This window comes from Panthera pardus, unplaced genomic scaffold, assembly GCF_024362965.1.
Source record: "Panthera pardus isolate Hobbes unplaced genomic scaffold, ASM2436296v1 HiC_scaffold_8, whole genome shotgun sequence".
In the NCBI taxonomy this organism is placed as follows: Eukaryota; Metazoa; Chordata; class Mammalia; order Carnivora; family Felidae; genus Panthera; species Panthera pardus.
In genome coordinates, this window is record NW_026527013.1 from 111,489,762 (window position 1) to 111,778,119 (window position 288,358).

Sequence of the window (288,358 nt, forward strand, 5' to 3'; positions counted from 1 at the left end):
AAGTACTTTCTGCTAAAGCTCTCATTTTTCTCTCTTTACTTACTGCCTTTCCATTATGATAAATCACTGAAATCTCATAGGCTTATCCCTACAACAAAACTATCATTCCTTTCTTCCCTCTTTTTCTTTTTCTTTTCCTTTTATGAAGTTTTGATGACTTAGATGACTTAGACTACACATGCCACTTCTAAGAGTGTTGTACAAATACTTTTCTTCAAGTATGGATTCCCCCTCCAAGCATATCACCTGTGAATCATATGGTAATTGTGAAATGCATGTTAAATAACAGTAAAATAAAAGTAAAAAGAATCAGACGATTTATCATTTACCTTAATCTCACCTTTCTACTTTGTCACTGTATCCTTCACTTTCTTTACTTACCATAAAACAGTGTTGAGCTGAATCTTTAACTCATGTATGCTATTCACAATACTACACACAACTTATAACATTTCCCCCATGCCTGTTACTCACAGGTAATGTTACTCTGTATAAAGTCTGTAGTGAGTTTTATTTATACTTTTTCACATTTGTGGTCTTCTGATGTACATATATCTTATTCCATTCTCATTTGAATGAAGTTTTGTATCACTTTTGTTTCTTATGTATGATATCACCAATAAGTGGGTAGATACTGTGTATATATCAAAAAGGTCTATAAATAATTACTATAAAATTCCAAAGGCAAGAAGTCAGAATTTATAATTTGATTCACATTATTTTAAACAGTGTTTCCAAAGTCACTATGAAATGGGCCGAAGCTATTATTCCATTGTAAATAAAATTATATAAAACTCCCTTTATAAATTACTGAATAATAAGGCTTTAAAAGTATAATATGAAGATTTGATAACTATTACTGCATTTAATATTAATTTTCCGAGAAACCAGCCTATAATGATACTTTTAAGATGTCACATTTATCTTGTTAGAGATTTTTGCTAGAGAATTTGTTAGAGAAATAAAAAAAGCACTCGTGTATAGTGGGAATTAAGGTACCATAAACAGTTCATTCTGTTAAATTTATATAAAGAAATCTTTCACAAAATTTTCAGAATTTCACTTGAATTGGACAGAGGAGAAATCATTTCTATGAATTGCACTCTATCAAGTTGCTGCTAAGCCTATTTTCCAAGATACAAATGTGACATAAGAGGAAGCTTTGGTTTGTGTGTGCTCTTTGTTGTCAGAAATCCTGTTGTATTTATTTTTGTGCCCCCGGTATCTGTTGTATTCTGGAATATAGCCGTTCCTCAATAACTGCTTGATGACAGACTGAATTAATCTAATTAGTGTATTCAAGAGAACACTCAATTGTGAGTATTATTTTTATTGTAGTTAATTTTCCTCAGAGAAGAGAACCGTTTTGTAAGTAAATTTCCACATACAAATCTGAACATTAGTGTAGATATATTTGTCTGCACGTTCACATTTGTGGAGTCCTATCTGTTCTGTCATATTTTCATATTTTTCCCAATGACACAACAGATCAGAAAGAGTATAGTGAGGGACACCTGGGTGGCTCAGTTGGTTAAGTGCCTGATTCTTGATTCGGCTCAGGTCACAATTCCAGGGTCGTGGGATTGAGCTTTGTGTTGGGCTCTGTGCTAAGTGTGGAGCCTGCTTAAGATGTCTCTTTCCCTCTCTCTTTCTCTCTGTCTCTATCTCTTTCTCCCTCCCTCCCTCCCTTTACCTCTCTCCCTTGCTTGCACTCTCTCTCTCTCTCAAAAGGCACATCCTCTTATAAAAACATCACTTTTTAATAAACATTTGGTTATTATGATGTAAGTAATAAAATATTGCAGTTTTTGTTAATTAGTAGCCAAAGAAATCTGATGCCCAATGTGGTTTCCAAACACCCCCTTAAATTAGATTAAGTGCATCCTTTGGTTCATGACACTTTATTATTGTTGGTACATGAATGGCCACATTTTTAAAAACATAATTAATCAACATAGAATGAGCAACAGTGAATTTACTGTCCAGTTAAAGAAGTAGGTTAACAGTATTTTGTATCTACTTCTGTGTTCCACTATCCTGTCTTTCCTCACCTTCCCACCAGAATAAACAATTATTTTAAAATTTGTTTTTATTGTATTCTTGTTTATTTTTTTACTTTTAACTTAAATATGCATGTCTAAACAAAACCTTACTTAGTTTTCTTTGTTTTTGAACTTATGAAAAGGCTACTATAAGTACATGTAGTTTGATATAAATCAGAGGTGAATTACTGTGTGTTTGTAATTAATTTATACATTTTTTAAAATTCTACAGATATATTCGAGGTATTTTGTTAAACCCTATGAATATGAACTAAAATTTTACACTGTTCCATTCTGGAGAGATTCTCTGTTTCTGGTGAAAATAGGTAAGTAAATTTACAGTTACTACGTGATTTGACAGACAAAAGATATGCTATATGCCTTTATGTTGTGTACCAGAAGGAAGATCAAGTTGGGTCTTGAAGAATAAATAGAATTTACTTAAGGGAGAGTGGCATTATAAAATTTTTCTATGTTTGCATGATTTATGTAAACTGGTAACATAAAATGAGTCTGGAAAGGAAGGCAGAGGACAAATTGTGAAAGACTTTGCAAGCCATACAAAGAGTTTGGACACACCTCTAAGTTATAGGGAGCCTGGAAAGATTTAAAGAAGGTTAAAATGATCAGTTATCTTATTGAGAGAAATCACCCTAGTTGCAGTGTGGAAGGCAGGTCACAAGGAGAAGTCAGATATGGTTTCCAGACTATGGCAATGGTCAAAGTAAGAAATATTGAGGAATTGATCTAAGATGGAGGAGTGTTGATGGAAAAGAGTGAGAGATTAATAAGGAGTTTGAATAGCGCATCAACAAGACTTATTTACCAGTGTGAATGATTGGTGGGAATTATGCTGAAAGATGAGAAATTTAAGAAGACTTTGAGCTTTTTGGACTGAAGTACCAAATCACTGGTGGACCCTTAGCCCAGTCTAGGGCTTTTCTGTAAAGAGAAATTTTAGTAAGGGATCAAGTTGGGGTGTGGGTAGAGTGTTTAGTCTAAATGATGTTGAGTTTTCTAAAATCTGTAAGACAAGACCTAAACTTATAGCTGATAGCTGATTATCTAAACACAAGACAATGTGCAAAGATTTCTGGAAGGAACAAAATCAAACAATTTCAAGCCTCTCAGTTATACTCTCAGGCAAGGAATGATATAAGGACCCAAGTGTTTCAAAGATAAGACAGCATATCCTAGGTGGCATCAAATGGAATGTGTGGTGCTGTGATTTCCCAAAGAGAGAAAGCTCTATTCTCTTTGAATGATCAGGATGGGCTACATGAGTGAGATGTTCCTTGAGGTTTACCTTGCATGAGTCTTTTAGTTAATAGAAGTGGTGGTGAAGGAAAGAAGTATAGGAAACTGGAAATGAATGTAACAGAGAGTGGCATGGTATACAGGTGCGAATCATGGAATAAATTTATAGAGCATCCAGTCCCTCAATTTGACTATAATTTAAGGTTCAAAAAGCACTAGTGAATGATGAGCTTGAAATAAAAATTGGGACCAGATTCAGAATGGCTTTGAGTGCTAGATGTTGTAGTTTATTTAGCTGGCAACTGCATTTGGGGTTGGAGCTTTAAGCTTAAGAATGGTTTTAAGGGTAGAGTGACCAACATGCAATTTTACTGGGGAGGATAGAGAATGTGAGGATCCTGTTTAGGAGCTTGTTATAAGGGCTCATAAAGAAAAAGTAAGAACCATAAAGGGCAATAGAAAAGAGAGAATGTGGATGCAATTTCTTTTTACTATTTTATTAACGTTTATTTATTTTGAGAGAGAGAGAGAGAGAGCATGAGCAGGGAAGGGACAGAGAGAGAGAGAGGAGCCCAAGCAGGCTCCACAGTTTCAGCACAGAACCTGATGCAGGGCTTGATCCCATGAACTGCAAGATCATGACCTGAGCTGAAATCAAAGTTGGACACTTACAAGACTGAACCACCCAGGTGCCCCAATTTCTTATTATTTTTAAAGTAAAAATGAAAAGAGGGAATCATGGATGGTTCTAAGAATTGGGGGCAAAGATCTTATGGGAAGGCTGGTGATAGCTGTGTGGATCTGGGATGATCCCAGATGACTATATGTTGGAATAAATGTAGGGTTCTGGGTAACTGGGAGGAAATAATTCTCTGAGAAGAAACAATTACCAAAAATAGCAAAGCCAGAAAAGATAAAAACTAAGAAAAAATAAATATGAGTCATTCCTTACCTTTGAATGGATTTCTTAAAATTGTGGACATAGAGGAAAGACTAACAAAGGCATGGAATTTTCCCTTTATTTGCAACATTATTTAATTAGATTAAAGATTTGCAAGTTTCTTTCTTGCTGTAATATTCTGGAAGTCAAAGATTCTGCGAATATTAGAAATTTTGGAGAGATTGGGAAGTGGGTAAATAGAGGTATTGTGTGTAAGGATGGTTTGATTACATTTGTAAATAAAAGGCAGCGGTCCACAGGAGTAGAGATAGTGAAGAAGCACAAGAGAAGTGGTGAGGCAGAGTCCTCGAGGAGGAAGGGATGAGAGCTAAGGCGAAGAGGAGGACAGTCACTGTGGCAAGTTGGCACGAGTCCACAGCGGCCACGAGGACAGAGAAGGTGGATAAAGATAGAGGAGGGATATAGAAGGGATTTGAGAAGGTGTATCAAACTCCTCCTCTTTGGGGAGTGGGAGGAGTCCTGGGAACATCTGCGAATACTTGCTACAAAGAGCGCAACAGAGAAGAGGGGATGCAACGAAAATTACCAAACACCTGTGAGGCTCTGTGCTGCTTTGTGGCTCTGCCTGCTCAAACTCTGTATTATTTGTTTAGGCAGACAGTGATCATTCAGAATGTTTAAAAAATACTGTTTTTCTGGGAAATGTAGGGATAGATGGACATACCTTTTTCTATCGTCCTGTTTCAGTGAGATTAATTGAGGCTGTGAAGCTCAGTGGCACACAGGCTGGTCTGGGGAAAAGGCATCTGATATCGTTTGGAAGGGAGATACTGTTTCTTTGAGCCATTGCATTTCATTTAGAGGAAGAGGCTTACAAAATTCTTAGGATTTTCCTCTTTTCCATCCGCTTAGCCCAAATTACCATAGTCGGAAGTGTCTTAGCTTTGGATTGAGGGTGAAGAAGCATGCAGAGTGAGAAGCCCTGAGGCAAACCTCTGTCGGATATTATCCAGGTTTAGAAAATTTTGTGCATGAAAAAAAGAAAGAAAGAAAGAAAGAAAGAAAGAAAGAAAGAAAGAAAGAAAGAAAGAAAGAAAGAAAGAAAGAAAAGAAAAGAAAAGAAAAGAAAGACATCTCATGCATTTAGGCATGCACTACCTTAAAATTTTGGCCAAGTATAAAGATCTTTTTTTTTCTCAAAGAAAGAGATTATATAGATATTCACGCACAGTTAGAAGATAATAGTGGCAATACATATTAGTGATTAAAGAGAATCTTTCAAGAGAACTGCTGGAAAAATCTTTTCTGTCAGTAGTTGTCTATAAACCTCTTTTACTTGCAGTCACAGTGGGAAGCTAGAGCAGGTCAAGGGCACATACCATTTCTTAGTGCCAGTGGATCCCCAGTAATTGGGCTTCAAAACGATGCTGTGTCTCTGTTCCTTGAAGACCAAACTGAGACTTGTGTAGCATTTAACAACAAAATGCCATTCCCCGGCCAAAATCGCAATCTCAAAATGTAGACAGTGTACAAGCTGGACCTGTTCCACCTGCTTTTGAAAGCTGCCAAATGTTTACTTTCTTCTCATTTTGTTCTGTGTTGTGTTTTTACTCATAACACATATTTTGCACCAAAAATAATTTACTGGCTTAGTGGGAATAGAGTCATAAATGAGGAGAAAATGGAGAAACTGCTGGCTGGTGGAGCAGCCCACGATTAATAAATTGTGCAACATGTGACTTGGCAGCTCTTTGATTCACCAGCAGAATCCCCTCCCTTGTAAATTCTAGTTGGCTTTCCCATACATTATTATGTGGATTCCTTATAACCACTTCCCTTTCTGATTTTCCAGAGACAGGGTATAAAGTTTCCCTAAACGCCAATAAAATGTGAAATCTTATCCTCCTCTTTAGGCTGGCTTTGTGTAGTCATCTTCTAAAATAAGAACAGCAAATGTCTTAAACCTTGCTGTTTGCTATTTTTACGCTCATTCATTAGTTACAATTCTTCGTAATATCACAGTTTTCATTTCAGTAACAGTCTGTTAATTTTGGGGGGGGGGAGGATGAATATTGAAACAAATTGTGTAGGTTTTCTTTTTTTCCTTTAAAATAAAACTAATGTCACACACTGCTGTGAAGATGTATCCCTATCCTTAAGTTAGTATAGATTATACACTAATTTCTCCACCTAATTACAACTGTAGGTGACTGGACTTGAATTAGCTACATTAACTTCAAATCCTTCAACACATAATCCTGATTTGCTGGCATATTCCTGAAACAACATAAAAACACTGGGGTTTCAAATGTTGATTTTGTTTATATAATCAGAATATTTGCTTTTTATGGAGGCAATAAATGCAAGCATTGTTATTAACTGTGACACATTAAAAACAAGGATTCTTTACTGTACCACTCTGAAACATTTGTTGACAAGCTTTTAAGAGGAGGTTTTCGTTTTGAGCGAAGGGGGAGTGGTGGAGAGATAAAAATAGGTTTCATCGCGTGCAGTGTCTTCTGAGAATAATTTCTTTTTCTTTCTTTCTTCTTCTTCTCCTTTTTTTTTTTTTAATGGAACTTTGGCAAGGAAAAGCCTAAACTATATCCATGGCATTACATCATTTGTATTAAATCATTTTGTGTTTTGAGTGCCTTCTAGAGTCAGAGAGTAGAAATTAGTTGGAGTAAAAAGATAAGTCATTCAATATGTCTAAAAGCCTCAGAATCCATGTTCCTGTTATCAGAAAAAGTTCATGGCATATTTATATCAGACCTGCGATGCACAAGCCTTGAGTGTTTAAAAGTTGCCTTGCGTTGGAACTGGAGAAACAGGATTTGCAAAAGGAGTTTGGCAAATTTGGGATGAAGGGAATATGGTTTCATTTGATTTTGATTTCTGTAGCTCCCTGCAAAACTTAGGTAACACAGGTAAATTTTTGGAATTTGTGGTATGATTTCCCCTTTTGCATTTCTAAATGCATGACTTTCATGCTTATGCTGCTTGCACATTTCCCTGTCTCTGGAGGTTGGGCTTGGTGTGAGGGGTGATGTGTGGATTAGATACATTTCTTTTTTTTCTTTCTTTTTTTAAGAGAGAGAGAGAGAGTGAGCAGGAGAAAGGGACAGAGGGGAAGAGAAAGAGAGAATCCCAAGCAGGCTCCATACCCAGTGCAGAGCCCTCCGCGGGGCTCGATCCCACAAAGTTGGGATCGTAACCTGAGCTGAAATCAAGAGTTAGGTGCTCAACTGACTGAACCACCCCACTTCTAGAGAGAGAGAGGCTTAGACAATATTTAACTATGTTTTTGCAAGATGGTAGTAGGCTTGAAACGAGGTTTGGGGATTAGAGAAAGAATTGTCCATACTTCTTTAGCTCACATTTAGATATCAAAAATCCACCATGGAAGATCCATACTTAGAGTTGGACTTTAGTATAGATAGGATGCCCCTTCTGCTTGCCAACAAAGCACTTTCATTGTAGAAAACAGATATAAAGAATACCTCCTCTCTCTGGCTTCAGGGAAATTTGAGAAGGAAGGAGATGGGTGTGGTTGATGAAGTGGGATCCACTGGGCCTTTTAGGAGGGGTGTGGTGAGCCATGGCAGAGGCCGAAATGGGCCATCAGTCCAAGGTCCAGCTGGAGACTGTAGACACCTGAGAAGAGAACCTGTTTTAACTGAGGAGAAAACTTAGCAAAGGTCAAGTGGCCCCTGTTCCCAGGGGGATTTCCTTTGTCCCAAAGAATGCACAAGAATAGTCAGCTGTAAAGTTTAGGAACAGTTTAGAAACAGAGTGCCCAGAAACCAGATGGACAGAGAAAATTCTGCTGGGCACAAGTGGATGAAGCCCGTGTATAGGGTTTGGGAGGGGAGGTGCCCAGGAATCATCTAAGATAGCAACTACTACTCAAAGAGACTGTGAGTTATATCTGTGCATCAAATTGAGTTTTAGACTGGAAAAAGCCAGAGGTTAGTTCCCCACAGTTGCCCCCAACCAGTAGGTGGAAGAGTAGCTGCATAAAGGAGCTCCATTTTCTCAGCATATTTCGGGACTACTGACCCACCTATACTTTGAGCAATGCTCTGGACCGGTTGCTGAAATTGCTGGTTGTCTCTTGAGCAGCATCACTATATGAGAGTGTCCAAATGTGTCATGTGATGTCATATTGTGTCCTTTCCTATATGGCAGTAAAAAATTCATTCCTTATGCTTTTAGAAAACAAAATGATAAAATATTTCCACAACTCTTCTTTATAGACACTAGAAGTCACAAACTGATAGTCCATGAATCGTATCAAGCTTATAGATATGTTTTATTTGACCTGTACACTGTGGTTGTTTTTAAATAAAGGTTATCTTTAAAAATTAGAATATTTTACAAAATAATAGAGTCTGGCTACTCTTGAAAAGATTTGAAGGTCTGGCAGTATGGTGCCTGAATTCCTGAATGTCACTGATGGCTAGAGCTGAGTATTGGTGCCCATTTCATGGATGATGTACTCCACTTTGACACTGCAATACTGCTGTCTCCCCCTGACTGGCTTCATTCATAACCTTCAGCTCCCTGGTACTCTTTAGCATTGGATTTGTGACTTCTGCATCCAAAGGATAAATAAATGCTTCAATCCTATACCCACGCCCCTCCCCCCCACCAATGACCACTGAATCTATGTTTTCTGCTTTGCCTTTCATTATCTCCTTATGAGTTTCCCCCTCTTCAAACACAGCTCCACTTTCTTCACTTGTGTTTGTTTGACCCCATTCCTTTCCTCATGATGTTTGATGTCCTTTCCCTGCAAACAACACACGCATACTCTACTAGTATTTTCTTAGCCTCACAAAACCCTTAGCGTATAAGAGTTAAGTCAAACCAAGACCACAGATACTCCCTTAAGATGCCACTATTCAGGAGGCATTGTGTTTGATGCTTCTGGGATCCATTCCCATAAGGATATAAGAGTATCTGGAGGAGTAAACACATAAAAATTAAATTAAACATATGGGGCATTAAATGACATCACTAGAATGATGGAGAAGATATGATGAAGCAGTGTAACCAGTGGCGCCACAGAGATCTGTGCATCATCTGCATCTCCTTAGGCTAGAGAATCAGAATCCTGGTTTTGTGCTGTGCAAGAGTAGCTCCGTTTCTTTCAAGGGTATCGCTAAAATGTCAATTAAAAAAATTTATTCATTTAAATTGAAAACAAAACCTAAGCGCAAATGCAATTTATATCAATTTACACCTCAATTTCATGCATATATACACACATAAAAACACGCAATGAACATTTACTAGAAGTTAATACAGATTAAAAGCACACACTGAAATTGCATGGTTCTTTGAATTTCTTGGTCAGTGGTTCTTCAAAATTTTGCATTTTAAAACTTGATAATGTTGAAATAGGTATAGTTGTTTTCTTATCACATAATACAAATTAAAAACCTATTTTTTTTCAGTTTACTAAAATTCTCCTAGAAAAATTTTAGTTCTAGTTTTAGTTTTTGTTTCCTAGACTATGTTCTAGGAAACATGAGAAATTGTTTTTTTCTCTTTCCTGTCACACTGTCAGGACTTACTTATGCTTAGACCTAGTTAAGAAATCACAAAGCTATCCTGCTGGTAAGCAAGTTGACTGCTAAATAAGGCTCTAGGGTTAAAGGTTAATAGGCATGGCTTCAACAACAACTTTTTATAATATACATGTACCACACCTATTAACCTAAACACCCTATTATATCTGTCATATTGGGTTGTATTTTATTACAGTTTCCACCATTCCCACCTAGGAAAATTTTTGTTCCCCTTACATTCCTGGAACTAAGTCACTATTGCCATTCTGAAATTAGTTCTTTCTATTGGTGACATTCACATCAGGCATTTAAAGTATTACTTTATTAAAACCAGTATGAAATAAGTTCTAAAGAGAGCTTAGTTTAAATAAGCTGAATTAATGCTGCTGTCTCTTTCTTTTTCTTGGCTTTCATGAATTACTTTAATTGGGGAAAATGAAGCAGCATCTACCAAAGTGTTATTGTACTAGAGTGTACATGGCAATCCATTTATTTCAACCAACCTAGTGATTAATTAATGTGGGTTAATTAATTAACCTTGCTGGATGGTATCCCGTGGGGGTTAAGTGATGACCATCCATCTATAATTCTGCCATTGATGAGGCAAAGGAGTAAAGGCATCACAGAAGGTTTAAAGTCTTCCACAGTCATATTTACGTACTGTGAAAAAAAACCCAACAACTGTTCATGTTCCTATTTGAATAGCCCCACAGCCTTCAGTTTAAAAGAAGTGGCAAAAAAGGAACAAGGGAGTTTGAGAATACTCCCTCTCTCTATCACATTCCCAGGACACTACTGAAAGCTTATCAGGCCTTCCTTGAAAAATCCCTGGTCCTTGCCAATCTGTTGCTTAGCAACTAGATCATTCTCTCCTTCCCCTTTTGGTCAACTCACCTTGCAACCTAAAAGACTGAAAAAATCTATCCCATATGTGCAAAATAAATACAGGGACATCTACATTCAGATTTTTGTAGGTTTACAGACATGTCAGGAAAGTAGCTAAATGCAAATGTTTTCTAGGGCATCTCTGATGAAAGGTGTTTTAAGTGGATTTGAGTAGCAAAATTTTATCAACTGGAGTAGTTATTTTTACCAAAATCATTTAATGGCCCTTGATTTCCAAATTCATTAGCAAGTATTTTTCCCTGGAAAAAAGAGAAAGAGAGTCTTAAGTTTCCTTTTTAGTGAATAACCAAAAGAATTATCTTGTAACTCTTAAGGTTGGTGCCTAGAAGAGGGACATCATGGGGTTTTCTTTACAAAAGTTAACTTACCTTACACTAGGAAAATGTATATGATTTCCATTTTATTTATGAAGATGATTATGAAACAAATGAAGATTTTGAGAACATTTTACATTCATGTATATACTCATGAATATACACAAATATATTCTCATGAATATACACTCACAATATACACTCATGAATATACACAAAAGATGATTTTCATCTTTTTTTTTCAACTTAATTCTTTCTAAACGTACAAGTTTCTCTAAACATTTACTAGGGAAGAGGAGAACCTCTACTTGTGATGTGATTGTAAAAAAAAAAATCGCATAATTTGAAAAAAAAATGCTAAATTGCACAAACACATCAGTATAGTAAAAAATGTACTGCTGATAAAGTTTTCTTATCCAAATATTTGTAAATTGTTTTGTCAGAACAACAACCACCACAACAAAAACCAATGGAACAAGCTTTAATTTGGGGCTACAAGACTGTGTAAAGCAGGCTCACTGATAATTACAAATCAGGCAAAATTGTGGTTAGCTTAATGAAAAGTCTCAAAAGTGTGCCAGGCCAATAGCAAAGGACCTAAATCTAAAGACAGACAAGCTTTTCTTGATTACAGTGATTACATCATGGTCATTAGAATTTAAAGCAACTAACCCAAACACAGACATCATATCTTCATTTGATAGCTGTAGTCTAGTAAATAGTGGGAAAGGATGTTATGTATGGATTAAGCTTGATGAAATGAAAACAGACATTCTTTTTGAACCTGTCTGGCAAAGAAAATGAAAACTTCAGAATCAGGCAGTAAAGTTAACTTTTAAAGCTCAGGCTCTTTGATTGGAAGGGGTCTGTGTAGTGTTTTTGGCTATTCTTTGTTTTATAGGGAAGCCACTGCAACAACTAACTGTGCATAACTGGCTTTGCATGTACTCTGTAGTCGAGTAAGATGTTTGAGAACTACTCTTTGGAACTCCAGGCAATTAATATTTTCAAATTTTCAAAGTATAATGAGGTGCTGGCGTGGTTTGATACTTGTTTTCTCATCGACTGGAATGCAGTTAAGTCTCAAGTGTGGGTTTTGACTTTCCAAATGTGGATCTTCAAGCATTATGTGGGGTCCTACTCTGTTCTGCATGTAGACAATTCATGCTGAGAAGACAAATGCTTTGCTCAGGGGAGGGGGATGCATTGGGTTACAGTAAGCGCTACATACATGAAAGCAAGTCCACTGACCTCTGACCCCTGCCCTCCCTTCATGGCACTACCTGTGGGAACATTGCCTGTAACCAGAAGAGCGGCTATTGAGGAAGATCAGGGGAGTGAGGAAAAGAAAAACAAGACACAGAGCATAAAAGGGCATATTACCTGCTTACTGATAGAAGATTGCAGCTTGGATTAAGAAAATGTACTGCTCCCTCCTTTTTAAAATTTGACGTTGTGAAAATGAAGACAACAAAGAAATAGACTTATATAACAGCCCCACTATATAATTTTGAGAAAAAATAAAACTGATAAGACAACCCGTGGTCTGATCTTCAGTAAGACATTCAGTGGAAGTAAAGAGAAAGAACGCACAAGTTAAAATCATCTTCGTCATTATCATCATCAAAAAACATTTATTGAGTGTCTGGATGCGCTAAGCACCATTGAAGCTACTATGTTTACAGTACTTAAAGGAAACTAAGTCTTAATGTAAACACAGCTCAAGTAACATGAATTGATATCATGTCCTTAAATTGTACCTTAAAGAAACCATTAGGCTCTTTAAAGAAAAACTATATAGAGACTACATGTGACGCTTGCATGTTTTATCACTCTGGTAAATAAATGGTTTCGTTTCTACTTGACTGAAGTTTCACATTGGTCAAAGGGACTCACAAAAGTTTCACAGCAACTCTCAGATAAAGTTTTATTATCACAAAGAACAAAACGTGGATTAAATTAATCTTCCAAAATGCATTTTCTTGAGTCACTTTGTCTTAAAATAAAAGTCAATCAACCTTGCAGAGTTTTATATTACCTGTTGTCTTAGCATCTGCCACAGCCACCGCCAAGGAGTTCCCCCTCAGAGCCCAGAAAACACACATTCATGATGGCATTGCCCAGGAACTGTGAAGTCTGTTTGGATATGAAGAACCTGAAACCTTTGTCTGCTCAGATGGAAGCCAGGCTGGTGGCCACGTCAGGAAGAATGCTTGAAAGCCTCGGTAAGCAGTTATGCACATGTTTACCTTCTTTCAGGGCACTGGTTTTCAAATGAGTTTTTTTTTTTTTTTTTTTAATTTAAGAGAGAGAGAGCACATGAGTAGGAGAGAGGGGCAGAGGGGGAGAGAGAGAAAGAGACAGAGAGAGAGGGAGACGGAGAGAGAGGGAGAGAATGTTAAGCAGGTTCTACCATCAGCACAGAGCCAGATGTGGGACACAATCTCCTGACCCTTGGATCATGACCTGAGCTGAAATCAAGAGTTGGGCACTCACCGACTGAGCCACCCGGGTGCCCCCAAATGATTTTTATTTAACTGTTTTGGGCTGGGATCAAGTAGATACATTTTATAAATCTTCCTAGGTGTGATATTGCTTAGGTTATTTTATCTATTTTTTTGTCATTAAAACAATGTTTCTTATAGAAGTGATTATTGGTTTTGTTTTAAGTAGCACAGAGATCAGAATAATCATATGTCTCAGAGATGAATAACTTTCTGGATACCTACAGATAACTTTCTGGTTACTCTTCTTTTGCCTGTTAATCTCTGCAGCCATGCCATGGAAGATAAGAGGAAAGGAGTTTTAAATTATATTTGATTGGTCATTTAAAAGGAGTTAAATTGTGGTGCATATAATAATAATATGCACCTGGTAGCATTGTATGGGTAAAGGTCAAGTTGGCTTCCTATTCTAATGGTCCCAAGTGGGGTTCCTGAAAGATGCGTTATCATACTGGTGAGAAAACAAATGCAGACAAGCAGTTTGAGGATACAGGAGAGTTAAGTACTGAGGACTGAGGAACCCAGAACCTGATAAGGACATAGTGGGTGAGGAAACCATACTAATAAGCAAGGAGGTCTACTTAGGCAAGTGAAGAATAGCCTGGAAATAGAGGCCATGTTCTTGCCACATAGAAATAATACTCCTGAGGGGCTCCTGCATGTCTCAGTTGGTTAAGTGTCTGCCTCTTGGTTTTGGCTCAGGTCATGATTTCAAGGTTGGAGAGTTAGAGCTCCATATCAGGCTCCACACAGCCAGATGGAACCTGCTTGGGATTCTCTCTCTCCTCCTCTCTGTCTCCTCCTCCCCTGCTTGCACTGGTGCTCTCCCTCTCTCTCAAAATAAATGAACTTAAAAAAAATAGTACTCATGATTCTTGTAGGGTACAGTATAAGCATACAGAGCTGAACAATGAGTTTAAGAAAGTATGTAAAAATATCCTACAGGGAAATCTGAAGTGTTAGAAGTCAACCCCAGTTCTAGGTCATTTTGTTTCAAAATCTCATTGATCTTATTGACAATAAAAATACCAGTGATTCATGTGCATCAGTTTACTGTTCTATATACTTCATATATACTTTCACATTTAATTCCCATCATGATGACAGATAAGAATTATTATTTCATTGTGTTTCAGATGAAGTGACTGGAAATTCAGTGATGTTAATGAATTTGTCCAAAGTACATACCTATTAATGATAGAATTAGATTTGAACTATCTGCTGTTAGGTATTTTACCTCCTTTATTTAATTGTTTTATATATTATTTTATTAAAAGTTTTGTAGTCCAGAATAGAGTTTTAGGTAATAAGTTAGAACGTTTTTATTCTTTTTGTAACATTTGTGAAACCTTAGGTATGTTTTTGCTCATTTTTTATAATTTTATATTTTCATATGCTCATTTCCTTTTCTCATAATTTTGCAAAACTTGCTAGATATATACGAAGTGCTAATATTTGGCAATAAATTTTTTTGTTTTTTGGTTTTTTTTTTGTTGTTTTCTTGAAAAAAATTTTTTTTAACGTTTATTTTTGAGAGAGAGACAGAGCATGAGCTGGGGAGGCAGGTGCTGGGGGGAAGAGAGAGAGACAGACACAGAATCCAAAGCAGGCTCCAGGCTCTAAGCTGTCAGTACAGAGCCCAATGCAGGGCTCGAACTCACAAACGTTGAGATCAGGACCTGAGCCGGAGTCAGATGCTTAACTTACTGAGCCACCCAGGCACCCTGGCAATTAACTAAAAAAAAATCTTAATGTCAGTAGTTTGCCATAAGGTTAATATAATTAAATATGTAAGAATAGTATTTGCTTTTTTTAATGCAGTGAATATTTTTAACAATTACTTGAAAAGGTAATATAAGGTTTCCAAGACTCCATGATTCTGGAAAAAATTAATAATAAGATTTTAAGTTTGGTTTAAACAATATCCAAACACCAGTTAAATTACCGAGGTTTTATTTTATTAAGAATACAGCATTTACTTAATGTAATACCCTCCAGTTCCATCCACGTTGTTGCAAATGGCAAGATTTCATTCTTTCTCATTGCCAAGTAGTATTCCATTGTATATATAAACCACATCTTCGTTATGCATTTATCAGTTGATGGACATTTGGGCTCTTTCCATAAGTCAGAGAAAGACAGATATCATATGTTTTCACTCACATGTGGAATTTGAGAAACTAAACAGAAGACCATCGGGGAAGGGAAGGAGAAAAAATAGTTTCAGAGAGGGAGGCAAACCATGAGAGACTCTTAAATACAGAAAACAAACTGAGGGTTGATGGGGTTGGCTGGGGGAGAAGGGAAATGGGTAATGAGCATTGAGGAGGGCACTTGTTGGGATGAGCAATGGGTGTTGTATGTAAGAGATGAATCATGGGAATCTACTCCCGAAGCCAAGAGCACACTGTATACACTGTATGTTAGCTAACTTGACAATAAATTATATTAACAAAATAAAAATTAAAAAAATAAAATGTACCACTAAAAAAAAAAGCTGTAACTCAAGTAAAAAATTCTGCAAATATTTTGTTTTAAAAAGAGATGAAAAAAAAAGAAACTAATACAACCTATCTTTTCCTGAGATCCTTAAGAAATTAAGCCAATTTGAGCAGAAACACCTAAAGGAACTAAACACAGTTACGCTACTACCTACAAGAAAAGATTATTTACAGTTTTAGTAGAAGAGTATTTATGGTTGCTCTGTATAAAGGAAATTGATAATATATTTCTTAATAAACCAAAAGTCATTGTCAAGCATAATGAAATGAATTAGAATTTAAAAAAGATTACAGAATTAATATTTTAACCATAGAAGTTCTCTGGGTAGGAAATTACTGGAATGTTCACAAATCCAGAACCTAACCCATTAAGATTAAGAACTCATGCTTTATTCAATCCTGGGTGTCTTAAATTTTAATATGCTAATATTTGAATTAAAAGAAAATTCATGAAATCTTTGAAATCACCTCTTTGTGTTTAAAGTAAATATCTGCTATAGAGGAAGCATTAATCTCAATCAATATATCAAAGTTTATTAATCTTTTGCTATTTACTGAATGCTCTTGAATGCTCAAAGGAAGGGCAATAAGACCTACTTCCTAGTCTCAAGAAAACATATGCAAAAAAATACAAAGGGACTAATATGAAACAGCACTGAGTAAGCAAGTATCTAAATATGTGGTATAGACTTTATTTTCAAGACATGAAGGAAGCAGAAAGTAAGTCATCGAGAAGGACTTATAAAGGACCTGGCATGTTAACTAAATTCTCAGCGAAAGGCGTTATTTAAAGATGCAGCAGCTTTTCGGACATAAACAAAGGATGGGAGTAAGAAATGTGTGATAGCTAGCAGGAGGAAAGTACTCATTTTAAAGAAGTGATGATGCTGGAAACATAAGTAAGCCAAAGTTATGGAAAGTCTGTTTTCCAGCAGTGTTTTAGACTTGAAACAACTGCCCAAGTTTTTTGTATAGGAACGAGTCTTAAAACGATTTAAAGAAGATCAGGTACGTAAAGTTTTGCAGAATGGCTTGTTGGAGAGGGAACAGAGTGTGTGGCAAACTTTCACGACAAGGCCCCAAAGAGTTAGTGGCATAGGGGTAGTGGCAATGGAAAGAGGAAGTACTGACACTTTTGGTGACACTCCTTGGTATTTTTCACATTCTTACAATGATGCAATATATTAAAGGTTACTTTGGGGAAAAAAAGGGAAAAATATCACTTTTACTTGTTCTATTCAAATACAAGAATTTTTATTTTAGGGTATACCCTCCTAGTCTTGATTGTCTTATGTATTTTGACATTGTGGTATCTAAAGAGGTACATAGTTTAAAATTTTGTGTGAAATAGTGTGTGTGTGTGTGTGTGTGTATATATATATATATATACATATATACATATATAGTGTGTATATATGTTATGTAAATATATACACACTATATATGTATATATATACACAATATATATATTGTGTATATATGTGTATATATATATAGTGTGTGTGTATATATATGTATATATATATAGTGTGTGTATATATATATATGTATATATACACACACACACACACACATATATATATATATATATATATATATATATATATATATGATGAAAAGATGAATTCTCAGTAAACATCTCCAATGCTATGTTCTATTTAAGGTAACATAGAGAATTTAGTTGCAGTAACTCACAGATATTGACAATTTCTCATGTGAATTTAGATTTTGAATGATGGAAAATTTGCTTCTCTATTTCTCTACTTCAGCTACTGAGAAGAATATTTATAGTTTGTTTTATTGATATACTTACCTATAATAGAAACCCTCAGAATATACATAATCTTCTTTTTTTATATGTATATATGTGTCTATATATATATATATATATATATATAGAATATATATATATATATATATATATATATATATAGACAATTCCCATTGCTGAAAACCAAAAAGAATTTTACAGGAAAAAAATGGAAAATTGAATACCTGAATGATAAAAAAATTAAATGTGGACTCCAAAAGAATGGGAACTGACTAGTGAGTGAATATTAAGTTTAATTTTGGACATGCTGATAGTAAGTTGAAAATATCTCAAAGGCAGTTGGACACATGAGACTGGAGATCTGGTCTGGAGATACAGATTTGATAACAGAGAAATAGTATGGCATAGACTTTATGTTCATAGAGATTCAGGTTTATTATTATTCCTTCTGTTTATTATCTGGGTAACCTTAAGCATGTTAGGTAAATCCTTGAGGGGTCTTAGTTTTTTAAAACAATTCTTTAAGAATTTTGGACTGGTACTTTGTAGACACAGTTAAAATGTTTATTCTGAAGAAATAATAATCATAAAAAACTATTCTGCCATCTCCACTGTCATTTCACTCTAACTGAACATTTCTCTTGGCATAATAATTGGGAACACCATTCATTATAAGCTAGTATGAATTTTCTATTTTTTTAAAAATCAGGAATGCTCTAAGTTGGGCAGATTGGCTCAGTACACACATATATACATCTACTGGTTTGGCAGAAATCTGCTCTAACTAGATGACTGAAGGAATAAAAAAAGGTCATCATATATGTTATTTTGTTTTCCCTACACTGTATAACCTTCTGCCAAAAGACATTGCTAATGTAAAACCCCTATTTTTGCAAAGTTGTCTGAGAAATGAGTAATGAGAAATGGTGATTTCTCTGTAGCTGGAATATGCCTATCAGAAATGATACTTGATGAAATGTGAAAATGCTGATTAATGAAGAAGAGATTGTACAGCTCGGGCAATGCACGATAACTTTGTACTCTAAGTTGCATCTGAAAGCCATGTATAACAGGGAAAATGCTCTGCTTTTGCCTGTGAATAAAAGAACTTCAGTCTCTGTGACTGCCCATCTGGCATTTTTCACCAGCACCAAATTCATTAGCAATGATTAGTCTTTTTCTCCAAACCCCTCACTCAAAATAAGTAAATAAAAGGAGAGTTTGGGCAGTAAAAGATCAAGGAACAGTATCTCTATTTTGAGATGTCCTTAAGTTATCCTTATTCGTCAAAACCTAAACAAGCATTAAAGAAGGAGCTACGTGATGAAAAGATGAATTCTCAGTAAACATCTCCAATGCTATGTTCTATTTAAGGTAACATAGAGAATTTAGTTGCAGTAACTCACAGATATTGACAATTTCTCATGTGAATTTAGATTTTAAATGATGGAAAATTTGCTTCTCTATTTCTCTACTTCAGCTACTGAGAAGAATATTTATAGTTTGTTTTATTCATATACTTACCTATAATAGAAACCCTCAGAATATACATAATTTTCTTTTTTTAATCTTAGTTCCTTTTGTGTACAATATTATATTAAAAGATAAGTTTAATGCTAAGTTATCATGTAGTCATAATATTATCATTATCTGTTTGATATTGTAAAGCCAATAAGATTCTTAAAGGTTTTAGCAACCATATTCAACATTTATACATTAGCAGAGTAAATTCTAGATTTTAGGGCCCAGTTTTAGCTTCAAGCTGGAGTGGGATAAGGACAGAAATAGAAATGGAGAGAGAGGGAGCAAGGGGTGGAGGGGGGTGCAGATTTAAGAATAAATTTCCTCTAAGGAAATCCCTAAGTCATTCACTTCTCAGAAATGTTCTTTTGGAGAGTGCTTTGTGAAGAACATGACATCATGTGATATGCCTAGACTAAAGCCAGAATTTACAAAAATGCTAGAAACCTTACTTCGATCTTCTGATTAAATGCATATAACATGAGTTAAATATTAGACATCAATAATAAGGAATGAAGATACACAGTGACCAAAATACTATAGTGCTATACAATCATTTTAATATTAGATTTAAATATATACCAGAAATAATATGTTACTTTATCAAATGCCACAACATAATTTCTTTTCCTAAATGTCATCTCATTCATCCCCGAATAAATTCCTGTTATATTATTTGTTGCTGTCCGTAGATAGTTTTATAGTTTATCAGGATTGAATGTATTAGTAGAGTTATAGTAATCAGTAGTGTTTGGTTAAAAAAAATCCCTTTTCCTATCCAGCATCTACAGTGTTTCTATCATTTAAACATGGTGATTCATGCAATAATCACATTACCTTCTTTGCATTGACTGCTAGAAACAGAGCCAAATCCATGCCCCACTTCTAAAAAGTTTAGTGGACCAAAAGCATTCTTTTCATATATTAACCTTTTTTTTTTTTCTGCATGCCCTCATATTTCCTTACATTCTTAGTTTAGTTACATTATATGTTTTTGGATATCCATTCTGTAACAGAATTTGCATATATTACCACATATTCAATATCATAAACATATACTCCAAGAGTGCTTACAGTGTCTGCCACATAAAGAACATGCATTCTAAGAAGCATGTTGGAGAGAGCCATAGAATTTTCTTTTCCTGGGTCTGACTTGTAAATGTTCTCCCAAATACAGTATTTGCAATCTTGTTTAAAAATTCTTTTTTAAAAAAGTAAAGGGATCCAATGAGAATGCTAATGTTTATTGAGCACTATGCTAAGCAGTAAATGTATATAATCTCATTTGTGCTATGTAATAACCTTATAAATGTAGGTACTATTTTTATCCCTGTTTTACTGATGAGAAAAATGAGGTCCAAAACCTTAAGTAACTAGCTGGATGTTACATTCTGAGTGATAGGACTATAGTTAAGAACCTTGAGCTCCACATTCTTGCAAAAGAAACCACTTAGGAAACAAGTCATTTTCATGCATTTGGCATGAAGCTGTACTGTTGATGGCCTACAAGTTTCTTGGTTAATTCTGCCACTGAGAGATTAATTTTCTGCCATTAGAAGTCATTGAGTATCAGTTGTCCTTCATCTTTTTGCCATTTGCTAAAGACTACCAACCAAATAATGTGTGTGTGTAGGATGGGAAGGGGAGAAAGGATTTCAGAGAAAGTTAATTCTTCACAGGACTAGGGGATGCTGAATACTGTTGCATATGATCTCTTTATCCTGGGAGTTATTTCTTGAAAGCTCTAGAGAAGAGATAATAGTACCAGAAACAAGTCTTTAGCTGTAGATCATCATTCAGTTTGGTAATTTAGGAGCTGGGATTTCTCATTGGAAGTAACAGTTGAGGGCACATGGAAGTCTTTCTTTAGGAGGGCTTTGTCTCTCTCTGATGGCATTAGCAAATTGGGAATTTAATTTGTTGCTTTCAAAAAACGATCACTGACAGCCTAGGATGAGAACTAGCAGAGTGAAATATTAGTGGTGAGTAACTGGAAATATTTCCTTGATAAATCAATTATTAGTAATTGTGGCAGCAAACTTTCTCAAGTATTTGTGACAAAGGCTGTGCTGATTCTTTTTTCAACTCTACCTTTATCAGGAACCTTCCAAGATGTTAACTTTCTGTCTTCATTGAAGGGTACATCTGTTGGTTAAAGTGCTAATAACCCAAACACATCCATTTGAAGTCTGTTGAACGTCTGAGTCTCTTTCATGGTTATTTTTATTTGTTTAAGGATTACAAATAGGCAGTTCATCTTTGAAATGGGAGCAAGTTTTATAAGTTTATCTATTAATGAAAACCAGAAGTCTCTGAACTGTCCTACCACTTGGCCATTTAAGTGGCTTGTGATAAACTATAAATCCTTCTTTCATCAAATGTTCTACAGATACATTTTCCTGATGTCCAGAGTGAGTTGATAGCTTATCTCTGCAGAGACTATGATTTAGTTTTGCAGATGCAGTAGAAGAAAGAATTGCCAATACTTAAAATCCCTGATGTTCATCTGGACAGTTTGGATCCTCTATTCACATAGCTATAAAACAACTGTGAATAAAAATGTTCTAGGGGCGCCTGGCTGACTCAGTCAGTAGAGCACGTGACTCTTGATCTCAGGGTTGTGAGTTCAATCCCCATGTTGGGTGTGGAGCCTACTTATACAAAAGAAAAAAGAAAAAAAGAAAAGTTCTAACAAGAGATCTCTACTGATGAACAGTACAGTATGGAATAAGGACTATGGGGCTGGAAGTTAACAGCCTTCGTTAAGCTGTTGTTCTAGTGTGATGATAAAGTAGCTTAACATCTTGATAAAGTCCTCTAATGTATCTGAGGTCATTGTTTTCATTTGTTAAACTAAAACCTCAGTTTCTAAAATTTTCTCGTTGCCCCAACTCAGTGAATATTGGTCTCAACCCCACCAGTTTTGTCTGAGACCAAGAATTGTAGCCATTGCCCTCCCTGTGGGTGTGAGTACTTGCCAGTTGGTAAACCCTGAGCAATGAACATTTGGTTTAGTTAGCAATACTAGATGATGACTAAAGCTTATGAAGCTGCTATGGCTTTTTTTCTGCAGCACTTTTTATTATCGCATCTATGTTTTACAAGTATTTGATTAGTGCAGAGGGGACAACAGCTTATTTTTCTCTAAATGTTTTACATACCATAACCTATTTTTTAATGGAGTCAGTTACTTGGCTGGAATTGAAGAAAACTGGTTTATTTGAGAGACTCCATTAAAAAAAAAAATCAAAAGTAAAAAAAAGGCTCAAAGTAGGTGTGTTAGAATATGAAATATAAGGATTTAAAAGGCTGAGTTTTATCTGTCATGAACTTAGTCTTATTTATTAAGGAATTTTATATCACACATAGTTGGCTATCCCTGTTCAAGTAAAATAATCAAAACAAAAACAGAGAAGTTGAGCTCGGTGAGATTATTTTCAGAATTTGTGTCATATTCAAAAGTCACAAGTTAAATAACAAAGGCTATGGGTCTAAAAGTACATATAAATTCAATTTTTCTAATTTATCTCTCCCTTTACTTCCCCATCCACCTCTGAAAAGTCAGCAGTTTCTTGGGGTGCCTGGGTGGCTCATTCGGGTAAGCATCCGACTTTGGCTCAGGTCATGATCTCACAGTTCATGGGTTTGAGCCCTGTGTCCGATTCTGTGCTGACAGCTCAGACAGAGCCTGGAGCCTGCTTCGGATTCTGTGTCTCCCTCTCTCTTTGCTCTTTCCCTGCTCATGCTCTGTGTGTGTCTCTTTCTCTCAAAAATTAATAAACATGAAAAAAAATTTTGAAGTCAGCAATTTCTAGAGTATAACATTTGTTGAGACTAATTTCCAGCTCAAGGTATTAAGTTAGGTTTGGTAGTGTTCTTCATTCTACTGAAACTCTAAGTTGATATTCAAGAACAGTTCACCCAAACTTTGAAAAAAGTATCTTTTCCAGTTTTCTTAAATCTTACAGCTATTTTGAGTGCTGTCCAAGAAAGAAAACAGATTACAATTTTCGATAACATAGGAAGAAAATATTATTATCACAGCTTGAAATCTGTTAACAGGGACTTTCTTAAGGGAAAAACTGAACATTAAAGTACAACAGAAATTTAATTACAAGGAGATTTTCCACTTGTCAGAAATATTTGCATTAATGTCAGTAATAACTACAATAAAGAAACTATTGTCTGGTGCTACAAGAAAAGGAAAAGATGAAAGAGATTCTTGTAGTCCCTGTCACAGATATGCTAAAGGGTCATTGATTATTTAGATTTTCTCTTGGATAACCCTAAACAAAATATTAGGTAAAAATATTAAAGCAATGCTCACTTGTTAGTATCATGTTAATTGTTAATATTTTACCAGGAAACTGTCAGGGCTGCTATGTTTTCTTCTGGTCTGGTATGGAAGTAGGTCACTAAGTATATAATATTTGTGGAGTAATATGACAACTATGGAGAATCATTAGCGTTTTTCTTTGCTTCATACCATTAAGTTCAGGGGGTTGCTTATAGGATGAGCTTTCATGAGAATTATATGAGAAATCCAGATATTAAACTTACTTAGAATCTGAATCTCAATGACACTGTAAGAGTCAAAGTCCATTGAAAATCCCCTGGTAGATCAGATACTGGGTTCAAATGTGGCTATAGGTCCTCTTGTTGTAGAGAAAAGAAAAAGATGTTAATGGAAATAATTTCTTACAAGGAACCAAGAGTGGTGTCATGAATTAAATTTTGATATCCATCTCACATCTGTTGGAAAGACAGGAGCACTTTACAAAAGAACTTTTACTGTGTGTGAAACAATTTCATTTTTCTTCACAACACTAGTTGATGCACATATAATTATGCTCTTTTTAGACACTTCAGAGAAGCAAAGTGCATTTCCTAAGGCCATTCAGCTAGAATATGGTGGAGCCATGATTGAAATGTAGGTCTGCGAAGTTCATATCCCACTCACTTAACCACACCATTTTTCTACAGCACTGGTGGGCAATTTGAGAAATCCTCTGAGACGTATTTCAAGGCCCAAATAATAAAAGCAAAGTTGTTATCCAGCGCTTCCCAATCTGTGGATCGTGGGTCCCTGGGTGACATCCAAGTTAATATAAGGCATCCTTGAGTCCAAATATTCAGAAAGCATTATCTGTAGACAATAAAGATGTCACATACTACTCTTTATTAAATGTAAATGTAAGCTTTGTGAGTGATAAAATGTAGGTTCAATTTTTAATTGCCACTGACTCTTAGCAGCTTTATTATTATCATTTTTCTAGCCGATTATTAACAACAACAAAAAGTTCTTACTGAGTATCAACTATCTGCCAGATGTTGTTTCTAGTCATTGGGGAGATAGCATTGAATAAAATGGACAAAGATCACCACTTTTTGGGGAGTTTAAATTCTAGTGTTATGTGAACTGCGTTACAATGTATGTGTTTGTAGCACAACCAGAATTATTTCACAAAATAATATTGGCTTTCCTGAAGATACTACTTTCGTACACTTATCAGTGGATTTGGAGTGGAAAATGATTCAGACCAGTATCTTGTATTTTCCGATAGCAGTGATTTTGGAACTGGGTTGGACAAACTGTCAAGCATGCCAACCATATGCAATCTATACACTCCAGCTTATTGTCAGAGACTATAACCCTTATCACAACTTGGTTTTTGAGAAGTAATACTGAAAAAGATTGCCTGAAGGAGTCTAGTCCATCTAGTGTGCTAAATTGCCTACAAATTTACCCCTGGATCAAGTGAGGCAAACAGAAAGCTGTGTGCATAGATTGTGTGGTTTTGGCAATCCTTTGAAGCGATGTTTATTAAACTGTGCTTTGGCATGAATTTCCTGCGAACATGGTAGGGCAGCCACAGTAAGAAACAGCTCTGTGGAGATCTCTATGTGATGTAGGAGTATTACTGAGGATGATGTTTCCAAAGTTTCTCAGTGTTGCTTCTAAGAAGAACTGTGGGAGAATTTTATGGGACTTCATTGTAGGAAAATGTGTGTTCCTCTGGACTAGCTGGCATATTTTTATTTTATGCATGATGATAATTTTATAACTAATCATATTTCTCACTTCAGTTTGTCTTATAGAGGACTTGGATGGACCTTAATTTATGGCCCACTTTTAATTCTTTTGCAGAAATGTACGTATCTGTTTCTGAGTTACTCTCTTGCTTTTGCATAACATATGAGCCTCATTTTTCTCTATTCCATGATTTCCCTAATTTAAAATTTTGTTTTACCATGTGGAATTTTATAAGCAACTGCAAGTACTTTGGGAACAGGGACGGCTATATATTCATTAATGAAATAAATAAAATAATAAGGGCCAGGAGAGATTTAAAGAAGTAAACTACTCTAAACCCCTCTGCCTTAAAGTCACACCAAATGTAAGCCAATGGTGTAAGGTGACTGCTTGCTGTTTTCTTTCAAACTTTTCGAACCTGGCTCTGGAACATTCCCTTTTGAACCATCTTCAGATTCCTACCCGTGTCTCCATGGTTTACTGTTCTTAAGGCTTCTCATGTCAACAGAGAGTGGTTAAAACAAAACAATTTACCTGAAACAAGAAGTTAAGCAACTGAAGATAGGGTTGCATGATATATTTGTTATATCTTATTTGAATTCCACCAACTGCATCTTTAAGAACTTCATGTTTTTGTAACCCAGTCTAACAGTCTTTATCACAGGTAACACATTGAGTAGAATATTTGGACACCCTGGCTTTTTCTTTTTTCATTATGTGTTTTTTCCATTAGGTTACTCTGATAAGTCATTTAACTTCAGTCTTCGATAGGCTAGAATTCATATGAATAGGAATGTTTGTTTATATAACAAAACAGATTAAAAAAAAACCCCACTCAATATATGTTTCAAAGAGCCCTCTACATTAAGAATATGAAGCTATCTTTAGTCATGCTAGTCCGTCTTCATTTTTTAAAATAAGAATGTCAGTCATACCTAACTGTCAGTTTTATTGGTTTATTAACTGTAGAACATTTGAAAGTAACTGATGCTCACAGGAGGTTCCTGTTTGAGTTCATTGGACTGATGATGGTAGATCTCTTAAGAGGAATTTAGATTAGGAGATGTACAGCCCTCACAGGTCATATTAAGCTTGCTTTCCCCACATATGACTGTAGTTCTTTTCAGAGAGCACAATTCATACTCCTCCATAGTCCCAAGGAGATTGTACATGTAAACAGGAATTTTCTCTTGTGGGGTGAGAGAGGAGTTGAGCAGGATGTGAACCAGGCTAATAAAATGTGAATTTATAGGTGTTCTGCTTCTGAGCCCACTCTTTGTGTCTGTTAGGACCAGCCCTTCCTAATCCTTCCTTACTGCAGAGAAGTGCTGTTTTTTTTTTTTTGTTTTTGTTTTTGTTTTGTTTTTTCTCTTTCTTTCTTTCTTTCTTTCTTTCTTTCTTTCTTTCTTTCTTTCCTTCCTTCCTTCCTTCCTTCCTTCCTTCCTTCCTTCCTTCCTTCCTTCTTTTTGTAGTTAATGAATATGAGAGTCTGCTCTGAAGATAGAGCATTGCAGACTGATAGAACCACATCGGGGCTCAGGTGAATTATGAGGAGCTACAGCCCAAGTTGAAAAGTTTTTCAGAGCTTGCTAACATGACATTTAATTTGCTCATGTACTTGAAACTAGGACACACTGTTTCCTTATATTTTTTCCCTCTGAATGTTTTAGTTAATTTGGAACCAATTCTCTGCCTTGATAATTATCTGCATATTGATTTTTAAACACAAATATTGATCTAAATAAAATTTTCAGAAGCAATTGAGCAGCAGGTAATTTCCCAGACCCGTATGGTTACCACATTATGAAACTTTTTATTTATCACTTAAACAGACAAACGTTCCTTTTGAAAAACATAATACTGAGCACAGCATTTCTGCTATAAACTATGTATTTTTCAAAGTATCTAATACTTTTTTCAAAGTGAAAGTCTTTTCGGAATTGATGTTAGATATTCCTGTTGAGCAATTCTTAAAATGCCTAAGAATGTAAATGGTCTAAAATTGAAGTTAACCTCTTTTGACAATTCTATAATATCTACCATTATAGACTCAAAGCAAGGCAATAATTCCATATGAAAACTTGGCTAGTTTGGTCTTAAAAAAATTTAGGATAAAAAGCCCATGCAGGATGCTCCCACATAGTATTTCATAAAAATATGATTTGATCTGATCGTCATAGTCTGGAACATATTTTTCTTGGTATTTGGCTTTTTTCCCCTCATGCCTGAAATAAATTTTGTGGAGTCTGTGTCTTTTCTACATACTATGTATTCAGAACAAAAATATCTTTCTTCTCCAGGGAGTGACTGAAGCAAATGCTTCTTTACATGGGATATTTTACTGCCTGCACTTTTTCAGGTGCTTTTGCTTAGAAATGTCACTTATTACATTTTTGTTTCTTCTTATTTTTCTAAATGCACTAAAATCCTCCTTCTTATCTTATTATTAACTCTCATAAGTCCAGTTCAACCTGCCACTTATACAAGTCTTAAATATATCTAGAAGACTGCCATTTATCCCCTGTGGTCTCACTTTGCTTTTTATTTCCATCCACTTTTGTTGCTTTTCTTAAGTGTGGGCTTTGGTGATGCTCAACAAATATTTGTTGAAGGAATGAACAAATAAAGTATCTCTTGCATTTACCATATTAAACTGCTTTGTTGTATAGTTAAATTTTGTACATATGAACTATAAGTTCTTTGAGGGCTGTAATGTTGGGATACATTTCTTCTCACCACCACATCCTTGTACATATATATGCATGTAGTGCACACACACACACACACACACACACACACACACATGGTACTTTGCTCAGAGTATTGCCACCATAGGTGGTAGATGTCAAAACATTTATATTGAATATGTAAATCAAAAAAGGGTTGTGGCAAACCAGAACATGGAATATACTGATACTACATTTTAAATGTGGTGCTATTCTTCTTCATTCATTCATTGTACAAATATTTGTTGAGCCCTGCAATTTGCCACACACTGTTCTCTGAATATAGGCAGGTATTTTGAAGAGCTTTGCTAGAGAGGAAAACAAAGAAATGGGGAAGTTTCTATAAGGTGTACTTAGGCCTAGGAAAATGTTTTGTTTGCTCTTTTTATCTTATAAAACAGTCAGTATTACAACCTATATACGTGTCTGTATTGTGAGGAGAACAGTATATCCAACAATGAATAACATCTGTTCTCTGCCCCTGAGATAAGTGTGAGAAGTTGTGACTAGGTCGCAATCAACCTGAGTGACGTCATTCATTCTCATTCTCTCTCTCTCTCTCTCTCTCTCTCTCTCTCTCTCTCTCTCTCTCTCTCTCCACTGCAGATTAGTTCAGGATTCTTGAGATTGGCTTTAGATCTGGAAGAATAATTTAATATTGGGAGAGGGTCTTAATAATTTTTAACTCCTTTCGTCTTACTCCTTCTTCTGAGTGAAAAGCCTATTAACATGTCTGTAGAGAGGTGCCTGGGTGGCTCAGTCGGTTGAGCGCCCAGCTCTTTATTTCAGTTAAGGTTGTGATCTCAGGGTTCATGAGATCCAGGCCTGCATGGGGCTTCACACCGATGGCACAGAGCCCGCTTGGGATACTCCCTCCCTCTCTATCTGCCTTGAGCCTCGCCCCTCACCACTGTCTCTCAATAAATAAACTTAAAAAAATATTAAAAAAAAACATGTTTGTAGAGTATTCATTTGTTTCATAAGTACTTTCTAAAGAGCCATTCTGTTCATTAGATTTTGTTCTAGGTGTGGAGAGTAGAGAGAAGTGAACCGATGTCTTTTCTGTCTTCTTGGTATTGACACTTGTTACTTGGTGGACTCCTTCTGATTTCACATTGCACATCTGTGGCACACTGGTCTAAATAGTAAGGTTGAAATGTCAAATCTAAAATGATTTTTAATCATTTTTATGTTCATATTTCTATGAGATTAACTTTCTGTTTTTAGGAACATATTATAATGAACTAAGTTTCTTTGTTATATTTCACAGGCTGCCAAGAGCTTTTGGAGCATAGTTTAATTTTATTGAGAAAAATATTTTTAATTACTTACAACTTCTGTGATTATTAAATCCACTAATGATAAGTAAAACCTTTAAGACTTTCTTTTTATTTTTTTTAACATTTATTTATTTTTGAGAGAGACAGAGAGACAGAGGCAGAGTGTGAGTTGGGGAGGAGCAGAGAGAGAGGGAGACAAAGAATCTGAAGCAGGCTTCAGGCTCTGAGCTGTCAGCACAGAGCCTGATTCAGGGCTCAAACTCACGAACCGTGAGATCATGACCTGAGCCGAAGTTGGACACTTAAATGACTGAGCTACACAGGCACCCCTAAGATTTTCTTTTTAATTTGATACAGGATTGTAAAATACTCTTTCTAAAAAATGATCTGGGGAAAAAAAAACACTTTCACTCTGGTGAGCATCCAAGTCTAGGACACATGCTTCTGTCTCTTAATATCTGGTATAAATATCTGCATCACAATTCCAGCTAACCACTGTTTATTTGCTATGTGATTCATCAGGCAAAATTCATTCATTGTGTATTGTGTGTTTGATTAGCATTTTTGTTGTCATTTCTACCTTAGCTTTTAACAAAAGATTTTGTAAACTTGAAAACTGAACCACTTGCAATCCTTTGGGGGAAAAGTAAAAGAGGGAGTTTTACGTGAATCTGTTCCATGATGATATACGCCCAGCACGGGGTGGAATGTGAAGAAGGGAAAAGGTTGGAGAAACTGAACAACTTTATTGAGCCTCCTGTGTGGTGTCGTTACAGTAGGACGTTATTATTTCCCTTGGAGTGGGTCCCCCGAGGAGCAGATTCCACCTTAGTCAAATGTCAGTATAAAAACACAATCGCTTGATTCAAAACACAGGCTTTCCGACAAGGATCTGTCAGCTCGGGTTGTTCACCCTTCTGTTTTCTTCCACTGATACCAAGGGCCAACAGTTATTTATAGTTGTAGGAGGCATTACAGCTTTCTTTTTAATTAATCATGTGCTTTATTTGCTTGATTTCTGCAAACAAAACTGATGAAAAATATCCCGGTGGAATATTTCCCATGTGTTTTAAGTTTATATTTTCACATCCCTGAGTATTATCTAGTTATTAAAATTGCAGTTAACTTAAAAACAATCTGCAATTTAAGGAAAGTAAGACATCTTCCAGGATTTGGGGGATCACTAGTATTTGTTGAGGATCTCCCCCATGTATAATGTGTTTTTCCAGGTGTCATAGGGGAAACAGTGACACTTTCCACATCAGTGTTGGGATCATGGAATTATAATTAAATTGGAGAATGGAAACAGGCACATATAGAATTTGCAGAAAGCAAGAAAGAATGCTTCTTTGGAGGAAAGTTTTCAGGTTAATGGTTTATGAGTTATTTATTTTCTTCTGCATTCTCATTTAAAAGGCTTAAGTACCTCTGTATTCTTTTTAAGTTAAAATAGTCTAACAAGAAAACATTGCAGTAACTTTTCAAGGGAACTTACCTAAGAAGAGGAAATATTTTAGCGTGGAAGATGTGAGACATTTTAGTAGTACAAAGTTCAACTTGAAAATAAAAATGTTAACTTTTAAAATTATTTTGTAATATTTTCATACAACCTTAATTCTGAAGGAGTTGACCCACTATTTATCCAAGTCTTTTAAAAGAAGTGTGCAATGCCAGAGAAGAAAATTTTAGACACACAAGAGCATTTTTTCTCACAAAGTTATGCACCAATAAAAGAAAATTATGATAAAAAAATTTCTGATTTTAATTATAGCATTTGCCTGCCATACACCACTTGCATAATTATAGCTGGGGGGATGGTTCAGCCCCATGTCTTTAGTACTTAGACTCCATGGAACCAGAGTTCTGAATTCTGCCAGACTGAACTGTACTCTTAATCCCTCTGAGGCAGATAAGTTGAGTTCCACACGATTTAATTTTCGAGATCCCATTGGTTCTACAGTGTATTAGTGATTTCATGAATGTTGTAAAGACCACAGATCCACCCTGGTGTCCTTGGCCTGAACTTCTGTGTCTAAAGACAGGGGAATGCTAAGATATCCAGTTAGTTGCAGGATGATGGAAATAGGTGCTCCCTTCACTCTGTTGCACTTGTGTTGAAGAAGGTTATGTTAAAATTCAGTGAAAGGGTGAAACCCAGATGGCATTGATATTAGTTGGGTTTCCTCATCTGATCATGAGAAAATGTTGGTTAGTTCAGTTACAGTAAACTGAAAAGCTAGGGGAGGATCTGGAGGTTTCAGTGTTAGCAGCTTTAAGTCCTTTCCTGACAATTTCTTGGAAGTTATAGGCACTTCACCTTTCAGAAGTCAGAGGGAGGGAAAAGGAAAGAAGGGAGGGAGGGAGGGAGGGAGGGAGGAAGGAGAAACATAAGTAAGCATCTATTTAATTTTCTCTGTAGTTTTGGTCCTCTGGAAAGTCTTCTTCCCACCTGTCAGCCAACCACCAGAAATATCCGTACAACGAAGTCCACATTCCCTGGAGCCAGTCCACCATGCTAGCTTCTTCCCTCAGTTCTAAAGTAGGGCTTTTTAAGTGTCATTCTCTTAGGATTTATATTCTATTACTCTTATGCTTAGAAAATGGTCAGAATAGGTTGGAAAACCAGAGTTCAGGAAGCTCAACTCTTTTTCTGTTTCCAGAGGCATAATGGGTAAAGGTTAATGTCATATGAGGTCTTGCCTAATCATAGGATTGTGTTTCCTTTATTGTAATTAAATCTCCCAACCTGTAGTAGTACCTCATGTAAAATTACCCTTTGAGATACATTTGAGAGAGGACATGTAATCACTGTCCATCCTTAGATAATTGGTCTTAAACTGCAGTCCGTGTATTAAGGGGATCCTTTCTTTGGTTATTGTTTTTTGATTTATGTGTTATTTTAACCATGCAAGAATATCATGAAACTAAATTCAGCATTCTGTGCCTTTTCTTCTGCAGGATGGAAATGAACCCAGCATGGTTTCAACTTTTCCTCTTTGATTCCCAAACGTAACATTAGTAACATTAATATAGGGCCATTTCTTTTAAAACAAGATAATAATGTAAACCACAGCGATCCTGTGCCCCTTCCTCATCTTTAATTGGCTGCATTATATACATTATCTGCTAATATATAGTGATTTTCTAAACTCCTTAGAGCTTCTCCATGTTACAACACATCCACCAAAATTAATGTTAGCCTTTTCCTGCCAATCCACCCCCTATGTTCTAGCCAAGCATATTTATAATTAGAAAGCTATTGCTTCACACTCAGGTTTTATTTCAACTTCTCTTTATTGGTGATTTGACCCAGTTTTCACCTTCATGACTACTCTGTTTGGCTTCTCTCCCTTGTACCCATGGGGTGCACCTTCAACCCTCATGCTTTCATTCTCCACATTCCACTCCAGGAAACTGTTCCACCTTTGACAGTCAAATCTTTTTCTTTCAAATTTGAACCATAACAAATTTAATCCATAAAAAAACTTATGAGCAATGTCACAATGTCCCTTAATGAATATTTCTTTTACTGTCTTAATTATGTTAATTAATCACTTTTATCCAGTGATCTGTACCTTAGACTTTTTTTATGTCTCACTTCGTTCCTAATACAAGGTATTATATGCAATATATATACACTTATATATATACACTTGTATATACACTTGTATATACACTTATATATATACACTTATATATATTACATTATATGTCTTACATGTTATGTGTTTATAAAATCAGTAGAAAAATTATTTTTTCTTTTTCTGTTATTTTCAAACTCAAGCAAATGACAATTTTGAACTCTGTTTCTGTGCCTTTCTTCAACTTGAAAAGTCATTTTTTAAGATAAGATAGATATTAATTACAAAACGTAGTTCAGTAAATATTTTATATTTCATAGGGGTAAGTTTAAAAAGTATTAACTTTTTACACCAATAATCTAAGATCTCCTTACAGTTTTCTTGTGGTATCATTTCAAATAAGATATTTTAAAATGGCCAATCATTTCAAAATATTCAATTTTGAAGAATGAAAATGTTTTAAAACAATTAATTTGCTTAGCCTAGTAGCTAATATTATTATTAATATAATTAATATAAGCAAATATTCTTAGCTTTAAGAATATCAGAGGGAAATTTAATATTAATTGGTTATGTGTTTTGAACCCAACATTTCTAGAACTTGGCGTGCTTAAAAATAATTTATACAAAGTAATTAAGTATATTTCATATGATTATGATTAAGGAGGATTTGAGTTCATTTTAGAAATTGGCTAAGCAGTTGAATGGCTCTCTGTGCAAATGTAAAGTAAGAGGCCATATTTGGATAAAAATGAATATTTAAGAGATGAGAAGAAGAAAAGTAGAGAAACTAGAACACTCTTTTGAGACTATATAGCTCCTGAGTAGTCTTTGGAAACTTGTTTTAGACATATTAATCTAATCTCATTTTATTTCTCAGAAAAATTCTTTCCCCTATAATTACAAAGTAAGCTTAATAGGGGATTTGATGTTAAAGAAAATACTTTCTGATTCTAAGTAGTTTTGTTTTCCTTTGTTTTGTTTTTTAATTCTTTTAAGTTTATTTAAGAGAGACAGAGAGAGCGAGCGAGGGCGGGAGGGAGCAGAGAGAGAGGAAGAGAATCCCAAGCAGGCTCCACACTCTCAGTGCAGAGCCCCATTTGGGGCTTGAACTCATGAGAAACCAAGAGCCAGACACTTAACTGGCTGAGCCACCCAGGTGCCCCTATTTTTGTAATGTGAAATAGAATAACTGGCAAATCTGAAGAGGATATTAATAATTTAGATTTCTTTTTATGTGAGATTATATCTAATGACTAAGGAATTTCATTACCATGCTTTGCATACACTATAAAAGAGGATAACAAAGCAGAAAATTTTCTATCCTATGTACAGTTTAGTATTTCATCTGTCCGTTGTACCACATACACTAACTAATTCAGCTGTTTCCAGCAAAAATGATGAGCATTCAGGCTGCTTCTCAGTGAGACATTCAGACTGAGTTTAACAGTGTAGCAAGAGCACGTTTTGTTTTCTGCAGGGAGACAAATTGCCACACTTGTTTTTTGTTTTTGTTTTGTAATTAATCACTTTGCTATCTGGATCAAACATTGTGTCAGATTTTTGAATTCTATAGATTACATTCATGGTATCTGTGAAAGGAACATTAATGATTTGATATATCAAAATCTGTTACTTAGACAGAAGCTACTGTCCTATTATTCTGAATGACTTATCTGGGAAATTTGTTTAAGAACAGCTCTATCTGCCCTTAGTGTGAGAGACCTTTCATTCAGCTCATTGCCAGGCAGCAGTTTAGTGAGACATCATCAAGATGATGATAATGGTTTGAATTATTTTGGGCCCCTAAATAATAAGGTATCTCCTGCAAGTGACCAAAATTTATAGCTGTGGCTTGCATAGTAGCTTAGCAGTTCACATATGGCTTATGTCAGTGGCAGAAACAACATTATTTTCTAAATCACATTGATTTGTTATGTGGTATTGAAAGATCTTGAACAGAATCAAGGTCTATAAATTGCAGAATGGAGTCCTCAAAACTTCTTATCTGTGTTTCACTTCTGTCAAAATGAGCCCGAGAGCCAAGCATTCTATGTACACAATGCTACTAGTCAAAGAATAAGAACTGAGACCATTCAATTTCCTCTTTTTTTGGCAAAACGCCAGACTGACATTTTCCTTTCTGTTAGTTTTGGCAAGGAAGAAAGAGAGAGGAAACTTTACTGCTCAGTTACTGATGGTTTTTCTATTTTGTTTTTATTAAAAATGTTGAAACATGGACCCTTTGTCAAAATTATTTTATTATTGAAGGGTGGGTGGGGTGAATGAACTGGCAACTGCTCAGAAAACCATTAACAGTACTGATAATGGACAATCTTATTTTGGTTCCCCAACACAGAAGTGCTTAATTGCAATAAATTATATTGCAGTCTGGTGACTGATGTGCATGTTTAATGAATTGGTACAGACTTGGAGGTTAATCTGCTGGGAGGTAACAAATATAGCCCATCTGATATTGCAATAAAAACTATGATCTTTTAAAGTTACATGATGATATATTTCGGGCACAAAACTAAAAGAATGAGTTTTCATTGGCTGCGGATTTGTTGGGTCTCCAAGACTAAAACATTGAAAAATCAACATCCCTAATGGTGACATTTGAATTAAATAGAAAACCTAAGTACCTCAGCAGTGGAATGCAACCCACCCAGACTGAGACTGGTGGCCATCAGAGAACTTCTAGAAGATGCAGTGTGTTCTCAGAAAACAATTGCTCTTAAGCCAAGCCATCTTTACCTATGCAATGGATTATATTTTTAGTTCTCAAGTTATTTCTGTAACAAGAAAACAGATACTCTTTCTACATAATTCTGTGATAAATATCCCTTATTGTAGAAAAATATTACTTTCTTTAGGAACCACAGGGAGAAAATGATTTTATAACCCGAAACGTGAAACTGAGTGTCAATTAGAAAAACACTAATAATGGATCTGCTGATGGTTATGGGGTCACTGCCAAGGTAAGTGAAGAAAAAAAAATCAGTAAAACTAAGCAACAAAACCCTTCAATATGTGAAAAGGTTTGCAGATGGAGAAGCATGAGACACAATTACTTCTGTATTTTGTAATCAGGTGCTTAAAATTGTCATTTGACAATGTGATATTTAAACTAGGCAGAAAGTGAAATACATTGATTCATACCAAGTATTCCTGTACTTTAATGTGTTAAATGTTTGTTTTTCTCATCTTGGAGCAGTATCCTGCCTGAGGAAATTGGACTAAAATATTTGGAAGCCACATCCCCTAGCTATGTTGCCATTGAAAGGAAAAAAAGAATAACTAATTAAAAGGCTTAATCTGTCTAGAATTCCTATCTGGAGTTTTTTGTAGAGTACTTTGCAGATGATTTAGTGAAAAATTGCTGACAATTAAAGGTCCTTGAGAAAAGTTAAAATATGAAGTACTATGTTTCCAAAAGAAGATAAGAACCACTCTTCCAGATAAATTAATCAAGAGGACTGTTTTGATAGCAGTTACTAAGTGACTATAATAGGTTGTAAAGAATAGAATTGTAATGAGAGGATTTGCCTAATTGGAGACATTGTGCAGACTCTTGTAAGATAGATGTCTTCATTTGTTTTTATTAAGGTTTTTTTTTTTTTTGTATTTACTGAACATACCTGTGGATTCTTCCATATACATCTTTTACAAAGCCTTACAAATGAAAACCTACAATGAAATAGAGGAAACTAACAGCACAGTACTTCTTAAAGACCAGGATTACCAATTCCTAAGCTGCCGGAGTTCTCTTTTTTCTGAACTCTCACATTGACGACATTGTAGTCATTTTTTATATTATGCACAGATCAAAGAACAGCCTTATATGTCTGCCAGTTTCACTGATATGCTTAGCTCTTTCTTAAAAGAAGACGAGATTAGAGGCTGTTTTGTTCAGATCTTACTCATGCAATCGTTACTTGGTACAATAAATCTTTAATATAAATGTACTAATGCTCTTTTTCCAGTCTTACCACAGAATAATACAACCTGTAGTATAAAATTTTTTCAAACTGCTTCCAAAGACTCCTCCCTATCTTGCTTTAATGAATTGAATGAATATTGAATTTTCTAACTTAACTGCTCAAATGTATTGCCTAAAATTGAGGAGAATTTGGTGCTAGACACCCACGAAAAAGGATTTGGCAGAGTAGTTGAAGCCATAGGTCCAAAATTTCTTTCTTTGAAGAAAGAAAATTTCTACCTATCTCATTCTGTTCTGGGAGGTAAATTTGCAAGGAAGAATAAGAATGGCAGGGGCCCCTTTTTATGTAATGGTCGGGCCAAATAACATGTTGCTACAGTAGCTTACTCCACAAATCAGTAATATTTTTTTCTGGATGGGAGAACTCAACAAAGTGTCTTCTCATTTTGCACTGGTCTCCTCAACATTTAAAATTTTGCCCTCAAAATGTACGTTCCAATTTGTGTAAATCTTACACCTAATTTGATGACAAATTATATACAACAGTTTTAAGAAAATGGGGTTTTTAGGGAAAGTTTTTGTTTATTTTATTTTTTAAAGTCAAATAAATATGTTTAACTTATGTAACAGATAATATTGGTAAAAAAAATTGAACTAGGATTATAGTCATTAAAAAAAATAGCCTGAAGAAAGCCATAGAGCATATAGAGAAAACTGGAAGTAGTCAAGAGACATATTCAACACAATGAACTGAATTTGGTATTTGCAAAACTTAAAGATCCTATCTAAATTATACTTTCATCTTAACCACCATAATATTTTGACTAGCTCTCTAAGGAGTGCATTGTTGACCTGCAAAGATTTGAATGGACCATCCTTACATAGTTTAATGTTTCTTCACTGATTAGAGCATATCATGTTCACTGAAAGCAGAAGATACATGACACTGTATAGAACCATATTGTGAAAGAAGTTGAAACCAAAGTTCCCACATTCAACAAGTGAAACAGAACTGCATGGAAATGGAAAATATGGAGAGACCTTGAACAGGCTGTTTTTGCATATGTATCAGGATTTCTTAAATTATTTGTGATGAGGGGAGAGAGTTGTTTTTGCTTCTTGAAGGAATGTACAAAATAAGGATGGTGATGAAAAGGGAAGGATGAAATATCGCTTGGAGACTGTCAAGATGATGATAGAATGACGGAGTAAGGAGGCTCATCACAGTATGCAAGAAGAGAAAGAAGAAAGTAAATACTACGGTAATGATTTCTTTCCCTTTCCTGGTGGCATTCCTAAACATGGAAATAAATAAAAGAAAAAATTCTTTTTAAAACCAATTTGGTGTAATTATTTTTATTTTATAAACCAATATTTGTTCAGATATACATGCTTATAGCTCATAATCTTACATCTAAATGCTACTTTTCAAATGTTGAGTACTAATTTGGATTAACCTACAATATTTAAGGAACTCAAGATAAGTAGCTAATATTAATCCCATGTGTTCCTGTTGCAATAGGGTCATGAACATAGTAAGAAAACTAGACTTAAAGAAGTGATATTTCCAAAGCCACATAACTAAATAACATCCATTAAAATTGAACAGAAATCTTTCGATTCTTTTAACAGTACACTTTCCAATACACCACACTGTGAGTGAAAACATAAATTTATCCCACATTACTAACGAAAAATTTAAGACTCAGGTGATGTGCAAGGCTATAATGTCAGCAACAAAAGCAGGAATATCAATCACTAAAGCCACCAGATTGCTAGTCCCAGTATTGGACTAACAGTGCTACATTTCCAAATTTGTACTTTTCAAGGACATGCATAATAGTGAACAGGATTCTTATGTGTTTATAAATACACACACACACACACACACACACACAAAACCTCTCATGAAAGATTTGGTATAAATGTTAAAAGAATTGTATGTATTACTTTTATACTTGAAAAAATAAACAACTACCCAAGTAAATCAGAATTTGTATATCGGCTGGAAGTGAATGGATTTGGGTGCAAATCCATTTTCAACCATTGACAGGTTTGACCTTGGGCAGGCTCTATAATTTAGTTGCTCTAGCTGTAAACCTGGGAAACTAATAGTACTCATTTCTTCTGGAGTGAGAACTAAAGGAGATAGTGGGTGCATTTAAGTGCTGAACATAAAAAGCACTCAAAGAATGTTCCCTGTTATTAGCAACCTGAAAATGTAGAATCACCTATCAATTATTTTATATTCCCATCAGTTCATAGCAATGTATGGTATACCAAATAGTCCTGAATTTAGAAGTCTTTTATTTTTAATGTATTTTAACTTTTAATTGTGGCATAATGCACACAACATAAAATTTACCATCTTAACCCTGTCTAAGTGTACAGTTCAGTGATGTGAAGTGCGTTCACGTTGTTGGTACAATAGCCACACTCCATCTCCAGAACTCTTCATTTTGCAAAACTAAAACTCTACGCCTATTAAACAATATCTCCATTTCCCCTCACTTCTCCAGCCCCTGGAAGCCACCATGCTACTTTCTGTCTCTATGAATTTGATTACTCTAGATATTTCATATAGTGGAATCAAACAGTATTTGTCTTTTTGTTGCTGGATTGTTTCGCTTGGTATAACGTTTTCAAGGTTTATTTATGTTGTATCATGTGTCAGAATTTCCTGCCTTTTTAACTCAATAATATTCCATTTCATTTCATTTATCCATTTATCCAGCAATGGACTCTTGGGTGGTTTTCACCTTTTGGCTATTGTAATATTGTTATGAATGTGCTTGTACAAATATCTCCTTGAGACCCTGCTTATGGGTTTTTTGGGTCTATACCCAGAAGTGGAATTGCTAGATCAGGGTAATTCTGTGTTTAATTTTTGGGGGAACCGCCATATTATTTACCATAGAAACTGAACCATTTTATATTCCTACCAGCAGTGCACAAAGGTTCCTGTTTTTCAACATCCTCATCCACATTTGTTATTTTATGGTTGTTTTTTTTTAAATAGTAGCCATCCAAATGTGTGTGAGGTGGTTGAAATTTTTATTTTTAATGCAAAGTATCTTGAGGAACTGTTGACATTGACTGCTCTACACACTAGGAGCTCTGCTGTGATTGAGTTTGCAAAAGTCACAGCAAACCCTTGGGGAGATAATTCCAAATTCTTAACGACTCACCGACATTTGAATGACAACCATGGAATGAAATTACAAACTAGGAACTAAAATTGTTATTCCAAAATTGTTAGGTTTATACCAGTTACCCTGAATCTAATTATGACCAAAACTGTCTAACAATTGTAATGATAAAACCCAATTAGTGTTGAGGAGATAATGAAGCTTGAGTCTGTGTGTGCATGTGTGTGTGTTTTACATGTTTGTTTTTGAGAGAAAAAGACAGAGATAGAGAGCAGGAAAGGGGCAGAGAGAGACAGAGACACAGAATTCAAAGCAGGCTCTGGGATCTGTGCTGGCAGCACAGAACCCGGCACAGGGCTCGAACCCAGGAACCGTGAGATCATGACCTGAACCGAAGCAGGACGCTCAACCGACTGATCTACCCAGGCACACACTGAATCTGTGTGTTTTATAGATACTAATATTGGGATGACTCCTTAAGATTTTCACCATTCATTTTCTTCCTTAATAAGGTGTCGTGCAGAGTCTGAAATATTCTACCCAGCCCTGAAGTGACAGAGGGGAAAAAATTTTTTTCTGACTTAAATAAATGTAAAACCTTGTATTTAAAAAAAAATCAAAACCAAGTATTTCATTCTCTTGCAATTTATGCTTTTTTGTACATGAATATAGAATCTTGGCACTAAACAGTTAAGAATATCCATTTAATTAGCTCATAAAGGTTAAATCAGAAACATACTCATGAGTATTACTTTTACTTAATTTTAGAAAAAAATAAGGTGAATAAGTTATACTATGGATTTTCATTAGGAAGTATCTATTTCCTCAACAGCACTAATGAATGATTGAAGGACTAAACCATTAATCCTCCCAGTGTGCCTACCCTCTCTTTAAACCAATAGACACAAAAGATAAAACAATTTAAAGAATAGAAAAATAAAGTTAAAAACTATGAATGAAATCAAAGAATAACTAAATAAATTAAATAAATTAGTTATATTCATGGATAAGAAGACTCAGTATTGTCAAGTTCTTCTCAAATTTATCTATAGATTTAATGCAAAATCTCAGTAAGTTATTTCATGGATTTCAGTAAACTCATTTTCAAGTGTACATGGAGAGTCAAAAGACCTATAATAGCCAACAAAATATTGAAGGAGAATAATAAAGTTGGAGGCCTAACACTGCCTAACTTCAAGACTTGCTACAAAGCTACAGTAATCAAGAAGGTGTGGATTGGCAAAAGAACAGGCAAATAGATGAATGGAACAGAATAGAGAACCCAGAAATAGACCTTCATAAATACAGTCAACCAGTCTTTGACAAAAGAGCAAAGGCAGTACAGTAGAACAAAGGTAGTTCTTTTCAAAAAGTGTCCTTGGAACAACTAGATACCCACATGCAAAAAAAAAAAAAAAAAAAAAAAAAAAGAATCTAAACATATATCTTATATCCCTATTAACTCAAATTAACTGAAAATGGATCATAGACCTAAATATAAAATGCAAAACTCTGAAACTCCTAGAAGATAACATAATGAAAGTTTAGATGATCTTGAATATATAGCAACTACTGATTGACTACAGCACCAAAGGCAAGATTAGTGAAAACAATAATTGATAAGCTGACCTTCATTAGTGTAAACAACTTCTACTCTGTGAAAGACAATGTCGAGAGAATGTGAAGACAAGCCATGGTCTGGAAGAAAATCATTGCAAAAGGCACATCTGATAAAAGACTGTTTTCCAAAATAGATACAGAACTCTTAAAAAGTTTAAAAACTAGCCACCAAAGTTAATTTTGTTTTTCCTCAAATTTATCTACTTATTAGTTGGCATATATCTTATGGTATTTTTAAGCCAATTAAATGGATGACTTAAGTCGGGGTTCATTGTAATACAGAAAAATTAAAAAAAAAAACACTTTATTCTATTTATTGTCAGGTTTGAATGTGAAAGGAGATATATTTTGCCCTAAATTTTAAATCTTGGGTCCATTTAGGATAGTTTGAAAGCCCTTTCTCATATACATTTTTGAATATGGAAATATATGATGAGTTCGTACCTTGACTAAGATTTATAGAGCAATCTGGATGTTAATAATGCCAAAAATAATACTTTCTTCCTTTTTACCTATTTGGGGAAATATCAGGAAAAAGGTTTTGGAGAATCTTTTCTTATTCTAAATGGAAGAAAAAAGGGGGACACAGGCTTTAGTTTCAGACTCTCTTAAATTTTGCTTGTAGGTTTTGGGACATTTTAAGTCTAATTCATCATTTGTAAAAAGGAAGTAATTGAAGTATCATTGGATGAACTGAGTTTAACTAGAAATCTAAAGTGCCTAGGTTGTAGAGAATGTGCTAAAATATTAGTTCAGGATTCCTGTAAGTGTACAATATATTCAGAAGAGATTGTTTAATTGTGGGCAGAGAGAAATTTGTGTATGCTTGATTTTGTTTTAAATGGAGTCTGTACAATTTATTTATACATGCGTAACATCTAAATTCCATTGTGTATTTTGGTATTAAATTTAATACTTAAATTTAATATTGGTATTAAAATTTAGTCATTTTATTTTAACTCAAAATTATCAAAGTAGGTAATGTCTCTGTAGCCCGCCAGGAGCTTGGTAGAGTTACCTTTGAGTGAAGACTTAGATTTTTCTAGGGCTTTTTTTTTTCTCTCTTTGGTTACATTAAATGAAGCTGACAACTGCCACAAAAGAAAGTATTGTTCAGAAAGCTACAGCTGGGATTGTTGATGATATTATGAACCTTCAGCAGGCTGAGTTGAAAAAAAGAAAGGCTGTTTAGGCTCCTACCCGAGATGGAATTTAGAGGTTCCCAGTGAGGAGAAAATTGAAAGTTCACCAAAACCATGTATGTATGGAAAGTGATGCCTTTAGATACAGATAAGGAAAAGTCTTGATTTTGTGCATAATCAGAGAGAATAATTTTAATGAAAATAGGTCATTTATATTAAATTTTTCTTAAACTCTAGTTGATGTCATTAATTTTGCTAGAAATAGTACCATATTCCAATGAAGTATTAGGTATGAATCATCTTACTAATAATTTTGATCCCTAATTATGTTGAAGTTTGAGTGAAGGGACATAAAACATGGACACACAAGCACAGTTGCTGTCAGATTTTGGAAGAGAAGATAGAGGGGGAAATTTACCCAGAAACAAATTAATGTTGCATTGCCCAGGCCATAACTATAATAGTGCATTTCTGCTTTTTCTAGTTTATACAAATCTATATGGATTTAAAGGTAATAAAAATTACAAATAATGGTATTTTCATATGTAATATTTGAAATAAGTCAGAGAAAACCTGGTATTGTTTGCTCTAAAATTTTTATATAAGATACTGTCAGGTGGGAAATTTCTTGTTCTTGCTGTTCTTTTCCTCTTAAGTAATTAACAGAACAATGGGTTGGGACACAGAATAATTAGAACCTTAAACTTTTTTTACTTGGACAAGGAATTTAAGTCTTTCATGCTTTAGTTTATTCATCTTAAAAAGAAGTTTGTAGGAACAACTCATATTTAAGGACTCCAAGCAATAATCCAGATCATTATATCCTCCCAAATATAAATGAAATGGCTTCTGATGTTTGACTGTATTAACCTGTTGATAATCATTTCAGTACCCTTTCCCTAATTACTAATTCATTTCCCTTCGTAAAATTATTTTTCTTTTTTTTTAACGTTTATTTTCTTGTTTTGAGACAAAAACAGCGTGATCTGGGGAGAGGCAGAGAGAGAGGGAGACAGAGAATCCCAAGCAGGCTCCACATTGTCAGCACAGAGCCCAATGCGGGGCTTGAACACACAAAACTGTGAGATCATGAGCTGAAACCAAGAGTCAGAGGTTCAACTGACTGAGCTACCCAGGTGCCCCTAAAAATATTTTTCTATTCTAGTAATGAACTCTTTGAGTTAATAGGTTATATTTTAATATTTATTATAAAATTTACATGTAATATGTGCTCAAAATTGTTTGAAGCAATAGGTAAGAGTTATTAATTGAACACCTAGTATTTACCATGTAATGCGTAGTTAGTACTTACAACATGCAAGCAGTTAAATAAATGCTAGGGGGGAGCACACAGTGTTTACAACACAGTTTGTGAAAGGAAGAGTAAATAATATGACTTACTCATTTGCCATGTGTCATTTTATATAGCATTTTATAAATTTATAATAACTCTTAGTTTGCAGAAGTTCAAGAAACGTTTTGAGTAGATCACTATACATTATTTATAGATGAGGAATAGCTTACTAAACACCACGTAGTTCATGAATTGCAGAACTAGAACCCAGACCCAAGCTCTTAATGAATCCAAAGCATGTGGGCTCTTCCATAGTGAAATAACACTTACATGAGAAACCCAGTGTAAATCAGTTCATGTGGTACATTACAATGGCATCAAAATCAATGCTAATTGGAAGTGCAGAGAGGAAAGAAACTATGTCTGATTTTGAAGATTAGGTAAACTTCATGGAGCAGGGTCATGAAGACGGCTTTCTTGGGTCATGAAGAAGGCTTAACCTCTGAGAGAGAGAGATGAAGAAACAAATTCTAGGTACTTGTAATAATTCATCAAAATCATGGAGGCAACAATCAAGGGCAAGGATTGTTGAAGGAAAGGTGAGAGGTTGAATTGCCTTAACTGAGAGATGTTGAGGCATTAATTAGACAGCATGTTAGCAAGCGAGGTTGCAGACCTGTCTTTGAGATGCTCCAAGGCTAGTGATCTACTTTATCTGAAAATTAAACTTTGGAAATTTTTATCCTTAAAAGATCGAAATGGTTCTTATATGCAGAATGGTGTTACATGGGTAAAAGATAAGAGGCAGGGAAGCTGGTGAGGAGTCCAAGGAACAAGAGACGAGTACTGGAACTGAGCAATGCCAGAGAAGCCCTTCTCTCCCCAGAGGACTCCCAATTCACACATTTATGGTGCTGCCTCCCCTTTCACTGCTTCTTTATCAATTTCAGTAGACCATCAAAATACGCTTAAAATCTAAATTCGATCATGCCATTCATCTGCGTAAAATTCTCCAATGGCTTTCCTTGGCACCAGGAATACAATTCTAACTTTTTTTATGTTTTCATTTAAATTCCAATTAGTTAACATACAGTGTAATATTAGTTTCATGTGTACAGTACAGTGATTCAACACTTTCATGCATCATCCGGTGCTCATCACAAGTGCCCTCCTTAATCCCCATCACCTATTTCACCCATCCCCCACCCACTTCCCCTTCAGTAACCATCAGTTTGTTCTCTATAGGTAAAAGTCTGTTTCTTAGTTTGCTTTCCTCTTTTTTTCTTCCTCTGCATGTTTGCTTTGTTTCTTAAATTCCCTTTATGGGTGAAATCATAATCATATTTGTATTTCCCTGACTTATTTTGCTTAGCACAATGTTCTTTAGCTCCAACCGTGTCATTGCAAATGGCAAGATTTTATTCTTTTTTATGGCTGAGTAGTATTCCATTATATATATATATACTACATATATATATATACACACATATATGGATATATAGTATATATAGTATACTATATATCCATATATAGTATATATGGATATATAGTATAGTATATATATAGATATATATCACTATATATATCTATATGTATAGATATAGATAGATATATCACATCTTCTTTTTTGTTGTCTCAGATTGAGGGTTAGGGTTAGGGTCAGGGTGAGGGTATGTGTCTGGTATTCTGCGGTTCAGAGACCTCTCCAGAAGGTTAGGTTATAGCTACATTTAGGGTTAGCATTAGGGGTTAGGAATTAAGGGCTAGGGTTAGGGCTAGTGTTAAAGTTAGGTTTAGGGTATGTTCCTGGTATCCTGCAGTTCATACACCTCTTCAGAGAATAAACCCAGACTTCTACCGGGGTGAGAATAGATATGGCAGCCATCTCACCAAGTGTTACGAAGACTGTATGGTTGGGTTCTACCCAGCTGTCCTGCATATCTCGTGCTGCACTCAGGCTGGCTCACTTCTGTTCAGCCAAACAGGTCTTTCTGTTTATCAGTCCTTTGCCTTAGGGTCTTTGTAGATGCTGCTTGGATATTTTATAAATGCTCTGTTGCTTCTTGGAATTTGACCCCTCTTTCTTACAGTGTTATCTCCTCATTTATATTAAGGTCTCAGCTTTCTTAAGAAGACATAACTTTCTTAAGTCTATCACTTTCTTAAGAAGACATTTATTGATTAAATCCTGCTTTGTTTTGTTTTTTAATCTCAGTCGCTTGTTCGTTTTCCTTCATATCACATCACATTTGTCATTGTTTTATTTGTTTGTTTGCTCTCATCATGGGTCTTCTGGTTAGAAACTGCAGTCGTCCATATTGATAGCCCACAAAGAAAGACACAGAATTTATAGCAAAGCTGAAAAAGTGTTATAGAGCCAAGAACACAGTGAATGCACACTTCTTTCATTCTGCTAAAACAATGGCAAGTATTACTTTTAAAAAGTTACATGCTTTCCTCTGTCCATTCTGTTTTTTTTTTTTTTTTTTGTGAACTGCTGTGACGTGAAATACATATGAGTAGCAGAAATAGTATGCTTCTCCCAGAAGTGTGAGTGGAGCATTCAAGAGCATGTCCCCCAACATTTAACAACAACTCTGCAAACCTAAATTAGGAACTTCTTCCTTAGTATTAGACACAAATGGAATTCTATTTCATTTTTATTTTTGTATGACAAAAATGATCCTAATCCCTCTGCACTAGAAGTTCTGAATCCTTTGGAGTGAAGTTTCCTCAGATGCTGGCAAGGCTTCAACTTATTTCCTTTCCTTTGCCAATGACAGTATTCTTCATTGTTGAGCTCCTTTTGGGTATCTTTCTGACACGGTTTCCCTTGCAACAAATGTACACACACACTCATGAGAGACTGTGCACTTGACTTCAATTGGCAATAGAGTCACAAGCAGATGCTACACAGATCTCAACTGTAGCTGACTGTTACAACCACATTATGTCATAATTAAATTTATCCTTATTTTTTCTCTAATACATGTTAGTAGCTGTAAAAGTCTCAAGTCTTATGTCTTAGGTGGTTGTTGGTATCACTCTTATGAAGTCTGTAAGCTTATACATAAGGACTCCTGCTCATATCTGATTAATCCCTTTATTTGCTAACATTTTCAGCATAGCATGGCCTATTTTCTCTATAATTGTTGGGTTTCCTCACAGTGTTTTGGGATAGCAAGGCTTCAAATTATACTACAAATTATTTTTAAATTATACTTTGAATATTTTTCCAAAAGGTCTTTGAATATTATTTTCCAGCTAATATGTTAAAATCTTTTTCTATTGACCAGTGGATAACCGTGCATATTTACCTTGTAAATAACACATTTGTTAGCTGTTATTACATTAAATTTATCTTCATTATTCTCTTAGACTCTAGAGTGACCTGATCAGGAATTAAATCCACTAAACCTAACTCTCAAGATACCCTATTGTGTTTTATTTCCTTCATATTATTATGGGATTAAGAAAGTCACATTGAACTATCCCAAGTTTTTCCAGACAATGTAGAGGCAATCTATTCTGTGCCTCTTCAAGAATTTAGCTCGTTGTCTAGAGCAGATTTTTACTACGAGGAGTGCCCCATGTGATGGTGTTTTTAATTAGAAAATCTTGACTCTTTTGGGGATAGAAATGATAATAAGATATCATAAAACATACATGATTTTATTTTTTTAATTTAATGACACCTTTAGTGACCTTGATTGACTAGAAAATTATTCAAAATTGTAAAAATAGAGGGAAAAAACCATTAATGTTATCAAGTTTCAGCTTAGGTCCAAGACTGGTTTGACCAATATAATAAAGTTCTTACTGTCTTCAGAACATCAGAGAACTTACTATCCATGGTCTGGTCTTTGAAGTCACCATGACACCATTGCCTCTGATAAAAGAGTTTATTTATAACTTGCTCAGCTTATGTCCTTTCCCACTGAATCAGCAGGCTCTCTAAGGTTTGGGGATATAATTTCAAGGACTGTTAAACCTCTGTCAAAGTTTGGTTGGCCCCCTGAGGGGCCCTGTGTTTCAACATTCTCTTTACTAAGACAAGACTTCTCAAGAAAGTACTCAGAAAACTGACAGCTTCAAGTACCAGAAGTTTTGTAACTTGAAGTGGCATTTAATCTGAAAAATAACATTAGCAAATCAGCATATAATTGGCTTTCTATTTCCTCTCCCCCACCCCTCATTATTTTTTGTTTTTGGTTAGGCTAAGACACAAATCAAAATTATACTTGATACAGCAATTTCCTAATCTCTTCAGAAGGATGTTCCAATGCACACAACTAAGTAGATGTAGTGGCATTATCCTCAGAAAGTAGAGAATGTACATTTTAGTAGGGACTGTTTATATTTCTAGTGTACCTTTTGCATTGTCTCTTTAATTATTCATGTATCTTCTGAAGTTTAAGGGTGCTCTTTGCCAGCAACTAGACTCTGTGAACAGATTTAGCAAAATATATAAATAAGGAAAATCTTCATACAACCCTTTTACTTCTGTATTTAATTGCTCTTGGGTCTCTCATCACTTTTCAGGTTGCTCTTCTTGAGCTGCTCCTCAGTCAGCTCTTGTATTCCACATTATACTGTCTTCACATTTTAGCCTTTTTAAGCTAATGGGTGAATGCAAAATACCCTAGGGCCTTCTATGAGATCAGGACCCTCCTGACACCTTTTTAGGTGTCCATAAGTTGACTCAGTAATTTGACTTCTAGCAGACTTTTTTAATGCCCCCTCTCTCATTTTTTTCCCCACAAAGCAAGGTTTTATTAAATAGCATTCCAGTAAATAATCTGTACTTTACTCAATTATACTTTAACCTGAATTTGTTTCATCATGCTTTGGTTAACATTCACTATTGGCTGTATAAAATGTATGCACACAGTATCATTTCCATAGAATTCTCTCTGTGATAGTGTCTTCTTCCAATATGAAATCACTGTTCTACTGCTTCTCTTACCACTGAGATCAAGTAAGGCTGAAGGAGATATTGACCTTGCTTGAGGTGACTCATGTTGATGTGATAATAGGAACTGGACACTGGACTCATTCTCTTCTACAGCTTAGTTTTGAGATCCCTGCTTATATACCACCAATCCATTTTTTCTCCAGTAGTTACAATCAGACTATGTTGATTCACATCTTTTTGATCAGGTTCCCAAGAGCCTGTTGATGCCTACATGAATACAAACTAAGCTTAGATTCTACTTTTTGTGATATGTTGTTAGTTTCACAGGCTTTAGAGTGTAATCCATGTTCTCTATTTAAATACCTTGTGACCTTAAGCAAATTCCTCAACCCTTCCAAGATTCAGTTTCCTCATATGTTAATGGCGATCATAATAACTTCATCTTAAGGCTGTTATTAATTTTAGTGAGACATTTCATATAAAATGGTCAACACTCAATGAATGGTGGCTATTATTGTTAATAAAAGCAACAGATGTACATCTTGCTCGTAATCACATTGAAATTTATTTGGTAAAATAAGATCTATATGACTTAAGAAGTAATCAGTTGCCAGTTATTAAACATTTACTATATGTCCTAGATATTGGGAAGAGCACTGTACAAATACCTAATGTACTTATGATAATAAATCTATAAGAATACATTTTTATCATCATTTTTTAGATGATGAAACTAATGCTTACAGAGAGTAAATTTCTTGTTCATAGTATCCTACTAATGTTAATCAGAACAGTATTAGAATGTAGGCCTTTGACCCCGAAGACCATGCTCTTCCCTTCTATCTGATATGAATGCTAGGTGACACCGTATGAAAGGTTTGGCAGACGTTGAGAGAATTTGGAAGAAACTGTTGACTGCTGTTGGTCTGGAAAGTTCCACAGAAGAGTTGATCTTTCAACTGAATCTTGAAGGAAATGGAACAGTGGGTATCCCACACTGAAGGGAAAGATTTTTCCATTTCAATGCATACTTTCAAAACAATAAGATATCTGAACCTGAATATATTAATTTAGAGATTCCACTTATAAAATCAATCACAAAAGCCTAGGTCTGAAAATAAAGACGATACCTTACTTGGTCGGGGTAGTGACCACCAAAAATATCTGGCAGCTTCAGTGTTCTGCTTCATTATTTAAAAGTATTAGGAGTTCTTAACTCAATTAGAAAGAAGAAGTCATGAGGGCAACGGAGAGTATTGTCCTTTTATATTAATTGTTGAAGATAAAATGTTGGGAAGAGATTTGGTTTTCCTGTGCCTATCTCTCTTTCTCCTATTATTTATAAGAATTCCCTAATGCAGAGCACTGGACTTCTCTATTAGCTCCCTGTACTCCCATTTTCTCAGGGAAGTCATCTGTACATAGAGTTTACATTTTGCTGTGCATTTGCCAAATAGTATATTTTCTCGTATTTTAACCTTGTATACTATAACCTTGATATAATTGCTTATTATTTCCAAGAGATTTGTTGTAGTTTTTTTTCAAATTTCTACCTAAATGACTAAATAATCATGTCATCTGTGAACAAAGACAGTTTTATTTCTTCCATCCCTTTTATTTCCTTTCCTATTTTATTGTATTTTCTAAAACCCAGTACAATGTAGAAAAGCATTGGTGAGAAGGGGTATCCTTGTCTTGTTCCTGATCTTAGCAGAAAAGCTTTAAGTTTCTTACCATTAAGTATGACATTAGCTGAAGGTTTTTTGTAGATAGGCTTTATCAGGCAGAGGACGTTCCCCCTATTTCTTGTTTGCTGAATTGTTCTAGGATTTTGTTAAATGCTTTTTCTGAATGTATTCATTTGATAATGTAATTTTTTGTTTTTAGTTTATTGATGTAATGGATTACATTAATTCATTTTTGAATGTTGAACCAACCTTGCATACCTGAGATAAATCCCACTTGGTTGTGGTACATGATTTTTTTATACATTGTTGGATCTGATTTAACAATATTATGTTGAAGGTTTTTGAATCTATGTTTATGAGAGATATCAGTTTGTAGCTTTCTTTTATTGTAGTGTCTTTATTTTTTGTATATGGGTAACACTGGCCTCATGGAATGAGTTAAGAAGTATCCTCTCTGATTCTGTCTTTTGGAAGAGTTGTAGAGAATTGGTATAATTTCTTCCTTAAATGTTTGATGGAATTTGTCAGTGTACTCATACGTGTCTGATGCTTTCTATTTTGGAAAATTATTTATTGATTCAATTTTTTTAAGTAGATAAGGTCTTATTTGCATTGTCTGTTTCTTCTTATGTGAGTTTCAGCACTATATGTTTTTCAAAGAATTGGTCTACTTCATGTGGGTTATCAAGTTTAGAGGCATAAACTTGTTCATAATAGTCTTTTACTATTCTTTTGGTGCCCATGGGATCTTCAGTGATATCCTGTCTTTCATTTTTGATACTAGTAAGTCGTGTCTTCTTTTATTCTTCACTAACCTGGCTAAAGGCTTATCAATTTTACTGATCTTGTCAAAGAACCAGCTTTTGGTTTATTGATATTCTCTAATGATTTCCTATCTCAATTTCATCTCTAATTTTTATTATTTCTTTTCTTCTGTCTACTTTGGATTTAATTTGTATTACTTTTATTAGTCACCTAGGATAGAAGCTTAGATTGTTGATTTTAGATTCTTCCCTAATATACGCATTCAATGCTATAAACCTCTCTCTAAACACTGCTTTTGATATATCCCACAAATTTTGATAAGTTGTATTTTTTTCTCATTTAGTCCAGAGTCTATATATTTTAAAATTTCTCTTGAGATTTTTTTCTTTGACCCATTGTTATTTAGAGGTGAGTTGTTCATCTTCAAGTATTTTGGAATTTTCCAGTTTTCTTTTATTAACTTCTGGTTTAATTCCATTGTGGTCTGAAAAACTACAGTGTATGATTTCTATTATTTTGAAGTTAAGTGGCATTTTATACCCCAGAATGTGGTCTCCCTTGTGATCTTGAGATGAATATGTATTTTGCTTCTGTTGGATAAAGCAATCTATAGATGTTAATTATATCCCATAAATTGATGGTGCTGTTGATGTCAACTATGTCCTTATTGATTTTCTGCCTGCTGGATCTGTCCATTTCTGATAGAAGGTTGTTAAAGTCTTCAAGTATAACAGTGTATCCATCTGTTTCTCCTTGCAGATCTGTCAGGTTTTGCCTTATGGAGTTTGATGCTCTATTGTTAGGTGCATACAAATTAAGACTTACTATGTATTCTTAGAGTATCTATCCCTTTATGTATTTCCCCTCTTTATCCCTGATAACTTTCCTTGCTTTTTTTGCTTTATAATGAATAATTAGTAAATAATGATAATAATAATAATAATAATAATAATAATAAAGCTACTTCTGATTTTTTGGATTAGTGTTACTGTGGTATATCTTTCTGTATCCCTTTACTTTTAATCTATATGTGTCTTTATATTTTCTGTGGGTTTCTTATAGACTACATATAATTAGGTCTTATCTTTTGATCCACTCTGACAGTCTCTGTCCTATTTATTTATTTACTTACTTATTTTAAAGTTTATTTATTTTGAGAGAGAGAGAAAGTGCATGCATGCAGGAGTGTGTACAGATAGAGAGGGATAGAGGGAATTTCAAGCAGGCTCTACGCTGTCAGTGCAGAGCCCTACCTGAGTCAGATGCTTAACCATCTGAGCCACTCAGGTGCCCCCAGTCTCTGTCTTTTAATGGTGTGTTTAGATCATTGAATTACTGCTATGGTTAGATTAATATCCACCATATTTGTTACTATTTTCTATTTGTTGCCCTTGTTTTTTGTTCTTATTTTGTTTACCACACTTTTTCTAACTTTCATGGTTTTTACTGAGCATTTTGTGTGATTCCATTTTATCTTCTTTCTTAGTATATCAATTATATTTCATTTTTTTTTACTTTTTCCAGTGGTTACTCTAGAGTTTACAGTATACATTTATGGCTAATCCAAGTCCACTTTCAAGTTACAGGTAGTACAGTACCTTATAATAACAAATCATTTATTATATTATAATTGTCATTCATTTTACTTATATATAAGCACCTATATATGCACATATACACACAGATATATTATTATTTTGAACAAACTATTATCTATTAGATCAATTAAAAATAAGAAAATAAAATTTGCAGTTTACCTTTATTTATTCTCAGATACTCTTCTTTTCTTTATTTAGATCTGAATTTCTGACCAATATCATTTGTTTTCTCTCAGAAGAATTTCTTTTAATATTTCTTGCAAGGCAGGTCTACTAGTAATAAATGCTCTCAAGTTTTTGAGAAAGTAAATATTTTTTTCACTTATCCCTGATTTTATCTCTATCCATCCATCATTTTCTCACCAAAAAGGCCCTTCACTTGCTTCTCTGTCAGACTCTATCTCTTCATTAATTGAAAAATCAGTGTGAAACTTTCACAAAACCCTCTCTAACCTCTCTCTCCTTATGCTATTTATGGATTATTCCAGTAATTCTTAAGAAACGGGCCATGAATATGTTATATGTCCAATTCTTTTTTTCTGTATATTTTAAATAAGTTTTTGATTTCTAGACTTTATTTTCACCACAATGTCTCAAAATGTATGGAATAATGGTCATTCTCATTTTGTGATTGCATAAGTGCTATTAACCTGTAACCACTCTCAAGTAGTATATGGCTACATCTACTTATGAGGTGCCTTTAAATCACGGGCTCTTGGGCTCTAGACTCAAATAGAAAAACAGAGAAAACTATTGATGTTTTTCTTGTCCTAGGATAAGTATGTCTACAATTTTTGTTTTGAAAAAAAAAAAAAAAAAGATAATGTGTCACCATGGTAGTCTTACTTGATTTTTGTGATGAAAAAACTATTCTCAATATGTGCTCACATCAGTAACAGTTTAGATAGTGAAAGTTTTGTAAATCTTTATGTTTTGATCAGGAAAAATGACAGTAGCTTTGAAATCTGACTTTAAAGCTCATTTTTAAAAAGTTATCTAAAAATTATGTCATGTCTTCAGAATATTAAATGGGACAGTTCTATTGAGGCCCGGGCTAGTTTCTGATTGTATGCAGGGCCTATGAATTTTGAAGTTGATTCTTTTGGGTCATCCAATTGACATGTCCCATGGTGACATTTGAAGAATGCCTGAAAGCAATGTATAGGTAGATCTGCCAGATTTCCACTTCTGAAACACCTTTTGTAATAAGGCATATCCTAGTATTTTTGTTACAGCACGTAATTCGCCCAATATGTTTCAAAATTGGAGAATTTAAATTTTATGAATCTCTGGATACTCTTTTCTTATTATTTTGTTGGCTGAAGCAGAAATCCTTTCAAAAATAGGTAGGAATAAAAAGACCCTGCCCGTTCATAATCATTTCTGCTTATGGCCAAATGACAATTACTAGGAAGGAAAATAATTTAACAAGGTAAAGTGACATAGACCAGAATCAGTGGGGATTTAATTTTTGCTTTAGAGTATCCAAAAATATTTTAATTTTTTTCTTTTGTACATGTTATTGGTTGCACTCAATTCTGTTTTTGCTCCATAAATCTTCAAGAAAAATGTATTAATTTGTTCATGAGTTATTATTACTAATATGGGCCTGGCACCATGCAAGGCACCACAGCTAGAGAAGTGAATCAATCAGACATCATAACCTTCACAATGGGCCATGTTAGAGTAAGTGGAAGAGAGAGAAAAAGTCTGTGTGAGGAGTTTAAATTTTGACTGTATAGGGAAACAATATATGTGTGCTCTCTTAACATTTTATTTTAGATTAAAAATTATATTAAATGTTAAAACACATATGGAAATAAATAGTATGTTCCATATTCCCCTGTTTTTGTCTTCCTCTTTTTCATTCCTTTGCTGTTCTAGTTCCAGTCATAGTTCTAGTTCTTATCCATTCATTCATTTATCCACAGACTGTGTATTTCTTTTTTACTAAATTTTGAGAAGACGCTGACAGTAATTTTTCTAATGAGTGTAGATCTTAATAGAAAAGGAAACTAACATATGCCAGAATATACCATATATATGCCAGAATATATATTTATAAATAAATATATATTCTGGCATATATATGGTATATATAGCACATGTAAGAGGCTATATTTGCTCATTACTGCGTTTTTAGGCATTTAACAGTTGGAATTCATGATTGTTTCAAATTAAATCTTCAAATTTCTAATTGCTGTCATGTGTGCACTCTAATTGTTTCATATTTTATAGCTTTGCTGCCTTGTGGTACTTTGTAAAATGCCAACCTGGCTATGCTGAAGTGCTTTCCCACAGTACTCTTTTCTGTATGTTTCCAGTTAGTATGATCCATGTGAACCCTAGTTGTTTCCTTCACTCCGGCTGATAGGGTACAAATATCTATGCTTCTAAATGAAGCCTTCCTGGACGATCTAAGTCCCTAGCCAACAACCTCCTGGTCACAGATACTTGAGTAGGCCCCTGGAGAACAGAAGAGGTAGCTCAAACCAACCCACAGCATTATGAGCTAAAAAAATGTTTAAAACATTTTTTTTTTGGAGTTAAACCACTAAATTTGAGGTAGTTTGTTATCTAGGAGTAGCTAACTGATACAAAAGGAATGAACATAGTCACAGAGAGAGGAAAGAGCTATAGATTGGGATGATATTATGTGCAGTTATTTTTTGGCAAAATAGAAGTTAAATTCTTCTGTCCAGAGAATAACAAGTATATTTTCCAGGCCAAAACATAGAGTACTAGCTGAAAATCCAAATGTGATGAAAGTAATTAGTTGAAGGGAATCTCGTGCAAAGTAGTCTTTTAGTGCTTCTAAATAAGCTTAACTATTATGTAATTTAAGTTTTTGACATAAAGAGTCATACAATCACATTTTTAAAGACAGCACATAATTCAATTTTAAAGGTCTATATTAGTCTGTTTTAATAAGTATTTTTAAATTATTTTATTGAATAACATAGACTATGCCATCATCTATTCAATTAGGCTATCCTGTGAAATACTCTTGTATCTTTTACTACTTATATGGCATTATACCACAGTTTCTTATGTGTTGACCTTTACCTGATTAGTGTTTTTATTTTTTACATTTTGCATCTAAAATCCTTGTGTACATGAGCCACCTGGGTGGCTCAGTCAGTTAAGCATCTGAGTCTGGATTTTGGCTCAGGTCATGATCTCATGGTTCATGAGATCAAGTCTGGCATTGGTCTGTGCGCTGACAGTGCAGAACTGCTTAGGATTCTCTCTCTCTCTCCCCCTCTCTCTGCCCCTTCCCCAACTTGTGCATGCTCTCTCTCTCTCTCTCTCTCTCTCTCTCTCTCTCTGTCTAAAAAATAAATAAACATTAAAAAATTAAAAAAATAAAATCCTTACATACATGTAGACTGTGCTTTTCACAATATGTGCTGTTGGACATCTGTGCCAGAAACAACTGGAGTGTTTGTTTGAAATGCAGATGTTTGGACCCACCCCAGAGCTTCTTAAATAGGCTTCAAGGATGTGGTTGGAAATTTCCTTCCTTAGCAAATTTCCATACAAACATTTGAGAATCTTTACTATAGATCTGGCATAGTGCAAGGTGCTAAAAAAATGTTTTTAAAATGAATGGGAAACAGGAATATGTGTGCTTAGTTGAAACTCCTATTTTAATACACAAAATTTGTCTATGGAATTTACATAGCAATAATTCATGCCTGTACAGACATGCCAGTTATAGACAGACAGACAAAGTATAGTTTAATACCCAGTTGCCATTGGAATAACACAAGTTATTCATCAGGTTGAGTCTGGTGTAACTAGCAAAGAAAAAATACTTTTTACCCTTAATTTGGCAGAAGCCTCTTCTTTGATTCTCAGAGTGAAAATAAAAATGAGGAAAGCAGAAGGTCCTGGCTGAATGAGAAGAATCTTTGGAGATTAATAGAAAAGTCTCAAATAGTGTCAGTATGGCAAATGTGTGTAGAGGCACTCTATAAAGTTAAAATTCAAAGGAGAGTTAAACCTAAGTTCTTAGTAACTTTGCATAAGTCCACTTTATTTTTTGAAAAAAAAAAATGAGGAAACAACTTCTTAAGGCAGACGTCATCATTATGTTAATGCCTTGAAAGAGTAATTGGAAACAGCAATAAATAAACTCTGCATTGATGTTAGCTTAGAAAATGTGGTGGTGGAGATAATTTAAAGAACATATGAGGAGCATAATTAAAATGTAGTCATGTGTGGTCTGGAAGAAATATAATGCACAAAAGAGTTCAGTCATTTCTCAAGGATAAGTTCTTGACTTTACAAATATTTCATTAATTCTATCTCAACATGGAACAAACTATAGTGTGAATTATACTCTAAGAATCAAGAATGCAAGAATGTTACTTATAGTTTAGAGGAGCAGCAATACCCTTTCCTACTGCTTTTGTCCTAGGCTTTGCTTATTTGTAATTTCTCCTATTATCCATTCAAGAGAATGAAAATTATCCTGTCCTTCCCCCCTTTTTTTTGCATTTGATTTAAAATCAAAGGATTAAACCTGCACTTCTCCAAATTAGCTAAAGATTTTCTAACAAAGAGTCATGACAACCATAATTTTGGGAACAGATGCATAATTATAAGAAGGAGGAGCACTGAGGTTACCTTCCTGTTGCATTGAATATATATAGCTACACCAAAGATAATACACCCATATGACATCCAAACTAAGCAGGGTTTTTTGTTTTTTTTTTTTTTTTTTGGGTGGGGGGTCTATGTGTCTTAGTCATGAAACTTCCATTGAGTATATGTGTCATCCAGAGTCCAGAGTGAGAAGTATGTTTTCCAAGTCTGGTTTTGTAGATTTCTCAGAACCCCTTTTGATCCTTTTAATTTTATTAACTGAGATGGAAACCTCTTGACATCAGAATTTTTGCAAAGTTTATTCCATCTTCCAGCCCCTGAAAGCTTTTAAATACCTAGGGGTTGGTCCAGATTGTCACCTAATGAATAAGAAAATCTTCCAAAGTCCATAGCATTTGAGGCCATTAGTTGCCATAAAATCACAAATGATTATATTATCCCTGTAAAAACAAATTAAAACCTTTGGTTTATTCTATTTTTCCATTATAAATAGGGACTTTTCAGCATCACTAAAGAAGTACGTTTGCCAAAAAATGTTTAATCTGTCATTTCTTTTGACCATTTAAAGCAAATACCAGGTACAGAAGAACAAGTCAAACAACAGAACAAGCAACCAACAAGAAACCAGAAAATAAGACTGCATATGAGTCCTGTCCCATTCTTTTCAAGAAGCTGATGTCTTAAGAAAAGGGCAGAGTTAGAGGAAAGGAAACTAGAGCACATTAAAAGATATTTTAGAGATAAAACAACCATATAGAACATATAGTCTTTGGATGATCCTGGTTTGTATAAACTAGCTATAAAACATAGCTCTGGAACAATTAGGGAAATTTAAATATGCACTGGATATTGGAATTATTAATTTTTTCATACTCTGATAAAAGCATATAGGAATATATCTTCATTTTTAAGGTTGTATACCTTAATATTTAAAGATAAACTGTCATGATGAATGTGATTTACTTTACAACATCTAAGCATAAGAAAAACATATAAGTTGATTAATGAAGAAAATAGGCATAATGGTTACTAAGTTTTAAATCTCAGTTTTAATTGCATGGTTTCATTATACTGTGTCTTCTCATTTGATTTTTTTGAAAATTTGCCTAATAAATTTAAAAAGGACATAGTTGTCTTTGATAATTCAATTAGAATTAGAATTACAGTTAGAATTTTTTGAATGAGCACAGGCCTTTGGTATAATCTAGAAAGCACAGGTTTTAGTAGCAAAGAACACTTAACTTCGTGTTAAGAGATCTGCATTCAAGTAAAACCATGGGCGAGGGCCCAGTCCAACTGCCTTCTCACCCTCAAAGCAAGTTCCGTCAAGGACTTTTCAATCAGATTTAAAACAAGAACAATAATCCTTGTCACCCTCCCATGTCAGGGGGGTGTTACAATGATGAATGAGCTCCAGGAATAGATTTAGCCTGCTGATGTATTTGTAACCCATATGGCTATATCACCCTTTGACTTTTCTAAGAGGAACAGAAAATAGTTACATTTAGTATGCCACAAATTAAATTTCTGTCAAGTTTGGCTTTAAAAACCACTCTCCTAGAAATCCAGGTTTTCATAGGCTGGCAAAGAATCTTTGTAAGATCCAACATTGGGAACTGGAGCTACCATATAGTAGCAACTCACTAGTAGTGGGTGATTTTGTGTAAGTGGAAATGAAACTTTGTTGGCATTAAAAATGTATGTAGATATGCTCTTTAAAAAACAGTTTTATTGATATATACGTGACATACACAACTGCACATATTTAATATATATATAACTTGACTAATTTAGATATGTATATGCCTGGGGAACTATCACTACCATCAAGGCAATAAATTTACCCATCTCCTCAAAAAGTTTCCTAATGGCCACCCAATTCATTGCTTTTTACTTGAACAGCTTTAAGATTTGTGAGTACTGTACACTCTATGTATTCTAAGTACTGAAACAAGCAAATATTTCGTAGAGATTCAATAATTTTGGTACCGATCACATCAAAGCCAGTGTATAAATTAATGAGTAAAGTGCTATAGGCTACTATTACTTGCTTGGTCTGTTTTTAAAAATTTCTCTGCCAAAAAGTGCTTAACAAGTACTTCATAGATATGATAGTAGCACAGATTAATCCAATATGTTTGATTAGAAACGTGTCACACTGTAATATAGTTTTGGTTTTCATTGTCCTATTCAAGTTGAGTAAACATCTGCTATAGATCTTTTTTTTTTTTTTTTCCTTCCCTACGTCAAATGGTATTTTTATAAGAGCCTGCCCAGGAAAATTCATCTGTTTGCCTTTTGGAATTTATATTTTCAGCCTATCTTAGATAATTGTCATGCTTCTTCCCATTCCAAGAAAAAGATGTCCTAGGCATCTATTTAGATTCACTTCCACGAACTCAGACTGCATGAGAGTGAGAAAGTGAGAAAGTAAATTTTGTTCTATTCAAAAATGAGTTTGTAACTGATACCAGGTTAAAAACAATGATCAAGAGGCCACATCAGAAGAGAAGAGGGCTTTCTAGACATCTGTGGCCTCACACTTGGTCAGGAAGATGCTATTTAAGGACTAAGTCTGATGTCAGGGGGCTGAGTATCCTACCGTAGCTGAGCTGAGATACAGCATAATGGACACATTTCTTGTAGGTAGGGCTTTCTGAGAGCAACTCATCTGTGAAAACAGAGTGCCCCAGATAAAGAAACCTCACCCAGGAAAACAGGGTGCATGTATCAATCAGAGGGCCCATGGCTTCTGCACCGGGTACATTTGGGGATTACATCTTAAGACAGGAAGAGAAGCTTTATTGAATTGTGGGCCTCTTCATTGTTGTAATCTCGGTGCTTACAGTCTTATTTGAAAAACCAAACAAGTTTAAAAGGCCAAACTGAATATTTGGCCCTTAAAAAAAAAGTCAGTGAGCTCTTATTAGTTTTACCAGGCTTTCCACACATTTTCAGAAGATGAATTATCACACTGTATAAAAATTGATAAAATCATAACATAAAAGCAATAAGTTTCTATTTGTGTTATCTGTATGGCAGGAGAAATGGCAGAAAATTATAACCATTTGGTTATAATGGTTAGATATAGAGGTTTTTCAGTTGTCACACTTTATATAGATTAGTTTTTTTTGAAAACCCATTGACTACACATATGTTGAGTGCATACTAGTAGGTGGAAACATCATAGCAATAAGCCTTCCTAAATGATGGTTTTTGCATTGCATGTGTCAGCAATGTTTACAATTGTATGTACAACAATTAGGGATGGAGTCAGATAAATGTAACAAAAATCATGACTTCTGGTGACTTAAAGGAATGTTTATGCTTATATTTTTTTCAGGTAGCAATACGTCTAGAAAGAGAAGCTCTGATATTGGTTTATAGGTGCAATAACATCAGGATAGGTATCTCTGCAGTTCTCTCAGTGTTTCCTTTTTGATGGCAAAATAGATGTACCCACTCTAGGAATCATAGTCACATTTAAGGTATAGAGGAGGAGGGAAAGGTGAGCCCAGCCATATCTTATTCTCTCTATTTTTTAGAGAGAGAGCAATTAGGAGAGGGGCAGAGGATCCGAAGTGGGCTCCATGCTGATAGTGTAGGGCTTGAACTCATGAACTGTGAGGCCATGTCCGCCAAAGTCCGACGCTCAACTGCCTGAGCCATCCAAGGTGCCCCTCTATGTCTTTTATCAGGACAGCTAGAGACTTCTAAGAAGTATTTCTATCAGACTTTCTTTTGTGTCTTATAGGCTGTAACTCAGTCACACGATCACTTATAGCTATAACAAAAGTGGGGAAATCAAGTATTTGGCAATAGGTAGTAGCAGTGTTATGATTAGTTTAGATTAATCATGATACTTTGCCAGGGGCTGGGTATATTACTACCCTGAATATAATCTAGTTTCTAGTACCAAGGAAGGGCAGAGGGAGGGGAGATGTTATTTAGTAGGCAAGTAAGAGTGTCTGCCATAATTTGCTTCAAATCTCCTGTCTATATGGAATGCCATTTTATGATTATTCAAACAAAAGTTTAGTCATGCCAACCAGTCTACTACATAATCTGTTAAGCAGCTAAAATATATGCGAAATAATAAGAGAGTAATATGATACTCCACAGTTTGGAGTTTGGATAGTCCAGAGAATTAAATCTATGAATTTATTTGGACATTTTTGTCTTTGTGTTTATATCAACTTTGTCCTGTGTAAAGGAAAGTACCTAAAAACTACAAAACAACCATCAAATTATTATTATAAAAGAATCCAACATGTTACAATAAAAAAAAAACAATGGCAAAATAGTCAACATATAGGGAATCCCATCTAACAGCCACAACTAATAAGTGGTGTAGCTTTGGACAACTTATTTTACCTGTCTAGTTGGTTTCTTATCAATAAATTTGGTCTCTAGAGTCCAAATTAACTGTAAAACTCATACAGTTGATGATCATCATACAGTTGATGATCATATATAACTATGTAGTTCAAAAGAAAAAAGTGAATAAATATTTTGTTTCCTAGTTTAAGTGAAAAATTATATCGCTGATAGTTACATTAACTTACTTTTGGTTTCAAAAATATTTTAAACATAACTTATTAGAGGAACAACTAGAAACAGAGAAGGAATACTATATATGTCAATCTGAGGCATGCCACATACATTCTTATGTTATTTAAAAAAAAATTAATGTTTATTAATTTTTGGAGAGAGAGGTAGAGCATGAGTGGAGGAGGGGCAGAGAGAGAGGGAGTCACAGAATCTGAAGCAGGCTCCTGTCTCTGGGGTGACAGCACAGAGCCTGATGCAGGGCTTGAACTCACAAACCGCAAGATCATGACTTGAGCTGAAGTCGGATGCTCAATCGTCTGAGCCACTCAGACACCCCCGTTGTGTCATTCTTAGAAGGTGCTGAATGTGAAGACAGTAAACAAGAATAGGATAAATATTATATATTAAATCTATTTAGCTTATAGTATATGATATAATTTTAAATGATTATAATGTTCTAAAAGTAGACATTTAAGACATTGCAACTTTAAATGATTTTCTTCTAGCTGTGTTTTCAGAAAAAAGTAACAAACGAAGCTGATTTTGTGAAATTATTTATCCCTTAGTATTTGTCATACTTTCTTTACACTCAGAATTCAAAATGTAGTTATGTAAATTGTTTTACATTTGTCCAATTAACTAATTATGGATAGGAAATATTTTTGTTGCATTTTTAGAAAAAATTTCTTTCATAATTTCTGCCTATCTCCATTGTGTATATATAATAGCTACATTTGAAAATCCATTTATAGTATAGGTTAGTTGAGAATTTTTCTGTAAGTTAGCACCATTAAAATTAATTTATGATGCCAAAATTGAAAAATAAAATGGAATAAAATATAAGTCAAATGAGAAGGTACCTTTAAGATTCAAGGGTAAAAAATTATGTTCAATTTTGTAAGTACAGTCTTTGTGGTTGGTTCAATCAGGGCATTCAGATATATTGCCTGAAATTTTTAAGTTGCACTTAATCAAATTGGCTGTGGAAATAGCCCTTTAGCAAAATTACATGCAGCTTTTAAAATTAAGGCCTTAAAGCTATAGGGTATAACAACTAACCTGTAGAGTCTTTAAAACACATCAGCAAAGTTAGGAAATATTTGGCACCTGGGAATTTTCTTTTGGCATTATTAGGGTTACAGATATAGTCAAAGTATTCACGTCAGAAAGGTTTTCAATGAAAATTCCAGATGTTTGACAAATGTGTTGCCTTCTTATCCTCTTTAGACACATACAGTATGTTCATTCTTACTAACAATTTCTCTTTTTAAAAAATATGTAGGCATCGATAAATGCCTTGAGCATGATGAATACAGATATTTTAGAATTTGAACAAAGGAAAAAATGATTAACAGTATATGTGTAGTTGACAGTTTGGGAAATATTTCTCTCTATTCTAAATAACATATTGTAGTAGAAATTGGTCATTGTTTTGGCTGTCTAGCACCCATCTTTCAAATATTCTACCTTTATGTATTAGTGAGAGGTAATGTCCCCTCCCAATTTAGAGGTGGAACGTATCTGATCCTTGCTTTCCTATATTTCTTGGTACACAGGGTACAGAGCAATGACTACATTTCATCAATAAGATTCACCAGCCTCAGACTTTGAAGCAGGTGTTAGTGATGCAAACAAGACCAGAAACTCCTCTGTTGTCTGGAGATTCCAAGAAGATTCAATTTCTAGAGCAGTGATGGCTGCTTGGCTAGTGTTGGTATCCTGAATTTAGTGTTTTCATTATTAGCAATACTAAGTTGCCTTCGCCACTCCTCAAAGGTGAGCCAGTTAGGTCTTCCATGGACAGTCTGCAGTATGAATTCCAGAGTTGTTCTTGGTTGCATTGACCTTAGACTTGTTCTTTAGTTCTCTTGGTACCTGTGGCCAGGAGATTGCGTCTCACAAAGCTCCAGTTACAGAAACCTTAATTAACCAAGTGTTCAGCTGCTGTGGTCTGAATTCCATCACTGAGTTTGCACACAGGCCATGCTTTGCACAGGCTACACAGAGCCGATAAGTGAACTCAGTAAGAATTCTAAGACAGGTGCTCTGTTGGGTGACTGATGGCCTTGCCGAACTTTCTTTAGACTGCAGTAAGGAGCTTTCGTCCTGTCTTTTGCCCCTCTTTCCTGCACCAGGCATCACATTGCTGCATGGTCTGGTGTCTCCTCTCCTTCCTGATTTTCTTTTGAGGTGTGTTTCCTTAATGAAACTCTTGTATTTTTAATCAAGTCTTGGTGTCGGCTTCTTGAACTGGAACTAACACAGTTATCCTACGAGCTAACACATTTTCAACACATTCCTTTTCTGTTTAAATAATCCAGAGTTAGGTTTGGTTACTTTCAGAACACTCAGTGATGTGTGTGTGTGTGTGTGTGTGTGTGTGTGTGTGTGTGTTTACACACATACTGTAGAACCATTAAAAAATTGGTGTTAATTATATCTAAGCAAATCTAGTTACCCCTCCCTGCCCCAAGATTTTAGTTGAATCAAACATATATTTACATACCTGATCTTACCAGTGAAACAGTATTCACTAAAAATCATCCAAATTAAAGACTGAAAATGTATAAATTTTTTGGTCTGTTTTAAGTGTAAATACTGTATACAAACATTTACCAAGTCCTCTTCTGGAAAGAGTTGCTTGGAGTAAGAGAGTGCATTACTTAAGGGAAGGTATCACATAAGATAAAATTATTCTTCAAGGATAATTCATGGTGGAACAATTTAAATAGTATGTAAATGACATGAAATGTGTAAATAGAAAAAGTCAAATAGGAAAATAAGCTGTAGTATATTTTTGTTTTTTGTTCTTGTTGTTGAGTATTGCTTGTATGTAATAAAATGAGCAGACTTTAAGTGAGAATTTTCAAGAGTTTTGATAAGTGAATGCATCTGTGTGACCGGTTAAGATGTAAGACCTTTTCGTCAGACCAGTAAATTTCCCAGAGCCCCTTTCCAATCTATCTCCACTTCCCCAGGGCAAGAAATCTGACTTCCACCACTATAGTTTATATAGTCTACTGATCCAAAAATTCACATAAATGGAATCATACAATATGTCTTTTTTTGTGTGTCTGGCTGCCTTGAATCAACAAGAGGTCATTGATAGTCTTTCATATTGTTGCATATATCAGCAATTTGACCTTTTTGTTGCCTAACAGTACCCAATTTTAAGAATGTATCAATTTGTGTATTCATTCTCCTATTAATTGGCATTTGGGTCATTTCCAGTTTTTATACATTATGATTAAAACTGCTGTGAACGTTCTTATGTAAGTCTTTTGTGGACATATTTTCATTTTTCTTGGACAAATATCTAGGGGTGTGTCAGATAATAGATGAATGCTGTGTCTTACAGTAATTGAATGTTCAACTTCATATTAGAAACTGTCAAATTATTTTCCAAAGTGATTGCATAATTTCTATCTCTACCAGTAATGTATGAAAACTCCAGTTTCTCCTCATCAATTTTTTCTTTTGTGCTTTGATATCTGTCTTCTTTTAGATTTATTATTATGTATAACTTTGTTTTCTTTCTTATTTCTTCTCTTGTGCTTTTGGCTATCCTCTTTATATTGATTTTTAATGGTTGTTCTAGGAGTAAGAACATACATTCCGTAGTATAGTCTACCTTATAATATCCTCCAGGTACAAGGTAAGAATCTGATAGCAGAATAATTATATTTATACCTTTTCTTGTTCTTTGCTGTTGTTTTATATATTCTACTTCGTGTGTTATAAACCTCATAATATATAGCCATTATGTTTGTTTAATAAATAAATTGGCTTATAATGGATCAAACAAAATAATAAAAAACAATCTTTAGTATCAAAGGATTGAGTGTTTTGTTAGGGCACGTCTGCTTTAGTTTTGCCCATAATACTGGGATATAACTTTTATGCCTATGGCATGGTCTTTCTGGAGTTTCAATGGAAAGCCTGAGATGTTCAACAAGTCCTTCTAACTTACTAAATTTGAACTCAAATTCTGTATCTTTTACCATGGTAAAAGCTACAATGTCTGTTTGTCTCTTTCAGTTTTTAAGTTGTCATTTTCTCTCTGGATCCTTGGAGTCTTGTCTTTAAGTTTTGCACAAGTTTAGAGGTCAGCCAAGGATTTGAGGACAGTGCATATCTTGGGATTTCTCCCTTTCTGGCTTTTCCTTTTCAAGAGGTTCCACTCTGAATTCTAGCCATTCCTGCAGTCCCCAACTCTGGGTTTCTCATACTCAAGAGTCTAGCTTTTTGCTTGAGTTTTTGGTCTTTCATTAATTTGTGCACATAACAATACTTAAATTTGAAGACAATTTAAAATATTGTTAGTGCAAGAATAGTTATTACGGTCATATGTTCTTCCCCTTCTGTCTACCCTATTCCATTAGATCTAGAGTATTTGGAAGTAAGGCATAACAGTTTTGGGTAAGGTTAGAAAGCAGAAATCAACACAAATTGTTGTGTTAAACCAGAGTATACCAGAGACAAAGAGTCTCCTTTGTGGCCAGATATTCCCCAATTAAAAATATTAACATGTTAACATATATCTTTAAAATGTTCTGCCTCCATTGTCTCCTAGAATTAAAGATACAGAAGAGAAGTTGGAGCCATTGTGGCATTTTTCCCTTCTCATCTTATTTCATCTTATCCCAAAATACTTGTAGAATGCCTTATTTATCATTGATATTTAAAAATGATTAGGATATAACTATGCATGGATTTCTTTGTATTTATTTGGAAAGCAGCAAAAGTTTTCCATCCAAATACCCAAATTTTGTTTGTCTTAATTCCAAAAATATTTTCTTAAGTTGTCTAAAATGATTTATATATATGTATACACACACACACACACACACACACACACACACATAATTACAGTTTCTCTAATAAAAATATCTTCCTCAGTAATTCTAAGGTCTGGTATCCAGTCTCAACCATCCTCTTCTAAATATTATATATTTTTTTTCTTTGTTCTTGCTTTCTGGAAGAATTTTTCCTTTCTTCTACATTTTACCAATCTAATATTCTGCCATTTGTTTTGCAGTTTGGGCTTTTTCCAGTGCAGTTTTCAGTTCTCCTCTTCAGCTTTCAATTCCAATTAATCTTTCTTTGCTTATATGTTCATATCCTATTGCTTTTTGTGGGGCTTGTGGCTCCTGTGTTATGAAGGTCAAATTTTTATGTTATGAGAATTAGTAAAATTCACAATTAGGAACTCATATTACTTGCTAGGCATTGTATTTTCCATGGTTAATATAATAGTGAGCTTACAGTCTTTTAGGGGACAGAAAGACATCAATAAAACAAAATTAAAAAGCATAATTCTAAACACTAAGGGCAGGTATATTGGTAGAAATAAATTTGGGGGTGCTGTAATGAGAGAGAGTAATTTTTAATGAGTCTACCAAATAAGATTGATCTCGAAAATATAAATATGGGTCAGTAGCAGAAAATGTATCAAAGTATATCATGATCTTAACAGAGCAAAGGCTTAGAATGTTTAAGAAACATCTAGGAGGCCAAGTGGCTAGAGTGGTTGAGTCTCGGGGAAAGGGAGTAGGAAAAGAGATGAAAGAAGTAATGGGGAAGGACCAGATTTCTCCTTGAAGTAAAAGTTTGACACGGCAAACCTTTGAGTCTTTTTTTTTTTTTTTTTTGAGCAAGGAAAGTGACATTATCTGACACATTTTGAAAGAATTACTCTTGAAAGATGATCATATTTTTAATACTGCTGGGATCTTTTGCTAATATTTTATGTATACTATTTTTTCATTCACTTTCATGAGTAAGATTAGTTTATATGGTTGTCTAGTGCTGCCCTTTACTAGTTTTCGTCTCATGGTTAAGCAAATTATCCCAGGTTTGGTGAGTAGGAGCCCTTAAAAAAAATTTTTTTTTTAACGTTTATTTATTTTTGAGACAGAGAGAGACAGAGCATGAACGGGGGAGGGTCAGAGAGAGGGAGACACAGAATCCGAAACAGGCTCCAGGCTCTGAGCTGTCAGCACAGAGCCCGACGCGGGGCTCGAACCCACGGACCGCGAGATCATGACCTGAGCTGAAGTCGGCCGCTTAACCGACTGAGCCACCCAGGCGCCCCTAGTAGGAGCCTTTTAAGCTGGATCCCATGTTCTTCTGACATGGCTTCAACATCTCTGAACACTTTACTGTCTTGTACTTTGAGATAATCTAGAATTATACTTTCTTAACCACATGCCTGGAAACAGCAATTTCTATAAGAAACCCTAATTCTTGTTTGTCAAGAATGGTACTTAAAAACCAAGATTTGGGCATTGAAGTAGTTTGTATTTTTGAATCTGGTTTTGTCATTTAAATTCTTTCCAAGAAACTTACTTTTATAGCTAAATTTTCAAATTTATTGGCAAAATTGTGTTTGTTTTGCATAGTTCTTCTATGTTTGTTAAAAAAAAATCTTTATTGTACTTCTATTCCTAAATAGTCTTGGTTTTGCCCTTAAGATAATATTCTCATATAAATAGATTTGGGTTTTGAACAACTTTTTGGGGGGAGATGGTTTGCATTTTTTTGATTTCTTTTTCTTTTTAAAAATTTTTTAATGTTTATTTATTTTTGAGACAGAGAGAGACAGAGTGTGAGCGGGGAAGGGGCAGAGAGAGAGGGAGACACAGAATCCAAAGCAGGCTCCAGGCTCTGAGCTGTCAGCACAGAGCCCGATGCAGGGCTCAAACTCACAAACCATGAGATCATGACCTGAGCTGAAGTCGGTCGCTCAACCAACTGAGCCACCCAGGTGCCCCAACATTTTTTTGATTTCATTAATTTTTGCCTTAATTTTTATTTTTTAAAAATTTCCTTCAGGTCAATCACATTGATCTTCAATATTCTTGATTGAATGATACCAGGCCACATATTTTTTAAAGATCCCCAGGTAATTCCTGAGTGCAACAAAGTTTGGGAACTACTGGGATAGGACGCTCATTATTACTCAATATTACTCATATTATGTTACTCAACATTCTGTCCCTTGCTAAATATAATAACAAATTAACATTTTTGGTTTGTCTTCCTTAAATATTATTTCTTGTAATGCATGCTAAAATCTAACGTTTCTTAAAAAAATGCTGCCCATAATGACTTTTTAGGAGACTCAAGAGTTGTGCATTTCATCCATATCTGTGAAATGAAAGCAGCAAGTACTGTGTTTACAAGCCTAAGGAACCTTAGTTTAAACTGAGAAATGATCAGAATGAGGGAAAATTTGAAATCCAAATTGATAATGAATAAACCTGTAGTTACTGCTTTTAGAGGATTAATTTAAATGGCAACAGTTTTCTGCTTCTATGAAAAAGAGTTGTTTTGAGGGGGAAGGAAGGGGAAAAGGATGCAGGGGAGGGAGGTGTCACAGATTCATCCTTCTAACCCTGAGCCCAGATAAATGAGAATTCCCCAGAAAAAAAAATCATCACTGTTCTGTGCCATGTTCTTTTTTCCCCTGATCTTTCCTTCTTTCAGGGTCTTTTCTCTCCCAATCTCTCCCTTCCCCCTCCTTACTTCATTGTATTTGCAAATTCTTGCCATTTGGAACAGTTTTTGGAGCAATGGAAAAGTGATGCTTGAGAGGTGAAAGGCAATCAGCAGCTGGCCTGGAATCAGTCGATGGGGAGAGTCCTTGACAGCCCTTCATCAGCTGACTCCCAGCTGTGCTGGGGGTGCGGCTACTCAGCAGCCGTCCTGGCAATTTGGGTCCACTCATGGTAAGTGGTTTCAGATGAGAACAGAACAACTCACTTTACACTGTCCTCTGCCCAGTGCCCACGGAATTGGAGGACATGATACAACATGTTCGAGGCAAAGTCCCAGCTTCAAGGAAATCCCATCACTTAAATTCTAATCTGAGTTAGATCTGATTGTGTCCTGGTAGTCCCCGTGTGGTGAGGATTCCTATAATGTTATTTCAATGGTTGGTTGTGCTCACTCTCCTTCTGGCTCTGACTCCTATATTTTTCTCAGAACATCTTGCTTGAGAAATGTTAAATGTGTCCCTAATCATGTAATTAAGGAAAATGTAGTGATCATATTCCTAATGTGGACAAGAAATAGTGGGTGCAATTTTACTTTGTTCTCACTAAATGCCCCCTCCTTTTTAAATTTAAAGCTTCAAATAGAATGAAAATGCTTTCAGTATATTTTCCTCTCATTTCTTCTTTCCTTTGATAAAATGAAAGAAATATAATTCCAGAATTTCTTTGGTAGAGAAATTGAGTCCATCCTATTGCTAATTTCATAAGCTGCAATGCTATTTTCAGCTCCAAGTAAAACAACAAGATGTCCAGGAGCAGTGATTTAAGCAATGAGGACCTATTAGCTAACCTAAGAAGAAGTCTGGAAGCAAAGCGTTTCCAGGGTTAGTTCAGTAGCTGAAAATATTGCAAAGGACCCAGGTGTTTAGCATCACAATTGAACTCCCACTCCCCCTATCCTCACTGTCACAGTGTGTCAAGGATGTCTATGCTTATGGTGACAGGATGGTTCCACTAGGGTCAAACATCACATCTTCAGAGAATGCTATTAGTGTTGTTCTGGTCAGTGTTTAATGACCCACTCTCTGGAAAACAAAAGCAAACAAACAAAATCCTAATTTGCAGCATCTGATGATTTCCATGTTGTGCATTTTCCCAACCAGGACTAATTTCAAGTTCTAATGTGGTATCATTGAGTGTAGTATTCAGAAGGTGCAATGATGAACTACTACATGTTGGCTCCAGCATACCATCCAGCATCAGGGAGAATTGAAAAAATATTTCTTTTAAATGTTTATTTATTTTTGAGAGAGAGAGACAGGGCATGAGCAGGGAAGGGACAGAGAGAATGGGAGACACAGAATCTGAAGCAGGGTCCAGGCTCTGAGTTGTCAGCACAGAGGCTTGAACTCACAAACTGTGAGGTCATGACCTGAGCTGAAGTTGGATGCTTAACCGACTGAGCCACCCAGCTGCCCCTCAGGGAGAATTTTTTAATGTTAATGTTCCCTCGCTATGTCTCATTGGTCTGGCTTGTATCTAATGCCTACCCTTGCACTAACCACTGTCAAGGGCCCTGAAATTATCATGATTGCTCGGGAAGATTAATCTACATTTACTCCTAGGAGAAGGGTGACCTTCTTAAGCTTTTTGGAGAGTAAAAAATATTTTTATATTGAAGCAGTCTAGCAACTAGGAAGGGGATAAGAATGCTTAGCGAGTGGGCAAATAATAGTGTCTGCCAAAAGGACAAAACCAGACATACCATGTTCTTAAGCACAAATACACATGAGAAGGAACACAGAAATGTAAGGATATATAATTTTTATTCTGCTTCCAGCATCTTTTTATGAGTCTACCACAAAAACACACACACATCATTTGGATGTGTCATCTTTTTGTTTGGGCAACTCCTGGAGCCTAGTCATGGTGAAACATCAAAGTGAAAGGAGATTACTAGCTGTGTTGGCTAGAAGGCTCTCAGAGAGCACTTCAAACAGTGTGAATGGTTGGGAACAGCTAAAATTCCCCTAGAAAAACATCATCTCTTATAAGAAACATGACCCTGAACAATGTTAATATATTTTTGAACTTGAGCACTTTATTATCTGCTGTTCTATAGCACCTTTCTAAAGTATGCTCATCATTTCTACCAATAGAGATGTTTCTTTTTGCTTAAAAGAATGAAGTCTTCCCCAAAGAGATATGCATAGCTGAGTTAATGACAGTAGCCAGGGATGGTTAAGAAGGGCTTGGGCAGACAAAAATACTGTTTTCGTGAGGTCAAAAGAAAAAAAGCATGTTTGTTCCTTTTGATTAATGGATAGTAATTCAAGTCTTTTTTCCCATTATGCTGTTTTCTAGTGTCTTTTTGTCAGATTTTTACTTAAAGGAGGATGTCAGTCCTTTTTAAAAAATGTTCGCCCCTCTTATTCATCTTTTATATTCCTCCTTTTTCACTCCTACACCCCTAATACACACACACCACCTTACCTATGAATCTACATTTCCCCCCTCTTTCTAGAGAAGCTAGATTTTAGATTTTTTTTTTTGTTCTATCTGTCAATGTGAACTGTTATTTTGCTTATTCACAATGCAGAGGTGACATGAGCAGTTCAAAAATTTACCCCTTGTTAGGATGTTTTAGTAATCCTACTGTTTCAAATTCTAGGCTATCATGTCACGATGTAGGATATCTTCACAAATTGATGAGACGATTCTTTAAGGTGGGGCAATGAACAATTTTGTAATACAGGAAGAACTCTTAATAATGCCTCTGTAATGGTAATGAGCCATCTGTTGCCATACAAGTTAGTAATGTTACATTGGTATTGTTCTATACTAACTTTATATGGTTTAACCTATGCTATAATTAGCAATTCAACGTTAACATTTGTTATATTTGCTGAGACTTAAAAGTATTTTCTTTCTTTCTCTCTCTCTCTCTCTCTTTTTTTCTAGAGGAGTGGCAATCATGTTGCTCTCTGTTGGCGGAGAAACCCTCAAAGTGAAGCATATTTCAGTTTTAAAGCATACTTAGGGGGCAGCTCAGTCTGTTAAGCGGCCAACTCTTGATTTTGGCTCAGTTCATGATCTCAGTTTGTGAGTTTGAACCCCACATTGGGCTATGCATGCTAACAGTGCAGATCCTGCTTGAGATTCTTTCTCCCTGTCTCTCTGGCCCTCATGCACACATGTGCACACACACACTCTCTTCCTCTCAAAATAAACTTTTTTTTTTAAGCATACTTAGACTTTAAAAAAAAGATGTTGAGTGGATATAAGGAGCCAACATTGTGAGGTGAATAAAATTGTCAGTCTTGGAAATCTTTGGAAAAAAAAGGGATACTTTGCTCTTAGTGTTTTAGTTGTGCCTTGTCCAAAGTGCAAAGAAAGGGTGTGCCAAAAGAGATCCCTGTCTCCTTCTGGGTTTGTGTCTCTTCAATGATAGAAAAATTTTTTTTTTTTTTTGGCTCCAAGGTAAATTTACAAAGTGACCTTCTCACTTTGGGCGTTGGATAGATCTGTCTCACCACTGGGGTCTAAAAAAAAAAAGTGATTCCTTTACCAGGGGCACTTTAAGAATATTTGGGTACCAAATAGTAATTTTGGAAGATGTATTTTCTTTGGCCAGTTGCTCAAACATTCTAGGGATACATATGATGAGAATGTACTCTAGTATTTATACTTCAGATACAGATAATGATGCCATTTTCCTGATGCCAAATTTAGAAGGAATAAGTTAAAAAACTTGGGGCGCCTAGGTGGCTCAGTAGGTTAAGTGTCTGACTCTTGATTTCAGCTTAGGTCATGATCTCACAGTTCATGTCAGCTCGGGTTCTGAGCTGACAGTGCAGAGCCTGCTTGGAATTCTGTCTGTCTGTCTGTGTCTCTCTCTCTCTCTCTTTCTCCCCCACTTGTGTACTCTCTCTGTCTCTCTCAAAATAAATAAATAAAAATTTAACACAAAAAAAACCTATTTCATCAACCTATAATAGCTGTTCCTTTGTATACTAACTCCTGGAGTTGTTATATTTAGATTTATTGTTTTATTACTTATCAACACAGACATTTCAATTTTTAGAGAGTTTTCTTAAGTTGGTGTCTCTCAACACCAAAAATGGGTTTTAATGAAATATAGATAATTTACTCATTGCATTATCAGAGTAATTTGAAAATTTAAATTTTCAATCTGCTTTGCTCCCATGGTTACAAAAGGAAAATAACAGCAAATTACTTAGAAACAAACATAATTTATAATTTATTACTTAGAAACAACAAAATTTGTTTATAATTTATATAAACAAACAACATAAATGTTGCTCTTTTTTAAAAAAAAATTTTTTTAACGTTTATTTATTTTTGGGACAGAGAGAGACAGAGCATGAACAGGGGAGGGGCAGAGAGAGAGGGAGACACAGAATCCAAAACAGGCTCCAGGCTCTGAGCCATCAGCCCAGAGCCCGACGCGGGGCTCGAACTCACAGACTGCGAGATCGTGACCTGAGCTGAAGTCGGACGCTTAACCAACTGAGCCACCCAGGCGCCCCTAAATGTTGCTCTTTTAAGCAACATTTGTCCTTCTCTTTTAAAAGAACTGCATGGGGTTACCACAAATTACTGATTAATCAAATTTTGATATGGGTATTTTTACCAAGTGCATATTTTACATTTTAAAAGTTCAGTTTTTATTCGAGCATAGTTTTAGATTTATAGAAAATTTATGAGGATGGTGCAGATAATTCCTGTCTGTCCCCCATAATTTCCTCTATTATTAATTTCTTACATTAGTATATACAGTGATCATAGTTAATGAACAAGTATTGATATATTATTATTAACTGATGCGTTTACTTCTTGAGATTTCCTCAGTTTGTACCCAATGTCCTTTTTCTGTTCCAAGGTTCCATCCAGGATATTACATTACAACTAGTAGTCACGTTCCCTTAGAGGCCTCTTGGCTGTGACAGTTTCTTAGACTTTCCTTATTTCTGATGATCTTACCAATTTTGAGAAGTTCTGATCAGGTAATTGGTAGAATATCCCTTGATTTGGGTTTATATAATGTTTTTCTCATAATTAGACTGACATTATGGACTTGGGGTGAGAAAGCCAAGTCCATTTTTAATTGCAAGTGTTTTAGCCTGTCTTCCCATTTTTGTACTCTTGGTATTGTTTATGTTAGTGAAAGTATAGGTTAAGGTCTCCTGGAAACATGGATATTAACTGCATTGTTTACCATAAAGTTATAAGTAGGTCATATAACAAAGTTAAATTTTCAAAGCAGATAATTCTTCAGCAAAATTTTGCTTTCCCTTGGAAAGAGTCAGGTGGGTATTATGAATTTTCAGTGGTGACTTCCTGACTTCTCAATTAGAAATACACAGACTAGAAAAGACCAATCCTAGATGCTCAGGAAGCTCTGTGGTATAAAAACAATAGTTTTCTAACTTGCTAGTCATGAAAATCTCTGTTCTAATGAAATCTTGCATGGCTAAATAAATAAATAAATAAAAACAGAACTAGTCTAATTGAAGCAGGGCCCTAGAGGGACATTCTTAGAGTATAACTGCAAATCCTTCAGTCTGGTAGATTAGTAGAATGAACGGGGAACAAAAGTACCAATTTCACATGATTCATATGAGGCATCAGTAATAGGTAGAGTCTAGAGTTGTAAACTTCTGGCACATACTTGCTCAAGAAATATCAGATCCCTACTCAAACTATAATTTAGTAAATATATCATTATTATGTCATTTGAGTATATTTCTACCTCTATCTTTATGTCTATATCTGTATATTATCTTCCTATATATTTGTGTATGTAGGTATATAGCCCAAAGAAAATACTTATAATGGTGAGAAGATGAGATAATTGCATTTAGTAATTAATTTTATATTGTGAAATTTAGAGAATTACTAAAGGTTAATATCTAAATAGGGAATAACCCAATAAAATAAAAAATATTTGCTAACATCTAAAATATATTGTGCTTTAAAATGCTTTACCATGGCTACCTGGGTGACTCAGTCAGTTGAGCATCCTACTGTTGATTGCAGCTCAGGTCATGATCACAGGGTCATGGAATTGAGCCCTGCATTGGGCTCCATGCTGAGCATGGAGCCTGCTCTCTCTCTCTCTTGCTCTCTCGTTTTCTGTCTCTCCCTCTGCCCCTCTCCCCCACCCTCACACACACATACTTTCTCTCTTTAAAATAAAAAAAATAAAAATAAAAAAAATGCTTTCCCAAGACATGAATATTATGTTGGTAAAAGGCTTTAGAAACTACTGCCCCATGTATCATTTTCCGTTCAAAATATTATAGAGTATGTTGTCAATTACACTAATCAAATATTTAACTATATTGTGTAATAATAAAAAAATTCATATGTTATCACTTACCTAGTTTGTATTCTAGGAAAATGGTAAGAGTAATAGAACTTAAAATGCAGCGGAAAATTTGCATTAGTCTTAGTTAAGAAAAATGAGCAAAGTAAAAATATCAAAGTCACTAAATCAGAATTCTAATGTACTCTGCTGTGTCAGTGTTTGACAAAAATTTTGCAATAAATGAAACAAAAATTTTGAAATGATAGTAATAAAAATAATTTGTCTTTGGTGTTTGGCATACTTATAAATCTAAATAATGAATTTTTGGGAATTTAAAATGTCTTAAGTACATTGGTTATGGATGGATGACTAATAATTTTTTAATGCGCTCCATTACTTTATATTATTATTTTGGTAATTAATTACAGTATTACAAGGCATTATGTTAATAATGTAATTGAGTTTTAAATATTTTCACATCCATATAAGGTAGGAAGTGAAAACAATTACTTTTACTGTTTTACAGAGGTACAAAGCTAAGCAAGCAACAATTGGGTAACTTTGGTGGATCTCAGGGGGCCTCAATGGAGCAACTGAGTGTTCTAAGTCTCAGGCCAATGACCTTTTCTGCTGAAGAATATGGTTAGTTTTGATAAATATATTATAGTTATTAAACTTGTTTCTTCCTCTGTACATATTTGGCTGAGTATTCTCTTTTCTTTATTTGAATCTTCCAAGTTGTTTTAGTCGGATAGAATTCAATATCTGATCCCTTTGGATTTGAAGTGGCAAGTTTTTTTTTTTAATTTTTTTTTAACATTTATTTATTTTTGAGACAAAAAGAGACAGAGCATGAACGGGGAAGGGTCAGAGAGAGAGAGGGAGACACAGAACCCAAAACAGGCTCCAGGCTCTGAGCTGTCAGCACAGAGCCCGGTGCGGCGCTTGAATTCAGGGACCGCGAGATCATGAACTGAGCTGAAGTCGGACGCTTAACCAACTGAGCCACCCAGGCGCCCCATGAAGTGGCAAGTTTTTAAATGTGTGAGAGAATGACACAGTGAGGTGAAACACTATTATGTGTTTAGTTGAAGTTCTTTGTCATTTTCGTATTAGTCAGAGCTTTACCCTTTGTGAATCTGTACTATTAGTTTTCTGCTGAATTTACCCAGAGCCCTGGCCAGTATATTGCCTATGTCCTTTTTAGCTCACAAGACAAAAGGCAATAGATAAACTATAGTCAAGCCACAAGTACCACAAATAGTGATTACTAACATCATCTTCATTTATGAATGTCAAAATCATTATATACTTTGTTTTATTACTGAAGCCTGAATATATTGGGAATTTACTTACTATTTTTTAGAATATTGGAGATAGCTAGGAAACACTTAGATAATTGTCTTGTAGAACTAACTAGAAAGACAGAAATGATGGGAAGATGAACTGTATTATTTTTATATCAGTTTAACTAAAGAAAGCTCATATACAACAGTGACATCACTAGATTTTTCTGGGTTCCTAGAGGTCATGTAAAATTGAATCCATATCAGACCAGATCCTGCCTTAGGTTGCCTTTGCTGACCTACAACCCTTTTAATAGGAAGTTATCTTTCTGTCTGGCCAGCATTTCTTTTGCCATAAGGCATCTCTTTTCCTTTGCTTTATTGTTTTAACGTGATGGTAGTTATTCACGATCCTTCATATGACATATTTCAAGAAGGTGATGATGTTCGAGGCATTATTTTTTTATTGATTTCCCCTCTTAGTAGTACTTCCTGCCATCTCTGAATTTCCACTGTTACGCATTTTTACTTTTCTGGTGCACTTCTTCTTGTTCTGTGTGATAGTTATGTGTGTGTGCTTGTTTTATCTTCTCTACCCAAGCACATATTCTGGTAAAATTGCAAGATCTATGATTCACCTCTTGTTACCCACACTCCTAGTCTGTTGCTAGTCTGTGAACATTTATTGAAGTAAATCTTTAGACTACCACAGCATTTGAGAAAAATGAAACTTTTAATATCTCTGAATGTTTACTGCTACTCAGATGCTACCAAACTAACTCAGAACACATTATATATCAAGTAAATACCTGTGTTGGTGTGTGTCTTTTGTTGTTAGCGTGGACTGTATTTTTTCTCTCTTTCTGTCTTGGATTTTGGAAGGCGCAAAGTGCCTTCAAAGTATTTTGGGCTTTCCAAAATCCAAGAGAGATTCTCTAGCTTTCTGAGTTTGCAAGACACATGTTCCACTTAAATTTATCTGCTTCACTTGTCATTGTTCTGTGTCATTTTCTTTGGCTTTTAATAGTTTATATAGCTTCCTAACTGCGTGATGTTTAAGGTGTTTAGATGTCATTTGGAGGCTTCATAAAAGGAGGTCACTTAGAGTTCAGAAATGTTTAGAAAAGAGAAAAAAAATCTTAGGAAGTTTCTTCTTGGGGTTAGCAATTTAGCCTTTTCATTGTTTGCATTCAAGATACAGTAATGCCATGCTAAGATGATCTGTTGTGCATCAGGCTAAAAGCGAGGTGAAAAACTGGGGCAAAGTAATATTTAAAGGAATATCTCAACTCCCTCGAGCCCGAGTCATTTAAAAAATGTAAGTGTGTGTGTGTGTGTGTGTGAGTGTGTGTGCGCGCACGCGCGCGTGCGTGTGTGTGTGTGTGTAGATTCATGATAATTTTCAAGTGGAGCACTTACTGAGTTTGAAAAAGAAATGAAACGAAAAGAACAATAACAGAAATTTCCATTGCTCTGCCTAAATTAATTGCTCACAATTGTGGAACATATGTCCCACACCATAAAGCCATGAAGGAGGAACTTCTGAGTCATTATTCCCTTTCTTGTTTTGGCCTGGAGGGAAGTAGAATTTAAGATAGTCATTTAAGCATCTAAATATACTACTTTAAATGTAGCCACTCAGAGTATCCATTGAGAGAAGAGAGCGAGGGGAGAAGGAAATGACCAATAGCTGGCTTCTGGCTGGATAAAACATTTACACATAACTTCTGGCTTCCCCTCAAGTGGAGCTTTTGCGAGGGATTTATAGGTCAGATAGCTCAGCAGTTTCAGCCTGTTGCCCACTGTACCTTAACAAAGCTTGTGCGTGTTTGTACAGCTGGACTGGTAGCTGTGGGAGTCCCAAGAATCCCACAAGGCCCCGTCCTTTTACCTCCCCTTCGCCATTTACCAGCACACAAATACATACAGAATGAAACTGTCTGACTAGCAGGTTAAAGGCCCACAATTCAAGCCCTGTTTATTTTCTTTCCTTGATTTCCTGCTGCTACAGTGAGTAAATGGTATTTTCCCCCCTTGCTTTTTTTTTTAAACCTGTTTGTCTATCAATGTCTGGTAGGGAATGAAAGAAATACCAATATTTTAACATAGTTTGTGGGACTTGTTAGTACATTTTGGTGGACTGTTTTAAATCTCTCCCTCTCTCTATCTCCCCCTCCCTCCCTCTCCTAACCACCCCTTTCCCCCCTCCACACACACCTCTGTCTCCTTTCTCTAAAGGTCTTTCCATTCTCATCTTTTTCTCATATGTTTTTGGGAAAGGAATTATTTACCCAAAAGGAAGGGGAAAAAAAACATCCCCAAACTCTTCAAGTGTAACTTCACCCCAAGGAAGCGTGTTATTTTAATTACTGTTGAACCCATTCTGTAGGGAAGCCTGTAAATGCTTGATGCAGCTAGGAGAGTGCCAGTTAATATGCCTTTTGAATCAGTGCCACAAACTACAAAGACTGCCATCTGGGGAGGTATTACATTTGTAAGAAAAAATAGTTGAGACTTTTCTTTAAATGAGCTTGTAAATTCCAGTCAATCTTAGGTTCATTTCATTTTTTTCCAAAAAAAAAAAAAAAAGAATCCTTCTGTATGAAATATTTAAAATCATATTAATTAACCAGAAAAGGAAAAGCAATTCCGAGTTTCAGTGGATATCACTCCACTCATACGTTTGATCTGCATGTTTGTATTTTGAGTTGTTTTCTGTCATTAGCAATTTCATTAAACTCCTTGAATTGGAAAAGAATCAAAGTGATGAAGAAAAGTTTGTTTACATGTTCATTATTCTTAAATAATCTTGTTTCTTCCAACCAAAAAAGGTTTTAATTAGCAAAAATAGTCTTTTAGTTAATTCTGGTAGTTTTAATAATTGGTCATTCTTCATCTCCTGTGTAGCTGTGTAGGCAGATGATGCAGGAATGCAGGAATATTGAGAGTTGGACAAAACTGGTTGGAATTCTGGACTCACAGTATAACTAGCACACTGTTCTGGGACAAGGCATGAAATCATTAGGAGCCTCAACTTCTTCATCTGGAAAGTGGGAAAAAAGGTACTTTGGCAACTTCAGCAGGATTGTTGAGAGAATCAGATGATAGGATGACTGCCAAAGTGTTTTATACATGGAAAAATTTTATGTAAATCTAAAATGACATTCTCTTTTCAAAGTTTTAAATTATTCTTTTAAAAATTTTATTTGAGAGAGAAAGAGAGGGAGAGAGGACACATGTGCACACACACGTAAGTGAGGGGTGTGCAGAGACAAAAAGAGAGAATCTTAAACAGGCTTCACGCTCACCAAGGAGCCTGTTGCCGGGTTCCATCTCCCAACTGCAAGATCATGACCTGACCTGAAGTCAAGCGTTGGATGCTCAACCAACTGATCCACCAGGTTCCCTAAGTTATTCTTCATAACTGAGCTTTCCCTTTCTTCCTTGGAGGATATTTTCATGGCAAATCCATAATTACCGGCAGGTACAAATTCTAAACTTCGAGGAGACTCTAGACCCCACATAAATTATTTTTTGTAAAAGTTCTGTTTGCATGGTATCCTTTAACAAATTATAGAGGTGACTGAAATATAATGAGAAAAAAGAAAGCCTGATTATTTTAGTGGTAGATCTAATTGATCTAATTATAAATATTCAGAAAAACTGTCCATAATCTTATTCTAAAATACTCCAGGATGCTTAAACTTCACACTCTGTTGACATTTTAAATTACTGAGCAGGAAACCTTCTGATATTTATCCTTCCATTTGCTAAAGTTCCTTAGTTCAAAATCCCCTATGGAATTGCAAACTTACAGGCACTGATTTAGTAAGGAAAATACACAAGAAAGAGGCTCTCTGAGTTACATTGGACTTCATGTAACACCTTTGCCATTAAGACCATTAGAAAGATTTGTTTTAATCTACATACTGCATTGAAAAGCAGTTCATACTATGATGAGGGAATAATGGTTCAACAATTTTTCACTTAGGAATTTTTCTTCATTAAATGTTTGAATTATCACATGGAACATATTTTTCAGTTTCCTCCTCTCATCTCCTTTCCCCTTATAACCCCATGTGATCCCTGTCTATAGTTGTCTACATTTAAAAAATAGGTATCTCTGGAACAGTGTTTATGTTCATTTCCACATTCAAGTCCACATCCCTATTTGCATCCATATCCACATCCAAATCCAAATCCATCCTTTGTCTAATAAGAATAGGAGGTCTTCCCAGAATATTTATTCTCATCATTTGGATTCTATTATAATAGTGATGTTTTCTTTGGCTGAAAGCTTTTGCACAAAAGTAAATATTTTATTTGAGCATAATTAATATTTTTCTTCAATTTGAAAAGTCTAGCAAAAACATTTAATCTATTTTTATTTTCTTTAAAAATGTTATCTGTATTTCTATTTTTTCTTTCTCCTTCCATTCTTTTTTCTTCTCCACCTGACCTTTTTTTTCAATCTCTGTAGTAAATCTCTATTTAAAAAAATAAAGCATTTATATTCCTATATGATGGATCACCTTAGGGCTCTGTGTTCCTCGTGCTCTAATCATTCTGTAAAGCAGAATCTTTGTGACAGTATGTTTGGCCATGCTGTACAACTGTACTGCTGTTCTTAATGGTGGAATGGGTAGTGAACACGAGAAGTATCTGTTGCTCTCATAACATTTCCATGAGGCTGACTTTGCTAATTGCGTGAGATAAATTTACATGGTTTGGCTAGCTCTCATTACTGCCCAGCATGTACAGATCCTTCAGCCGTACTCTTACTTTAATAGTTTCTTACTCTAATAGATTCCAAAACATTCCTGAACAATCTGCTTAATAAATAAGAGGGGGTCGTTGAAACTCATAGGTACCTTCTAGTTCAGACCAGCAGCTCAGTATATATATTTTTTGAGTGTCTCAGTTAAGCATTTACATTCAGAATCTTTAATGAGTTTTTTAGCTGAGACAGAAGATGTAATCAGGATGAGTTTCCCCTGTGAAAAGTGGAAGATTGCTGAAGAGTATTAAAAGTTGAACAGCTGGCCACTGTTTATGAAAACAGCCAGGCTCTTCTCCATAATACAGGAAAGAGAGTCAAAAGCCAAAGTCTCCTTTTTTCAAGATACAGCTGGAAAATTTTCAGAGCTCAGGGAGAATTTTAAACCTAGGGTGGACATACCTTTTTCCCCCTTGGGAAAAGAGGAGTAAGGGAATATCTTGGGAGTAAAAATATCTTTATCAATTCTACAACTTATATTCTGCCAAACACATGTATCTGTTTTGGGAAAAAATATGTTGTTAACTTTCACAAGTAAGAACAGGTGAATTATGTAACCGCTATATGAAAATAAGAGGAAAGTTAATTAATTAATGTAAAATGGAGAGAAAACATGTAAAACAAACAATATAGCTGAGGATTAGTTTTAATTCCTCTTATGGTCTCCTTATTGAAACGAATTAATGACTTTGTTAGCTGAAGGAATTTTTTCTAACTAGAATGAACAACTTTCTAAATCACTTATTTGGAATCCTGGCAACTTATCTGTTGTATTCCAGATTTATGAGTTTTATGGCCAAAGGGATTTACTCAGAAAAGAAGCTCTGGATAGTAGAATTAAGGAGGAAGTAAACTGAATGCTTTATTTGTACATTGTTCTATTTATCACCTTAATTTTATCCCTTTGAGTGGTAAATATCTACTGGTAGAGAAAAATTTCATCTATCTTAAACAAGTAGAAATCGGACCTAGAGGTTATGAGGAACCTCTAGAGAAAAAAATCAAAGTTAAATTACAACTTCATCCTACGTATAAACTTGCTTCTAGTAGACAGTTGTCTTTTGGAAGTATCAGGATGACCCTATTTTAACAGATGGCATGAGTCTTGCAAACAACAACAACAACAATAACAACTAACCAACCGACCGACCAACCAACCAACCAACCAACAAAAGCCTTGTTTTTCAACAGATAATAAGAATTTGGGTCAGAGTCTTGTCCATGCATAACATCTATAAATGCTCCCATTGATGCTTTTCTTTCTTCTTTAGAATGCTACTAAGTTCTGATAAAATTGATCATGAGTCTGGGCAAGAAAATTTGAACCTTATAGATGGAAAAATGAACATCCATTTACACATTTTACAGTAAAAAAAAACCAACTGTGTATTTTGGTCATTTGTTCAAGTAGGTTAAAGGTGAACTCCAAAGAAAAGATACCAAAATGAAATACAGTGTGAAGTAAACAATGGTTTTTAAAATTTGCACACATATCATACATAAAGGTTTTCAAATAAATCAGGTTAAAATAATTGCTATTTCTTTTTTTTTCAGTTTATTTATTTTTTACTTATTTTGAGGAGAGAGGGGGAGAGAATCCCAAGCAGGCCCTGTCCTGTCAGTGCAGAGCCTGATGTAGGGCTTGAATTCATGAACCATGAAATCAAGACCTGAGCTGAAATCAAGAGTCAGGTGCTTAAACTACTGAGCCACCCGAGGGTCCCCAAATTAGTTATTTAATTTTATTATCATCCTATGCTGCTTGTAAAATATGCAGTAGGGTTTGTCATTTGACTTGAAAAATAAGGGGGTAATTGTGTTTTTTTTTGGGGGGGGAAAGCAGTTTCTAACCTTACGATTAGAATTCACCTAAGAGGGTGACCAATAAAGCCAAAGATTTGGATTTTCCTTTGAGTAAAAACAAAACACAAAAACTTCTCATATAGTCATGAAGTTTCATACAATATGAAACATTTATTACTTTTCCTTGCGATCATTTTTTCTTCCTATAACAAGCATTCTTTGAGTCAAAATCAACATGCAGTGAATCCTGGTTTCCTAATACCTATGACACTTTCAGATATAAAATAAATGCTTTTAGTTTGAGCCAGTTAAACAGAAGCCTGTACATACTGCTGGGATTGGTAGGATTCAGGTAAGAGGGAGAATTGGAGAACCCTGATGTGAGTGAGAAAAAACATTTCTGCAGCTTCAGTATAGCCAGGGAAAGATAGGAGGTTAGGGACTGTTCTAGGAGCTGGCTGGGGTCAGAAGCTATAATGGAAATGCCTCTGCCAAGAAGCTGGGTGCATCTCATAGCAAGTAAGAGGAACAATGGGTTGTAAGATCCACATGCTTAGCTCTAGCCTTTTGGTCAGTGGGAGAAATGTGGTCCCACCATGGCACACAGCGTCCATGAACCTGTGTTTTCCTTCTTGCCTTGGATCAACTTGCACTAGGACATCCTCAAGGTAAATGGACTTTTTTGCTACCCTATTAGTCCGTGTTCTGAGCATAGAATGTTGTCAAAAGCCAATGAAGAAATTTCATCCATATTCAACAGAACCCAATCCTACCATGTAGACATAATGTGAACTGTTTCTACCATGTGACACACATTTTTGGTGGAAATACTTGCTAAAATAAATAGTAAGCACCTTTTAAGACTACAAATAATGTGTTGCTTTAATCATTTCATATTCTGTGTAGGTTAGGTAAGCTCTTTGAGCAGTGTTTTGAAGAGGAAATATGTGATATGGATGTTGAATTACTAGCAGTGATAGGGAACAGCAGTGACTGAAGCGGTTCCTGAAGCATCTATCTGAGAGTGGGTTAATGTGCAGAAAATATAAAGAACTCCTGCAACTCAAATAGCAAGGGAAGGAAAGAAGGAAGGAGGGAAGGAAGGAAGGAAGAGAAAGAAGCAAAAAAAGAAAAGAGGAGGAAAAAAACCCCAATCTGATTTCAAAATGGGCAGAGGAACTGAATAGACATTCTCCCAGTGAAAACATACAGGCTACCAATAGGTACGCACCATAAGGTGCTCAATGCCACTAAGCATCAGGGAAATGCAAATAACAACCACAATGAGATTTCCACCTCCCATTGTTTAAAAAGGCAGTTATGAAGACATATTTCATCTCACTGCCTTATATGATAGGCAGAAAACAAATCTATCAGTCTAAATTAGCATAGTTATTAACAAAACTACAATTAGCTTTGAAGCCTGCTGATCTTTATAAAAACTACTGAAGGATTAAAAATGCTCAATCCACAAAGTAGATGACTTTTATATTAAGAATTATATTTTCTTAATTACGGTTCTTTGCCATAGTACTGGAAATACAGTTTATGAATTTATATGCGATTTAGGTCAGGCTGTGAATAACAAGCGTCACTTCTAAATATATTTTATTGAAAAATCATTTTTTGCTTTACTTAAAAGAACCCCGCATTTGAATAAATAATATCTTTGATCCATTACATTGCACCTACTTTTTATCTAATTTTATCTGTAGGTCTGTCCCCCAGTCTTTACCATTTTATCCTTGCCTCCTTCTCAGACCTGTGTTGCTGACATTATATACTGGCATATGAATTTGGGTTTTATCCTCTTAAATAAGAACAATACCTCTGTTTAACTCCAGCTGAATAATTTGGGACAGCACTCAGTAACCAATTGAGCAAGATTAATTTCAATCTGGCACCGCAGAGAGTTCTACCCTGTAGCAGAAAGTGTTGTTTTTGGAACAATGTTAGACACTCTTTACTATTTTACTGTCTCCTGACAGAAATTAATAGTGAAGGTCTTATAGAGTAATTTATCAACAACCTTCTGAATTCACACTTTTACAAACCACGTATCCTCAGTTGAGGGAATATGTTGCCTGCGATTTTGCATCAAAATGTCAGTGGAAGGCAGATTCTGACCAGGGTAAGGTTTTCGGAGTAACTGATCTGGGTGACTTAGACTTTGGTTAGACTCCTTGAGGCCTAGTCTTGAAAGAAGCTGAAAGGACCTGCAGCAGGGCTCTGAGTGATTCCGTGAGATGGGTAAACACAGATGCGGCAGGCAGAGGTAAAGCAGCCCAGCAAAGAGCCCAGGCGGGAATCAGAGGGGTTAGCACGTTGTGAAGCAGAGTGCCCAAGCCGGCCTCAGAAAATAAACAAACCCTTGTGTGCATGTGTTTTTAAAGGAAAGTTTCAAAGTAGGCTTAAGATTTCATGAAAGATCATGAAAATGGGAAGGATTCTGCATGTTCTAATAATATTTTTTGCAAAAAAGGAATGTAGTTATAACATGCATCACTTTTGTGTATCTCTCGTACAGCATGGTGAAATGTCCATTTAAAAGTAGTGTGTTTTTAGTTTCTATTAAGCATAGTCTGGGCCTTAACATTCATTTTACCAAAAAAAATATTTTCAAAGGGGGTTAAAAATGTGCCACACCAATGCAAGATGATAATAGGAGAAACTGAGAAAAGGGTGGTGTATGGTAACTCTGTTTTTCTGTAAACCTAAAACAGGTTCTAAAAAGCCCAAAGTATGTTAATCTTTAAAATATTTTAAAAAGGATACTAAACCGATACTGTAGTTCATGATGAGATAATTCTCACTGTTTACTATCATAAAGTCAAGAAGTTTAAAAGTGTTTTGTATGTGTGTATAATGGAAAAATGAATATTATGTAACTTGTAGAAATACTTCCTTAAGAAAATGGATGAGATAAGTGTATATGAAATATATTTTTAAAAATTAAGAATCTACCCTCTCTGGGTTTTTATGTGGAAAATGCAGACAACATTAATATGTGTGTGTGGGTGTGTGTGTGTGTGTGTGTGTGTGTGTGTGCGTTGTGTCTGTGTGTGTGGTGAGGGAAGAAAGTTTTGTAATAGTATTTTTCAGCAATAGATAAATAAGCCTTTTTCTTAAAAGCCTTTGAAAATAACAAAGATATACCTATAAAAGTTTGATTTTTAAAATCCTTCTATTGAGTAATTTTAATAAGTATTAATATGTTCAAATTAGCCCTCATTGTGTGTTGGTGTGGGTATGAATAATGTGGATATTCCAAAATATATTCGTATAAAGAGAGAGAGAAAAAGAGAGAGCACAAATCAACCAAAGTGTGATACTCTAGTGGAAACTATTAAAGGCATTTTCCAGTAGCGAGCTTTATTTCCAGCCATTTATCTTACACCACTTCCTTTCGTTAAATATGACTTCTGATTTTACTTTGTCTGAGAAATAGCAGCAAGTTGAGTAGAAAGGCCTGAAGTTAAAAAAAGAAAAAAGTCTGAAGTCTTGACAAAGAAAAATATTCTTTCTAATTCTGTCATGCGATTTCCAGGATCAGAATTTATAGAGGCCCGGAGTTCCTGGCACTACCTGACATAACTGGCATTATTTGATCTTTCTAACCACAGCACCCCAAAGCTGAAAAGAATCAGTCAGGTAGAATTCACATTTATTTTTTCCTTCAATGAAAATCATTGTATAGTAGCATATGTTTAAGGGAATGTGTGAGTTTTATTGCAGGTCAGAAAGGCTGCAGTTCTAATCCGTGATTCACAAAGAAAACAGAGCACACAAAGACCAGTGCAAGACTGCTGGGTTGAGGATTGGAAGGTTCCAGTGTGTAAACCATATTCCAGTCTGATATGTGCGCAACAATAGGGTCATAAAAACGAAAACACTCCATGTGAATAGGAGACAGTCTTTGTTTTAGGGCTCTTAATGCTTTATTTTAAAGTTGTTGGTCAGATTCTTGCAAGGCCAGAATGATTCTGAGTATGGTGCTTTGTGAAGTGCATAAACCATTTGTGAACTCAAGGGGAATATTAAATATATTTCACTTGCCAAGAAGTTAATCAGTCAACCACAGATCCTTATTCAATGCGATTTATTGAACACCTGCCATATTAGAAGAGCCATAACAAGCCAGGTGGTGAACTGAAATGGCAACACTGCCCTCAAGGTGCTTATAATCAGAAGAAAATAAAGAGGATGGCAACTAAAATTTACAAAGGCCTCCCAGTTTACAATATTTCACATTCATTTTACATAGGATGCCTGAAGCATGACAACCACATATAACATCATCATCATCAACAACAAACATACATGATATACATACGTGATCTGTTATAGGTATCTATGTGTGCACATGAGTGAATGAGTGAACATTCAGAAGGGGGAAATTTGTCTTTAGTCTGGAATAGCCTTTAGGGAAGAATTGAAGTTGAAACAGATTTCTGAAGAAATGGAAGGGAACAAGAAAGAGGCTTTGTAGTTAGGAGACAGAATTCTGAGTGATGTGACTGTTCGGAAAATAAATACTGTGTCACATTGTAGTAATCAAATAATCAAGTAATTGTCTGTTAGCTTCCCAATTCAAAGCATTAACTTGATTTTAAAATTATTTGGGAACAGTTAGTTAGAAGGTTTCAAGCATGGAGTGATATAAATTAAAATTCACTTGAAGAAGTCTCTTCTGTCTTCTATTTGTGGGACAAATGATTAAGACACTGGAGGCAGACTAGTCCCACGGCTTCAAGGTAAGAAGGGAAAAACTGATCTTTCTAATTACATTGGAAAGCTCCAAACAGATCATAAGAGGTAGGTTTAGAGTTTGAAGTTAATTACACCCACTCTGTGCCTGTTAACTCATTAAGACAATTAGAATTATAACAAAAAATTGTTGTGAAGATTGCTGAAATAATATAAAAACATATGGCACCTAGTAGACACTCAAATGGCTTAGTTTACTCTGAATCTAAAATACAAATCCATTTATAACAATTATAGTAACAGTTTAATGTTATGACGCCAAAAATAAAGCTATTTTTTTATAAATACATATTTTAGTTTTACACTGATTACCCAGAGAAAATTTGCATTCAGAAAAAAACTATATAGTATCATCTCACATTGCGAAAAGAAAAAAAGGTATACCTTTATAATATTCCATTTTATGCCAAGTGACAATGATTCTATAGTAAATCTATTTTTAAAGTAATCTTATTGCTGAGAAAATCTAGAGGACTGTGACAGAATCATTTTGAACAAAGTGTTCACTATTTCTTTTCAACCAGTCAAATAGCTGTTTTAATGTAATTTCATAAATGTAGTCTGATTTATCTTCCCTTATCAAATAGAATCTCAAGAAAGTGTCAATCATTTTTTTTTAATTTTTTTTAACGTCTATTTATTTTTGAGACAGAGAGAGACAGAGCATGAATGGGGGAGGGTCAGAGAGAGGGAGACACAGAATCCGAAACAGGATCCAGGCTCTGAGCTGTCAGCACAGAGCCCGACGCGGGGCTCGAACTCACGGACCACGAGATCATGACCTGAGCCGAAGTCAGCCGCTTAACCGACTGAGCCACCCAGGTGCCCCAGTGTCAATCATTTTTTTAAGCTGAATATATAAAGCAGAACAAAACCTAACAAGGTTTTTTAAATTTATTTTATTTTATTTTGTTTTATTTTTTGCAATATATGAAGTTTATTGTCAAACTGGTTTCCATACAACACCCAGTGCTCATCCCAAAAGGTGCCCTCCTCAATAGCCATCACCCACCCTCCCCTCCCTCCCACCCCCCATCAACCCTCAGTTTGTTCTCAGTTTTTAAGAGTCTCTTATGCTTTGGCTCTCTTCCACTCTAACAACAAGATTTTTTTTTAAGCGTGAATTGAATGGTTCTAATGTGAAACATTGTTTTAACTAGCTTTAATTTTATAGTTCTTAAGGCTTAAGGAGTTCAGTCCTTTTGAATATATATTTATGTTTGTGACATAATAATAAACAAGGGAAGGTTTTCTTGTGGTTTTGGAGTATCAACTTTCAAGTTAGTCTGTTTTTGCAATTCACCTTCTCTCTTTACCAACTCCGGGACTCTGGAAGTGTGAACCTATCCTCCAGAATGGCTACATTAAATGAAGTTACATATGAGAAGCAGCCTATGTGAGCACAGAGTGCACACTCATCAAATAACACACTTTCCTTTCTCTTCTTCATTCTTACTTACAATCTCAGGCCAAGTACAAATAGATTCAAACCTAAAATAGGTAACAATACTGAAAACAATCATTTGTATTCACTCAGAACTCTACAGTTTACAAATGCTTCCAGGTTTTTTTATGTTACTTGGTATAGGCAGAGCAATTATTACCATTGCCCTTACACACTGAAGATTATTCTGAAACTTAGGTGGTACAGAGAAATAGCGTAGATCACAAAATTAATAGAAGTTATGGCCAGATTTAAACCCAGATGTCCATACTCTAAGGACAGGGCTCTTTACCATTCTGTGCTGCTGTTGGCAGATGAGTGGGCTTAGGGAGAGCAAGAGTAGATAGATGAAGGGCAAATTCATGGTAGGAGATAAGCGTAGAGTGATAGGATATAGCCTGTTAATTTTATGTGTCAAGATTGATGACAGTTTTTCAATACAAGTTGATTAAAAAAATGCAAGTACTTGAAAGAGAATTAGGAATAAAACCATATGCATGCAAATAAGTAACAGGAGCTTGAGAAAATACTGGAATTAATTGCTAGAAAGTGCAAAATAGCAGGTTTCTAAGTTCTTTTATAAGGGCTATAACACTTGTGTCAACTAATGCAGAGGTTCTAATGCTTTGTGTAGGGCATATTTTCTTTTTTATTAGGTATTTATTTATTTTTATTTTACTGTGTGCACAAGAGAGCATGAGGTGGGGAGAGGGGCAGGGGGAAAGAGAGAGAGGGAGAGAGAGAAAATGAATCTTAAGCAGGCTCTATGCTCAGTGCAGAGCTCAATGCAGGGCTTGATCCCATGACCCTAGGGTCATGACCTGAGCTGAAATTAAGAGTTTGATGTTCAACCAGCTGAGTCACCCAGGCCCCCTTAGGGCATATGTCTACATTTGCTTGGTAATTTGTTGAATTAGTAATATATTCACATTTTTCCATTTGCAAAAGGATAGGACCCAACAAAATGTTCCTCTCTTACCTCCTAAGCACATAGTTACCCTCCTGTATCAGCCAGGGTTCATTCAACAAGGGAGGCAGAACCAGTAGGAGATAGGAGCTAGAAAACTAGAAAGAAAGATAGAAGATAATCTCTATCTCAAATCTCTCTCTCTCTAAAAATGACCTATATATCATATATGTATATATACATAACATATATATGTGTATATAAAGAGATTTATCACAAGATATTTGCTTCTGTCATTGTGGAGTCTGACTAAGCAAGCCTGAAATTTGTAGGGTAACCATTCAGAAAGGGAAGATCATGAGCAGGATGGAACACTCCACAGGCACAGGCAGAAGCTGTTCTCCACAGGTGGATTTTCTTTTTTCTCTCAGAGAAATCTCAGCCCTGCTTTTTGATGTTCTAATAGATTCAGTCAAGTCACAAAGATTATCCAATATAATCTCTCTAACTTAAAGTTAACTGGTTAGGAGCTTTCCTGAAATAAGCATCTTTCATACCTTATACTGTTCTTTGAGTATTATGTTGCATGTTTGGCTATAATATATTACAAATTTTGCAGCAGTATTCATAAGTGAGATTGTAATTGTATTTTATCTTTTTGCTCTCTGTCAGATTTTGATGTCAGTGTAATTTTAGCTTAATTTAATATAATTAGATGCATCTTTTCTTCTATGTTTTGTGAAAGTGTATGTTTCTTTGGATTTTTCTACTCCATAATTGCTCAGTAGATTTTGAATGTGAATAGTGTTGGCTTGGGGTCTTTTTTGAAGAAGTGGAGAAGGTAGCTGTTTCACAAATTTTCTGTTTCCTCCAATGATTAAATTATCCCACTCATAGTTTCTTTTCCTTTTGGAACAAATTTAAATAAGCAATACATCCCTTAAAACGCATCTGCTTCATTCAAATGCAGCTAAAAGTGTGTTTCAAGATATACTTAATATCTCTGACACTTTGGAGAAATCTCTCTAGATTCTGTACTCATCAGTTTCTTTATTTATAAAATAGAATCATGTACTACCTTACAAAATTATTCTGAGGATTGAGTTAATATTGTTTGTGTTTTGTTTTGTCCTTGTTGATTTGGGGATATTTTTGTGAAGAGAGGGAAATTTTAGCCTCTTTTCCATTTTCTCACCAGGAATCTTCATCTGAGTCAAATTTTCTATTAATAAAATTTTGACAATACATTTGAAGATATTAAGCAATAAATATCAAGGTAAAATTATTTTATGTACCTTTTGACCTTGCGTTAGAATTTGCTTCTCAGTTCTTACTTGCAGCAAGCTGACCTACAATAGTTCACGTGACTTCATTAGCTCATACATCATGACAGTTGATTTGTTTACTCAGCTTTAGACAAAATATATTTAACTTATTGTTCAAAATTCCAAGTCCACCAGTACAAGGATCACAATCCTAGATAGTTACAGCATACTGATTGGGAAAGAGTGACATTCTTTTTTTTTTTAAATTTTATTTATTTGTTTAAATGTTTATTTATTTTGAGATAGACCGCGTGTGTGTGCACCAGCAAGGGAGGGGCAGAAAGAGAGGGAGAGAGAGAATCCCAAGCAGGCTCCATGTTGTCAGCACAGAGCCCCATGCAGGGCTCCATCTTAGGAACTGTGAGATCCTGACCTGAGCCAAAATCAAGACTTGGATGCTTAATCAACTGAGCCACCCAGGTGTCCCAAGAGTGACATTTTTAGGGCTACCTCCCATCAATTACTGATGCCAGTAATTATTTTATTGATTTAGTTGCTTAAAGGCGCTAGATGTTTGTGTAGGCAAAGAATATTATGAACAACTCATTTCTTTTCCAGAACACACCTTGGGAAGGCAATACAGCTACTCTTTTGAATTTTATGGTGGAAAAATATATTCGCTCTAAACATACTGACTTCACATACATACATGCCATGCATACATACATACTGACTTTTGTTTTGTCCTTAAAATGGACATCAAGACCCATTATAGACTCCTGTTAAATACTTTCTGATCATAACTCCTATTTCTCTTGCCCTCGCTCATTCTGCTCTAGCCACATCAGCTTCCTTGTTATTCCTTAATCACAATGAGCTCATTTTTGGATCGGAACCTCTTTTATATATACTGTTCTCTATGGCTAGAATCCCTTTATTCATATCCACATGGCTTGCTTCTTGCCTTCTTCAAGCCTCTGCCCAAATACCATCCTCTCAGTAACTACTGTATTCAAATAGCAACATTGCTCTCCCAACCTCTGTTACCACCTGCTTGTTCTCCGTAGTCCCCTTAATTATTTTTATAGCTTTTTTCACTTTCTGATCTACTCTATCACTTATTTATTTGTCTATTGCTTATTTTGCACCATTAAACAAAATAGAAGCCTCATGAGAGGAGGAAGTTTTTTCTATTTCATTTGCTGCTATATCCTTGATTCGTATCACATTTTCTGGCATATAATAGATGCTCTGTAAAATGTTTCTTGACTAGATGAAAGTATTGTCTGTCCCACCTAGTCAATATCTGGGTAATCACCATTACAGTCAGCAATTCAAATCGACTTTTAAATTATTATCATAATTTTGATTCAATTCAGTGAGCAGGAACTATTCATTTCCAGTGTATCAGTTGGAACTCTTTAATTTGTGAGTAAAAGTCTGACCTAATCAAAATGGACCATGTCACTAACCTATCTGAAAAGGTTTCCACTTTGCTTAAGTAAGAATTTAAGTTATTTGCGTCAGGGATCAGTCTCTGGCTCTGCTTCCATTGTGTTGGTGTTAGTCTGGCTAAATAGCAGCTCTTAGGCCTGTATTCTCTCAGGTTTTACGTCTTGAGAGAAGGATCAAATCCATTTCTCCAATAATTTCAGCTTCACCCAATCAACAGTGTCCTAGAACTGGGACTTGTAAGCCTCTGATTACTCCATCCATCAACCAGTTTCTATAACCATATTTAGGAGTCTTCTGTTTGTCTAAGGACTAAGCTCGTGCCCAACCCTTAAAGTCAGGAAGTACTTGCCAGAACCACATACTCTGTGAGTGGGGAAGGAAGTGGTTAAACAGTAAGACCAAAGAAATGCATCCTAAATACTATAAAGTATAAAGTATCTAGGTGTTCCATAAATACTTGCTGTACATATTATGATCATGTCTCTCACAATCATTTTCTTTGCTTAATAATTACAACTTGCAATTGCTTTATTTTTCCCTAAATGCTGGAGACATATGTGTGAAAATGATTTTTACCCTTTGAAATTATATTCTTAAATTTAATTTTGTTTTTCTTTAGGATCTCCAGGTAATTGTCCTTCCCCTGCTCCTTTTATAGGAGAAAGTCAGCTTCAGTCAAGGGATACAGTTGTGGCAAGTTCATAGATTTCTCTGTGACAGTTGGGAAAATGAAGATCCAGTCTAAGCGGGATCTTGCATGTTCTTGCCCTGCCTTGGAGACATTTGCTACCTATTTTTTAAGCATAATCAGAATTAAGGTTAGCCTGCCCATGACATCATTCAGAAGCACTAAAACATTACTGAAGCCCTTAAACCATATTAGAAATCCAAAACGATTTTTAAAACAGTGGGTAGGAATCTCTGAGGCCACTTAATAGTATGGTAGTATATGACATTTCTCCCTTTGGCTATGGTACATTGTGGTGACATTTTTGCTGATTTTATATGGTGAACCAACATGTGAGTCAATTAGTGGATTTTTGTAATTCACTTATACATTTGCATACTAATACAACAATTTGTATTTTTTGAAATATTATGTGTTGTTGAAAGGAAGACTTTAAAATGCAGCTCAGAGTTGGAAATGAAACCTCAACCTAATGGAAAGGCTCGAGTGTAATGATCAGCTACTGCAAGTGGTGTAAAAGAAACCACCCAAACCTTAGTGGCCAGCAACAACAAACATTTATGGCTATATTTGTGGGTCTTCCTGTTGATGTTCAGCCAGGATACAAGTGGCTTCATCTGATTGTGGCTCTAAGCTGAGGATTTAGGTTGGCTCCACATGTATGCATTCTGGGACTCATGCTGAAGGGGCGTTGATTAACAGGGCCATGATCACTGCTGCACAGCAGAGCGAGTAGAGACATGGGATGTCTTTTTGAGTCTTGATCTGGAAATTTCACACCGTTAATTTCTTCCATATCTTATTTACTGAAGCAAGTCACATAACCAACCCAATGTCTGTGGTGTGAGGAAGTATCCTTTATCTTTCATGGAGAAAATGGAGAACCTGAGGGCTAAAGATGGGGATGTATAATTCTAATTTATGGGCAGGTAAAGAATTAGAAGCAAAGATTTAGTCATCCACATTGAGTACATCAAATACATGCTAAATTATTTTTAAGTTGATTTTAGGAGCTACAGCATGATTCTTTTGCTGAGTTGGGGTGATAGATTCTGTCCTGCATTATAGTAAGGGTTCTCCAGAGAAATAGAACCAATAAGATATGTGTGTGTGTGTGTGTGTGTGTATGTGTGTGTGTGTGTGTGTGTGTCTATGATTGTGTGTGAATGTGTTTTATACACACATAAAGACTGGTAAGTCCCAACATCTGCAGGGTGAGTAGGCAAGCTGGAGACCCAGGAGAACTGCTAATGTAGTTCCAGGCTGAAGGGTGGCAGGCTTGAGACCCTAGGAGAACAGAAACTTCAGCTAAAGTCTTAAGGCAGGAAAAAAAGTTAGTGTCCCAGTTTGAAGGACATCAGGCAGGAATAATTCTCTCTTACACAGTGAAGGTCAGCTTTTTTGTTCCATTCAGTCTTTCAATTGTTTGGATGAGGGTCACTCATATTAGGGAGGGCAATCTGCTTTACTCAGTCTTCCAATTTAAATGTTAATCTTATCCAAAAACACTTTCACAGAAACACCAAGAATAACGTTTGGCCAAATATCTGGGCACTCTGTGGTCCAAATTGACACATTAAAATTAGCTGTCACGAGCCCTGGTTTTGTTTGTTTTGTGTTGATTTTTTTATGATAAGAAAAGAGAAGCTAAGTGAATACTTCTTTTTTGTCTTTTTCTCACTGAGTTCCCAGCCTCCAAACTTGAAGAATATAGGTTTAAAGGAATGCCAAATTATTAACTTGTCTTGAGTGCCCACGGACCTTGGTCTGGCCCTATTCCTAAGGTTTGTGCATGTGGCCCTTGGAAACTCAAGAGAGTGAAAGTTTCCTTTCCTTCAAGAGAGAACCACACTTTGGGAATCTGAAGTCTTTGTTCACATGACCTCATTGTGGAACTCAGCATTAAAACAGTGGGTAGGAATCTCTGAGGCTACTTAATAGTATGTTGGTACATGAAGTTTCTCCATTTGGCTGTGGTACGTAGAAGTTGTGGTGACATTTTTTCTGCTTTTATATGGTGAACCAGTATGTGAGTCAATAAGTGATTTTTAAAATTGGCCTGTGTATTTGCATAATAATAGGAGTGTCTGAAAGACAGGTTGAAGAAGCCACATCCTGCCTTTGGAAAAACCAAGTATCTGAGAAAGACTGTTGTCAGTTGAAATGTCATCTTTGGAGTATCTTAAAAGTGGGATAGTTTGGAACCTGTATGTATAAAATGTCAAAAGAGAATAGCCAAAAGAGGTTTTAGTATTTGACCAAGGAAATATGATGTAAATTTAATGAACACTTAAGACAGTATAGTCAGTTTTTATGATTGCCTTTAAGGAGGAGAGTAATGTTTGGGATTCTGTTGGAAGATTCATGAGAAAGTGGTTAAAGAACATATAGTTTGGTGTGGTTAAAGAACAAAGGGTGAACGTGCAGAAGTGAGACTGAAAAGACAAGCCCTGGCTTTATCATCGAGGGCCTTGCTTGTGAAACTAGGGAATGTGAACTGCCCGTTATGGGTGTTATAGGTGTATCAAGATCTTTACGCAGGTGACTGACAGCATTGTTCAGTTTCTGAAAAATTTGCACTGGTGATAGTAAGCAGGACAGAGGAAAACCTGATCAGAATTTTTTTTTTAAGTTTTATTTATTTATTTTTGAGAGACAGAGGGAGGGATAGAGAGAGAAGGAGAGGGAGAGAGAGAATCCCAAACAAGCTTCATGCTGTCAGCACAGAGCCCGATGTAGGGCTCAATCTCCTGAACCGTGAAATCAAGACCTGAGTTGAAATCAAGAGTCAGATGCTCAACTGACTGAGCCACCCAGGCACCCCATTATCAGAATTTTTTAAAGATCTAAACATTGAAAAGATTCTGGGGGCACACTTTATGCAATGTAAACTAATATACAAAGCATATACAAATGTTAAAACTAAAATAATGCGACAGTTTTAGAAGATAGAGTTCAAAGAACTTGGTGGCTGACTGGCAAAGGGGAGGGCCAGGGATTTAGATGTTTCTATCTTAAAACCATGGGTAGATTAAAATAAAAGCACATAGGAAAAAGTAATGGTAATAGGGATTTAGATGTTTCTATTTTAGAACCATGGGTAGATTAAAATAAAAGCACATAGGAAAAAGCAATGGTAATTGGAATGGTAATGGAAACATATGGTCGATCTAAAATGTAGATTAATTCTTATTGTATCACATTGGATCAGTTTGAAAGTAATTTTCCTGGTGCTAGGAGAATTTTTTCCTAAATTTATATGGACTAAGTTTGTATTTTTGATAGTGGTGGTTTAAATAACTTCCAGAACTTAACAGATTTAGAATAAAAATTTTACCTTTATATTATCTGAAAGGTTTTTTAACAGCAGACATTGTCTACTTATTTGGAGAAAGGCTGATATTCATTACCAAATTGCAAGTATAATTTTAGTCAATTATGTATTATTGGTCATGCCTGTGAATGCCTTGAATTTCTTCAGCCAATGCCAAAGATGAATGTGGGTAGGTAATTTAAAAAAAGTAATAAAGGAAGTAAATAGTTTCAGAATCCTACGGAAGATCTCATTCCTGCTCTAGAATTCTGAAATCCCCTTAATTTGCTCAACAAATGTTCCTTTGACCCAAACAAACATACAAAATCTGTATGTAGTCCTCCTGTTCTCTACAACACTATGTGAAAGCATGTAATCCATTCTTTTTTTTTTTTTTTTTTTAAATGTTTATTTATTCTTGAGAGAGAAACAGAGCACAAGCAGGGGAGGAGCAGAGAGGGAGACACAGAATCCGAAGCAGGCTTCAGGCTCTGAGCTGTCAGCACAGAGCCCGATGTGGGCCTCGAACGCACGAACTGTGAGATCATGACCTCAGCCGAAGTCAGGCACTTAACAGACTGAGCCACCCAGGCACCCTGCATGTAATCCATTCGTAATGTACTAGTGTGTCTTTGACCTAAAATTACATTGGAAGAAGCTGGAATTAAATGAAAGTAAATGAATTGCCTTATTGCTAATCATGATACACTTTGGAATGTTTTCAGTAAATATTAACAGAAGTAAAAGAAGATATTCAGACTAACTCAAGATGTGAATTCTCATATAAGAATATAGATTTTTCCATCCTCTTTTTCCTTCTTGTTTTTCCTCCTCCTCTTCCTCATTTTCTCTTTCTCCTCCCCTATGGATATCAAAAGCAAAAATAGAAAAGGCAAATGGAGTTTACTTCTTAGGTTCTTATACTTAGTGATCTGGCTGGCTCTCTCCTGACATAGTCTTCCTCCTCCTCCCCCTTTTTTTTTTCCTTCTGGGAAAACATCAGCGTGAAGACGGTGACCCTGTGCACTTGTTTTAGATGAGGGTAAACAGAAAACGATATTACTTGCCTGAATGGAGTAGACTATCCCATGGAGGAGAATAATAGCTTTCTTCTAGTTTCTGTTTTTTTAAAAAGACCAGTGAGAACTTAAAAGGAGAAAGAACTGGAGAGGAGGGTGAAAGATGATTACCTTAAGGATTAGAGCTGTTACCCTGGTGAAGTCTGCAAATACTGTTTCTAAGTGATGGGTTGAATGTCTCTTGAGTAAAATGAATTTCAACTAAGGGATTAGCAGTAAATCTTTACAGGAAAATATCTCTCAGTTAGTTATCCATTATGATAGTATGATTTCAATAAAAATGGTTATTGTTTCCCTCATTAAGCAGGCTATCCTATATATATTATTTTAGAAGATCAAAAGAAATAAACTATTTTTTGAAAAAGTTCAAATGGCTTAAATTTTATCACACATTCAGCTATTTTAAAGTCAATTCATCAAAAATTATTTTTTTTTAAATGAAACACAGCATTTTTCTGGTCTTCTTAGTGACTTTGCGAATAAACATATTGCACGTTTTGTCAAAAATCCAGTAGATAATAGGTTTCGTAGATGCTGTATACATTGCTATATACATTTGTTGGCATTTTTTTATTTTTAAGAAATAATCAAAAACATATTGTGAGCTCAAGGAACAGCATATATGCTTCAGGTTAACACAGTAATGGCTCTGACCTTTAACCCTGATGCAACTGTTCTATGCTAACAGCTCTTTGTGAAAGGACACCAAATACTGAAGAAATTGGAAAGGTTAACAAAGTTAGCGGACAAAATAAACTTGATACTGAGAATGAACTTTCACATGTAGCAAAAAAATAAACACTATTCTCTTAAGCTGATCATCAAAGGATGTTTAAGATGCCTATATATGCTTCTTAGCGTTAAGTTCATACTCTCTTTTGAGAATTGTTTATACAACGGGTTACCAAATTCATAGTGAGTCAATTACTGTAAATTCATAAGAACTAATACGTATGGGATTATTTTAAAACAATTGAAGTTCTAGCGCCAATGGGGTGGCAATCATACTTGGGAGCTTGCTATTTTTTTCGAGTCCTTTTCATGACATCGCAGTATTAGAGGCGTTTCCTAACTTCCTGGTGTAGACTTGACTGAATTATTCCCCAACATAACTTCCAGAATTTGGGTTCAAACTCTAACCTGAATTCTTGGCTGCAACAAGGTCATACAAAGCCTGACTTCTGTTACTGACACATTTTAGAAGTTCATAGCTCAGACTGACTCTACAATGGGAATTACATATCAAATTACTTTTGTAGAAACGGAAAAGAGCAAAGTAACTGCAAAACTGTGTGTGATCACCCAGAACACAGTGTGGAAAGGCCATTTAAACAACACTGAAAAGGTGGGTGTGTTTTTTACTAGTTACTGCTTATCATCTAAACCATTTTATTAGCATTTCCTAAAGGCGACATGACACTCTAAAGACGTAAAGATGGTTTCTCTCTCCTGCACAAAGTGTTCCTTAAAAGAGATATCCCAGACTAAACCTCACCAAAGCACTCTGTTATTTTTTTGTAATGAGAAGTACAGGTTAAGTGCTTTTTTTATTTCTCACTGTATCAAGAAAATAATGTTTACATGAGAAGAAAAGCAAACGACAGACAAGAATGGTCGTACCTGGTTTTGCGTTTAACAATCCAATCCTTGATGGCTAAAAAATAAATAAATAAAACTTCAGGTGGTCTTATTTTTTAACTCAACAAAGTTCCACTTGTTTTATAAGTCATCTTACTAATTTATTGTTGGGCTTTGAAAAACCTTCTCCATTTTGCGGGTCTTCCAAAGTATTGGTTGATGTGGCTAGCAGTCTTTGAAAAAACAGCAGGATTAACAGGGTATTTGCACACCTGCAAAGCTCATTTAATGACTAAAATTGCAAATGCTGTACAAGTAAAACAAAAAAAAAATGTATATTTTAAGTTATTTAGTGACCACAGCTATATAACACTATTCAGACAACCAAGAATGTATGTCTATATATTATGTATCCCAAAATGTAGCTTTGATTGATTATTTTTCCATGTCAAATATTTTGATTTGCTGGGAAGATGATAAAAAAAAGCCTTAACAGAAATGGACAACTTTATGAGAAAATGACTGAGCAGAAAAAGCAAAAAAGTGATGTTGAAAATTTTGAAATCATCGGAAAAATTAGAGAAGGGAGAACATGTGAATAAAGATGGAGGGCATAACTGCTGTTTCTTCTAAGGACTTGCATTCAGATTCATTGCCATGTATACCTACACTAACCACATTAACTTCCCTGGGAAGTATTCTCTGGATGACTCACCTGTCTTTCAGATGCATAAGTTTTAAACTTTTATTTATTGATCATTTGATTTACCGATCAAGAGATTTTCCTTTTGATGATTGCTAGGTTTCTTGAAAATTCTCTCCCTTATTTGATGATAAATTTCATATTTAAAAAAAAAGAAAATTCTCTCCCTTTTCATAAGATCATTTTAACTGAGGGCTAAGCTGTCACCCAGGATCAGTATGGCTTTCTAAGAAGATAATTTCTGGTGGTCTAACTGAGGTAGAGAGGAATTAGGTATTAAGGACTGAAAATTACAGCCAGAGCATTTGATACCATAGAGGGATTCTATCTGCTCCCCACTTCTGAGGCCCATGGCAGACATACATAATGAGCTAAGGAACTTGGATACAGCCTCAGAATCTTCCTTGACTCTGAGCTCCAGGCAGCCACCATTAATCTTTTAAATAGGCTCAAATGGTGAAATCTATTTGCCATCCTCCATTAGATTCATATTCTAAGCTTTAATATTTATTCTTCCTCTCTTCCATGGAGATGATAACATCATTTTCTGCTTCACTGGCATGAAAACTAGTCCTAGAAAAGGGTATATAAAGACACAGTGCAAGTTTTCCTTCTAAAGCTGTAGGACATGATAAGCCCCTTGTGATTGAAAGAGACTTTATCAAAATTTCCCTAACAGATTATAATCTATTTATTTCTAAATCATTATTGCTCATCCTATGTTCACTGTAGCACAGAATGAGTTAATCATATTTTTGAGTTAATCTGAAATGGAATTCTTTAAGATGTTAGGTTTCACTTGTGAAAATGATTGACGTTTATACTGCTGATATATTACTATGGGTGCAGGAGTAAGAAATAAACAAGATGTCACATAAATAGATTAATTTGATGCTAGCGACTTAAGCAGAAAAATGATCCTCGAAGTCCTTAAAATCACAGCTTGCTAGAAATTTGCATCTAGTGAATTGATGTCCTGCTTATATTTTTCAAACAGTGAACACTTTGCTTAAATTTTCAGCGACATTTAAGAATTAGTTTTCAACTGGGAAACTTTGGGCTTGGTAAATTGTGGATGTAAGTGAGCGGGTACTAAGTTACAGATAAGAGACTGTAAATAAATAAATGGAGATTTTTGTGGGTGGGTATGAAAGCACATCTGCAAATTGTAGTTGGGTTCAGCCTCAGTGTGTGTTTTCCCCAGTGTGACTCACTCAGTCATCACCCGGTTTGCGTTATTACTGACTCTCAACTATGTGAAACACTCAAACAGTTGGGATTCCTTTTGGAACACATACAAACAACCCAGATCTTCCAATTCAGATTATGTGGTTGGGCCTACGACTGTTTTGAAGACAGGGAGGAAAAACCTGAAGGCTGTCTGTGGCTATGGGGTGTGGGGTTGGGGTACAGTTCTAGGGTGTAGTTAACACAGGAAGGTACTCAAATTACATCCAGTGTAACATACCAAACTTGGAAAAGCTCTCTCCCTCTCTTTTTCTGTTTCTCTCTCTTCTCTCTCTCCCCCCCCCTTCTTCCCTCCCTGCTCTCTCCACCACCCCACCCTTTCTGTCTCTCTCCTTAGCAGTTGCTAGCTAAACTTCCTGACCATGTAAACTGAGGTAGGTTACTTCGGGTAAACCAGAACAGCATTTCTCTGCACTTTTTGTCTTTCCAATCAAACCCACGTCAAGTCTAAATAAAAACTCATTCCGACTATTGATAATTACTTTATTTAGTTCTGCATAAGCTGCAGTGACTGCTCATGCCTTCTTATCAAGACTCTAGAACTCTTTTAAATCCAGTTGCCACAAGATTGCTGTGGATGGAAGCCTTTCATTATGCTGCCTTTGTTTGCTAATTGTTTGGACTTTTAAGTTTTGAAAATAGTCCCAGGTCACCATTTTAAAGTGTACAATTCAGTGTTTTTTAGTATATTCACAGAGTTGTCCACCCATCACCACTGTCTAATGCCAGTACATGTTCATCGCCCCAGAAAGAAACCCTGTGACTATTAGCAGTTAGTCCCCATTCTCCCCTCTTCCCAGGCCCTGGCAACCATCAGTCTACTTCCTGTCTCTGTGGATTTGCCTAGGCTGAAAACTTCATATGAATGGACTCATAAAATAGGTGGCCTTTTGTGACTGGCTTGTTTCACTAGGCATAATATTTTCAACATTCATCCATAGCTGAATAATATTCCATTGTATGGATATATGTGTTTTATTTATCCATTTATCATTTGATGGACTTTTCATGGGAAAAAAAGGACTTTTTCCTTTTCTCTTTCTCTACTTCTTTTTTCTCCCTTTTTTGCCTCATGTTATTTTGGTTTTTGCTCTCCTTATTATATTTGCTATAGGTTACTTGATTGCACACATTGAAAATCCTACTATTAACTTCTAAACTAATGCTTCTCAAACTTTAATGTGAATATAAAACACATAGTGCTCCTTTTAAAATGCAGACTTTGCCCAATTCTTAACTGAATTATTTGTTTTTTGGGTATTGAGTTTGATAAGTTCTTTATAGAGTTTGGACATTAACCCTTTATCAGATGTGTCATTTGCAAATATCTTCTCCCATTCTGTAGGTTACCTTTTAATTTTCTTGGTTGTTTCCTTTCTTGTGCACAAGTTTTTATCTTGACGAAGTTCCCGTGGTTCATTTTTACTTGTTTCCCTTACTTCCAGAAACGTGTGTAGTAAGAAGTTGCTAGGGCCGATGTCAATGCTGCCGGTGTTCTTCTCTAGGATTTTCATGGTTTCCTTTCATATTTAGGTCTTTTATCCACTTTGAACTTATTTTTGTGTATGGTAAGAAAGTGGTTCACTTTCATTTTTCTGCATTTTGCCATCCGATTTTCCCAGCATCATTTGTTGAAGAGACTGTCTTTTTTCCATTGGATATTCTCTCCTGCTTTGTCAAAAATTAGTTTACCATATAGTTGTGGGCCTGTTTCTGGGCTTTCTATTCTGTCCCGTTGATCTATGTGTCTGTTTTTGTGCCAGTATGATAAAAAGCTTCTGCTCAGCAAAAGAAACAATCAACAAACAAAAAAGCAGCCTATGAAATGGGAGAAGATATTTGCAAATGACATATCTGATAGAGTTACTATCTAAAATCTATAACGAGCTTATCAAACTCAACCCCCAAAAAACAAATAATCAAGTGAAGAAATGCACAGAAGGTGGGGCACCTGGGTAGCTCAGTCAGTTGAGCCTCTGATTCTTGATTTCAGTTCAAGTCATGATCTTATGCTTTGTGAGTTAGAACCCAGCATCAGGCTCTGCACTAGCAGCATGGAGCCTGCTTGGGATTCTCTGTCTCCTTCTCTCTCTGCCCCTTCTCCCCTCTCAAAAATAAATAAATAAATAAATAAATAAATAAATAAATAAATAAATAAACAAACAAATAAATACTTTTAAAAAAGGAATGGGCAGAAGATATGAATAGACATTTTTTCCAAAGAAGACACCTGAAAAGATGCTCAACATCACTCACCTTCAGGGAAGTACAAACCAAAACTATAATGAGATATCACCTCATACCTGTCAGAATGGCTAAAATTAACACAGGAAACAACAAATATTGGTGAGGATGCAGAGAAAGGGGAACCCTCTTACACTATTGGTAGGAATGCAAGCTGATGCAGTCACTCTGGAGAACTGTATGGAAGTTCCTCAAAAAGTTAAAAATAGAACTTCCCTATGACCCAGCAATGACACAACTAGGTATTTACTCAAAGGATACAAAAATACAAATTTGAAGGGACACATGCACCCTGATATTTATAGCAGCATTATCAACAGTAGTCAAATTATGGAAAGAGACCAAATGTCCATTGACTGATGAATGGATAAAAATGTGGTGTGTGTGTATGTATGTAACTATGTATACATACATACATACATACATACATACATACATACACACACAATGGAATATTACTCAGCCATTAAAAACAATGAAATCATGCCATTTGCAACAACATAGATGGAGCTAGAGGATATTATGCTAAGCAAAACAAGTCAGTCAGAGAAAGACAAAAATGATTTGATTTCACTCATGTGGAACTTAAGAAACAAAACAGATGGACATGGGGGAAGGAAAAAAAAAAGAGAAGGAGGCAAACCATAAGAGTCTCTTAACTATAGAGAACAAACTGAGGGTTGCTGGAGGGGAGGTGGGTGGGAGATAAGCTAAATGAGTGATGGGCATTAAGGAGAGCACTTGTTACAATGAGCACTGGGTGTTATATGTGAGTGATGAATCACTAAATTCTACTCCTGAAACCAATATTACACTATATGTTAACTAGAGTTTAAATAAAAATGTGAAAACAAAAATTAATTAATTAATTAATTAACTTTAAAAAGTACATAACAACTACTATGGAAATAAAAAATAAGCAAATAAATAAAATACATTTAACAAGTTCCCAGGTGATCCTGATGTTGCTGATCTGTAGACTACTACTTGAGTACCAAGGATTCTTACTATATGTTCCATTGAAAGAGAATGTTCTAAGTAAGTTAGTTCATTCTGGGCACACTTGTAGATGCTTACACAAATTTTATATTTATCTAAATATTACATTAACAGTTATTTAATACATGCCCAGCAACTTTCACAGAGTATTTAAACACGTTATAGTTTAAAACAGAGATTGGGAACCTGAGGCCTGTAATTTTTGTCTGCCACCTGTTTTTGTCAATAAAACTTTAATAGAACCTAACCACACCCATTTTTTTTACATTTATTTATTTATTCTGAAAGAGAGAGAGCATAAACTGGGGAGGAGCAGAGAGAATGAGAGACACATTCCCAAGCAGGCTCTGTACCATCAGCACAGAGCCCAATGTGGGGTTCAAACCCACACACTGTGAGATCATGACCTGAGCTGAGATCAAGAGTTAGATGTTTAACCAACTGCACCACCCAGGCTCTTCCATTTTATTTTTTTTAATATAATTTATTGTCAAATTGGCTAACATACAGCATGTACAGTGTTCTCTTGGTTTTGGGGGTAGAGTCCCATGATTCATCACTTACATATGACACCCAGTACTCATCCCAACAAGTGCCCTCCTCAATGCCCATCACCCACTTTCCCCTCTCCCCCACCCCCCATCAACCCTCAGTTTGTTCTCTGTATTTAAGAGTCTCTTATGGTTTGCCTCCCTCTCTGAAACTATTTTTCCCCCTTCCCTTCCCCCATGGTCTTCTGTTAAGTTTCTCAAGTTCCAGATATGAGTGAAAACATATGGTATCTGCCTTTCTCTGGCTGACTTATTTCACTTAGCATAATACCCTCCAGATCCATCCATGTTGCTGCAAATGGCAGGATTTCATTCTTTCTCATTGCCAAGTAGTATTCCATTGTATATATAAACCCCATCTTCTTTATCCATTCATCAGTTGATGGACATTTAGGCTCTTTCCATAATTTGGCTAGTGTTGAAAACACTGCTGTAAACATTGGAGTACATATACCCCTGTGAATCAGCATTCCTGTATCCTTTGGATAAATTCCTAGTAGTGCTATTGCTGGGTTGTAGGGTAGTTCTATTTTTAATTTTTTGAGGAAACTCCACACTGTTTTCCAGATGGCTGCACTAGTTTGCATTCCCACCAATAGTGCAAGAGGGTTCCTGTTTCTCCACATTCCTTACAGCATCTATTGTTACCTGAGTTGTTAATTTTAACTACTCTGACCAGCCTAGCCACACCCATTTTTTTGCTTGTTGTCTATGGCTGCTTTAGACTATAGTAGCAGAGTTGAGTAACTCTTACGGATTGCTAATTGTAACAAAGACCACATGGTTTACAAAGCCTGAAATATCTACTGTCTAACCCTTTACTGAAAAAATTGCCAACCCCTGATTTAAAGACTTGCTATATACTGAAACAATTTAAATCAACTTACTTAAACAAATCTATGTATAGACTAAAGAATTTAGAGTATAAAACTGCAATAATGACTAAGAACATTTTATTAAGATGAAATTGATGCTCATCAAGAACATTTCATACATATACCACTTTCTAATGATGGTAAATCCAAAAAATAAAAGTGCGGTCAATATTTTCAATTATTGAACATTTAAAGTTTGTTTTAAATTAACTCTGTTAATTCAATGAATCCTCTCAAGTAGTTGAGTATGACTGGAAAAAAGACAATTGTTACACAATAACTTTATGATTACTAAACTCAACAAGATCTTTAATGAATCACAGGAATTAATTCCCTATCCCTTTGTATTCTCACACTCCTAGATGACTATCCATTCTTTTCCTTTTTTGCTCAAACTTTCAATACCTCATATTCCACTCTTAGTCTTAAGTTATGACTACTTACTTTGTAGTAAGAAAATAAAATCTAGGAGTATCTGAGTGGCTCACTTGGTTGAGTGTCCAGTGTCGGCTCAGGTCATGATCTCCTGGTTCATGAGTTCAAGCCCCACATCAGACTGGCTGCTGTCCAATCAGAGCCTGCTTTGGGTCCTCTGCCCCCCCCCCCACCCTCCCATCCATGTGCATGCACTCTCTCTCTCTCAAAAATAAACATTAATAAAAAAAGAAAAGAAACTCTATCAGAAGAGAACTTCTATTTGCCCTTGTCACTACATCCTCTCTTACCTTATCTCAACCTCCAAATTCTGGTTTTGTTTTTGTTACACCTGATCAATTGTTTATGCTTTTGACAAAGACCAAACTCTTCACTTGTGCACACCACATCCTTACCTTTATCACCTACTTCAGGACATCATGGTAACAGTTTTTTCCTGCTCCTGCATCAGCAGATTTGGCCACTACACTTGATTTTTTTTCCCATCATTATACAAACATGCTCTTATTTCTTTCATCATAAAATGAAAGACCAAGCTTTCTTGACTCCACTTGCCTCTCCATCCATTTCTTTCTTCCCTTGACAGTGTCTTTGAAAGAGCTATCTATACTTAGTCTCCAGATCTCTCCTGTTCTCTGTTGAGTCTGCCCGCCCCCATGCTAAGATTTCATCGCCATGCTTCCCCTGAAATTATTCTTGTTAAGGCCACCATGACCTCCTGAATACAAATTTCACTGGCTGAATGCTGAATTTGTAAGTGGCCATTTACACAGAGGTGTTTCCTATAAGGAACTACACACCACAAATATTTTATAATGTATTCATCCCTTGGTGTTTAAAAGCCACACTCTTCTTATCTTCCTTGTATTACTCTAGCCATTTTCCCCCATTCCTTTTACTCTTTTCTTTTCATTTACTTGACCTGTAAACATGGATTCTCTTCCTTTCTTTATCTACACTCCATCCCTTCATGAATCATGGTTTATAATACCACATTTATGATGTTGGCTTCAAGATTTATATCGCTAGCCCAAACTTCTCTATAGTTCTGGAGTCTTAAATCCTACTGCCCACATACCATCTCCATTTAGAACCAGTGGGCATCTCAGACTTAACATGCCCACAACTAAATTGCTGACTCTCTCCTTCACCCTAAATCTTATCCTTCTGTCTTACTCATCTCAATGAATGGTAATTTCATTTTTACAGTCACTCAAACTGAAAAGCCTGGAATGATTCCTGATTTTTTTCTTTCACACCCCATATCCAATCCATCAAAACATCCTGTCAACACTTGCTTTAAGATACATCTGGAATCCAACCACATTTCTTCACTTCACAGCCACCACCCTTGTCCAATCCACCACCATCTCTCACCTGGATTATTGTAATAGTCTCATGATGAGTATTCCTGCTTTCTGCTCTTGCCACCCTTTACTATTTTCACTGCAGCAGGCAGTGATACCGTTACAATACCTTGGCACTCTATACGTCCTTCAGTGACTTTCCATTTCACTCAGAGTAAAAGCCAATGTGTTTCCTATGGACTATAAGGAACTATACACCATCTCTATGACTTGATTCCCTACTCCTCTCCTCTTGCTCACTCAGCAGCCCTGGCCTCTCTGTTTTCTGATGAACCTGCCAGTCATATTCCTGCCATGGAGCCTTTGTATTTTTAGTTCAGTTTGCATGGAGTACTCTCCAGATATTCACATGACTCCTTCCTTCATTTCCCTCAGGTCTCCATTCTTTTCCTCTTAGGACTTCTTCCCTCATCCTTCCCTGATTTAATATTCTCCATAGCACTTATGACCCCCCAAACAGACCATTGTACCTGGTTATACTGGTTATTGTTTCTGCCCTTCTATTAAAATGTAAGCTTAATGAAATTAGGGATTTTTGCATTGTTTTTATTGTTTTAAACTATACAACTAAAGGCTCAAAACCTTTGACTTGTAGATGAGAGGAGTTTCTCTGCCTAAAGCAATTTCAACTCAATGTTATCTCTCCCCAAGTTAACATCACCTCAACTGGGTGATATTACCTGTCAGTTGTCATTCTTCTTCTTCTTCTTTTTTTAAATCTCCTTTGCTTTACTAGATTAAAAAAAAAAAGTAGTGCCAACTTTTGCCATTATTCAAAAACACAGTGCTTTCCCCACAAAATGGCTTCTTATATCTTAGAGTAACAGTCACCAGTGCAGGTCTGTGTCTGCCTTTGAGTTGCTTTAGCCAGAGAAACTCTTGTCCTTATCTCAAAACCCTGACGTGTTCTGATTAAAAAAAAAAAAAAGAGAGAAGCTTTTATCCTATACAGAGGTCCTCTTTAGAAAGAGGTTAGCTGTTACAAGGGGAGCATTGTAGATTTGAAAAATCATTTCTCATATTCAGAAAATAAGGGTAACTTTTTAAGTATCCTTGAAAGCTAAAAAGTGATGTTTTAAGCCCCCAAAGGGGCTTATAGCCTTTTCGTTTTGCCTTATTGTGACTCTTTAACCTCTACTATTGACAGATGAAGTCCCATTCAAATTCTGTAAAGCAGTTGTTAAGTTGTTGCTGACTTTGTCTTTATAAAATCTAAGCGTTTAATTTCTTGTTAGTAAGATTAATATGTAAATATATTTTATATCTATAATTGTGTACTGTATTTGAATTTGTCTCAGTATTTAGAAACTACTGTAAACTTTGCCCCAAAAAGCCCTGTCTAAAAATTAAGACTAAATAATAAGTCAGGCTTCCTGTTAAATTGCTGTCTTGTTTTGAGAAACTTTGCCAGCACAGAGAACCAGTCTACAGTAGCCCCAGATAGTGGTTTTTGGCTAAGCATCAAATGATTAACATTATTTATATGTATTCAAAATATAAAAGCTGACTATACCTCATACTGAATATAGAATTGTGCTGTTTACTATTTTTAAATATTACCAAAGGATTTTTTAAAAATTGATGTGCTATGCATTCTTCGGTTTTATATAGAATTGTTTTTATATTAAATTCTAAATCCCAGCTTTTTATATGAGTATACAGTTATGTGACTTCTCTATTTTTTTAAAATGTTTTATCTGTTTATTTTGAGAGAGAGAGAGAGAGAAGGAGAGCACATGTGCACATGAGCAGACGAGGGGCAGAGAGAGAGGGATAGAAACAGAGGATCACAGTCAGGCTCCATGCAACCAGTGCAGAGCCCAACATGGATCAATCTCAAGACTGTGAGATCATGACCTGACCTGAATTCAAGTGTTGAGTTGGATGCCTAACCAAATGGGCCATCCAGGGGCCCTTCTATTCATTTTTAAATGTCCTGTGCCATCATGCTTCTCTCCTATCTTGTAACAGGGGAATAAATAGATCTTTTTGCCAAATGTGAGACTCCTAATAGTGTCCCTTGGATCCATTTTTTTTGTTTATGTCCTAAATGACCTTATTCCATCAAGTGTTCCTCTGGGCCATCTGTCTTTCTATAGAATCCCTCTTTTTTTTTCTTTTTAAAAAGTTTTTATTTAAATTCCAGCTAGTTAACATATAGTGTAATGTTAGTTTCAGGTATACGATTTTGTGATTCTAATACTTACTTTTTTAAAAATATAATTTATTATCAAAATGGCTAACATACAGTGTGTGCAGTGTGCTCTTGGTTTTAGAGGTAGATTCCATTTTAATCTAAAGTCTAACTGTGATACTTTCAATTCAACAACAATATTTCCTGTTCCCTATTAGTCCTTTATGACACAGACATAACTCTCTTAATGTTTTTACAATTAAAGTGCATTTGCCTCATACTTGACTGTAATTTGCTAAGTCTTAAGGGCTACTTTTTAACATCCATTTACTGACTTTGAGGTTACAGCCTAAGTGAAGGAGGTGATTTGTGGGCCTGTTTACTGTGTAGATGGTAATAATAAGTAATAGATTTTGATTGTGCTTTATATTTTGTAAGTCACTTTTAGAAGCATCAGTTTATTCATTATTGGAGATTCTTACATAGTTCTATAGCAAGCAGATTTCAGTTTATAATTGTTATTGACCCTTAAAATTCTTTTGTGTAAAAGGGGATACTTTAGGTATGTTAATGTGAGTAGAAAAATATTCCTTGTTTTTTCAGTCTAGAATTATCTTAAAATTGTCATCTATCGTCTGTTTACCATTTCTGTTTTTCTGTTCCTTCTTGCATCGATAGCTAAGAATCTAAGAAAATAAGTTTTTGTAAGATACCTTATAAAAACTTTCCAATAATTCCTTAGTTACCAAATTCATTTTTAGTCGACATTCTTCCTATATTGTTAAAATTTTTTGATGTTGTTGAAACCAATCTCCTCTCGTAAATCTTTTCTCTTGACTTTTTGCACAAGAGTCTCATGTTTCTTTCTCTAGGTCTGGCTGGTTCAACAATGAATGTTCTTGGCCTTTTCATCTTTTTTCAAGATTTTATCCTTGACTCCTTATAACTCTTTGGTGATGTCCTTAACCAATGGAAAGTCACTTTGTGAACCTGGAGTCTTTGGCTTTGGTTTTGTTTGTTGGTTTGTTTTTGTCAAGATTCCAGCAGATCATGACAGCTAGCTGACTCCTATTTGTAAATTTTGTATGCCCCCATCTAAACTTATTTCTGTCCTACCAATACAATTTTGTTATTATTTTTTTTAATGTTTATTTATTTTTAAGAGAAAGAGAACACAAGGGAGGGGCAGAGCCGGGGCATGGGTGGGGTGCGGGGGCAGGGACAGAGGATGTGAAGCCAGCTCCATACTGACAGAGAGAGAGCCCAGTTCACGGCTTGAAGTCCAACCGTGGCGGGGGTAATGACTTGAGCCAAAGTCGGAGGCTTAATCGACTAAACCGCCCAGGTGCCCCCATTTTGTTATTTCTAATAATGGTCTACCATTCCCCAAATCATTCAAGTCTGAAATTTTAATCATCTAAATTTTTCGAGCTTCCTTGGTTAATTAGACTTAACAATCACTGTCTCCTGGAAGTATTCCTTTATTCAAACATCATCTGCCCTGACTGTTCTCTCTTACTTTCTATGTAAAGTCAACAGCCTCAGGGGTGCCTGGTGGCTGTCAGTTGAGCATCTGACTTCGGCTCAGGTCAAGATCTCCTGGTTGATGAGTTTGAGCTCCGCATCAGGCTCTGTGCTGACAGCTCAGAGCCTGGAGCCTGCTTCAGATTTTGTGTCTCCCTCTCTCTCTGCTCCTGCCTGATCATGCTCTCTGTCTCAAAAAAAAAAAAAAAAAAAAAAAAAATTAAAGTCACCAGCCTCTTAATTTTTGTTTTATACCTCTAATTTCATCCTCTAATTTTCCATGTATTCATCTAGTCTTAAATCATGTTTTGGGTCACAGATCTAGATTCATGGACCCCATCTCCCAAAATTCATCTTTGCGGCCCTGGCTTTTTTGAGAAAATATGAATGTCAGTCTCTTTAACTTTGTATGCCCCTAATGTATCTATTCCTAAATACCATCCTCCATGAAGACTTCTCTGATTAACATGTTTGGGAAAGATTCCTCTCCCATCTCAACTCGTACATGATATCATTGTGTTATGGCTGGCTTGCTTTCTATGTTGTGTAATTGCTATTTATTGTAGGATTATAAACTCCTGGGAGACAGATTTCAGGCTTAGTTATCTTTATATATCCTAAAGTGACTATTTCAGTGCTTTATATGTCACAGGTATATGATAATTGCTGAATGCTTAAACATCAAATGTGCATTGTTTTTGTACCATAGTTGCTTTTTACAACATTGTAAGAGTCCTTTCATTCTCTAAGTATGAAAGACAATCGCTCAATATAGCATCACATAGTATATGAATCAACTTATATGTTCATAATTTTGTTATGGACATATGGCTTTATGTCTTTAAATTTTATGGGAATCTTTATATAATTAAGAAAGGGCACTGGGTTGCCTGGGTGGCTCAGATGGTTAAGTGTCCAACTCTTGATTGCAGCTCAGATCATGATCTTGCAATTTGTGAATTTGCGCCCCATGTCAGGCTCTGCATTGACAGTGCAGAGCCTGCTTGGAATACTTTCTCTTCCTCTCTGTCTCTCTGCCCCTCCCCTGCTCATTTCCTTTTTCACTAAAAATAAATAAAAATAAACTTAGAAAAAAAAAAAAAGAAAGGATGCAAGTAAAGTGTAGAGAAGACCACTATCCTGGGAGTTTTCTGAAAATGCATAGAGCCAAAAGCCTGGATTCCACAGACCATTGCTCTCTTATCCTCCCCCACAGCTATTGTCATACACCCACAACCCTCCAATCTTATATGTGAAACTATAGAAGTCCCATGTATAAATCTACAGAAATCTATTCCACTCCTCAAAAACAAAGTAATACTGGTCATTATGTTGCTGAATGCCATCGTATTATAGAGTGTTAAATGATATGGTATTGGTTATATATTCTACATGTGATTTCCAAGAGTTATATATTACATTTTTTTTCAGGAGAAAAATCCTACAATTGTTTTCTTTTTAATATTTCATGTTAAATCAGAAAGTACTTGAGCAGAATATGTTGCAAAAGGGCTGTTTTGAATGTAAACTGAAGCAAAATTAATTAGAAGTTGATGAAATGCTAGAGAAATAATCCTAATTTTAAATGGGCTCCATGTGATGTTTGATTTCATTACTGACAAATTTAGAATGAACTTCATTTATTATGCCACGAATGTTCATTATTTTTGCAATGTATTGCACACACATTTCCATTCCTCCCAACCTATTTTTTAGTCTCAGCATTTCTATTTTGACGTTAGAAAAATATACAACCAAAATCTATAAGACTTTGATTAAATGTTGATACAGCTGATTTCAACACAGCCAAAGCCAGTGACCATACATGGAATCTAAACAACAGCTAGTAATTACAATGTCAAAGGCATGTATACACTGTGAGTTATGTTTCATTGTCTGGCATGCAAATATAGTCTCCGTTTCCTTTACACTATGTCCAAAGTATAAAGAAAGCCAACCAAAGAGTTCTGTTTCGTTTACACAAAAGAACAAGGTTCAATCATGTTTGATAAGTTGCAAATTACTGGTAATACCACAAGTGTTGTTACAGCTGCTAAGAATGGTCAGGAGGATGTACAAAATACAGCAAAGGCATGAATCAAAAGAAAAAAACCTAAACAAGTTTGAATGATGGCGTATAGTATGGCTAACTTTAACTTCACTTGAGGCCTGGAAATGCCATATTGGGTGCAGTGTGAGGTGCCTCGTATGGAATCTGGCCTCCTGCAGATCTGCTAGGCTTTCAACTCTCCCCATCCAGAGGTAGTGGCCTCTTCTCGTTTGCATGCTAACATAGCATTTACAAATCAAAATTCTTACAGTTTTATAATACAAGACCTGAGACACCAGGGGCAAAGAAAAGGAATAAAGAGGGAGAAAACATTCTGAGACAATATGAAGCAATCTGAATTTTTCTCAACAAAACTAAAACCCCTTTCCGAGAATCAGGCCAAGTTGGTATATTTAAAAGAAAAAAACAAAACACTGCACTTTTCTGGGAACCTGAATACTGGAAACATGATGGTTTTTAAAGCCTCTAACTCATGTCGGAACTTAATTCAGTGAGCATTGATTAAATCCTACCATGTGTAGGGACTTTTCATTTCGTGTACTTTTATCTCTGCTCCCCTCCTCACCGATCCAACCAACAATTCAGGAAGGTGTGTTATAGAATGAGAAGAAGGCTAATCAAGGCATTGGGGTACTGAAATAAGACTCATAAATGATAGTTTGTATCTTTTGTTGGATGCTGGGAACTTATTTAATGTTCTGGACTTCCCGGGCCCTCATTTGTGTGTATGTAAAATGAAAAAGAATGAATAACCTCGGAAGTTGCAAACAGATGACCCTTGAGCTAAGTGTGGCCTGCAGACATGTTTGGCTGGATCCACAATTTGAACTAGGCATCAATACTTAAAAGCCAAGACATTTTATATAAATTTCCAGATTTCCAGCTTCACTTGGAAAACTATTGTAAAATCTGCTGGGCTGACATTTCCACATAGCAACAACTACAGAGTAGCAGTGGTCTCTCAGATAAATAGAGCCTGCCCTCTCTTGAGGACAGGTCTCATAGAAGGGATTTAGGTTACCTGTTCTAGCCTCAAATGACCATTGTCTTCTCTGAAATTTGTAAAGCTGCTTTTTACATTTTGCTTTCAGAGTCATTATTTATGATTAATGTTATGCCGTATTTATAATACAAATACAGATAGAAGTTATTTTTGTCTAGTGAAAGCAATTCTAGAATAGTACCCCACTTAATGACTATGATACTATTGTTAATACCAGTAGTAGTAATATAAATAATAAAAGCAAATATTTAATGATGACTAAGTTTGTGTCTGCCAAAATTTGAGCACTTCCACAGGAATTAGCTGAAAAAATGCTCACAACAACCTATTATAATGTAATCTCCAAGAGGATCGGATGTTACATTCTAAACCAGTGGTTTAGACTTGAGCATGCATTAGAGCCATCTGAGGGTTTGTTGAAACATAGGTTTCCAGGTGCCAATATAAAGTTTAAGAGAGGAAATTACGATAGAATCAGAAAAACAATCATCAAAATACGTTAAAAATTCATATTTATTTGCATTTTTTAGATGATGTATTTAACATTTAAGTTTAAAGTTAAAAGAAACAGAGCTTGGAATTTACACTCGATTCATCATGGATGTGATTTATGCAAAGAAGGAAACAGAACACCAACAGCGAACCTATGCTCTAGAAGCTGGTGCACTGTTGTTGAGGTCAGAACTGGTCATGGCCTAGATTTGTACAGACCCTGAGCTGAGAATGGTTTTTGCGTTTTAAAGGGCTATCAAAAGGAGGAGAGAAAGGAGAAGTAGAAGGGGGGGTGGGGAGGAGGAAGAGGGTGATTGGGAGAAGAAGCACAAGAAGGAAGAGAAGGAGGAAAAGAAGGGAAAAAGAGGAGAAGGAAAAGGAGGAGGAGAAGAAAGGGTGATTGGTGGTGGAGGAAGAGGAGGAGGAACCATAGCAGCAGCAGTGACAGAGGACAAATGTGGCCCTCAAAATCAAAAATATTTACTATCTATTCTTTTACAGAAAAGTTTGAAGATGCATGGTATGCAATAAAAAGGACTTTGTCCCCCTTTAGTGGTTTGTCTCCAGAATGAACATTTATTGATGCTATAAATTAAAATATTTTAGGCTTACATGTATCTTTCTTTTAAAAAAATGATGCACAGTTTTTTTTGAATGTTTATTTTGGAGAAGCGAGGGAGGGGGAGGAGAAGGGGCAAAGAGCGATGGGGACAGAGGATCCAAAGCAGGCTCTGCACTGACAGCAGAGACCCAGATGCAGGGCTTGAACTCGATGGACTGTGAGATCGTGACCTGAGCCAGATGCTTAACTGACTGAGCGACCCAAGTGCCCCTGAAGGACAGCTTTAATTGATTTTTCTGTCGCTTAAACTGTCTTGAATATGTTGGGGAAAAAAGTTTTCTGCTTGTAGAGGTACTCAAAAAAAAAAAAAAAAAAAAAAAAAAAAAGATTGCTCTCTTGTTCATTTGCCCGATTGAACTCAAATTTGTTTGCTTCCTTTGAGTGGCAGGATTCTCCCAAGGCTTTGTTCCTTATCTAGCAATTTTCATCATCAGTCTGCCTGAATAGAATCTGCTCTTGTGGGTTTGGATATTCTTTACAGATAATAGCAAACTCATATAGCCCTTTACCCTAACGACGTTTTTAAAATGTGTTCATTGATTTATTCATCATTAATCAGCTATCACTTTGGTGCCAGGCAATGTGCTGGTCGCTGTTTCCTGTGATCCTCAGTGTTTTTTACCTAAGGGCCTCATTTCCATATCATGGTGAAGTAGGGAAAAAGCCCTGCATCTGCTTCCTCTCATGCCTGCATTGGTGCTTTCCATAGCTAGCACCCCTTGCATGCATTGTTTGGAGGGAGAATTTAATTTACTTCTCAATTACTTTTTGCTTGATGTAAGTATGACTTCATTCATTAGAATCTTGGCTAGGTGAGGTAGTAGGAGAAGGTAAGCGTGTAAACTATAACCTTCCTACATGAGCCAGTTTCCCAAAATGTATAGAGGTACTGGTATTTTTTTGTTTAGCGCAGAACAACCTTAGGAAATAGTATTTTTTAAAAAGGGCTTTTAATCTCCAAGGTAAAATAAAGGTACACTATAAAGCCATATGGTAATACTTTACAACAGCTGGGCTGAGACAGTGTACTGCTAATTTGCACAGTTCTTTTATGTAAGTTAAATGTATTTCTTTTGCTAAATGCAGTTCTTAAGGCAAGGGTATTATTAATTGCTAATTCTGCCCCTGGTGTTCCGATATTCCTTGCTAATTATATAAACCAGCATACTATGGTCTTGGTGAACCATTTTTCTTCTGCTCTGAGATATTTGATCAGGAGTTCCACCTCTGGAACAGCTTGTATTAGGTTAGCCCTCTGGGAAAGTTCTAATTTACAAGATCCTTACTAAAAAATCAAATCTGTTTCAAAGAGGTTACATTATAAATGTAAACTTCCTAATGAGCTTGAGTGAAACGCTGTGGGCTACAACTGGTGAACTTTGAAAGTTTTTACCCTTTTCCTTTTCCTATATATATATTTTATGTAATCTGTATCCTAAGTCTTATAAAGAGACCAGCTGTTACTCCCTGTGAACTGATGATTGTAGCCAAATCCTACTTTTTCCCTGATATAGGTGATCCTTCCCTTTTTATTCTTTTCATTAAAAAAAAATGTTTACTACTAATAAAAACAGTGAACACTGTACTGATTATACACCAGATGCGAAGCTAAGTAAGCACTTTGCATAAGCTACCTCATCTGTTATCCACAAGACAAGTAACTTACCCAAGGTCTCCCAGCTCTTTTAAAAAGAAAATATGGCACTTGAGCTTGCTAGAGATTGAAATAGTAAGAAACATGAAAAGTATGAGGAAATCAGAGATGGCAATTATTTTAGTCTTTTAAAATGATAAATATTTCCATCATTTAAAGGTCACAATACAGAGTTGTATGATTTTAGTGTTCTTTATTTTCTTCTCTTTGCATATATGAAACAGATCAAATTGAATATATGTCACAATAACATGATTTATAGCTTAATCTATTTTTATTTATTTTATATTTCTTTTAGTGTGAGTCTCCGGAGAATTTTTGAGTAATTATGCCAATAAATATTGTCAATTGACTGACAAATGCCTTGTGCACAATTACCTATGTGTAAGACTCTAGAATATAAAAATATTCATATTGGTATCTGGCACTATCTGGACTTGGGTTCAAGGTCCAAATTAATCCCTACTATTATGTATCTGACCCTGGACAAATCTCTTCATCTCTGTGGACTCCCATTTCTTTATGTAAGAGTTAAAGAGAATAGTTGGATTTTGCTGTCTCTAAGATAATTTATAACTTCAACATTCTATGAAAGTTTTAATTTAAATTTTAAAAAATCTTGCTTGTGTGCTTAAACGAAACTACAACTTTAGATGTCTTATGTATAGCTCTCTGCTTATTTGTCTCTTGCCATCCATTTCTTTCCATTTGATTCCACTTAGCTACTCTGTTCTTCATCACTTTGCTTTTTGGAGAGAACAGTGGCTTTGCACAGACAGACTTCTTAAGCTGAACTTCTTTATTGATTGCAGTGTAAAAGAGAGTTAATTCCACAGAGAAGCTGGCCATTGGCAGAAACAGAAAGAGGAGGGAAGAACTTGTAAACCCTTTCACCCAAATCACCCTTTGATAACTACCCAACTTTTTCTCACTCTGTCCTTTCCTTATTTGTTCCCTGCAGTAATTCAGCAAACCAAGCCTAATGCCCCTTCTGTTCCATCTTTGTCTGAATCCAAAAGGTTTGATACCTATGCCTCTTCACTCCCATCTCACTCTCAGTGCAGCTCTTAAAAGAAAAGGAACTGCTAAAGGCCCCAGTAAGCCCACATTGCCTCCCAGGCCTCACCACTTTGAGCCATCACCATTCGCTCTCCTAGGCACTTTTCAGCCCCAGTGAAGGGGAAGAGAAATGTGAGAGAGGAATCAGCTCTGATCTTTCTCAGTGGTTTCTGGGTGTGTCACAAATATGTAGAAATTGGAAATTAAGTTCTCAAAGCATAATACTGTTTACGGTGGATGATAGAAGTTAATGTCATTCATGATGTAGATGTAAGGGTGGGGGTGGGGGTGGGGTTCAGAAGGAGGAAGATAGTGAAAAAAGAGAAAAAGCAGGAGAAAAAATATTGTGAGTACACTGTACATTGAAATAATCTATCAAGTAATAGTTTGCAGCTATAGTTATTTTTCTTTTCCTACCTATTGAAGTTTGGGCTCTAATTGAGTTTTTGTTTTTTGTTTTTTGGGTTATTTTTTTCTCTCAAATTAGTATAGACAGCATTCAGTATTCATGAATTTTGCATTTTCTAAAGATACCCTATGCTTACTTTTGGAACGTGAAGAGGTTTTCCTGTAAGGCTAAAACTGGATAAATCCTTACAGGAATGGATATATCAATGTGGGGTAAAGAGGTGCTAGTTTAGGGAGGTGAAAATGTATATTCTGAAATGTTGGTAATTAGAAAATATAAAGACACCTCTTGCATAATTTCTCTAAATAGCCACTCTCTCTGGCTTTCTTAATACACCATAATAAAATGCAGCAGAACATAACAATCAAAGGTCCAGATCTGTGCTCTCTTTTGTGGAGTCAGCAGCTGTTTTGACCTCAGCTGGTCTGCCTCCTGCTTTCTTACCCCATCCAGAGTCTATCACCCTCTGTCTGTATGTGAGTGGTATTACTTTCTGCTTTGAAGAATTCTGAGATGAAAATGGGAGACATACTCTCTTCTCCTTCCTTTTCTTCTGAGATTATTGTACTTACTATGAATCCAGTGAGAGAGAGAAAATGGAGTTTTCTGAACAGCTAATGTGAGGATTTCTCTGTAGGGCAAGCTGAGCTCTGCTGAGAAGCTATTTTGAAAAGTCTCTGGTAGGGAAGAAGCTAGACGTGGGCTGGCATCTAGGGTTGATGAAGGAACACTTCAAAGAGGGAAAGGAAAAGAAATGGTGCTGAACCGTGTGGGAGGAATGGTTACAGCTGTGCGACCCTGTGGCTGGCAGCAGGAAGGAAAGCTTTGGCAAAGAAAAATGTCTGTTTTTTAAATGAGATGCCAATGGGCTGTGGGATGTTACCTACCCACCCCAAGCCACAATCCCATAAAAATTCAAAAATAATATACTAAACATGCTTGGATTGCTTATGAAAGACAGTGAAGGGAATTGTATTTCAGGTCAAGATTGGCACTGGCTGCAACATATCCAAAAAAAAAAATGGAAGGAACACTTGACATCATGGTGTTGTTATTACTCTGAGGCCAAGGTTTTTAATGTATTTCTGGAGGAAACTTCTCTCAGCTTTAGAAGTTTCCTACCATGTACATCCGCAGCATAGGCACCAGGTTCAGATAAGAAATGTTCTTAGAAAGAGCCTCAGACGACTGTGAAGAGTGTCAGTGGTACAACACAGATGTAGGCACTGATTGCTATTAATGAGTGTTTAGTCAAGTACATTAATTTCGTTCATTTCTGTCTAAATCTAAATGTTGCATGGGGCACCTGTGGCTCAGTGGGTTATAGCATTGGACTCTCCATTTTGCCTCAGGTCATGATCTCGCTCTTCATGTGTTCAAGCCCCGTGTCAGGCTCTGTGCCGATAGTGGAGTCTGCTTGGGATTCTCTCTCTCCCTCTCTCTGTCTGCCCCTCCCCTGCTCTCTCTCTCTCTCTCAAATTAAATAAATAAATTTAAAAAATGTCACTTGCACGCTGTTATGCAGTATCTAACATGCATGTATTTTCACCATAGGTCTACCTGCAGCTGTATCACCAGTTGCATTATTCAGTTATAATATTTTAGTTGGGAAAAACAAGAAGGAATGGAACTCTGCATTGTTTAAAATTTGCCAGGAATCCTTAGTCGATGAAACAACCATTCTCAAAGGCCTCATCTTCTCCATTATCCCAGTTTTAACTAAACACAGAAAGTATTTTGTTAAAATGGATTGCAGACACAAAGAAAAACTATTTCCAAACCCTCCAGTCAGGTGAAAAAAGTTGCTGGCACTTTGTCTGGGGATCTACAGCAGTGTTCCTGGAGCCAGAAGCTCACACAATGCTTCCTGCCTGCCTCGCTGCTGGCAGATATGGCCGCTGGTTGGAAATAATCGTTTTTAATAATGCAGATCATCACAAGGGCTCGTGGGAAATCACTCTAAATATTACCCTTGGACTTTAGTATAGAAATATAGCAAAGGGAAATTGTCCCTATGATGCTCAAGGGTTAGAATAATATGGAAAAACCAACTCAGTTCAAATAATTTATTGTCTCTGCCATGCTTTTTGCATAGCACAGCTTAAGCTGTCATTCACCGAAGGGCTATTTATACAGTCTGAAATTCCAAAGGATTCCTGGATTTGTGTTCTTCTACTCTCTTTAAATGATGCATAATAAGGTACTCTACAGAGGTCTTTTGTAATGAATGTGGAACTGTTTAGTTTGGGCCCCATCAAAGAGATGGAAGAACAGTAACTGGTTGTTTGAAATTTTATCTTATAGAAACTATACTCTGCCACCACTTGAATTTGTTAGCATCTTTAAAATAAACTCTATCCCCAGACAAAACCAAATAAATCTTTGTATTCTTGACATTTCACTACAGAGGCCAATGAGAGGTGTAAATAGAAGCCCCAAGGAATAGAGGAAGTAGTTTTCCTGGAGGGGCATTCTGGAGGAGATATGCTGGCTATTGTTGATGGTGTTTTTTCTAAAGGTGGCCAAGCTTTTCTTGGCTTCTTTGACCTAATTATAATGCTTGCTTTTAGCTAGGCATTGCAGTGTGGAGACCGGGGTTGTAGGGTTGTCAAGCCAAATATCTGCTACACATGTCAAACTGGATGTCCTGCCGGAACCCCTGCTTAACATGTTCAAACTCTTGCCTCCAACTCCCCGCTCCCCACAAATACTTGATAGTTTTCCTTCATTCCTCATCTCAGAAAGTGGCAAATGATTTACCCAGGCATCCAAAACATAAACATGGGAATGTGGTGTGAGGAACAACATGAGGAGAAAGGGAGATACTTAGTGAAGTTTGGGGCATGTTCGCCAGGTAGTTTACAAATGTGGCTCTAACAAGATCAATGGATTGTATCAATGTCAATATCCTGGTTGTGATTTTGTACTACAGTTTTGCAAGATGTTATTATTGAGTGAAGCTGAATAAACGGTATGCAGGATCTTTCTATATTATTTCTTACAACTTCAAATGAACCTACAATTACCTCATAATAAAAGTTAAAAAAAAACCACTGAGTATTTTGATTCAGGTATAGATGTGCACATCAACAGTACTCTTTTAAAGCATAAATTCTATTTTCACCATATGATAGATGCATGCATAAAATGTCACAGCTAACTTGAAAAATATTTTTCTTCTACTACTCTAGTCCTTTGGTTTTGCAGAGCATTGAGCAGTAAATCAGATAAATCAAACCACAGTCTTAGGCTACTGTTTGATACCCTATACAAAAAAAATATGCACATGGCTGGCCCTTAGTTGACCAAGCATGCTTTCAGTGCTAAGCTTGCACTCAGTAGGTTTCTTCTTTTAGCCTGTAACTCCAGCATAGGGAGGCCTTTACCTTCCTCTCCTGAAATGCAGTATGATTTTTCTAATTATGTGCAACTCACTTTAAATCTCAGATTTCTCAAGGAGTACTGGAGCAGATTAAGATGATTCTGTTTATGGATTCTGCTTTCTGATTGATAACCAAGCCTGCAATTTCTTGAATAGTTTGTGTATGGTGGATTAAAGTATTATTTCTAAGACCATCTGAGAATCTCAGAATGGCAAGATATAGTGAGGAATAGTATGCTTGCTTCTTTCTATGTAATGTTTGGGGATGTGGTTTGTTAGAAATAGATGAAGAAATCAAAAAGAAGGTCAACTTTACCAAAATAAACTCTCTGCCTATTAAAATTGTGCCATACTCCAAGAAGTATATCCATAATTTCTCAATCTAATGCTTAAAGAAAACAAGTAAAACATGCTGCTAAAATTTTTATTGCAACTGATAAATCTCCAAGCACTTAGAGTAAAAAAAGAAAAAAACCAAAACAGTATTTTGGGGAGCCCTTGATTCATGAGTTAAATGTCCACCTACCACTTGTTTGAGGTGAAATGTGGTCATTTTTGGTGATTTAGGCACAAATAAAGATGTGATCCAATAATAGATGAAATATATAAGACAAGAAAAACTTGTCTTCCTTCTGTCCTAGGAGACTGTTTAGGATTTGCTTGCATCGAGTGCTTTGATTTTTCCTTTCTTCATTTTACATGAGAGGATATATTTATTCCCTGGAAAGCTTAATCTGTAATCAATTATATTTAACAAGTTAACTCAATTTTAAATGATATGATATAAATGAAGATTAAAGCTAATTTAAGGCAGCATTTTTTTACTACTGTTTAAATTAGCATTGGAAGAATCAGAAGGAACTATGTTTTTGATTAAGGTTTGGTTTAGGCTGAAGAGTTTCAATAAGATAATTTTCATAAAACTCTGAACTGGAGCCAATACCTGCTAAAAGATAACAGGATATATTAAAGCCATATTAGAAGTTTGAAAATAAAGTTCTTGAAAACCTTTAATCAGGAAACAAACTGTGTGTGTGTGTGTGTGTGTGTGTGTGTGTGCGTGTGTGTTATAAAGCCTACTCCCGTCTGCCACAACTCAGTCATTCCTGTATCCTATCCTCCTATGCACTCCCATTTTTTTGACTCATGTCACCACCCACTGTTGGCCAGTACTCCTGGTTTATTGACCAGCATCCCCAATGTACAGTTTGCATTCTGCCTTAAAAATTCCTGATTAATTTTTCACACTAAAAATGATCCAATGTAGCATTCTGATCATGGCCAGTTCTCTGCCTAACACTCTCTAATATTTTTCCATTGGCCTTAAGATGGAGTCCAAGTTCTTTGTCTTGATATAGTAGATAGGGTCTGCCCAGCCCAACTAATGTCCCTCACTACATTTGTCTAGGTACCTCCTACACTTACTCACTTAATGCTCTATGAATGTGTTGAGCTTTCTCTTATCTCCTGGTGTTTGCAGTGTTTTTAAACTCTTCCTGAAATATCTTGCCCCTGACTCTCATACCTGTTACGTGACTAAGTTCTAATAATGGCTCCTCCAGTCATGTCTTGGAATTGAAGAATCTCCTGGGTTACAGATGATCGCTCATTTGTCTGTCTTCCCAATAAATATGAAAATTACTTAGATCAAGGAGTGGATCTTGCTCACCATTTTATCTCCCCATTTTATAAGATTTAGAGATTCTTTTGATGACAAGAGACAACAGAGTGACACTCAAATGGATAAAAGATAGAACTCTGTTACTTATCACTCAAAAAGAGAGAAAACTGCCAGGCAGGGTCACATAAGAGGTTGTAGCCCTGGGCAGGTGAGCAGCAAGCTAGAGCTATTGGGAGCATCGTATGTATGGCAAGTGGGATAAAGTTAGCTAGATTTCCCAGTCTTCTTTAGATTGGCTAATTTGTCCCCAAGTTGTCTGGTATCTGGCCCCTGAGTAATTAGGAAAGTGCTTGGTGACCCTTGAGAGTAACCCAATAAGGGAAGGCCTGGGGGTGCAGAGTTAATCAGCTGCTCTAGAAGGGAGTGGGTGTCAAAACTGCATCAGCACAACTTTTCAAGCAAATGCATGAATGAATGAATTGATGAGTGAATGAATGAATGGACAAACCAGAAAATTATCATGCTATAGGTTAGTACTTGAATTATGTGCTCAATAAATATTTAATTGACAGCACAAGTAAAAAAATGGATATACATATATGCATGAAGTATGCTACTATTTAGCCCTATAATAATCATTATGCTTTTTCTCAAATGGCTAGTTATTTAGTATGGACTTACCAGTGCCCAGTGTCATTTTCCTGTCACTGAGTGTCTCTGGACCTCAGTTTTCACATCTTTAAAATGGGTTTTGGTGTCCTTCTTAGGAGAAATACTAATGAATTTGATAAATTTTAAAATGTATATATTTTACTTTCAGAAATATTAAGTAATTATATTGATTCAAGATAGAGCTACTATAAAAATGCTTGTTGGTTGGACACATTTTGATAAGGCCTAGTCAAGCAACATACTTTCTACACCTGAAAGACCAAATTTGTTCCCTGTGTTATAAAATGTACTTAAAATTAGCCTTTTATTAAACAATAGTCTATGAGTGCTGAAATTGCAGACAATAATGTCAACAAATGGAAGGAAAATACAGTTTATATTTTAAAGTATCTTTTTTGACATTAAGAGTAATTTGGATAATTTCCTTCTTCTTGCTGCAGTTGCAATTTGAGAAGCATAATAAATAAAAGTATTTGCAGAGTATATTCAGATGAACTGTTTTCAAGAACTTTATGAAGACAAATGCCACTTTTCAGCCAGGGGCAAAATAAAAATGTGCTATTGAAGCTGATTTTCTCTGCAGATAATATCTTTTATAAATTCTAGACTTTTTTTTACATTGTTAATACTATTTATAATATGATTAAGACAGTATTAGCCCAGGGTCTCCAGAGAAATAGAACCAATAGGGTATATGTGAAGAGATTTATAATAGAAATCGGCTTATGCAATTGTGGAGGCCAAGTGGTCCCATGATCTGCGGCTGCAAGCTGGAGACCCATGAACACAGGTGGTGTAATTCAGTCCAAGTTCAGGATAAGACATGTGTCTCAGCTCGAGTACAGAGAGAGCAAATGCACTCTTTCTCTGCCTTTTTGCTCTGTTTGGGCCTTCAAAAGATGGGACTTGGATGATACTTAACCACATGGTGGAGGGCCATCTGCTTTCCTTTGTTCAGTAATTCACATGATAGTATCTTCCAGAAACACCTTCACGGACAGACCCCCTCATAATATTTTACCAGCCATCTGGGCATCCCTTAGCCTGGTCAAATGGACACATAAAATTAACTATCAGAAATACCAAGGAGCTTAATTCCGTATCTTTCTTATTACATACCATATTATCTATGTAAGGTATAGACAAAGATATATTAAAAGTGAAAGGATGGAGAAGATATATCATCCTAATAACAAAAAAATATACCTATGTTTATTTCACACAAAGCAGACTTCAGAACAAGGTAAATTATCAGGAATAAAGAGGGAATTACATAATGATAAAGGGGTAAATTTTCAAAAAAGATGTAACAGTGCTGAATGTGTATATGCCAGCAAGAGAGCATCAAAATACCTGAGGCAAAACTGTTAGATCTGCAAGAAGAGTCAATAAATCCACTGTTGTAGTTGGACACTTCAACACCCCCTATCAAGAACTGATGACAGAAAATCACTAAGGATAAAGTTGAACTGAATAGCACCGTCACTCAAAGGGATCTAATTGACACTTATGGAACACTTCACTCAACAACAGAGTACACATTCTTCACCAGCTCACATGGAGCAGTCACCAAGATCGATCATTTTCTGGGCCATAAAACACATCTTCACAAATTTGAAAGTACAGAAATTATACAATGTATGCTCTCAAACCACAATAGAATTAAGCTAGCAATTAATAATTGAAAGATAGGTAGAGAATCCCCAAATATTTCCACATTCAAAAACACATTTCTAGGGGTGCCTGGGTGGCTCAGTCGGTTAAGCCTCCGACTTCAGCTCAGGTCATGATCTCATGGTTCTTGAGTTTGAGCCCTGTGTAGGGCTCTGTGCTGACAGCTCAGAGCCTGGAGCCTGCTTAGGATTCTGTGTCTCCCTCTCTCTTTGCCCCTCCCCTGCTTGTACTCAGTCTCTCTCTCTCTCTTTCTCCCCCCTCTCTCTCTCAAAAATAAATAAACATTAAACTAAATAAACAAACAAATAAATAAATAAAAACACATTTCTAAATAACACATGGATCAAAGAAAAATCCATAAGAGAAACTATAAAATATTTCAAAGTAAATTAAAATGAAAATGCAACTGTCAAAATCTGTGGGATAAAGCAAATGCAGTATTTTAGAGGGATATTCATAGCATTGAATGAATTTGTTAGAAAAAAAGATACATCTAAAATCAGGAATTTAAGTTTCTATCTTAGGAATGTAGGAAAAGAAAGCAAATTAAATCCAAAGTAATAAGAAAAGAAATAATAAAAATTTGAGCAGAAATCAACAAAATTGAAAGTAGCAAATTCATAGAGAAAGTCAATAACAAAAATGATTCTTTGAAAACATCAATAAAGTTGATAAGCCCCAAGCCAGGTAAATCAAGGGAAAAAAAAAGAGAAGACACAAATTATGTAATAGATTAATATCTTTAAACACATAATCTAATAAAACTGAAATTATATATCTATTAGGGAAAGATACAGTCTGAACAGGCCTGTATCAATTAAATAATTTTAATAAATAATTAATAATATTCTAAAGCAGAAAGGTACAATTCCGAACAGTTTCACTGGTGAATTTTGTCAAACATTTGCAGAAGAAATGATGCTAATTCTTTACAATCATTTCCAGAAAATAGAAACGGAATACTTTCAAACTCATTCTATAAGGATAGCATTACTTTCATACCAAAAGCAGACAAAGATAATACTAAGGAGAAAAATTACAGACCCTTAATTTTAATTAAGCATGCATGTAAAATCTCTCCACAAAATATTAAGAAAGAAAATTGAACAGTTTATAAAAGGCAATATTAAGAGAATAAAAAGACAAACACCCGAAGAAAATATTTGCAAAATATATGTCTGATAAAGGACATATATCCAAAATATACAAAGAGTTCTTAAAACTCAATAATAAGAAAACAATCAATCCAATTACAAAATAGACCAAAGAATATATACAAATGGTAAATGGGTGTATTAAAAGATGTTTGACATCGTATGTCGTTAGGGAATTGCAAATTAAAACAACAGTGAGGGGCACTTGGATGGCTCAGTTGATGAAGCATCTGACTCTTGATTTTGGTTCAGGTCATGATCTCCTAGTTCATGGGATTGAGTTCTGTGTCAGGTTCTGCACTGACAGGGCAGAGCCTGTTTGAGATGCTCTCTCTCCCTCTCCCTCTCTCTCTCTGCCACCCCCCCCCCCACTCTTTCTCTCAAAATAAATAAACTTTAAAAAAGCAAACAAACAAAAAAACAAAACAAAAAATGAGACGCCAGTGCACACTTTTTAAAGTGACTAATTCCCAGATCATAGTCATTATTATCAAATTCTAGCAATGATGTAGAACAACAGGAATTCTGATTTGTTGCTCATGGGAATGCAAAATGGTGTAGCTACTTTGGAAGACGATCTGGCAGTTTCTTATAAAGTTAAACATAGGCTTATCATACAGTATAGCATTTGTGAGATGAAAACTTATGTCCACACAACAGCTTGCACATGATAGGGTATAGCAGCTTTATTTCTAATTGCCAGAAAAAAGCCAAAATATTCTTTAATAGGTGGGTAGATAAACAAACATACAGCTATAGAGTGTACATCCATACAATGGAGCAATAAACACATCCATAAGATTCAGTAATAAAAATACATTGCTTACTTAAAAGTTAAAATTTTTAACCTCCTATCAGTAATTATTTTCATAGGAGTCATTCAAAAAAAAGATTGTGTTATGTTGGTGGCAATCCTAGAAACACTTTATGATTGAGTTAACCTAAAGCTATTGATACACAGTAAAGATTTACCTCTATTCTGTTCTTTCCTCGCATCCTTACTATGTCCAACACATTTTAACGTTGAGCTTTTCTTTATGAGATAAAGTTTATGAAGTTATGTTTATAGGAACAAGTAACTGGCTTCTCTATAGTTCTAGGTTTTATTCTTATCACAGAAATTACCCAAAGTTGGAGAATCATTTTCTGGGTGGCATGGAGTGGGGTAGGGTGGGGCTTGGGGATGAGGTAGTTAGGTGGGAACATAATTTTTGTTTGTTTATTTATTTATTTTGAGAGAGAGAGAGAGAGAGAGATCGGGAAAGGGGCAGAGAGAGAGAAAGAGATCGGGAAAGGGGCAGAGAGAGAGGGAGAGAGAGAATCCCAAACAGGCTCTGTTCGTCAGTGCAGAGCCTGGCATGGGGCTGGATCCCATGAACCAGGAGATCATGACCTGAGCAGAGATCAAGAGTCAGACATTTAACTGACTGAGCCACCCAGGTACCCCATGGAAACATAAATTTTAAAAAGATAAACTTACTTTATCCGGTTGATTGATTTTCCATATTTTTTGGCAAGCAAACAATGACTATGACAAAAATATAAAGGTGAGTATAAGAATTAACATTGTGTACCTTCATTGTGTGCTGCAGCTAACATAGACTTCAGAGTATTATCATGAGATACCTTCTTTGCTATTTTAAGGATCACAAAACATAAGCCCAGAATGCTAGAGTCAATTTCCCAAGGTGAAAATCGCAGACTTAGTGGTGAAGACCGAGGGCTTGCATTTATGTGTAACCTGACTCTAAAAGGTTATGCTCTTTTCACAAGACCACTGTGCCACTGGGAAACCATTTGTAGAGTCTACAAATGGGAAGAATACTAGGTAAAAGACTGCAGATAATAAACTAGAATAGTAAACAAACCATAAGTGTTGTGCCTAAATAAAATGAAAAAAAAAAAAAAAAAACTTGACACATTTACTACTTATATCCTATAGGCAATATTGCCAGGCAGGTCACATTCCACACTACAAAGAGTGTAAACACCACTGTCTCTACATTATATACGTATTATATACTAGCTTTTAAATGCCCAATCATGCTGTCTTCCTATGGCATGTGCTGCATAGTTTTCTTTTTTTCTGTGAAAGATTTTATTAGCAAGGTGATTAAAAACCTTAATTTCTTTTTATAAAATAAGGACTCAACATTGGTTCTTTAACAGTAGGTAGATTCTACCAACTTCCCTTCCCTATCATACTTCCATTAATTTTGCTTTGTCCCAGGCACTGTAACCTTTCCATGTACACATCCATACATTTTTGAGTCTGTAAAGAGCAGAGAAAATGAGGAATGGAGAAATTTATAATTGAGAATTATCCTACAGGTGATCTGGACTATTATTTCTCATAATACCTAGGAGATATATAGCCAGGAGCAAAGTTTGAAATTGCGCACAGAACTCATCTTGGGGAGCCTTAACTTTTCTACAGATACCATGACTTTCCCTGCAGACAACACCTAGTGCATGACTTAACTGTGATGCCTCAAGAAATTGAATCTACAGCCCCTGATTTTATCCTTGCTAGAGTGAGTTCTAAGTATTCCCCCTGCTTTGCATTTCTGGCCCTCAAACTAAGCTCAACTGCAGGTGCTTCTGATTAGAACCTAGCTTTATGCATACAACTTAGCTTCAAAGGTTTGAACAAGCAGGTATCTGATGTCTATGGTTGGGGGAAAAATGTCAAACATTCACTGCATTTGTCAAGGTCCCTTTTACAAAAGGGCTCCCTAAATTAAACGCATCATTCCAGATGGCTTATGACCAATGCAGAATGCAATGCAATTAGCAACATTCATCTGGATAGAATACATAATGATATTAAAGCACATACTAAGATTTTGTGAACATTTTTCAGATCCACATCAAAGTGTTGGTTCATAATTAAGCTTGTAGTTAACTATAACCCTAAAACTTGTTCACCTTTTACTGCTGTTTAGCCATGTGTTATCCATCTTATATTTGTACAATTGTGCTAAAAATTTTTTAAACCCAAATACAGAACTTTATATTTAGCCCTGTTAAATTTCATTTTGTTAGTTTTGCCTCATCTTTCCAACTTTCTGCAATCCTCTTGAGTACTGTTTCTGTCATTCAGTATAGTAACTATTATTCCACAGCTTTGTGTCATACACAAATTGGATAAACATGCTTTTTCCTTTTCATCAAAATTCCGGATAAAAAATGTTGAAAAAGGTAGAAAGCATTATAGAATACCACAGAATAGTTTCATCTAGGGTGACATCTAATCATTAATGAATATTTTACACCATATTGATTAAACAGAATGTATGTTGGATTATATTAAACACATGTTAATTCTTTTAGCTTACATGATAATGAAGATGATGATGAAAAGCAATAGATGAAAAGTATTCAAAGGAAAAATTTTTTATAATATGAGCATTATACAGAAATTGGGATGTGATTAAGAATTAAGGATAATGCATCACCAATGTGTGAACACCATAGTTAACAAAAAAATAAAGTTGAAGAAACCCAGATCACTATCACTTACATATTAAAGATCAGTCTTAATATTGTCTACCTATGAGTCTCAGAGTGTATTAAAGCAGGGGTCAGCTAACATTTTCTGTGGAAGACCAGATAACTATTTTTGATTTTGCAAGCCCCATGGTGTCTCCTGCAGCGATGTTACTTTGCCCTTGTAGCACAAAAGCAGCTATACACAACACAAAAATAAATGGGCATGACCGGGTTCCAATAAAACTTTATTTGTAAAAACATGTGGCCAGATTTGTCCCACAGGCTATAGTTGGTCCATCTGCATATAAGCTGTTTTTTCTAAGGGCAGCAAGTAGACACGTGCATTTGCATATGGATGAAAATATTATAATCTTCCCAAACATAAGATATATTTAGTATTTTAGAAATTTAGTGTGCTAGATACTCAAGAGTGAGAACTGTCTTATTTCCTTTTGAATTTCAATAACTTACTATGCCCTAGTACTTGGTAGTTGCTTCATAATTTTTTTCCTGAGGTCATGAATAACAACTTTGAAGGTTTCTGTTCAATTCCATATTCATTATTTTTATGATCTATTAATCACAATACATATAGGCATTAAATGTACTGTTGAAAATAGAGTCAGCATTCATATATGTGGTGATTGCCCAGATTCTCTTTCAAGAATTAGGGGCTAATTACCTCAAATACTGCGAGTCTTCTGGAAGACGGCCCTCAGCTGAATCCACCATGGGGATTACTTAGGGGGAAGAGAACCATCTCTCCAAAGACTATGCCTCCTCATGCTCCATATCCAGTGATTGGTCAACATGAAAGTAGAAGGCCCAGCCTTTCATCCTAACATAGGACAACCATAAGGTAATTTCAGCTTTATAGTTCTGTGGCTTTTATTGAGACTACATTTCAGCTAATCTCTCTCTTTTGTCAATATTTCCTCTTTCTTTCCCCGAGTGTTGATCCAAGAGGGCTCCTTAATAATCCCCTGTACTCTAATCTCTATCTATCACAGAATCTGCTCTCCAATGAATGCAACCTGAGACAATAAGAATAATATGTTTCCTTGAATTATAGCAATAGTCATATTACTGATATCCATTCAAGTTTTACCTGCCTTCAACTGATCTTATACATGGCCCAACCTTATGAAGTATGATATCGAATGCTGATACTCTTATTTTAAGTACCTGTGGACTCACTCTGTCTTTCCAAATTAATAAAGCTCATCTATTACAATAGATCCTAAGTAACCACACCAGTTTCTTACCATTTATATTACTTCATGGTTCTCACAATTCTGATTACTCGAGTGGGCACCATTTACTTACTCGTGCAGAGAGGCACTACAACCTTGCTCTAACAATTTTGAATGTTCTAAATCCTCACCAGAAAAGACAATAAGTAAATCTTCAACAAGTTTATGCTTTCAAAATAGGTTTTGTGGAACATTGGAAAATACAAGAATTGAATATAAGATCAAATTCGTGTGCCTGCCACATGAATATAAAACCTAGTAATAGACATGGAGCTAATGCTTCCTAAAAAATGGGAAGTGCCCAACAGATGGTGAGGAAAATTCAGAGTAGGTAGTTAAACAGTGAGACATAAGATGATCTAGGAAGAGGACAATGAAGTGCATTTAAAGGAAATGCCAATTTTTTCCCCAAATTACTTCCTCCCAAATGATTTCAAAGTTATAAGTAAAATTACTGTAGATGTGGTTGAAATCAGGAGAGAAGATAAAAAGAGGAGAATTTAGAGAATGGAAAGGAAATATTTTTTACTTAGCATTTTCTATTGCTAGTGATTCTGTAAAGCATTTTACATGTGCCAGTTGTTTAATTACTAACTCTCTGTGAGGTGAGTTTGGTTGATACCATTTTATAATAAGGCAACTGAAGTTCAGAGAGGCTAAATAACTTAGGGACATACAACTATTCAATAGTGGACTGAGATTCTAATCCAATTCATTCTGATGCTAAACTTTTTTTTTTCTCTTTACACTACATTGAAACCATATATAAAGCAGGCAGATTGGCCTAAAAGGACAGTAGCTTATACACTTTCTTTTAAGTGCAACCCAGATAAGATGCTTTATCCATATTTTCTTCAGAGGAAGAAACATTGTAAACCCATATCTATCTTTGGAGCTTGAACTACTGACAAAAGTATTATATGCATGTGGATTGGGTTAGCTGTGAATATTCTGAACTTTGTCCAAGGAAGGTTTAAATCCATCCAATTTATACCATTTACATTTTGGAACCAAAATACCTGCCATGCTTGTGGTGTTTCAAGAAAAATAGTGAAATGCGTTCTTTACCAATTTGTAAACTACAGGTGTTTTGCATTTTAGATAATTCTTTCCTAAATGTTGTTGCTGTATTCAAACAAAAGCTGTAATTACAACATGGAAGTACAAATAATATGTGGATTGAGAAAGGAGAGGGTTGAGAAGAGAATTGGTAATGAGGAAGTGCCAAATGTATGTAATCAGATATGAAATTGGAGGTTTCAGTTTAGGCACTAGATACAGTCCAGGCTGATTCCAAAGACAGGTTACAAAAGACTAATCAAAAACTGTTACAGACCTTAAAAATCTCATACACATTAAGACAGTTGAAGAGTAGGGAAACTGATGAAGAGATTTCTTTAGAGAGAACTGTGTTTGGTTTTTAAAAAATGTTTACTTATTATTTTGAGAGAGAGACAGAGTGTGAGGAGGGGAGAAGCAGAGAGAGAGGGAGACACAGAATCTGAAGTAGGCTTCAGGCTCCGAGCTGTCAGCACAGAGCCCAATGCGGGGCTCGAACTCACAGACCGTGAGATCATGACCTGAGCCAAAGTCAGACACTCAACCCACTGAGCCACCCAGACACCCCGAGAAAACTGCGTTTTGAATACTACTCTCTAAATTTGTAACATGGCAAGTTCATGTGAATACAAAACAGAGGGCTTTTGGTGTTACCACTCAGGGAGCTTCATGGGTCTCCCAAAGCTATCTGATACCTGCCAGGAAAATCTAAGGCAGAGAAGGACACCTAGTCACCTGATAGCAGTGTGAGCAATGTACTTACTATGTTGTGATTGGACTGTACTTTGAGAGTCTGTACAGGTGAAGAATGCTTGAGTGCTTCCTGAGGACCAGATGCAGTGCATAATTATAGGCCATCTTAGAGCTTGTCCAATAGGGCCACCTAGAGGGGAAGCTGAAGGTGGCTGAGTGAGTTCTGAGAGGTTGAGAATCATTGTGGATAAAATGGTCAAAAATCCTGTAAATGAGATCACCAGTAACAGGAGTCTTTGTAGAACCCATGAAAGTGCCCCATGAGAGAAGAGATCTGCTTTACTTATCCTTCATGTCATGCTTCAATCCCAGTCCAGAATGGGTCTGAAATAGCAGGTAGAAGTTGGGGGAATGTATGTATAAAAAGGGGAGAAGAAGCCAGTTACAGTCCCCATTCCTACCTCTTCTGTTGCATACAAGTAGGTAGCAGAAAGCCATAACTGGGAGAAGACAAACAAGTCTTAGCTTTGCATGGAGATTGAGTGTGGATTAATATACTTTTCTGATATTCTGAATTTATACTGTGAATTTGTACTGTGTAGCTGTATAAAAGTGAGTACGGGACTATAGGACCCACCTATAGTGGGTTTTCATCCAAGGTGACTACCATGAAAGAAAATTTCAAAGATCACTGGAAACAAAAGTAAAGATTTTTAAGTCACATTTTATGAATCATCATATGTCAATTTATCAGGTCTATATATTTGTATAATAAAGGTAATTTCAGTGAGCTCAGAAGAAAGAGTTTGGATAGAGAAGTTGATAGGATTGGAAATTAGTTAAGTAGAGAACCATGAATATCAGGCTAAGCATCTGGACTTTATTATATAGAAACTAGGAAATCATTGAATATTGGGGCATGATAGACAACTTGACTACTTTGACAAGTGGTATTATTTTCAGTGGTGACATGTACTAATTCCAGATGAAAGATTGCCAATGCAGGAAGCAATAAAAATCTCTGGAGATGTTAAATACATGAGTAAATAGAAATAGATTCTTGTTTTGTTTAAAAAAAACAACAGTATTTTATGAGGTTTAAGCATGTGTGGAATTAAAATACATGACAGTAATAATACAAAAGAAAGAAGGCATGGAAAAATTGTAAGTTTCTTATTTTGTTCTGAAAAATATTTAAAGTAAAAAGTAAAAGAAATTTTAATAATTCTAAGATGGGTGCTGAAATTTCTAGAGTAACTACAAATAAAAAAAGAAAATAATGTATTTCTAAAAACCTAATAAAGAAGAAATTTGAAGAATAAAAATATTATCCTAAAGGAAGGCAGGAAAGGAGATAAAAAGGAAAAAAAAATAAGAAATGGGGAAAATAGAAAGCAAATATTGAAATGTATGTTTAAACACATATATATCAGTAATTATATTAAATATAAATGGACTAAACACTTTAATTAAAACAAATATTCTTCTTATGGGAATAAAAACATATATGCTGCTTTTAAGAATCACACCATAAATGTACAGAAATAAAAACATGTATTATACAATAAGTAAACAAGAGAAAGTTGGTATGGTTCTTCTGATAACAAATTGAACCGAGTATAAGGACAGAAAGAGTATCAGAGTTAAAGAGCATCATTATATTATAATAAATGAGACAGCAAGGGGAAAATACAACAATTCTATATTAGTATGCACCTAACAATATATCTTTTAAGAATGAGCAGAGACAAGGAGAAAGAGACAAATCCAAAACTGTGGAAAATTTAACACATTGCTATTAGAAACCAATAAAATAAGATTTTTAGAGATAAATGAGGCTATATATAGAAGATTTTAACAGCATGGTTAACACATTTCCCCTAGTTGAAATATGTGTAACATTTCTTTCAATAATTTCCAGAAATGCATTTTTTAAAAGTATATGTGGATCATTTGCCAAAACATGAAGCAAGTCCAAACAAAATATGAAGGGTGGAATGCAAATACAATATATTCTCTGACCATAGTGGAATTAAACTAGAAAGCCACTACAAAAATGTAACTAGAAAATTCATCAATGTTTGAAAACTAAATGTTACACATTAGTGACACATGTCAAATAAGAAATCATATTGGAAGTTAGAAAACAAATTGAACTGATTCATCATGAAAATATGATGTATCAAATGTGTGGGGTATAGCTAAATTTGTGATTAGAACAGCAGTTTCCGCCTGGAGGATATTTCCCCCAAGGGAACCTCTGGCAATATATAAAGACAGTTTTGGTTGTCACAGCTGAAGTTGTGGAGATATTATGCCTCCCAGTGGGCAGAGAAGCCAAGGATATTTCTGAGCATGCTCCAATATACAAGGCAGTATCCCACAGCAAAGAATCACCTAGCCCAGAATGTCAGTAGTGCAATGACTGTGCAATCCTCGATTAGAGAGTAGTCCAATGCCCTAAATGTAAATATTAGAAAAGAAGGAAAGATGAATATCAATGATCTAATTATACATCTGAAAAAGTAAGGAAAAGAATAATGCATTACACCCAATGAAAATAGGAAAATACAATTGAAAAAGATAAAAGCAAAAATTAATGAAGTAGAAAATAAGTATACTATGAAGAGAATAAACAAAACCAGAATTTTGTTATTTGAGAGTGATAAAATAGACACACCTTTAGCAATAGTAATCAAAAAAAAAAGAAGGCACAAATGACTGATATCAGGAATTAAAAATATGACATCATTTTGGTGCCTTCAGTTATTAAGGTGATAAGAGGCTCTTATGAACAACTTAAAATCTATAAACTTGAAAATTAAAATAAAATTGATAACTTGAAAAACACAGCTTACCAATACTAACATCAGAAGTAAAAAATGTGAATAAACTTGTATGTGTTAAAGAAATTAAATCTTTAATTCAAATTTTCTTTCGTAGAGATTAGAAAATGGAAGACTTACTGATGAGGATAGCAAAACATTGATGCCAGAATCTAACATGGGCAATACACCTACCCGCATATGTACACACACACACCCACATGCATGCACACACCCACACAAAATTAGGATGCTGATCTCTCTAGAACATACATAGAAAATTCCTGAATAAAATATTATAAAATATTAATAAATATAATTCAGTAATATATAAAAATAAATCACAACCAATTGGGGTTTAACCTAAAAACATAAAGTTGAGGGGCGCCTGGGTGGCTCAGTCGGTTGAGCGACCGACTTCGGCTCAGGTCATGATCTCACAGTCTGTGGATTCGAGCCCCGCGTCGGGCTCTGTGCTGACAGCTCAGAGCCTGGAGCCTGTTTCAAATTCTGTGTCTCCCTCTTTCTCTGACCCTCCCCTGTTCATGCTCTCTGTCTGTCTCAAAAATAAATAAACGTTAAAAAAAAATTTAAAAAAAACCCATAAAGTTGATTTAATATATTGAAAAATTGATTACTTAATGTAACAAACAATATTAACAGTAAAAGGAGAAAAGCAATATGACCCTCATTTAAGAATACCAGAAGCAGCATTTCATAAAATTCAACACTCATTTATGTTTTTTTTTAAATCTCTTAGAAAACTAGATTTAACTTCCTTAATGACATAAAGGGTATCCACAGAAACATGCAGCCAACATTCTACTTGATGATAAAATCATTAAGTTTTCAACTCTGATATTCAGAATGAGACAAGGATATTTATTAAAACTATATCTATCCAATATATACATATGTGTGTGTGTGTGTGTGTGTGTGTGTGTGTGTGTGTGTATACTGGAGGTCTTTGCAATAATAATATGGCAAGAAAGAAGTGAAAGAAAAATTTTAAAGGAAAATTGTATTTGTAGAAAACTGAAAAAATACAGATAAGATACAGATTTTAGAATTAATAATTGCGTTTTGCATGGTCATGTCCTGTAAGGTAGGTATAAATAATAAATTATAATTATTTTACTAACAGTATACTTGAAAATAAGATTTTATTTTATTTTATTTTTTTTAATTTTTTTTATTTTTTAATATATGAAATTTACTGTCAAATTGGTTTCCATACAACACCCAGTGTTCATCCCAAAAGGTGCCCTCCTCAATACCCATCACCCACCCTGCCCTCCCTCCCACCCTGCCCTCCCTCCCACCCCCCATCAACCCTCTGTTTGTTCTCAGTTTTTAACAGTCTCTTATGCTTTGGCTCTCTCCCACTCTAACCTCTTTTTTTTTTTTTTTTCCCTTCCCCTCCCCCATGGGTTTCTGTTATGTTTCTCAGGATCCACATAAGAGTGAAACCATATGGTATCTGTCTTTCTCTGTATGGCTTATTTCACTTAGCATCACACTCTCCAGTTCCATCCATGTTGCTACAAAAGGCCATATTTCATTTTTTCTCATTGCCACGTAGTATTCCATTGTGTATATAAACCACAATTTCTTTATCCATTCATCAGTTGATGGACATTTAGGCTCTTTCCATAATTTGGCTATTGTTGAGAGTGCCGCTATAAACATTGGGGTACAGGTGCCCCTATGCATCAGTACTCCTGTATCATTGGATAAATTCCTAGCAGTGCTATTGCTGGGTCATAGGGTAGGTCTATTTTTAATTTTCTGAGGAACCTCCACACTGCTTTCCAGAGCGGCTGCACCAATTTGCATTCCCACCAACAGTGCAAGAGGGTTCCTGTTTCTCCACATCCTCTCCAGCATGTATAGTCTCCTGATTTCTTCATTTTGGCCACTCTGACTGGCGTGAGGTGGTATCTGAGTGTGGTTTTGATTTGTATTTCCCTGATAAGGAGCGACGTTGAGCATCTTTTCATGTGCCTGTTGGCCATCCGGATGTCTTCTTTAGAGAAGTGTCTATTCATGTTTTCTGCCCATTTCTTCACTGGGTTATTTGTTTTTCGGGTGTGGAGTTTGATGAGCTCTTTATAGATTTTGGATACTAGCCCTTTGTCCGATGTGTCATTTGCAAATATCTTTTCCCATTCCGTTGGTTGCCTTTTAGTTTTGTTGGTTGTTTCCTTTGCTGTGCAGAAGCTTTTTATCTTCATAAGGTCCCAGTAATTCACTTTTGCTTTTAATTCCCTTGCCTTTGGGGATGTGCCGAGTAAGAGATTGCTACGGCTGAGGTCAGAGAGGTCTTTTCCTGCTTTCTCCTCTAAGGTTTTGATGGTTTCCTGTCTCACATTCAGGTCCTTTATCCATTTTGAGTTTATTTTTGTGAATGGTGTGAGAAAGTGGTCTAGTTTCAACCTTCTGCATGTTGCTGTCCAGTTCTCCCAGCACCATTTGTTAAAGAGACTGTCTTTTTTCCATTGGATGTTCTTTCCTGCTTTGTCAAAGATGAGTTGGCCATACGTTTGTGGGTCTAGTTCTGGGGTTTCTATTCTATTCCATTGGTCTATGTGTCTGTTTTTATGCCAATACCATGCTGTCTTGATGATGACAGCTTTGTAGTAGAGGCTAAAGTCTGGGATTGTGATGCCTCCTGCTTTGGTCTTCTTCTTCAAAATTACTTTGGCTATTCGGGGCCTTTTGTGGTTCCATATGAATTTTAGGATTGCTTGTTCTAGTTTCGAGAAGAATGCTGGTGCAATTTTGATTGGGATTGCATTGAATGTGTAGATAGCTTTGGGTAGTATTGACATTTTGACAATATTTATTCTTCCAATCCATGAGCAGGGAATGTCTTTCCATTTCTTTATATCTTCTTCAATTACCTGCATAAGCTTTCTATAGTTTTCAGCATACAGATCTTTTACATCTTTGGTTAGATTTATCCCTAGGTATTTTATGCCTCTTGGTGCAATTGTGAATGGGATCAGTTTCTTCATTTGTCTTTCTGTTGCTTCATTGTTAGTGTATAAGAATGCAACTGATTTCTGCACATTGATTTTGTATCCTGCAACTTTGCTGAATTCATGTATCAGTTCTAGCAGACTTTTGGTGGAGTCTATCGGATTTTCCATGTATAATATCATGTCATCTGCAAAAAGCGAAAGCTTGACTTCATCTTTGCCAATTTTGATGCCTTTGATTTCCTTTTGTTGTCTGATTGCTGATGCTGGAACTTCCAGCACTATATTAAACAACAGCGGTGACAGTGGGCATCCCTGTCGTGTTCCTGATCTCAGGGAAAAAGCTCTCAGTTTTTCCCCGTTGAGGATGATGTTAGCTGTGGGCTTTTCATAAATGGCCTTTATGATCTTTAAGTATGTTCCTTCTATCCCGACTTTCTCAAGGGTTTTTATTAAGCAAGGGTGCTGGATTTTGTCAAAGGCCTTTTCTGCATCGATTGACAGGATCATATGGTTCTTCTCTTTTTTTTTGTTAATGTGATGTATCACGTTGATCGATTTGCGAATGTTGAACCAGCCCTGCATCCCAGGAATGAATCCCACTTGATCATGGTGAATAATTCTTTTTATATGCTGTTGAATTCGATTTGCTAGTATCTTATTAAGAATTTTTGCATCCATATTCATCAGGGATATTGGCCTGTAGTTCTCTTTTTTTACTGGGTCTCTGTCTGGTTTAGGAATCAAAGTAATACTGGCTTCATAGAATGAGTCTGGAAGTTTTCCTTCCCTTTCTATTTCTTGGAATAGCTTGAGAAGGATAGGTATTATCTCTGCTTTAAATGTCTGGTAGAACTCCCCTGGGAAGCCATCTGGTCCTGGACTCTTATTTGTTGGGAGATTTTTGATAACCGATTCAATTTCTTCGCTGGTTATGGGTCTGTTCAAGCTTTCTATTTCCTCCTGATTGAGTTTTGGAAGAGTGTGGGTGTTTAGAAATTTGTCCATTTCTTCCAGGTTGTCCAATTTGCTGGCATATAATTTTTCATAGTATTCCCTGATAATTGTTTGTATCTCTGAGGGATTGGTTGTAATCATTCCATTTTCATTCATGATTTTGTCTATTTGGGTCATCTCCCTTTTCTTTTTGAGAAGCCTGGCTAGAGGTTTGTCAATTTTGTTAATTTTTTCAAAAAACCAACTCTTGGTTTCGTTGATCTGCTCTACAGTTTTTTTAGATTCTATATTGTTTATTTCTGCTCTGATCTTTATTATTTCTCTTCTTCTGCTGGGTTTAGGCTGCCTTTGCTGTTCTGCTTCTATTTCCTTTAGGTGTGCTGTTAGATTTTGTATTTGGGATTTTTCTTGTTTCTTGAGATAGGCCTGGATTGCAATGTATTTTCCTCTCAGGACTGCCTTCGCTGCATCCCAAAGCATTTGGATTGTTGTATTTTCATTTTCGTTTGTTTCCATATATATTTTAATTTCTTCTCTAATTGCCTGGTTGACCCACTCATTCGTTAGTAGGGTGTTCTTTAACCTCCATGCTTTTGGAGGTTTTCCAGACTTTTTTCCTGTGGTTGATTTCAAGCTTCATAGCATTGTGGTCTGAAAGTATGCATGGTATAATTTCAATTCTTGTAAACTTATGAAGGGCTGTTTTGTGACCCAGTATATGATCTATCTTGGAGAATGTTCCATGTGCACTCGAGAAGAAAGTATATTCTGTTGCTTTGGGATGCAGAGTTCTAAATATATCTGTCAAGTCCATCTGATCCAATGTATCATTCAGGGCCCTTGTTTCTTTATTGACTGTGTGTCTAGATGATCTATCCATTTCTGTAAGTGGGGTGTTAAAGTCCCCTGCAATGACCACATTCTTATCAATAAGGTTGCTTATGTTTATGAGTAATTGTTTTATATATCTGGGGGCTCGGGTATTTGGCGCATAGACATTTATAATAGTTAGCTCTTCCTGGTGGATAGACCCTGTGATTATTATATAATGCCCTTCTTCATCTCTTGTTACAGCCTTTAATTTAAAGTCTAGTTTGTCTGATATAAGTATGGCTACTCCAGCTTTCTTTTGGCTTCCAGGAGGATGATAAATAGTTCTCCATCCCCTCACTCTCAATCTAAAGGTGTCCTCAGATCTAAAATGAGTCTCTTGTAGACAGCAAATAGATGGGTCTTGTTTTTTTATCCATTCTGATACCCTATGTCTTTTAGTTGGCGCATTTAATCCATTTACATTCAGTGTTATTATAGAAAGATATGGGTTTAGAGTCATTGTGATGTCTGTATGTTTTATGCTTGTAGTGATGTCTCTGGTACTTTGTCTCACAGGATCCCCCTTAGGATCTCTTGTAGGGCTGGTTTAGTGGTGACAAATTCCTTCAGTTTTTGTTTGTTTGGGAAGACCTTTATCTCTCCTTCTATTCTAAATGACAGACTTGCTGGATAAAGGATTCTCGGCTGCATATTTTTTCTGTTTAGCACACTGTAGATCTCGTGCCAAGACTTTCTGGCCTGCCAAGTTTCAAAGGAGAGATCAGTCACGAGTCTTATAGGTCTCCCTTTATATGTGAGGGCACGTTTATCCCTTGCTGCTTTCAGAATTTTCTCTTTATCCTTGTATTTTGCCAGTTTCACTATGATATGTCGTGCAGAAGATCGATTCAAGTTACGTCTGAAGGGAGTTCTCTGTGCCTCTTGGATTTCAATGCCTTTTTCCTTCCCCAGTTCAGGGAAGTTCTCAGCTATAATTTCTTCAAGTACCCCTTCAGCACCTTTCCCTCTCTCTTCCTCCTCTGGGATACCAATTATGCGTATATTATTTTTTTTTAGTGTATCACTTAGTTCTCTAATTTTCCCCTCATACTCCTGGATTTTTTTATCTCTCTTTCTTTCAGCTTCCTCTTTCTCCATAACTTTATCTTCTAGTTCACCTATTCTCTCCTCTGCCTCTTCAAGCCGAGCTATCGTGGCTTCCATTTTGTTTTGCATTTCGTTTAAAGCGTTTTTCAGCTCCTCGTGACTGTTCCTTAGTCCCTCGATCTTTGTGGCAAGAGATTCTCTGCTGTCCTGTATACTGTTTTCAAGCCCAGCGATTAATTTTATGACTATTATTCTAAATTCACTTTCTGTTATATTATTTAAATCCTTTTTGATCAGTTCATTAGCTGTTGTTATTTCCTGGAGATTCTTCTGAGGGGAATTCTTCCGTTTGGTCATTTTGGAGAGTCCCTGGCGTGGTGAGGACCTGCAGGGCACTTCCCCTGTGCTGTGGTGTATAACTGGAGTTAGTGGGCGGGGCCGCAGTCCGACCCGATGTCTGCCCCCAGCCCACTGCTGGGGCCACAGTCAGACCGGTGTGTGCCTTCTCTTCCCCTCTCCTAGGGGCGGGATTCACTGTGGGGTGGCGTGTCCCGTCTGGGCTACTTGCACACTGCCAGGCTTGTGGTGCTGGGGATCTGGCGTATTAGCTGGGGTGGATAGGCAAGGTGCACGGGGGCTGGAGGGGCAGGCTTAGCTCGCTTCTCCTTAGGTGATCCACTTCAGGAGGAGCCCTGTGGCAGCGGGAGGGAGTCAGATCCGCTGCCGGAGGTTTGGCTCCGCAGAAGCACAGAGTTGGGTGTTTGCACGGAGCGAGCAAGTTCCCTGGCAGGAACTGGTTCCCTTTGGGATTTTGGCTGGGGGATGGGCGGGGGAGATGGCGCTGGCGCCTTTGTTCCCCGCCAAGCTGAGCTCTGCCGTCCGGGGGCTCAGCAGCTCTCCCTCCCTTTGTCCTCCAGCCTTCCCGCTTTCCGAGCAGAGCTGTTAACTTATGACCTCCCAGACGCTAAGTCGCGCTTGCTGTCGGAACACAGTCCGTCCGGCCCCTCCGCTTTTGCCAGCCAGACTCGGGGGCTCTGCTTGGCCTGCGAGCCGCCCCTCCGCCCCGGCTCCCTCCCGCCAGTCCGTGGAGCGCGCACCGCCTCGCCGCCCTTCCTACCCTCTTCCGTGGGCCTCTAGTCTGCGCTTGACTCCGGAGACTCCCTTCTGCTAATCCTCTGGTGGTTTTCTGGGTTCTTTAGGCAGGTGTAGGTGGAATCTAAGTGATCGGCAGGACGCGCTGTGAGCCCCGCGTCCTCCTACGCCGCCATCTTCCGGACCACACCTCCCCGAAAATAAGATTTTATAAGTGATACTACTTAAAATAGAATAAAAACCATCAAATTCATAGGAATAAGAATATAAGAAACGATGTACAAAATCTCCATACAGAAAACTATATTATTAAAAGGACTTTGAAAGTCTTAATAAAGGGAGGGATTTTCCATTTTCATTGTTTGGAAGACTTAGTATTCTAAACATGTCAGCTCTCACCAAAGTGATCGATACAGTCAATGCACACTCAGTCAGATATCAGTAGGATACTTCATGGAAATGGACCATCCAATTTCAAATTTTATATGGAAATGCAAAAGGCCAAGAATAACAAAGATAATCTTAAGAAGAGTAAAACCGGTGGCGTTTCAATAACTGATATAATGATTTATTATAAAGTTAGTAAAATTAAACAATGTGGTATTGGTATAAGGATGGTCAAATAAACTAAATAAATACAGAAACCAGACAATTATTTATACATAAAGAATCCTGTAACTTATTTCTAAGTTGCAACTATAATGTAGTAGGAAAAGAGTAATCTTCAAAATAAATAGTCTGAGTCCATTGGATATCTGTATGAAATTTTAAAAATGAACTTTTTTCCCAATGTCCTAAAATACACAACTGTCAAATTTAGGTGAAGTATGGACCCGTAATGGAAAGTAAAATGACCAAAATTAAAAGAAGATATCAAAGGACAACATCTTTGTGGTCTTGGAGTATACCAAGTTATCTTAAACTGGATATTAAGTGCACTAAACATAACAGAAAAATGTGATGAGTTTGACCATATTAATCATTAGGTCTCTTATTTATCAAAAACTACCAATTAGTGAGAACCGTGGAGATGGTAATTGCTATATATGTATCCAACAAAGAATTCATATCCAGGATATAAAATTATTTGTACAAATCAATAAGAGAAGTACAGATAATCCATTTTTAGAACTATGCAAATAACTTTCAGAGTCATTTCACAAAACAAATATCCAAATGGCTGATAAACATATAAAGTTGTTCAGTCTCAAATATATCTGGGATATGCAAAATAAAATTAAAATAAGACATTACAACACAGCTTCCAGGGTGGCCCCCATTTTTTTTTTTTTTTTTTTTTTTTTTTTTTTTATGAAGTATCTTAAAGGATATGGAGTAAATGAAACTCCTACAGAAACTCCTCAGTCGGTTAGGCGTCCGACTTCAGCCTAGGTCATGATCTCGCAGTTTGTGAGTTTGAGCCCCACGTCAGGCTCTGTGCTGACAGTCGGATCCTGGAGCCTGCTTCAGATTCTGTGTCTCCCTCTCTCTTTGCCCCTCCCCTGCTTGCATTCTGTCTCTCTGTCTCCCAGAAGTAAATAAATATTTAAAAAAAATTGTTGGTGGGAATGTAAATGAAACTTTGGCAATATATTTTTAAGCTGAACAATTGCATACTCTGTGATCCAGTGATTTAATCACTAGATATACATTTACCAGAAATACAAACAAATGTACATTTAAAGACATGTTCAACAATGTTCCCAAAGTGCAGTTTGTAATATGAAATACCTAAAAGCCATTTGAATCTGATTTAGCAGGAGAATAGATACATATATCATGGTTTATTTAGGCAGTGAAATACAGTATGACAATTAAAGAAAGAAAAAGCCACACAAAGAACATGAATAACTTTCATCATTATAATTTTGAGTGAAAGAAAACAAAAATAGCATAAATTTCACGATTCTATTTCTATAAAACTCAAAAATAAGCAAAACAAATCTGTGGCAATATAGCCTGGAGTAAAGTTTGCTCAGTAGATGGTCAGGGGGTTGGTCTGGGGTTGGTCTTGTTGAAAACAACTGGTCTATAGATTGGGTTGACAAACTTTTTCTGTGAAGGGTCAAATAGTGGAATTTCACAGCTTCGTGCACCATAGGGTCTCTGTTGTGACTGCTCAACACTGTTGTAAGGAAGAGAGCAGCCATGGAAATATGTAAGCCAATGTGTTACTATGTTCCAATAGCACTTTATTTACAAATATAGGAGGCAGGTGGGCCATATTTGTCCCATGGACCCGGTACTGCGACCCCTGCAGTAGATAGAAAATTGCTATACTGAACTTTTCAGTCAATGATGCTCCCTGCAGATCAGTCTGTCCATGCTTTTCTGCTATTTTATAAGCTTTGGTTTGCACCAATAGCAGTTTTAAACATTCCTTAAATTTAAGGTTCCATTTTATTGCTCTTTAAATTTCAATCTGTTGCATAGTCTGTTAATATAAAAACAATTTGTGCAACTAAATTTGCATAAGAAGATTAATTTCAAGGAAAGAATTTTTAAGAAATCGAATGTCACATTAAAGAGAACCATCATTTCTTTTTGCACATGTGATCTACAATACCAAAATTAAAAAAAAAGTGCACTTTGCCTTTTATAGACCTTTTGCTAATAAACATAAGCCTGTATTCCCAATCCTTCCATCTGTATTGTGAACATGGATCAAGTACAGAATTACCTAGAGAAATTGAAATAAAATAGAAGACCTTTGGGTCATGGAATAGTGTACTTCCTTGCCCCAAGAGGAGGTAAGGAACGACTTCTTACATTTAGATTAGCTAGGGTGGGAATTCACTCCCAACTTCTATACTCCTGTGATCCTTTGGCAGAGGATTTTTAACATTAACATTAACATGAAAAATATAAGTCCCAAAGGTTAATTATAAGCAGAGTTGTCCTTGGTAGGAAATATCTTTCGTTCCAATCATGAAAAAAAAGTGTATAATGGTGTAATAAAGCTGTTTGGGAAAAAGATAATGGTCAGGTGCTTTTTCTGTACTCTTGGGAGAGAATATGACTGTTGGAAAGCAGGCGTGGGAGCTAAGATGCCTCTTTCCCCCTCATCTTACCATGACTTCTTAGTGTGCTCCTGTGAAATTACTTTAACCTTTTCCATCTAAGGTGATGAGTTTGCAAGAGCATTGCCTTTTACTCAGAGGTTCCAAGAGGCATTATTAACTGTTTTTCTAAAAGGAGTTCTTTGTGCATCTTTTTTTAAGCATCTTTAAAAATTTGCCTATTTATATGACTTCCCTTCCTTCTCAAGATTTTGATTGGCCTTTTCAAGTACTAAGTAGAAAAAATATATAGTTTTCATTTCATCAAATATTTATTTGTGGCACAATGAGAAAATGGACAACTGAACAGTTAATTTTGAGGCTAGATGGATTTTCTTTTGGCTGCAAACGAATGCTCTTTATGGGTTCATGGTTTCTGGGGAATTTGGCTGCAGTATGAGTTTTGTTTCTTGAAACTATTCATACAGTCTTGATGTACACATGTGTGAAACATTATAAGAAGACTTCTCCTTTTGGGGTTGGAAACAAAGAAAAATTACCAGAAAACTAGATAAGGAAACTGAGGCTCCCATTGGTGAGGTCTGAACTGTATAACCAGCCTATATCCTTTTGTTCTTCAGGCATCTGAGCACTTTTAGGAGGCCCCTCATCCTTACTGACCTAACACAACCATACCTAGGCTAGCATTTCTAATTTGATCATAGATCCACGTGTTATGTCTGTAAATGGAAAAAAATTTGAATCCAGAAACCAATTTATGTGTCATACCTGATAGCTTCTTAGACCCTGAGACTCATGGTTGCTCTTATTGATGTCTGAAAAATAGTAAATTTTGAGCATCTCTCTTTTATCTTTCTTAGCTTTGTAAAAACCACTCAAATGACAAGTATCGGGAAATTGAGTCAGAGGTTAAGTGTTCTGAGCATTCTAAGAAAAGGAGCTATATAAATGCAAAGCATTCATATTATCATTATTGAAACACATTTCCTCATTAACCTCCATTTCCATGCCAAGAAATGTTCTTCAAAATGCTCATTTTATCTTTGACCTTTTTGCATGCAGACCATGGCAGCCACCTAGTAAAACCCTTGGTACTGTGCATACTGCTTACAAATATTTCATTATGAATCAAACTTTTCAGCTGGTAAACACAGAAAAATGAAGCATGAAATAAACCAACACTCCAAACCAAAACATAACTAAAGCAAAAGTGAAAAATCTCAAGCCAGACGTCACAAACCAAATAAGAGTTTAAATTCCCTGTCCTGTAATAAAACCCAGTTTATTGGAAAGGGGCAGCCTAGTTTTAATTCAACCATGATCATTTATTTAAAACACATAATATCTCTAAGTCCATGAACAGAAAGGCAGTAGAGAATGGGGGTAAATTTACTTTTACTCCCACTCAAATATAAACACTACTTGCCACCCTATTTGTAAAATTTGACTACAAGAGATGATATTATATTAGCTAGTAAATCGTAGGGCATATAGAGATTCAATTTTAAGATTGCATTAGCATGCTTACAATTTATATTACTACTTGCCAGTAAAAGAAAAAAAAAATAGAGACTAGCAACTTGGTCTGAATTCTTCTAGTAAATTAGGGGGTTCCTTTATAACTCTTGAAGACATTAAATAAATGAGTTGACAAGTTACTGATTTTAACACCTCTTCAGAAATAAGTGAATTTTTAAAGTGATTCTAAAGGACTAGTTATAGGCAAATTTTGAAGGTAGAAGGCAATACTTAATTAATTTAAATGGAAAAATAGAACATCAGCAAAAATAGAATAGTCTTTGTACATGTTTTCTTTTTTTTTTTTTTTTTTTTTTTAATTTTTTTTTTTCAACGTTTTTTATTTATTTTGGGACAGAGAGAGACAGAGCATGAACGGGGGAGGGGCAGAGAGAGAGGGAGACACAGAATCGGAAACAGGCTCCAGGCTCCGAGCCATCAGCCCAGAGCCTGACGCGGGGCTCGAACTCACGGACCGTGAGATCGTGACCTGGCTGAAGTCGGACGCTTAACCGACTGCGCCACCCAGGCGCCCCTGTACATGTTTTCTTTAATTTTTAACATTTGTTGTATTTAGGATGATACTTAGCTCTAAGCAGTTGATTATTGTAGTCTATTTCCTCATTTTCCTCCTGTGTTCTGTAACTCATTCTCAAGCATCAGTATTTTCAGCATACTGATCATTCAAGTATCATCATTTTAAGATTAATATACAGTAAGTCCAAAGGAAGTTTAATTTACATTATAACAAAGAAATATGGAACCAATCCTTACTTTACAGTATTTTCTTTTTGGGAAAAAGTGTAAGTTTAAAATGGAGATATAGGATAAAAATGTTATCCATACAGCATTCATTCAGTCATTCATTCATTCATCACACATTTAGCACTTACTGTATATGGAAAATGTACCACAAACATTCTGTGTTCAGAGGCTTTGACCAGTGACTAAGAAAAATCACTCAAATCTCTTTTCTCAGTATTATAGGAAGAGATTATTCTCTAAGGTCCATTGGTCTAAGGCTCTAAATCTATAATTCAGAATGAATTGAAACATTTCCTCAGAAGTTGTTTTTTGTTTTTTTGTTTTTTTGTTTTTTTTGTTTTTACCTAAATTGATCTTGTTGGGGAGTTGATACTTAGAGAAGGGAACATTTTCTATTCTCATCATGTGTTCATGTGTGTGTGCATGTGTATGTGTGTGATAACCCAACAGCTTGTACACCTGTTTCTGAGATTTCCTGACTCCCTTACCTGATTTCATAATGTTTATTTATTTTTGAGAGGGGGGAGGGACAGAGAGAGGGAGACAGACAATCTGAAACAGGCTTCTTGCTATCGGCACAGATCCCAACATGGGGCTTGAACTCATGAACTGTGAGATCATGACCTGAGCCAAAGTCAGACACTTAACTGACTGAGCCACCTAGGCACCCCTCCTTTATCTTATTTTACATCATATTTACAGTTAGGTTTTTTACTATTAACATGGAATTGTTAACACATACTACCATGGCTTAAATGACTCTTGTTTTCTATGAGCATTTTATATATACCAAAGACTACAGCCTTACAAGCAAGTTTCTGGAATTCTGAAATGAAAAGCCAGATAAGTATAAAGGGACAAAAAATATCCAAGCATGTTTTCACACCATGATTTAATCATCCAGTGGTGTCTGAGTAAAAGGGATACTCGTAATAGTTATGTCAAGACAACAATTAGAAAGTAGGACCTTGGCAAACTGTAGTATATGGTTAACAATTTGTATCACACATATCTTGAGCTTCAGAAAGTTGCATGTATGTGTAGGTGCCAAACTAATGCATAGCCTAGTAAAATCCAATTGCTTTGAATAGGATAGCATTTCAATTCAGTGAGGATGCTGAAAAATTATCTAAAATTAAAGGTTATTGTTAACATATAGTAACATAAGTACTTTTAACATCTCTGAGGAGTAAATTTTGTGCAACCATTCTCATCCTGCCTCCACAGGAGCATCTATTACTGATGTAGGTATGAAAGACTGCCTTCACCCTCTGTTCAGAAGTCGGCACCTTTACTGAGCACTCCAGCCTCTACTGCTGTAACCTCTGCGATTCTTTTCCCCTTGGTTTAGGCAGTATCACATTGCTATGCTCAAGTCTTAGTCATTAGTGTATCATAACTGAGGCCAGGTAAAATTACCAGTAACATTTTAATTCTTACCCTACCCAAGCATATCTTGACAGTTATGAAAAAAATGTTTGTGTAAGTCTCCTTTAGGATTAAACTTTAAATTAACCTTAAATTAAATATACTTGAAGAGATGGTATTTGCCCTATTATTTGTGGAAAGTCAAATACTAACCACTCAGATCTTCTAGGGAATATTTAAATATTCTTTCTTTATAGCCAGCCTAAGATCTTTAAAAAGTCAGAATGTGTATATATTATTCATAATATACTATTATATATAATTATAATTATATGTATATTATATAATTATAAATTATTATATTGTATATATAAGTATTATAATTATATACATAATATTTCCTAGTTTTCTGTTCATAAGATGTTTTTATGAAAATGGTTTTCATTCATAACTTTAAAGATTCAAAACATTTCATACCCTGGGATCCCCCAAAGTGATATGGAGTCTTCAGTCTTTCTAGCAAACTCAAGAAACATGGATCCTTCCATTACTAATGATGCATTTTTCTGATTTTTATCTGAAAATGATTTCCTTGAGCATACTTGTCACAGACCCCCATATTGGATGCAGTTTTCTTCAGTTTATATTATTAGTTTGTAAAGTTACCTTAAAATGCTATCTTAGGGGTGCCTGGGTGGCTCAGTGGGTTAAGCACCCAACTCTTGATTTCAGCTCAGGTCATGATCCCAGGATTGTGGGATCGAGCCCCACGTCAGTGTCTGTGCAGAGGAGGGAGCCTGCTTAAGATTCTTTCCCTCTCTCTCTTCCCTTCCCCTGCTGTGCTCTCTTTCTCTCTCTAAAAGTAAAAAATAAAATAAATTTTTAAAAATGCTACATTTATAAAATTATCTTGTCGACAGCATTTGAAGACCCAGAACCAGAAGTATTTTATGCTTGATTTGTACATTGGATGGAAAAAGTAGATGATAGAATCCCATTACAGGAAAACAAGTAAACTGGATTGTCACTTTAAGAGATTTCTTATGGAGGATTTATTCTTTAGCTTGTTATGATTTCTTTATTATAGAAGCAGCTGTACTTGTTATCGCACTCTGCCACATCATCAGTCATCTAGCTACTGCAGAGAATTCCCCCGGCAGAACAGGACATTCATGAGTTTATATTACTGCCATAAATTCTTTGGCTGTAAGTTTTTATACAAATAATCCCATGTCTCTTGTATATATTGCACCAATTGGTTAATAACATGATCTCTACCCAGGGATTTCTGGAATGTTCTATCTTTTAAAAATAATTGCCAGAGTACATTTTTTACATACACTAAAAAATATTCTAAATGAGATTGGGCATTCTGAGGACATCTATATGATGAGAAAATATGATTTTCCTTAATTTTCCATTTTAACCTGGTGAGCTTTCATTTAGCTGCATGACATGAAAACAACTATTTACAAAAGGGGTATATAATAAGGTTAGTTAGGTTTAAAAAAATAAAAATATGAGGTAGCTTTTCAAATGAGAGTGGTGAGTTCCTGGCTGTGAAACTCTTTTCACAGTTTCTGCATCACTTTTCAGAGCTCAATAATCCTTATAAAGAAGCCCAGCATTTTCATCATGCCAACCATTAAGTAGTCGCCAGATTATATGGCTATTAACAAATTATCCTCACAATAGAAGTGAAAAGAGTGCTAAAGCACACCATTTGGTCCATGTACTAAAGCCTAATGGTACTAACCTGATTTTCTTTTACCTCCTTTTTTTCCCTGACAAATATACTAAGGTAAAATATTTCCCACAACTCTGAATGATGGAAGTATTCTTCACTGGATTTTCTTTTATCAGTGTCTCCTATGCTTTTGTGAGCTACATTTCTTTCTTTTTTTTAAATTTTATTTGTTGAGAGAGAGAGAGACAGAGAGACAGAGAGAGAGAGAGAGAGAGAGAGAGAGTGCAACCAAGTGGGGGAGGGGCAGGGAGAGAGAGAATCCTAAGCAGGCTCTGTGCTATCAGCACAGAGCTTGATACAGGGCTCAATCCCATGAACCATGAGATCATGACCTGAGGCAAAATCAAGAGCTGGAGGCTCAATTGACTGAGCCATCCAGGTGGCCCTGTGAGCTCCATTTCTGATTGTAGTAAACCATTGACTGGGTCTCAGATTTTAGTGATGAAGTTAATATTATCTGAAGAACCACAGGAAATTTTTCAAAAGGGAACACAGTTAAAACATAAAATACATCAATTTATATTTGGGAAAGAGATAGTTTGGGATTAGTGTTTATGATGCAAAGTGATCTTTTTAACCATCATTATTCCAAATCCAGTCAGTTTTCCAAAATGGAAAGTATGGTCAACTAAATTGAAACTTCTAATTGCTCATATACTAGCCTCAGTATCACGTTCTTCTCATACAAGTATATTCAACAGCTTACATTTAGCTGCAGTTAAGTTCGAGTGTAGAGTACGCCTGCTGTTGAAATAAAAAAATGAGGTCACTCCAATAAATATGTCCTCAAAGTAGATATAAGTGGATTATCAAGTTATAGATTCATGTATAGTAGGATCCCATTAGTAGGGAAGAGTCATACATATGTTTGCTTATGATTACAATATTTAAGTATACCTAGAAAAATATTAATTGTGGTTGTTTATAGGCAGGAAATTTGGAAAGTGAGAATAGTGTAAATTGTAATGTTCACTTTATTTACTTTTTGAATTTAAGTGAATCAGGTATGAATGAAAAAAAATTAAAAACAAGAAAAAAAGAGAAAAGGAAAATGATGTAAACTCAAAATTAATCTTTATCAAGAAAGGTATATTTATTGTTTTTAATTCTGAGCTATAAAAATAATATGGTCAATTCTAAAATAGAAGTGAGTTAAAGAAACATTTTAAGATTTGGTTAAGAAAAGCAAATAAAACCATGATGAACCATAGATCGTTTCATTCATGCAATATTTTAATGACATAAATTGTCCAGCTTAATAATTTACCTTAAAATAGAGAATAGTATTTTAGCGGTGTTGTAAATTTTAAACTTTAGTCAGGACTTTAAAAGTAAGTATTCTCCATCAAAATAGCATTTTTATTTTTATTTTTATTTTTTGTAGTGGTCGCAAGTATGCCAAATAAACATGCTCTTTATGAGTGGAATGGTAATTGTTTTTAAAGCTGAAAGAATCTGTCTTTTTAGATTTCAAACTCATGAGGTTTATGCTACATATATAAAACATCTGTTAAAAGAAGTGATAAAAATCAAGAGAAAATACATATGAACTGTAACCAACTACTGCTGTCCAACTATATGCCTGGACCCAGGGATGATAGAATTACTTGCTGCGTTTTGGGAATAAGCGTGATAAAGATAACCGTAAGTGATGCCATTTGAGAATTATAATTAGTAGAATTTTCTGTCCAACAGTTGGAACATTTCAGGGAGATGTTGAGTTTTATAATTTAGAACAAAGTGGGAGGCATAGATGGCACAGGTCAAGAGCATATCACCTCTCAATTACTGAGCATTCTTTTCAAACTCAGTGGGCTTTATCACACTTTTTGTTATCTGACCGCTGTAGATTTTTTTTTTTTTCTGGAATATTCCATGTCTGGTTTTCAGGCATGAATAATTTAGACCAGAAGTTTAATCAAAACATATTTGCTATGGGACAAATTCAGAAAATGAAGGGGAAAAAAGTTGAACAAGAGGTCTAGATTCTAGTTTCACTTCAGCCTCCATGTGAAATTTTGGCTTTAATTACTTAATCATTCTGGGCCTCAAAACATGAGATATAAATATTTTTTACCAAATGCGTCCTAGGGCCATTTATGGTTGCCATATTCTCTGTTTCCAAATTCCTTGAAATTTTTCGATCATGATAAATGGGTTCATTTAAATACCATATCCTTTATACAGCAGGCATCATCGACCTTTCCCTGAGAGTCCAGGTGCTTCCTTTTCTTTTTTCTTTATTTTAGCCTGTCCAATGAGTATGCAGAATAATAAACTACTCAATTTTCAAATTAAGGATGGTACTTAACAGTCATCCTTTGATCACAAGGAAGAAGTGATCAATCTAAAACATTACACAATGGGAAATTAATTTATCTCAGCCAGTAAGGGTAACATTTTAGACATATATGTTATTATGTGTGTATTTGATGGGGTAAGAATTCACTTTGAACAGAACAATACAGCCACATTGTGAAGATCTGACACGGGACGAACTGGAAAGGAGCCTGCTTCCACAATCTAATTTCAAAGTCAATCTTATTCTATGATTGTCTCCAGGAAGAAAATAGAGTACTCCAGTAGAGTACCTCTCTTAATTCTTCTCTGACACATACTATTTATCCAGTTGTTTGGGAATCTCTGTATTCAGAGAAGAGAGGAGGTCATATATCAATAAAGCAAATATTTCACTGACATACTTTTGAATTTTCACACAAGCTAACTCCAAGACATATAGATAACCTGTCTATAGATATGTGAGAATTTTCTATTAATCAAAGAAAAATCATTTTTAATCAACTCATGTGTTCATGTATTTGTGAACTCATTCAACAAATATTTACTGATCAGCATTAGTAGCACTGTTGCTTAGTGCTAGGGGGTCAATATGATAATGAAGAACACATAGTCACTGCAGTACATGAGCATACAATTGAGAGAAGATAAAATGTCTATATGTGACAATTATCCAAGTCATCATGTGGTAAATTCCAGAAGATGAATTATGTTGAAAAAAAACTTACTTTGGCTGTGATAATCACATAAGTCTTCATTGGGAAAAGTTCCTTTTTGTTATATAAAGGTCTATTTTGACAATTTATCCTATGTTTCCCTTAATAACCGTATTTATTGTTACTTATGATCTTCTAGGTTAATTATTATATGGTTGTTAAGTAGGAACATGTGTTATTATCTCAGCTTTGTCTGTAAGTCTAAGGGTACTAGACAGATGGCATGGTGGTGGAAATGGCAGAAGAGATTTTGTATCTTTCCAGATCACCATGTAAAAACAGACAGAGCAATGACAATGCAAACTCCCCAATCCATGTACATTCATAACAAAACTGGATAAGAAGTTTTCCTACAAACTCTAAAGACCCCAATTACAAGCAGGTGGTGATAACCCACCAAAAGCCACAAGACCTTCAGGATATCAGCATCTGTATGGGAGAAAGCAGAAAGAAGAAACAAGACATGAGATAATGCTGAGAAGAGGAGAACCATCTAAGAACCAAACTCGGGGATTTCTTGATGAGTTTGAATCTGAGTGAAAAAAAAAAATTATAAATTGTGCTATCATGGAGAAAAATGTGCTGAAGTTGGGTTAAGAACTAATTGACTGTTTTCTACACTAGGGGAAATCAAGTTATAGCTAAAATGAAAAAAAAAAAAGTAACAACATTATGTGGTTTAGAAATATAGAAATAAATGCTAGGGGCACCTGAGTGGCTCAGTCAGTGGAACGTCTGACTTCGGCTTAGGTCATGATCTCCTGGTTTGTGGGTTTGAGCCACACGTCAGGCTCTGTGCTGACAGGTCAGAGCCTGGAGCCTGCGTCAGATTCTGTGTTTCCCTCTCTCTGTCCCTCCCCTGCTCATGCTCTCTGTTTGTCTGTCTCTCTCAAAATAAATAAACATTAAAAAAAAAATCTGGTAAGAAATAAATGCTGGCTAAAAGAGTTGAAAGCAGGAACTGGGGTAATATACAATGAGACAGGAGACTTCTATTTCCCCCTATAGCCTCTGTAATACTATTTGATTTTTTGAACTATGTATGTATATAGCTTTGAGGGAAAAAATGTCTATATTAAAAGTATTGGCAAGAAAATTAAAAAAAATATTGCACTGGTCTAAATGAAAACTGAATATAAATTTTTGAAAGTAACATTTGACTGCATTTTAATGTTAATATTGAAATATAGCAGGGGTGCCTGGGTGGCTCAGTCAATTAAGCGTCCAACTTCAGCTCAGGTCATGATCTCATGGTTCGTGGGTTCAAGCCCCACATTGGGCTCTGTGCTGACAGCTCAGAGCCTGGAGCCTGCTTCAGACTCTGTGTCTCCCTCTCTCCCTCTCTGCCCCTTCCTAACTTGCACTATGTCGCTCTTTCTCTGTCAAAAATAAGTAAAACATTAAAAAAAAAAAAAAGAAAGAAATACAGGAAAACATGAGGGAGAATTTCGGTTAAGTCCCAACTCTGTCCAGAGAAAACAACACATGCTGCCTTCACGCTGAGCAATTTTGGCTGTAGTATGTGTTCTGAAAATAGTAGTATTCTCTTCTTTTCTTAACAAACACTGAATTTATTTGATGAAGATTTCTGCCTGTGGAATATTTCTGAAATATATGGCAATTTTAAAAAATCATTAGAAAAAGTAATCGAGATAATGATGAATATCAGTTCACAAAGATGTCACATTCACCTCTTGTTAGATCATCAAAAAATACTGACAAACCTGTCTTCATATGGCCAGCAAATGACTTGTCATAAAATTTAAAAAGTCAAGCCTTAATTCCAAGTGTTTTGACACAGATTGAGTGATATTAGAGTTTCTCCAAAAGGGAATTCTAAGAATCAACCCAAGTGATAAAACTTACTTAACTAGAACATTGGTTAATTGTTTAACCCGGTAACATTAATATCTTCCTTGATATTTTTCTTAAAAATTATTAAAGTTGAAATAGAAAAAAAAATTATAAACCTTTCCATCTTTCAGCACATCTAATATTTTACTCCTCCTTTCATAACCTAACACACTGATTTGTCAATACTTCAGTTCTGAAACTTTGAAATTGCTGTTAGAGATTGATTGATAATTTTGTGAGTAAGTAAGGATAACTTCAAGTATACATAAACTATAAAGTAAACTCAGTGAAGTGAACCCTGGTGTAGTGAATCCAGCCACTTTACAAGCACTCTGATGAAGAAAGAGAATATTACCATACTTCAGAAGCCCACACAACACAATAGATTATTTTTATCTGGTCTTGAACTTTAAAGAAATGACATAATACAGCTTATACTTTGATGTCTGGCAGGCTTCTTTTGGCTGCCATTGTGTTTGTGGGATGTATAGTTGTCGTATGTAGCAACAAGTTGTTCTTTTTCATTTCCGTATAGAACTCTGTTCAATTAGTATGCCACAATTTACTTAATCATTTGATAGAGATGTAAGTTGTTTGAAGTTTTGAGGTGTTAAAAGTAGTGCTGCTATGAGCTTTCTTTTGCGTGTTCTTTGTTGACAGGTGGGCACATACAAAATATACAAAGGGGTAAATGACAGGGTTGTGAAATATGCAGTTTTCCATGCTGTACCAATGAACACTAACAGTGACAGTGTATGAGAGTTTTAATTTCTGCACCAACTTACCAACACTCCTCAATTTCAATATTTAATTTGGCCATTTTTATTTCTTTTATTATTATTTTAAATGTTCTATTTATTTATTTTGAAAGACAGAGAGAGAGAGAGCGCAAGTGGAGAAGAGTCAGTGAGAGAGGGAGACAGAGAATCCCAAGCAGGTTCTGTGCTGGCAGTGCATAGCCCAATGCATGAACTGTGAGATCCTGACCTGAGCTGAAATCAAGAGTGGGACGCTTAACCAACTGAACTACCCAGGCTTCCCTTAATTTGGCCATCTTAAAAGATGCATTGGCATCTTTCTCATCACTACTAAACATGTATACTTTTGCATGTATTTATCAGTTATTTGAATATGATCTTTTGTTGTTGACATATCAATTTAAATTTCAAGACAGTTTTGAGTTGCGTTTTTTCATTGATTTGTGTGATCTTTGAATATTTTAGGCATGATAAGTAATACATTGTTTTTCTTCAGCCTATTTTAAGTTTATTTCTTTGTTTTTAATTTTTGGAGGTTTTCATGTGTCTGGCAGTGGCTATTATTATTATTATTATCATCATCATTATTTATCCTCTTTGGGGTTCACTCACCCTCTTGAATTTAGAGTTTTATGTCTTCTGCTAAATTTGATATTAATTGATATTTTGATATTTGATATTTTTTTCAGCTCCATACTTCCACCTTTTGGGATTCTGCTGACCTAGAGGTAAGATTGTTTTTTTTCTTAAACACATCCTTGAGGTTCTATCCATTTGTTTTAATCTATCTTCTCTCTGTTGTTCAGGCTGAATAATTTTTATTGATGTATCTTCAAGTTTACTAATTTTTTCCTTTCCTCTTGATTCCTCCAAGTGAGTTCTAAAAAACTTTGTAGTTATAATGTTTTTAGTTCTTAAATTTTTATTTGCTTGCTCTTTATATCTGTTCTTTCTTTTGTGAGAATTTCTATTTTTTCCTATGTTTCAAGAGTGTTCATAAATTTTCATTGAATTATTTTTCTGGTAGCATTTAAAAATCCTTGTCAGATCATCTGTGCCATCTCAATGTTGGTATCTGTTGATTGTCCTTCTTTATTTGAATTGATGTTTGATGTATGATGAACTATTTTCTTTTTATTGTATCCTGGACATTTTCAGTATTATTATGAGACTTAGGTTTCTCTTTAAAGCTCATCACTGACAAACCAGGATGGTAATCTGGGCTGTATTCACACAAATAATCTCTGCAGATAACCCCTGGCCAGCAAGATATAGAACCCCAGCTATCCTTAATGCTTATATGTGATTGTAGTCAGGGTCTGCCCTTAACAGCCTCTCTGCATGCCCATTGGTTGAGAAGGAAACTGTCTCCTTACTGCCATCTTGGAATGGTGGTAAGTCTGTTTACACATAAAGCCTCTATACATGCCCACCAACCAGGAGACAAAACTATCTCTTCACTGTACAGGTGAAGTGGAAGTCAGAGTTCTGCTCACTTTGGACAGCGAAGAGCAGGTGTAGTCAAAACTTAGTCCTTCCAGGGCTGAACGTCTACCAGCCTTACAGGTAGAACTTTAAAAAAGCATAGCGTGTGTGTGTGTGTGTGTGTGTGTGTGTGTGTATTTTTGGTTAGTGCCTATGGTATAGCTAGGCTGCAAAAAACCTCTTTATCAACTAAACTGGGATATGTGAGAGGAAAAAAACCCAAGAAATTAACAAACAATAACAAACCAGCACAAAATAGGAAACTCACTCCTGAGTCCTGGGGTCTCAAAAGAGCCCAACCTTCTTTTTCATCATATTTCTAAGTCCTCTAATGTTTGTTTCATATATTTTTCCAAAGTTTATATATATATATATATATATATATATATATATATATATATATATATACACACCTAAGCAGGATAAAATAGGGTAAAATATATCTACTCTGTTCTTCCAGAACTAGAAGCAAAATGGTATCATTTCTAAGTTTCATTTTCAAATTATTGCTAGTAAACAGAACACAGTTGACTTTATATAGACCCTTTCACTGGGGATTTGCTAAGTTTAGGAATAAATTCTAACACTATTTCCTTTTGCATTTTCTACATTAAAAATATGTTGTTGAGGTGCCTGGGTGGCTCAGTTGATTAAGGGTTTGACTCTTGATTTTGGCTCAGGTCATGATCTCACTTGGTGAGTCTGAGTCCTATGTTTCAGATTCTATGCTGACATCACAGAGTCTGCTTGGAATCCTGTCTCTCTCTCTCTCTCTCTCCTCTCTCTGTCCCTCTCCTGCTCTCACTCTCTCTCTCTCAAAATAAATAAATAAACATTTAAAAAAGATATTATCCATCAATATTTGATTTTCTTTTTGAATATTTTAAACTTAATTGCCATAGTATACAGGGTTTAGTAAAAGCTTTATGTTTAGATTTGTCAGGTAACTTTTAATATGTGATTATTAAACATTATATTTGCTATAAACTTTTGCTTAATACTCAGCCACAGTAAAAAAAAAAACTCTTTTAATTTCCTCTTTTGCTATGAATTTTTATCATGAAAGAGTAATTTTATCAAATGTTTATTCTGCAACTAATAAAACAGTTATTTGTTTTTTCCCATTATAGTGAACTGGTGAGTTTTATTGATAATTTTTCACATATTAAAGTAATCTTTAATCACCGACCAAACCTAACTTCATCATGATTTCTTACCCTGTTTTTATATTTTCCTGGGATCTCTTCACTATATTTATGACTTCTCATCTATATTCAGGAACAGCTTAGCCTTTAATATTCATTTCTTTTAAAAAAAATATTTAACATTTATTCATTTTTGAGAGACAGAGACAGAGCATGAGTGAGGGAGGGGCAGAGAGAGGGAGACACAGGATCCGAAGCAGGCTCCAGGCTCCGAGTTATCAAAGCACCACTTGGGGCTCAAGCTGATAGACCATGAGATCATGACCTGAGCTAAAATAGGACACTTAATTGACTGAACCAGGCACCCCAAATATTCATTTCTTATAAGTGTCCTTGTCAACTTTTTTGTATATAGATTTAAGTTGGCCTCATAAACATGTTATAAAGTGTTTCCTCTATTTCTATCTTTGTATGATTGATTTTATTCTTTTTAAATGTTTGAAAGGATTCACTGAAAGTCATTACTTTGTGTGAAAATTTTAATCACAAATTTAATTATAAAAATACATATAGGACTCTTCAGATTTTCTTTTTCTTGTGTTAATTCTGGTGATTGTATTTTCTGTAAATTTATTCATTTTAAGTAAGGGCATCAGCAAGTTTGCAGAGTGGTAGATATCAGCCTTTGTCCTCTCTCCAAAAAATAGCATATATTATATGTCTGCATATATATTATATATATAATAACATATATTATATATACGCAGCCTTTAAAAAGAAGGAAATCCCGCCATTTGCAGCAATGTGGATGAACCTGTAGGACATTATGCTAAGTGAAATAAGCCAGCACAGAAAGACAAATACTGCATAATCTCACTTATATATGAATTTAAATGTAAAAACATCAAACTCATAGTAACAGAATAGGATGATAGTCAACAGGGGCTATGAGGTGAAGAAAAGAGGCATGTGTCAGAGTGTACATACTTACATTACAAGATGAATGAGTTCTGGAAACCTAATGTATAGCATGATATATAATTAATAATAATATATTTTATACTTGAAATTTCCCAAGAAAATAGGTCTCAAAAGTTCTCATCACAAAAAAAGTAACTGTGTGAGAGGTGGATAATTAATATGATTGTGGTGAGTATTTCACAATGTATATGTATGTCAAAATACCACATTGTGCAACCTAAATATATGCAATTTTTATTTGGTAATCCTACCACAATAAAGCTGGGGGAAAAATCCTTTAAAAGTAGAAAATAAAGACGAACACTTTTTATTCAGTAAGTTAAATATCATGAGAAAGCTATGCATAATACCTACCATAATTTTTTATACTTTTATAATCTATAGTGATGATGCCTTAATTATCCATTATCATTTTTGATATTGAAGATAATTTCTCTTATTTTCTTTTATTTGTCTTTTTGTTAAAGACCTTATCAGTTTTTTCAGTTCATGAAAGAACCAGTGTCTGGCTTTTTTTCTTTATTGTATGTTTTGTTCCATTTCATACATAATGTCTCTACTCATTTTTATCAAAGTTTTTCTGCTGCTTTCCCTATTTTATTTTTTATACTTCTTGAGATAGGTAGTTTGGATGAAATGAAGATACATCATTGATTTTCTGGAATTGTTTCACTAATACAAATGTAAGCTGTAAACTATTTCTAAGCTTAGTTTTAGTGCATTCCATAAATTTTGATAGGTCATATTTTATTATTTAGTTCAAATTTTAATCTAATGTCAACAGCGATTTCACCTTTGACCTTTGAATTACTAAAATGTATGGCACAATGAAGCTTCTGGTAGCATTCTCTTGCTTGATTTAGGTGCTAGTTACATGTGTATTCATGTTTTAAAAAACACTGCTTGATTAAGTTGTATGTTTTGATTTGTATACTTTTCACTAAAGGTATTCTACCTTAATCCAATCTAGATTAGAGCATATTTTTTAAAAGTTTAAAAATTATAAAATATTTTTTTTAATTTCCAAATAGTTTGGCAATAATTAAATTATTTTAATTTTTTAGTTTGATTTTATTTAAATACCTTGAATTCTTTCAATCCTTTTTTTTTAAATACTTGTTGGAAGTATAATGTAATAATGTTATTTGTTTAAGAAACAACTTTTGAAAATATTTTGTGAGTGTAGTGTTATATAGGCCAACCAAGATTACCAGTTATTTAGTTATTTCAGTTATTTAGTAGGATACATTTTTTCCACCTTAATTCTAGGTTCATTAGTCTCCCTTTAGTTTTGTCAGTTTTTTAAAAATTTTTTAATGTTTATTTATTTTTGAGAGAGAGAGAGATGGAGCATGAGTAGGGGAGGGGCAGAAAGACAGAGGGAGATGCAGAATCTGAAGCTGGTCCAGACTCTGAGCTGTCTGCACAGAGCCCAATGTCGGGCTCGAACTCACTAACCGCGAGATCATGACCTGAGCTGAAGTTGGACGATTAACCAACTGAGCCACCCAGGTGCCCTGTCAAATTTTAACTTACGCATTTTGGAATTCTTTTATTAGGTACATATAAATTTATAATTATTACTTGTTACTAGTGGATTGCATTTTTGATTATTTATAAATCTCTTTTTATACCTGTACTAGAACTTCATACTTTACAGTCTACATTTCTGTTGATAGTATAGGTGTATCAGCTTTATTTTAGTTAGTGGATGCATCTATTTTCTTAAAAAATATGTTGTATGTAAGTGATGAATCACTAAACTCAACCCCTGAAACCAATACTACACTATATGTTAACTAACTTGAATTTAAATAAAATCTTGGAAGCAAAAGAAAAAAAAAAAAAAAAAACAGTGGGGAAAAAAATAAAAAGTGTGTTTACCTTTGAACATTGTATATTCTTGTATTCACAGTGAGTCTTTTTAAAATAGCATAGTTTGTTTTTTAATTCAATCTAAGAATTCTTTTAAGAAAAATAATTTAATTGCATTAATATAATTTCAAACATGTTTGGCTTTATATTTACTAAACTTACTATTTGTTTTTATATTATTAGGTACACATTATTTTTCCATTCCTTAATGATTACCATAGAGATTTAACAATGAATCCTTGATTTATTATAGTATAATATAATTGGTACTATTATAACCCTCTTGACAATTCTAAAGCCATATCCCTTTAATTCAGTTTACCCCCTTCTTGTCTTTTATGTTATCATCGTCTTGGATTTACAGACACATATACATATTAACACAACACAAGAAGACTTTGTTATTATTTCACCCACATATTTACTTCAGTTGCTCTTTATTCCCTCCTGTGTTACCTTGTTTCATACTGATTATTTCCTTCTGCCCCAAGAACTCTAATTAGTATTTCTTGCAGTATAGTTCTTCTAATGAGAAAATTCTCTCACTTTTTGTTCTCTGGAAATGTATTCTTCATTTTAGCGGATATTATCACTGGACATAGTATTCTGGTCTGGAAATTAATTCCTTTTTACATTTTCAAGATGCTTTTCCTTTGCCTTTTAGCTTTTACCACGTCTGTCGAAAAGTTTACTATAAATCTGTTTCTTTTCTGCAAATGATGTGTCTTTTTTTTTTTAAAGACACAGTAATCTCTTCCTATAATCGTGCTGCTAAATCTGTCTATTTGGTACTTAATACCAATATTGTATTTTTCTTCAGTTCTGTAATTCTCATTTGTCTCATTTATTTTATTTTACTTTTTAAGTTTATTTATTTTTAAAAAAAAATTTAATGTTTTTATTTATTTTGAGACAGAGAGAGACAGAGCATGAGCAGAGAGAGAGGGAGACACAGAATCCGAAGCAGGCTCCAGGCTGTGAGCTGTCAGCACAGAGCCCGATGCGGTGCTCGAGCTCACGGACTGTGAGATCATGACCCAAGTGGAAGTTGGATGCCCAACCGACTGAGCCACCCAGGTGCCCCCCCTTTTTTTATTTTAGAGAGAGAGACAGTGTGGGAGCAAAGGGCAGAGGGAGAGAGAGAAAGAATATTAAGCAGGTTCCATGCTCAGTGCAGAGCCCAACATGAGGCGCAATCCGAGGACCCTGGGATCATGACCTGAGCTGAAATCAAGTTGGACACTCAACCAATTGAGTTGCCCAGGCACCCCTCATTTTTTTTCATTTTTAAATATTCTAAGTCTCTGGAAAATTTTTCCTTATTATTTTCTGTGTTAGGTCTAAGGGCTAAGTCTGATAACTTCCATAACTGAGTGATTTGTTCTTGTTCTTTGGTGTTCTGGGGATTATTTATTTATCTACTCAGTAGTTATCAATCAAATGCTGCATATTTTGTCTGAAACATTATAGAAGATTAGGATTAGTTTACTTAATTTCAAAGAAAGTTCAGTCTTTTCTCTTATCACCAAGTATAATTGGGTTCATTTGTAGACTTTGTAAGACTTGATCTACCTCTATTCCAGCCCCTACCAGTTAAGCTTCCTAACTAAGTGCCTGGGATGTCTTCTAATGGTCCACCTCCTTAACGGGTACTAAGCTCATTTTTTTTAATGTTTATTTATGCTTGAGAGAGAGAAAGGGAGGTGCAGAGAGAAAGGGAGACACAGAATCCAAAGCGGGCTCCAGGTTCTGAGCTGTCAGCACAGAGCTTGATGCAGGGCTTGAACCCACAAATGCAAGATCATGACCTGAGCTGAAGTCAGACGCCCAGCCGACTGGGCCACCTAGGCGCCCCACTGAGCTCCTTTTTTTGAATCTCCTCAGCACTGTGAGACTACTGAAAACTCCACTCTGTATTTATTAATTTTGTTAGTTTTTTTTTGAGCCTTTCACCCTGTGCAGCTGAGGCGTTTGCTGTGTCAAAGGGAAGTTCATTGAGTGTTCTCCTTGAATCTTTGACTATTTTTCTCTCTGAGATCTTGGACCCATAAATACTGACTGCCTTTATAGACACACAATGTAGTTTTTTACTCCCAGCAAAACCTAATGGATTCTCTTTAATTTAGTAATGGTACTTGTAGTGTCTCCCACCACCAATAATAAGCATATACTCCAAGGGCAGAGGTAGGTAGAAAGTCTGCTCATCTATCTGAAGTTCCCTTCTTTCCAGGATCTTGACCTTTCCAATTCTGTTGCCCTATCACTTCTACTTATATATTCAAGCTTTGTGTGTGTGCTTTAGAGGGAGGGGGTCTTATCCAGCTTTCCTAAGTTTTCTGAGGGCGTACTGTTTGCTCTTTACCAAAACTGATATGATTATAGAGAAACTGATGTGAAATACAGATTTTTATTATTAAATTATTAACGTATTTAACCCCATTTCTATCAAATTATTTCTGATATTTTTATTTGATAAACTGATATAGAATGCTGGCTAAGAAATTTTACTTCAGACTTCTAATTTTTCACTTAAGCCTTTAATAATTACTTATTTAAAATTACTAACTTCATTAGTATTCTGATAAATCTATGCTTGAATCTTACTTCTGTCACTTCTTTGTTTAGTAGTTACATCACTTTGGGCAATTTAATTATATTCTTCCAACCTTAATTGCTTTTTCTGTTATAAATGGAAAAAGTCTTAGCTCATGGTTTTGTTTTGAGGATTTAATTAAATTGTATACTAAAGAACAAAAACCTGGTCCATATTAACCATCCAGTAAACCCTGTTTCCTTTTTTATCATTATTTTGTCCTCTGTTAATTGTATAAAGTAACAATGGATAACCAAATGATGGATAATAGATGACAGTAAAATGAGGAAGCTTCAGATATGCGAATGATTGAGATCTGACAATAAGTGCCAACATAATTATGGAATTCAGTTTAGTTAAGTTATTTATTCTCACTTACATAAAATTGTGAAAATGGAATGAGGGGGAGCATAGTGGAAAAAGCAAAGTAAAGACAACAATATGTATCTATCATCAAGCATATGGTAGGGCTCTAAATATATACTTCTAAAAGAAGTTGTGAATCTATTTGTTGCTTTCATGAAAAAGAATATGCTGCCCACTGTTTATTAAATTATTAGCTTCATCTAATTAGCAATATTCATTTGATGCATTATTTTTGTCTGATGAAATATTTGTGATAAGCTCCTCTGTTATGTCAGAAAATATCAAGCCAAATCTGAATTTTTCTTCATCAGCCAATTGCACCGCTCCAGCCACTAACCAGTGATATATACGATATGCAGAGGACATGGGGTTTAGCTCCCCTGTCCTCCTCTAACTTAGGAAATTATACATTTTTGAAAGGTGCCAAATATAAGAACTTTTGAACTCCTTTTATTTTAAGCATTGACTCTGATGAATTCAGTTACGTTTTAATATTCATAAAAGGGTCCAAAGGAAAGAAATAAGGGTGGTAAAAGCATAGGAAATTTTGTCCTCAAAGGAAAAATGGAAGATATCAAAGTGGTTTAGCCTAGAAAATAATTGATTATTGGAAGGTCACTTACAAAATGTTTATTATATATTTTAAAAATTCTGTTGCCTATCCAGATAAATCTGATTGGGAAAAAAAAAGATACGGGGTTGAATTAGAGCAAGGAAAAATATTAACATGTTAAAACTATTTCACCAAAGAGGACTGAAGAGTGTTATTTTACAGTGAAGCTCAAAGAAAGCAAACAAATGGCTTAAAAAAGTCGACTTCACTGTCCTGCTCTTGATTGTATGCATATGTCTTGATCTCTGGGAATTGATACTGAGCTAACTCTTTTTTAGATTATTATTATGTTGTTGTTGTTGCTAATCGGCTAGTCTCTGAAAGATTAGGTGAAAATACATATGGATAAGAATGCAAATGAGATGAGGAACAAATTCAGGTGAGCTCCATGAAGATACTGAGACTTCTGTAGAAGAAAGGAATAAGAAATGTTGATAGGACGTAATTTCCAAAATCTGCAAAGCTACTACAGGAGCCAACTTTCCATGCTTTGAGTTTTTCCTTTCTTTTTTTTTTTTTTTTAACTACCTGTTCCTATTTATACAAAAATGTTTTCAATCAGTGCAGATTACCAAATCAAGCATGATTTATATTTACAACTTCAGAGGTGAACCTGACTGTTTCATGGAGTAGGTCAAACCAAACATGTTTTAGAGTCATCCAGCCTACTTAATTTGAAAAGTAGCTGACAATGGCATGTTTTTGTATAAGTTAATGATGTGAGAAATATGCATTGCATCCTGGGCTATTTCAACATTCAGAAAGGTTCCCCACCAGCAGATTTGTAATACGTTTGTTTTACTTCTTTCATAACATATTAATTTAGTTCCCCCAAATAACTAAAGTTCAGTTATGTTCTGGTCAAGTGCCTGGATTCTTCAAATAAGACTTTCTTGAAGAGTTTCTTTGCAACCAGGGATGGCTGAACAAATGGAGAAAATCTTGTCAGTGGAAACCTGAATTTTCCCCTTACTTAGTTAAGTACAAAAGGAAAGCAAGGTGGCCTCTGGGCAGTGTTCTAGAAACTGTGAACTGTCAAGGGCCTCAGTGATCAAGTTTATTTTGTCCCTTTCTTTATTACCCCCTCATTTACTTGCTGGGTCAAAATCCCAAAATTCTGATAGAGAGGGCAATCCTGAGAGTCTGCTGCCATGAGTATATTTGTATTTGTTGTGGCTTCTGTCTTGCATAGATAAGAGAAAAAAGAGTGTATAAGAAAGCAATGGAAAAGTGGGAGGAGAATGATATTAATTTCTGTATGCCTCACTGTCTCTCTGAGTAGCATTTATCATGATGAGGCACTGTCTGTCCATATGTTTAGAGATAAAATAAAAAGTCCAATGCTTTGGGAACCCAGAAAACTGGATTCTGATCTCAATGCAACCGCTAATACTGTATCCTTATTCTTGCTACATTGTGGCTTTCCTCATCTGTAAAGTGGATACTGTTAGCTTATGTCTAAGATCCTTTCTTATTTTACAAAACTTCGTTGACTGAAGTATGACAAAGCCAGAAGCCTATGAATCCCAAACACTGTTGGGCCAGTATTTTCTAATAAATGCTTACTCTAGATGTCTTCTCAGTGATCTCATATAGGTCTCAATGAGCCTAAAGCTGCTCCAACTATTGGTCACGGGTTTTGCAACTCTGAGTATTTGTAGATAACACAAGAATTTGGAAAGGAACAGGAGGAAAGGCTGCCTCTGCCTGCTGTGGCTCCCTATTGGCAAGAAGACAAGAGTAGGGGGGCGGCATAGGGAAAGCATGAAAATGAAGTGAGAACAATAAGAATACCTGAAAGGCATCGATACAATTGTGGCACAAAAAAGTCTTACATGAAAATTATTTAAGATAGGCTAACAGTCTATATCTATGGTTGTATAAAATTAGCTATTGGAGCAAACTTTGTGTGTGTGTGTGTGTGAGAGAGAGAACAAGAGAGAGAGAGAGAGATCTTTTTACTTCAGAAACTTCACATATTTTTCATGCTTTGTTCACTAAGCTATCATCGTGACAGGCATATGGATGAGGACAAGAAGTGAACTGGTGGAGGAGATAATTTACAGTCTGTCAGATACTGTTCAAGCATTATATATTTATAATTTCATTTAATATTCACAGCTATTTTATGATAACTAATATAATTTTTAAATTTTAAATTTAAATTTTTAAATTTTGTTTTTATTTATTTAAAAAATTCTTTTTACATTTATTTATTTTTGAGAAACGGAGTGAGACAAAGTGTGAGCAGGGGAGGGGCAGAGAGAGAGGGAGACACAGAATCTGAAGCAGGCTCCAGGCTCTGAGCTGTCAGCACAGAGCCCGACGCAGGGCTCGAACTCACGAACCCGCAAGATGGTGACCTGAGCTGAAGTCGGACGCTCAACCGACTGGGCCACCCAGGCTCCCCTGTTTTTATTTATTTTTGAGAGAGACAGAGAGACAGAGCATGGGCAGGGGAGGGGCAGAGAGAGGGAGACACAGAATCTGAAACAGACTTCAGGCTCTGAGCTGTCAGTACAGAGCCCAACGTGGGGCTTGGACCCATGAACCAGGAGATCATGAGCTGAGCCAAAGTCAGATACTTAACCGAGTGAGCCACCCAGATGCCCCTCTAATGTCAATTTTTTAAAAAGGAGCTCATAAAGATAAATTAAGCAGTGCAAGATTGCATAGCTGTTTAAGTGTTGGAGCCTGGATTGGAGCCCAGGTCTTCTTCCCTCTAACACTCTTCATTGGGCCTCTAGCACCATAACAGGGGCATTATCACTAACACCTACACATGCTGGATACTGATGAGCTTGAGTTTACTCAACTTGCAAGCTAATAGTTTAGCTGGTTACTTTTTCATGCATTCTGGCAGAAGACATGAGTAACTCCTAGGTCAAACACAAAGGAGATTATTACTCACAGCATAGCAAGCAACATGAACATCAAATTTGCTTCAGTTCCTGATTAGCTGTCTTGTACCAATGTAACACATTGCTACAAAACCAGCAACTTAAAACAACACCCCTCTATCATCTCATAGTTCTCCAGGGCAAAGTCCGGTAGACCTGGCTGGTAGTCTGCTTAAGGTCTCACAAGGCCACAATCAAGGTGTCAGTGGTCCTGAGATCTTCCTTGGAAGCTCTGGAGAAGAATCTGCTTCCACGCACACTTAGAATTGTATTGGCAGAATTTGGTTAAGATCCATGTGATTATATGACTGTGGCCCTTGTTTCTTTGCTGGCTCTTGGCCAGAGGTTCCTCTGTTTCTTGAGGTCACCTGTGTTCATTGGATTGTGGGGCCTACTGTTTTATTTCTTTTTCCTGTGAATTCCTTTGACCCTCTCTTCACCTGACTGCTTCTTCTGTCTCTGCTAAAAATGACATGAATACATTCGTATGCATACACCGGTATCAATACATTGAGCTCACACTGATAATCCAACGTAATCTCTCCATTTTAAATTAGACTACCTGGTAACCTTGATTACCTCTGCAAATTTCTTTGTGTGTGTTTGTGTAAGACAACATATCCACAAGCAAGGTATCTCATCATAGTCGTAGTCCCAGGGAGAGTCTTCTTAGATCATAATTCCTCCTGAGATAGGTCCAATGGCCTAAGTCCCTTTAAGACAATAAGATATGGTCCAGATGGATACTCACATGCAGTGGGTTTGCGTCCTGCATGAGAAATTCTAAGACTGAGGAATCTGCCATTTTTATAGCAAGCAGTAAGAGAGACTGCTCCTTATTTAGCAGAGAGACATTGTCTCATCTTTCAAAGTTATATCTCTCCATCACATAAATACAACCTTTAGAAATTACTATTGTAAAGAGTGGCCAGGGCACTGCATTCTTGGCAGAGTTGACAAGAATTGTAGGAGACAAGAGACCCATAGAGAACTATTCTAACAGACTCCTAAAATTCTTGAGGAACCCCAAATGACAAATTAACCTTCAATCTCCAGATACACAGGTCATTCCCAATGAAGTGAAACTATCTCTTTCTGATCAGACTTACAGTTACAGTGAAAAAATGTGCTCCTTGAATTTCACTAAACAGGGAAAGGAGTAGAAATACAGTTGACTGTCAAAATCTATGTAATTTTTGTGGGTAAGGCATAGTGTCTACTCTTTATATAAAATACAGACAAGAGACAAATCAAAATCTGTGAAAAAGCACAGGATGGCAGATTCAAAAGAAATATAATGAAAAGATGCACCAGGCTTCCTTTCACAATTAGTTTCAAGTTTAGCATGACTCTATATATGATAAATGAATACAAGATTCCAAATTATATTGATGTTTACGTATACCTGTGAATCCCCTAACTCAAAATATTTCACTTCTATATACTTTTATTTTAAGTTTATTTATTTATTTTGAGAGAGAGAGAGAATGAGTGTGCATGAGTGGGGAAGGCAGAGAGAGAGGGAGAGAGAATCCCAAGCAGGGATTTGACGTAGGTCTCAGACTCATGAACTGTGAGGTCAGGACCTGAGCTGAAGTGAAGAGTAGGATGCTTAACCAACTGAGCCACCCAGGTGCCCCATCACTTCTCTTTACTTCTAAGTTTAGAGAGCTTTCAAAGATAAATTTTTTAAAGTTTATTTATTTATTTTGAGAGAGACAAAAATGCAAGTGGGGGAGGGGCAGAGAGAAAGGGAGTGAGAGAATCCTAAGCAGACTCCTCACTGTCAGCACAGAACTCTATGTGGGGCTTGAATTCACATACCATGAGGTCATGACCTGAGCTGAAACCAAGAGTTGGAGGCTTAACTGACAGAGCCACCCACAGGCCCCCAAAATATTTTTTATTTTATTTTATTTTATTTTAATTTTTTTACATTTATTTTTGATAGAGAGAGACAGAGCACAAGTGGGGGAGGGGCAGAGAGAAAAGGAGACACAGAATCTGAAGCAGACTCCAGGCTCTGAGCTGTCAGCAGAGAGCCCAACACTGGGCTCGAACCCACAAACCGCGAGATCATGACCTGAGCCAAAGTAGGATGTTCAACCGACTGAGCCACCCAGCTGCCCCAAAAATATATTTTAAATATCATATGCTCAGAATTTTTAACTCACCGTGAAAGTGTTATTAAGAGTGTAGAAAAACTTGCCCAGACTTTGGAAGATGTGGTCCTTTCTCTGAGATAAACACTCACCTGCAAGAGGCATCAAGAAAATTATGGTGGTTTCACTGATCTGCAGCGGTTTCCACAGACCACTTAGGCAGGGCATAACGCCCTGTGGACCACCTACCCAAGTCTATTCATTTCTTTGGTATCACAAAGCCCTCAATACCATTTTGTGGTGTTTTTGCTTGGCCCTGTCATCATAATTGTGGTTAGATTTTTGTAAAGTTCATTTTCGTGCTTTGCAGCAGAGGCTTAGATCTGCAGTGGAAAATACATTTATAAAAATGTGTTGTTGCGTGTGTAAGTTGCATTTTGGGCTTGACCCAGACCACCTGGAACACCTTCATGGGTTCCAGTTATCCAAGAGCCACACTGTGCAAACCCGCGGATGCTTCATTAGGTTACTACTGACCATGCTTTGAGATCCCCAAGTCAAAATCAGAAGCTTTTTTTTTCTTTTCAATTTATTCTCCTTTTGCTGCAAATAAAATGTAACTTTTGTATGTGTTGGTTAATATTTGAAATGTGCAGCATTAAAAAAAATAATAAAAATATTGGCCTTCAACTTTAGGCAGAGGTAAATTTAAAAAGGACTGTAACGTTCTGAGAAAGCTGCCGCCTGTTTTTCTAACCCGGGCACTGCAGTCTGCAAAGCACAGACCACACCCTCAGAGGCTACCTCGGGTTTATAGAAGGCCTAGTGTGTGGTCAAGACCTCTCGACTCACAGTTAGAAAGTTCATACCAGGGATGGGCTCTATGACACCGATGGCTTTTTATAATTAGGTTGAACCCTCCTCTGGCAAAGGTCCCAAGCAATCAGTCTCAAGCATATACCACCATATGAGCTCCCAATTTTTTTCAGTGCTCAAAGATTCTGATTTTTTTTAAATAAATATTAATGCTCCAATTTCTATGCTATGGAAAGAATAAGGAAAAGGCTTAGGAATCCAGCCCACAAATTTCATGGTTAGAGAAAACTAACTACCTGACCGGCAGATAGAGAAGGCCAAAGGCACACCAAACCACACAGCGAAAGCTCTGTTTGCCAGAACTGTGGCTGAGTTGAAGTGGATTTGGCCCCAAATATATTAATTCCAGGCACCCGGTGGTCTGAGACAGAAAAGGCAAAAGTAAGCTAAACTCATTGGTAAGAGGATAAGCTTCCAGCCCCCCTCCTCATCCCATTTTTGTAACAGTTTCTCTCTCCCACGTGCCCCTGACTTTCCTACACAGCAGTGGAAGGAAGACAGGGCATCAGGTGACAGTGTGGTGCTGAGATACTGCTGCTCCTGCCAGAGACAGGATTGTTTGGCAAAAGCATTTTAAAGTTCCAGGTGTTCTCTAGCCAGGTGAGGAGAGAGTTTGTCCTTCTAAAATGAGAGGGCTGATCTCCTTCCATTTCCCTCTTTTTAAAACAAAACTATGAACTTTTTAAAAAATGTTTTTATTTTATTTTTAAGATAGAGTGAGCAGGGGAGAGGCAGAAAGAGAGGAGGAGAGAGGATCCGAAGAGGGTGGGTGCTCACAGCACAGAGCCTGATGCAGGGCTCGAACTCAGGAACCCTGACTTGAGCTGACGTCAGATGCTTACCCGACTGGGCCACCCAGGCACCCCACAAAACTATGAACTCTTGATAGCAAGTCTTTTAGCTTGTATAAACTGGCAACTTCTAGACAATAAATCTGAGGTATGGACTGCATCAGAACTTGTCTCTTTACTCTTTGAAGATGTGGAAATTGACTCCATTTGTCTTTATCTACCTTCTTTATGCAAAGGAAAAACAAAAGAACACACATGTTAAATAAAATTGCAGCTATTTGTTGCACTTACATGTTATGGCCTTTATTTAAAAAAAGAAAAGTTTTGGGGTGCCTGGGTGGCTCAGTCGGTTGAGCGTCCGACTTCGGCTCAGATCATGACCTCATGGCTCCTGAGTTTGAGCCCCGCGTTGGGCTCTGTGCTGACCGCTCAGAGCCTGGAGCCTCTTCAGATTCTGTGTCTTTCTTTCTCTCTCTGACTCTCCCCCACTGACTGTCTCTCTCTGTCTCTCAAAAATAAATAAGCATTTTTTAAAAATTAAATTTAAAAAAAAGTTCAATGTTTTTTAACCTCAGATTTATTTCTCCTTTACATAATTGTTTCTGAGACAAAAGGGCTCCCTCTAGCCACCAGCTTAAATAACACACAACCTGTGAACCAGAAAAACATTTTCCTTAAATGTGGCCTTCTGTTTATATAGCAGTAAAGCCATATTCTGAATATCCGCAACAAGACTTCTGCAGAGCTATTAAACTTCCAATTTATTGGATTGGAATTTTTTTACTGTGTTTTCTGTATTATTGTCAGGAAAATATTTCTGTAGAAGACAAATAATGGAGGATAGCCAGTGGTAGTAGGAATTATCTTTCAAAGCAATAAACTGGAAATGTGTTATAGTATTTAAGGTAATGCTACTCTTTATAAATACCAAGGGGGAAATCCAAGATCCAAAAATAGTTGCATCTGAAGCTCAAATTATGTGAGAATCAACCCATAAAACTTGCTGTAGAATGTGAAGTCCTTTATGTTTGTGTGAATTTGTCTAAAAATACAGTTAGAAGATGTTTGGACATCACGCTTCTATTTTGAACCTACTTGTGCTGCTATTTTACCAAGTAGTATACTTTGCTCATATAGCTATGCCTGTGTATTTGTGCCTTTAGTATGCCCGGCTTTAAGTGTTAAAAGAAAACTGAAGATGCAAACAAAGTAAATCTAATTTATTTCAAATTGTTTTAATTGTGCCAAATCAGTAGGTTTAAAAGAATTTCCTGTCAAGCAATAAGTCAGGTTGGGGGGTTGGGCACCCCCCAGGCAAACCAGCAGCCATGTTCCACACAATGTGGTGACGGGCAGGCAGTCTTCTGAGAACTGGGTAGAGAAAGCAGGACTAAAGAAGAAACTTGAGAGGCATGGTACATGGAATAAACTCAAACTGTAGTAGAATGTTATATAATGATAAAGATGAACAATGATGGTAGGGATAAAAGTTAATTTTTAAAGTTTTTAAAATGAGGAAAAGGAGTTATCTTGAGTTAAATTTATTATAACAGTTACCAGTATCTGATAGCAATTGGAGTAAGACTTGTTTTGTTCTGTTTTGGGATTGGGGAGAAGGGGAAGATATACACATAGCTCAAACTTTCATTTCTTCGGAAAGAATTCAAACAGCATCCAGAAACCCTAGTTCTCACATCTCCTGCTGGAAGCACCTAAAACTTGGCTCTTCTTCACGCAGAACTCAGTGTTTTACCATTTTATTTTGCATGCACATACCTTGCATGTGGGAATGATTATGGTATTCCCTGAAGCACAGTGGTTTTGAGATGATATACATTTCCCCCTCCCACCTCCCTGAGTAAAAATTTCTAACCTGTGTCGTGTCTTTGTGAATGGTGGTATACCACTTGTTGGCATAATGTCCAACATTTTGTGGATACTGTAGATTCCAAAGGCCAATTGGGCATTACCTGTGTGCTTTCGTGAAACTAGTTGTGTTTATTAGAACATTAATGGACTTTAAGCCATTTGTAAGCCTTTGCTTTGATAATAAATATAGACTATAATCAAGTAACAGAAAATCCCAAGATTGTTTAAAATCTCATTAACTTTTAAGGTGCTTCCTTTTGGTCCTCTCCTATTGAATCCTATATATTGGATGCTGATTCTAGTATTGCATACTGACCAGTGTGCATCATGCGTCAGTATCTATAGATTCTTGTTCTGTTTTCCACTGCTAAGTTTGAAGAATAGGAAAATAGCTAAAATATCAGAAGAAAAAATTTTATTTCTGATATATTGTTAAAGAAAATATTTCTACTTTTTCAAAAGAAAAAAATGCCAAAAAAAATTCTCTGCTGGGGGGATAAGTTTGGGTTTCCCATTGAAAAAAACAAAAACAAAATATGTATATGTATATGTATATGTATATGTATATGTATATGTGTACACACACACACACACACACACACACACACACACACACACATTTTTCCAGTTTTTCCCTCCAGATTGCTTACCTACATATGGCTTTGGTAGCATTCGAGGTCTCTGCTCTTTGTTAGGCTCTTTCATGGAATTATCTGCATCAGTAGTTCCTATGTTAGTGAGCAAACAGGTTTAAGTGCAACAGAAGTGGCTGGTAGCATCATAGTTTCTGGCAACAACTTGAAAGTCTTAATAGTGTTAAGAGATTTTTAATTTTTACAATATGATTTGACCTATACTCATCGTCTAGCATGACTGCTTATGAGTTTCTCCGTTGCCTATTGAAAACTTTATTGTTTATTAAACTAATATTATTAAGTACCTACTGTGTGCTAAAAAACTGTTTTAAGGACTGCAATACAGCAGTGGCTTACTTGGTGAAATTTTAATTTTAATGTTTGAGATGATTAAATTATAGACATAGTTAATTTTTTTTCAAAAGTGATAAATTCCAATAAGTGGGGAGATGCGTGGGATGGTTCGAGGGATAAGGAACACAGACAGTTCAATCGTGGGGTCTAGAGAAAGGTATCTGGGGAAAATGACTTTTGTATGGAACATTCTCACCAATTTATGATCAAATGTTCAAGTATTTTATTATACCTGATTTGCCCTTACTCTCTGAGTTCTGTTGGTGAGGAAATTATTTTTATTTTAGTTGGTTGCCAATGGGAGGCACATATAGTTACACAAAATTTTCTGTTCTGTTGTGGAAAAGATAACCTATTTGTGCTTATTTTTCTGCATCTGAAAAAACAGGATAATTCTAACTCCCTTAAATTTACAGTCTCTAGGGACTGAAACTGGCACAGAACCAAACAGTTCTGCTTCTTGTCTAGAGCCAGGACAATTACTCATAAAACATCACAGTGTTTAATTTCTTAATCTGTCAATTTATAACAGATTTTTGGAGAAGAAAAATCATAATTCTTAATCTTTTGAGGTGAACCCTTTGGGATTTGGAGAAACTGCACTTTCCTGACTCAAAACAATAGCAGCCCATATCTAGGCTCAGCTCTCTTTCAGAGGTAAGATTGTGTTTAAATCAGGAAACACCACACTTCTTCAGGATCTTCTAGTTATTCTCAAATTGGTGAGAACATATTTCTTTTTTATTTATAGCAAATTTTGAATTGTCAGCTTTAAAAAAAAAAAGGTCATATCTTCTAATTTGGTATTTGTATATGAAATCACTTTAAAATCATTATATATTTGATATAGAAGACACTTAGTTTGGAATTCTCTTTTACTTTTCATCCAGCCAAGTCTAACATAATAAATATTTGAATGTGACAGAGAAAATTTCAAATGGATTGGGGTTTTGACTTTCAATTCATTAATAATGAGTCAAAAATGCTTAAAAATTTTTTTAAACTAATTGTTTTGAGTGTGGTTGACACACAGTGTTACATTGTTTCCAGTCAAACATACTTTACTTTGAACACACAGTAACAAAGTAAGCTGAATATGTACTTTTGGAACTTGGAAACAATTAAATACATATTAAAAAGATGGCCTGCAACAAGGAAAACTAGACTTAGAATGTTTGAGAGTTACTTTATCCCTCTTGAATTCATTTTGCAATATATTAATCACTATTTTGTGACAATAGAAAGGTGTTTTTGTTCATTTGATTTAAAGATGATTCTAGTTATGTGTCTAATGGTTGCAAAAAAATGAACTTAAGCAAATTCTATCATAGCATGGCCAAAAAAGCTATCATTAAATTAGGTAAAATTGCATATATTCAGTTATTTTCAAGAAAGTTTGCAAACTCAGTGCAAAAGTAATTTATTTTTGTTAGTATTATTCTTATTATCATTGTTAGAAGCAAGATCTACCTATGTGGAAAATTTGACCAAGTGTGAAATCTCTTCAACCACTAAAACAGAAACCATACCATACTGGCTAAAGTAGAAAAAATATCAAATGTTTATCCTTTGCTGCATGGAAGAGATAATCTGGGGACAGTGTGGTTTTATAAATGAGTGTGTGGGGGGTTAGTAGTGGGTAGATAGATGGGGTGCCAGAGTGATGTAGACAAAGCCATAAGGGTAGCACATGCACAAATTTCCTTTCCTGATTAGAACAAGCAACAAACAGCTAAGATATCTGAATGAATTATCCAAAATGTATGTGTGGTTTTGGGCATAGAGACAGAGCCCTTTGTAAGTGGCTACTTTATCTCTGTCGGGACACCCTAGAATCAAAGATATGCCAGTTAATCTGAGTACACCTATTGTCCATGAGTACTTGTTTCTAAATACCATCCATCATTAAGAAGAACCAGGGCTATCTGACTCCAGGAGTGGGGAAGGAAAAGAGTAAGATGAACCTGAGAAAATGTTTTACATCACAAATTAAGTAAATGCACAAAAAATCAAGAGTACATATTAAAAGAACACAAGAGCTAAATAAGGGTAATTGATTGTAACCCAATGAATATAATTTGAATCTATATAAATGCATTCTGATAATAAATGAATACAGGAGAAAGGAAAGTTTGTTCATCCTATAGTATCCTAGCTAATTAATATAGAAGGAATAATAGAGTTAGAAAGTTAAAAATGAATGATAAAAATAGTTAAAATTTGATAATGAATAGGAAATTTACATATTCTCAAATCTATCACCCAAGTTACTTAATAGTTAAATAATAAGCAGTATCTTTATAATGGGGAGGTGTGGTAAACTTTACCTTAACCAAGCAATCAATGTTAATCTCACCAAAATCAGAAAGAAAGTAACAGCATTGATATACTGAGAAATAATACCATTTTATCAACAGTATTCCCACCAAAAATACATAGCCTGTATCTATTCGTCAGGAAATATTAGAACCAATAGATGGGATTTCTCAAGACAATGAAGTGGGATCTCAAATAGATGGTATTTCTACAGAACAATGTCTGTCTTTGTCAAAACTGTCAAGGTCAAGAAAAACAAAGAACTTCAGAATAACTCTTCCTGATTAAGGAAGATTAAAAAGACCTTGACATGACCAAATGGGATTTATCCCAGGAACATGCAAGGATGGTTCGATATTCAAAATTCAGTCAATGCAGTTCACCAAATCAATAAACTAAAGAAGAAGACCCATATCATTAACAAATAGGAAATAGTTTTGAAATTTCAATATCCATTCATTATGAAAACTCAACTAACTGAAGGGGTTTTATTCAACTTGATAATTTACCAAAAAAACAAAACAAAACAAAAGCAAACAACCTTATAGCTGATATGTACTTAATGGCGAAAGATAATGCTTTCCTTCTAAAATCAAGAACAAGAGAAGGTGTCTGATATTGTCATCTAATCATCATTATACTGGGGATTTCAGCCAGCACAATAAGGAAAGAAAAATAAATAAGAAACATACAAATTGGAACGAAAGAAATAAAAATGTCTTTGTTCACCGATGACATGATTCTATATAGAAACTCCAAATCATCTACAAAAGAGCTTCCAGAAGTAATAAGTGGATTTTTCAAGGCAAAAAGATACAGTCAGTGTACTAAAATCAATTGTGTTTATGTATACTAGAATGAAAGTTTGGAACTTTCTATAAAGAGAAACAATACCATTATAATACCATAAAACATTAAATTCTTATGGATAAGTATACCACAATATGTCGAGTAGTTTATATGCTATAAACCACAAAAGAACATCTAAGCCAAGAGACACATATCATATTCATAGATCGTCAAATAATCACATGAAAAGATGCTCAAAGTCATTAGTCAACAAGGCAATAAAAATTAAGGCTGTGATGAGATACCACTATAAATCTACTAAAATAGCTATAATGAAAATTTTAGGAATGACAATACAAAACGCAGGCAAAGTTGTGGTGCTACTGTAGTGCTCACATATTACTTGTGGGAATGAAGAAAACAAACCAAAACAAACAAACAAACAAAAAAAAAACCACAACTACTTTGGAGGAATCTTTGACAGTTTCATATGAAGATAAATATATACTGACCACATGATCCACAAGTCTCATGCATAAATATTACAAAAGAGAAATGAAAATACACATCCACTTAAAGCATTACTCATAATAGCCCCAAATTAGAAACAAACCAAATGTCCTCAGTTTGGTGAATGAGATAAACCAACTGAGGCATATCTATACAATGGAATACTACTCCAAAAAACAAAAATAAAATAAATGAAATATTGATGCTTACAACAATATGGAGGAATCCCAAAAGCCCTTAACTAAGTTAAAGAAATCACATCTGGGCTGCTCAGTCAGTTGAGCATCTAACTCTTGGTTTTGATTCAGGTTATGATCCTAACCCCACATTGGGTTCTGTACTGGGCATGGAGACTACTTAAGGTTCTCTCTCTCCCTCTCTCCCGCTCCCCAGATTGTGCTTTCTCTCTTCCTCTCTCCCTAAAAAGAGAAAAAGTCAGGCACAAAAAAATTACATAATGCATGGTTCAATTGATAACAAATTCTAGAAATGACAAAACATAGAGACAGGACTCAAATTGGTGATAGATGAGGGGCTGGAGCTGGGAAAGAACTTGTATACAAAATGGTGTGAGGAAGCATTTTAGCATGCTGGAAATACGTGTCTTGATTCTGGTGGGTGTTAAACACCTGTGTATATTTGTCAAAATTCATAAAGCTGGACATCTGAAATGGGTGAATTTTACCTCAGTAAACTTTACTTTAAAAGATACAATAACTAAAGGCAATGGAAATTGTCCAATTTGAATTGTCCAAACGTTTTTATTGGAATCTGGACAAAGGAAAAATAAGATATGAAAGACATTACCAGAACAATTGACAAAATTTGAGCACACTCAGGTGGTTAGATAATATTATCATAATTATATTAAAGCTCCTAATGTTGATTATATCACTGTGGTCATGTAAGAAAATGTCCTTGTTCTCAGGAAATGTGTACTAAAGTATTTGTTGTTAAAGGGACATTGTGTCTCTAACCATATATGTACATATATGTTAGTATATAGATATATATGTATATATCCATAAGTGTATGTCCCTGTACATGTATACATGCACATCTGTGTACATACACACAGATAAGGTAGAGAATGAAGAGGAGAGGAAAGGAGAAGGAGGAGAGGATATGAATAGTAAAAGCAATTGGTGTAAAATATAAACACTTATTGAATTAGGTAAAGGGCATATTGGACTTTCTTCTGCTGTTTTTGCAAATTTTAGATATGTTTCAAATACAAAGATATAATGTTTTGAAAAAATGGATTAAATGCATACTGTTTGGGGGAAAGAACTAAAACTGACATTATTCATAGCCTACTTTATATTTTTTACATCAATTCCAAGTGTATCTACAGGAAAGGTGTAAGTATTAATAAATTAATTTATCAAGTTAAGATATATGATTATAATACTCCAAAGTCAATGTTAGATTCATATAAAATATTCAAACATTTAAAATGCTACAATGTAAAAAGGAATTAAGAAACAATTAAATACCTAGGAATACATCTAAAGAACTATGTGCTAGGTATCTACACTGTAGACTATAAAATATTGAGACAAATTAAACAATATAAAAATAAATGGAGAGTGTAACATATTCATGGATTAGAAGATTTAGTATTGTGAAGATTTTCACCAATTTGCCCTCAAATCCATCCATAAATTCAAAGGTATCCGTACAATTTCAGTAAGATTTTCTTTTGATAGTCAGAGAGGGATATTTTCTGAAATGTATATAGAAATTCAAACACTAAGACATATAAGATAATCATGTACAAGAAAAACAAGTGGAAAGCTTACATTAACATTCATAGTAAGATTTATTGTAAGTCTGCATTAATCATGGCGATATTCAACTGGAAAAGGACACACAAATAGATGTTTGTTCCAGAATACACGTTCCAGACATACATGAATATTTGATTTTGGGAAATGGGTAAATAAATAACTGTACTGTAGTCACACTGTGGACTGCTATATAGCAATGAGAATGAATAATCTAAATAAATTACATGGAAAATGTGTGGAATCTCACAAGATAGGAGAGCAAAAGGAGTGACTGCAAAAGAAGTGACACAAGAGAGACTACATACCAGATGATTCCATTAACAAAAAGTCAAACATCTCTTAAAGCAGTCCCTGTTCTGTCCTGATAGGACTGTGGAAAGTGGATACCCCAGGGGGGTGGGATTTGAGGGAAAGGGACACAATAGTGCTTTGGGGTCCTGATGATGTTTATTACCCTAGATGCTGGTTATAGGAGTGTGTACAGTTGATTAATAGATGCACTTTTGATAGATGCATTTATCTGCATATCTGCTACAGTTCCATAAATTTTTAAGTTAAAAAATAAGCTGAAAAAATATTAGGAGATTAGAGTGAGAATTAGAATTAAGTAAGATTTTTTTCTTCCTTAGGCTAAGGTTGGGAGAGAGTGTATAGTTAGTAGAGGGAAGAGAGAGAAAGACCTACAGTGTATTAGTCTTTGTGCATTTATCTTTTTTTTACCCCATACAGGGTAAAGGAACCTAAAGTTTAAGAGTGTTTGAGTGCCTTTACTTACATGGAAAGGTGTTCAGAATTCACTGCACAAACGTTTTCAAGGGATGCCTTTGATATGCTCTGTTGTAACGTACAGGATAAACCCTAGTGAAGCACTTTGAAGGCTACTAAAAGTTGGGTTCACTGCTGGAACACTTAACTTCTGTGACCTTTACTGAAGGCGTGCCAGGAACTCTACAGAACACTGTGCTGTTTCCTGAAAGAAACTGTCACATGGGATTAGAAATTCAGTCAGAAATTTGACTTTGCCCATAGGTTCTGGTGTGACTTAACTAAACTAGAGAATTTTCTAAAATAAAAACCCTTACTTTTTGATACTGGTGAACTATCTGTGTAAAATATTAAAAAGTCTGTTTTCTAATTTTCTTTTCCAAAATAGAGCTTCAGTTATATAAAATTCTAGGTATTGATTGCCCATTTAACTTGTTATTTGCAAGATGTAAACCCCCACCCTACCAAACTATTAATATTTCTAGGCATTTTCTATACCTAATGTATTTTTAAATATTAGATAGATTAATTTTTCAAATGAAAATATTTTAAAAACTGAGTAATATAATTTTAAAGGCCCCATTGCATCAAAATTTAAATCTTTAGCCCTCTAAGTTTAATGTACTTTTAAATGCATTTTACAATGCATAATACATCAACTGAGGAGAATTCAAGCTCACATCTCTTCAATTTGCACAGGTCAATTGTGCAGATAACAGTAATAGTAATAATTGCAGCTAATATTTTTTGGCCTCTTACATGTCAGACACTAGGTTAAATCCTTTATAGAGTTTAATCTACTCGTTACTTAGACAACTCTGGTAATAACAGAGGCTTATAATGAGTATTGCTACTAATAAATTACATATTTATATTCTCTGTTGTAATATAATATATAGTATAATGTAATATAATAAATAACATTATATATGTACATATACATATGTATATGTAGTCTTTATAATAAATATGTATATATGTTATATGTTATAAACATCATTTACCTTGTTTTGAATTATAGAAAAATTTTAAAGGTCTGATTATATTTTGGGCCATAGATAGTACACCAAAATATACAGGCTTTACAGACCTCTTTATCTGATAAAGAACATTAAATGAAGTAAACATAAAACTATGAATAACAATGAGTAATGCCCCTCAGTCACCTAAAAATGTTAAAAATAAAACACCTCTCTCTTCCATAATTTTTAGAACAAATTATAAACCAGTAGAGTCACATTTTGGAAATTACAACATTTCAAGGACATGGGAACTATTGGAAGAGCTCTCATCACAGTTAAAATCTTAAATATAAATCCTTTTTTCTTTAATTAGGAAAAAATGGAAATAAACATTTAACTCAAGTGAATAGAATGGGAACAGCATGACAAACTACAGCAAGTGAGAAGAGGATTAATAAAGATACAGGGAAAAATTAATTAACTGTAAGTTGCAAAACATTGCAACAGCTAATTACTTAGAAAAACCAGGTTAATGAGGTTAAAAGAAAGAGAGAAAACTGAGAAATAAAGATAGAATTCAAAGAAATTTTTAAAAAATATCTGAAAATGACTTGTAATGTGAACGCTAATAATGAATGTAGTAATTACAATGAAATGCATTATTTCTAGAAAATATGAATTATGAACATTACTTTTAAAAGCTATTAAAAATTAAGGCTATTTAATATCCCCTAATTTTAATAGTATTCTAGAATTTATAAGTAATGCAATAAGCAGTGTAAAAAAAGAGGCATAAATAGTGAAAAAGAACGCACAAAGAGTGCACAAAATTATTGTATTAATATGTTATTGCCCACCTGGATAATTTAAGCAAATAAATTGAAAATCCATAAGAGCCAATAAGAGAGTTATGTAGAAGTCTTTTCAAATAGTAAATATTCAGGTGGGCCAGGAGAGGTAGTGTGGGACTACAAAACCACAAAACCACAAAAAAATCCTTCAGTCTTTCACAACTCCCATGGAGTTAATCCGCTCACCAAATATGGATGATATTCTGTTCAATGGGTTAGAATCAAATGGGACGTTGATCAACTTGAGCCATTAAGTTATGTGTCCCCTGTTGTACCATACACCCAGGGCTATAGAATGAAGCATACCCTTTTTATTGTGAACAATAATGAGGATATATTTTTCTTCATATTGTTTCATTTCTTTGCATTGCAAGTGAGGATGATAAAATGGCTTAGCAAAAAATAGTAAAATAAGCACGATCCCTTGCAAAACACTAAATCTTCAAGTATCAACAGCCAAAACCTGATTGAAAATATGAAGTTAACAAGACACAATTCAAAACAACAATAACAATATAAAATAACTGGGGATGATTTTTACAATTAATGTGTAGGATCTAAATGAGGACATTCTAGGTAGACTAGAATGTAAATGAAGTCTGCTGATTGACAAATTTACCAAATACAGATCTCAGTCTCCTCTTAAAATTGACCTAAATCTTTAATTCGGTCCCAACCAAAGCACCAGGGTGAGGGTGAGATTTTGAAAAAAGTGGTAGGGAATCATATCAGACGTTAAATTAGATAGCTAGCAAGAGGCTGAGTGCAAACCAAGCATTGTGAGATGTTCCAAAGAAAGTTGAGTGACATGTAAAGTAACTGTCACCACATACCAGAGGGTGCTTGACATGAATAGAGCATCTCTTACAGGATATACTGTGTCTCTTAGTGGTGAAAGGCAGAAAATAGAATGGAGAGAGACAAAGATGAATATGAAGCCATTTCTCCCTTGAGTAGTTCTCCATAATGTGCTAGAGATAAATGTTTAACAACTAATTCAAATACCTCTTAATGACTATTATAATAACATATTATTATGCTATTATTTAGCACATATTTAATGACTATTTTAATAAATATGTGTGTATGGACGCAGAAAGGACCACAATAACATTTGAATGGGGTCTTTTGAAGATACTTTTCAGTGTTACAGAAGAGTGGGAGAAGGTAATCCTGGGAGGTAAACTCATGTATATAAAGAAGCAGAACATGGGAAAACTGGCTCGGAATTAGCTTTCTGTAGCTGGAGTTCATGATGTGAATAGTGAGAGCCAAGGCTGGAAACCAGATGAGGTCTCTTGCATGAAGGACTTTCTCTGATATTCTAAGAAAGTATGTCTTCAATCTATGTATGTATGGATGTGGGAATTGTGCATATACACAGCATATGAACAGAAATTTAAGGTGCACAGTTTTGTTTATGCTACCAGCAACTTATCTTGTACCAACCTTTAATAAAATTGGCACTCCTATATGGATATACATGGATATCATATCACCAAGAAGTTTTGAGGCTGTATTGAAAAATACATGAGATATTTGCTGAGTTTGGATTAAAAATGATGGTTATATTTCTTGGATTTTGTACATGAAATGAGAGGAAAAGTAAATTGCATTCATCTATTAATTTTTAAAGTGAGGGATTAATCTTAAATCATTTTGTCAGTGTCCTCTGTTAAAGCTAGACATATTAAAAATCATAGTAGTTTTAGTACATGTCCTTAAATGAGTACACAGCAATTACTGGATTTTTCTTCAAAAAATATCAGCTAGCAGGAGCAGAGGTGCCTGAAACTTTTGCCCTTCAAATGGCTCTTAATGGACATAAAGGGGAGAAAAATTGCTTTCATGTGAACAGAGATGCCTTTGGCCTCCACTGGAAATAAATCACATGGAATGCAATCTAATTTTCTGAGATAGATTTTATTTATGCTCTTATTATTTATGAGACAGTTAACATTAGGGAATTTCTGAATAATAAAATAATTCTCAAAATGAGTGAGAGAAATTTCTTTCACGTGATTATTAATTATGGAAACTAACCTTGACTCTTTGGACTCACTGCTCAATTGCTCAGATTGAGGAGTACAAAGTAAAGACCCTGCTGTGTGGGTAAACTGATGACTCACATTTAATATCAGGTTGAGCCGGGAACTCAAACTCTGCCAAGTTGACTCCACAGGGAGTCCCACTTCAACCCACTCACATTTCCTAATAACAGCACTCTTTTTCAACGGTGCTGAAATAAACTGAGCTTCTCTTTGGCATTTTGATTCGTAAATGAAGGTAGCATGTAAAATAATGAATTGCGGTGCTTTCTAGGATAAAGTTTTAAAAGCAGCAAGTTAAAAGACACCTATATTGTGGCAATGGCAGAGATTTATGCCATCATGAAAGTGAGAAAAGTTTCACTTTTAGTATACTTTTTGCTCCCATTTTATTCCACCTGCAGAACCAGAAAAATAATTTTATTGTTATCTTTAATATGAAGATGTTGGTAGGGAGGCGGGGCATTTATTAATTTATGCTTATAAAAATAGGAGTTGGAAAGAGGTTTAATTTATAAACTTGGGGCCAAAGACGCTTCATGTGATGTAGGCCATGCATTTCTGTGTTTTGACATTGGGATTTAAGCTATCACGCTAGTTAGGATTTTTATGACTCCTTTAGACATGTTTATTTGAAATCTCTCTGGCTTTGCTTGGTGAACTCTAGACATGCAAAAGTACCCTGAGGGCACACACTCACCTCTGGCAGATTTGTTTCCCATTTTTCTCCTTTTAGAACTCTGGCTCTACCACTATTGCCACACAGATCAAAAGCCTCATGTTTATTGTCCTGGCCACATGGTGGAAATAGATCTCTGGGAAAGCCTTGCATAGGCTTCCTGCCTGAAAAGACAAAATACTTTCTGTTCAGACACAAAGATTGTCCTTAAAGAGGCTTGTGTTTGCAAATGAAGCTTCACTGACACACTGATGGCAAATCCAGCAACATTTTGAGATGGTAACAAATCACTGCTTTGGTTTTGTTTCTTTAATGTTCACTCCCCCTCCCCTCTCCACAGCACTGGGGTTCATTGTAAAAGTCATTCTAACTATTTCAGCACACATTGTTCTTCCTCAGACTGAAAGAGGCAGTTGGGTGTGCAGAGGACTGGTAATTTGGAATGCTTTAACTGGGCTTTGAAAGGTGAGCCACATATCAATCACACTTGCTAAGTTATGAGTGTGGTGCCTTCATGATACTGCAGGTGTATGCTCAGGGAGTTAAATAAACAATCCTTTAATTGAACAGGTCCAAGATTAGTGCCAACAGCAAGGGCCACAATCTTACTCAACAGCAGGATTTCGATTACCAAGGTAGAAGCAGACGTATCTGGTGATCTTTGCAGCCACCTGTAGTTATGCTCTATTAGCGCACATAGTGTTGGCTTTTTCTTTCTTTTCTTTTATTATTTTTTAAAGTTTTTATTTCAGTATACTTAACATACAGTGTTATATTAATTTCAGGTGTACAATATGGTGATTCAACAGTTCTATACACTACTCAGTGCTCATTATGATAAGTGTACTCTTTATTTCCCATCACGTATTTCATGCATCCCCCACCCAGCTCCCCTCTGGTAACCATCAGTTTGTTCTCTATTGTTAAGAGTCTGTTTCTTGGTTTGTCTCTCTCTCTCTTTTATCCTCCCTTTGTTCATTTATTTTATTTTTAAGTTCCACATATAAGTGAAATTGTATTTGTCTTTCTTTGACTTATTTTGCTTAGCATTATACACCCTAGCTCCATCTATGTTGTTGCAAATTGAAAGATGTCATTACTTTTTAAGGCTGAATAATTTTACATTGTGTATATACACCACATCTTTTTTTTTTTTTTTTTAATTTTTTTTTTCAACGTTTATTTATTTTTGGGACAGAGAGAGACAGAGCATGAACGGGGGAGGGACAGAGAGAGAGGGAGACACAGAATCAGAAACAGGCTCCAGGCTCTGAGCCATCAGCCCAGAGCCTGACGCGGGGCTCGAACTCACGGACCGTGAGATCGTGACCTGGCTGAAGTCGGACGCTTAACCGACTGCGCCACCCAGGCGCCCCACACCACATCTTCTTTATCCATTCATCAGTCAATGGACATTTGGGCAGCTTCCAATTCTTGGCTGTTGTGAATAATGCTGCAATAAACATAGGGGTGTGTGTATCCCTTTGAATTCATGTTTTTGTATTTTGGGGTAAATACCCAGTAGTGCAATTACTGGAATATAGGGTAGTTCTACCTTTAACTTTTGAGGAACCTCTATACTATTTTCTACAGTGGCTGCACCAGTTTGCATTCCCACCAGCAGTGTCTAAGGGTCTCTTTTTTCCACATCCTTGGAGTATTGGCCTTTTCTCGTTAGAAATTTTATTTTGTGACTTAAACTCATGAAGAGTCTTCTATTCTGATTTGTGGAGAACAATGTTAGAAAGGAGAGGAAGAAGGGAAGGGGAGCAAAAAGAGAAGAAGACAGAGGATGATGAGTAAGAGGAGTAAGAAAATGAGAAGGAAAAAAGTAAACAAAACAGCCTATACAATGAAAGAATCTATGTATCAAGAAATATACATTCAAATATAACATAGAACGTGACAGTATCAATTACATCAATAAATGCATTTGGATTAACACATCTATTAAAAGATTAAGACTCTTGGGGCTCCTGGGTGGCTCAGTCGGTTAAGTGTCCAACTTCAGCTCAGGTCATGATCTTGCGGTCGGTGGGTTCGAGCCCCGCCTTGGTCTCTGTGCTGACAGCTCAGAGCTTGGAGCCTGTTTCAGATTCTGTGTCTCCCTCTCTCTCTGACCCTCCCCGTTCATGCTCTGTCTCTCTCTGTCTCAAAAATAAATAAACGTTAAAAAAATATTAAGACTCTTGGTTGTCCAAAAATCAGCATTTAATACTATGCTTATATGAAAGACACACATAAACCAGAGATTAGATAGACTTAAAATAGAGAACAAGAATGTATTAGGCATATGTATGTGAATTGAGGTAGAGCTCACTAAATTGATAACTGTATAGAATTCAGTACAAAGAAATGAAAAGGCACAAAGAAGGACATTAAAAAAATTTTTTTAATGTTTATTTTTGAGACAGGGAGACAGAGCACGAGTGGGGGAGGGAGAGAGAAAGAGGGAGACACAGAATCCAAAGCAGGCTCCAGGCTTTGAGCTGTCAGCACAGAGAGCCCCATGTGGGGCTTAAACCCATGAACTGTGAGATAATGACCTGAGCTAAAGTTGGACGCTTAACCAACTAAGCCACCCAGGAGCACCCAAAGAAGAACATTTTTAATGCCTAGGCTCCAGTTCAAAATGAAGAGAAAATAGAAATATTTATCTAACAATATCCTAGCAAATCTCGTTAAGCAGAAACAAAAGAAGATATACTGAAAAACACACAAATACACTAATAAAGGAAGATTTTTAATAAATCACTCTTTCAAAGGCAGATTTTTAAAAAAAATTTTTTTTTGACAGAAAGAGAAAGAGATAGAGTGTGAGTGGGGGAGGGGAAGAGAAAGAGGGAGACACAGAATCTGAAGCAGGCTCCAGGCTCCAAGCTGTCAGCACACAGCCCAACATGGGGTTCGGGCCCATGAACTGTGAGATCATGACCTGAGCCGAAGTCAGACACTTAATCGACTGAGCCACCCAGGGGCCCCTCAAAGGCAGATAAAGTGGACCAAAAAAAGGTATTGAAGACCTAAGCAACAAAATCAGTAAGATGATTCTATAGATAAAAATAAATACTGAACCTGTTAATAGAGAATATATCCTATTCTCACTAAAACCTCAACAAATTTGAAAATAATAGAAATAACACAAATGTGTTCTGACTATAAAACAATAAATCTACAAATTATTAATAGAGGATTTTAACTTGCTTCACCTGGATATGGAAAGAAAAACACATTGTCAATTCTTAAAGGATTTCTAAGTCAATATTTGAAAAACAAGTGATGAAAATATGACATTAGAATTTGGGAAATATAGCTAAAATAATTATCAGTGAAAAATTATTATTTGAGATAACTATGTCAATAAAAATGATGAAAGAAAATGAATAATTAAACTCCTACTTCAATATCTAGAAAAATAATAACTGAACCAAAAGAAAGTGCAAATATGTAATAAAGGTAAAAACAGAAGTTAGCAAGTTAGAAAATGAATAAAAAACAGAAAAACAACAAAATATAAAAACCATTCACAAACTAAGAGGGAAAAAACCCCAAATACAAAAAATTAGCAATCACAAAAGAGACATAATTATCAAAAGAGAGTTAATTCATACCATATCTTCCTTATCCATTGGTCTATTGAAGGACACTTAGGTTGCTTCCATATTTTGGCTTTTGTAAATAAACCTGCAATAAACATAGATGTACATCTATCTATTCAGATTAGTGTTTTAGGTTTTTTTTTTGGGGGGGGGGGGTGGTAAACATCCAGTAATGGAATTATTGGATTATATAATATTTCTGTTTTTAGTTTTTGAAGAACCTCCATACTGTTTTCCACAGTGACTATGCCAATTTACATTCCCAACAACAGTACACAAAGGTTCCTTTCCCTGCACATTATTTCTAACAATTGTTATTTCTTGTCTTATTGATTTTAGCCATTCTGACAGGTATAAGGTAATATCTCACACATACATGCAAACAATGAAATATTATGCAGCCATTAAAAAGCTTGAGATCTTGCCACTTGTGATTCTATGGGTGGATCTACAGGGTATTATGCCAAGTGAAATGATTCAAACTGAGAAAGGCAAATACTATATGACTTCACTCTTGTGTAATCTAAAAAGCAAAACAGATGAATAAACAAAAAGCAGAATGAGACCTATAAATACAGAGAATAAACTGATGATTGCTGGAGGGAAGGGGGTTGGGGAATGGACAAAATGGGTGAAGGGGAGAAGAAGATTCAGGCTTCCATTTATGGAATGAATAAATCATGGGTATAAAAGGCACAACGTAAAGAATATAGTAAATGATACTGTAACAGCATTACATGGTGATAAACGGTAGCTACACTTGTGGTGAACATAGGGTAATGTATAGAGAAATGGAATCACATGTTGTGTACCTGAAACTAATATAACATTGTGTGTCAACTCCACTGAAATATTTTTTTAAAAGAGAGTTAAATAAATATTAAGAGACCTCTTTGTGTAACTCTATTTGAAAATCCAGATAAATTGACATTTTTCAGATATATCAAAATCAACCCCTGTAGAGTTAGCCATTCTAAAATACATCAATGAAATGGAAGAAATAGAGAACATATTTAAACAGTCCACACAATGAAAATACCAGACCCATGTGGTTTCCCTGGAGAATTATACAAAACTTTAAGCCTTCAGATACTCTCAATGCTACTAAACAATTTCAGAGCACAGGAAGAGAAGAAATGCTTTCAAATTAATTTCATGAAGCAAATATCATATCAATCAAACCTGATAATGAAAAAAATGAAAACAATATGCCAATGTTGCTTATGCATATCAATGCAAAGAGTCTTAAATGGTAATAAAGTTTAACAGCACTTCAAAAAGTAGTATGTCATGACCAAATAGAATTTATTTTAGAAGTTAACAGGTGGCTCAGTATTAGGAAATCCATCAATATAATCAATTATATGATCATCTCCAAATATGAAGAAAAGGCATGTAAATAATTTATCCATTCACATCTTCATGAACACATGGTTGTTTTCAGCACTTGGGTGAATAATGATGTAATGAATATGGGACTACAGATATCTCTGCAGGTCAGTGATGTAATTTCCTTTGGGTATATACCCCCAAGTGGGATTCCTGCTTCATAGGGTGATTCTATTTGTTGTTTTTTTTGGTAGCTGCCATACTGTTTTCCATAGTGCCTGCACATTCCCACCAGTGGTGTTCCCAACAAGGGATTCCTTTTATCCCCACTCTCACCAACACTTGTAATCTCTTGCCTTTTGATAATAATCATCCTAAGAGGTGAAGAGCTAGCTTATTGTGGTTTTGGTTTCCATTCCCCTGACGAGTAGTGAACTTGAACACTTTTTCATATATCTGTTGGCCATTTGTATGTCTTCTTTGGAAAAATGTCTATTCAGCTTCTTTACCATTTTTAAATCAGGTTATCTGATTTGTTTGTTTGTTTGCTATTGCATCATATGAGTTCCTTAGATATTTTGGAGATTAACCCTTTATTAGATATATGGTTTGCAAATAATCCGTAGGTTGTCTTTTCACTTTGATGATTAACTCCTTTGCTGTATAGAAGCTTTTTAGTTTGATGTGGTCCAGTGTATTTATTTATGTTTTTGTTGCCTTTACTTTTGGTGTCATATCTCAAAGATCATTGCTAATACCAAATGTGGATGAGTTTTCTCCCTATGTTTCCTAGTTAAGAGTTTTTAATCCATATTGAGTCCATTTGACTTTATGATATAAGGTTCCAGTTTCATTCTTTCACATGTATGTCCAGTTTTCTCAACACCATTTGTTGAGGAGGCTATCCTTTCCCTATTGTGTATTATTGGTGCCTTTGTCAGAAATTAGTTGATTGCATATGCATGGGTTTAATTTTTGGGCTCCCTATTGTGTTGTAGTGATGTATTTGTCTTTTTTTTTTAAATGACAGTACCATACTGTTTTGAATACCAAAGCTTTGAAATGTATTTGAAATCAGGAAATATGATCCCTCCAGCTTTTTTGTTCTTTCTCAAGACTGCTTTGACTATTTGAGGTCTTTTGCAGTTGTTTACATATGAATTTTAGCTTTTTTTTTCTTTCTGTGAAAATCACCATTGGAATTTGGGGAATTGCGCTAGATCTGTACATTGCTTTGGGTAGTATGCACATTTTAATATTAACTCTTCTCATTCATGAGCAAGAGATATTTTTCTGTTTGTTTGCATCTCCTTCAGTCTTTCATCCGTGTCTTAGTTTTACATATGTAAATTTAGAATATGCTATAGGTAGCAACACAAATCCTAAGGGAGAAGAGTAAACTTGTTAATAAGTGCTGCCAGAATAAATGAACAGCCTTGTAGAGAAAGACACAATTGGATTTATTCTTTATTTCATATGTCAAGGTCAATATGATATGGATTAGAAATATAAATTTAAGGAACAGACCCATACAAGCAATAGAAAATTAAATCATGGGAAAATTCCCCTATATTCCAGGTATGCAGAAAACTTTCCCAACTATCACTAGAATTCATTGATATAAAGGGAAAATGTGATATATTGGAATACATAAAAATTTTTTTCATTGAGAAAAACAGGAAGTATAATAAAATACACATGTCAAACTGTTGAAAATATTTTCAAATAAACTTACAGGCTCTATTAGTTTCTTATTATTGATGTAACAAATCATCGCAAAATTAATGGCATAAAACAATATAAATGTATTATAGTTCTGGAGGTCAGAATTCTAAAATGGTCTTCACTGGATGGCTTTATTTCTTTGGGATACCATAGGAGAGAATCCATCCTCTTGTCTTTTCCAGATTCTAGAGGCCATCAGCATTCCTTGGTTTATGACCCTTTCCTTTCCTTCATCTTCAAAAAGCAGCAGTATAGCTGCTTTCGTTATGCATTTTCAATTTTTAAACTATGTCTGTTACAACAGCTCCTGGGCATCTTTATAAAAAATAAATACAATGACCTATTTTTCTAAATCAACAAAACTTTGAAAGCTCTTAAAGCTTTGTCTACAAATGAAGCATGATGTTTAGAAATATAGCATGGACTTTTTCGTGGCACGTTCTGTGTAATTACTTTACCTTGTGTCTACACAGGCTCGACCAGGGCTAGAAATTAGGGGTAAAGAAGGCCCTACATTCAGTTACAGAAAACTTATCTGACCATTTATTTCAGTTGCAACTGCTATTTTGAATTCTTGAAAGGAAATGTACTAGCCAAATTTTCTTGTCTTGGTCTCTTGATGGGTAGGAGTTCTGAATATTTTGAATGATGTTACAATTTTCATAGCTGTAAGTCTGTACTATGGAATGAACCATATAAAGTTTATTACTATAAATGTAAATATAATTTTATAAAAAGCACAGGCTATTCCATTCTCTAACTGCCATAATTAATCCCTTAGTTTGGTTTGGCCAAGGGGAAGTTTTCTACCTTGGTCCCTTAGATCTTTTTTTTTTTCATCATCCTCATTTTGCACAATTCAATGATTGTGTTCTACACCTCAGTCTTTGTTGGAATCATAATTTTAATTTTTTTATTAATCACAGAACAGCCAATTACTTTTTGTACAGTAGGTCAGGGTAAGACATATGTCAACCAAAATATTTATAATTATATTGCTTTCACCATTAGTATTGTTCTAAAACTTCCCTTGCACATGCCCGCACATGCAAGAACTATGGGTCTCTCGAGCGCATGCTACGCAAAAGCCTTTCCTCTCTGAACTCTCTTTGCGCTGAGTAGTGATGCTGAGACTAATAATATGGACTGTTTCGTTTTTATTTTTTGTAAAAAAAGGTGATAAAATATATTGAGTACTTTTTAAAAAGATTCCTCCATTGTTCAGAAGTTTTTGATTCTATATGACTTTCAAATGCCTCTGTTAGTCAAATGCTGAGAGTTTTATGTATTAGATTCTGCAATACGAACTTGTATGGGTGCCAAAGAACTGACTAAAATATGCTTATATATGTACATATTCAAAATTCCTTTTGCTAGTGAAGTATTCTTCCAAACCTTAGTGGGAATAAGTATTTATGAGAGTTCAGATTTAAGATCAACACATAACTCATCAGAGTATAATATGCAAAATCAAATTAGAAATAGAGTAAAATTTGGCCTTCAAGGCTTTGCTTTTGCATAATTTAGTGGATAAACTTATCTAAAGAAGAGTTTCATTGAAGGAGGGTACATCAGGTGAGGGTTTTGTTTTGTTCTGTTTTGTTTTTTTGGCTATGAATAAAAAGGGGTAGTCAGACAGACAAATGTCAGATCTTCAAGCCAGAAAGTCCAGGGGAGAAAAGAGTCTTTGCAAATGGACTTTATGCTTTCTGTACTCATTCACAAAGCCAACATGTGGTGCAAAATGAAGGAAACTGTAGACAGTGAACTTTGGTATTCTACCCTGTTGAGATGAATGCAACACCCTATCTTCTCAGTAAAATTAACTCATTAACATTCAGATTTTCAGTAGTTATATTTCTCATTTCAAATTTAAAATTTCTCTTTGGGTATTATCTTGACAGCAAAAAAATATATCCGGATGTTGTAGACTTGATTACTCTTGTTCATGTGACAATTTTTCTCTTCCAAATTAATAAATGACCATTTTACTTTGATATAGGTCTCTCTTGAATTGCTGAAATTGAGTATACCCCCAAAGAGGCAGATATAGTATATATGTGCTGATAAAATCAAGACGTAGGACTTTGTTAAATTCAGTCAACAAAAATTTATTGAGTGCATACCACATATCACATTGTTCTAAGTGCTTAGGACATATCAGAAAACAAAGCAGACAAAATTCCTACCCTCAGATTCTAGCTCAGACTCTAGCAGTAATCTGTGAACATCTGTGAGGTGTCCTACTGACAGTTTGCTATTCTTTCTTCTGCTGGGCTTGCTTAAACCTAATTACAATATCTGCTTTTCAAGTGAGTAACATTTATACTAGATAACTCCAGGAGGAAGTGTGTCATCTCTCTCTCATTTTAAGAAATACTTTATTATAAGGCACTTAAAACATTCTTTTTCTCACAAAGTTTGCAGTTTTCTCATTTCCAGGAAACACTTTTTCTTGGAAATTCAAATTCCCTACCCATACATTCTGAATCCTTATCTCTTTCTAATCAGAACCATCATCTCTCTGTGGGATTAAATGTTCAGCTGTGAAAGCATTGTTGTATTCTTCCTCTCTATCTATTTAAGTGATAAATTGGCTCTTAATGCAGCAATATTCCTCTGAAAATTCACTTTGGATTTTTGTGCAAAAATAAAGCATAGCTTTCAATGGAAAAAAATAATTATTTCCTAGATTTTATACACATAGGGAACTCTCTTTATGGCCAAGAAGTATTAGATGAATTCATCCATGGCTGTGATGTGTGATGTATCAGTCTCTTGAAAGGCATCAGCAAGTATTTCCGTCAAAAGTGTCTCCAGTGCAGATCTCCATTTAGCACAAAATCCTTCCACAAAGTCAGCAACTTACTAATTATATTACATGATATTTTAGAACTGAGACACACTGATTAAACATATTTTTTAAAAAAGCTGAGAGTTGGACAATTGACCTCATGTATATCTGTGTATTTATGAAAAAGTTCCAGAAAAGTAGCAATATGGTTGTGCTTTTATATTTAGTGTCAGCCTTTTCTTTTTCCATGGCCTGCCCATTTTTTCCTTTAAGTCTTTCTGTGGTCTTCTCTGTCTTACACATCTTTAATATACTACTTCAGACCTTTCTCATCATGGGACTAGTGCACTGCAACAGTTTGCCTAACTCACTGTTATTCAAATGGCTGATAGAATGTAATAAGTAAGTATAGAAATTGAACTTAAGCATTTAGAAGCTATTATAGCATTTGGATGTTTTTGAGAATTCTAAGCATGCAATGATTGGATATGTCTCATTGAATAGGTTGTGGACAATTTAGGTGTTGTTGAACTCTTTATGGTGAGCGGCATGTGACACAACTTGAATACTAGTGATGTGTAGTATGACCACATATTGGTCTGCAACCTACTGGAAATTAAAAACAAAGCAAAAAACTCGTGAAGCAAAAATGGTTGGAAAAGGACTCACCTAATTGCTTGCTCTGTCTTCCTCTTCTGCTCAAGAACTTACGAATGGCTCGCAGTAAAGCCCTAGCCCTTGTCATGTCACTCAGGATCTTCCATTATCTTTTCCTTTCTCCAGTCTATCCATTCATCACTCTCTCTCTCTCTGTCTTTGACACACACACACACACACACACACACACACACACACACACACACTGTAAGCAACAGAAATGCCAAGTTGCTTGTGTGCCATGGGAGGCCATATGTTGTTTACACTTTTATGTCTTTGCTTAAACATGTGTCTCCTCTGGTATGAAACCTTCCCTGAATACACAGACTGGTTTTATTGTACTCTTCTCTCCTTGTGTAATTCTCAGAATATACACTTATGATCAAGCATACCCCACTGAAGCAGCACTGTTTGTCTCCTCTCAAGAAGGTGAGCTTTTTCAGAAGGTGTTATGTCCTATTCCTTAATATTAAACCCCTGTCTGTCAAAATAGACATTCAATGCAAGAGTGTTAGGTTGATGAATGATTAATTTGTATTAGGCAAGAGTCAAGATTCCTGGGTTTGAGCTTTCCATCTGTAGTAGGCATAAATGCTTCATTGGGTAGACTTGCAAGTTTATTTTTCTTTTCAGGAACATTTCACAGACAAGAAATTGGACACAGTGATTTTCAGTATCACGTCAATAAAATTTGAGTCTCTGTTTTTTGAGAATTCTGTACTGTATACACTTTCAAACCATAAAAATATTTTATTCTTTATTCTTTCTTCAGACCTCCCCTAATCCCTCAGACCTGCAGAACCATTTAGCAAGTGGAGAAATCTTCAGTTATTGTTATAGAAGCCTTTCAATCATATTAACTCTACTTTTCAGCATCGTTGTTTTCCCCTGAAGAGTTCATCTTATCCATACACTCAATTCAAAGTAAAAATGAATTATTAATGAAATTCCTTTCCAAATGAACATTGCAGGAATTTGGATAAGCTCGAAAAATATTGGAAATTTTACAATCCTTTTTGTTTTAAAAGCCACACAGGTAGTAAACCTATATTAGACTTTTAATAGAAATTCTAGCAGTTTGAGGGGCAGTGAAATATATACATATAAAATAAAAAGGCTTCCACATAGATATATAAAGTTATATAAGTGATAGACCAATTAAAATTATAAATGTGTTGGGAGTAATGCAGCAGACCACCCCCCTTTTTAACCTCATCTCCCTTCACCGCACACACACACACTCAGAGACACCCTTCCCTACCAATGACCACCCAGACACGGTAATGGTTACCTAAGGGTAATTCAGTAACATGACACATTCAAGTACTTTGGGTCACACACAGTGTGAGATCATTATTCAATACCCTTATACATTAAATCTTTAAAACACTCCTTGGATTTGATCCAAGAATTATCTCATCAACACCTAACACCCCAGCCACAGATAAAGAAGCAGGGGGGTGGAATATCACACCGAAACATGAAGGAGACTTCCTAACTATTCAGTGACCACAGTTAGCCCCTAGTCCACACACTTGGTGAGTCCTCACATACCTCAGGAGCCCAGCCACTGCACATGTGCACACATCTCCACGAAGGACTTTCAGCCCGTGATAGGTGGTGGAAACAGAATGTGGGACGGGTGAGTATGAAAGGAGAATGAGATGAGAGGAAGCAATTGAGAGAACGCCCAGAGCCGCTTGTGAGCAAAAGGGCCAGGATGAAGAAGGCAGAGCAGGCCTGCTTGTTAATACAGGTAGCTGGGTTTTTTTGAGAAGGAAAATAGAAAGGATTCTTGTTAAGCCTTTCAAGATCTAGAGGTCCACAAAAGCAGATTTACCTTAGAAGATATTTAGCCATAAGAATGTTACCAATAGGAGAGAAGCAAAATTTTTGGCAGGCTCAAAACGTGTGTGTTGCTCTTTCTTTAAAGAAATACTCTTCTTCTTCAAAGGATATAGACTTAACTTTTTACTTAAATAACTCTAGACTAGTGAGGAAAAAAATCACTTATAAACTAGAAAGAGTTTTGAAAGATGATCTATTGTTATGACTGGTATTCTTTTAATTCTTTTATGACTTTCAATGATGTACTTACATTTTTATGGCTTTTAGGAATATTTGTTAACTGTTGGTGACTGAGAACCGGGGCTAAAATGACAGACAAGATGACTCACCTTGATGTCTTTTATAGTTTGCTGAGAATTATGGGCAAAAAAGCAATCACAGTAAACTGTTACAAGTGTTATGATAGCAAGGTAGTAAGTGTTGTGAAAGGTGTAGCAGGAACTCCTGACTCAGTCTAAGGGTGACAGGAAAATTAAAATAAGTGACATTTTTTTCTCAAATAATGGAGGATGAATAGGAGTCCACCCTGTGATAAATGAGAAAAAATGTTTTCTTTTATTTTCTTTTTTGTTTTTTTTAAGTTTATTTATTTATTGTGAGAGAGAGAGAGAGAGGGTGAGCAGGGATGGGTAGAGGGAGAGAGAGGATCCCAAGCAGGCTCTGCGCTACCAGCTTACAGCCCGATGTGGAGCTCAAATTCACCAACTGTGAGATCATGACCCAAGCTGAAACCAATAGTAGACCCTTAACTGACTGAGCCACCCAGTGCCCCATTTTTTTTATTTTTAAAAGGTAACTGACTAAAGACAAGAAGAAAGAAAGGATGCATGGGAGAGAAAACACATACACATGTGAAAGACGTTTATTTATCATTGCTAGTATATAGATGGCAAGATGGGGAGTTGTGTAAGGTGAGCCTTGAGAGGAAGGCAAAGAAGCTGATCAAGTCAAAGAAGCCGTTAACCATATAATGTATCATGTTAACTGGGATACTTTTGAGAATGAGAGAGGACACTATTAGTAATTATGCCAGGACATAGACATGACTGTACACGTATGATCTTTTAATTGAAAAGATGTAGAAAAGGGGCACCTGGGTGGCTCAGTCAGTTCAGCGTCTGACTTCAGCTCAGGTCATGATCTCACAATTCATGCGTGCAAGCCCCGTGTTGGGTCCTGTGCTGACAGCTCTGGGTCTGGAGCCTACTTCAGATCTGTCTCCCTCTCTCTCCCTGCTCCTCCCCCACTTGTGTGTGCACACGCATGTGCACACTCTCTCTCTTTCAAAAAATAAAATTGAAACATTGAATTTTAATTTTAACTGAAACATTGAAATTTTTTAAAGAAAAAAAAAGCTGTAGAAAGAATTTTAAGAAGGATGGCATGTTGACATTGCATTTTTAAATATTCAATATTAATGTAGAATGGTTTGGGGAGTAATAAGGATGGGCATAGGGAGACCAACTCAGAAGTTGTCAGATTAACTAGGATGATTGATGATCATGACCTGAACCAGGATAATTTTGGTCACTAGGAATGGAGTAGATACACCTTGATTTAGGGGAAGTATAATCAACAAAATTTACTGGAATCAAAATGGTAAAGGGAGTGGGCTGAAGAAGAAGTAGAGATCCAGAATTATTTCCAAATTATGACTTCAGCTACTGAGTCCATGGTGATGACTTTTATCAAGATCAGGAACATTATAGGTGTACCCTGATTTGAGGAGATGGCATTAGAAGGTGTTTAGTTTGTATCCTATTGAGTTTGAGGGGCCTGGGAAATTTTTAGTTCTAAACTATCCAGTAGAAAGATTTGTACATCAGGAGATATAAAAGCAGGGTTCACTGACAGATGTAGTTCTTTTAAAGAAGAGAATGTAAAGGAGATAAAAAGATCATGGACCAAGTTGTGTTCTTCAACATTTAATAGTCGAGTATAAAAAAGAATGATTGGCCAAAGAGGCTGAGAAAGAGAAACCAAGGAGATAGGAGACTGCAAACTTCTGAATGAGATGTCAAGGAAAATAAGAGTTGCAAGTAAAATAAGTATACAACGAATTCAATCACAAATAGATCATAGACTTGCCATGTGTTTTATCTCTTTCTTTTTTTATCTTTTGCTATATTTTAGCATATAGACTGTTTATTTGATTTCTTTTGCATTGACTTGTCCGAAATCTGTTGTGATTTTAATTCTATTAATGATAACCTAAGCATTATATGAAGATGTATGTAACCTCTAATTATGTAATTTAAAAAGACGTAATAATTTTAACCCTATTTTGTAAACAAACATTACAACTCTTTTGCTCACATTTCTTCTTTCTTCCTGATTTTTCCCCTTGATTTAACCTAGAATTGCAGATCCTATATATCTGCTTTCTAAATTATCTACTATTAATATTTCTCCTTTCTCTTTGCATTCTATTTTGATGGTATGATGACAGTTACTCAGACATCAGATCAAATTCTCTTTCACAAATAATTATTTCACTTCCGTTTGCCTTCTGGAATCTGACAGATCTGGATATAAATACCAGCTCGAGCTTATATTAATAGTATGAGCTTAAGCTGGTGTTTTTTGAAAATGGAAAATTTCTGGCACAAGTTAGTGTTCAGAATGTGTTTATTTTCTCCCTTTCACTTTATTTCTGATCTTTAGCTTTCTGTAATATTCACTGTCCATTTCTACTGTGACTCCCCAATTTTGGGTTTCTGCTCCTGATTGAGTCATTTGACCACATAGAAGACTTTGGCAGGATAAAAGTACTATATTAGTGCATTTTCCAAAACCTTGTAAATCTGAGGATGTCTTTATAACATAATAAAATCATTGGGTCATAATCCTCTCCACTGTCAAATCTTTAAAGATATTTTTTCATTGCTGTATGGAATTTTATTGTCACAAAACAGAAATATGAGACTGGTTTGATTTTGCTTCTTTGAAAGTAACCTCTTTTCTTCTTTCTGGACTCTAGCAGACTTCTTTAATCTTGAAATTTAATGTTTTTACAGTTTGTGTGTGTGTGTGTGTGTGTGTGTGTGTGTGTGCGCGCGCATGCACTATTAAACTTCATACCCTGGTTTTGCTTGAACAGTTTTGCCATCTCTAGGGCTTCAAGTCAGATCTTTTTGTGATCTGGATATTTTTCTTTACCCATACAGTAGATTGTTGTTTCTAACCTATTTGTGTTGTTTTCAGAATCATCTATAACTTCGTGTAGCCACACCCTAGCTATTTTGTGTAGCCACACTCTAAGCCTAGCATGGGTGATGGTCCAGTGAGGCTGAAGAAAAGACTCAGAGACAGTGATCCAGACATATGTTTGTTGGGGGAACTTACATTCAGGGAGTCCAGGAGCGCTGATTGGACATAGCATTCACTGCTGGAATCTACATGCAGCAAGCTCTTATAGTGCCTTAGCCTACAGCTATGGGTAGCCCTGCCCCTCCTTACAAGGCCAGTGTTCCAAGGAGATCAAGGCCTGCAATTGGAATACTCTTGTGACAAGGAGGAAGTTCTGGGTTGGCCACCCCCAGAGCTGCTGACTTTGAATGCGGAACAGTGTGTTCTACACATTCTCCTCGATGGGAATATAGAAGGAGGATGGGATCTCTATATTCTCAAAATAGTGATTAACAGGGACATTCAGGGTGTGTGTGCAGAACTAGCTATCCAGCAGGTACCATACAGTTTTATAACCTGGATTTTTGTGTTTTGCTTTCTATTAGTTTACTTTCCATTATATTCTATTTCTTTATGTAATTTGTTCTCATTTTGGTAGTCTTCCCAGATTTTGCCTTCTTTATTGATGCTTATTTGGAAATATTGTGCAATTATTATTATTTCCAAATGTCATTTCATTTTATCTTCTACTTTTTAAAATTTCATTGATCTTTTTAGTGATGAAGAGGAGAAAGAATAGTTTCTAAGTTTTCTATGAAGTATGAGACAAGATATCTGCTGAGAATGAAGGTAGGCAAGCATAAACAGAGGATTTGAGATTAGAGAAGTAGTGATATAGTTCTAGAGGAGAATGGAAAGGAAATTAACCAAGACAAGAAAAAGAAGATCCGGGAAAAACAGTACATTTGGCTAAAATTGAGAACAGTAAATTTGTGGTTTCTGCCCTCAGGGAACATAAAATCCATTTGTGGAAAATGAGAAGTATCAGACTATCACAACCCAAACAGTGTACCCTGATACATAACTATGAATAAGCAATACAGATAAATTTATGGCTCTTTTTTCCCTTTTATGTTAATTAGACATTCCCAAATATACAAGAGAAACATTTTCTTCCTCTTCTATCAAAAAATGTCAAAAGAATAACAAGCATGATCACTGGATCTTCCACTTTTGGGCAAATGTTTTTGTTTTTTTTTTAATAAATTTACTGTTCATGTGGGGCTGAGAAATACCTAAGTTTATTTAATTTCTTACATATTTTGTTTTAGTATTTTTTAAAAAAAAACATCTATTTATTTTAGACACAGATGGGAGAGAGGGTGAATCTTAAACAGGCTCTCCCCTTAGTGTGGAGCTTGACACAGGGCTAGATCCCATGACCCTGGGATCATGACTTGAGCCAAAATCAACAGTTGGATACTCAACTGACTGAGCCACCCAGACTCAGTATGTATATATATACACACAGTTGACCTTTGAATAACGTGAGTTTGAATCGTGTGGGTCCACTTATATGTGAATTTTTTTAAATGTGGTATAATACCATAAATATGTTTTCTCTTCCTCATGATTTTCTGAATAACATCTTTTTCTCTAGCTTACTTTATTGTAAGAATACAGTATATAATACATATAACAAACAAAATATGTGTTAATCAACTGTTTATGTTACAGGTAAGGTGTCTGGTCAACAGTGGGATATTAGTAGTTAAGTTTTAGGGGACTAAGAAGTTAAATGTGAATTTTTAATTGTTTAAGGGGTTATTACTCCTGACCCCATGTTGTTCCAGGGTCAACTGTGTATGTGTGTGTGTGTGTGTGTGTGTGTGTGTGTGTAAGGAGAAGAAATCTACTCTCTTTCCTTATAAGGACATTAATGCTGTCAGGTCATGGGTTCACCTAATGACCTCGTTTAAGTTTAATTACTTCCTTAGAGTCTCCATCTCCAGACACAGCCATCTTCCTGGATGTTAGGTCTTCGACATATGAATTTTAGGGAGGCACAAACATTCAGTATGTAACACCATCCATGGGATGGAATTACTGTAAAAACATTTTAGCTTTATTTAAAAGTAGTCCCTCTCCAAATGCACCATTTTGGAGCTATTTAAATAACTTCTAAATATTTTAAGAGTCACAGTTTCAAGCAGTGTTAGCCTTTCCTGGTGCTCAGGACCTCTTTGAAACTGACTTGAGTCTCAACTTTGTCCTACCCCCTTCCCATGATTGGCCAGGGAGGTGGTAGAGGGGGAGGTACAGGGTGAAAATCCAAGATTACATGGTACAAGTGGCTCCCTCTAATCCTTTTAAATGACCAAAAACTATCCTCTGGGTAGGCCAAAAACTAGTTTACAAGATCTGAATCCTTTTCCCAAAAATATCCATTATGATTTCAGTTAGAATAAAGGTATTTCATCTGAAGCACTCTCATCTTTGAATAAGTATTCAATCTTGTTAGGTTCCTTGGAGAATGCAACCACCTTTTTCCTAAGGATGATCTTTACTAGATTTTACATGCTTGAAACATTTAACCTTGCTACTTGCCTTATGCCTTTGCTTTCTGAGTGTTATATCAAATAGTCATCCTAAAGTGTAAGTAAATGCATACTTCTGTTTCACCTGAAATAATTTTAGCAAAACTGCCATGAGTCTTGACAGTTTTTATAACTCAATTGTTACCGATGTTGCTACTAAAAAATTATCCTAATATTCCAATTGTCACCAAAACCCAATTAATTGAATAGCACTTTTTTTTCACTTTCCCAGTTATATATCTGAGAGAGTTTTCTATTCATGCAGTTTTTTGAGGTGAGGAAGTAATTTACTGGACAGTTTTATATTTTCATTTGTTTAATTCAATTTAAGACAAAACATATTTTTGGAATGGATTATTGCAAAGCAATTGTGTCAAAAATAAAGTATCTAATAACCTCTTCACCGCCTATGCAACAGCTCACTATTAAAACATTTGTCCAGGGTATTAATATGACATACAGATTGATGTTTATTGCTCCAGAGTAAAAAGCCCTGCCTGTTGTTTTTCCAGAAACTCTGTTTCGTCTCAATCCATGCTTGGATTTGCTCTCCAATATGATTTCCATTCCTTGGGTCCAGGCCTCCTAGATACACCATCCATGATCCGCCCACTTCTTGTCTTATACACATCAAACAATGCAGGAATCGTTGGAGTATATTATTTTTAAAAACAGGTCTGGTACTTTCTTGGCTCTTTTGTAACTGTTATTATTGGAATTTTTACAATTTTATGGAATTCAATGGGACCCTACAATTTCCATGAGTGTAGGATTTCTTCTTTCCTGTGTTTTTATGCCACAAAACTGAGTTTCAAAGAGAAACACGAGAAACACTCTTCTTTCTGCAAGGACTAAAAGGGCCTCAGCAAATTCCTAATCTAATTAACATCTTTAACAACTCAGACAATAAATTGAGTGCAACTGTTCTTGAAGCTCTGTGCCACCTTGTTAAGCTCCTTTCTGAGACTGCTATAAATCAAAGGAGAAATGCTAGGGTCATTGCACATGTTTGTTGCTTGTTCCAATGTGAAAGGCTGATTGCTTTACCAACTGCTCATTTAGACTGGATATTTTTTTAGACGTGTTTAGCATTTCAGGTTTGGAAAAGAGGCCCCTCTGAATGCACAGGATTATACGTTGGCTCCAGTTCCTTAGACCAAAACCGAATAACTTCATTACTTAATATAGATTATGCACATTTTTCAAAGAGAATAATGGACAAATTAAAACATGGAAAAAGGGACACACAACCACCCTTCACTACTTGATCAGAAATGATGGCATGCCATTGAACTTCTATAATTCCTTTTTTATCATGAATTCCTGTGGAGATTTTGTTGGAAACTGAGTTCACTCTGTGGTTGCAATAATGGCATCTCTCTAAAAGCACTGTGTTATCATTAATATTAAGTCAATGTTTTATTTCAAACTGGACCTTTATACAACTGAGATGCGGATAGAAAGGCAAGTATTATTTTATCATTTGAATGTAAATTTAGTCTGTTTGAGCACATCCCATCTGTCAGATATCTGAGTATCGTTGTGGACTTTTCTCAGTGAGTGTTTGCCCCTGTCCAGTTCACTCATAGAGTACCTGTATAGACCACAATATATACATGACCAACACCCTGGGATTTTAACAATGTCTTTTTTTTTAAAGCAAGGTTTTTTAGGAACCTCAAATTAAAGAATCCCTCAAGGACAGATCTTGACTGGGTATAAAACGAAAGAAGACTAATTATTTTAATGTTTAATTCAAAAAGAGTTTTAATTATTGTCACACAATATTCAACTGTCAAGTCATGTTAAAATTAAAAAGACTAGAGAATTGTACTTCACTGTGTCAATAAAATAACAAGGAGAGCCTTCTGGTCTATTCACAGAAGGGGAAATAATATAATAAAGAAAAAATTAAAAAAACATCTTAGCTCATTAGTTACTAAGAAAAGATGAATAATAATACCCATGAACAATCATTTAATACCTATTTATTATAAAAATATATATATAGTAATACACACTGCCAGTAAAGTTGGTGCTTTCATATACTGTTAATGGTATTAACAAGGGACATAATTTTTTGGAAACTGATTTCACAATATATAAAATTAATACTAATATGCATAAATCCCATAAATGATTATCTGTCAAAATAGAGATATTTGGAAACATTATTTATAATTACCAAAAATTGATAATGTGACAGGGTCCAATGGTAACCAAACTGTTAATTAAATTATGACACATCAACTACATGCATTTCATTCAACAAATTAGGTGATGGTTATAATGTCATACACCTGTATGGAAAAAAAGCTTATTGAACTAATATAAGTGGAGAAAAAAGCAGGATGAAATTTTGTGCACACTATAATTACAGATATTTATAAACATACATATAAAAAGAGGGGAAATAATACTCTTAAATAATGGTAGCTGCTGTTTGTGGGTAGTGTTTTATGGATATTTTTCCTTTCTCCTTTCCAAACTTTTTAGTAATATGGTTATAGAATATTATTTTATGATATTTTTTTAAAAGCATGGTAAATTTTTTTAGCCATTATTTGTAGATAGTAAACAAAGCCTCAATGCAAACAACTATTTGGGAAATGGCCTCTGCCCAGCTTCCCAATATTCAGTAAGGAGGCATTTATTGCTGAACTACAGTGAGGGAGAGAAAAATATCAAAGATAAAAGAGGCCAAGAGTACCTGCACTTCGGAAGTTGGTAATGTGTCAGGAAAGTAAATTGTGAATAATTTCTGGGATTTGACAGATTGACCCAATTGTCTGTTTCCACATCTTCCAGAAGGAGGTGAGAAAAGCTTTTGTAAAAATTTATTTTCACGAAGTGTCTTGTAGTATATGGATTGAAATTTGTGGAAAGTCTGATTCTTAAAATGATGGGAAAGTCATCCAAGAGGCGGGCTGACAAAGACCACAGCTGAGTTTTTGTTTTTGTTTTTTGTTTATTTCAGGGTAATATCACTGACCTTCCAAATTAGCATTTTCCCTTCGGGGTTAGACTTGAGACATGGCACCATCAACATCTGTGTTGTCCAGATGAGTTTCTTGTTTATTGATCAGTTTTGATGCAGGGTTATTTCTGTATTTAAGGATAGCAGTTATCTGCAGTTTCAGGAGAAAGCCTGGGATTTGCTCTCCCAGATGCATCATATCTCTAGGTTATAGGAACAACTTGGAGAGTTTAGCCACTCAAGGGGGAATAAAGGATTAAGCTTGACTTTCTTTATGGAATCAACATTTGGTTGAATATTTGTTGTTTGCAGTCATGCATGACTACCTAAATGAACAAAGTGAATGCATAATTGAATCACATTTTTATTCTCCTTATGGGCTGTCTAATTTTTCAAAACACATTTTTTCTAGGTGTTAGTGGGGAGGCTTGAAGTACTGTTTTCATCACACTTTTAAGGGCAAGATGGATGGTCTGACCAATGTGAAGATCCGGTTCTCGGAAGTGCGAGGTACTTTATTTCTGTACCAAATGAGAGATCAACCGATGATCTGTTTCAAGGAGATCCCTCCTTTCCCAAACAGGAGGGCTAATGCTTCTGTGGAAGTATTTTTTACTTACACACAGTATCTCTGACCTTCTAAATCAGAACAACAGGTAAACCAGATTGATTCTTCAGTTTCTCAGCTAGATAAATACTATTTAAAGCTGAGAGTTTGGAGGCAAAAGCTACGAGGATCCTTAAGAACTGGAGAGGTAAGGTGGTCGGCCTCACCGGAGACTGAATTTACCAGTGGCCAGGGGCAACTGGTGAGACTGACGGCTTCTCACACTGGGAGGAGCTAGGGAATCTTCATCTGAATAACAAGTTATATGCAAGAACTGGGTTAGGCCTAAAGGGTTGTTTAGTTTTTGAACAGAAAGACTGAGAAATTTAGTCTTTACAAAACTACCTCTGTGGAGCACTAAGAGTTTTTACCTATATTTGTCTATAGTTTTTGTCATGAACTACTCTTCTGTGTCACGTGGACACAATCAAATGACACTGTGGTTTCCTTTTCCTCATGGTTCCTTTCACAGCTACAGACAGATATCATGAGAGTCATGAATTTGTGCGACTCCTTAATTTAATGGTCTCCTTACCGCCTCAAAGCAGTAGTTGTCCTGAAAGAAACTTCTCTCCCCTCTTCTCAAGAGTGTGAAGTGCTTGGTTTTTTTTTCTAACTTACAGTTTTTCAATTTAGAATTCTTATTTTAATGGCCCTTAATTCCTTATTTATGCTGGGTTTCCCTGTACAGCATTTTACATTGTTAAAAAAAAAAAAGTCATCTAGTTGTGTTAGTCTCACTTGCTTTCCTTCAGGCTATCTTTATTATACTTTGCTGGACCTGTTTAAAACCTTTTATGCCTTTATTAATCAGGCCACTTTCCACCTTGGATTTGTGATTTCTAACTTGTCTATTTAGGTGAGAGGATTCAATATCCCTGATATCATTTTACCAATAAAAACCTCAATTGGGGCTTTGATTGCTTTTGTGCAAGAAAAATTATAGGAGCAAACAATTTTGTTTCTTCTTGCTCTCATTAGTATGTTTAATGGTTAACCTCAAAGAAATAGCAAAATAAAGGTAGTAGTTTAAAAAAAACAGATGCAATTGAATCTTTTTACCTATCCACCTTTATTTATTTATTTTTTTTCTGCAGCCACCTTGTTCATCTATTTCTTTAACACAAACTGTTGTGCTTAACACGTGATAGGTTCTCAATAAATGTAGTGGATTGGAATGAAATAAATCTATCTGCGTATTATTGATATGTAAAAACATGTACTAATTTTCAGAAGATAAATCAAGATTTTCAGATTTTCCTTCTCAAATTATACTCAAACATGTGATCTAATGAGATTCTGGGACTGCAGTCAACAATGAATTTGGTTGTAAAATATATAATACATTGGTCATCACTAAGCAAATTGCTCAGACACTAAATCATTTATAAATATACACAGCAACAACTGTGTTTATCTCTTGTTTCCATGAATTGGTCATGCAAACAAAAGATCTGCCTGCACTGTTTTGTTTCTTAACATACAAACTTGAAGTCTTGAGTCTTCCAATTATGCCTAATGGGAGTTCTTAAAACTTATAAGGTCCATGAGTAAATTGTCAAAAATCTAATCTAGTAAAGACCTAAAATAGCTATGTTTTAAAAGATTGGATTGTCCAGACACACACACACACACACACACACACACACACACACACACGCTCATATTCTACTATTCCATTTATACAAAATGTCTACAGAAGTTAGAGACACAGAAAGTAGACTAGTGGTTGCCTGGGGCTGTGGGTAGGGACAGGAATTAACTATAAACGGGCACAGGGATCTTATTAGGGCAGTGGAAATGTTTTACAACAGTATCATGATGATGGTTACATAACTTGGCAAATTTACGAAAGTTTTTCACATACACATTTGCAAAGAATGGCTTGATTAAAATGTTTTCAAATATGTTATTTCAGTGATTGTGCGATAAAATATACTCTGTTTAAGCTTCTTATATAATTTATAATTTTCTTTTTATCCATACAGTATGATAGAAACAAGTTCTGGACATATGCTATGGCTTCCTACATACATTTGGGGATACACAACTTATCCTCCAATTTTAACCACTTTACCAGAATACTCAGAAAATGACAGTGACCCAGATATTCTCTGGAAGGAGATGTAAAATATGCTGGCACACCATTCATGTTTATCTTTATCACAGCTCTATATCCCCAGAACCTACTGTAGTGTAGTGTAATGGTATATGTTTGTAAATATCTTTTGAATGAATAAATGGAGAACTGTATGAATGTATAGTTCCACAACAAAGTTGCTGATTCTATAGCAGAATATCCTATAAATGTGGGAGGCTGTTTTAAGTAATTCACAACCTGCTATTTGTTTTGGTACTTTACAGTTGCTTAAGGTTAACACAAATATTTTCAACCAAACATCGCTTTATCGGTATGCTACTATTATGAAATATTATTTTCTTTACCTCTCAACTATTGGCTATTCCCCCCCATGGTAGAGGGTTAAAAATAAGCACAATGTTCCATAAACTTGCTAGAGTACAATGAAAAACCATTTTACAATCATAGAAATCACAGGTAATTGCATGTTCTGGTTTATTCATAAAACTATGTTGGAAAGACCTACTTACAATTCAACTTCTGGCAGTGGATCTTTTCAAGTAACAAAATCAATAAAAGTCAGGGTGCATTAAGGAATTTATGGATCAAACAGAAGCCTTTTGGCATAAAAAATAAATTAATTCTTTATAACCTGAGTTTGACTTATGATAGTCAATGCTATTGAATTAAAATGATATATTTAACTCAGTCACAGAGTGATAATTTCATAGTTCCTTTCTTTCCGCCAGCTCTTCCTGCATAGGTGTTAGAGGTAATTAACTGCCATTTTCCCCAAATAGTTGTTTACTATTGGGAGCAGTTACCCCAGAGTTTATTGCACATAACTATTAGACAGTTGGTCTCTCTCACTAGATACCAACTTTAAATGCACTGATGCACATACACATACATACATCTGTGCCCCTACGTATACCCACATACAAACATGAATCTACATTGACACACCAAGAAGCTACATAGTATTTATGGCAATTGTAGTTGTAAGTATGATTGATTAAAATTTCAGTGTTATGTTCAAACTAAGAGCCACTGCTTTCGAACAGAAAATTGTTTTTCCTTGCTCCATCCTTTAAAAATGGATATCCTGTGGGAAAATTATGGTTCAGATTCATACATGGCCATAGGTCAATAATAACAAAGAATTCATCTCTCATTTTATGTATGGTACTGTGGAGAAAACTTAGGGATAATCATAATTAGTAGTTAGTGACTCAGAGAAACTTGTACCTGTCTCACAGCTGAGATCTCTAGTAAGTACACCTATCACAATGAATCCATTTGAAAGTTTACTTCTGGAAGTATTTCCATAATTGGAAGCTCCGTGCTCAGCTCATTAGCATACTGTCTGGGCAGGCTTCTAGGAAACAGTTGGTAGTTGCTTTCTGTACCTTTGATCCTGTGGCAGAGGTAAAGAGTCTCTGAAACCAAGATCCAGCCTCCCATTTGCAATCAAAGCCTGCCCTGGAGGCCAAATGTGTGTAGTTCAGCTGCCAGAACCACAGAGAACTTGCCATGTGTTTTTCACCTTGGCAATTGCTATCAGCAGAGTTTCCACTGGGTGCTGTGCTTTCATTTAAGAGGTTGATGATAAGGGACTGTACTACTACCGTGACCAAAGTCACCACATCCCTAAGCAGGGCTTTCTTATGGCAGAGGAACTCCAGCACGATAGAATGTGTTCCTCCTTCTGCCCCTGATGGACTGAAGTATACCTGGGAGAGCATGTCAAGCCCAGAAGACAACTTTTCAACACATTGCATTTTTAGGACCTGGAGAAATCATTAGTTAAATTACTGCATTGAGATAGTGTCTGTCTTCCCCAGTACAGTGGATGTTCCAGGAGGATAAGGGACATTTTTTTTCTTTTTGTTTGCTAGAGTATACACAAGAGTCTTTAGCATAGTGCTTAGTACATGTAGGAAGTTGATACTTACTGAAATTTTTAAACAAATTTTGTAAGATACATTCATGTGAATAGTCACATAACTGACATTGTTGTTACAAACTCTTTCCCTGTTATTATTCTTGAATCCCACTCACGTGAAAAGAGCCTGATGACTGCTATGTAGATTTGGTGGTATTTTTATTCTCAACAATTACCAACCCGTTTCTGGAACTTTTAAAATAGTGTCTCTAACGAAGGCCTATTTCCAAAGTGGTTTATCTGTTGCACTCAGTGTGAAAGCATTTCTTCTTTCTGAGATCATTGGGGGCAGTTAAGACCTAACTTTTGTTCAACATACCTGTGAGTCCTCGGCTTTAGTTCTATGCATTTTCAGTTACCTAACCACTTGAGACTGATGTCAGCCATATCTCAGTTTATACTTTAGAGTAAGCACCCCATGCCTGCAGTTTGCAGGAGCCGGAACTCTCTGAAGCACCATGTTCACATAGAGTAGTGGTCCTTATTTTCCTCTCTGAGTGGTCCCTGGCTAAAATGGAAAAATTTATCACAATGTGAGCATCAGGTCTAGGATGCGCATTCCCTCATGGGAACAGATTTCTACTTGTCTTGACTTCTGCCCAGGTGAACATTGGCCCTCAATCTGAAGATTGTTAGTCTGAGGATTTATTTGGCACTTGTGAAATACTGACAGGGTCCCCTGCACTGAATAAAACATAGGAGGCAACATGCTTTACTTTCCCACTGGCTTAGTGTTGAGGTAATTATGGTTCTGGGTTTTGTGCATGTTTGGAATTTAAAACTGTTGCTTTGTCAGTGTGTTGATTTTATGGTCAGTCTCAAGAGTAAGTAGATTTCAAAAACATAGCCAGTTAAGAGGAGAGTTGGCTGACTGTTAGATAGAAGTATCTGGATAATAGTAGTATGTGTCCCACAAGATGGTTCTGAAAGGAGAGCTATAATTGACTTAAGCCAGTTTTTGCTGCCTGTTCTTTTAAACATGTGGTTGGAAAGCCTCTTCTGGTCTCTTAGCTCAAATGCTCAAACATATTCTGTAACAGTCATGCAGCCCTAGTCCAACACAAAGAAAGTATTGTACTTCATCACTTGCCTGGGTTTTTCTACAAGATCAAAAGTGAAAGCTATTTCCATTTGAATTGGAAATATGCGGTAAACGTTTTCTTGATATAACTTTAAAGATTTCTCTGTGCATTGTGAGGAAGGAAAAAAGCAAAATTGGATTGTATCCCCTTAAGGCAGAAAAAAATGGAACAAGAATTTTTTTTTTTTTTCTGGTAATGTCACAGGCTAATATCAAAAATACTATCAAGCTGTTCAGCTGCATAAGGGACAGTACTTAGAGATGGGAAATAGGATTTAGGAATATAGTTAAATCTTATAGACTGAGAGTTTGTGGTACTTTCAACAAGGGTTTGGGTTAAGTTTAACTTAGAGTGATTTATAAAAGAAAGAGTTAAAAAATCACCTCATTAGGTAAAGACATTTTCAGAGGGTGTTTATGTGATGTAAGAGGAAGTGACTCTAACGTCTCTTAAATGTGTTAGAAGTGCCATTTTCATAACAGCAATTCATATGAAAAAGCCAAATATTCCTAATAAGGAATTAATTAAACTTTTGTTGTACAATTAGAATTTGTGACTAAACAAAAGTAACAGAAACCATTGTTTTACCTCAAAGTGTTGTGTAAATGATTATTAGCACCAGCACTTTGCATCTTCTGTCTTGCACACCTTTGCTTCCCCTGTTGATTTACAGCTCCCAGCAACAACCCCAGGCATAAGATGAGGGCCATCTCCCTGGTGTAGTCATTTCTTTTTTATTATAGTGGGCTCAGAGTATGCCGATCGGCCATTAGGAAAGGAGAGCAGAGAAGGAGTCATGAGGATTTACAACTACATTATTCTGCCATCTCCCTCATAGATTTAGGACCAGTTGGATGGTCAGATCTGCATCTGAGAGAGTCCCGGGAGGTTGACCACGGTTGCTACAGGTAGGGATCCAGTGAGAGAGAAAAAGGACACGACTACGGAGATGAATATGGAGGGCTCAGATCCAAGGAAGCCATCTAGATACCTGGGAATCCTCAGTGTGTATCCCTGACATGGGCAGCAGAGTAAAGGAGGCAGAGAAGTTGCTGAGAGAAAATAAGAAAGGGCTGGATCTGGTGCTTGGAAAGAGGTAGGCTCACAGCATTTGCAGAGGGAAGAACAGAGTGAGCCAGACACATTCAGAGCTGGGAGAGGCCACCATAGGGCCTATGCCTCGACCTAAACCTTTTATTCATCTTGGCCTAGGATCCATGTCCATTTTGAAGGAGGCCAGGGGTAAAGTCCTGCAGGGTCATGTGCCTGGGCACATTTGGTTGGGCCCAAATAGAGTAGAAAGTCAGGGAAAGCTGCCCCCTCTACTAGAACAGAGCAGCTCAAAGCAGTACATTTTTTTTTTGCTCCTGATGTGCAGAGGAGAACCTGTAGGCAGGAGCTGGTCCATAATTCTCTGTTCTACTGAGGACATAGTATTAGGGGCTAGGCTTTCTGAAGTTCCTCACTTGAAGAGCATGCAGTGGAATGTAGGACAGATGTACCCGGGAAAATATTGTACTGTTGTTTATGGCTGAGGACCTAGCAAAGGGCTTTTCAGTGAAGACAGGCAAAGTATTGCTCTTTGGGCTCTGATTGGCCTCATGAATAGTCTTCTGTAAGTGCGATAAACTCATCAGCATCTGTAGATATTGGCACCTGCTCTTCCTTATACCCCTGTGCATGAAATTCTTGAAAATTGCTTTGACAGTGTGGAATTTATCCTCTTCACATCAAGAAGAACCTCTTGAATATTTTCAAAAAAGTCCCATTTTTTTTTTTAGATGTGGATTTCTTCGTTAATCCAAGGATGAAGGAGTTGGCCTGCAAGGGACAGGACAATGTGAAGGCACCTTGAAAGACTTCAAGCTGCTTCCTTGAGTGATTCTCAGGGACCTGCTTTCCATCGACAGGGTCCAGGCCAGGCAATATCACAGGGATGTGAGATGATGTAATCTCAACCTGAGCAGAGCAGAGATTCAGCCTCCTCCTAGGTTTTAATGTTATCATTAATTGTGGTGACAGGTTAGGAAGCTCCACCAGGCCTAAATGTTGTTGAGGCTCCATATATGGGAAGCTACTGAGAATACACAGGAGCAGGCTTTAATGGTATAAGTAATGTTCTGTAAGACTTTCTCTGATGACTCAGGGACATAAAATGCACTGATTATACCCTGATGTAGGTACTGGTGTAGGTACCTTGATACCCTGATGTAGGTACTTGGTGTCCATGAGGTCACCATGAACACCTTTGCAGAGACAGAGAGCTCCCAGGAATAATGGGACAGGCTCCACCATTCCCAGAGGCTGATCTAGATTGGAGCTGGGGAGGATGACTGAGGTTGGGACCGTGTGTTTGGAGAACTCAGTAAAACGACTTGGAGGGTATGGTTAACTGAGGGTCCTCTTTTCGCCCTAGTATTTTCAGCCTGAATTGTCACTTCCACTGTTATTTAAAACCAAGGGGTCTTTTAATAGGGGATTCTCTCTCAAGCATTTGCCTGTGACAGGGTGAACAATTTAGCTCATCTCTGTGTTGAAAATCAAAATCTGAGATTCTCAACCTTAGGGACAGAACTGGAGGAATATATATGCAATGAGACCTAATCGAGTATTCCAGTGTCAGACCAATGCCCATGGCTTGTTTGAAATCTAAATCAGAAGCACATTCCAAGAATCAGAAATTTTGTTAAGAAATATAAAGTGGAAAGGCAATATAGCACAGGGATTAAGGGCAGGGGCTCTGAAAGTGAAGTACCAGGGTTTTAATCCCAGATCCAAAATTTAAAATTGTGGTATCTTCAAATTAGATAGCCATGCTGTGCCTCAGTTGCTTTTTCTGTAAAAATGAGGACAATAGTAACATATCCATATCCACATATCCACAAAGTTGAACACATTATTTGACTTTTTCACTCTGAGTTCAAGTCTGAATCTAAGAACCTTGGGCTCTAGATGTAACACTAGACTCCTGGGTACATCTACAAGTCTATGTAAAGGCAGAGGGAATAAAGTGAGATACCAACCTACGTGACACCAGTGTGTATCCTCTTATACCAGTTATTTATGAAATGAAGTGGTTCTGCATTTGGGGAGGGCTCTTTGAACTCAACAGGAAGGGTCCAGTGTTTAGTCTTCATGGAATTCTATATTGTCTGGGTTTTCCACCTCTCTGTTGGAATGTTATGCTGTTGTCTATTACTTAACCAAAATGTTTTTGCCAAACCCAGATCATTTGGAAAATAAAAGCAACGCTCCAGACAGATATTAAGACAGGAGTTTTCCAACTGGTTTTGAAAGGAAGAACTACGTTTCACTTTTCATTTCTCAGAGGGCTCAAATAATGCATTTGTGGGGTGGGGAGGTGGGGATAGAGGGTTATTTGGTGGGAGAGGAACCGATGAGGAAAATTGATAGTAGTGTTGTCCCCAAGATGGTGGGAAGGTGGATGTAGGAGGAGATTTAAAGGGAGAGGTTCAGGGGCACCTGGGTGCCCCAGTCACTTAAGAGTCCAACTCTTGATTTTGTTCAAGTCATGATTTTGAGATTCATGAGTTTGAGCCCATCGTTGGGCTCCATGCTGACAGTGCAGAGCTGATTGGGATTTTTTCTCTCTCTGTCTCTCTCTCTGCCCCTCCCCTAATTGAGCTCTCTCTCTGTGTCTCTCAAAATAAATAAATAAGCTTTTAAAAAATGCTAAAAAAGAAAAAAAAGGAGAGATTCAGAAGAGGTCCCATTCCATCAACACTGGAAATCTTGGTAGCTTTTTCAGGAATTGAATGGGAAATGAAAAGTGGGGAGTGGCAGTATCACTTAGCCTGGAAAATTGCTATTAGATTTCTGTCCATTGGAAGGGCAGACATTCTTTGTCAAAGGTGTGCCCTACATTCCTAAGTCAGAGCACACTAGATGAAATTAATTATTTGAGTCAGTGAGAGTTGAGACCTTTGGGTAGTGGGTAGAATGTCATATGGATTTACCAATCTGAGGTTTATTCACTTATCTTTGATTTATTTTTTAGTGTTGTATAATTAAATTCTAAGAGCCTCTGAGTGTAGAGAAATGGAGGCACGTGAAGTCTGGAACCTAGAAGTATTGTGCATTATTGTTGTATTTCTATAGGTATAGTTTTATTTTAAATGTGGCAGAAAAGCTTGCTACTCGTTCATTTTCCTAAGGTGAGTCTTTGTAAAGTGAAGACCCCTTTCTAATGCCAGTGAAGCTAGATTCCAATATTATGGCTTTTTACATGAGAAGTTCTTAAAATGGGTTTCTAAGCTAGTGATTCTAAATAATTCTGCCGTCTAAACTGACTGTCTAAATAAAATATTCATAACCCAAGCCAATGGATCAATAATGATAAAAAAACAAACAAACAACAACAGAGGTCCCAAACTGGTGACCCTGTGGACCTATCCAGTTTTATAAAGTTTTTAAATAGTTGTGACTTTTAAAGAAATAAGATTTCCCTGAAAATCCAGTTCTCAGCTCCTTTTGAAGGATCTCTAAAAGCTAAAGTTGAACACATTCCTCAGTGGCAGCAAGGATTCTTAGCCTTCACTGCAGTGTCCCTGACCCACTTCACTTTTCTCATCCACCTTGCCTAGACCCTGATGGCACTTGAATCCGAGACATCTGACTTGGGATTATCTTCATGATACTTACCAAAAGGATATTTTTAAAACATAAGCTGAAGAGTCAAAAGTAAGTGAAGTACTGATGCATGCTACAAAATGGATGAGCCTTGAAAACATTATGCTATGTAAAAGAAGCGATAAAAGACAAAAAATGAAACATAACGAAATAAAAATAAATAGAATAAAACATGTGAAACAAGACACTTTTCAGAAGCAGGAATCTTCAGGAAATTCTCTCTTCCCTTTAAGCTTTTCTTTCACTGTTCTCATCACTTAATGTGAGATTTTGAGAAGGGGATTTTGCCTTTGGCATCAGACCCCAAACTTAATAAGACAGACAAGCAGATGAGATAGTACTGACTGAAAGTATGTGCGTAGATATTTCTTATGGTGTTCAGCCTTCCTAACTGTTGCTTTTGTCTTGTTGCAGCAGTGACTGTTTGCCAGCTGGCAGGGCCATACCACATATGAACAACCACATATGAACTACAAGAGGTAGTTCTTGTGGTGGCTGTGTTGGGAAAGCTTATGCACAGCAACTCCAGAGAAACAATCATGTCTGTGCTTTAAGTAATCAACTACTTTGTTACGCTGTACTTGCTTCCAGAATGTTTAATCCGAAGTTGTGGAATCCAATTATTTTATATAAGACAGATAAGATGACCAAGACTGCAGAATGGTTAAGTGTTCAGGGTAATACAACTAGAAATAAAAATTGAATAGTCAATTCAGATGAATGAGTGGTTTGAATAATATGGATTTTTGCTTTTGTTTCCCTCCTGCCATTCCCCCTACCCACCCTCCTCCTTCTTCTTAGTCTTCCTCGCTCCCTCTCTCTCTCTCTCTTCTCTCGCTCCCTTTCCCTCTCTCTCTCTCTCTCTCTCTCTCTGGCATTTAATGGTTATTGTTAATCAACTTGTGTCCATACTCTTCCATGAACTGAGGGAGAATGGTTAAACTAGCCTAATGATTATCTGGAAATTAATCTTTGATTAGAAGATTTAGAAAAATGATGTAGTCTTTCTTACAGTCTTAAAAGACTATGTCTTTAAAATAAAAGCTTCTGATTAAGTACATTGTCCTTCTATTTCTAAGTAACAATCATTTAGAAACAATTCATGAGCTAGAGGATTATGTAAAATTTTGGGAAACATATATTGTATATATTGATGATGATAAAAATTAAGTGTAGAAATAGTTATGGAAAATTGAATAATTTAGTGGAAAAACAGAAACCTATATCATGCAAATTATTCACAAATTAAATACATAAAAGATACTTTAGGAAAGAATATGCAGTTTCTTCCTTTTACAAATATGCAATTTTTCTGAGTTCTCATTTTTTCAAACTTGACTATAGTGCTTTAGAATTCTTAAGACCTAGGCACATACATTTTGTCATTTTATTTTTACAACCTTCTGTAAAAAGACCAAGAAATTATTGTTCCCATTTTAGAGGTGCAGAAACTGAATCTGAATGAGATGTTTGAATCCCTTTCTGGAGGTCACACAACCAATTAGCAGTGGAGCCAGCTGTGGAACTCTTTATTCTGCCTTTCAGTCCAGAACTCTTTCCACTGCATTACCCAGGCCTTCAATTTGCAGTAGAATCTTTTCCAAAGTAACACAGAAATTAAATGTCTAGTCCCAAAGGTGCTACAATGCTAAAATATGAGATGTGATTTAAATTAATTGTCACGTTCTGTGGTAAAGAAAAGAAAATATTATTCAAGTCTAACCTTCGAGACGAATTCATATGAATTCAGCCAAATACTTGGAGAAAATTCCACAAAACTATTCCATGGAAGGTGAATCAAATTTAGCCAAAACCATCAGCAATGTCCTACTACTGTTTAAAGTAGAAGCCATTCCCTTGTGGTACTGCTTTGTATGCCGTTTCTCAGAATATATTTTTGTATCATCCTGACATGTGGAGAAATTGCTAAGCTCTTTCTAGATACTTCCACTTTTTAATTGCTTGAGCAAATGGATAAAAACAAGTTTTGCAGCAGTCAGACTAACAGTCTCCTTGGATTTCCTGGTTCTCATGTCTTTTATGGATTGACTGGTAAAAACTGAGCAGTGAATATAAAAAGTATTGCAGCTATTCTATTTTTTAAGATCTTAAGACCTATGTTGTCTAGTAGAACGGGTAGAAGTTTGTCCTCAAGATCAGATGGTTTCCAATTTTCCATTGTTCAGCCCTGTGGATAAATTGCTTCATCTCCTTAAGCCTCATTCATTCATTTATTCATTTCAAAATATTTGTCGACTCCATAACAAATGCTGTGAAACATGTTACAGGCCAAAGATATGTCAGTAAACAATGAAGACAAAGATTCCTGTCCTCATGGGGCTTTTATTTTAGTGACTCAGTATCATTGACTGTAAAATGGGGATAATTCTATTTTCTCCATTCAATAATTCCTGGGGTATTATAAAATTAGCCCTGGCCTAGAAGTGTACCTGTGCACATTAGGTGATCTAGTCTTTGCCTTAAACAGGTTGGAGAACGGATTTAATGAATAACAGTTTCAATTCCAATATACCCTCCTATGTAATTAAGCTGTGATCCTTAGTGGAAGTGAAAATAAATGACAAAAAACCAAATAGGACCGAGCAAAGGGAAACATATCAAAAATGAAAAATGCTAATTTATCATACACCTCTCTCTAATTTCTTTAACTTTTTATTTTGAAATAATTTCCAACTTTAGAAAACTTTCAAAAATAGTACAGAGGGTTTTAGTATACCCTTCACCTTCTGTGATTTAGTATACCCTTCACCTTCACAAGATTCCAGTAATGTTAATACCTTGAATAACTATGATACAACTGGCAAAACCAAGCAATTAACACCGGTAAAGTGCATTAATTTAACCACAGAGTGTAGAGTACAGCCCAGTTTTTGATCTTTGTTTTTTATGGGGGTTTGTGTTTGTTTGGTTTGTTGTTTTTGTTGTTTTGCAAATATTCTTTTGTTCCAGGCTCACATCCAGGATATTGCGCTGCATTTAGTTGTCATGCTTCCTGAGTCTGTTGTCTCTTGTCTGTTTCTGTCTGTGTCAGTTCATTAGCCTTTCCTTGTGCCTCATGCGCTTGACATATTTGAAGAACACTGGTCAGGTAGAATGTCCCTAAATTTGGTTTTGTTTGATGTTTTTTCTCATGGTCAGATTGAGACTAGTTTGGCAAGAATAGCATGGAAGTCATGTGGTTTTTTCGGTCTACAATATGAGGGGCTTCAAGATGTCTTAGTACTGGTGACGTTAACCTTGATCCTTTGGTTAAGGTGATTTGTGCTAGGCATTATCTTTGTAATTAATAAATATCTTGTGGGTGGGGCGCCTGGGTGGCTCAGTGGGTTGAGTGTCCAACTTTAGCTCAGGTCATAATCTCATGGTTAGTGAGTTCAAGCCCTGCATCAGGCTCACTGCTGTCAGTATGGAGCCTGCTCCAGATCCTCTGCCCCACCCCACATCCCCCATCCCTCCCCTCTCAAAAATAAATAAACCTTTAAAATATATAGATAGATAAATAAATATGCATATATCTTGGGGAAGATACTTTGAGACTATGCAAATATCCTGTTTCTCCCCAAGACTTTGTTCAGTAATCTAGGCATGCATTGGTAGATTTTGCTTGCAATAGTTTTTATTGTGTTCTAATAGAGATATTTCCATTTGCTTCATGCCTTATGCATTTATAATTGTTATTTTTCCATAAGGAAGAGCTATCTCTTCTCTTTCATTTGTTTTTTCAACTTTCACGGACTTGTGGATCTTTGTTTTATACCAAGGCTCTAATTCAATAATATTTTATTTATTTTTTACTCAAATTGTTCCATTTGTGACCATTAGGGACTTTTTTTGGCTTAACCCCTGTGTCCTTTCCACATGTGCTCAACCAGCTCTGAACACTTCCTTACTTTCCAGCACAACAAGATGCCTCTCTTTACCTTTAAGGAGAGGCTGTCAGACCCTTTGAGAACATACCCTGTGTAAGGCTTTTATATCTTTTTAAAATGCTAAAACCAGAAAAAGATTATCCTTCAAGACTCTGTCCAGCAATAGTAATGTCAATGGATGTCATTGCTCCAACACTGTGCCAAGACTTAACTGTTTTCAGACTAAACTAGTCATATTAAAGAATCTGTTTTTCTCTATTCCCCTATTTATATAAAGGTGATGGTTTAAGTACATCAATATACTATTGAAATGACTTCTAAACTCTCTTCTCCTCCCTGGCTTGGTGATGGTATCACAGCATACAATGTGCAGTGATGTGTATTTTGGTACATAAAATGAATGAGGAGAATTTTATTCACTTGACATTACTCACCAACACTCCTTAGTTCTGCTGGATCTAGGAGTGTGGGGTCAAGCCAAATTAAATGCTGTTTCCAGAAATCTTTTAGGTGGACTTGTTGGCTCTGTTTTACATTTTTAAGAAAATGAGAAAAACACACCCACTCTGTAGAAGGGAGGCTTTAGTGTAATTTGTCTGTAGTGTCTATCTTCTAGAACTAAGGTTAGCAAACTATGGCCCTTGGGCCAACTTAAGTTAGTTGCCTGGTTTTGTTTGTTTGTTTGTTGTTTGTTGTCTTTATTTTTTGTCACCTACAAGTTGTTACATTCTCAAGTAGCTGGATTTTATAGTTATATGAATCCCTACATAATATCCTCAGTTTTTTTTCTCTTGGCCCTCAAATCTTTCCTGACCTCTGTTCTAGAAGTCATTCCTCTTGGCTTTGCACATGCTCTCCCCTCTGCCAAAAACAGTCTTCTCTACTTTGCCCACTTGACTGATTCCGACTTGTCCTTTGAATCTCAACTCCAGGATTCTCTATCCTGTAATCCTTCCCTACCCTACCATGTAGAGTTAGGTGTCTGTCTTTGGATTACCCATACTATGAGCCAGTAGTATTAGGGCACACCTCTTCTCTAATTCAGTAGTGTGCTGGGGCTGATAGGAACCAATTGTCTACATATTTTCCCAGCTTCATATTCAGTGACATCATACTGGTATCTTGAAATTGACCATGCTGGGAGTATTTACACTATGGAAACTGGCAAACTTCACAAACCAGTAATTTCCTCTCCCTGCTGCCCTCCAGAGAGCAAGGTGATTAACTTTACTAGCACTCTACTACTTATCACAATGGTTTTTGTGTGCTTGGTTTTGGTTTGTTTCTTTTTTTTTTCTTTTATTTTTTTGACTTTGCCATTGGAATCGGAGCTACTTAAGGATTAAGTCTGAATTTCATTCATCTTTCAGAGTGCCTTATATACAGTGGGCTATTCATGCTTTTTGAATTAATGAAAAAACGAATTAGTGAAAGTTGTGTACATAAGAGAAAAACTTTTTTCCATGATCATTTCTAAATCTAAGGAATAAGTTAATGCAGTGGCCTAAAACTAATGTACATCAAAGATGTTTGCTCAAAGTAACCACTTTCAGACCCTCAATAAAAAGTAAAGAATGGGAAAAGTTAGGGAATAGAAAGTGACTGGATAATAAGATAATAGAATTTCCCAATTGAAAGCATTCTTAAAAATCTTAAATTCCACAATGCCGGTGGCATTCTGGAATAAGTCTTGAGGCTTTTTGATTCATGTCCCAGGCTCTTTCCACTACACTAGACGCCAGCAATTAGACCAGATTTGTCAAAAGGGAACCCCCATCTCCTACATCCATATTTTCTTTATTCTTATGTTGACCTCCACTTAATCTCTCCTTCCATTCTTTAACTTACAAAAATAGGCTGGTAGAGAGAGAAGGCTCTTGCAGAGAGTCTGCAATAATGCTAAAACTAGGAAACTAGATTCCTTTCTCCCCTACAATTATTGGTGGAAAATGGAAAATGGATGAGAGAGAAAGCAAGGAAAAAAAGTCTTTGTAAAAATTAAACATGCAGAAATGTAATAGCCTACATTCACATTCTGGGGCATCATAACTTCAAAAATCTCACTTCTTCTGAACAGTGGGCCCTTAACTTGGTACAAAAATAATGCACGTATACCAAGATGCATTCTATATTACTCAGGGTTCTAGGTTCTTTTAGTTTGTCTCTATGGCTTCTAAATCAGGAAAAAAATGAACGTATTTCAAAGGGCAAAGTGATTCCCTGCACATCCTAGTCAACTCCTTTCTGGGATTCCTAGGGTCCAGGTGATACTTCAGTTCAATGACTATGAATGTAAAATCAGTTCTCTAATGTCTTCTTCCTGTTTCTTTCAAATGAAACTAAGAGGGGCGCCTGGGTGGCTCAGTCAGTTAAGTGGTCGACTTCGGCTCAGGTCCTGATCTTGCGGCCCATGAGTTTGAGCCCCACATCAGGCTCTGTGCTGACAGCTTGGAGCATGGAGCCTGCTTCAGATTCTGTGTCTCCCTCTCTCTCTCTGCCCCTTCCCCATTCGCGCTCTGTCTTTCAAAAATGAATAAATGTTAAAAAAATTAGAAAAAAACAAAGCTAAGAAAATATTTCATGGGTATAATATGGTACATGTACTTTAAAGTAGAGAAAGTGAGGCACATAAATTATATCCTGTCACAATTATCCTTGGTTACAGAGGCAAACCTAAAGGGAAGAGGCTATTTCTAAAAATTAAAGATTCCTGAAAAGGCAGTAGAAGAAACTGGAAATCAGTGTTCCTATGCCCAAACTCAGTATTAGTCCTTCAACAAAGGTTTTATGGACATACAATTGTTTCTCACTGTGTTTCGTGCAAAAAAACTTTACAGAATTTGAAATTCTTGTTTTATAACTACAATAGATCTATCATATATATGTATGTATATATATATATATATATATATATATATATATATATATATATATCACACAGTCTGCTCCTTCACCTTTGTTGAAGGATTGAGTTTAGACATAGGAACACTGATTTCCAGTTTCTTCTACTGCCTTTTCAGGAATCTTTAATTTATAGAAATAGCCTCTTCCCTTTAGGTTTGCCTCTATGACCAAGGATAATTGTGACAGGACATAATTTATGCGCCTCACTTTCTCTACTTTAAAGTACCTGTACTATATTACACCCATGAAAGTGGGTGAGAGTACCAGAAAGGTACTCTCTTATTCTCCCCACCATTGAGAATCATTGCAAATGATCAGTTGGCCTGTGGTGAGTAATCATTTTTCATTGCCTCATTGCATTCAAAATAATAAAGCCAAATGCGTAGATCGTCTTTATGTTTGCATGACTTATTCAGTATTACAGAAAGCAGCTGGAATATGAATTGTTCAGGGTTAAAGTAAATTGCTTTCCAGTTTTAAGTACAGAATCTTTTTCATAGTCCCAATACTCATAAGTGCTACTAAAACTATTTCACAAGTGCAGTCCCAAAATCTTCAAGCAGTTCAATAGTCCATGCTGTCTCAAAGCAAAAGAGAGAAAGTCCAAGTGATGATGTTGCCAAGGCAAGAGGGTTGTATTTGGCTCCTCTACTTGAAGGACAATCTAGCTACTGTGAAAAGCCTGGGAATTTGACTTCTGTTATAATTGGATCAGATCTTTCCAGCAGCTCCTTCAAGGGGATATTAGTTTCATATGGAACCTGTAGTTCTTCCAATTTGAGGCTTTGATCGTACAAATAAATGTTGAAGTGCTGATTCTGATCCTGTCATGCTAGTAGAATTTGTGACTGGATTCGTATTTAACTGTATAAAAGACACAAGGGAGTGGGCAAATAACTAAGTGGGCCATTTACTTAGGAGGCATGGTGCTGGTCTGAAGATGATGAAAAGATTATCTACGTTTAAGGTTTTCAGGAGATTTGCTTTTATTGCTAAATTAATAACCACCCTGTATTATCATAAAATGTGAAGTTGCTACAGACATATGAGCAATCAGACTGCAGATTTCTTAGGAAATGTTCTGTAGTGTTAACAACATTTTGGAGATATCTCTGCCATCGTTATTCTTAATTCACCATGTGGTTAAAGATGATGCATCTGAAAAGTATGTGGAATCTTCTTTCAAAATGTATTATTTTTGATGACTATGCTACTGGATATAAGCATCCCACTAAGGATATATTCAAAATTAAATATGACATGTCACTTTTTTTAAAAATAAGCTTTTTTTTATTATAGAGTACTTTTAGATTTATAGAAATGTTGTGAAGATAGCAGCTTTTATACACCCAGTTTCCCCTATTGTTAACATCTTACATTAGTATGATACTTTTGCTACAACCAATTAATCAGTAGGATTCATTATTATTAACCGAGGTCCATATGTCATTCACATTTTTCTTAGATTTTATCTAATGTCCTTTTTCTGTACCAGAATACCATCCAGGATACCGTATTAGTTTTCATGTCTCCTTAGTCTCCTCTTGGCTCTGACAGTTTCCCAGACTTTCCCTGTTTTTGATGGGCTTGATGGTTTAGAGGAGTATTGGTAAGGTGTTGTGTGGAATATCCCTCATTTGGTTTATGTGATGTCTCTTGTGATCAGACTGGAGTTAAGGATTTTTGGGAGGAGGACTGCAAAGGTAAGCCTATCTAGATGAAGGAGTATATGTCACATTTCTCGATTGTAAAGTTACTTTTCCCCCTCTCTATTCATACTGTACTCTTTGGAAGGAAGTCACCAAATGCAACCTACACAGAAGGAGTGGATAATTATGATCCACCCCTTTGGGTGGGAGTGTAACATAAAGTATTTGGAATTTTTCTGCAGAGGAGATTTGTCTATTCTTTCTCATTCATTTCTCTATTCAGTCATTTGTTTCTATCACTAGAAATATTTAGTGGATATTTACTTTATTGCCAATACAGTATTATTTATTTTGTGGCTCAAATTGTGTCAGCTTTGGCCATTGGGAGCTCTTTTGTCTCTTGGACATACCTCCTCTCCTCCCAACTCAACATTATTTTCTTCTGTTCCAGTGTTTTCTTACACTACAAGATCTGTGGATACAAGCTCATCTTGTATATTACATGACTGAGTCCTAGAATCAGCCATTTGGGATTTAAATATCAAAATCAAATTTTAGTCAAGAATTTAACAGTCTGTGACCATTTTTTATCTTCATTGCTCATCTATGTAAACTGTGTTAGTAATGAAAATAGAATCTTCTATTTGGTTGCTAATAGGTTATTTCAGAAATGCAAGTGACTTGGTGGCTTTTAAAATTATAATTAAAGATGTATTACTCTAATCACCTCTGTTCAAACTTGAAGGGCATTAAGTTAAATATGTCTAATTTGACTAACTTAATGAAATATCATCTGATCAAATCATGGCCTTAAGAAATCATTCTTGGCTGAGAGAGGAGAGTCAAATTACTGTATGGAATATTTAGCAATGTGCCTCCTGGCACAAAAGGCTCGCTGTTCTGAAAAAGAAGAGTTCCAAAACAATGATCAAGCAACTGCTAACTAAGATTTAAGAATATGGCAGAGGAAAAAAAAAAGGAAGAAAAAAAAGGAAAGAAAGAAAGAAACAAAGAAAGGAAGGAAGGAACGAAGGAAGGAAGAAAGGAAGGAAGAAAGAGGAAGAGAGAAAGAAAGAAAGAAAGTCAAGACTTCGTTCAAGGCTGTGAACTCATTCATTACTTGATTGAAAATACAAAACTAAAACTAAAAATAATATTCTGAAATTTCACTTGAGAATACATTAATAGAAGAATCCTAAACAGTTCTAAAGAAATAAAAGAGAAAGTTTTGTATCCATTTAAAATTCAATTTAAAAGAAAAAAAATGTTTTTTTTAATTATGATACACTACAATCTTGGGGTGACAGGCAGGAGGAGGGAATGTTGGGGAAGAAGCCATAAACAGAAAATCCCTTTTACTCACTTCTCTTCAATGTAGTCCTGTGGGTTTTCTTTAGAACATTAGGTACTAGTCATTAATTTCTGCTGGTAGTCCCATGTGGGTGAATCATCTCCTGGGAACACACTTGTCATGGTTTAAAAGAAGGTATTTGGTGCTTGTTAAGATTCTTTAACGTTCTTTCTGTTTTACTGGTTTTCTTTTAAAGGTCAGCTTCCTTTATACCTTTAGAATTTTGTTATGCTAGACTCTGTCATAGCTGTAGCACTTATGTTTTCATTTGAAGGGCTGAGTCAGCAGCATCATTATAAGAAACTACTGTCTTTTCCCCAATTCTTCCTTTTGAATATTTTTTTAAGGAACAATAAGTTAACTAAATCAATTATTTTTTTTACTCTTTTTCAGTAAAATCTGTTCCATTTTTTTAGTTATTTAAAATAAGTTTGTTATTTAGTGTGTGTTTTTAATTCTGACTTCCTCTCATGTAATGTAACAGCTTGAGCCAAAGAGAACACTTTATTTTTTGAAAATGTTTTAGTATTTTATAGAACAAGAAGAATTCATTGGCTAGAGACCATCTGTGGAATACTATCCAAAATCTACTGACAGCTTTTACTTTTCATTATCTATTCTTCCATGCCGCTACCCATTTATTCATCCATCTACCTGCTGTCTCTCAAAAATCCTATGTGGATTATTACACTAATGAAATGCCAAGTAGTACACTTGTTATGCAATTCCCTTATAAATGGAACAAGAAGCTTACTTTCTAATGGAAGGCCGCAGAAGCATTTTTCCAAAAGGTAGAAGTATTATATACCAGATGAGTGTTAAAAAAAATTAAATACTACAGACAGGTGAAATCATAGAGTTTTTCTTGAAATGGCAACAGTTTTATCAGGCCATACATAAAAGCATAAAGTGGCATTTGAGCTGATCAAATACCATTGATTGAAAGAGTGGGTTGGATATTAAAAGGGTGAGAAAGAAGAATGGATTTAGGAATGAATGCATTCATTCATATATTTAGAAAGTGTCCCATAAATATTTGAGTACAAGGCACTTTGCTAGTCTGAGGCACAAAGTAAGAGCATTATTTGAGGAAAAGCTGATGATCCAGCTTCTACAAAGAATCAGATTTGTGTTAGAGTGCAATCTGCGACTAGAATTAGAAGTTGGGGACTGGTCATGTAAGAAGTTGAATGCCAGAGCCAAGAGGAATCCAAACATTAATTAGTGGATTTAATTGATTTGAGCAAGAGACGATGGTGAGTCCTCCACTTCAAAGAGGGATGAAGGAATTGGGGATATCAGGGTTTTTTTATGAAAATATTTATGAGAGTTGCTGTAGAAAATAGGTAGGAAATTAATAAGAGAAGAATAAGAGATTCCTTAGCATTTAGTAGAGATCTGGTAATATCTATTTCTCTTTGAAACAAGGAGTCCAGTTTTATCCATTCCTAGCCATATAATGGAAGCAGAGAAAATAAAGAGTGAAAGTGGCTTAAAGTTGAAGAGTGGTAGGCATAGAAAAAAATGAAGATCAGCTTTAGAAATTCAGCAAGGTGATTATGGGAAGAAAAGGTAGGTGGGCTCAAGGAGCTTACAATTTTAATAAGGTGGTGGTTTTTGAGAGAGAGAGAGTCTTATAGATGTGTATGGTATGTTGTGATGGTTAATTTTATGTACCAACTTCACTAGGTTATGATGCCCAGATGTTTGGTCAAACAGTAGTCTAAATTCTGTGGAGACGTATTTTTAGATATGACTAACATTTAAGTCCGTTAACTTTAAGTAAAGCAGATTACCCTCCATATTGTGGACAGGCCTCATCTAATCAATTGAAAGCCTTAAGACAAAATAACTAAGGTCCCCTAAGGAAGAGGGAATTCTGCCTCTAGATTGCCTTCAGACTTGAGATGCAACATTTACTCTCCCTGGATCTTCAGTCTGCTGCCCTCTGTAGCTTTTGGACTTGCCAGCACCACAGTTGACAGAGCAATTTCTTAAATTTCTCTTTCTCCCTCTTTTTTTCTGTCTCTCCTTGTGTGTGTATCTCTGTATAAACATACACAAACACACAGAGAGACCCACAAAATGCATACACATGTGTATATATGTATATCCTGTTGGTTTCGTTTCTCTGGAGAACCCTAATACAGGGTTACACATACATTTCCCAGTTCTGACTGTGGAGGAGACCTAAAAACAATCCAGTAGGAAGAAGCATTGTTAGCACTTACATCTTGGTTTCTAATTATTCTCCAGTAACAGGTACTGGGTCCTTGGGAAAATGGCTGATTCCAGGACTGGAGCTTGGAAAATATGAGATGAGCCTGGAAAATCTTGCAGTGCGAGAATATGAGTGATCTAAAAATAGATCGGGGATGGGCATGTTGAAAGGACGCGTGAACAACCTGAGAGAATCTACCATGGCTAGATTTGGGATGATTTGAGCAACAAAATTCATAGAATAAAATAGGAATCCATGAGTATATACTGATATAAATGAATACATGAATAAAGAAATGGGAAAAGGGTCTTCCATTAAACAGAGCTCCAACTAATAAGTGTAGAAGGAAAGATGGAAATATAAAATCACAATTGGCATAGCAATCATTTTTGCCGGAAAGAATCAATGGTTTCTAAAATAATGAGTGTAAGTGTAATAAAAACAGGATATTTGAATAGTCTCAGTTTCTTCTACAGAATACTTACCAATTACAAATGGAAAAAAAGAAAGAAAGAAAATGTTACAGTTTCAGGTGAAACTTTACAGGTACAGGTGAAGAACTGTTGAAGGTTAACATCACCAGTAATGATATTTGGAGGCTTCAGATGTTTCCTGATACTATACACTAAGAAGCTGCAACATCATTTCTGTGGGATTTTTAACAATAATGCATATGGATTTTTTTCAGATGTATTGAGGTATAATTTTCATAAATAACTTATGTTAGTCTTTAGGCTTACACATATTCATGTTATAGTAAACTTACATGCTGTGCAATCATCAGGATCTAAGTTTAGGACATTTCTATTACCACAAAATACTACCTCATGAGAAGCAGCAGTTAATCCTCGCTCCGATCCCAGCTCCAAGCAACAACTGGTCTGCTTTTTGTCCTTATAGTTTTGCTTTTTCTAGAAACGTTATATATGTAGGATCATATATTATGTCTCCCGTATCTGGTTTCTTTCACCTAGAATTACAGCTTTAGATGTGCTGTGTCTTTTGTAGTTTGTTTCTTTTTATTGCTGACTAACATCTCATTATATGGATATCCCAGATTTTCTTATTCACTCACCAACTGAAGGACATTTCGTTTGAATCATTATTGTGCAAAACTGATTCTGTAAACATTCACATGCACGTATTTGTATGAAAATAGGTTTTCATTTTTCCTGAAAATACCTAGAAGTGGAAATGCTGCAAATATATGTAAGCAATTGCTAATCTGTCTTCCACAGTTGCTGTTATTTTAAATTCCCCCCAGCAATCTCTGAGAGTTCCAGTTGCTCCACATCCTTACCAGTACAGGTATTGTCAGGTGTTTGTTTGTTTTGTTTTGTTTTTTGTTGTTGTTTTGTTTTTCTTTTAATTAAGGCATTCTAGTAGATGTATAGCAGTATCTCATTTTGGAATTAGTGTGCATTTCCCTAATAACAAATGATGCTTAGCATCTTTTCATGTACTTACTTGTTTTATGTATCCTCATTGGGGAAATTATCTATTAAAATATTTTCCCAAATTTGTATTGGTTGAGATTCTTTTTCATGTTTTTATTACTTTTTATTTTATTTTTTTTTTACCTTCTTATTATTGAGTTATATGATTTTTTAAAATATATTCTGGATAGAATCCTTCATCAGGTATATATCTTTAAATACTTTCTCCTAGTACAGGGCTTGCCTTTTTGTTTTCTTAACAGTGCCTTTTGAAGAACAAAAGTTTGTAATTTTAGTGGAGTCCAATTTATAAAGCCTTTTTTCTTTATTGCCTTATGTTCTTTTTTGTCATAAGAAATATTTGTTGAATCAAATTAAAAAAGATTTTCTCCTCTTTTCTTCTAGAAATTATATCTGCTTAGTTATTATCTTACATCTATGATCCATTTCAAGTTTATCTCTGTGTATCATATCAGCTAATAATAGAGGACCATTTACCCATATACAAATATCCAATTGTTCCACCACTATTTGTTTAAAAAAAATGATTTCTGTTGAATTACCTTGGCACTTTGTATGATAATGGTATTCTTTCTCCCTTAAATGCTTCATAGAATTCTACATTGATATCTTCTGCGCCTTGGGTTTTGTTTTACATTTCTGAGGGTTGTTGGGTTTTTAAAATAATAATAATAATAAATAGACTACATTTTTAGTACTGTTTTACATTTATAGAAAAATTGAGCAGATAATACAGTTTCATATACCCAGCCCTATTCCTCACAGCAATCCCCAAGGCAAAGATTCCCTGTACTTGCCATCTTGCTTTCGTGAAGTCCATTGGTTATAATTAGCAAACCAATACGGACATGTCATTATTAACTAAACTCCATATTTTATATTAAGATCAATCTTTGTATTGTGAAGACACAAGTGCATAATATGAAATTTGACAAATGCATAACAACATAAATTTGCCATTAGAGTTTGATATAGGATAATTTAACCACCCTAAAAATCACCTGTGCTCCACCTAGTTCTCTCTTACCTCCCTCCCTGTTAACTGCGACCACCACTGATCTAAAAAGATCTGTAAACCTGATCATGTGTTTTTTTTAGAAAAGACAGTAATAATTGTCTCTATAATTTTGTCTTTTCCAAAATGCCATATAATTGAAATCATACAACTTTTAGTATTTTTAGACTGGCTTCTTTCATTTAGCAATATGAACTTAAATTTATTATATTTCTTTTTATGGCTTGACAACTCATTTCTTTTTATTGCTGAACAATATTCCATTTTACAAATACACTGTGGTCTGTTTATCCACTCACCTATCGTACAGCATCTTGATCGCTTTTAGTTTTTAGTCATTAGGAATAAAACTGCTATAAACATTTTAGTGCAGGCTTCTGTGTGCACATAAATTTTTAACTCAACTAGGTAAATACATAGCAGCATAGTTATTAGCAAGACTATGTTTACCTGCGTAAGAAATTGTCTTTTTTTTTTTAAGTAGCTTCACATCCATCACAGAGCCCCATGCAGGGGTGAACTCATGACCCTGAGATCAAAACCTGAGCCTGACGCTTAACTGACAGCCACTTAGGCACCCGTCAACTGTGTGCTAAAGCAGTGGTACCATTTTGCATTCCCACCAGCAATGAATGAGCATTCCTACTGCTCAGCATACTCACAAGCATTTGTTATTATCAGTGTTTTGGATTTTAGTTATTCCAATAAATGTGTAGTAGTATCTCACTATTAGTTTAATTTGCAGTGGTTTTTTAAATTTATTTTGACAGAGAGAGAGCAGGGGGAGGGAACACAGAGAGAGAGGGGGAGAGAGAATCCCAAGTCCACTCCGCACTGTCACCCCCACATGGGGCTCAAACCCCTGAACCGCCAGATCATGACCTGAGCCAAAATCAAGAGTCAGTCCCTTAAATGACTGAGCCACCCAAGTGCCCCTTAATTTGCAGTTTCTTAATGACATGTGATATGGAACATCTTTTCATGTGCTTATCTGCCTTCTTTGCTGAAGTTTATTCAGATATTTTCTCCCTTTGTATTTGGGTTGGTTGTTTATATATTGTTGGGTTTTAAGAGGTCTTATGTATTTTGTATACAAGTCCTTTATCTAATATATATTTTGCAAATGCTTTCACCAGGTATGTGACTTATGTCTTCATTCTCCTAACAGTGAGCAAAAGCTTTAAGGTTAAGAAAATCCAACATACCAAAAGTTTCTTCCATAGACAGTGCTTTTTGTATCTAAAAATTCATCACCAAACCATGGTCACTTGGATTTTTTCCTGTTATCTTCCAGAAGTTTTATAGTTTCACATTTTATATTTCAGTTTAAGATCCATTTGAGTTAATTTTTTCAAAATATTTATGTCTCTACCTATATGTTTTTTTCATATGGATGTGCAATTATTCCAGCACCATTTGTTAAAAGACTGTTCTTTATGGGATTGCCTTTGCTCCGTTGTATGTGCCTGTTCCTGGGTTTTCTGTCCATTTCATTCATCTATTTGTCTAGTATTTAACAAATACCACACCTCCTTGATTAATGTAGCTTTATAGTAATTCTTGAAGTAGGTGGTGTCAGTCTTCTGACTTTATTCTCCTGCATTATGTTAGCTACCCTGGATCTATTTTCTTTAGAATGTGTTTGTCGGTATCCACAGAATAACTTGGGGTTTTGATTGGGATTGCATTAAATCTGTAGATCATGTTGGGAAGAATTAGCTTCTTAACATTTCTATCTATAATAAATATTTCTAGACTATTTCTCCATTTATTTAAATCTTTCATTAAGTTTCCAAGTTTTTCTCGGAATAGATTGTTTTTCTCACATAGATTGTGTATATAATTCATGTTTTTCTCATACAGATTGTATATATAATTCATTAGATGTATACATAAGTATTTCATATTTTTGGTGCTAATGTAAATGGAATTATGTTTTTATTTCAAATTCTAGTTGTTCACTGATAGTATACAGGGGGGAGCCATTGACTTCTGTATATTAACCTTTCTCCCTCCTCTTGAATGAGTCCACCAACTTTGCCAATAAAGCTGCTAATATTTGCCATCAGCTTTGAACAGAGTCGGCTCTCGGCCGCCACCCATAAAGCTGCAGATTTTGCTCTCTGAGCTAGAGTAGTGGAGTAAGGTGGGATTGGGAACATCCCTACACAAGGCTACAGAATTGCCATTGGTTTTCCCCATTGTAGCAGTAATTTTTAAAGAGTAAACACATTGCATTTTGTTGTGTCTTTGATCACTTTGAAGTACCTGAAATACTTCATTTTTTTTTCTGTTTTATCCAGTTTTATAGTTGCTTTCTGTGGTGGATAATTGGTTCATCTCCTCACACAGATATTATTAAAAGTCCACAACCTGAATTTAATTCTGAGGAAATATCAGACAAGTCCAAATATCATCCCTCCTGCCTTAAATACACTTGATACCCCAAAATGATGTTAGTTGACTTCTTCCAAAATAAAGAACAAGTCTAATACCTCCACATGAAGCAGAAATGTTAAAATAAAATAAGTTTTCTAATGATACTTATATTCAGTGATATTTCTTGTACAAACAGAGGAGAAGGGATGACAGCATAGACTGGGAACCAGATAAGATGTTGGGAAATTTGACACGAACTAATCTAGCCCATAGAATTACCAGATCATATATGATGGCAGTATTTTCCATGATTTCATAAATAAGCACTGAATGCCCTAGCAGAGAAATTAAGTAGTTTCTAGATCTTCATAATCTGTTTCTGATGATGTTGGAATGATTTTTGGGAAATGCAGCTTTATCCAAACTTACCCATCACACTTTGTATCTCGCCTTGAGGAAATATAGTATCTATTTGGTCTCTGTTTGATGACTCTAACTCATTAGATTTAGCTGTGTCACTTAGGCAACTGGCTTAGGGAATCGCCTTGTATAACAAAACGTGGAAGCCATAAAAACAAAAAGCCTAATTCTTTCTGCCAAACAAGCACTGGGACTAGGAAAGCCTAATAATTTCCTATAGAATTTTCTTGGAAATGGAGGATAAGGAGTTCTGATTAAATCCACATTTGATATAGCTGCCTAGAAATAGCATGTAAATCCCACAAGGCTTCCAAGGAACAGAAGCTGTCCTCACACATTTCAGTTAATCACTAAATTAAGTGGCCATATGCAAATCAAAGGACTAAATAATAGCAGCAAAGAACCATTCACAAATTCAAAAATTACAATTTATTTCTGCAAGAAGTTTCTATTAAGTCCACTAGTCACAAAGAATAAATAAATATGAGCTTGAACTTTGCAGGTATATTTGATTTTGAAGTCCATAATAATGTCTGGGATCACCTATTTGGACACTGATACGAACAACTGACTACATATGTTTGTTTGTGTGTACATTTGTTAGTGCTAATCTTTGGTAATAACCTTAGATGCATGTGTGATTACTGATTCTTACAAATGTATGTGTTGTTGATATTTTGATTCTTCTTTACTTTCCTTGGTATGCTACATGGATTCCATAGCTCACTATTATAGACCCTCACTGGCAAATTTCCTCAATTCACTACCTTTTTCTCCCTCGGTCACACTTGACTGTCCATAATCCAATCCTGAATGGGCCCAAACATCCATTTTCCATATACTGAATGTGTACATCTGGGCAATGATGGAAATGATCACACATCTTGCAGGTTGGTGTCACTTGCCAATTTATGGCCACAATCTCAAATGGGTATGTAACTGCAATGTTTTCAAGTAAGCTCATTCTCTTACTATACTACCATGCTAATATTGCACCTTTCCTTCCATCCTCCTACCATTCTCACATATACCTGGTGTCTTTTACCCATATTAATGATCTTTCCTCAAAATTATGTTCCACTCAAAGCATCCTTATCTTATTTGATATGGCAACTCCTTCTTGTCAGTTATCAGGCTAATAACTTTGTGGTCACCCTTGACTCCCCTCCTCTCACACTCTGTCTCTGGTGCATCAGCAGGTCCTCTTTATTCAAAAGAGTTTCAGAATCTAAGCACTTCTCAACTCCTCCACTGTTGCCTGTATGATCTGATCTATAATCTTGATTATTGCAATATCTTCCCAATAGGTCATGAACCTTGGTTTAATTGTCTTGGCTCTAGTTGCCATGAATTAAAATAATGTCTTCCCCATAGTAGATACTCAATAAGTATTTGATAAATTAAAAAAGTTTGATTGAATGATGCATCAAAATTCAAACATAATTTGAAATTATGATCTCTCAGCAGAAATTGACACTCTTTTATTTTCTCTGTCAACAGGTTTCCAAAATTTCCTCCAGGCAGTCTATGTTCTCATTACTTTCTACTTTGCATGTTATTTCTTCAACCCAGCTTCAAGTGTCAGAGATCCTCTTGACTCAGGACCAGTTTCCTTGTCTTTTCTTTCCATATTCTCTTATCCTCATGACAGACTTCTCATCCCTACAGCATCAGCTTAAGTGTCATTCAAAGAAGGTTTCTCTTGATGACCCTCAGTCTCTCTCTCCTCCTTCCATTTTCTATTATCCTGATTGTCTCCCTATAACTTATTTTATTCATTTGACCCTTCATATTTTTCTCTGAAATCACACTTTGAATCAGTTTTGAAGATTAAGTCAGATATGTGTATAATCTCTTAAATTTTCTCATAATTTGTTGAAAATTGTTACACTGTAGTAGAACACAGCCATAATTATTTAGAAACTTCTCTCTGAAAGTATGGACAATCTACATATTCAATGCAATCCCTATCAAAGTAACACCAGCATTCTTCACAGAGCTAGAACAAATAATCCTAAAATTTGTATGGAACCAGAAAAGACCCTGAATAGCCAAAGCAATCTTGAAAAAGAAAACCAAAGAAGGAGGCATCACAATTCCGGACTACAAAGCCGTAATCATCAAGACAGTGTGGTACTGACACAAGAACAGACAGTCAGATCAATGGAACAGAATAGAGAACCCAGAAATGGACCCACAAACGTATGGCCAACTAATCTTTGACAAAGCAGGAAAGAATATCCAATGGAATAAAGACAGTCTCTTCAGCAAGTGGTGCTGGGAAAACTGGACAGCGACATGCAGAAGAATAAACCTGGACCACTTTCTTACACCATACGTGAAAATAAACTCGAAACGGATGAAAGACCTAAATGTAAGACAGGAAGTCATCAAAATCCTAGAGGAGAAAGCAGGCAAAAACCTCTTTGATCTTGCCCACAGCAACTTCTTACTCAACACATCTCGGGAGGCAAAGGAAACAAAAGCAAAAATGAACTACTGGGACCTCATCAAAATAAAAAGCTTCTGCACAGTGAAGGAAACAATCAGCAAAACTAAAAGGCAACCGACAGAATGGGAGAAGATATTTGCAAAGGACAATATTCTTTTTAAAAATTTTTTAATGTTTATTTATTTTTGCGAAGAGACCGAGTGTGAGCAGGGCAGGAGCAGAGAGAGAGAGAGACACAGAATGCAAAACAGGCTCCAGGCTCTGATTTGTTTGCACAGAGCCTGTTGCAGGGCTTCAAACCATGAGCCGGGAGATCATGACCTGAGCCGAAGTTGGATGCTGAACGGACTGAGCCACCCAGGTGCCCCTGGATAATGTTCTTTTTCATTCATTTTGCATGCAGTGAAAAAGTTGCCAAGGATAGAGGAAAAGAAGTGTTATTTTTCAAAGTGCATGTTTTTATTACTTCCCACTTGTTCTGAAAATTATATTTCACCAAAGCATCTTAAAAATATTTATTCATAGAAATTTCAATCAAGGTAAATATAAACATGTATACTGTTGTTACCAACCACTGTTATTTTCATGACACAGATGAAGCACAACATACATAGTAGCTAATTGCTCTATTGTTTTTAGAAGGCATGTGACAGGCTCGCCATCTCTTGTGCATTTCCCATTTAGTCCATGCAGCACCATCATGAACACATTAGAGCCATGGAATAGAGAGAAACAATCTGCCTCCAAATGCTCTTCAGGATTCTCAACCAAGTTTGTAGTTCATGGCCAGTTTGAACATAAAATGACTGAGCCATAGTTAACAGTGTAAGTTGATTCCAATAACAACAGTCTGTATGCACTAAAAAGAGACATAGGAAGTGGCCTGGGTAATTTGTGGCACTGTCACTCTTTCTCCATTTTCTTTTAAACCTGATAAACTCCTTGTTGAAATTATGGAAACTAAAAAGGCAGGAAGCAGAAATGAAAGTCACTAATTATGAATAAGAGATAAATAACACCTAAAATAGGAAGGAAAGCTGGGTTTATCACAGAAAATTGTTTGGGAGGGTACCAGACTTAGATATATTCACATTCTTGTAATTCAGCACTTAACTTTGTGCAATATATTCAGTCACCAGTATATATTATACTCAAATGCATTATCAAATTATAAACTGAATGATCAGAATAATAGTTAAAAGCATGTCTTTCTCCCGAGTCCATGTGGCAGGCTTCAAATATTTTGAAAATAAAAAAAATAATTACATGATTTTTGAAAACCCCAGTTCTTTAAAAAGAATATAGGCTTGCAGATAGCAAAATATAATCCATTATAATATAATAGCTATTCAAGATACTATTAATTTTCTCAATATCTTTGGTCTTCATTTTTCTATTGAAATATGGTAATAACAAAGTGTAATCCACAGAGCTATTATGAAAAACCAACTTTGTGACATGTACAAATAGCAATAGTACAAGTATCAATTTTTAAATAAATTTTCCTAATTGACATACATTGATTCTAAAGTCTGTCACATATATCAATTTCTGGATTATTCAGTTATATTACCATTTCCCCTCATTGTCTGAGACATTAATACAATGATGTGTGTGAACTTAGCTCTCCCATTTTAGTGATTTGTAAATTTTAGCAATTAAAGTAACTGATGTTGATCCAGTGTTCCATTATTCCTATCTTCCTAGTTCTCTGGAAGATATTTCGAATCCTTGTAAAAATCCCAGTGATGTGATCATTAATTTGATTATTTTCAAAAATATATGAAGTCCTTAATTGACACTTTTTAATTGCTGTGCCAAGCTTGAGGCAAACTGAAGAGGAAATAAATTATAAAGGAGATAAATAATTGATTCAACTTTTGAGTTAAAAAAATGTTTAGTTTGTAAAACAGCCAGACCGCAGCCACCGTTATTAACACCACTACTTGGTAGCTGAGCAGCATTTTTAAAAGTATATAGTGCCTTAGACTGATGCTTTTCAAATTCAATGTGCATATATAACATCTGGGAGTTTGTTACAATGCAGATTCCAATTAAGTAGGTGTAGACCAGGAGCTGAGAATCTGCTTTTCTAAGCTCCTGAGTGATGCCCATAATTTGGGGCTTCAAATTACACTGATTTGCAAGGATTTGGAACCCTTTGCCTGTGGAATGAAATCTGAGCACAAAAGGAAATCATACAATTGAACTTCATTTATCATTTAAAAAAGATTTGGACCATGCAAAAATATCATCTCTAAGAAGACTTTATGTTTTTAGAAGTCAAAGGAAAGAATGAATAGATACATATGGAATAAACTTATCCAGTATATTGGAAGTAATGTAGGATTTGATGCCAGAGATCTGGCTTTGAATTCATCTGGGCCACTCACTAATTGTGTGATCCTAGACAAAACTACCTAAATAACTGTGATTCTCAGTTTACTTATTCATAAAATAAATTCAATAACAACATACTTGTGAGATTGTTATGAGCATTACATGAGAAAACATGATGAAAAATAAAAGTATTTGTTTCTCTTTTTCAACATACATTGCTTTTTTTAAAAAAGTTATTTATATTTTACACTATATATTACACTTCATGTTAGCACTACTTACAATATGAATATGCCAAACGTTTTTCTATTTTAAATAATTATATAAATGTTAATCATGTCATTGTAAATACTAAATAATGTCCATTTTATTTAATGGTGTCTTTGAAAGAAATCAAAAGATGTAGTTATGTAATTATTCCCATGCTAGTGGACAAGTATCTTTTTATAACACAATGACTGAAACACACTATCAAAAAATTATGAATTGTCTATTTGTACACATGTACACAAAATGAGAAGACCTGAATTCAAGGCTCAGCTCAGCTATTAATTTATGTTTCCTTGGGAAAGCCACTTAATTTCTATGGATCTTGGTTTCCTACTCTAAAAAATCATACTGGATTACAACTAAAATCTCTTCCATCTCTAAGATTCTAATTTCCATGCTATTAAAGTTCCTGCAGCTTTGCTGGCTAAAAGTTTAACCACATGTATGTATACACCATGGCACAATGGTGAGACTATTCTTTGAACAGTCAAGTATAAAATCAGCTCTTTAAATTCAACACTCACCACATGAATATATTTATATTCAGTTGTCTTTGATGTTGATAATATCACTTATATGAATCTCAGCAGTGACTGGTTGAATGTATGACTCTTGATTTAAGCTCAGGTCATGATTTCAGGGTCGTGAGATCGATCCCCAGGTCGTACTCCATGCTGGACGTGGAGCCTGCTTGAGTCTCTCTTTCTCTCCTTCTGCCCCACCCCCGCTCATGCTTGCTCCCTCTCTAAAAATAAAAATAATAAAACATTAGAATAAAATCAAATAACAAATATTGTTGAGTATTTGATAGCTACTTTTCCAGGCTTTTTTTTTTTTTAAACAAAACTTGAGTTGTTAAATCCTCATTATAACCTTGTGAAGTAGGTGCTTTTATTATCTTCATTTTACAGTTGAGGAAACTAAGGCACAGGGAGATTAACTTGCCATGGTCACACATGTTTTTGATACCCATGACTTGGCTCTGGAGGTCACATTCTTTCTTTTTTTTAATTTTTTTTAACATTTTATTTATTTTTGAGAGGCAGACAGAGCATGAGTGGGGGAGGGGCAGAGAGAGAGGGAGACACAGAATCCGAAGCAGGCCCCAGGCTCTGAGCTGTCAGCACAGAGCTGATGCGAGGCTCGAACCCACAAACTGCGAGATCATGACCTGAACCAAAGTTGGAGGCTTAACCAACTGAGCCACCCAGACGCCCCTGGAGGTCACATTCTTAACCAGTATGATAAGCAACCTGTGTCACCATAACCATAAGTGTTTCTTAATTCATAATTTATTTAGTCTGTCAGGTAGGAGCATTGAATCAACTTTTTATTAGTTGATTTATGTATATGAGGATCCCATAAAATCATTCAGTCAACCACGTTAAAGATTGCCCTCCCTAACATTTTAACCAAGCGTATTATTTTGTATCAGTATCCTGTGTAGTCACTCATTTGACAGACTTTTGGTACCTGTTTTACCCCACCACCCATTGCCCTCGCTGCACTATTCTTCCCTCAGGTAAGAGAAAAACACGCTTAAGGGACCCAAGAAATTAAGATCATCAGAAAGTAACTCATTCTTTTTTTGTAGCACATTGGAAACTGTTAAAGGAGAGGGGTTTTCTTCTGGGTAGTATTGCAACACATTATGCAGTTTCTAGGGAAAATAGCTCACTGCATTTTTTTGGTGACAAGTCAAGTACATATAAATTCAAGTCCAGGTTAAGTAGTTATGCTTTTTGAAGATTTTATATCTGGTGTGGTCTGCTCAGTGTCACCAGGTTTCCACAGCAATATAGCTGTAACATTCCTTCTGAGAGAACTTGCATCGGGCACATTGGAGCAGATTTATGTCATCGACCCCCTCAAGGTATTAATCATTCTTTGAGGTCATTTTCAGCTATCAAAGTAAGTGCATTAGAAAAAATTGCAAAGACTGCTTTCAAGCTAAAACTGTTTTGGGGGTGGAAAACAAAAGTTGAAAATTCACAAAACAAATTTCTTGGCAGAGAGAGTATGAAGATTGGGATTCAAATGAGAGCGTTGCCATTCATTAGCACACTTACAAAAGTTTGTCTTATGAAACCCAGAACACACTTAGAGGAAAATAAACAGATTTATCAACCTACTTACAATTTTATGAGGTACAATGTTGAAAAGTTTCCACTGTCTGTGTGAAATCCTGACAAGATAACTCAGGCATGGCTTGACTGATGTGACTTTTCTGTCTGGTGCTGGAAAACGTATCAACAGCCAGATACACTTCTCATTTGAGACCAGGCCATGTTCTAAAGAACTGTTTATATTTTGAAGATTTTATCTTTGTAGAAGTCAGACAACAAGTTTTGGTACATGTATGGGAGCTGGTTGTTACCTACCTATATATCTGTAGTCAAACTGAGGAGAGTGCTGACATTCAGTCAGGACTATTTCATTGTCAACTGCCTCAGACTTAGCTGACAGAGGAATTTCATCTCCATGGAAAAGCCCAGAGATCTAAACTATATCTGAATCTGGACTTGCAGTGTAGGGAGAAGACGCAGATATTTAAAGGTGATGTAAAATGTATATAGATTATAATGAGTCCATGGAAAACAGACTCATAAAGAGTCTATTTGTATGTGCATATGAGTGAGTATTTTGCACTTATGTGTGCGTAATGTCATTAAGAACTAGATATAGAACTTTAAAAAGGAACCACCAACTGAAAGCATCTTTTCCAAACCATTCTCTCCCACCACTCTCCTCTCCAGCCCTAAGTGAGATCTTATAGCTTGAGAATTTTCTAAGCACAATTGATTCCAAAGCTCACATAAGAGGGAGAGGGTTGGCATCCTTGGTGAAGCTGTTCACTTTAGGGCAATAATGCCTGGCTTCTGAAACAGACATTTAAGATGATTGGGGATGCAATCCAACTATTTTGAAGCAATTGTGTTCTTGATGTTTCTTGTTTTCCAACAGCAGTAGTTTGAACAATAGGCTTTTTTTTCTACTCTAAAAATATTTAAGGGTAGTTTATTCTACACTTCCTTGAAACATTCGCTAGTGTCTTAAAGTGTTAAGGAGATTTTGTCCAACCTTTTGAGGCCTACCCAATTTATAAGCATAGTATAATATATCTCAAAAAAAAAAAAAAAGATTCAGGCAGTAAAAGAGGGAGTTGAATACTTTTAGGAACTGCAATTCCTTTTTAGTAACAACAAATGTTGACTAGATTTTGTAGGTTGAAGAGCGATTTAATGAATAATTTCCCAAGTCTGCCTGGGAGTTTACATGTCTTCTTCCTGGCCTTAACCAACCCCTTATCCCACAAAACTTCTGTCCAAATGTCTAGTATCTCATCTCACACTCTTTAGACATAATGCTTTATTTGTCCATTTTCTCCCATGTATATAAAAATCCAACATAAGACTTTAAATCAACAATTATATAAGGACATATTTGTTAGATTCAGTCCCTATTAGGTAATGTACCAGGCAACCCTTAGGTCAAATGAGAAATGATGAAATCTATTAAGTATAGCCTTGGTTACTCCAATATCACAGTGGTGGGATTACATAGGAGAGAAGGAACATTCCAGACAGGAAGATAACTCAACTTCAAGCCTCTATTTCCCACTGACTGACAATCATGACTATCTCCTACTACCTCAAACATTCTCTACAACTGCATTTATATCAATGTAGAAGGGAACACTTGGGTTAAAATCACAACATAGTTTGAAGAGGTCTGTCTCTTTAGACTTAGCCTAACTGTTGTCCAGAATGCTGATTTGGTTTCTCACCGGCTTCTATAGACTGAATGTTCATGTCCCTCCGGAATTCATGTGTTAAATCCTGATACCTAGTATGAGAGTATTAGGACATGGGGCCTTTGGGAGGTGATTAGAGCATGAGGGTAGGACCCTCGTGAATGGGATTGGTGTCCTTCTAAAACAGGCTTCAGAGAGCTCTCTTGCCCTCTTTTCATCATGTGAGGTTTCAGTGACAAGGCAGCCAGCTGTGAACCAGGAAGTTGGCTCTCACCAGATATGAGGTCTGCCAGGGCCTTGATCTTGGACTTTCCAGCCTCCAAAAGTATGAGAAATCAATTTTTCTTGTTTCTAAGCCACACAGTCTATGGTATCCTGTTATCAATCCAAATGAACTAACACTCTGGCTTGTGGCCTACTTTTATTATCTGAAGTGTTCAGTAGTAGCTCTCTTTGATGTTTGAAGAAGGTGATATAGTACTTCATAATTGTGTGTGTGTGTGTGGCGGGGAGGAGATATGAGTGTTCCAAATCTAATCATGTAATAGCTATCATTTGATTTCTGCAGAGTCTTTTCTTTATGATAGATAGGAGAAGCAGAGTAATAAAATCCATAGAAAATTAGACTGTCATTTTTTAGCAAATAATGTACTTTTAAAAATCTATGATAACACGAAAAGGCATCACCAATTTACTAACACCTTTTTTAAAAGTCTACTTTTAAAAAGTCCACCACAAAGGTACACATCAATTAGAAAAAATGCATTAAACTACAGAAATGTTAAAATGTGAAAATAAGTATTGCTTATAATTATACAAATACAGTAGTTTTTCTCTTTTTCCTTTATGTATCAAATTACTTTACCAGACACATTATTAAAATCTACTGATTCATAAATACTTGACTGCCACCCATTTATGGTATAACAATACTTTATTATACTGGGTGGTCAGTCGTACAAAAACTTAGAGAAGAGAGTTCTAAAATGGAAAATAATTGTGCTCTCCCTCTATCTAAACTTGTTCTTGGAACAGTTCTGCTTTGAGAACTATAATAATGCTAAGGTTCACGAACCTTCTCTCTGTCTCCTCAGAAACTTATCCAGATCAGCATTTCCCCATCTTTCATGGAATAAAAGGTGGGGATGTGGTCAGTTTTTCTGAGACATGTTGCCAAAACTGTAAGGTTATATCAACAATAGAGTGGATATAAGAATGAACCATCCTTTCTAGTAAGCTGGGAGGAAAAGAGACCCAGTTTCATTTAGAGGATTGCTTTGAACATTTTCTCTGTGTTCTGAAGTGACCTAAAGTGCTTCTACTGCCACACCCAGTCCCACAAGGATTTTAATTGGCATGCCTGATAATATTGTCTTAAATTTTGTAGGGAAGGCCTCCCACCACTAACTGTTTCTATAGAGCATTATTGAACTCTTGGGGAATTTTTCCTCCAAAGAAAGCATGGAATTCCTCTCCAAAATATTTATTTCTCTAGGACTCCAAATGGAAGTGTCTGGAATAAAAGAGATTGAGAATGAGAGAGCAAGAGAGCAGGAGAAAGACGGGGAGTGGAGGAAGGAAGGAGAGAGAAAGGGATTCTTGGCAGATTATTCTTGGAGTTTTGCACATTTGCATTCAGTTGAGAATATATTTGACTTTTGCCAAGTGAGATTTGGAAGATGCTAACAAAAAACTTCAGAAGTGTGACTGAAACGTCTACTGATCACTTTCCCTATCTTTGGAAATATACTTATTTTCAAATTACCCAATAATAAGGAAGTAAATGGCTTTTTTTTTTTTTTTTTTTTTTTTTTTTTGCTGTTTGTTATCTAATAAGTGGGCATCATTGAACCTAAAATCATCTTTTTTTCTCAAACTTTTCGGTTGCATCTAAACTCCAGGCTGCAATAAGAGACAACTCACCATTTTGATTCTGCCAAGATTCTTTTTTTAAAATAGTAATTTTCCAAAGGAACACCCAAATTAAAGTCTAAGGTGTCCAGAGTAACTGAGCCACGTCAAGATGAGATGTCCTCTGTTCTGCCATTCAGATGGATGACATACTACCTGTAAGTCTACCTTTACCAAAAGAAACTAATCTATATTTCTTTTAATTAGCTTGTTCTTATGTAAAACTTCACTGTTGGATACTTTTAGGGAATAGATATAATTCTTATTATATCCTTCAAATGATCTCGAATGACCCACATCCTTTGTTATGCCTCCTACGGAGATAATCAACAAAGAGTCAATTTTGGCTGATAGACACTGATGCCAGGGAGACCAATCAAAATGAAGACCAGAGTCAAGATCCTTATTCCTTTCCTGCCATCACTTCCAAAGTAGCCTTTTTCATGCATCCAGGTAATGCTTGGGCTCTCAATCCAAGATTAAAAACATCTGCTAGAGGACTTGTCAAACAGTCTTGGAACACTTAGTCGAATTCACAGGAACTCCATCTGGGACTGGTGATACTTACTTCTTTCATATCTTTAATTGTTTCTAGCACCTCCATAGATCAAAGTTCTCTCCATAATCCTTTCTTTCCATCATAGCATATTTACCTATTTTATATCAAAATATATAATCTTTACCATCTGGTTTCATAGAGGAATATAAATCTTTATCAAAGTAGATTAACATTAAGTAACTTTTTTTTTCTGGCTCTGTGTGCCTGTATTTCTTTCTTATGTGCAAATTTAAGAAAATCATCCTCTCTTCCATGTTAGACTTTAAACGTAGAAACAAGATTCCTGGGCTTTTCTAACCATGGAGTATTTTTACATGTTGCCTTGTGCTTGAATTTAGAAGTTCAAAGGAAGTCAGTGTTTTGTTATCTTTCATCTTCTGTAATAGAATGATATATATTGCTCTTATAACACATATCACATGATCTTGATTATAATTTTGCACATTAGCAAGTCTACACCATGTCACAAAACTATAAACATCAAAAAGACATCATTAGTTTTTAACAGTTTTTAGTATTTGGTTCAGTGACTAGTTCATAGTAAGTACTCAGTAAATTATTATATTAATATTACAATAAATTATTATGTTATTATGTAATCAGTATTACATTAAAATGTTGATTTTCATGTTAAAATGGAAATAGTAAATCACCTAAATGATGTAAAGTCTTAAATAATAGAATACTAAAATTATTACACATATATAGAAATATCATGTAATGATCTGATTCATACAGCTCCTAGAAAACATTACCTCTCTCTTATACTCTGTTCCTACAATACTTCATATTTTCCTGCTATTTGTCTAATGTACTCTTTTGTCTTTCACACAATGTGGTAGCTTTTTGCTTCTACTCACCCCACACTTTCTATCATGCACACTGTCTAGGTTTTTAATATAAGTAACACATTATTTACAAGAGATTAAAGTAGATGGTTAAATCTTAAAACATTTGTGCTGTTCATTTCTTTTCTATAGCTAAATATTATTTTTTATTTCAAGTTGCTGATTGGCTGTCAGTGAGTCACTCTTGAAAACACAGAATTCTCATTCATTACTATCAGTAAGATAAATTCACATTCTAATTCCCAACACTGAAAAGTAGGCATGGACTGAAGAAACACTCTTAAGTGAGATCTTACTATAAAAAGTTTTTTGGAATTTGGTAGACTTAGTCTTTTTATCCATTTTGGATAGTTACTAATTCTCTAATCCTAGTGTTAAGGGTAACATCTCAATCATGTTACTCTTATCCAGGACTAAATAAATGTTTCTTTCTAAGGCAAAGATCTCTTCCAGAGAGCACACCATAAATTCTAAATATGCCTCATCTTCTTCTATTACATATGCCACTGAAAATTATGAAAAATGAGCTAATTTTAAGACACAGTTCTGAAAAGATAGCATTTCTTATAAAAGCATCTATGCTATTGAACTTCAAAGAGTGAAATATTGTAGAAGGAAATGTCAAGGCAGTGTTGGGGAAATCTAGAGAGAGGAAAGAAAAGAAATATCTAAGATCATGTGAATATGTCAATTTTTATTGAAATTATAGCTCAAGAAACTTGAGGATTTTGCTGTAATGTCATATTTACATTGATAAAGTGGAACATTTATGTTTGGACATTTACAAACACATAGTTATCTAAAAAATAAAAATAATTTTAAAATATTTACGATGGTACTCTTTTAACCCTGAATTAATTGTGGCTGTGTAAAGTGCCTCGCAAAAGAGAAGGAGCCTTAAAGTGGGAATCCAAAGACATGTTTTAATTCAATATCTGGTACTAACTAGATAATATGATCATAGACAATATATTTAATTTCTCTGGTACTCATATGTAAAATTAAAGGAGTGGACTATATGATTTTTAAAGTTCCTTCAAATATTGAAATCATACGATCCAATATAGAAAACATTTAGATAATAATCTACCCAAGCCAAATGTCATATAAAACTCTGTCATGTCACTCCCACCCTCACCTGTAAAAGCTGAGTGAGGAACCTAAAATTCACCTTTATGAGGTTGTAACGAGGCATCCCAATACTCCCCCAACTAGTGATGCCAGGGAAAGCCAAGTAGAGAGCTGGACTTTCATCCATGCTGGCCCGTAATAAGCCTTCATTCTAACCCTCAGTGTCAGTGGAGACCAACTGTTTAACCTGGACTTCCACCCCTACCCAGAAGGTGGGATGCCCAGAAGGAATCCCTTCCCCTCTTTCTTGGGTAGTGTCAGAAGAGCCCTAGTGGAAAGTCAGGACTTTCACAATAGCTAAGCCCATGCAGCAGTCATGAGGAGCTTTGTTTCTTGTGTCAGTGGAGGACAGGTGGGAAATTGGATTTAACCACCACCTAACAATATTGCTGAACTGCTACCCCTATCCCCACCAGAACGGTGTCAGAGAAAGCTAGCTAAAACAGAAGATTTAAATAAGATCCAGAGTCTCAAAACATAATGCAAAAATGGCCTGGTTATAATAGAAATTCATTCATCAAATCAAGAACCAGGAAGATGCAAAGAAATAATCAAAAGATAACACCACGGTGACCTAGATGTTAGTATTATAGGACAAGTACCTTAAAAGAGCCATTATAAAAATGCCTCAGTGAGCAACTAAAAACATGCTTGAAACAAGTGAAAAATTAGAAAGTCTTAGCAAGTAATCGATTATGTAAAGAAGAACCAAATGGAAATTTTATGACTGAAAAATACAATGACCAAAATTAAAAAGCTCAAAGACATAGGGAAATAGGTTCTACTTACATAAATGGGTTAGAAAAAATCTTAGGGAGGAAAGCCGCCACCAGGGGGCGAAAGTACCCGAGGTTAGCTAGCGAGATCTTGTAATGAGATCAAGAGTAACTCGTATCACCTGCAGGAAATTACCTACCATCTGGCGCCAATGTACCTTGATCACAAACTCCACTTGCGTCCCAGACCCTTTGCTTACACTCAAAAGTTAATGATTACTGTCTGACTGTTTTCTTCATGTTCACCACAAGGGTAATATCTTGTGAGCTCAATAAAAACGGAGACGAAACCCCTGTTCGAGGCTCTTGTCTCCTCCCAGACATTAGTCTTTTTCGTTTTAAGTTTGCGTCCACTCTTTTTCTGGAGAGAACCCCAGACTCATAATCTGTGACAGGTGGTGATCCGAACGTGATAGAAGGCAACGTGAAGGCGAAGTGATTGGAAGAAAAGCCAACGTGGCTAAAAAGCAGAGGTAACTCAGGGATGGCAGAATGCCGTGGAATGACTGGAGCTCTAAAGAAGAAAAGGTGCACAATCTCTTCTGACGAGGTAAGAGAAAAGCGAAACTCTTAGGATTTGCTGCCGTAGAGCTTTTGAGAGAATCATTATGGGATATTCCTTGTCCCCAGAGCAGAAGCAATACATTGGTAAAGCAGTCCTTAAATTATTAATGACTATCCAGCAACACTGCCCTTGGTTTCCCGAGCAAGGAAACTTCGACCTACACATTTGGGAACAAATAGGTAAAACACTAAGGGCACGCCAGACAGAAGGCACCAATGTACCGCCTGAGGTTATTTTTATATGGCCTATTGTCCCTAGACCATTCTCTCCCTGAGTGAGGATGTTTATGAAGATACAGGCCCATGCAAAGTAAATAAAGTTTTCAAGGAACCCAAGCCTCCTTATTACCAGCCAACCCCTTTAGCACACCTCCTTCCAGAGAACGCCAACTCCCCCCTTTGTCATTGGGAAAAATCTAACCTTTAAAGCAACAAGATTCTGTCTGAAGATTTCCTTACCCCCATGCTACAACCTATTAAGAATGCCCTTATGCAGGGTGCCTGGGTGGCTCAGTCGGTTAAGTATCTGACTTAACCTTAGGCCATGATCTTACAGCTCATGGGTTCGAACCCTGTGTGGGACTCTGCTGACAGCTGGGAGCCGGGAGCCTGCTTGGGATTCTGTGTCTTCTTCCTCTCTTTCTCAAAAATCTTAAAGGAAAACAACAGCAAAAAGAATGCCCTCACGATGTTTACAGACCCCTCGGGGAAAACTCACAAGGCTTCTTGCCTTTGGAAAACTGGGAAAATATATTTTACACTAGACTGGGCTCTACCCAACATTCAGAACTGTGAACCATATTATTAGCTATAGAAATGCTTAAACCCTTAAACATTGCCTCTAACGTGTCAAGGAGCAAAGACCACCCCTTGAGATTTGCAGATGATTTCCTTATTTTAAAGAAGAAAAGCAAATATCAGGCCATCCCTATAATAATAATACTCTCAATTCATTGCTTTCCAGTCTAGCTTGTGGTGTAGAAGAGAAAAACAAGAATTCAGCAGACTTCAGAGAACTGTACCTAACTCAGGTAAGCCAACTAGAACATGTTATATGTTTGAATGCCATCTTTCTTGTATGATGAGAAACATTCAGTCAAACAGTTCTTTTCAAAGTAATCCATATGGGGTGCCTGGGTGGCTCAGTCGGTTAAGTGCCTGACTTCGGATCAGGTCATGATGTCATGGTTTGTGATTTTGAACCCTAAGTCTCTGTGCTAACAGCTCAGAGCCTGGAGCCTGCTTCTTAATCTGTGTCTCCCTCTTTCTCTGCCCTTCCCTTGTTCATGCTCTCTCTCTCTGTCTCTCTCTCTCTGTCTCTCTCAAAAAAAAATAAGTAAAACCTTAAAACAATTTGCAAAATAATCCTTATGAAATTTATAAATTTGTCCATTCTTATTTGGTTTATATAGATTACAGTTCTCTGCATATTATTATGTATAAACTGATTATCATCGTCAAAACAGTCCTCTGTGTCCACTCACCAGAACACTGCCTTCATAGAAACTTTCTGTGGTACCTTGTTACAGTACAAATTGTCTTTATCTTTATATCATTCCTCAGAGCATGCCTCTCTCATTTTCCCACTTCATGTAATACCTTGGGTATCTTTATCATTGCAAGCCTATTATTCTAACTCCTAATTATCTGGATCATAACATTTGGATTCCCTGAGTATATGTTTTTACGTATTATTAGTAACATGTATATTATGTGTTTTTTTTAACATTTATTTTTGAGAGACAGAGTGAGACAGAACATAACTGGGGGAGGGGCAGAGAGAGGCAGAGACAGAGACCCTGAGCTGTCAGCACAGAGCCTGATGTGGGGCTTGAACTCAGGAACCGTGAGATCATGACCTGAGCCGAAGTCAGACGCTTAACCGACAGAGCCACCCAGGCGCCCCATGTTATGTTAATAACATCAGCCAACTTGCTTCCTTCCCTCATTCCTCTCCCCCCTCACCTTCCCTCTTTCCTTCCTCACTCTCCCTCCTTTTCATCCTTCCTCCTTTTTTCCTGTCTTCTTTCCTTTATTCCTTCTTTCTTTTCTGTGACATGTTCATATGTCTTCTTGGACCCAAGTTTATACCATGTAAAACCTTTCTCCATCATAACTTCCTCATTTCAAAGATATTTCAGCATGAATCTGTAGACTACACTTCAGATTACAGAGTAAACAAAAGTGTCTAAAACTTGATAATCAGGTGCTGCTGATTGTGTTAGACTCTCCTTCATATCTGCATTCTTTGTTACCACATGTTCAGAGGTTCAAGGTTCAAGACTGAATTTTTATGGCAATGAGGATCTGTGTGTGTGTTTTTCTTTTCATTTTGGAATTGGCTGGTAGAAGATTTACTGGTGAGAACACCAACTTAGATAAAATAAAAATCAACCCAGGGGGCCATATATCACATGTTTGGAGACTGAATGTTAACACTTTGGCAATTTCTTGCCCCTGCCCAAGTACTATTATACTCTTTTGAGTGCTTTTATTAACTATTTCTCCATTTTCCTTTTTGCTACTATTCAGATTCATCCCTGTTCTGATTATAAATAAAATAGGTTGCTTCTTGACATATGTAATTACTCAGACTGCAACCTGAGAAGGAATTTCTTTCAAGAGGAATCAGATGTATCTCAACTAATGAGTCATTAAGTTTCATATCTTTTGCCAAGTACACATTACCTTTTATTCAGTATGATGTACTGAATCCAGAAACTTCCCTGAATGCCAAAATACTGTTTGTCTGCCTCCATACTCTGTCTCCGGGGATCCACACAGTTGTTGCCTCACCTCAGCTCTGATCCACATGCCTGCTATTTCCATCCCAGCCATCTCTGTGAGCTGCCAATCACCGTGCATTTGGCCATAAGTCTTGGGCCTTTTGAGTTTGTACAGCTAAATATCCAGAGACTGGGCTCACTCCACCCAACACTTTTGGATTTTGATTCCGGCATTATTTTTCACACAGACTTCCAGAAAAGAAGAGTGGCTTTACCAAATCCCCTTGCCACCTGGCTCTTTCAACTTCTCTTTCGCATTTTCCCAGCCACAGTGTAGCAGCCAACCTAAGGGGAGGTAGCAAAATATCCTTGGGGGTGCATTGAGTTTCACAATAAATTTGTGCTGCCTGACTGCTGGTTAGGGGCCTTATTTACTGAAAATTTCACAATTTTGCATTCGTTTCTAAGCCCTCTTAAGAAGAGCTTTAGAATTTCAGTGGTCGAGATGATAGAATGATGACAGGTTGGCATGAAGTAGCCTTTGCCAGTTGAATAAAAAGCTTAAGGACTTTGGAGAAATTATCTAGGAATAGCCAGACATCACTTCCTTTGGGAAATCTGAGTAGTTCAGTTGAATGACTATGAACTACTGAAGGTAGCCTGTTTGCTTCTCACAGTGGCATTCTTTTTTTCTTCTCAAAGTTTGGAGTGAAAAGTCTTTGGAATTAGCAGATTACTGAGTTTCATTACCTCACTTTTGATGATGCTTATTGATGGGATATGAAAATACCAGTCAATTTGACCAAAAATATTTTTTAAAAATACCACTTGATCATTGATAATTTGTCTCTTGTGCCTCATGAATTAATAACAGGAGCGCCTGGGGTGCCTGGGTGGCTCGGTCGGTTAAGCAGCCAACTTAGGCTCAGGTCCTGATCTCACGGTCCATGGGTTCAAGCCCCGCGTCGGGCTCTGTGCTGACTGCTCAGAGCCTGGAGCCTGTTTCAGATTCTGTGTCTCCCTCTCTCTCTGCCCCTCCCCTGTTCATGCTCTGCCTCTGTCTCAAAAATAAATAAACGTTAAAAAAAAATTAAAATAACAGGAGCGCCTGAGTGGCTCAGTTGATCGAGAGTTCAAGTCTTGGTTTCGGCTCATGTCAGATTCTGCTCCAGAGTCTCTGTCTCTATCTCTGCCCCTCCCCTGCTCACATGCGCTCATGCACTTTCTCTCTCTCTCTCTCTCTCTCCCTCCCTCCCTCCCTCTCTCTCTCAAAATAAATAATAAAATAATAATAATAATAATAATTAATTTCTTGACTCCATCCCTCTAAAATGGGAAACCTAGTGTTAAAACTGTTACCATTCATGTAGAGGGTAGTTTTGCTGCCTATTTAACAGGTGTTTAAATCATCACAGATACCAAATGGAATTAGCCTTGAAACATCCTCTCCTTACAAGCTAAGAAATCAGAATTACAGGACACTACTCTCAGTGGTACACATTTGACACAATTTTCTCATCTTCATCTGGACCAAAATATACTCTGCATTTTTTCTTGTGGATACAGGAAGCTAAGGCTGCAGACTATCTCAAGATGACATCTGGAAGGTTTCTGAGTATTGATGGAGTTGTCATAGGGTTCTAGTATTTGGCTCTCAGGTTTTTGTGTCCAGGATTTCAGGATACCCATTCTACAGAGAGATCTTGAGAAAGTTGGAAGTGATTATATATGTACCAGAAATACATTTGTAAGTAAATTTCAGGTATATGTATTTATCTTGGAACATCTTTCCAATAATAAAAAAGATCATTTCTACCATACAAGATACCCCACTTCTAATATCAAAGCATTTAGAAGTCAAATAAGCAAGCAGAAATCAAGCAATGTGAGATCATACAAAAGGGCTAGAGTGGAATTGAAGGCTTCTTCATTAAGCCCTTTGAGCACTGTTGATCCCCAGATTACTTCCTTCTGAGGACAGAATATGTTACTTGAATATTCCATACAGATTCATTTTCCCTCACACACTCATTTATTCTCTGACTCTCTTGTTCTTTGTCTTTTTTTTCTTCATTTCTAAAATTGTTCTTAAAGCCACTCGTATGATTTTTTTTTTCCCTCTGGCAATCTCTCTTTGTCTCCTTTTCCATTATAACTGCTTTTCCTTTTCATTGCAATAACACCTTTCTTCATCTCAACATACTTTAATACTATGCAACAACTCACAAGAGTATAGATTTTTTAAAAAGATTAATACTATTGATAAAACTAGATATATTTTTTTTTTTGCCTTAAAGAATTTTGAACAAGGAGTCCTATCCATTCATGGTGTACACATTCTATTTAGCTTTTCTCAAAATTGCTGAAATTTTCTTTGGGAGTCCATCTGTCTTTTAGGATTTTAACCTTATACGTCTAAACATATCTCCCCAAATGACTCTTTCACAAGAGTCATTGAATTTAGAAGAGTCAATGAAACCACATGGGAGAATAAACTGCCTTTGGCTCCCTGAGCCATGACCAACAATTATATCAAAGAAGGATTAGATTAGAGGGACAGTGTAGTGTGCCGTTCAGAAAGTTGGGTTCTCTTGGCAGAGATTTGGATTTGAACTACAGTTCCACTGTGGAACTAGGGTCAGTTCCTTCTCTTAGCTTTAGTTTTCTAATCTGTAAAAGGTGGAAAGCTTTAGTTTTCTTCTCTATAGAAAGCTCTCTCTCCCTGTCTCACACCACCACTAGGGTTGCTATAAGGCTTCAATGAGAAAAACTGAAATGCTGACCACAGTGCTTGGCAAGAGCCTGGTCATCAATAAGTGTTGGCCAACATGTTAACATCTGAATCGGGTAAGGATGCCGGGATGAATTATCTGCTACCAACTCAGCATCGTAACTACACCTTTCTAATGTCTGGGAAATTGAATTCCCCAAACTTTCCTTCCTTATTGCAAACTGGGTAAGATTTCCCTTTTCCCTTTGAGAGGAAGTTGCATGATGTTTAGACAGCAGAAGAGAAGTTAAATATATTACGTATGGATGTGGTGGCGGCCAGACTTGTAGGCAGGCATGAGAATCACGGCAGCTTTTCAGTGAGCACATAAGAGCTACCCATATCATTATTTTAGATGGCAGAGGTCTTTACCAATTTCCCGGACTTTGCAGCTTCAGTGCCCTTGATTTTCCATGGCAACTCTCTGATCTTCTCTTCCCTGATCCTCCATCATTTATACAAAATGTAATTTCTAAGTAAACCTTTTGTTTTTGGAAGAGTTATACCAGTGGGTCTGTTTTCCTGACTGATCCCAGGCTAATGGAGCTGGCTCTGGTCAGATTCAGGGAGATGGTGGAAAGTGGGACTCACCTGAATCAGGACCACTGCCCCTGTACTCCTTTGAGAAGGCTTATTTATAGATTCTTTGAATAACATTATTCTTGCCCATTAGACTGTGGCATCAAGTCTAGTGATTGGTGCATAGTAAGAACACAGTAAATATTTCTTGAAAGCTGGCCTGTATGTATGACTGCTTCTGTTTGACCACTCCTTCCGCTTCTTCTCAAGTGTGTTCTTTCCTCCTGTTCGATCACTGTGTGGTTGAATAAGAACCACAATATTAGAGTCACATTTCATTATTCCTTGTTCATTGTTCATATCACATCTAATCAAAATTTTTCTAGAGTTTTTCAAGTGGAAACTGACAGAAGGGTCTCTTACTGTATTATAATAGATTGGAAGCCACCAGGAACTGTTGTTTCACTAGTATGATGTTCATCTGGGAGAAAGAAATGTGTATGGAAATAGGAGACACGTGGAATGGTGACAGGATCTTGTCAGTTTTCAAATCCCCCAGCTGCCTAGCTGAAGATGGCATATTCCTCATATACAGTTTGGTTGTGAAGGACGACACATCACCTTTCTTGTCTGAGCAAGTGTGGATTGAGTTTCTGTCATTGTGCCAAACGATCTATCTGCTTATATCCTAATAATTTTGTCATGCACTCACTCCTGCCTTCACCTTTGGCTATGCTCTCCTCCATTTTGGGGAAGAGAGAAATGATAGAGTTGAGTTAGAAAAGAAACTATGGACACCAGTAAAGAGAAGCAGGAAGAGTATTCCTGAGTGGTCTTTAAAGACCAAGCTATGAGAGAACAAAATTAAGATTAATTTTTTATAGATTTTTATATATCTTATAGATTTCTTAAAATGTTTATTTTATTTATTTTGAGAGAGAGAGCATGAGCATGGGAGGGGCAGAGAGAGAAGGAGAGAGTGAATCCCACGCAGGCTTCACACCATCAGCTCAGAGCCCAACATGGGGCTCAGTCTCACAAACTGCGAGATCGTGACCTGAGCCAATCAATACCAAGAGCTGGAGGCTTAATTGACTGAACCACCTGAGTGCCCCAAGATTTTTTTAAGTTTACAAATAAATGCATTCTGTTCTGGCAAAAATAACCAAACCAAAAGCTAGTGTTAGCACAGCCATTCACTTTCCCATTGTGATAGTTACTCAATAACTGTCTATGCTAACTTAATAACTCCATCAAATCACATGCTTGCCATGTTCTATCACATATTTTCTACTGACTAGCCATTATACTTCACTAATCTATAATCTCTAGCAAATCACAGATCATATTTTGTCTGCACATTTCCAATATTCAGCATATTGCTTACCCCACAGTAGGTGATGAGTAATTTTACACTGAATGAATGAAATGTATTTACACAAAGTAGATAACAAAGCAATATCTCTGTCTTGACACACTTTTTTACAAAGATCAACCAGCACATTCATTCAAAGAAAGGTACACATTATAGTTTTATGTGGAATGTGGACAGTTTTTTGACATTTTGTTTATATGGAAAAATATATATATACATGTGTGTATGATGTAAATACATATAATTTCCATGCATCACCTCAAAATGTTTTCTACATTTTAGAGTGAAAAAAATTGGAAATACTCTGAGGTAATTCTTTGGTGTCTCTTCCCTATCTTTCTCCCTCTCTTTCTTAGTACCAGATCATATTATATAGGTGCTGTAGATAGTAAGATCTACAAATATTCAGTACTTCCCTAAGACAGATGCTGGAGCCTAGTGGTAGAGAGTAGAGATATTCACACTGAAAACTACCTATCCTCTAACATGCTTAGAGTTATTAGAGATAAATATTATTTTATCATCAAATGACCAAAGGTTCCAATAGCAATAGTGAGTTTGTGACTTACGGTAAAATTGACTAAGTTTTCAGCCGTCAAAATATTGAAAGATGGTATAAAAATTAAACATCTTAATGTGGAAAAGAATACCTAGAGTAAATGCTCTGGAATGAGAATAATGATAATAATGTCTAATGTTTGTAGAGCTTACTGCATGCCATGAACTCTGATAAATGTATTACATATCATATCTATATTACTTTAGATCTATGATAGTCACGAGGTAGATAAGTTATTGTCTCTTTTGCAAATAAAGAAAATTATGCTAAAAGTTGATAATTAGCTTTCCCAAGATACTGTCACTAACATGTGGTACAGCCAACATTCAAGGCCAAAGGTGTCGATCTGGAGAGCCAGGATTCTTTTATAAAACCAAGAGGCAATGTTCAAAAATATACATGACAAAGAAAAATCACACTGTTAGCATTGATAATATGGACCCTAAGAAGCTGTGTGGAACAGAGTGTAGAAACCTAGTGATGGAGATCTGCATTTAGGAGAGTTGAGAATGAAGTTTAAGTATATTAGGGAAGATTGTAGTAGTTAAAGGCAAAGGCTCACAATGTCAGAAGTGGACAAGTCGTCAATATTTAACTAAAGTATGGCATAAATACACTATTATAGAATGGATGATGATCTTCATCAAGTCATTGCAGAGTTTTCAAAGGTTAGATTAAAAATATTTTTATCCACTTTGAAATATTTACAAATGTCTAAGATAAATAAATTAGAAATCTACAGACTAGCAACAAGGTTTCTCCTAGACACAGAGACTCCATTTAAGCTCTAAGGACTGAAAGTCTGGAAGAGATAGTTCATTGAGGAAAATTAGAGTTTTCTTATCAAAGACAGTGATACTGGGCAGGAAAACTAAGAGCAGATAATTACTTCATGTAGCATTTGGAATTACAGATGTCTGAATTTTGTCTACAGTATTTAGCTGGAATTTCAACTTGACGCGTGCTCCTCAAGGGCCTTGACTCCACTACTTTTTTCTTTAGTCCCTTGACTTTGCATGTGCCTTGTCACTGCTGGCTGTAGACTCAGCCTTCATATAAGAGGTCAGGTGTCATGGTACCAGACTGGGCATCATCCATTCCAGGCAGGATTCCTTTTCTTTGATTTGGCTAACTCCTCAAATATCAACTGAATTTGTTCTAAATCAAGAGTAAGTGACTGTAGGACCCATTCAGTTCTCAAATGCTGTTACTCTTCCGTGGTCTTCATTCCTTAAGTTGTAAAATTCCTTTCCTTTAGCACTTCTCCCCACAACCATCCTGAGTTGGTACTTCCTTTTCCTAACATAATAGCATGTGAACTTGTGATCTCTGGTAAGTAAGTTTTATTATGGTTAAAACATTTACTTACTTGAACATTTATATGTCAGCCCAGTTCTGAATTATTTAAGTGCCATGAACATTGTACACTGTGACAAATATGTATTAAAGCCTCTGTATATGGTTGTTTAATTGACTAGAAGCTGCCAAGCCACTTCACTCTTGCAGAGGAGAAAAATCTGTCTCTACGAATGGTTTTTATCATTAGAAATCCATTAGTACAGTTTTTTTTTTAATTTTTTTTTAACGTTTATTTATTTTTCAGACAGAGAGAGACACAGCATGAATGGGGGAGGGGCAGAGAGAGAGGGAGACACAGAATCAGAAGCAGGCTCCAGGCTCTGAGCCATCAGCCCGGGTCTCGACGCGGGGCTCGACCCCGCGGACCGTGAGATCGTGACCTGAGCCGAAGTCGGACGCTTAACCGACTGAGCCACCCAGGCGCCCCTCCATTTGTACAGTTTTACAGAGGAGTACATTGGAATGAAGGTCAGCTGGGATTCTTGTCTAGAATCCTCTGATTCTAAATCTAATTTTCTTCCATCTATATAACATAACTATTTTCTATAAAATGTATGCTTGAAGTTAGCAGTCCAGGGGCGCCTGGATGCCTCAGTCAGTTGAGCATCTGACTTCGGCTCAGGTCATGATTTCGCAGCTCTTGAGTTTGAGCTCCGCATGGGACTCTGTGCTGACAGCTCAGAGCCTGGAGCCTGCTTTGGGTTCTGTGTTTCCTTCTCTCTCTGCCTCTCCCCTCCTTGCTCGTTCTCTCTCTCTCTCGCTCGCTCTCTCAAAAAGAAATAAATATTTTAAAAAAATTTAAAAAAAAGAAACGAACAGTCCTGTGAGCTGATTGTTCTTCCAAATGCCTATCCATTTATTCACCTTTCGTGTTGTGTACATACTGTGTGTTAGGCCCTATGCTGGGCATATGCGATATAAAAAAAGAAGCCAGTGATTGCTCTAAGCTGGCTTATGAGGCTGTGCTAGGGTACATGAGGGCAACAAAATAGCATTAACAATCTAGTGTGAGGAGTAAAATGATGAGCGAGGATATAATGTAGGAAATACAATTAGAAGCATTTAATCCAGACCAAATGGGACAAGAAAAGTTTTTTTAGGTAATGATAAAGCTAAGGTTTACAGAGCATAGAAGCCAGTCAGACACAGAAGGAAAGAAAGGACATTTTAGGCAAGTGAAGCAGCATACACAAAAGCAAAAAGAAATGAAGATGCCTGACCCCTTTGGAGAATAGCAAATGGTTCAGCTTGGCTGGGACCAGAGACAAAGAGAAGACTCTACATAAGAATTCTTCTTTTGTAAAATAATAAATAGGTTTACATTATACTTAAAAGGGTCCTGCAATTAATCACAAAGTGAAAAAATGGTTTAAAAAAAGGGTGTGACAATAATATAAAACCTGAAAGAACAGGATCAATCTCAGAAGGAAGGAAAATGAGAGAGAAGCGATGAAAATATCTTGACCTTTGGTTGCTGGGAAGCAGAGGAAGGTCTCTCTGTGGTCCCCCCAGCACAAATCAAGTCAGCCAAGGTGAAAGTCACCTGAAGAAACAGACATAAGTCACTGTGTGCGTTTATTTTCCCTACCACAATCCAGAAGGAGGACCAAATCAATTCAGAATCTGTGGCTTTGCCTGCATGAGTGATAGCAGGTCGTTTTCAGTGGGCCAAGTCCGGCCCTGTATTTATTCAGAGCTGAAATGTAGTGAGGGAACAGCAAGTTGGTTGACTTCCAGAATTATGAAATAAAACATTTGGCCACAAAATTAACAAAATGAACAAATGTCTTTTGAGGTTTGTTGTGGTAGCTGCATTTTGCATCAGGCCTACTTTGGGATGTATAGGATTTTCCTCTTCTACATCAATTTGCCTCAGCCAATAAAAATCATTAATGTCAGAATATATACAATATTGTGTATTATGAAATCCTCAGTCTTTTCCCTGAACTACAAGAGAAATCGATATGTGGGTCACTGTAAAGGAGATTTGCTTTCAACACTGGTCATCTCGCCAGGTAGGTAAGTCTCTAAAATTTTTTTAATTCCCCAAAGCCAATATTAATACACACTCTGAAGTTCTGTTCGCTTAAATCTTTCATGTTCCTCTGTCAGCTGAGGTTGAAATTGGCTACACAGCTAGACTTAATTAGGTTGTATTCTCTTAGCTCTGGATTTTATTACTATTCAATAAATGCCTGATAAAATGGGACGGGCCCACTCCCTCTATCAAAATCTTAAACTTGGAAAGGATTACATCAAGTCATCTTCAGTATTCTTTGTATTCTGTTGTGAATTCTAAAACATAACTCTAAAACACAATTTTTAATAGGACAATAAGTTACCATTTTATAATAGTGAAAGCAACTTCTTTTATTATGGTAGAAATATCATTGTGCTTAAGATCAGAAAACCAATTTTTTTCTCCTATATCTGGAACCAACTACACCCTTGATGCTGAACAAGTCAAACCTTCCCATTCCTCAAATTCTTCCCGTGTAAAATAAGGTATATGGACTAGGTAGCCTCTACGATTCTCTCCTATGATTCACTGAATATTTAAACAAACATAGTTCATTCAAGGCTTCTATTAAAAAATCTGGAGACAAAACATCTATTACATGATATTCACAGCATCAAATCACTTTGAATGGGTTTCATAGTTATTCTAATAATGATAGCCAGTAATATCATGATACAACATTTATCAAATGTCTACATGCTCACATCACCATACTAGACTCTAAGATATTCCAAATAAACTAAACAGATGCGGTCCTGGCTGGACTCCTAGGAGCACAATAGATAAAAAGGGAAAATGGTTTCCCACATGAAACTGCTCCCTCAAAGGAACCATTCTTCAAGCTTTTCCTTCAACATGATTCATGATGTGTAGTATTCTGTTCACTTCCAGGTTAAGAATGAATAACTAAGAACAGAGCTGACAAATTAAGTCAGTCAGTGCCACCTGCAGTTGGAACATTGACATAAATCCTACCACTTTTTATAGGTAAATTTAATGGAAACTTTTCAGAAGAAAATCAATGAAACTATCAAATATTAGGTCCTTATTAGTTAAGGCTTTTAAAAGAAGAGGGGTGGGAGTATAAAATGAAAATCAGTACCTTAGTGCATTTATACTCTAGGTGAGAAGATAGTATGTATGACTACAAATTAAAATTCACTCCAAAAATTTGTCACCATTTTTAATAGAAATGGAAGCTTACACCCATAGAAATACATATCCGTGAACAGAGGACCTAATGATTGGCATGAACAGAAAATGATCTGTGACCTGAATATAGGATAACTGCTATGAGCTTTCTAAAACTCCTCTGTGGCTTGAGTGAGGAACAAACGTGGGATATCTTTGCATTTATTGTTGTCTTCTTCAAACTCTTTCATCAGTGTCTTATTATTTTAGTATAGTTTAGTGTAGTGGTCTTTTGCCGGCTGGTTAAATTCATTCATAAGTATGCTTGTTGGTGTTATTATAAATGAAATTGTTTTCTTAATTTCAGATAGTTCATTGATAGTATATAGAAATGCTGCTTAATTTTTTATACTGATTTTGTGTCTTGCAATACAAATAAGTTTATTGGTTCTAGCAGTTTTTGGGTGGAGTCTTGAGGATTTTTTATAAAAAAAATAAGATACCATGTTGTATGCAAACAAAAATGATTTTGCTTCTTCCTTTCTGATTTGCATGACTTTTATTTCTCTTTACTTTTTTTTCTTGTTTAAAAGTGGTGAGAGTAGGTACTCTTGTGTTGTTACTGATCTTAGAGAAAAAGCTGTCAGCACTTAAACATTGAGTATGATGTTAGCTGTGTGCGTATCATATATGGGCTTTATTACGTTGAGGTACATTTCCTCTTACCCAGTTAAGAGTTTTTAATCATGAAAGGATGTTGAATTTTTGTAAATGCTTTTTATGTACCTACTTAGGTGATCATGAGGTTTTTATTGTTTATTAAGGTGGTATATCACATTTATCGATTTGCATATGTTTAATCATTTTTTAGGACCAAGAATAAATTCCTCTTGATCATGGTGTATTGATCCTTTTAATTTGCCATTGAATTTAATTTGCTAAATTTTTTTTTGAAGATTATTGCATCTATGTTCATCAAGGATATTCACCTGTAATTTTGATTTCTTGTAGTGTCCTTGTGTGGCTTTAGTATCAGGGTAATGCTAGTCTCACAAAGTGAGTTTGGAAGTGTTTCCTCCTCTTTATTTTTTTTTTTTGAAGGGTTTGAGAAGCATTAGTATCTATTTTTAAGCGTTTGGTAGAATTGCTAGTGAAGCCATCTGGTCCCATGCTTTGTATGATGAGAGGTATTAAATTATGAATTAAATCTCCTTAACAATAACTTAGCTATAGAGATTTTCTGTTTGTTCCTTATTTAGTCTTGGTAGGTTATATGCTTCTTGGAATTTATTACTTTCTTCTAGACTGTCCAATTTTTTTCTTAAACTTGTCCATAGTAGCCTCTTATCTTTCATATTGGTGTCAGTTGTAATGTCTTCTTTTAATTTATCATTTTGTTTATTTCTGTCCTCTTTTTTTTTGCATGAGTATAGCTAAAAGTATGTCAATTTTGTTTATCTTAAAAAAAAATCACTGGTTTCCTTGATTTTTTTTTTCTGTTGTCTTTCTAGTCTCTACTTCACTTATTTCAGCTTTTTATTATGTCCTGCTAAGTTTGGGTTTAGTTTGTTCTGTTTCATTTGCTTGAGGTATAAAGTTAGTTTGTATATTTGAGATTTTTCTTTTTTCTTAATGTAATCATTTATTGCCATAAACTTTCCTTTTGTAAGGATGCAGTTTTTGCTGCATCCCATAGGATTTGGTATGCTGTGTTTTTGTTTTTGTTTCAACATATTTTCTGATAGCTCTTTTGATTTCTTCTTTGACCCATTGGTTGTTCAGGAATGTGTTGTTTGATTTCTACATTTTTGTTGAATTTTTCAGGTTTCCTTCTTTATTGATTTCTAGTTTCATGTCATTGTGATCAGAAAGTATGCTTGACATGGAGTGCCTGAGTGACTCAGTTGGTTAAGTGTCCGACTTTGGCTCAGGTCCTGATCTCAAGCTCTTGAGTTCAAGCCCTGCATCAAGCTCTGTGCTAACATCTCAGAGCTTAGAGCCTGCTTCAGATTCTGTGTCTCCCTCTCTCTCTGCCCTCCCCCTGCTCAAGCTTTCTCTAAAATGTTAAAAAACATTTTTTTAAAGAAAACATGCTTGATGTGATTTCAATATTCTATTTTTTAAGACCTGCTTTGTGGTGGAACATATGATCTGTTCTGGAGAATGTTCTTTGTGTATATGAGAAGAACATGTATTTTGCTGTGTGAGGGTGGCATGTTCTGTATGTGTCTGATAGCTCCATCTTGTCTACCGTGTTTTTCATGTTTGCTGTTACTTATTAGTTTTATCTATGACTGATCAAGTATTGGGAAAATTGAATATCCACATGCAAAAGAATGAAACTGGACCCTTTCATTCAAAAGAATGAAACTGAAACCTTACACAAAAAATAACCCAAAGTTTATTAAGGACTTTAATATAAGACCTGAAACCAAGAAACTCCTAAAAGAAAACAGGGGAAAAGTTACTGACATTGGTCTTGGCAATAATTTATTGGCTATGACACTAAAAGCCCAAGAAACAAAAGCAGGAATAGACAAATAGAACAACAACAAACTAAAAAGCTCTCTACAAAAATGAAAATCATCAACAAAATGAAAAGGCAACTTACTGAGTGGTATAAAATAATTTCAAACCATATATGTGATAAGAGGTTATCATCCAAAATATAAAAGGACCTCCTACAAGTCAATTGTAAGAAAAGAAGCACAAAACACAAATAACCCAGTTTAAAAATAGAAGAACCTGAATATACATTTTTCAAAAGAAGGCATAAAAATGCTCAACAGAGCTATGAAAGGTGCTCAGCATCATTAATCATTAGGGAAATGCAAATTAAAACCACAAAGAGAAATTACCTCACACCTATCAGAATGGCTATCACCAAAAAAAGAGAGAGATAACCAGTGTAACAAGTGTTGGTGAGGATATGGAGGAAAGGGAATCCATGTGCACTATTGATGGGTTGATGTAGCCACCATGTTAAAAAGCATGGAGGTTCCTCGAATTTTTTTAAAGCAAAACTTCCATATCTCTATACCAGCAATCTCACATCTGGGTATATTCCAAAAAGATATGAAATCAGGGTCTTCAGGACATCTCTGCATGCCTATGTTCATTGCAGCATTATTCACAATAGCTAAGACATAAAAGCAACCTAAATGTCCATTAACAAAAGAATGGATAAAAAAAAATGTGGTAGATGCTTACAATGCAATATTATTCAGTCTTTAAAAAAGGAAAATTTGCCATTTGTGACAACATGGATAAACCTGGAAGATGCTATACTAAGTGAAATAAGCCACTCACAGAAGGTTAAATAATACATGATACCACTTATATAAGGAATCTAAAATAGACTCCTAGACACAGAATAGAATAATAGATGCCTATGTCTGTGGGGAGGGGGAACAAAGAAATATTAGCCCAAGTGTGGAAAATTTTAGTTATACAAGAAAAGTCCTAGAGATCTATTGTACAGCATATTGCCTGTAGTTAATGATACTGTATTATATACTTTATCATTTGCCAAGAAAGCATATTTTATGTATTCTTACCACAAAAAAAGTCTACATGATACATGATTTTTCTAATGTTTTATTTATTTATTTCTGAGAGACAGAGACAGAGTACGAGTGGGGAAGGGGCAGAGAGAAAGGGAGACCCAAAATCTGAAGCAGGCTCCAGTCTCTGAGCTGTCAGCACAGAGCCCAATGCGGTACTTGAACCCACAAACCTTGAGATCATGACAGAACCAAAGCCAAACACTTAACGAACTGAGTTTAAGGATAGTCTGTAAAGACAGAACAGATCAGTAGTTATAAAAGGCTGGCATTGTGAAGAGGGTTGACTACAAGGAGCATAAGTGATTATTTGGTGGGGAGAGAACTGTTTTATATCTTGATTATGGTGGTAGTTAATATTATTGTATACATTTAACAAAACTCATAGAATTGTATTCCACAAAGGGTGATTTTCATTGTCTAAAAATTCTTTCTCAGTAAACAATACACCCACACACACACATGTGTGTATGTGTGTGTGTATGTATATATATGTATATATATATAGACACATATATATGAAATATATACATATATACATATATTCCATATATGGAAATGAAGAGGGAGTCAAAATGGTTTACTAGGGAAATAACCAGCAAACAGAACGAAGGCAGTATTGGAGGAGATGAGGAACAAAAATATATAAGACACAAAGAAAACAAGTATAATATCATATCATCAAAACTGAATCAGGAAGAAATAGAAAATCTAAACAGACTTATAACAAAAATGAATCAGTAAGTAATCAAAAACCTTAAAACAAAGAAAAGAACATAATCAGATGACCTCACTGATTAAAGCTACCAAATGTGGAGAAAACTTAACACCAATTCTAACGAAAATGTTCAAAAAAAAAAGAAAAAAGGAACACTTCCTAACATATTCTATCAGGCTAGCATTATGCTGATACCAAAGCCAGACAACAACACTACAAAAACAAAGGAAAAACAATAGATCGATAACCCTTATTAAAATAAATGCAAAAGTCCTCAACAAAATACTAGCAAACCAAATCCAACACCACATTAAAATATTTATACACCATGGTCATCTGCGATTTACCCCAGGAATGCAGCAGTGGTTTGCCACAAGAAAATCAGTCAATGAAATGCAGCACATTAATAGAACAAAGGAATAACAACAAAAATGGTCATCTCAAAAAATTGTTGACCAGATCCAACAACCTTTCATAATAAAAACACTCAGAAAACTAGGAATAGAAAGGAAATTTCACAACATAATAAGTGACACTCACAAAAAAAAAAAAATCCACAACTATTCTTACACACAATGGTGAATGACTGAAAGCTTTCTCCCTAAGATCAGGAGTAAGACAAGGATGCCTTCTTTCACCAATGCTATTGAACATTGTATTGAAAGTCCTAGCAAGAGTAATTAGGCAAAAAAAAAAAAAAAGAAAAGAAAAAAAATAGAAAGTATCCAAATAGAAAGGAAGAAATAAAACTATCTCTATTTGCAGATGATGAGATTCGACATATAGAAAATCCTAAAGAATCAAAACCAAAAACCAAAACCCTACTGGGACTAATAAACAAAATCAGCAAAATTACAGGTTACAAAGTCAACATGAAAAAAAGATGTTGTGTTTCTTACACCAGTAATAAACAACCTGAAATAAAGAAAACAATTCTATTTACAGTAGCATTCAAAAGAATAAAATATCTAGGAATAAATTTAACCAAGAAATTAAAAGACTCGCATGCTAAGAACTATAGAACACAGCTGAAAAAAAATTGAAAGACCTAAATAAATGGAAAAATATTCTGTGCACATGGATTGGAAGACTTAATATTTTTAAGATGGCAAAGTAATCTACAGACTTGAAACAGTTCCTATCAAAATTCCATTTCCCTTTTTTGCAGAAATGGAGAACCTGGTCCAAAAATTCACATGGAATTTTAAGAGGCTGCAGGTAGCCCAAACAACATCAAAAGAAAGAAACAAAGTTGAAGGATTCACATTTCCTGGTTTCAAAATTTATTACAAAGAGTATTCAAAACAGTGTGGTATTTGCATAAGGATACAAATTTTGACAAATGGAATAGAATTAGAACTCAGAAATAAACCCAAACATTTATGGACAATTGATTTTTGACAAGGGTACCAAGACCATTCAATGGGGAAAGAATAGTTCTTTATTTTTTTTAATGTTTATTTTTGAGTGAGAGAGAGCCTGTGCATGCAAGCATGCGTGCGCATGGGGGAGGGGTAGAGGGGAAGGGAGACAGAGGCTCTGAAGTTGACTCTGCACTGACAGCAGAGAGCCTGATGTGGGGCTTGAACACCAGAACTATGAGATCATGACCTGAGCCAAAGTCAGACACTCAATTGACTGAGCCACCCAGGTGCCCCAAGAATAGTTCTTTAACATATGTAACATAACATGCTAAGACAACTGGGTAGCCATATGCAAAAGAATTAAGTTGGATTCCTATAGGTTCAACATAAAGGATTACTCAAGACTCCACAAGTCAAGAGAGATGAGAGGGAGGCTAAGAGAAGTCTCCCCAAGGTGCTCTCAAGCTCCCGTATTTATTAGGCATATATTCTAGGGAAAACATTGTGCCATATGTCCATGGCTACATGCCAGTAAAAACATATAGAAAGCATGGGAAAAAAACCAAGGTGTTCCCAAGACTACAAAAGAGTAGTTGCCTAAAGCAGGGTGGAGAACAAAATAAGATATTCCATAAATACCTGGTCTAAGGAATTCCTGAGCACAGGCAGGACCTAACTCCTAAATACACATTAACTAGATACCGGTTAGCTGTTTTGAACATAGCCAGAAAGCAGTGTAATGTGTTTACTATAATCTCCTTCATCAGGACATAGCTATTGTTTTCCCACAGGTTCCTATCTCACTTCATACAAAAAAAAAAACCCAACAACTCCAGGGTGCCTGGGTGAGTCAGTGGGTTGAGTGTCCCATTCTTGACTTTGGCTCAAGTCATGATCCCAAGGTCATGGAATCATGCCCTGTGTCAGGCTCTGTGCTGGTTGTGGAGCCTGCTTGAGATTCTCTCTCTCTCAAAAAATAAATAAATAAAAAATAACTGCAAATGGATCAATAAATCTAAGAACTAAAACTATAAAACTATTAGAAGAAAAAAACAGCTAATTCTTGATGACCTCATGATTGGCAATGGATCCTCAGATTTGACAGAGAAAACACAAGCAACAAAAGAAAAAAAAAGACAAGTTGGACTTCATAAACATTAAAAATCTGTGCATCAAGTGATATTAGGAAAATGAAAGGAAACCTACAGAATGGGAGAAGACATTTGCCAATCATATATCCGATAAAAGTTTAATATCCAGAATATATAAAGAACCACTAAACTTCTACAACACTGAGTCTAATAAATGAACAAAGTACTTGAATAGATATTTCCCCAGGGAAGATATACAGATGGTCAATAGCACATAAAAAATAGTCTCAACGTGATTAGTTATTAGGTAAATGCAAGTCAAAGCCACAATGAGTTAGCACTTCACAACTACTAAGATGGCTGTAATTTTTTTTCTTAAGGAAGACAACAAATATTGGCAAGGATGTGAGGAGATTGGAACCCTCATACATTGTTGGTGAAAATGTAAAATGGTCAGTTTGGCAGTTCCTCAAAAAGCTCAACATAGCATTATCATGTAACTCAGCAATTCCGCTTCTAAATATATACATAAAAGAATGGAAAACAGGAATTCAGACTGATTCTTTGATACCAGTGTTCATTGTAGCATTTTTCACAGTAGCCAAAAGGTGGGAACAACTCAAGTGCCCATCGATGGGAATAAATAAAATACGGTATATACATGCAATGGAATCTTATTCAGCCATAAAAAAGAATGATATTCTGATACATGCCATAATGTACATGAGTCTTGAAAACATTATGCTAAGTAAAAGAAGCCAGACGCAAAATGTCACGTATTATATGATGCATTTTATATGAAATATCCGTAATAGGCAAATCCATAGAGACAGCACATTAGTGATTGCCCAGGGGCAGAAAGAACAGAGAATGGAGAATGACTACTTGATGGGTGCAGGGTGTTCTGAGGTGATAAAAAGTTTTGAAACTGGGAAAGAAGGTAGTTGCACATTCTGAATGCACTAAATGACAATGAATTGTACACTACTTTAAAATGGGTAATTGTATTTTCGTTTAGTTTAGTTTACTTCAATAAAAAAATAAGTTGTTAGGCTAAACATATAAATGGTTGGTTTGTTACCATGCAACAATTACAAGAAGAAAAACAACTTTTGAGTTCTGAGATAATCACTTTAAATGTCATCTTTCTCTTTCCAAATTTGTATTTGTCTTCCATTACTGCCTTAACCTTGGCTCTGTGTATGGGCTGAGGATGATGTGGGGGCTACAGAAAGTATCCTTTTCCTTGTTTATTTGCTTTATCCAATGCTCAAAAGTTGGAATATTTTGAAGAGATAGATAAGTCTGAGTGGGGGTTCTGAAGCATTTTGGTGTGAGTCATGAGCAGCACTCAAGAGGTCTTCGGGAGATGTGAGATGTGAACCACTTGGTGCTACTTAAACATGCTTTCTTTATTTTCATGCATAATTGTCATTTGATCTGTGTTGCTGCCCAATCATAGCTCCTGTCATTAATCTATTCGGTAACAAACAAGAGAAATAAGGCAGATGTCATAGAGATATAATTTCATGACTGCCAAATACATAAAAATCCATAAGGTCCAAGTAGCCTTAGCTTCGAGGGATATTATCTGTGTTTGCTCTGAGTTAAAAGCAGCATTGAGTAATTGAAAGGAGACTGCTGTATCCCAGCTAGGAATTATTTAATGTCAGTAAACAGACTTTGTTTCAGTAAGCCAAATCTTTCACATGATAATCCTGAAGCAATTTAGTAGCACAACCATATTTACAAAATAATGGACTATAATTCAATAAATATTTTTCAATATAAATTATGTTATCACAATTAATATGTGCGTAAAATAAAATGAAAAAAATTAATACATGTATACAAAATACAAATAAAGCGGTAGACTATGTCATGACTTCTGCTTTTGAAGAAAAAACACAGTTGCATGAAAATTAGATACCATCTCAAGACACTATGTCATAAAGTCTTCACAGGATTGGAATAGATTGTTTTGCTTTTCTATGGGGGTCATTGAATGAAATATTTGTTTAATGTTTGTTTTTCATTATACCTGAATAGTAATTCAGATTATTCCTATAGTATTCAAAATTTTAGTACCCCAAAATTTCAGCATTCACCAAAGCCCTACCTCACTATTGATCAATGTATGTAATAGAATTAATCTAGTTAGAAGTGCATCGGGTAAAAAGGTCTCATATTTAAAGCAATACTCCACCCTGTGGTAGAATATGAAAAATGCATAGAAATTTTTTCAAGAACTAAGAAATGATTGCAAAATTGTTGACTCAGAAGTAGGCCTTTTTTCTTTCTTTTGACTTTTTCTGTTTGATAAAATGCTAGAAGTTTTATACGTATTTTAAATAATTATTTCTCAAGTAATAATTACACAAAAGCAAAATTTCCATTTAATTTGAAGCAAACAGACCTTTGAAAAGAAAAAAACACCATATTGACCTATTTTAATATTCATATGTTGCTAAAAATACATTTGAAATATAAGATAGAAGTGCTAGGTTGGTTATCTGTAATAAAAAAACAAGACAGACTTTTTAGAATCTCAGAAAAGTCAAAAATTAAAAACTAAAATTAATATATGTATGCATATGCATATATAAATGATTTATAAATTATAGTTACACCATAAGAAAAAGCACATTTAATAGGAGCATTGTTTATGGTAAAAAGAAACCCAGTATTTAAAAAAAATTGGCAAAATATTATCCTGAAATCTCAATAGCCAATACAGTTTTTAACTTAAAATCAGGTGATCTTAATCATTTTGAAGTTTAATAGAGGTATTTGAGTAAAAGTATTGATATTTTTAAGGGCGCACTTCTTTAATATAGCAAATTTTTCTGTCTTAGCTTTTTAAGGGAGAAAATCTCTAAGTGTAAAGAAATTGATGTTTCAAAGAGCCGGCATTAATTGTGGGCCAACCATTGCCAGCCAATTGACCAAGTCCTTTTCTTACACTATCCCTAAACCTATAGTTTTCCTAAAACATAAATCTTATTGTCCCCATTTGAGAGATGAAGAAACAGGTTCAGAATTAAGTAATCTGCCCAAAGATTTGGGCCTAATTCTGCCACATTTCAAGCCCCTACCCTCCTTGAATAATTTTTCTGTTTGGCAAGGCCAGGGTAAAGTGGTTCATTTATAAAACAAAACAGATTTCACAAATTATGTGAAAAGGGCTCATTTTTTTTCTTACAAACCATGAGATACAGGATTAAGTTTATATAAAATAAATGAGTATAACATACTGCTATTGTAAAAGAAATTTTTAAAAGCTTTAAAGACAATGTCCGAGTCTGTATATGCCTGTATATATAAGTTCACAATGCAAGAGTTAGAAGACAAAATATCACTTTAGGTTAGGATAAATTAGTCTTCTATTAAAATGTAAAGTCTGTTTTCAAGTATCCTTATGAAAACAAAGGTGAACAAATTGAGGAAGTCCAACAGGAGGTATTCATGGGCTGAAAATACTTGATTACTATAGTCTGAGTTAGCAGTCTGTCGCTCAGCTAATCCAAATGGAATATCCTGAAAGCACTTAAGAGGAAAAGCTTAAGGGTGGAGACATAAATTTACTTAGGGAATAAGCTAACAACATATTTATCAGAATTTTCAAGCATATCAAAATTATCATATGGAGTGAAGGATAGCTCTCCTTTGGGGAAAGCATCATGATTCCTTGATTTCCCCCAATGTGGTTATTTTTGGAAAACTGAAAGAATTGTGCTTTGAAGATGTTCTAAACAGTTAGTAAGAAAAAAAAATCCAAATTTACTTGTCATCTCTGTTTTAAAATGGCTTTCCAGGCAGGAAGAGTCTACTTAGAAATGAGGAAGCTACAATCAGCAATCTTGGAGCCTTCTCAGTCTTTAAAGAACTGGTGACCAAACCTTCTTTTAATTAACAATTCATTAATATAAAATACAATAGGAATGATATTTTATTAGGAAAACTATCCATACCCACAAGCCACTTGGATTTATAACATCAAAATCAACCCTTAAAATTCCTACTAAAGGAAAATGTAAATGTCATTTTGTAAGAGTTCAAATTAAATATAAGAAGTTGATTGAATTGTTTTGAAAGATGTTTTTTTAACTCAAGAGTGAATATTCTCCAAAATCTAGATAAATTTACAACTACATTGCACTATTTTAGAAGTGATTTCAGAGCTTGGACCCATAAAATTAAGTAGTAGACTTTAACAACATATCTTTGAGCATACATGGTGGAGAAAACGTTTACAAAAAGGGGGAGAAACTACACAATTTTATATATTTTATACGCAAACACAAACATGTATTCCTTCTCTCACTGAGAGAATTTCTATGATATGAAAAGAGAAACAATAAAACTTTTAAGGAGAGGATATTGAATTCTGCTTCCAACCATAGCATTTTTATAACACTAATGTTTTTATTAAGTAATTTGAAATGGACTTTTTTTAGTACACAGCCTTGAGTTTTAATACATAGAAAGATTTATGTAACTAACTCTACAATCCAAACACAGAAAAGTTCCATAACCCCCCTGCCCAAAACATTTCTTGCTATTTGTAGTCAAACTATCTCCTCATGGCTCAATCTGGCAACCACTGACCCTGTCCTTTTTTCTATAGTTTCACCTTTTTCAAAATGTCATATAAATAAAATCACACAATATGTAACTATTTCATACTGCTCTCATTTACTCAACACACTGCCATTGACATTTCTCTGTATTGTTGCATGTATTGATGATTCATTCCTTTTTATGGCTGCGTAGTTACCACTGTAGAAATGGACTACAGTTGGTTTGATTGACTTGCTTCTGAGGTACAGTTGGACTATTTTCAGTTCTTTGTACTTATGGTAGAGCTGCTATAAATATTCATGTACTATTTTTTAACATAAAAGTTTTCTTCTTAATTTTTAAATTCCAGTATAATTAATATATAGTGTTTTATTTGTTTCAAGTGTACAATACAGCAGTTCAACAATTCTATGCATTACTCGGCGCATAGAAATATCATAGTAACAGTAATCTTCATCCCCTTTACTTCACCCATCCCACCCCACCTCCCTTTTGGTAACCACTAGTTTGTTCTCCGTGTTTAAGAGTCTGTTTTTTTGTTTCTCTTTTTTTCTTTGTTCTTTTGTTTCTTAAATTCCACATATGAGTGAAGCCATATGGTATTTCTTTCTGAGTGACTAATTGACTTACTTCACTTAGTGTTAAACCCCCTAGATCCGCCCATGTTGTTGAAAATGGCAAGATTTAATTCTTTATAATGGCTGAGTAATATTATATTATCGATTCATGTATCAGTGTATACTTGGGCTTCTTCCATAATTTGGGTATTGTAAACAATGCTATAATAAACATAGGGGAGCATATATCTTTTTAAATTATTGTTTTCTTATTCTTTGGGTAAATACCCGGTAGTAAAATTACTAGATCATATAGTAATTCTATTTCTAATTTTTTGAGGAACTTCCATACTGTTTTCCACAGTGGTTACACCAGTTTGCATTCCTACCAACAGTGCACAAGAGTGCACTTTTTTTTTTGAACGCATCCTTGCCAACATTTGTTGTGTTTTTTTACATAGCCATTCTGACAGGTATGAAGTAATATTTCGCTATGGTTTAGTTTGATGATGAGTTATGTTGAACATCTTTTTCATGTGTCTGTGGGCCATCTGTATATGTACTTTGGAGAAATATCTGTTCATGTATTCTGCCCATTTTTATTTGGATTATTTTCTTTTTTGGTGTTGAGTTGTGTAAGTTTTTTTTCTTTAATTTTGGATATTAACCCCTTACCATATTCATCATTTGCAAATATCATCTCCTATTTGATAGGTTGTCTTTTTATTTTGCTGGTTGTTTCATTTGCTGTGCACAAGCTGTTAATTTTGATGTAGTCCCAGTAGTTTATTTTTGCTTTTGTTTCCCTTGCCTCAGGAGACATATCAAGAAAGATGTCTATATGGCTGATGCCAGAGAAATTGCTGATCTCTTTTCTATGATTTTTATGGTTTCAGGTCTCACATTTGGGTTTTTAATCCATTTTGAGTTTACTTTTGTATATGGTGTAAGAAAGTGATATAGTTTCATTGCATATAGTTGTCCAGTTTTTCCAGCATCATTTGTTGAAGAGATTGCCTTCCCTATTGCATCTTCTTAGCTCTTTGTAGTAGATTAATTGACCATATAAGTGAGGGTTTATGTATGGGATCTCTATTGTATTCTAATGACATATAAGTCTATTTTTATTCCAGTACCATACTATTTTAATTACTACAGCTTTGTAATAGATCTTAAAAACTGAGATTGAGATACTTCCAACTTTGTTCTTCTTTTTCAAGATTGCTTTGGCTGTTCAGGGTCTTTTGTGGTTCCATACAAATTTTAAGATTATTTTTTCTACTTCTGTGGAAAAGACTGTTGGTAATTTTTTAAGTGTTTGTTTATTTTGAGAGAGAGTACATGCAGAAGGAAGGAGAGAGAGTGAGAGGAGAGAGAGAGTCCCAAGCAGGCTCCGCATGGTCAGTGCAAGGCCTGATGCAGGGCTTGATCCCACAGACCATGAGATCATGACTTGAGCCTAAATCAAAAGTCAGACACTTAATCAACTGAGCCACCCAGGTGCCCCAAGACTGTTGGTATTTTGATAGCGATTGCATTAAGTCTATGGATTACTTTGGGTATCATGAACATTTTAACAATATTCTCCCACTCCACGGGCATGGAATATCTTTCCATTTGTTTGTGTCATCTTCAAATTCTTTCATAAATGTTTCATAGTTTTCAGAGTGTAGTCCTTTCAATTCCTTGCTTAAGTTTATTCTTAGGCATTTTTGGTGCAATTTTAAATGGGATTGTTTTCTTAATTTCTTTTTCTGCTACTTCATTATTAGTGTATAGAAAAGCAACAAATTTATGTGCATGGATTTTGTGTCCTGCAACCTTACTGTATTCATTTATCAGTTCTAGTAATTGTTTGGTGTTGTCTTTAGAATTGACCATATATAGTATAAGGTCATCTGCAAATAGTGAAAGTTTTACATCTTCCTTACCAATTGTGGTGTCTTTTATTTCTTTCTGTTGTCTGAAATCTGTGGCTAGGACTTAAGGTACTTACTACACTGAATAAAAGTGGTGAAAGTAGACATCCTTGTTTTCTTCCTGATCTTAAGGGAAAAGCTCTTGCTTTTCACCATTGAGTATGAAGTTAACTGTGGGTTTTTCATATATGACCCTTATTATGTTGAGGTGTGTTGCCTGTAAACCTACTTTGCTGAGGGTTTTTATCATGAATTGATGATGTGTGTTGTCACATGTTTTCTTGCATATATTGAAATGATGATATGGTTTTTATTCTCTCTCTCTTTGACGTGACATTTCACATTGATTTGTGAATATTGAACCATCTCAGGAATAAATCCTACTTAATCATGGTGAATGATTTTTTAATGTATTGTGAATTCAGTTTGCTAATATTTTGTTGAGGATTTTTGCATTTATGTTCTTAGCGATATTGGACTGCAGTTCTCTTTTTTTTTTTTTTGTAGTGCATTTATCTAGTTTTGTATCAGATAAATGCAGCCCTCATAGAATGATTTGGAAGCTTTCTTTCCTCTTCTACATTTTGGAATAATTTGAGAAAAATGGGTTAACTCTTCTTTAAATGTTTGGTACAATTCACTTGTAAAGCTGTCTGGTCCTGGACTTTTGTTTATTGTGAATTTTAAAATTTTGACTCAATTTCATTGCCAATAATCAGTCTATTCTATTTCTATTTCTATTTATTCCTGAATCACTTTTGGGAGGTTATATGTTTCTAGGAATTTATCCATTTCTGCTAGATTTTCTAATTTGTTGGCATGTAATTTTTCATAATATTCTCAATAACCCTTTGTATTTCTGTAGTGTTGTTATTTCTCCTCTTTCATTTCTGATTGTATTTATTTCAGTCATTTTTTTTTGGATGAGTTTGGCTAGTTTATCAATTTTGTTGATCCTTTCAAAGGACCAGTTCCCGGTTTCATTGATGCATTCTATTGATGATTTTTTTTTTTTTTTTTTTTTTTTTTGCTTCTATTTCATTTGTTTCTGCTCTAATCTTTATCATTTTCTTCATGCTACAGTTTTGGTTTTGGTTTTGTTTGTTCTTCTTATTTAGCTCCTTTAGGTGTAATGTTAGGTTGTTTATTTGAGATTTTTTTGCTTCTTGATGTAGGCCTGTATTGCTATAAACTTCCCTTTTAAAACTGCTTTTGCTGCATCCCAAAAATTTTGGACCATTCGGTTTTCATTTTCATTTGTGTCTTTCATCTATATTTGTACTTTTAATTTCCTCTTGATGTCTTAGATGACCCAGTCATAGTTTGGTAACATGTTATTTAACCTCCATGTATTTGTGTTCTTTCCAGATTTTTTCTTGTGGTGGATTTCTAGTTCATAGTGCTGTGGCTGGAAAAGATGCATGGTGTGATTATATTTTTTAATTTTTTGAGACTTCTTTTGTAGCCTAACATGTGATCTGTTCTGCAGAATGTGCCCTGTGGACTTGAAAATAATGTGCATTCTGACATTTTAGGGTGGAATGTTTTGACTTTATCTGTTAGATCCATTTGGTCCAATTTTCATGCAAAACCACTGTTTCCTTGTTGATTTTCTGTTTGGATGATCTATCCATTGATGTTAGTGAAGTGTTAAAGTCCCCTACTATTATTGTATTACTATTGACTACTTCCTTTATGTTTGTTATTAGTTGCTTTATGTATTCAGATGCTTCCATGTTGGGCGCATAATCATTTATAATTCTTGGGGCACCTGGTTGGCTCAGTTGGTTAAGTGTTCGACTTCAGCTTAGGTCATGATCTCACAGTCCCTGGGTACAAGCCCAGCATTGGGCTCTGTGCTGACAGCTCAGAGTCTGGAGCTTGCTTCACATTCTGTGTCTCCCTCTCTCTCTCTGCCCCTCTCCCACTTGTGCTCTGTCTCTATCTCTCAAAAATAAACATTAAAAATTATTTAAAAAGATTTATAAGTCATACATCTTTTTGGATTCTTCCCTTAATGATTATACAGTGTCCTTTGTCTCTTGTTACTATCTTTGTATTAAAGTCTATTTTGTCCCATATGAATGCTACCCATGCTTTCTTTTCACTTCATTTGCATAATAAATGCTTTCCATCCCTTTACTTTTAGTCTGATTGTGTTTTTTGGTCTGAAATGAGTCTCATGGAGTCAATATATGGATGGGTCTTGCTTTTTTAAACATTCCATCACCCTTTGTCTTTTGATTGGAGCATTTAGACTATTTTCACTCAAAGTAGTTATTGACAGGTATGTACTTATAGCCATTATTTTGCTTGTTTGATGATTGTTTTATACTTGTCTCTGTTCCTTATTTCTCCTGGTCTCTTCTCTCACAGTTGCTAGTTTTCTTTAGAGGTATACTTGTATACTTTCTCTTTATTTTTTGCGTATCTATTATTGGTTTTTGATTTATGGTTGCTATTAGGTTTATATGTCTTATGCATATAGTGGTCTGTATTAAGTAGATGGTTGCTTAAATTTGAACCTATTGTAGAAGAACTAAATTTTTATTCTTCTCCCCCCATGTTTTAGGTAACACAGTCTTTTATTTTGTGAATCCCTTGACTGATTTTTATAGAGGTACTTATTCTTACTGCTTTTGTGTTGCCTGTTTTTCTTACTCCAGCCATAGTCTTTCCTTTCCACGCACAGAATCCCTTTTAACATTACATGTAAGGCTTGTCTGGTGGCCATGAATTCCTTTAACTTTTGTATGTATGAGAAACTATTTATTCTTCTATTCTGAATGACAGCCTTGCTGCATAGAGTATTTTCGGTTGCAGGATTTTTTTTTCTTTCAGCACTTTTAATATATCATTCACTCCATTTTGGCCTGCAGTTTATCCTTGGGTTGATTTTGTTTGGGGAATCTTGAGCCTCCTGAACCTGGATTCCTGTATCCTTCCCTAGATTCAGGAAGTTTTCAGCTATTATGTTTTTAGATAAATTCTATGCCTCCTTTTCCCTCTCTTCTCCTTCTGGGATCCTTATAATGCAAATGTTACTATGTTTGATGGTGGCACTGAGATCCCTTAATCTATTCTCATTTTTATTAATGTTTCTTCTTTCTCCTCTTCAGCTTGTTTGTTTTCCATTACTGTTCTCCAGGTCTCTGATCAATTCTTCTGCTTTCTCTAGTCTACTATTTATTCTCATTTATTTTTAACTTCATTTATTGAGTTCTTCATCTCTCTTTTTTATGTTTTCTATCTCTTTTCAGGGTCTAGCTGAGATCTTCCACTTTTATCAAGTTCAGTGAGTTTCTTTATGACCATTACTTTAAATTCTCTATTGGTTATATTACTTATCTTTGTTTCATTTAGCTCTGCTGCTGTGATTTTGTCCTGTGTTTTCATTTGGGACATATTCCTCTGTCTCCTCATTTTGTCTGTGTCTGTTTCTCTGTGTTAGGAAAGTCAGCTATGTCTTCTCTTGAAAGCAGTGGCCTTATGAAAAAGAGGTCCTGGAGTAACCTGCAGAGCAATGTCCCCTGTTCACCATAATCTGGCACTTAAGGGGTACATCTCCTTTATGTATTGTGTGCACACTAGTGTTGTTGCTTAGCCATGCTTTCCTTCAGTCCAGTTGTCTGCAATGGCTCTTTTTGCCTATTGTAGGCAGAGTTTTGTCCCTGTGTTGTTATTGGGCCAGTCTTGGCTGCCTTGGGCTTGAGTTGGGTGAGACCAAGAATTTGCTAGAGATGTGGTTTCACAGAATTGCAGGGTACTCTCCCTCTGTTGTCCTTGAGAAACCTTCAATGGTGGACATTGCCTACAATAAACCAGATGTCTGCCCCCTGTGCACTGATGAAGTTCAGTGGAACTGGTGTGTGTGTGGTTATCTTCCCCTTTTCTTGGGGCAAGAGTTACTTTGGAGTGGTTCTGACTCCTTTTGGTGCTGCTTGTACACTGCCATGCTTATGGTATTGCTTTCGATAAACACCTGCAGAAGGCATGTTGGAGGGCGTGGGTTCACAGAACATGGGGGCAAACCAAGCAGTGTTAGCAAGGATTGCTCTGGGCTCTTTGTGAAAGGGACCTGGAGCAGCTTTAGTGAACTTCTGAGGACAGGTTGGAGGAGGTGGTTCCACAGAAAAGTGGTGGGCGGGGGGGGCATGGTGTTAGCCAACTAGGTGGAGAGTGGACACACTATGCTGGTTCCTATAGGTGTCTGTGTATCTAGGCTGGAGGGCAGGGTAGGGAAATGGCACCTTCCAGTTCTTTGGTTCTTGGAGAAGTGTCCCAAAGATCCCTGCCCCTCCTGCCCATGCTCTAAGATTAGTAAACAAATCTCCCTCCCATATACGCCTGAGTTTTCAGACTCCTGCTTCTGTGCTGTATCTCAGTAGGGATGTTGTTAATACTGTCTCTCTCTTTAAGGGTGGTGACTCAGTTTTCTATTGCTCTACAGCTCTCCCAGAGCCAAGCCCACTGATTTTTAAAGTTCCTGGTGTTAAACCCCTCTAATTATAAGAACTCACTAAATTGAGCCCCTCTGGTTTTCAAAGGCAAATATGAGGACTTATCTTCCCAGTGTGGGTCACCTGTGCCTGGGGTGACTGGTGTGGGGTTTGCTCCTTTCCCTTCTCTCTGCCTGTGGTTTTCCTCCCTCCCACGGACAATCTCACAGGTCAGTTTAGTTCCTGACAGTATCTCTGTCCAATTTACCCTTTACATGCAGCCTTTTCTCTACATCTCTACATTTCTTAGCTATGGAGTCTGTTCTACCACTCTTTAGGTCATTTTCTGGGTTTATTTATACAGATGTGAGTGTTATTTAGGTGTATCAAGGGGAGAAAGTAAGCTTAGGGTCCTCCCACTCTGCCACTTTCCCCAGAAGTCTCTAACACAAAAGTTTTAATATTTCTAGGATAAAAACTAGGAATTGGATTACTGAGTCATATTTTGAATGCATTTTTAAGTTTAGAGGAAACTGACCATCTGTTTTCTAGAGTAGCTATACATTTTTTATTTTTACCAGCAATCTATGAGATATTTAGTTGTTCTGAATCCTTCCTAGCATTGTCAATTTGTTTTATTTTACATTGCTTGTTTATTTTAGCTATTCTAATAGGTGTGTTTTAGCAGTTCATTGTGCACAAAGTTGGCGTTTCCCCACACTAATACAATGTTGAATATCTTTTTCATATGCTAATTTGCCATTCCTATATCTCCTTTGGTGAAATGTCTGTTCAAAATATTTGCCCCTTTCCCTTTTTAATGGATTTTTTAAAAATTTTCTGTTGAGTTTGAGAGTTCCTTATATATTTAGGATATAAATCCTTTGGTGGTTATATAATTTGAAAATAGAACCAATCTTCATTATTTGCAGATTCTATGTCTGCACATTTGATTACTTGCCAAAATTTATTTGTATCTCTCATATCACTACATACCATCTAGCTATGGTCATTCACAGACATCCACAGAATGGTCAAAACTTTTAATTGCCTGACATGCATGTTCCCAGCTGAATTTGAATATGGCCAGACCCTTCCTTCTTATTTCAGCTATAAAAAAAGGGTTTCTTTCTTGGTCTATTTAGTGCCACATTTTAACATTTTGTCTCTTTTGTTGGTAATTTCACTGTTTAGAATAGCCCCCATTCATTGTGATGAAGTCTATCTAATGTTCCTTAGCATAAGAAAGTTGTGGGGCGCCTGGGTGGCTCAGTTGGTTAAGCGTCCGACTTCGGCTCAGGTCACGATCTCGCGGTATGTGAGTTCGAGCCCCGCATCGGGCTCTGTGCTGACTGCTCAGAGCCTGGAGCCCGTTTCAGATTCTGTGTCTCCCTCTCTCTCTGACCCTCCCCCATTCATGCTCTGTCTCTCTCTGTCTCAAAAATAAATAAATGTTAAAAAAAAAAAAAAAAAAAAAAAAAAAAAAAAAAAAAAAGAAAGTTGTGATGTGTGTTATGGAGAAAATATGTATGTTAGATAAAATTCACTCTAGAAAGAGTTATAGTGCCATTGGCCATGAGTTTAGTGTTAATGACTCAAAAATATTTATTGAATAAGATGTATTTAAAGAGAAACATACATAGAATAAGGGTATATATTAATCAGTCAATGAAAATATTGTGACCAGAGACTCATAGCAAACTAACTCTGTATTTCCTCTAGGAATAATTTGTTTAGTATTCATTAATTCAGTGTTCATAGTACTTTATAGAGAAAACTACTGTGAATAATGAGAATCACCTGTACTTTCTTCCAGTTTGTAGTTTGTCTTGTCCATTCTGTCATTAGTATCTTTAACGAAGCAAAAGTTTTAAATTTTTATAAAATTTATTTTACATTGTTTTCTTTATGGATCATATTTATACATATATTTAAAGTTTAAAACCAAAGACAAAATCTTTAAAGTAACTGAAGAGAAATTAAAAAAAACAAAATTTCACCTGTAGATAATGACAATAATTACAATGGTCTTCTCATCAAAAACCATGCAAGCAGGAAGAAATTGGTGTGAAATAAAGTGTTAAGAGAAAAAACACCACCAACCTAGGACTCTGTATCCAGCAAGGTTGTCTTCAAAAGTGTAGAAGATATAAAGAATTTCTCAAACAAAAATTGAGAGGATTCATCAAAAACAGACCCATTCTGTAAGACAGGTGGTAAGGAGTTGTTCAGGAAATAGAAAAATTATATAGGACAAACACTGAATTTGCATAGGAAAGAACATTGAAGAAGAAATAAATGAGAAATATAAAATGTTTTATATTTGATTGGAGCAGTAACTACTTTCTTAAATAAGAATATTTTTTGATGTTTATTTTTGAGACAGAGAGAGAGAGAGAGAAAGAGAGAGAGCAAGAGTGGAGGAGGGACAGAGTATCCAAAGTGGGCTCTGTGCCGACAGCAGCCTGATGCAGGGCTCAGACTCCTGAACCACGAGATCATGACCCAAGCTGAAGTCTGCTGCTCATCTGACTGAGCCACCCAAGGGCCCCTCTTAAATAAGAATATTAATAATATACTGGCTGGTTAGAGCATAAGTCAGAAGATTAACAAAACATCTAAAGGAATGAGAGCAAACTAGGACTACCTGCATGACACAAGAAGTATAGTTACTTGACAGCAGACATAGATTAGTTAACAATTTATATTGCAAATACTACAGAAATCACTAATTTTATTTAAAAGGTATAATTGATACTTTAAGAGAAGATATAGAGGTTTCATATGAAATAATTAAAACTGGACAAGGCAGAAAATATAAATTTAAAAAAGGAATAAATGCAGTGAATAAACAGATGATCTAAATATGCCAACTAAAAGAGGCATATTGTCAGTGAATAAACAACAAGAACCAATTTTATGCTATCTATAAGAAACAATGATAAAGATATATTTTCTTCTCTATATGCAATGGAAATACCAATCAGAAGAAACTGAGAGTGGATATATTAATATCAAAAAAACTTCAGAACAAAGAAAATTATCAGAGCCAAAAAGGGAGTTCGTATATTGACCAAAGCATCAATTCACCAAGAAAGTATAGCAAGCCTAAATATGTATGTAACAAACAATAGAGCTACAAAACATGTGAAGTCAAAATTGATAGAACTAAAAAGGAAAACAGACAAATCCCTATTTATAACTGGAGTCTTCAACACCCCTCCCTCAATAATTAATAGCACAACTAGACAGACATCAGCAAGATTAGAGGCACTCAACAATATCCTCAACCAACAGAGATTAATAACATTTATAGAACACTCTCCCCAACAAGACAATACATTTTTTTTTCAAGTGGCCATGGCACATGTATCAAGATAAACAATAGCATGAGATAGAAAAAAATACAGATAGGTTTAAAGAAAAGGAAAGGAGAAAGGCACATCATGCTACCACTAATCAGAAGAAAATGAAAGTAGCTCTGCGAATTTTAGACAGCACAGAGAGACTTCAGAACAAGGTCAGTCATCAGGAATAAAGAAGGATATTAAATAAAGGAGTCAATGCCCTAAAAAGAGATAACAATCCTAAACATGTGCACCAAACAAAAGATCTTCAGTATAAATGAAGGAAACTGAGAGGAGAAATAAATAAATCCACTGTTATATTTGGAAGTTTCAATATCCCTCCATCATCGACAGATAAATCAGAGGCAGAAAATCAATATAAATTTAGATGTCCTAAACAACACTATCGATCAACTTGATCTAACTGACATTTATAAAACATTCCATCAAACAACAACAGAATACACATTCTTCTCAAATCACACGAACCTTCACAAAGATAGACCACATGATGGACCATTAAACAACTACGAATAATCAACAGTTCAAAAGGAAGCCTCAAGAAAAGTCAAAAATAGAAAAAATATTTGACATCTAGTAATGAATGGATAAAGAAGATGGGTGTGTATATATAATACACCATATACAATGGAGTATTAATCGGTAATCAAAAAGAATGAAATCTTGCCATTTGCAACAATGTGGATGGAACTAGAATGTATTATGCTAAGAAATAAGTCAGAGAAAGACAAATATCTTATGATTTCACTAATATGTAGAATTTAAGAAACAAAACAGATGAACACAGGGGAAAGGAAAAAAAAATGGAATAAGAGAAAGAGAGAGAGGGAAGCAAACCATAAGAACTGTTAAATACCGAGAACAAACTGAGGGTTGCTGGAGGGAAGGTGGTGGGGGATGGGCTAAATGGGTGATGGACATTAAAGAGGGCACTTGTTGGGATAAGCACTGGGTGTTATATGTAAGTGATGAATCACTAAATTCTATTCCTGAAACCTATACTACACTATATGTTAACTAACTTGAATTTAAATTAAAAAAAAAAAAGAATACTTTGAATTACTGAAGTAGAAAATATGACCTTTTAAAATGGGTGGGATGCAGTGAATACAGTGCTTGGAGGGAAATTTATAGCATTAATCACTTATACCCCAAAAGAAGAAAGATCTAAAATCATTCTAAGCATCCACCTCAGAGAAGTAAAGAAAGAAGAATGATTTAAGACTAAATTAAACAGAAGAAAATAAAGAACAAAAATTAGAGCAGAAATCAATGAAATTGACAAATAAAAAGAGAAAAGTCAATGAAAACAAAAGCTGATTCCTTAATATAACCAATAAAATTAGTAAACCTCTAATGAAGAAAAAAAAGACCCAAATTATCAATATTAGAAATAAAAGAATGGTCATTACTATTGACCTCATGGGTATTAAAATTATAATAAAGAAATACTATGAACAACTCTACAAATTTGTCGACAAATTTGTAGTTTAAGTGAATAGTTTAAATGAACAAATTACTTGAAAAACACAAACTAAGGAAACTCACTCAAGGAGAGATAACTGTAATAGCCCTAAACATATTTCTGAAAATTAATAATTAATAACCTTCAAAAGGAAAACACCAAAGCCACTTTGCTTCACTGGTGGATTTTATCAAACATTTAAGGAGCAAAAAGTACTAATTTTCCATAATATTTTCAGAAAAAAAAAGCAGAGGGCAAACTTCTTAATTTATTCTATGAGGCCAATATTACTCTATTTCAAAAACCACATAAAGACATTAAATGATAGAAAAACTACAGGCTGATGTATCTCATGAACATAGAAATAAAAATATTCAACCAAACATTATCAAATTGAATTCAGTAATATAAAAAAATTATACACCATGACCAAATGGGATTTATTAAACATATGCAAGATTGTCTCAACATTCAAAATTCAATTAATGTAGTCTGCCTTATCGAAAGGCTGAATAAAAACTATAGCATATTAATTGATGGAGGGCAAAGCATTTGAAAACATCTGCTGATTCATGATAAAAACTTTCAACAAACTAAGAGTAGAGGAATTTTCCTAACTTAGTAAAAATATCTAATACCTTTTTGAAACAGGCTTGAAAGAGGTTTATTCTATAAAAATCTAACACCATAGCTATTGGTAAAAGACTGGATGCTTTTGCCCAGGAGTTGGAAAAAGACAAGGATGTCATTTCATACCATTTATATTCAACATCACACTAGAATCCCTATTTAATGCAATAAAGGAAGAAAGGGAAATACAAATATGCATATTAAAATGCATATTAAATGGAAATACAAAGTGTGCATATTAAAAGGAACAAAGAAAAAATGTTTTTAATTGCACATGAAATCATGGTCTGTGTAGGAAAACCAATGAACTTACACAATAATTCCTATGACAAATGAGTGAATACAGAATACAAAGTCAATATACAAAAGTCACAGAATACAGAGTCAATATACAAGTCAATTTCTTATATATATACCATCAATGAACAAATGGAAGTTAAAATTAAATATTATATTTATACAGCACAAAAAATGAAACACTTAGGTATAAATCTATCAAATTATGAATAGCATCTGCATGCAGAAACCACAAACCACTGAAGGAAGAAACTGAAGATCTAAATAAATTGAGAGATATTTTATGCTTACAGATTTGAAAATGCAATGTAACTAGGATGTGAATCTTCTCAACTTGATCTTTAGAATTAATGGAATCCCAACAAAATTCTCAGCACATTATTTTGAAGATATGGACAATCTTTCACTAAAGTCTTTGTGGAAAGGCAAATGACCTAGAATAGTGAATACAGTATTGAAAAACAAGAACAAAGTTTGCAAACTCACACTACTCAATTTTGTGACATATGGCAAAGCTCCAGAAATTAAGACAACAAGGTATCATTGAAAGAATACATACATAGATGGAAGATAATGGAACATAACAGAGAGCCCCAAAGAGATGCATGCCTATTGAGTCAACTGATTTTTGGCCAAGGTGTAAGGCAATTCAAAGGGGAAAAAATAATTTTTTCAACAAATGGTGCTGAAATAATTAGATGTTCATAAGTAAAAAAATACATACCTAATCACAGACTTTACACCTTACATAAAATTAACTCAAAATAGAACATAGAAGCATCAAATACAAAATTATGATTCCTATAGGAGAAATTAAAGGAAAAACTATTTGAGTTTCAATTTGGTGATGAAATTTCAGACGTATTACCAAAAACATCATGAAAGAGAAAGTGTTGGATTTTTTAAAGCTAAAATTTCTACTTTTTGATAAACACTTGGGAATGAAAATAAGAGCCACAGATTGAGAAAAAAATATATTTGCAAAACATATATGTAATCAAGGAATTTTATCTGTATGCAAAGGCAAACAACAAAATTCCAAAACCTTAAAACTCAACAATAAGGAAATAAAACCTCTCAATTAACAAATTGGCCAAAATAAAAGCAGACACCT